A 245,422-nucleotide genomic window follows, 5' to 3' on the forward strand; every position below is an offset into this window, starting at 1 on the left:
GGTGGCTGCATTGTATTTCATATTATATTGTCATTGTATTTCGTGATGTAACGTAACGGTATCGTTTTTAGTCAGATTTACTTATTGCCTAATATTTAGTTTTGAATTTCCATTATACACAGTGCTTCAGTAAAATGTTTTCTTAGCTAAGTTTTGGTACATGTTTGGTTTCTTTAGGACATATTTCTGGGTGTGGAATTGTTAGATCAAAATATATAGTCATTTTTAAGGCTTTTTATATTTTTTTCTGAAGGGCACCGAGAGTATGTGAGCACTCGCTCCTGTCTGCTCTTACCAATGCCGACTATTAGAGATGTTTTTAAAAAATATTAATTAACAGTTTGATATACGAAAATGGTTTGATATACGAAATTTATTTTTTTACTATTTTAATTCACTTGTCTTAAAGTGAACACTTTGGTGTATAGCTATTCATATCTTATGAATATTTTTTCCAGCTTATGTTTATAAAGTCTTTTGCTTTATTTTTGGTGGGTTTTGCAATCTGGAAACTACTAGTGTATAAATATAGATAGATATTTTTTAAAAATTATTTTTATTATTTTTTAATTTTTTTAAGTTTGTTTATTTTGAGAGAGAGGGAGTGGTGAGGCACAGGCAGAGAGAGAGAGAGAGAGAGAGAGAGAGAGAGAGAGAGAGAGAGAATCCCAAGCAGGTTCTGCACTGTTAGTGCAGAGCCCGACGTGGGGCTTGAACACATGAACTGTGAGATGATGAGCTGAGCTGAAATCAAGACTCAGGCACTTAACCAGCTGAGCCACCCAGGCGCCCCTGTAGATAGCTATAATTAATCCTCTGTGTTATGATGGGTGGGTGAGTCTCGCATTTACCTCATTCTCCGATGGGTTCACAGGAGCCAGCGCCCAAGCTAAGCACCAATGCAGAGGCAAGAGGTTAGTGTTCAGGGCTTTACAGAAGCAGCAAGAGCCTGTAGACAAGGACTGGAGAAGTATCTGTGGCTTGAGGGGAGCAGGCATCTGAAGTGGGTGACTCGTAGACGAGTTTAGCCGTAGATTGGGTGTAGTGTAAGAAAGTGGTCACTGAGGTTGAAGACTGATCATTGAAATTATTCAGTCTGAAGAAGAGGTTGTAGGATAGTTTCCAACTGATGTGTAATTGGAGTCCCAGAAAGAGGAGAGAACCTGGTAGAAAAAAAATTATGTTGGGAAAAAAATGGTCATAAACTTACCAGATTTGGTAAGAAAACAATCTACAGATCCAAGAAGCTGAAAAAACCCCAGACTGGGTAAATTCAAAGACTACCTCACCTAAGCACAGTGTGGTTAAAACTGTCGACAACTGAGAATGGAGAAAGTCTTACAAGCAGCTAAGGAACAGCACGTTACATGCAGGCGGGCAGCATCACAGCGAGCCACCAACTTCTCATCTGAAACGATGGGGTAGAAAGCTCAAAAAATTGTCAGTCCAGAAGACTGCATCCAGTAAAAGTCCCCCTGCAAACGAATTGTGTAATAAAACATTCCCAGTTGAACAAAAGCTGATAGGATTTACTGGTACATTTGCCCAAATAGGGTTGGGAAAGCCCGGGAGTCAGCCCAGGAACCGCCCCTGGGAAAGACTGTTGTTTTCTCTAAATTTCCGAGAAGATAGGGGCGCCTGGGTGGCTCAGTCGGCTAAGCGTCCAGTTTCAGCTCGGGTTGTGATCTCGCGGTTCGTGGGTTCAAGCCCTACATTGGACTCTGTGCTGACAACTCGGAGCCTGGAGCCTGCTCCAGATTCTGTGTCTCCCTCTCTCTGCTCCTTCCCCGCTTGCATACACGCGTGCGCTCCCTCTCGCTCTCTCTTGTGCTCTCTCTCTCTCTCTAAACGTTAAATTTTTTTTTAATTTCTAGAAGATAAAAGACTATTTAAAGCAGAAATAATATCTGTACAAGGTGCAGTTCATACCAGTTTAGAAGTAAAATGTATGCCACCAACAGCACCAAGCAAGAGCCATGAATGGAGCCCTGCTGTTGTCAGGCTGTCGTTTCTGCTGTGGGAGGCAGTAGGTATCAATCCAAGGTGACCGATAAAGAGAATAATATCGTCATCCCCAGAGAAAGCACAAAGAAAATAATTTAAAAGAAATAACAGCTTTAAGGACAATTTACGAAAATCGAGTAGAGGCGTTAAGATGGGATCCTGAGCAGTATTTGTATAACTACAGGCAGGAGAAGAGGAGTAAACACCAATGGTACAAGGAGCCCTGTCCCTGTCCGTGGTGACACCACGTGTGAAGACTGAACACACCAGGACCAGCTGTGTGCTGCTGCAGGGTGCTTGCGTTATTGGAGACACAGCTGGAAATAAAAAGGATGGAGAATGTATATCATGCAGATGGTAAATGTGAGAATCAAAAGGAAAAATTTTTAAACTTCTATAAGAGGAAAGATTATCTTTGTGATTGCAGCATAGGGAAAGGTATCGTAAGACAAAAGTACAAGAATGGTAAAGTTAAGTGCGTTAGAATTAAGAATTTCCAATCAACAGGATGTCACAAAGTTCACAAAAGGCAGGCTACACACTCCCAGAAGATTTTGCAGCACACTTGCAAAGGATTCATATACAAAACTATAAGGAAGTTCTACAAATAAAAGAATCCAAAAGAAAAACAGGCAAGGAATGAGCGGCAGTCCTCAGAAGAGGGAGTCGGAGTAACCAGCAAACACGCGGAAGGCGCTCAGCCTTTTGAAAACAAGCCTGAGACCCTGTTGTGTAGCCCTTGGATGTGGTGGTCCTCAAAGGTTGGACCGCCCAGAGGAGCCACAGCGCCCCCTGCGTCCCTGTTGCTGGGCGTGTGCCCCCGCCCCCATGATGTGTGAACAGGGGACAGTTTTGCAATCTCAGTGCATCTTTAAATAGCACAAAGTCAAACAGAACACTTGAGAACAAGGCAAGCCTTTAAAGCCAACAACCATACGTTTTTGTGTGTATCATACAATTAAAATTTTAAACACCAGTAATAACGGGATTGGACTGTGTGGGTTTTCTTGAGAAAAGTGGGTTTACTGATTAACTTCAGTCTTGATAAGAAGTATGTATTATACGTATGTGAAAATCTAGGATTACTGCTCTTAGGGTTAGAAACGGAGAGAAAGAGGGAACAAGGAAACATGGTCAGTATAAAGATGGGAGCCGGCGGGGAGAGAAGCAGAGGGGCCCGTGAGGAGAAGACGGTGGGAGTGTGTCCGCGTGGGTCCTTGAGGTGCGTGCACAGGAGGGATCCATCTGTGAAAGATGCCGCCTCAGGTTGGCACTGAGCCCGGCTGTATAAACGGGGCATGAATGGTCCCCCAGCCCTCCCGGAACCCCCGAGTCTCTCCTGGAGCTTCCTGAGTCCGACCTCTCCTCTCCAGTGGTGGGTGGCTCTTGTTTTGCTTTGAGGTAGTTCAATTAATGGGATATATTTAGCATGCCTGAGGAAGCAGAGCTGAAAGCTAACAGGGAGATGTGCCCAAGCAGCCTCAGGAAACAGAACGCGCTCAGTCAGCCACCAGGACGTGTGTGGGGCTGCAGGGCAGGCTTTGCCCCTGTTCTGGGCCCCTGCTCTTCCCTGCCGTTTATTATTTGTAATCCTGTGGCGTACAGACAGTGATTACTGCCTCATTAGCGCTGCTTTAAACGTGCAGTGGCAACCATTTCTTGTAGAGGTCCTGATGGGTACTGTGGCCCTCCGGTCGTGTGAGGAGTGCAGTGGCTTGAAACAGTCCCAGGGGCCCTGTTGGAACAGAGGGACAGGTCGCCGCACCTGGCCACATGGAGAAGCCTGGGGTGTGCCACGCCTGTCAGACCGTGAAGGAAAGGGAGGGACAGCGGTTCACATGTGTGCCTGCAGGCTGTCTGCAAGTGGAAGGCCCTTGGCCACCTGAGGCCTCATCCCTTCGGCGTCAGAAGCTCGGGGTCTGGACCCCAGTGGTACAGCCTCTGAAAACAACCCCACCCTCCTCTGCCTGGGCTCCTTATCGTTCTAGACGGCACCTCCCCTCTGTGGGGAATGAAGGTTCACTGTGGCCACGCGCTCAGGGCCTGGCACGCTGTAAGTCATGTGATTTCTCTGGATCTAAATGGCATTTGTGTTGCAGGATGCAGAGGGCTCCACCTGTTTGCACCTCGCTGCCAAGAAAGGCCACTATGATGTGGTTCAGTATCTGCTTTCAAATGGACAAATGGACGTCAACTGTCAGGTAAAGCCACGTCCTCCACTTACCGACACTCTACCTGGCTGGTTGGCCAGAGACCCCAGTCTCCTCTGTAGCAGTCCTGGCTCCCTGCCTGTTTTCTGTGGCACCCCTTGCAAGGCCCCGGAAGGCCTGGCCTCACTCACCCTGGCTGCCGCCTCCCCAGGCCGCCCACTGGTTACTCTGAGAGCTCATCCCGCAGTGACCTCTTGGGCCACCGTAGTCTCCTGGCCTGGGTGAACATGTCACCATCTGAGTGGGGTCCCTGACCTCCTGTATGCCGGGTGCCCTCCCTCCCGTGGTGCCCATCTTCTCACCTAGTGGCTCTCAGCGTTCCAGGGCAGGGTCTTGGCGTGACGAGTAGTCCTTGGCCTGAGGAGGTCCCGTGTGTGTCAAGTGAGTGAGTGACTCGGGAGAGCAAATGAGGGAGCTTCCCTCCCACTTGTTGGGGCCCAGACCCCTCTCCTCCCACATGACTCTGGGCTCTGGGAAGGCTGTCTTGGCATCACAGGCTCTGCCCCATCTTTTAGGAGTGTCATTGCCTCCAGCCCAGCTCTCTGCAAGCCACCCTGACAGAGACCCTCCCCAGTGGCCTAGAGTTGTGGTTCCCTGCCATGTGCCTCACGGCCCACCTCTGCTCTCACAGGGTCCACGGGCTAGACCCCTACCCTGTTTCATTTTCTACCTCCCATTTGGTTGGGTTTTGAACATTTCCTCTCCTGGGCTGGGCTGGCTCCACGAGGCCAGCTTGTCCCTGCAGTGTCCCCGGTGCCCAGGCGGTGCCCACAGCCAGCCTGCAGGGAGGGCCTCGCTACAGTCATGGAAGCTGCATATCTGCCAGAGATGTGGCAGCTGGGGGTGTGCAGGGAGTCGTTTGAGAGGTGCTGGGGAGGGTTGAGCTTTCTGCCACCAGACCGTGAGTTGGCAGCGTGATACGCATTTCCTGAGGACTTGCTTTTCCTGGTTTAAACAAAACTACCCACGACCAACTGAGTAAGGAGAGACAGGCCTGGGTGGGTGGAGTGGTAGAAAGCCGACTGGTCAGAACCACGGTGGACCCTACACATGGGGTCAGTCTGCGAAGACTCTCTGCCGTCTGCCCTTCAGGAAGAAGCCAGAACTGCGCACAGCCTCCGTCAGTCTCTGGGCTTGGATAGCTTTCCGTCCGCAGTTCTTGGCAGCCTGCTCTTGCTTCCTCCTCGGGGTCTGTGTCACTAGGGCCAGCACTTCCCACCAACCAGACTTCTGGTCTCTGAGGGTCGGTCTGGTCAACAGTGTTTCTGGTCCAGGGATCCAGGCAGATGCACTCAGGTGTGCGGGGTATTGTCCTGGCAGTGTCTGTCCTCCAGGCTGGAGAGGGGCAGGGTCCCGCAGAACCATCTGTCCCCCTCAGAGCAGAGGTTTGTGAGGGTCACACTGGGTGGTTCTGGCTCCGTCTTGCACCCACTGAGATGTCTGGGGCTATACCCGGAGCCTTAGTTTCCTCACCAAGAAAATGGGAACTTGGTCTGGCTCCCGCCTCTTGGGGCTGCCTTATAGGTCCTCAGTGAGACTGCTCTTCATGTTACTTGTCTCTGGGAGCTGTGGTGAATTGTAGGGCTTTGTGTTTTGTTTTGTTTGTTTGTTGAAATTAGGATGACGGCGGCTGGACACCCATGATTTGGGCCACTGAGTATAAGCACGTGGAGCTCGTGAAGCTGCTGCTTTCCAAGGGGTCTGACATCAACATCCGGGACAACGTGAGTCTCTGGGTTTCGCTGGTCCTAAGCAGGTCCTGGAGGAGGATGGAGAGACCAGGGCGTGCAGAGCTGACAGCTGAAGGTTCTTTTTCTTGGAAACCTGACCAAGGCTCTGCCCTCTTTTTCCATGTTTTCAGTGGCCCCTGGACCCACTGTGGTTTCCTCAGGTTGTTTTGTGTGTTGGCCAGTTGCTGGGTATAGATTGAGGGGCAGAGGTTCCTGAGACCTGCCTGTGGGTGGTACCTGCCTATTTAGAGGCGCACCTGGATTGAGGAGCCCAGGATGCACACCATCCCTGTGCAGGTAGATGTGTGAGCGCCGGCTCCTTCTGTGGTTGCCACCATGCACTCAGACCACGAGAGCTAAGGTGCTGGTATTGAAGGCTGGTTTCGTGGGACAGGTTTGGTCTCAGAAAATGGGGGCTTGGGGCCAAGGTCCGAAGACTCACCAGTCCCTGTGGGAGTAACCTCCTGGCAGCCTGTGTGTCAGCAGGCAACTCCGGTTAATTAATTAACTAATTAATTAATTAATCTATGTATTTTTAAGTTTATTCAGTTATTATATTAGAGAGAGAGAGAGAGGGCACACACGCACAAGTGGGGGAGGAGCAGAGACAAAGAGGAGACACAGAATCTGAAGCAGCTCCAGCCTCCGAGCTATCAGCACAGAGCCTGACGTGGGGCTCAAACCCACGAACCACGAGATCATGACCTGAGCCGAAGTCGGACGCTTAGCCGACGGAGCCATCCAGGCGCCCCAACTCCAGTTAATTTAAGAGGGCATTTCTGGGAAGGTCACTGGGGACCTGCTCTGGAGCAAGGCAGAGGGACAGGGTTCCCAGGACAGACAGACGCAGTGTGCCCTGCAGAGCTATGTCCACTGTTACGGAGTGTCACCAAAAGCCATAAATATAAAGTCTAGCCACAGACTCATTAAACTGATAATGAAATAAGAAAGCAGGTTGGCAGTAAGAGTTGATTGTTCCAAGCACACCGTTCAGTAGCGTGCAAGTCAGCGTGGAGCCTGAGCGTCCAAGGTAGGGAGGCAGGTGGCCTTTTCCGGTTCTGAACCCTGAGCGGGACAGGGCTCTCTAGACCCCCGCTTGAAGAAGGGGTGGGAGCAGCGAGCACCACCTGGTCTCTCATTGTGGCTGCTCAGCATTGGGACCCTTTCCTGCATCTGTGAGTGGGTCTCACCCTGCCCAGAAACGTGGCACGCAGGCCGGGATCTGGACCTGCAGCGCGTGGCTCGGCTACGGGGTGTTTCTGTTCGTGTCCTCAGAGCTGGTGTGAGTACGATGACACCGCCTGAAAGGGACCGGGGACTGGAAGGTGAGGATAAAGGGAAGGGGTGTGGGGAGGTCCCTTGTGGTCGCAGCAGAGAGCAGTCGCGACCTGCCCTGCTGATGCTTTGTGACGTGGTTAGGCCAGTTGCAGCCGTGTGTCCTTGGGCATGGTGCCCCTCGTGCAGCTGTCTGGGGTCGGGGTGCGGGTGTGTGGGCAGCACACGGCCTCACAGAGTCCAGCGGGTGTCAGTGCTGGTGCTGATGGCGGTCCTCGGGAGTCAGAAGGATTGACAAATTGCGTGTCTGCGGGCCATATGACGACGGAACCACGTTTCACCTTGACAGTTTCATCGTTGCGCTAGCGGCAGACTGTACCGTGGCAGGTGTGCAGTGACACGTACACCTGAAATAGATGCTTGTGAGCCCAGAGTCCACCACAGCCACACCAGTGCATGACACTCCTTCCCAGTTTCCTCCTGCTGCTTTGTAGCCAGCCGCCCGCACCGCTTTCTGTCCCGTGGGGGTTCTTTGTGAGCTTGGTGTTCCGTGGGTAGATCCCTGCGGTGTGGACGCTGCTCAGGCAGCGTTGGTCTGGCGGTCAGTGTTCCGTCGTGTGGACAGATCAGCTCACTCGTCCCTTACCTGGTCATGGACATTTGGGTCTTCTGGGTCTGGCTCTCACACGTGGAGCCGCTGTGAACACGCACACAGGCAGGCCACACATTTGCGTGGCCACATGCTGTCATTTCCCTCAGGTGACACCTGGGTCCCGTGATGTGTGTGTGCTCACGTCTGTGAGGACACCGCCCAGCTTCTGGAGCGGCCACGCCCTTCCCAGTGTCCGAGAGCTGCTCCTTCCCCCTCCCCGGGCCTCAGCATGGTCAGTCTGTGTCCTCTTCTGGGAGGGGTCTGCTCACATCTGTTGCCCATGTTTTAGTGGGATGTTTATTGTTGTATCCTTCAGTTTTGAAGGGTTTAGTACATTTTGTGTACAGGTCCTCTGTATCAGATGGTTTATAAACCCTAACAAGTAAGCAGATGGTTTTTAATTTTGATAAAGTCCGGCTTATCAATTATTTTCTTTTTTTTTTTAATTTTTATTTATTTATTGAGAGTGAGGGAGAGAGAGACAGAGCATGAGCAGGGGAGGGGCAGAGAGAGAGGGAGACACAGAATCCGAAGCAGGCTCCAGGCTCTGAGCTGTCCGCACAGAGCCCGACGCGGGGCTCGAACTCACGAACTGTGAGATCTTGACCTGAGCCAAGGTCGGACGCTCAACCGACTGAGCCACCCAGGCGCCCCAATTATTTTCTATTTATAGGTCATGTTTTTGGTGTTCTCTTTAAGAGTTCATTGCCTAACCTCAGATCCCTTTCTCCCATGTTTTCTTATAATAGTTTTTAGTTTCAGGTGGTCATTTTCATAGATGGTAGGAGGTGTGAATCAAAGTTCTGTATTTGTGTGTGTGTGTGCGTGTGTGTGTGGATGTGTAGCTGAAAGTCCTCCTTTCTCCACAGAATTGACTTTTGTCCTTTTGTCCACATGTGCGGGGGTCCACACCTGCCTGTCCTCACACCATTGCCGTGCTTTCCCAATGCTGAGAAAGTGCCAGGTGGTTCACAGCTCCTCTCCATGCTTTCCTCACACTGCCGGCATCCTCGCCAAGGGGTCTACCACAGGGGACTCTCGGGGTGCCTTGTCCTTACTTCTCGGTGTTCGGCACATCTGTTTTCTTTTGGCTGCTTTTTGAATTTTCTCTTTGTCACTAGATTTTGGCAGTTGGATTAGGATGTGTCTTGTGTTACTTGTGTTTGTGCATGGAAGGTCAGTAAGGGTATAGTGAGCTTGGATTAGTAAGGTTAGAGTTTTGTCAGATTTAGAAATTTTTCAGCCCATATTTCTTCCAGTAATTTTTCTGCCCACCCCCACGTCATAAGGGTCCCCGTTCTGTGATTAATCAGCTGGTTTGACATTGTTCCACAGCTCACCGATGGTCTTTTCATTTTCCTAAATAATTTTTTCACTCAGGATTGCGGTTTGGCTGATTTTAAAGCCATTTCGCTGGTTTTATTGCAATTTTGCTGTGTTTTCAAGCTCAGTAATCTTTTTTTTTTTCTTTTTACACCCTATGATGCTGTTAATCTCCTCCAGTATGTTTCTGTCAGACACTGTAGTTGTCAGCTCTGAAAGTTTTGTTTGTAACCTTAGGTTGGATGCCAGACATGATGAAGTTTACCTTGCTACGAATTTCTTTATTCCTGGAAATGTCTTGAGTCTTGTTGTGTGTGCAGTGTAGTTACTTGGAAACAGTCTAATTGTTTTGGGTTTTACTTTCTAGGTTTATTAGGTGGCTTCAAGCAGATCTCAGCCCAGGGCTGCTCATCTCTCCTGTGTGGGTACTGGCACTGAGCCCTCTATGCCTGGGCTTTGTGGTGTGTCCTTCTGGAGGTCAAAGGTGGGGATGTCCAGATCTCCAGAGGCCTCTTTCCCAGCCGCACAGCCTGCTGTGCAAACCCCGGCCACCTTTTTTGTCCCCTTCTCAGGGATACAGTCCTTCATCATCTGAAAACCAGTATTTCACACATTTTGACTCCTTGGCTCTCTCAGGCGGGCGGGTGAGTCCAGCTGGTCCCTCTGGCTCTGTCTTTGCCAGAAACAGAGTGCCGTCTATCGCTTCAGATACGTGGGTCAGGCCTGTTGTGACACAGCAGGCGGACCTCTGTGAGTCTGGGGCTGCATAGTCCCATGCTAGGAGGAGCCTTGGTGGCAGGGACAGTCTCAGCATGGAATTCTGGTTATAAAATCATAGATCCTTCTGATGAAGGAATGAGAAAAGAGGTCCCTAAGGAAATCACATTTTGCTCTGGAGCTTGCAGATGTGTGGAAGATGGAGAGATCAGAGGGGAGGAAGGCGACTCAGAACAACGTCCAGGAAAGGAAGCCCCAGGCAAATCCCGGCTTTTCACAGAGTACCACGGAGGAGTCTGTAGAAAAGCCTGTGCCTGGGGCCAGCAGCGATTTGCCAACTGAGAGGACCGCACAGTTTCTGTTTTACTTTTATGTTTCCTACAGTTCATTGAGCTGAAAGCATTGGATGCACTCAGAGTGTGGGGATTGTCTGCGAGCCCAGGAGCGTTACAGGGGGTCCTCTGGGCAGGAGAGGGCCAGGAATGGGGCGTGCAGAGTCACGTAGCCAGCACATCGGCCCCGTGAGGGCGGACACGGGGCCGAGTGGGGCAGGCACTGTGCTGAGCTCTGCCTGGGTGCCACCGAGCCCCCCGTGGCGGTGTCAGAGTGAACAGCCAGGCTTGACTTTGGTGGTGGCTCCTGTGAGAATCTCGGGGTCCCCCAGGGGTGGGGACCCTTGAGCGGTGCACACTCTGCCGGGGGAGCAGAGAGCGCTTCCAGGGCAATAAATGTTTCTGCCACCTCTGAGGGTTAAGCCCTGAGTCCAAGTCAGAGAAAGAAAAAGACTCAGACTTTCACTTCCTTGTGTTCCCGAGGAAGAGGTTCGCTAGAGGAGAGGCTCCATGAGTTGTGACGCGTGAGCTCAGCGGGCTGCAGGGCGGTCAGGGCCGCGGGCGCGCCTCGCCACCCGCAGTGAGCACGGGGCGGCCGCCTTGCTTGTCCCCAGTGTGGCCGGCTAGCCGTCGTGGGCTGTCCTGTGGTAGGCCGCTCTCCTCCCGGCGGTGCCGCACCCTCCCTGTACCACGTTCCGCACGGGCTCTCCGGTTTTCTCCCTCTCATGTTTGTTTTCAGAACTATGGTGTGGTGCCCTAGTAAACTTGCTGCGATCATTGAAAATCGTTTATATCTTGTGTACAGCACAAATGGTTTTTTCTCATATTTGATTTAAAATTTTTATTTTGTAGAGGTTTTCGGGAAGTAAAATTTTAATGCGGTCAAATTTGAGTACTTTTGTCTTTTTCAAATCTTACACAGGTATCGTCCTCTCTTGTGATTGTACTTCTATTCCAAAGTGAATATAATTTTATTTTATTTTTTTTATTTTTATTTTTATTTTTTTCAATGTTTATTTATTTTTGGGACAGAGAGAGACAGAGCATGAACGGGCGAGGGGCAGAGAGAGAGGGAGACACAGAATCGGAAACAGGCTCCAGGCTCTGAGCCATCAGCCCAGAGCCCGACGCGGGGCTCGAACTCACGGACCGCGAGATCGTGACCTGGCTGAAGTCGGACGCTTAACCGACTGCGCCACCCAGGCGCCCCTATAATTTTAAAAATGAGATAAAGCACAGTACTCCCAAATGTGATGTTAATAATGTGTTGTGTTTAGGTTGGTCTTATTGCAGATGATTTTTTTATTCAATTTCCAAAATATTCAGTACTGTGCATTACTTTCATAACAAAAATGAAAGAAAAAAGGAAGTGCCCTCGGCACTCAGACGGGTGCTCTGCCCTCCTCTTGGCGCGCTGCGCTGTCTGTCCGTGTAGGAGGAGAACATCTGTCTACACTGGGCTGCGTTCTCTGGCTGCGTGGACATAGCAGAGATCCTGCTGGCCGCCAGGTGTGACCTGCATGCCGTGAACGTGCACGGAGACTCACCCCTGCACATCGCCGCCAGGGAGGACCGCTACGCCTGCGTCCTGTGAGTGGCTCTGCTGCCGTGGCCCCTGCAGGGCTCCCAGGGTGGGCGAGGCCGTCTGAATGGAACTCCTTCCAAGCGGGCAGAGGCGTGAGTCTCCCAGTCTGCGACTGAAGTCAGCATGGTTCCTTCTGGGTCAGGGAGGATCATTGTGAAAAATCCCCAAATGCTTAGGTCAAATTGTCCGGCACCTCCGGTCTGGGGCGACGGGCCGGCCCTGCTCAGGAGGGGTGGAGGTGCCGGTGCTGCTGCTCGCCACTCGCCAGAGCTGTTCCCCATGTCACTCACACGTGGCTGCAGTTGGGGTCCTAGGGAGCCGCTGTGCTCCCAGTGGGAGCTCAGAGATGAGGGGTTGCCCTGCGGTGGGGGCCGGAGCACCGCGCCGCCGCTCACCGTGCGGTTCTGACTCGCATCAGGCCCTCGGAGCGCCTCCCGGCCCCTGACCGTGTCCTCGGCCACCTGGGTGTGCTTTACCCGTTCATCCTTGAGCGTGCTTTTAAGTGGGAAAGCCAGGAAACCTCAGATACCGTCCTTAGTTCCTTACACGCTCTTCCTGACGAGAAAACTGAGGTGACTTTTGATTGTAAATGTGGGAGAAGGAGTAATGGAGTGCATTCCTGGTGAGTCAGGCTGATCTTTCTAGAAGCTCTGGTCAGCAAAGCTTAATTTCGAGATGAGTGGTGTACTCTCTATTTTTACTGACTAGAGTCACTTCATAAATCTCATCCTCATGCCTTTAAATTAAGATCTGAATGTTTTGTTGGCTTACATTTTTCCTTTTAGCCTCTTTCTTTCTCGGGATTCAGATGTCACCTTGAAAAACAAAGAGGGAGAGACGCCCCTGCAGTGTGCCAGCCTCAACTCCCAGGTGTGGGACGCTCTGCAGATGAGCCGGGCGTTGCGGGACGCAGCCCCCGACAGGCCTGTCCCGACGGAGAAGACGGTGAGCAGGTGAGGAGGCCGTTCTGGGGCAAATGGTGACACGTGGGGGTTTAAGAGTTTGAAACAAAAGCTTCTCTTCAAGCTGAGGCGTCCCCGGCCCGAGAGCAAAGTGCCTGGCCCAGCCCTCAGCGGCTGCCCTGTTGGGGCGTCACTTGTCACCGCGAAAGGTAACATCCCCCCTTTCCGGCGGCAGAGACATTGCTCGAGGCTATGAGCGAATCCCCATCCCGTGTGTCAACGCTGTGGACAATGAGCCGTGCCCCAGCAACTATAAATACGTTTCTCAGAACTGCGTGACGTCCCCCATGAACATTGACAGAAACATCACCCATTTGCAGGTCAGCGGTGCGGGGGGGAGAGGGGGGCGGTGGGCCTTTGGGGCCCGGGGTCCACGGATGTTTCCCCAAGAAGACCCGGCCCTCACAGCAGTTGTCTTCCACCAAAGAGCTGAAAGGCAGATAAAGATCCTTCCTGAAAACGGACCCTGTATCCTGTGTTGGGTCCCTAGCCCCCAGGGCAGTGCCGAGCATCCCCTGGTGATTGGTAGTTTGTGGGCCACGCTAGAGCGAGGAGCCCGTCCTGTGCCTTGAGGGGCCTGGCTCCTGCTGAAGTGAGATGTGTGCCCTCAGGGCTGGACCGTGGCTCGGCACTCTGCCTTTCCCTGTTGGGCAGCATCTGGCCTCAAGTGCAAGCCTGGCAGGATTTCCTTCACGTGTCCCTGTCTCATGGCCCCACGTGTCTGACCACCCTCTCCCCTTCTCCTTCCTGAAGGCTCTTCTTCCAGAGCCCCTTGTGCAGGCTGGCAGTGTCTTAGAGGCTGGGTGTTCTCTTCTGCCCACGTGCCCTCTTCCTCAGGGCTGCACACCCCCCGGTGTCCCTGAGAATGGAGACGTTAGGGCCAGTCACCTTTCTTCCGCACGGGCGTGGCTTTCAGAAAGCACGTGTCAGGTAGAGGGGTGGTTTTGAGACTCGTGAGGCTGTGAGCAGAGAACAGCTCTCCCGTGTGACGCACGGTCTCCCCACAGTACTGCGTGTGCATCGACGACTGCTCTTCCAGCAACTGTATGTGTGGCCAGCTCAGCATGCGCTGCTGGTACGACAAGGTGAGCCTGCGGCTGGGGCGCGCTGTGCGGTGAGTCCCCTCCGACCCAGGACGGTGCCCAGCCGGGCTGGGGCAGCTGGGGAGATGAGGAGAGGGCTCTGAAGGCCAGCATCCAACATAAGAAACTTAAATGCTCTTGGAGTTGAGAGTTCAGAGGTCATCGGTGGGGGTGGAAGCCAGGGTGTCCTGGGGTGGAGATGAGACACAGGCTTGGAGGGGAGACCATGGCAGATGGTTGTCTCCAAAGTCACCTTGTAAGGAAAGGGGCACAGGCCTGGGGCTGGGGTGCGTGTTCTTAGCGAGGCATGGCTGTGCCGAAGGTGAGCAAGAGCAAGCATTCTGAGGAAAGTTCTCAGTGTTCAGAATGGCCCTGGTGTGTCACCTGATGGCTTGGCCGTGGCCAGGTCCCCGTCATGGCTGTGGTCCTGTGGGCTGCAAGGCCGAGAGTGGGCAGTGGTCCAGGGGGCACCGACCCCTTGAAGGAGGCGGAGAGGCCTATGGGCTGGTGGCCTTGCTGAGGCTGAGTGAGTTCCAGGGAGAAGGAGGGAGGCCGACCACGGCAGGTGTGGACTCCTGCTTTGATGCTTCCCATCCAAAGCATGAACATGTAACTTTATGCTCTTACCCAGCTACGAAGTTTGACCAGAAACCATCCTTTTCATGATAAGGTTTTTAGTTTGTAAAACTGTGTTGGTGTCAGTTTATTTAGCATGAGTGGCGAGCCGTGCTCGGTCCTGACTGCACGTCTGTCCCCAGGACGGCCGGCTCCTGCCGGAGTTCAACATGGCGGAGCCGCCCTTGATCTTTGAGTGCAACCATGCCTGTTCCTGCTGGAGGAGCTGCCGGAACCGCGTCGTGCAGAACGGTCTCAGGTGAGCGTGAGCCCTGGGAGCCCCTCCCTGGGTGCAGGATTTTAAGCCCTTCAGTAGAGTGATGTCAGGTCTGTTTTCCAAGTTTGAAAGTGATTCTGGTTTCTCACGAAGTTCATTGTATTTATGTGTATTCCATACAGACAGGGGCACAGTGTGTTCAAGTGCATCTCCGTGTTCACAGTAGAGATGAAGAGATGCTGTCTCCTTTGAGTCCCGTGTCCTCTGGCCTTTTACAGGCTGGAGTAAATAACATGAGAGTCCTGCTTCCAAGCAGCTCAGTTGTGGGTGAGGCCCACTGAGCTGGGGCTGGGAGCCAGGCTTGGTGTGAGCACTGCCTCTGTCTCCCAGTTAACATGCACACAGCAACTGTTAGGGCCACTATTGTTTTATTTTAATACTCAAACCATTTCTGAAACATCCCGTACTGTCTGCGTGTCTCTAACAGCAACAGTGTGATGGTGTTCCGGTATAAAACATTTCAGACCACGTGGGTGCCTTGTTTTTAAGACACTCGGGGTACTCGGTCCAGGGAGGTCTGGCCAGCACCCTTTGCACTGGCCAGGCTCGGACCCATTACCTGAGTGTCCCCTGGCCGTGAGCCTTTCCTCTGTACACGAGCTTGAGAATTAGAAGACCTCTTTCCGCCCTCTCAGCTGTGAAGGGGATTTACGTATGACATCAGTCTAGTGTCACAGTATCAGCAGCCAGAGAGTGCTTCTGACCAGCCCACACGTCCCTGTCCCCTGTTGATAGGACATCCTCTGGGGGAGGACAGATATGCCCTTCGTCCCCAGGACCCCTGGACACACCAAGGGGCAGGTGGGTCCTCATGGCCCTGGGCCTGGGAGAGCTCCCCATCTACCCTGAGGGGCATGCCGGGCGTTAGCCCCTTTGCCCGTCATCACAGCCTAGAGGCTTGGCTAGACCTGTCCCTGTGTTCACATGAAGGAATGGGAGGGCCAGGGGCTGTGCTCCATGCGCTGGCACTCGGGCCCAGTTCTGAGGCCATCTTGCACTGACTGAGTGCGCACCGTGGACATCAGTGCGAGAGTCGCTGCTTCTTTGAACGTGAAGCTCTGAGGTGCTCTCCAGTTAAGAAGGCAGTATCTTCCACTCTGTGTGCTGCTGTGGCTGGCAGTGTAATCTGCATGTGAGCTGAGCTTTGGGGAACTTGGCAGTGACTGGCTGACCCTGTTTTCCAGGGCGAGGCTGCAGCTCTACCGGACACAGAACATGGGCTGGGGCGTGCGGTCCCTGCAGGACATCCCCCTGGGCACCTTCGTCTGCGAGTAAGTGAGTGCCTGGGTCGCCCCAGGGCTGCCGGCTGCCTCTGCCGTTTTGTGGACAGCAGAGCTGTGCCTGGGACTTGCGGGTATCCCTGAAAACCAAGTTCATGTTGTCTCCACCCCTCACCTACCTCCTTGGCTTTTTGCTTGCACTTAGCCTCTTACCAGGTCATGACTCATTCAAGATGGTACCATTCAGTGGTTTCCAGGGTAGGGTCACTGTGGATCCCTGGTCAGAGAAGGGGTTTCTGTGTCGCCCTTTTCTGGGTCCTGAAGTTAAATCCTAGCTCAGTCCCTGGCAAAATTTTCCAAAATGTTTGGCGACAGTTTAGAGGGCCCCACCATGGCTGCTGTGCAACCCGTCCTGCCAGCAGGGGCAAGGCAGTGCTGTCTGGTGTTCTCACGCACATCTTGCTTCCTGCAGGTATGTGGGAGAGCTCATCTCTGACTCGGAAGCTGACGTTCGGGAAGAAGACTCTTACCTCTTTGATCTTGACAATAAGGTAATGTGTTTGGAGGGGTTGGGGTGTAGAGCAGATTGCAAGCGTGCAGCATGGGAGTGGTAAGGAGGCTTGCTCACACCAGCCCCGCTCTGCGCTCGGGAGGCCTCTGGGCTCGTGCAGAGAGTAGCCTGCCTCTCCTGAAGGTGCTGAGCCTGGATGCACCAGCCCTCTGAAGCCCCGCTGCTCATGGGATTAGAGCCCATGGCCGTCAGAGGGCAGGGGGCTCACGGTGACAGGCAAAGTGGGAGCAAGACTTGTGTGAGGCATCAGGGGTTGCATGTGTGTCCCAGCTGCTCTCCTGGTTGTGGGGACAGTAGTTGGACCCTGGTCTTCACTCCAGGATCCAGGCTTCCGGGGACTTTTGGAGGCAACCTCAAGCTGTCCTTGCCCTACCCTGGTACCTGTGTTGTTTTCGGTTTGTGACTTTCCTGTTTAAGAACTTGCAGAAGCAGTCAGGGTAGAAGTGGGGACATGGGGCTCTCTAGCCAGAGTCCCGAGTAGCTGCCCTGTGGATGAGGACTGAGCCAGGCCCGGACCTTCCTGCCGTGCCCACCCCAGCCCTGCCCTGCAGGTGGCTCTCAGAGAGCCAGGCATGTGAGATCTGTGTTTCACGAAGAGAAACCTACATCCTGGGAGGTTGCAGTGCACGGGCACTGCCTCACACCCCTACCCCAAGACTTCTGGGGCGCCCCAGTGACCCCATCATGTGTGCACGGTGCAGTGAGCCATGCCCCGCCCCCAGATCCTCTTTGTGCTTCTTCCTCGGTCTTCTGCCTTTCCTCATCTGTTGAGCTGTTTGCCTTTTATGGTTTGTAGCAGTTCTTTATGTGTTCTGGGTCAGATGCTCTTTTGACATTTGTGTCTCGTGGATCTTTTCTGTCTGTGGCTTGTTTAGTTCCTAATGATGCCTTTTAACGAATGGAAGTTCTTTTTTTTTTTTTGTTTTAGAGAGAGAGAGAGAGAGAGAGAGAGAGAGAGAAAATCCCAAGCAGTCTCTGTGCTGTCAGCGAAGGGTCTGACACAGGGCTTGATCCCATGAACCATGAGATCATGACCTGAGCCAAAACCAAAGAGTCGGACACTTGACTGACTGAGCCACCCAAATGCTCTGGAAGTTATTTTTAGTGCAGTCCAGTTTATCAGCTTCTTCCTACGTATTGTGGGGTTTTGTAACGTCCCAGTAAAGCCGAGGTGTTTTAAAGGGTGATCAAAAGATACACATCTGTGCTATTCCCTAGAAGTTACACTTGGCCTCTACATGTAGGTATATAGTCACTTTACTGTAGGGTTAAGCTTTTTTTCTTCCCCCCCCCATATCTGTATCTGCCTGACTCAGGACCATTTGTTGAGAAGATCACCCTTTTCTCCACTGCTCAGTAGTGCAGCTTTTGTCATAACGCAGTGTCCTTGTGTGCCTGGGGCTTCCCTGTGTCCACGACTGTCTTGGCTGGGCTGTGCCACATTAATCATCCTAGTTTACGTCCTCTGACGCTGGGGTCTTTGGGAGTGTCTTGATCTTCTTGGTTTCCTTCAGTTTCTATATAAGTTTTAGAATCAGCTTGACAAGTTCTGCAGAACCCCTGTAGGGATTTCATTAGGGTGGTTTAACCCGGGACACAGTTAGGGGTCACTGAGGGTCTTGCCACCTTCTTTTCTAGGGTGTATCACTCCACTTGTTTGTCATCTTCAGTTACCCCCAGTAATGTTTGATGGTGTTCTGTGGTGGGATCCTGTAGATCGTTTGTTGTATTGTTTTATCTAATAGGTTTTTGATCATTTTACTTTGGGGTCAACTTTATTGTAATTAATTTACACGCAGTGAACTTTAAGCATGTGATTTTGTTTTTTACAAATGTGTGTACAGCCTAATCACCCCCACAGGCAAGATCTGGAACATTACCCCAAAGGCACCTGTGCCCCGATATGCCCCCAGCCTGGTTGGCCACGGAGCCACTGTCTGTCTCTGCTGGTGGGTTTTTCCTGCGTTAGAATTTCCTGGAAGTGGAGTCAGAGCGTGTGTTCCTCTCTGTCTGGCTTTTCGTGGGCCACCCAGGTGGTGGCAGATCCTGTGACCCACCAATACCCATGCTGGGTTGTGCTACCACTGTGGATGGACCTGGATATTTCCAGATTATGCTGTTAGGAGTAAACCTGCTGTGAATCTTCATAGACTTGTTTTTTTGTGGGTGTGAGTTGTATTTTCCTGGGTAATTCCTGGGAGTGGGATTATTGCCATCTGGTAAAAGTATACATTTAATAACTTACAAAGAAGGAGCAAGCACTTTCCCAAAGTGGTTGGACCACTGTACATTTCCACCAGGAGCAAAGGAGAGTTCCAAACACTGTCATTTTAATTTGGCATTTTCTTGATGATTATTGACAGGAGCATCTTTTCACATGCCAATTGGCCTCCTTATGTCTTCTTTTGTGCGCAAGTTTTTAAAATTTGTTGCCCATCGCTTAATTGGGCTACTTGTTTTCTTACTGGGTTGGAAGGGCTCTTTACAGTTCCTGATTTGTGACCTGTGTCAGACACCTGTATTATCTCCTAGCCTGTGCTTCTTCTTTTTCTTTTTCTTTAAAAAAAAAAATTATTTCTTTATTTTGAGAGAGTGAAAATACATGCGCAGGTGGTGGAAGGATAGAGAGAACCCAAGACACCGGGCTTGATCTCGTCTCCATCTCATGGACCCTGGGATCATGACCTGAGCTGAAATCAAGAGTCGGACCCTAACCGACTGATCTACCTAGGTGCCCCTGTGCATCTTCATTTTCTTAACGATGTCTTTCGTAGAACAGAATAGTTTTTTTTTTTTTATGGTTTAGTGCTTTTTGTGCCGTTAGTAATCTTTGTCTATCACAAGCTTGTGAAGATTTTCTCCTTTTTCTAAAATTTTTATATTTTTAACTTCTAGATCCATGATCCGTCTTGAGTATGTAGTTTCAGATAAGGCTGGAGATTTCTGCTTGTCCGTGTGAATATACAGTTATTCCCGACCAGCCAGCCAGTCAGCCGGAAAGGCTTCTGCTGGTAGGTCTGTGCCTGAACTGTGTTTTGTTCCTTTGATTTATCTGCTGACCCTCAAAGCTATACCACTGTCTCTTGACTGCTGTCAGTTCAGAGTAAATATTGACACCAGGTAGCTCCTTTTTAAAGGTCCTTTTAGTTCTCTGGGGTTCTCTGCATTTCCATGTAAGCTTGAGAATCCGGGTGTCTGTGCGGAGAGGCTGCTGGGATCTGACTGGGACGATGTCTGGTCTGTTGAACCACTTAGGGGCGTTGGCATCTGAGCAGCATCCAGTGTCCTCGTCCCTGGTGTCTGGGGGTGGAGCCAGACCCCAGCCCCTCCTGGGGGCACCACTCTGGCAGCCCCGTCTCTCCTGCCAGCGGCTGCCCTCGTGACTCCCGACCTTCCAGTCTTTCATCAGCCTCACCCCACCAGATTGGGCCCCTCAAGATGCTCCCTTCATCCTGCTTCTGTGGCTCATTCCTTTTGGTGTGTGAAGGGCTGCGAGTACACCATAGCCTCCAGGGGCCGCTCCAGCTCAGACCTCATGTCCCCATTAGTGTGGCTGCTCCTGTGCCCGAGGGACCTATGTGCCCACTGCTTGGGCCCTCCCCACCCACGGTCTAAGGCGTCAGCAGACTTTCTGGCTCTGCTTTCAGAATGTTTCCAGGGTCTGACCACCTGTTGCCATGTAGCCTGCCTTCTCCCTGGCATGGACTGTCCCTGGGCTCTGGGTCTGTGCCTAGACCCCAGGGTCTCCCTCTCCTTGCTGTTCTAGAACCTTCTGAACACTCACCTCTCCTGCCCCTGTTTCCAGGAAAGTGCAGGTAGCATATTGGAAGCTATGGGGTCCAGAGACCAGTGGGCAGAGGGCCCAACTTTGTGCTCTGTGACTGAGGCGGGGTGGGTGTGGAGCCTGCAGCTTGTCCCCAGCATGGGAAAGGGGCTGTTGCATGTCCTGAAGGCTTTGGTCAGGGTCTCCACATGTGACTGGCTCCCAGATTTTTTGTACTCAGTTTTGACCAGTCATCGTCATTCTTTCCGAAGCTCGAGCTGTCCCTGTCCGTGGCCGTGGAGCCTGTTCACACCAGCCTCGCGTCCTTGGGCTCCATTATGTCTGGCTTCCCTCATTTGGCCTCAGGCTTCCCTAAGCTGCCCCTGGTCCTTGCAGTGGAGATGATTTTTAGGTACCAAGTCAGGACACCAAGGCGCTCATTGCCACCAGGGTGCCGTTGGCTCTGGTCTAATTTTTTAGAGGACAGAGCTCTAGAATAAAAGTTATGAAAGACGTGGTCGCGTCACTATTCCCATTCAGATGTAACATCACTGGGTTTTCCCCACTCCTTTGGTCTTATACTTGCGTCCTCCACGGTAAAGATCCCGGCTCCTCACGTGTTCGTTTCAGAGGAGCATCCCTCATGTGGCAGCAGCGTGTGTGTGAGGTCTTAGAACATGTCCCACTGAGGACACGAGCACCGGCCCGCAGCACTTGGCGCGATAGTCTCTCCGTGTGGGTGGGCTCCCAGGTTGCTGTTGTAGGTATGTTTGTGTGTCTCGGTTCATCTTCAATTCCAGATTTTATCTTCTTTTTATTTTCATTTTTCATTTCATTTCATTTCATTTCATTTCATTTCATTTCATTTCATTTCATCTCATTTCATTTCATTTTTATGTTTATTTACTTTTGAGAGAGAGAGAGAGAGAGAAAAAGAGTGTGTCAGAGTGTAAGCAGGGGAGGAGCAGAGAGAGAGGGAGACACAGAATCCGAAGCAGGCTCCGGGCTCCGAGCTGTCAGCCCAGAGCCTGATGTGGGGCTTAAACCCATGAACCGTGAGATCATGACCTGAGCCGAAGTCCGACGCTCAACCAACTGAGCCACCCAGGTGCCACATTAAGTGCCAGAATTTTAAAATTTATTTTTTAGTTATGTAGAATATTTACGTGGTTTAAAAGTAAAGATTACACGAGGTCATGTTCGGAGGTCTTGCGTGTTCTGCGTGCTCCTTTCCTGCCCTCAAGAGTATCCATGTGTGTGTCTCACTTCCTCACGTTTCTGACAGAAAAGGTGGTCCCCCCACCATGTTTCTGAGGTGCTGCTGTGGCGTAGAGCTCGCCGTGTTCTGAGCACGTGTGGATGCTTCTCCTTCTTTTGGGGACGTTCAGGTTGATTTCAGCCTTGGCTGTTGCGTCTCCTGTCCTGCACACGTGGCACCGTGTGGGGCGTGTGTTGTCCTCACCCAGGTCCCCAAAGCTCTGCTCAGCAGCCAGGCAACTGCAACTGAGAATTTCCATTGCATTCTTTCTTATTATTTCTATTTCTCTGAGATTTTCACTCGGTGAGAAACATACTGTTTTACCTGTGGCGAGGATGGCTCTAAGGGAGCTTCTGACATCCTCACGTGTCCGTGCGGCATCTGCTTCACTTCAGGGCTGGACTCTGTTGATTGTCCTTTCTCTTCAGAAAGCGTCCACTTCCTCGGTTCCTTGTCTTTGTTCGTGCTGACTTGTTGGTGGCTCCGGCGTTCCTGCGACGTGTGTCGTGTGCTCTGTTAAAATTGGCCGGCTGGGCTCGAGTGCGGGCTCTTCCCCTGTTGAGGTGGCGACATCCCTGGCATCCGTCCTGTCCTGTGCACCCGCCGCTCTGCCGTCGTGGGCTCCGGCTCCTCGCTCCCGATCCTCACAGCTTCTGCTCCCAGCTTCCCCTGCTGTGCAGGGTGGGCTCGCCTGCAGACCTAGTCCGTCACACCCAGAGGCAGAGGCCAGAATCCGTGCCCTGGCCATCGTTCTGGACTTCGGCATGTCTTTGGGACCTGCCGGGAGGTGGGATTGCTGAGTCAGGGCATGTATGCCTTTGGTTTGGCAGAAAACTTGATAGAGACCACCCGTCTCTGCCCCTGTTTTGTCTTCCCTTGACCACTGAGGGTCCTCTGGCTTCTGGTTAATGCTCTGCCATATGCAGGATGCACACCTGGAAGGTCCCCTTCTCCTTGTTGCCTGTCTGCTTTTCCCTCCCACACTTTACACTTGGTTCCTGTGGTCGCTGCATCACAAGTGCCCAGGGACTCAGCCACATGAGAAGGTCCGTGCTCACTGGCTTCCCCTTGTGGACACTGTGTGACCGGGCTCTCTGCTTGGGGCCCCAGGGGCTGATGGGGGTGTCTGGGGAGAGGTGCCCGCAGTCTGTTTTGTGGCTGTGGCATTCAGCTCCTTGCATTCTGGGGTCGACGCCCACTTCCTCACTGGCTGTGCCCGGCCACCCGCATTCCTTGCCACATGGCCCCTCTGACTTCAGGCCCTAGCCACCTCTGGCACTCTGGGTTTTTGCAGAGAAAACTGCTTCTTAAAGGGCTCCTGTGGTGAGGTCAGGCCCCCAGCCAAGCACCCTTTCTCACTGTCGGCTCAGTATCCCTTCTGCTGCGTGTTGTCGTGGGAGGAGTGCTGGGTCAGGGTCGTGGGACTTCTGTCTGTACCGCTGGGCTAGCAGGACATGGCAGTGTTCCTGTTCCGTGGCTGTAGCCACCCCTCGGGAGCCACCTGACGGCCCTCGGCCCGAGTGCTGCTTCCTTCCGTCTGTCCGACCTGCCCTGCACGCTCCGAGTCTCCCGGCACCTGCTTGCGATGGGCTCTGCCGCCCCCTGTGGTTCCCATCGCCCGCCTCCTTCCTCCTGGTACTGGTGGCGTCAGAGCATCAGATGATCCACGTGTGCCCTGTGCAGCCCGACTGGCCAGGAGGCATATGGAGCAGGCCGCCTCCCCAAGGCATGGAGGCCTCCTGCGTCCCTGCTCTGGGGGCGCATCTCTGCCCACGGTCTGCAGACTCCTGCGCGAGCTCCCCGCTCTCCTTCCCGCCCACTAGGATGGTGAGGTGTACTGCATTGACGCGCGGTTCTACGGGAACGTCAGCCGCTTCATCAACCATCACTGCGAGCCCAACCTGGTGCCCGTGCGCGTGTTTATGTCACACCAGGACCTGCGCTTTCCCAGGATTGCCTTCTTCAGCACCCGCCTGATTGAGGCTGGGGAGCAGCTGGGGTAGGTGCCGTGGTCCCCAGGGGCTGGCCGGGTCTGGGGACCTTCCGGGGTGCATCCGTGTGCCACTCAGTGCAGACTTACCCCCGGTAGCCTCCTGTGTCTCCAGACCGCTTGCTCAGGCTGGCCTGCCCCCAGGCGGTGTGGGGCCTGGATGCACCCTTAGCTGTGCTGTCTCCCCAGGTTTGACTACGGGGAGCGCTTCTGGGACATCAAAGGCAAGCTGTTCAGCTGCCGATGTGGCTCCCCCAAGTGCCGGCACTCCAGCACGGCCGCGGCGCAGCGGCAGGCCAGCGCCGCCCAGGACGGCCAGGAGAACGGCCTGCCCGACACCAGCTCCTCCACCGCTGACCCCCTATGAGCAGCAGCCGGCCTGGGGCGCTGAGCGTCGGTGCCGTTCACACTGAGGTTGGAGAGGAAGGCGAAACGCACACAACACCCGAGGGCTCCGACCTGGGGCTGGAGGGACCTGGGCCGTGGCTGCGAGGCCCCAGCGTGGCTGCCTCCGGGCTGGGGGCGGGCGCTTTGGAACACTCTGGGAATCCGCGCTGGCGTGACCTTGTGAGTTTCTGATGATGGTTTTGTCGTTTCCACGTTTCCCGTTCCCCCTCAACTCCCCTGGTTCCTGTTCCACCGTGGGGCTTGTTGGCAAAGCCCGGTCAGCCCAGGCTCCCGGTCAGCCCAGGCTCCCTGCGTGGCACCTGCCGAAGACACCATCACCCTCGAGCTGCTCCGTTAGACCTGCCTGCACGAGGCCTGCGTGGCTGGTGCCAGTTCTGGGCACCGCGCAGATGCCGTCCCCACCTCGACCTAAGGAGAGGTCAGGGCCAAGCCGTCACTGACTTTGGAGAAAACGTTTGTTTGCTTTTTAAAGAAGTCCTATATCTAGTCCTATATATCAGACCTCTAATGCATTTCTTTCTGAGGAAGCGGTCTGGCGGGTGCAGGAGGGCCATGGCCCGAGGAGGACCCCGCACCGGCCCCGCCAGCGCAGCAGTGCTGGCGCCTTCTGTTGATTTTTAAACCACATGCTATGATGAATAAACTGATTTATTTTCTACCGTTATTGAACATTAGGACAAATAAAAACACAAAACACAGACAACGGTGCTGATTCTGGTGTGGTTTCTACTCACCATGTGAAAATAAACTATCAACTGTATAAAGAGAACAAAGTGATTTTAGAATAAAATGCAGGAAAAAACTTTTTTTAAAACGTTAGTCTTGTCGTGGAATAAATTTGCCATCACCTTTTGTGTGACGGCCTGCCAGGTCATATACTTTTTTTTGGCATATACTTTTTTAAATACTGTAATTAGTGCAGTAGCAGTGGGGTTTTTGTGCGGCTCTTCTAAAACATTCATGATGCAGTCATGTTTATTTTTTTCTGTTAAAATGTTTTTGACAGTTTTAAGAGCAGTCTTTTGGCTCAGACCATTTCTTGTTCTGTTTTCAATGAAATCAATAAAAAAAAAAGAAGTACTTTAAAGGAGGTTTTTATTATGATGCCATGTTTCAGCTGGTTTCTGCCAAACACCCGTGCTCCCTCTGGGGTGCTCGCGGGCTCACACACGGCCCGGGTCCGAGCAGGCGGCACACACCTTCCTTGTCAGCACAGCCTGTCTCTGAAGAGGACGCTACCTGCATCCGCCCCAGGCAGACAAGTGCAGAGTGTGTGTGCATGCCTGTGTGTGTGCGTGCCTTTGTACGACCAGCACCAGGCACTGAGGCCCAGGTATCTTTCTGGAGGCTGATGGGCGTAAGCACCAGGTAAGTGCCCAGAATCCCTAATCAGATCTGCATTTGAGCGCGATGAGACTGGAGCAGTTTCTTCCTGCCAGCCAGCCACGGCCTCTGCCCCTCAGCAGGAGCCCTGTGTCCTGTGCAGGGCTGGCCTTCACCCCGGCACCTGTAAACTCAACAAGAAATAGCTTGAGTGTTTGGGTTTTTTAATACACGGAAGTCATCCAGTTAGACACTTTCAGACATTTATCTGGAACAGTAACAGCTCTCCTGCACATTGTGAATAGCCCAGGTAGGATGCCTTCCCTTGGGGCCCTTGGTCCAGCCGTGTCACCACCAGGAAGGTGACTACAGGCCTGGGTGTGCGTGAGCACCCGTGACCCAAGTGGGACAGAGGTGGGGCTGGTCCTATAGAAAGACGACGCCCCTTCTTCCAGGAGGGCTTGGGTTGGCTCCCCAGGCTTGTCTTTCTCCTCTGGGTGGTGCCTTGAGCGGGGGCTGGGCTGGGGCAGTGGCCCGGGAGGGTTCGGGACAGTGGGCCCATAGGAGGCCTCATCTCAGAGGCGGTGGGGGGGAGGGGAGGGGCAGGGGGTCCACCTGGAGCTTGGACTTCAGGCCTCGTGGACCCCACCAACCTTTTGTGGCCCTTGCCCCAGCACAGTCCTCACCCCCTTGGGTTCTAAGCTCCTTACCTTGCAGTCAGCTAAGGTCGTTTGCACTTTGGTGATTGTCCTGTGCACCGGGTTAGATGCTGGCTGTGCAGAGTTATCTGTCGAGTCAGGATCCAGTCTTGTCGAAAACTGCTGCTGTGTTAGGGAAGCCTGTGGGGTGAGTAGACCCCACCACCCTCCCACCCACCAGACACCATGACAGCAAGTCCTGACCATCTAAAAGGAGCGTACAGGGAGCCTGGGTGGCTCCGTCGGTTAAGCATCTGACTTTGGCTCAGTTAGTGATCTCGCGGTTTGTGGATTTGAGCCCCATGTCGGGCTCTGTGCTGACAGCTCAGAGCCTGGAGCCTGCTTCAGATTCTGTGTCTCCCTCACTCTCGGCCCCTCTCCTGTTCATGCTCTGTCTCTCTCAAAAATAAACATGAAATAAAATGAGCCTGCACAGGGCTTGGCTTTGGGGAGCCTGAAGTTTGTGTCCTGGGCTGCTGTTTCCTGCCTGGTCCTAGAGACTCCCATCAGCATCCGCTGTGGCTGTCCCTAAACCAGTTGTGGGCAGGGCTCAGGGTTGGGCCCAGAGAAGCTTGTGGGGTCTCTGCGCCAGCAGGGCACAATCTGTAAGCGTGGGTGTGGGCATGTGGCTCGGGGGGGTGGGGTGGGGTGGGGTGGGTAGTTCTCTCTGGAGAAGTCATACTTGTCATTGCCAAAATCAAAACGGCACATGAGAACTAGAGAGAAACCGAGAAACCCGCCAGAAACGCCTTTTCTCAGCCTCCCTGCCTGCTTCAGGGAGCACACCATGCCCTCCCCTCGGCTGTGTCCTGTCTGTGACTCCTCTGGGGACCACACCGCGGTTGAGTCCTTGCTGACGTACGCATGGATGTTTCCAGTCTCCACCAGGGACTGTAGCACTTGGGTGCCACCCTTCACTCTGCTGGTGTTCTCTTAGAGAAGGGGTCAGAGGGCGTCCCTGGTGTCCACTTGGGAAGTGATCAGCAAAACCCCAGCCTTTACCTCCACCAAGGGGGCATGTTTTCACACACCTTGCATGCACCATTGTCCTACTTCCTACTTGTTCTAATTATCCAGAGCAACGTGATGCCTCAGAGCATTACATTTTGCACTTACTTGGTTGTTGCAGACCGGTTTTTCCTCTTGTGTGTACTACCTTGGTGAAAATTTCATTGTGGTGTTCATATTTCCCTTACTGATTTGTGGGAACTCTATACATCGTAGCTTTGTACCCATGCTGAACGTAAGTTTAAGTTTAGCTCTGGAATCTAGGTGGGATTTATTTGGTGTCTGGTATGAATTGAAGATTCTAAGAATTGAGGGATGGTTTTCACATGGTGAAGTGCCTGGGTCTTGTTTGTACAGCACAGCGGGTTTTGACAGACCGCTTTCCCCACGTAACCCCTTCCCTCCCCAGAGAATGGGCCTTTCCCGTCACCTGGCAAGTTTCTGTGTTCTTCCCAGCTGGTTCCCACTTCCGAGAGGCATTTCCTGTTCAGGTTTCTTTCACCATAGATTGGATTGGTTTTTTTCCATTGCAGAACTTCATGTAAATGGATCCATGCAGCATATGACTCTTTTTTCTAGCTTCTCTTGCTCAGCTTTTTTTTTTTTTTTTTTTTTTTTTTTTTTTTTGCTCGCACTTTGTAAAGCGTCAGTTTATTGCTGAAGAGAATTCCGTGGTAAGGATATGCCAGGTTTGTTTACCTCTTCCCCATCGTATGTACATTTGTATTTCCAGTTTGGAGCTATTATCAGGAAAGCACCTGTGAACATTCTCTTACAGTCTGTTGTGTGAATGTTTTTGTTGTGCAGGGAAAATCCCTGGACACGGACTTGCTGCGTGAGGCGGTCAGCGCATGTTCCATTGTGGCTGTGCTATTCCACTCACCGTCGCGTGTGAGAGCGCTCTGCTGGTGTCCCCCGCTAGTACCAAGTGCGCCTATTCCGGGGGAGGTGTGGTGGCATGTGGCATTCATTTGCATCCCCACTGATGATGAGCACCTTTTCAGATGCGTATTGTCCGTGCAAAGTGTTCAGTCTGTTGTGTGTTTTTTAATTGGACCATCTTTCCATTGTTAAGCGTAGGAGTCCTTTGTGTATTCTAGGTACAAAGTCCTTTCTTTGTCAGACAGAAGTATTTAAGTGTTTTCCCTCAGTCTGTTATTTTGTGTTCATTTTCTTCAGAGCAGAAGTTTACAGATTGGGGCAAGTCCAGTCTCTATTCTGGGGGCATTTTCTCTGTCCGCAGGCATCATATCATTGCCCATTCCAAGGTTGAGAAGATCATTTCCCATTTGCTTCTAAATCCTTACGATTTTAGACTTTATGCTTTGGTGTGTGATCCATCTCAAACTGATGCTTGAGCATAGAGGGAGGTAGAGATCAAGCCTCATCTTCCCCAGTGTGGGCATTTGCTGATTTTTAGAAAGATTTAAAGATTCTCCCATTGAGTTGCATTGGCTCCTTGGTAGAACATTAGTTGGCACATGCGTGTGGACTCTATTTATGAACTCTCATTCCTGTGGTTATGTGCCTGTCTTTCTGTCTTTATTCCTGTAGCTTCATTTTAAGTATCAAAATCACCTGTGGTCTACATACTCCAAATTGTTTTTATTCTGAAACATCATATAAATTCCTATAAAAAAAAAAAAAGCTGGGTGGATTTTTTTTAACTTTTAAAATCAACTTTACTGAGATATACTTCACATATCATAAAATGTACTCAAGGGTTCCATGAATTTTGACAAGTGTATGTACTCCTATAACTATCACCATCACAATCAAGATGTAAAGAACGTCTCATTATCCCCCAAAACATTGCTGGTGCCTCTTTGCAGTCAACCCCACCCTGCCCCGGGAGATGCTGATCTGCCTGGGTCAGTATAGATGAATAGTTTCTGTTCTAGAATTTTTTATAATTGGAACAATACAGCATGTACTTCGTTATCTCACCATTTAAAACTATGTGTTAAGCCAAGGAAGCCAGATAGAATCTCAGACTTGCAAGAAAGATGCAGGACAGGGCAAAGAGCTTTTTTTTTTTCTCTGAACCATGAAAATAGCTGGCTTGATGCTCCAGTGTCCCTACAAGGGCAATCTCCTGTGTGACAACACCAGGATGGCGCTGCTCTCTCCCCGTAGCCTGTATCTTACACATAACTGAGAGCCTCACAGAATAATTCATGATATTGTCATACATTTTACTGTCTATACACCAAGATATTGTTACTACTTTTGCTTTAATTAGCCATTTATTATTCTTTTGATTTGTAGCTTGTGTACTCATTTTTTCACTGGTTTCGTTTTTTGGGGTTTTTTTTTTTTCCTTGTAATGGCGTGCTGGTTTTGTTGTGCTTTGCTTTATTGTGCTTTGCAGATACTGTGTTTCTTACAGATTGAAGTTTTGAGGCATCCCTGCATCGAGCAAGTCTGCTGGCACCGTTTTTCCAACAGCATCTGCTCACTTCTTGTCTCTGTGTCACATTTGGTAATTCTTGCAGTATTTCACAATTTTTCATTATTATTATATTTGTTATGGTGATCTGTGATCAGTGACCTTTGGTGTTATGACTAATTGTTTTGGGGCACGTGAACCGTGCCACGTAAGATGGTGTGAACTTGATCGATACGTGTTGTGTGTGTTCCGGCCGCTCTATTGAACAGCTGCTCCCCTGTCTCTTCCCCCCCCCCCCCCCCCCCAGACCGCCCCATTCCCTGAGACACAACAGTACTGAAATCGGGCCAGTTAATAACCCCACCACGGCATCTTTGTGTCCAAGGGAAAGGAAGAGCTGCACATCTCTCACTTGAAATCAGAAGCAAGAATGATTCAGCTCAGTGAGGAAGGCACGTCGACAGGCCGAAAGAGGGGCCTCTTGCACCAAACATCAGCCAAGCTGGGAATGCAAAGGGAAAGTTCCTGAAGAACATTAAAAGCGCTCCTCCGGTGAGCACATGGATGATAAGAAAGGTAACCTCCTCACTGCTGATGTGGAAGAATGTGTTCGTCGTCTGAACACGAAGATCAACCAGCCACGACGTTCCTTTCAGCCGAAGCCTCACCCAGAGAGAGTCCCTGACTCTTCAGTTCTGTGAAGGCTGAGGTGAGGAAGCTGTGGAAAAGAAGTCGGAAGAGAGCAGAAGTTGGTTGATGAGATTTCAGGGAGACGCGGTCTCCAGAAGACGACCGCACAGTGGGGGCAGCGGGTGCTGATGGGGAAGCTGCAGCAGGTTCTCCACAAGACGGAGCCCAGACCATCAGTGAGGGCGGCTGCACGAAACGTTTGCGAGGTAGACAAAACAGCCTTCTGTTGGGAGGAGATGCCATCCAGGACTTTAACAGTGAGAGAGAAGTCAGCGCCTGGCTTCAAAGGCTGACTCTCGTTAGAGGCTCAAGTACCTGGTGACTTGAAATTGAGACCAGTGTTCATGAACATTCTGAAAATCCTGGGCCCTTGAGACTTGTGCTCCATCAACTGCACCTGTGCTCTGTAAACAGGACAAACAAAGCCTGGATGACAGCACATGCGTGGTTTGCTGTATATTTTAAGCTCACTGTTGAGACTTACTGCTCTGGATAAAGGATTCCTTTCAAAATATTACTGCCCAATGACAGCTTACTGGTCACCTAAGAGCTCTGATGGAGATGGACAATGAGATCAATGTTGTTTTCATGCCTGCTAACATAACATCCATTTCTACTTCCAAGTCTTATTGTTTTTTTAATGTTTATTTATTTTAAGGGGGAAAGGGGCAGAGAGAAGAGAGGGAGAGAGAGAATCCCAAGCAGACCCTGCACTGCCAGCACAGAGCCCGATGCGGGGCTCACAAACCATGAGATGATGACCTGAGCCGAAATCAAGAGTCGGGTGCTCAATCGGCTGAGCCGCCCAGGCGTCCCCCCAGTCTTATTATTTAAGAAATATATTGTGTAAGGCTGCGGCTGCCATATTGATTCTTCTGACAGATCTGAGCAAAGTAAATTGAAACCGTCTGGAAAGGATTCATCATTTTAGATGCCATTAAGAACACTCCTAGTTCATGGGAAGAGGCCAAAATGTCAGTATTAACAAGAATTTGGAAGAAACTGACTTTGAGGGGTTCAGCCTTCAGGAGAGGACGTAGGTACAGGTGTGGTGGGAACAGCAAGAAAACTAGGATTTGAAGAGCCTAAAGATGCTGGCATCTCAGGATAAAACTTTAATGGATGAGGAGTTGCTTCTTATTGAGGAGCAAAGAAAGTGGTTTCTTGAGGTAGAATCTACTCCTGGTGAACACGCTGTGAAAAGTGTTGGAATGACACAGCCTAGTTGTAAAGCAGCTTCAGGGTTGGGAGGACAGACTCCGGTTTTCAAAGTTCTCCTGTGGGTAAAATGCTGTCACAAAGAGCCCAGGGGCTCAGTCGGTTAAGAATCCAACTCTTGGGGGGCGCCTGGGTGGCTCAGTCGGTTGGGCGTCCGACTTTGGCTTAGATCGTGATCTCGCAGTTTGTGAATTCGAGCCCCGTGTCCGGCTCTGTGCTGATAGCTTGGAGCCTGGAGCCTGCTTCAGATTCTGTGTCTCCTCCTCTCTCTGCCCCTCCCATGCTCATGTTCTGTCTCTTTCTGTCTCTCAATAATAAATAAGCATTAAAAAAAAAAAAAAATCCAACTCTTGGTTTCGGCTCAGGTTGTGATCTCACGGTTTGTGAGTTCCAGCCCCACGTCAGGCTCTGTTCTGATGGTACAGAGACTACTTGGGATTTTCTGTCTCCTTCTCTGCTTTCCCCTCCCCTCCTCACACACTTCCTCTCTCTTCTCTCAAAATCAGTAAAATAAACTTTAAAAAAATGGCCATCACAGAATGCTACAGAGAAATCATCTGTGAAAGGAAGAATTGATGGGGAAAGCTTCATTATCTTATTTTAGGAAATTTCCACAGCCACCCCTGCTTTCAACAATCACCACCCTGATCAGTCAGCAGCCACCAACAAGGAGACAAGACCTCCACCAGCAAGAAGATTCTGGCTTGCTGAAAGCTGAGTTGGTGGTTAGTATTTTCTAGCTATTAAATACTTCTTAGTTAAGGTATGTGCGTGGATTTTTTTTTTAAGATATAATGCTGTTGTACTTAAGCCACAGTATAGTGTAAACATAACCTTCATATGTACTGTGAAACCAAAAAACTCGTTTGACTCTATTGTGATATTTACTGTGGTCTGGAACCCAACCCATATCATCTCTGAGGTGTGCCTTTTCCAGTTAGTCTGTCATGGCCAGAAGTGAAAGAATACTAGAATTTTATCTTCCTCCAAACTGAAAGCCAGTGACCTCAAAAGCATTTATTGACTAACCTTTCCTTTCCCACAAACCATAAATCTCATTTATTAGATTGTGTGCACGCACACACACACACACACACACACCCCTTTTCATTGTGCTGTGCTGTCCCATTGGTTTAATTCCTTTCAGACAAGCATCCTATTTCCTTATGTTTTCAAATAGAAAAAAATCCATTGTAAATACAATACAGGAAAAAAAGTTAAAAGTCCACTTACTCCCAACGTCTTCCTCACAATGAACACTTTCGTGAATATTCTTCCAAACATTTGTATAAAAACTTATTGAGGTGCCTGGGTGGCTCAGTCGATTGAGTGTCTGACTTTGGCTCAGGTCATGATCCCGCAGTTCGTGAGTTCAAGCCCTGCATCAGGCTCTCTGCTGTCAGCACGGAGCCCACTTTAGATCCTCGGTGGCCCTCTTTCTGCACCCCCTCCTCTGAAAAGTAAATAAACATCTAAAAATGTATATACTGATAAAAAGAACAATACGTAACATTTCTGGAGCTCTTACTGTTGGTTTGACACAGTGCTTCCTGTGTCCGGACACTTGTAAGTGCTTCACAAACACGATCGTCTAAATCTCAAGATAACTATATGCTGGGGACTGCCCTCTCCTTAACAGAAGAGGGAACAGAGATGTCAAAGACCATGCCCGTGGCCACACAGCTACACATGGCAGAGCCACGACTAACCCGCAGTCTGACTCCAGAGCCCACACCTCCCACATGGTCTCTTGTTCCCAAATGACCCCGCTCGGTGCCATTAAACTTCCAAGCCTCTGCCCACCTGGGACCACCTTGTCTAATTCCGGGTTCTTTCATGATGTTTGCCTTTCTCTGTGAAGCAACTTTTCATGTCCTTTGCCAATTTTCAGTGAAATTGTTAAATCTTTTTATTGATCTGTAAGAGCTCTTTGGATAGCAAGAAGATTCATCCCTTGTCTTCTACATCAATAGTATTTCCCAAATGTGCTGATTTACTTTGTGATGGGTTATTTAAATATATGTATTAGCTTTTGAGTGCTTTTTTTGCTTCTGCCTTACAAGACTTTCAAAGTCTTCTGTAATGCAGTCAGGCAGTTTTTTCCTGTAAGTTGGTAGTTTTCAGCCCCTGGCTGTGTGGTGTCGTCCACGGGTGAGCCCACTGAGCAGCTGTGCAGAGGCTTCTGGACTTGGTGTCACATTCAACCCCTCTGCAGTTCGAGGTTATGACACCCTTGCTGCTCTCCCAGGGAGGTTACTTCACATTTGCACCATTTCTAGAACTTCTTTTATTTATTAAAAAAAATTTTTTTAACCTTTATTTATTTTTAAGAGACAGAGCATAAGCAGGAGAGGGACAGAGAGAGAGGGAGACACAGAATCGGAAGCAGGCTCTAGGCTCTGAGCTGTCAGCACGGAGCCCGATGTGGGGCTCGAACTCACAAATGGTGAGATCGTGACCTGAGCCAAAGTCAGATGCTCAACCGACTGAGCCACCCAGGGGCCCCTAGAATTTCTTTTAAAGGGTATAGAAACTGCACAGTCTGCTTGGTGTTATTTTATAGTATATTTTTATATTGTTAGGACTGTTCATTTATTGTTCTTTTGTGTTCTCTTTCTCATGATTTTATTTGTTTGCTCTTCTAGATAAGCTTTGTTACTTTTTTTATTTAAAAAATGTTTTTAACGTTTACTTATTTTTGAGAGAGAGAGAGAGACAGAATGTGAGCAGGGAAGGGGCAGAGAGAGAGAGGGAGACACAGACTCTGAAGCAGGCTGCAGGCTCTGAGCCGTCAGCACAGAGCCGGACCCCGGGGCTTGAACCCACCAACCATGAGATCATGACCCTGAGCCGAAGTCCAACGCTGAATCGACTGAGCCACCAGGCGGCCCCGCTTATTACAAATTTGTCAACTTCCATCTGTCTTTTAAAAAAAACCATTTCTCTGGGGAAGATGTCCAGAAACAAATAGATTCCTAGGTATGAAAGTCAGGAGAGAAATCTATACAGATGTGGTAACTACCAGGATAGAGCAGTGGTTCTCAGCTGGGGTGACTTTGCTCTCCAAGGGGACATTTGCAAGATCTGGAGACGGACCTGGTTGTCACAGATGAGAAATACTGTGACATTTTCTGGCATCTAGCAGGGATGCTGTCAAACACCCTACAATGCATGGGAGAGAATCCCGTGCTTCCAAATGTCTGTGGAGTCCAGATGGATCAGCCCAGTGAGGGAGAAACTAATTGAAAGGGTCAGGGTGGGTGAGAGGAAAGGCAGTGGGAGCGTCCAGCGCAGGCCAGTAGGAACCCAGGAGTCACCAGTCGAGCAGTGAGGGCTGGAGAGAAGGAGGGCCAGCTGCAGATCTCCTAGGCTTGTCAGGGAGCTTGGGTTTTTGAAAGTCACAGGGAGAGTGACGCGGTTGGAACTGTGCCTTGGAAAAACTGCTCTGGCTGCTGGGGAGAAGGGACGGGGAGTAGCCATCCGTGCTGGGTCAGGGCAGAGAGAAGGGTTAAGGGACCAGGGACACTTCTGGAGTTGGAGCGGGCAGGGCAGGGTGGTGCACTGGGCACAGGGGAGTAGGTAGGGTCTTTCGCAAGCGGTTCTGGCTACCCGTCACCCAGCATTGTGTCACAGCTGAGGACAGCAGTGAGGAGCACAGACCTTGTTCTCTTCCTCATGGGCTTCCATTGTAGTGAGGGAAACATGTCAAGAGTCACAAACAAATGCACAACCAAGAAAGTCTGGACGCTGTGCTGGAGAAGCAGATGTTATGATGAGGACGTGGCTTCTGGCTGACAGCTGAAGTGTGTACTGAGTTGTCCGGGCACAGGGACAGCGTATGGCACCTGTGAGCACCTGTGGGCCGGTGGTGCTGGCCCTGAATGAGCAATGAGGCTGGAGAGGCTGGCGAGGGAGCGGCACCACAAGAGGGCTCGGCAGGGTAGTGAGGCCGTTAAGGTCACAGTTTGAACAGGCCACTGTGGCTGCAAAGAGGGGACAGGACAGGGCCACAGCACTCCTAGGTCACAGACAGCACTGGTCCAACAAGTAGGAAGGTGGCCACACTGATGGAAAGAGATGGAAGGGGCCCAAATATCTTTATCGTTTAAGTTATTTACATTTCTTAAAAGTTTTTATTGAGGTAAAATTCACTAACAGAAAGTTCACCATTTTAACCATTTTAAAGTATACAATTCAATGGCTTTTAATAAATTCACAATGTTATGCAATCATCACCAATATGTAATTTCAGAAGATGTTCATCATTCCAAAAAGAAACCCCACACCTATTATCACTCCCTCCCCCTCGGCCCCTCCCCCAGCTGGCAGCCACTAATTGTACTTTCTCTGCAAACTTCCTTATTCTGGAAACATTTCATAACATAGAGCCCTATAATAGGTGGCTCCTTATGTCTGGCTTCTTTCAGTTAGCATGATGTTTTCGAGGTTCATTCAAGATGTAGATGAGATTACGTGCACAGGATTTTATTAGATTGTATTAGGTGACAGCGAGTAGATGTTATTATTACTAGAAATAAATTGGGAGGCAGCGGGGAAAGGCTGGAGGAGCGTCAGACTTGCGCAGCTCTGACTTCCAGTGAAGAAGAGTGATAGAAGGCTGAGTGGGAGCGTCTTCCCTCACTGAGCGTCTGAAGCAGGCTCAGTCAAGCCACCCCAGAGTCCTCAACTCAAAGAAGTGTGGCCATGACACAAACAGTATGATCAATCTGGAGCTTTTTAACGGCTGAGCCCCTTGTGACTTGTGTTTCTTATAGTTTGAGGGCTCCCATTTTCATGGCAGCCATAATAATAATAATAATAATAATAATAATAATAATAATAATAATGTTTGGTGTGTGTTTCTTTTAAGAAAGGCTGAAAGTCAGTTAGCTAACCATCCATCTGAAGAACCGAATAGACCCAAAACAAAGGAGAGGAAAGGAAATATAAAGAGTAGATAGTAATGAAATTGAAAACAGATTTTGAGACAATCAGTAAAGCCAAAAATTGATTCTTTGACAAGATTAATTAAAATGGCAAACCTCTGGCAAGATTGAGAGAGGGAGAGAAGAAAATACATAAGTAGGGACTTGAAAGCAAGCGCTGCCATAGATACAATGTAGATGAAAAAGATAATATTAACAACTTTGGGCCAGTATACGACTAGAAAAATAGAACTGGGTCAAACTGACCCAAGAGGAGATGGAAAATCTGAACAGTCTTACGACCCTTAAGGATAGTGAACTAGTAATTAGACTTACAAAAGAAACATCAGGCCCAGCCAGTGAATTCCACTGAGCTTTCAAAGTACAAATTTTTTATAGTAATGCTCCCCAACTTAGTTAAAGGACAGCATGACCTTGACACCAAAGCCTGGTAGAAGTGGGTTCAAGAGGTGAATACTCCAGGATGATGTCATTTAGAGACCAGCTTCAAAAACTCTAAACAAATTACTAGTTAACCGAAGCTCAGTAGTGCATAAAGACAACACAGTCATGACCAAGTGTGAACTACGCTAGGAACAGGAGGGTGGTTTCACTTCAGGAAATCAATTACTGTAAGCTGCTGCCTTAACATCCAGGAGAAAAATCAGATGATCATGCTAATGCAGAAAAGGCATTTGATGGGACTCATCATGTATTCATGGTAAAAACTCCTAGAAATTAAGACTTGAGGAGGATTTCTTAATCTGACAAAGGGTACCTACTTTTTCTAAAGGACATAGCAAACATCATACTTCATGGTGAAAGGTTGAAAGTATTTTAAGATGAGGAACGAGACAGGGTGCCCACTGTCACGTTTCTGGACATCATTGTGCCAGCTGGCACAGAAGATAAGAAAAAGAAACACAAGATACAAGAATTGGAGAAGGAGAAATGAAACTTAGTATTTCAATATTATCTACATAGAAAATGTAAAGAAATCTAACAATGAATTGTTAGAATTAATCAGAAAATTTAGCAATGTTGCTTATGCAAAAGCAATATACACAGGGGACTGCATTTTTTAAAATGAGCAATAGGAAATTGGACTTTAAAAATAGAATCCTCTATTATAGCATGGAAAAGTTAAAGGATCTCAGAATAGAGCTCATATAATTGTGCTGGACCTAATTTATGGAGAAAGTGATAAAACTTTATTGAAATAAATTAAAGACCACTCAAATAGATGAAGAAACAGGTTTTGCTAATGCATTGATAGCCTCAGGCGTCTGGGTGGCTCAGTTAAGTGTCCGACTCCACCTCAGGTCATGATCTCATGGTTCTTGAGTTCGAGCCCCGAGTTGGGCTCTGTGTTGGCAGCTCGGAGCGTGGAGCCTGCTTCAGATTCCGAGTCTCCCTCTCTCTCTGCCCCTCCCCCACTCGCACGCTGTCTCTCTGTCAAAATAAATAAACATTAAAAAAATTATAAAAAGAAAAGTAAGTCTCAATATCACAAGGATGTATATTTGCCCCAAACTGATCTTTGGGATTTTATGCAATTCCTGTCAAAAGCCCATTGTGTGTGAGTGCAACCTGAAAGTTGATCCTAAAAATTATATAGACAAATGAAAGAATAGCAAAAATTCTCCTAAAGGAGAAAACCAGGTAGGAATATATACCTTATTGTAGACCTTGAGTAACTGATACAGTGTGGTGCTAGCACATAGACAAATTGGTCATCCGAGCAGAACTGGGAGCCCAGAAACAGACCCGGGTGTACACACCGCCGGGGTATACGAACGAGCTGGCTCTGCAGCGGGGAAAGGACGCCTTACGCCACACAGAAACCTTAGCTGCATATGGTTTAAAATGCAAACAGCAAGACATACAAATTTTAGAAGAGAATATAGGAGAATGTACTCTTTTTTTTTAAATTTTTTTAACGTTTATTTATTTTTGAGACAGAGAGAGACAGCATGAACAGGGAAGGATCAGAGAGAGAAGGAGACACAGAATCTGAAACAGGCTCCAGGCTCTGAACGGTCAGCACAGAGCCCGACGCGGGGCTCGAACTCACGGACCGTGAGATCATGACCTGAGCCGAAGTCGGACACTTGACCGACTGAGCCACCCAGGCCCCCCTAGGAGGATGCACTCTTAACATTCCAAAAGAATATCTTCACAAGAATAAAGTAAGGAAGAATTTCGTATGATTCAAAAATCACAAAACACAAAGGAAAAGTTGGGTAGATTTAGACATCTGTGTATCATGAGTGAGAGAAGGTTCTGCACCGCTTTCACCTGGCAGCCCATACAAAAATGCACAAGAACTTCCCCCAGTCAATAAGGAGAAAAAGGACCCTGCTGAGAGTGGGCGAAAACTTGAATGGGTGATTTGATTAAGGGGAGACATGCATGAGTAATAAATCTATGAGAAGCCATTCAACTGTATGAATAATCAAGGGAATGCAGATTAAAAGCCATTGGGAGATGTTTGAAATGCCCACCAGATGAAAAAATGTCCCGATAATAGCAGAGTGTTGGGGGGTTGCGCTCTGGGCACTAATTGTGTGGTACCCCATGAGGCGGAGATCTTGTCCAGTGGCCTACCAATCCCGCTCCTCGATTTAGGTCTCCTGGAACCTCTTGCCCACATACCGAGAGAACTATATTAGATGTTCGTTGGAGAATTTTTTTGGAAATAGCAGAAAACATAAACTAGAATGTCTACTTCGAAGTAGTGTGAACAAATATATTGTCATACTACAGACTAATACACATGATGACAAATGAGTCACAGCTGTGTGAAATGACGGGTGCATCGTGGCAACACAGTATGGAACGAGAATAAAGTTGCAGTCCTATTTATTACAGTTCAACAGCGTGTAGGACTGTACAAATATTGTACAGGGATACAAAGAAGAAGGAAAGAGAAGGGTGAGCATAAAAATCAGGACAGTGGTGGCTTCTGTGGGAAGTGGGAGTCCGCGTGGGGGTACACGGGGGCTTCAAAGATATCCTGGGTCTATTTCCTAAGCTGGTTGGTGGGTTATTCTTTAAACTGTATGCATGTTTTATAATTTGCATGTATTCTTTGATTTTAAAACGTAAGTAGCAATATGGGGATGATTAGGGAGGGTGCCAAGAGCAGGGGGTGGGCAAAGAGGGCATGTGGGCTGCTAATTCAGAAGGGGAGGCGGCACAGTATTTGAACACTGAGGGGATGCAGGTAAGTCTGAGGTGTGGGAGTCTTGGCTCCATGTAGCATTTACCTTTATTATTTAAAAAAATAAACATTGGGGCACCTGGTGGCTCAGTCAGCTGAGTGTCCAACTCTTGACTTTGGCTCAGGTCATGATCCCATGGTCGTGGGATCAAGCCTCGCATCAGGCTGTATGTTGAGTGTGGAGCCTGCTTAAGATTTTCTCTCTCCCTCTGCTCCTCTCCCTTGCTTGCATGCTGTCTCAAAAATAAAATAATAAAATATTTAAGAAATTAAGCATTAATTTATACAAAAACAAAAAAATATTTGCTTAGTTCTCTCTCCCCAGTCCCCACATGAGAACCCAACATGCAGTGCCAAAGGTGGGATCTAGAAGGGGAGGCACATCTCACTTACATCAGCACCAAAACCAATAAAATACTTAGGAATAAGTTTAACCAAGGAGATCAAAGATCTGTACATCAAAAACTGCAAGACATTGTAAATTGAAGACGACACAAATGAATGCAAAGACACTCCCCCCCCATACCCTGTGTCCATGGGTCGAAAGAGTTAACACTGCAAAATGTCCATACTATCCAAAGCCATCTAAGAGCCCAAATAGATAAAGCAACCTTGAGAAAGAAGAAATTTGGAGGCATCAAACTTCCTGATTTCAAACTATATTACAAGGCTATACGAATCCAAATAGTATGGTACTTGCATAAAAACAGACAATAGAGGGGCACCTGGGTGGCTCAGTTGGTTAAGTGTGCGACCCTTGACCTTGGCTCAGGTCACGATATCATGATCCATGGGTTCCAGCCCTGTGACGGGCTCTGTGCTGAGACCTCAGAGCATGGAGCTTGCTTGGGATTCTCGGTCTCCCACTCTCTCTGCCCCTCCCCCACTCGTGCGCTCTGTCTCTGTCTCTTTCAAAATAAATAAATAAACTTTAAAAAAACCCAGACAATAGACCAATGAAACAAGAGCACAGAAATAAACCCACACATATACGGTCAACTAATATTTGACAAGGGAGCCAAGAATACTCGACGGAAAAAGGATAGTCTTTTCAATAAGTTGTGTTGGAAAAACTGGACATTCACATGCACAAAGATGAAACTGGACTCCTATCTTACACCACTCACAGAAGTGAACTCGAAATGGATTAAAAATTTAAATGTAAGACCTGGTATCATAAAACTACTCCAAGAAAACATGGGTAAAGATCTCCTCGACATTGGTCTTGGCAAAAATTTTTTAGATACGACCCCAAAAGCAGAAGCAACAAAAGCACAAATCCACAAGTGGGACATCAAACTGAAAAGCTTCTGTGTGAGCGGCGCCCTGCTGGCTCAGTCGGTGGTGTGCAACTCTTGATCTTGGGGTTGTGGGTTCATGCCCACATGGGGTGTAGAGGTTACTTAAAAAATAAAATCTTTAATGAAATAAAAAGCTTTGCGCAGCAAAAGAAACCATCAATAAAACGAAAAGTCAGCTCACAAAGTGGGGCAAATATTTGGAGGCCACATACCTGATAAGGGGCCAATATCCAAAATATGTAGGAAACATGTACAATAGCAAACAAACAAAAAACCCCAAATAATCTAATTTTAAAATGGGCAAAGGACTTCCCAAAGATGACATACAAATAGCCAACCATTTCATGAGGAGCTGCTCGACATCACTCATCCTCAGAAAGATGCAGACTGAAAGCACAATGAGGTATCACGACTATTAGGATGGCCGTCATCCAAAAGACAAGAGCTGACAGGTGCCGGTGAGGACGTGGAGAAGGGGGAAGCCCTGTGCACCATTGGTGGGAATGTAAAATGGTGCAGCCACTGTGGAGCACAGTGTGGCGGTTCCTCAAAAAATTCAAAATAGAATTACAATATGATCCAGCAATCCCACTTCTGGGTATGAGCCTAAAGGAAATGGAACTGGGATCTTGGAAAGATGTCTGCACCCTATGTTCACCGCAGCTTTATTCACACAGCCAGGACATGGAAACACCCTAAGTCTCTATGTACAGATAAGTAATAAGATGTGAGACAGACATACAATGAAATGTCATTGTGAGCAGAGCATAAAAAAAGAAGGAAACCCTGCCATCCCTGACAGCATGGATGATCCTTGAGGGCACGGTGCTGAAGGAAGTAAGCCAGATGCAGAAAGGCAAACTTTGTATGGTCTCACTGACTGGTGGAATCTCAAAGAGCTCAACTCCGAGAAACAGGGAGTGGAATGACGGTCGCCAAGGGCTGGGAAGTGGGCAACAGGAAGATGTTGGTCAAAAGGTATAAACTTCCAGCTGTCGCAGGCCTTCTTATTACAACAAAAGAAAAGGTAACTGTGGGAAGTGACGGATGTGTTAGCCAACCTGACTAGTAATCCTTTTGCAAAATATACGTGTGTCAAATCATCACACTGAACACCTCAAACTTACACCATGTTCGCTGGCAGTGACATCTCAGTGAAGTTGGGGAAAAAGAAGGGGGTACCTGAGGAGGTGCTGGGCTTCCAGGTATGGTGGACGGAGGCGAGCAAGGCTCCTACCCTCCAAGGGTGGGCAGGGGGCCGAGTTTCGAGGACAGCGGAGCATGATGTCAACAGCGCTGCCAAGCATGGGGCAGGACGGACTTGGAGACCCCTGAGGACGTCCTGGGGGACTGCGGGTGATGCAGGTCTAACCAGTGTGTGGCCCTCTGCAGCTGCTAGACTCGTGAGGGTGCCCCTGGAGGTTCAAGGTGGGGCCTTTTGCCAGTGAGTAGGATGGAGGACGAAGGACCAGGGAGCCCCGCCAGGAAAGGAGGGCATTGGGGGGTAGGAAGCACTGAGACCGGGTGCAGGGAAGGCCCGAGGGGGAAGAATAGTGTCATCAACGGGTAACAGGCTCCAGCCTCCTAGCCTAACGACGCTCCCCTCTGCACCCCACTCAGCCTCAGAGCTGCCTGCCCCACTGCATTTCCCAGTGAATTCTCTCTTTCGTTCCCCTGGAAGAGCTTTTTAACCCGCTCCTCCTTTCAACCTGCAACGCCCCTTCTCACCGTCCGTGGATTATCTTATTTCTTAATTCAGTGAGAAAGGAGAGCAATCAGAAGACAGCCCTCATCCTCCACCCAGTTAACCTACCACCCCTCCTGTGCCTTCAGCCCCGTGGTCTGTCTTCCCTTCTGCTACAACCAAGGAACTCTCCCAGGTCCTGGGCCCTCTGGCCCGGAGGAGGCAACACGCCCTCCCTGCACCACCAATTGTTCTTTCTATTGAGTAATTATGCACATAAAGTCCGATAGCAACCCCTTCTTGAAAGAAACACACCGACTCCTTGAGTGCCACACCTCCTTTAGCTGTAGTGTTTCATGTCGTCTCCGTTCCCCTTCGTAGAACAGCTTGCTGCACAAGGTGTGTGCCCTGCTGTAGGCAGCTCCTCACGAGTCGTCCTGTTTAATCCAGTCCACTCAGGTGTTTCTAACTCTTCTATGGAAACTGCTTTTATCAAGGTAACAGGTGCCTCTGTCTTGCTGACGATTGGATGTTGTCCTTCACCTCTCTGGATTGCTCAGCAGAATTTGCCAGATGACTATAAGCCCTCTCTTGACACATGCTCGTCCCAAGGCCCTGGAAACTCTACTCTCCCGAACCTTCTCGCCCTGAATTCTCTGACTGCTTCTTCTCAGGCTCCTTTTCATCTACTTGATTCTGAGTTCCCTCCCCTCCCCCAGGGCTCTTTTCTCTCTGCGTACGAGTATTCCCTCAGAGATGACTTCTGATTCAGGCAGTGGTCTGGCAGGATGGCCCCCTCTAGAGGACTGGCTACTGTGACTTGTGCAGGGTCTGACAAAACCTCGAGAATAACCGGTGTCGGCATTGTTCCCAGGCCTGCAGCAACGAGGGGCAGTGGCCACCGGAAGGGGATGGCAGGATCTGGGACCTGCAGGTGAGGCGTATGGCCAACCCCGGGTCAGCCAGCAGGAGGGAGCTGGGGGAATACAAGCCTGGACCTCGCCCCCACCAGCCAAGTACCACCGTGAGTGGGAGGTTGAGGGAGTGAGCTGGTGTGGTCTACACAGCCAGCACATGGCACAGAGCCGACTGGGGCAGGACAGAGACAACAGGAGGGACAGACATGAAGTATTCACATGGCTTCCAGATTTGTGTCTCCAGCTGTGACCTGCCGTGTGAACATTCCTTGCAATATCCACTCACCATCTCCACTTTTATGTGAAATACAAAATTCTTTCTTAATCTCCACTCCCCCTCTCCCTGTTTTGGTAATGAGTACCAGTCAACATCACTTAGGTCAGCACTAAGAGCCCCCGTTCTTTTCCTCCAACACATCAGCCATTGAGTCAGCTGCACGACACAGCGGCTGTGCACGAGGCCTCTCATCCAGGCCACACCATCTCTCCTCTGGACTGCGGTCAAAAACCCCTAATGGCCTCCCAGTTTCGTTCAGTGACGGGACTATTGGCAACCTCCCTAGATAATCTTCCCTTCTACCTCACAGCTAAGTGAAGCTTGTTTATGTCTCAGGCCACTATGTGCCCACCTTAGTGGGAAATGTCAGTCCTGGTCCTCTTCGCCACACGTTCACTTCCCCACCCTCTTCATACATGGTTCACATCTGCCCAGTAGAGTTTATTTTTTTTTAAATGTTTATTTATTCTGAGAGACAGAGAGAACGCATAAGAAGGGGAGGGGCAGAGAGAGAAGAGAGAGAATTCCAAGCAGTCTCCATGCTCAGTGCAGAGCCTGATGTGGGGCTCGAGCCCACGAACCATGAGATCATGACCTGAGCCGAAACCAAGAGTTGGATGCTTAACCGACTGAGCCACCCAGGCACTCCTCTGATTTAAAAAAAAAAAAAAAAATTAATGTGTATTTATTTTTGAGACAGAGAGAGAGCATGAACAGGGGAGGGGCAGAGAGAGAGGGAGACACAGAATCTAAAGCAGACTCCAGGCTCCGAGCTGTCAGCACAGAGCCTGACACGGGGCTCGAACTCACAGACCGTGAGATCATGACCTGAGCCGAAGTCGGATGCTTAACTGACTGAGCTACCCAGGCACCCCAATTTTTTAAAAAAAGTTTATTTATTTATTTTGAGAGAGAGAGAGACAGAGAGAGAGAGACCCAAGCAGGCTCTGTTCTGTTAGCACGGAGCCACCACGGGGCTTGATCTCATGAACTGTGCTGAAATCAATAGTCAGACGGTTAACTGACTGAGCCACCCAGGCAACCCTGCCCAATAGAACTTAAAGAGAAATTTGTTGGGGAGCTGCTGAGAAACCTTTCCTTTGTTATAAAAGGGTATGTTTTTGTTTTTGAGAGAGAGATAGAAAGAAAGAGTGAGTGGGGGAAAGGGACAGAGGAAGAAGGATAGAGAATCTCAAGCTCCACACTCAGCACAGTACCTGGCATGGGGCTTGATCCCACGACCCTGGGATCATGACCTGAGGCGAAATCAAGAGTTGGACGCTCAACTGACTGAGTCACCCAGTCCCCCCTATATGTTTATTTTTAAAAAATGGATGTCTTTTTACACCTTTCTCTTTCTTCATTTGAGATGGTGATATAAAGATGGGATGCTTTGTGCTACGGCAGCCACCTTGGGCCATGAGGTTTGAGAAGTATGAAGACAAAAACCATACACTGTGACCATGGGAGGGAGGAAGGATGGAAAGAGTTTGTGTTCCTGAAATCGGATACTTTATGCCTTTTTATTTGGTGAGGCTAAAACTGTACTGTGTAAACCACAGCTGGGACTTGAGTTGCTAACTTCTGAATGCATCCTGGGCAAAACACACCCCAAACCCTGCAGCCTATTCTGTACTCAACAGACAGAGGGATTCTTTCAGAACAGGAGTCATGATGGTGTCTCTCCTCAGAACTCTTCTCTGACGTCCCATCACACTTGGAACACAAGCTGGAGCCCATATCTCCATCAGTACAGCTCCAAGATTGCCACCCTGGGCCTCTGTGCTCTGTCCTCACCTCACTTGGCACATCTCACTTCTCTACGACATTCAGGTCCATGCGAGGATGATTTCCTGACAGGTCAACCCTGACTCGATGGTAGAAAAGCCTCTTCCACTGTCACTTGCCATCTTGTTTCCTTGTTCAGTTCTCATGGCATCCACGGCCCCCGGGTGCTGCATGTGCATGAACTGGTGAAGGGGACAGTGTCCAACATTTGCCTTATCCCCTCTGTCACTCACCAGGAGTGAGGCTTCTTAGCCGAATGAACCAATTGTGTGTGAATGCAGTAGAGCAGTGTCTGGCACAAAGTAAGCGTTTGCCACTCCTTGGGTAAGAATGTCCGCTCCAGGAAAGCAGAGCTGGGATTCCAGCGCCTGGCGTCTAGCAGGTGTGTTTCGGAGCCGCTGATGGATGGATGCGTGGAGGGCACACAGCAGGCTCTCTTCAGTTTTTATTGAGTGGACGGTGGAACAAAGGATCTCTGAACTGAGATTTCGGAACTGATTCAATTCGTGTTGACAGGAAGGCCTAGGATATGCTTGAGGGCTGGGGGCGGGGGGGGGGGGGCCCAGGACGGAGTTGTGCATCCTGAAAACCCGAGACCAGGGAGTTGAAAGCATATCTATTAGGATGTCAGAGACTCTGAAAGGGGTGGCAGGGGAGGGCCCGGGAGCCAGCATCTTCTTGGAGGAGGCCGGTGGTCTGCCGCGAGGGGCGTGAGGTGCAGAAAGAAACGTGGGGAGCCAGGGGCCTGACCCCTCCGCATTTTGGGCCGGAGCTCCTCAAGGCTGCTGACGCCTCCTGCTCCTGGGGGAGAAGGCGGGGGCGGGGTGGGGGGCCGCTGGGGCCGCTCAGCTCGGCCGTCCGTCGAGGACGCCCAGCCCCGCCCGGGCCCCGGCCCCAGCTGCTCGCTTCAGCATCTGGCCAGCGCCCGGCCCCGCGCGAGGCGGCACGCGCATTCGGCGCACGATCCCCGCGCCCGCCCCCGCCCTGGGCTCGTCCCGGAGACCCGGGGGCCGAGGCGCAGCCCAGAAGGCTGGCTGCCCCGACCGGCCGCGGGGGACAGGGCGGGGGCGGCCAGCTGGGGGCGGGGCGGGCGGCATCCGGGCGGGCGGGGCGGGCGCGGATTGGCCGGGCGCCGCCACGTGACCGGCCCCTTATAGGGCGTGGTGCGGGCAGCGGAGTCGGGTGCGGCGGCGGCGGCGGCGGCGGCGGCGGCGGCTGGGCCGGGCGAGGTCCGGTGCGGGTCCGGCGGCTCCGCGGCTGCTCCGCTCTGAGCGCCTGGCTGGCGCGCCCCGCGCTCTCCCTGCCGGGGCCGCCGGGCCGGGGGATGCGCGCGGCGCCCGGGAGCCATGGTCCGCTTCGGGGACGAGCTGGGCAGCCGCTATGGGGGCGCCGGTGGGGAGCGGGCTCGGGGCGGCGGGGCCGGCGGGGCGGGCGGCCCGGGCCCCGGGGGGCTGCAGCCGGGCCAGCGGGTCCTCTACAAGCAGTCGATCGCGCAGCGCGCGCGGACTATGGCGCTCTACAACCCCATCCCGGTCAAGCAGAACTGCTTCACCGTCAACCGCTCGCTCTTCGTCTTCAGCGAGGACAACGTCGTCCGCAAATACGCCAAGCGCATCACCGAGTGGCCATATCCTGCCGGGGGGCCGGGCCGCTCAGGGGCCGGGGGACCGTCCGAGGTCGCGGGGACAGGGGCCGGGCACGGCGTCCGGTGTCCGCGCTCCGGCGCGTCGGGGAGGGGGCGGCCCGGCGGGGGGGCCGGGGCTGGGGCGGGTCGCGTGCGACGCCCAGTGGCCATCTTTCCCGGGGTCGGGAGGAGGGTGCGACCTGGGGAGAGGCGGATGGGGACGCGTCTCTCGGCGAGGAGGGGGCGGGGCGGGGCTCCGGGGGCCTTCGCGCGCCGCGTGTGCGTGTGTGTTTGAGGATGTACGCGCGCGCGCGCGCGCGCGTGTGGTCGTGGTGGTGGCGGCCGCGGGAGCGGGACGGACGCTGGGCGGAGCCCCCTGTCCCTGGACTCGTCCCTTCGCTCCCTTGGTCTGGGTGCAGAGCGCGCGGCCAGCCTGGAGGGCACACGAGGGCGAATCCGTGTCTGTGTAGGTGTGAGCACCCGTGTGGACGCGAGCCCGGGCGCGTGCCTGGCTGCAGGTGCTTGCGTGTGTGTGCGGGCATAGCATAGCATGAACCCGGCGTTGCGCGTGCGTGCGTTCGGGACTCGGTACATGTATGTTCGAGTGCCTGTGTAGGCACATGTGGCTACGTGTATCTGTAGGTGAGAGTGTGCGCCTGCGCAGGATCCTTCCTCAGCCTCACGCTAGGGGCGCGCAGTCCCCTCCCCTCGGGTCGAGGACGCCCGGCGGAGCTGGGCTGGGGCGCTGTCCGCGGTGCTGACGGCCGTCTGGACGTGCCGAGGGGCTGGCTGCCGAGACTGCAGAGGCTCCGCCTCCAGGCGGCCCCCCCGCCCCCCGCCCCCCACCCCCACCCCCAACCCCCCCATCCCGCCGAGGATGAGGGCAGAGAGGGAAGGGTGGGCTTCTGACCGGTTATTCTCAGGCCCTCTGGAGGTGGCCTCGCTGTGGTTGCTGCACTGCTGCGCGCTGTGGGCCTTGGCTTCCCCGCCTCCCCTCCCCCTTGGCACCTCCTGGCCAGTCCTTAACCCACGCACTCCATTTGAATACATGATCTTGGCCACCATCATCGCCAACTGTATTGTGCTGGCACTGGAGCAGCACCTGCCTGACGGGGACAAGACACCCATGTCTGAGCGGCTGGTGAGTGCGGCGGGGCCGAGGGCAGGGCTGCGGGTGGCGGTGGCTCATCCGATTCCAGGACCCTTTAGGATCTGTGGCTGAGCTTAGCTTCCTTGGACAGGGACATCTGGGCAGCTCTCCTCTCCTTTTGGTGGAGGAAAAGGTGAGAACCCAGGCAGCTAACACCTCCCTCAGGGTCTGGGGGACTGGGGTATCTGGCTCAGCTCACGGTGGGAAGGAAGGCCTGAGAGAGGCCACATTAGCTAACAGCTACTTTGCCCTGTGCCACTAGCCACCCCACACCCTAAAAGGGTTGTCCAGTTCTACAACCTTAAGCCTTGATCTAAGAAACTTAGTGTAACCTGGGGTAGGGGAGTGGCATTCATAGTGGTCCAGGGTCAGGAATGTCAGGCTCTATGAGCACCCTCACGATGGGTAGGCTGTGGTAGGCCCTGTGGTATGGTCCTGGGTCTAGGGGCTGTCCTCCTCTCCCTCAGAGTTGTCTTTCCTGGCTCTGCTTGGAATACCTTCTCCATGGGGCCACCCCTATCCAGGGGAAGCCCTCCTTCCCAGGCTTTCTTCCCAAACATCCTAAATCGTTTTCACCCACTCCTGCCAAGAGCCGCACAGGTCCCTGTGGTGTCCCCTGTTGGAGCACATGAGAGTCAGGATGCCAGGACAGGGTCTCTGGAGGGGCTGGGGCAGAGGAAGGGTGATATTTAGAGCGAGTCCCATTTCAAAGGTGTGGCTTGTCCCCTAGCCCCTAGTCTTTCCTGCTGCCCTGATCCCTTTGCCTGGGCTTGGTGTGGGCTCCCAGGCCTGAGAGACTGAGCCTCAGAACAGAGAGAAGAAAAGAGCAGGTACAGGGGTCTGGAGAGGGAACCTGGGGCCTGGCTGAAGAGCTGCCCCAGCAGTCTCCCCTGGGGTTACTGGGCATCAAGAGGAGAATCCCTCTTTCTTTGTAGCCTGGCAAGTGATTGATCGTCTCTGTGGCTTCTTTCTGTGACGTCAGTGGAGATAGACAGGTGGTGATACAGGGCCTGTTCAGTGCTTAGTGTGGGCCCTGAACCCCCACTGCCACCATCACAGGGCCAGGGGTGGGGAAGGGGAGACGGAGTAAGGCTGACCTGGGGGTGCTCACAGTGTTGCAAGGCACCAAAAGAAGGCAAGGAAGTGGAGAGCCAGTGGGTGGGAGGTTTTCTGGAGTAGTCATTTCTGCAGGCGCTCAGAAGGCCGGGGGGTTTTGGTTGTGAGAGAGGAGGGGTGTGAAGGACAGCACAGTCATGCCACCAGGCAAGAGTGGGTGTGGTCCCTGTGGGGGAGTCTTGTGCCACCAGGAACCAGACAGGGTCACTTGCCTCCTGTGGCCCCCTTGTGCACGCTGGTGTTGTGTGTGCTTGTGCTGAGTGTGTGTTCTGGGGGCTAGAGCAGAGGGTGAAAGTGAGAGCAGAGAGCCTCTGCCAGGCCACAGGGCGTGGCCATATCTCCAGGGAAGTCTGGCAGGGGTAGGGCCAGAGGGAGGCAGGCCAGGAGATGGTGGGGGGCAGGAGGCAGGGAGACCAGTGCACAGTAGTTGGGCTCACGCTTGTCCCTGCTGGGTGGCAGGCTTGAGTGGGCCAGCCGGGCATCCAGGCAAGTCTGAGCTCCTGCCTCCCAAATGAGGGAAGATTTGCTTTGTGGTGAGGGGGGTTGGGCTATCGGGAGAACAAACAGAATGTGCCTAGAGGCCTTGGGAGCCCTTGCTGACCCTAGTCTTGTGTGTAGACACAGGTCTTCGGGCCGTTAGGACAGACAGAAGGCTGGAACACGGACTGGGGCCTGGAGAGGAGGGGCTGTGGCGGCTTCAGGGTTCAGACCTGGAGGCTTGTGCTGATGCTGGTGGACCTGTAGGGGGCTGGGTGACAAAGGGTCAACCTCTTCACTGTCTGCCAGCCTGGAGTGGGGTGGGGCCTTCACAGCTCCCTGTCTCTGGGGTTCTGCTTCTCGGCCACCCGTCAACCTCCTGAGCGGCCTTTGGCCAGAACCGCTAGCTTGCAGTCCCACCTCACCCCTTCCGAGCTCGCCCTGAAGAGAAGGATCTGTCGTGGGCCCTGTCCCATCTCCCAGCTCGGGCCTGCTCTTTCGTCTGCCTGGAAGCTCTCTGTGAAGACGTGTTTGTTGGAGCCAGTGTCTTCCCTGGGGCTGATGGTCAACAGCCCCTTCGTTTGGGGGAGAGAGGACCCTCCAACTAAAGTAGACCTAAAGCTTTCAGAGGATGATTTCGGTCATGAGTCAGCATCTGGGTACCAAGATGGGAGAGCTGGGCGGTGATGGGCACAGGGCTGACGGGGCCCCTGGGGGAGGTAGCTCCTGCCAGGCACAGCCGGAGAGGCCCTGGCTGAGGGTATTCCCGGTCATATGGGGAGGACTCTTGAGGACCAGGCTTCCTGTGTGTGGCGGGGGGAGACACGGGCTGCTGGCCCTCAGTGGGAACTGACAGCAGCCACAGGGAGCCAGTCTGGCGCTCTCCTCCCCTGCAGCCCCAAAGTGGCCAGTCCCCAGGCCCTGCAACCCTGGCCGCTTTCTGGCAGGGCAGAGCCGCTTTCTGTAGGGCAGTTCCTCCTCTGGCTCCCTAAGGGGCCCCTTCGCACCACTCCTTCATCTGCTTTTTTATAACAGCAGCCCTGGCGTACAGGTGTCCTTGGTCTGCACTCAGGCCGTTTCCCATGCTGACCTTCCCAGCGCACCCCCGTGGTCCAGTTCCCTGGGGCTCACCTGCACCAAGGCTCTCTATGCCACCGTCCCCAAGTGAGCGATGCCCCTGGTCACTTACGACACCATCTGTGCATGTCTCCATGTGACGTCCTCCTCCCCGAGCCCTGTACAGCTTGCTTCCCACCTTGCTCGGCACCAGACAGACCTGGCCCCAGTTGATGCTCGTGGCTGAGTGATAAGATGCGGTGACAACATTCTTTTGCTCACACTGTTCCCTCCACCTGGAATTCCTGTCCTCGCTGCCCCGCTGTCTGCCTTACTCTCCAGAGGCTCCCTGGGGTCTGGGCTGTATTTGCCCCCACCAAGATTTGCATTTGTGTGTTATGATTATTATCCAGAAGATATGTGTTGAATGAATAAGTGGGTCCTGGGCTGCACCCCAGGAATTGGGGCATTATCCAGGCAACTTCTGAAGTGATTGGAGCCCAGGATCACACCGATCACCTCTGGGTTTGAATATGGCTTGGTTTCCAACAAGCTGTGAGTCTCCAACAAGCTGTCATGTCTGGGCCCGTTTCCTTTAGAGTCAGGATGATAATACCTTTAGTGCGTGGGGTGTGGGATGGATTGCAGAAAAGGCCCACAAGTGCTGTCAACATTGCTTCTCCTGCTGCAGGGGCTTCGAGGCGTGAGAGACCCCAGGACACCCCCCCCCACCGCCCTGTTGTGGCTGGGGTGCCACTGACTATGGGGGCAGGGCCACGTTTCCTGTGAAGTCTGTAGGTGGTGAGGCTGAGTGGAGGGGGGGTGGGGTCAGAGCTGGGACAGTGTCCCTGCCTGCTGCCTCGACCTGTCCAACTTGGGGGTGGTGGCAACCCTTTCTCTGCCTCTTCACAGGATGACACGGAGCCCTACTTCATTGGCATCTTCTGCTTTGAGGCGGGGATCAAGATCATAGCTCTGGGCTTCGTCTTCCACAAGGGCTCCTACTTGCGGAATGGCTGGAACGTCATGGACTTTGTGGTGGTTCTCACAGGGTAGGTGGCCAGGACCTGGGGTGTCCCCTTGCTTGGGGCTAGGGGTGAGCCAGCAGTGTCCACACCAAGCTGTTGTGAGTGCTGGTGGCCGTGTGAGGAAATGCCTGATGGTGTGGGACGGGGCTGTTACCCGTGAGCGGCCGTCTTTGCTGAAGGACCTGCGTACAGCGTTCTATCCTCAGGTGGAGCGCTCTTACAGACCACAGGCGTGGGGCCACTGGCTCTGTGGCTGGGTCCCCATGGGGGAGGGGCTTCCCAGGGCAGAGGGAGGGCTCTGGGCAGTTTCCTGACTGAAGAGCTGCCTGGAAGTGTGTTCTCAGAGCTCTGGCGCTGTGCTTGGACGAGCGCGTGAACGTTGTGTGTTTCCACGGTTTCTGGCTCCAGGAAGGTGCTTAATCAGTGTGTCCTGCCCACCACTGTCCTCCTCAAATGGACCCTGGTAATTGACAATTTGTGATTCGAAGTTGATTTGGGGGTGGGCTGGGGTGGGTTGCAGGCAGAGCACCCTGCTCGTCGTCACTGAGCCCCTCACCTTTGGAGGCTAGGTCTTTCGGTCTTTCCGACTGCCTGACAGTAGGGCCCTTGCCCTGCTTCTCTGGCCAGCGGGCTGAAGGCTGGAGCTAGGCTGCTCTGGGAGTGGGGTGGGTGAGAGCTTAGGGAATTTGCTCCACAGGACCTGTTTGCATAGCCCAGGCCCCAGAGGCCCCGCCCCAGGCCAGGGACTGCAGTCTCTTCTTCCCTGGGGCCTTGTGGTCCCAGAGAGGCTCAGAGCCCCAATCAGAGAGGAGGAAGGAGGCCCCACTGTTGCCCAGAACACTCCTTCCCAAGGAAGGGTGATTGTGGCCAAGGCCTCCACCCTGCCCAGCGACCCCTAACCTGCCTTGGTGCAGGTGACCACCTGTGCAGAGGTGGTTTAGGCTGAAGGCAGAGGAGGGAGGAGGTGACCACGGAAGCCCCAGATCTGGGGCTTAAGCCTCCACGGGCTCCCTGTGTGTGAGAAGACATGAACTTGGCTAAATAGCCTCTGGGCGACCAAGCAAGACTCTCGGTCCCACTGATGATGCTGGTGGGGGTGCTGGTGGTGAGCGTGGCCCTCAGAGGGCGGGGCGCTCCCCGTGGTCCACCAGGCACTGGGCAGGGTGTCTGGGAGCATCACTGGCTGTTTACATTGCTCCCTCCCTCTAGACGTGAGCCCCTGAAGACAAGAACGGTGTCTTATTTTTCGGGGTGTCCCTAGAGCCTAGCTTGGGGCGGGCCCCCAGGAGAGGTCAGAGAGTGTCTGCTGAATTAATGGGTTACTGAAGTGGCAGTGCTCTGTGCTCGGCCTGCCTGCTGGAGCCCGCTGGTGGCAGGACCCTGCCTCCCAGTCTGCTGTCCATGGTGCTGAGTGTCTGGGTTTCTAGGAACAAGGCAGGGAGGCAGAGGAACCCCCATCTACTCCTTGGCAGGACCCGTGGTCTTCTGATAAGCTCGTCCTGGTTCCAGGTCCAGGGAGCCATTCCCTCAGTGAGGGCTGGGAGAGACTTCTCAAGGGGAGGTCACAAGACAGAGGAGGATGGACTCACCTTCCTGAGAGCCCCAGTGAGAGGGTCCCAAGGGTCCTGAGACCTTAATTCTGGCCCCTGGCCTTGGAGACCCCTACTTTGTCCATCTCTTCTTTCTGTTTCTGTTTCTTCATCTCTCTCTCTCTCTCTCTTTCACTCTCTCATCTTTCCCGTGTACTTCTCTCCTCCGTCTCACACCCCACCCTCCAACCCTGGTTTCTCTGTGTCTCTGTCTCTCTTTTCTTCCTTCCCTTACTTTCGTGGTCCTCGTCTCTGCATTTCTGGCCTTCTCTGACTTCTTTGTCTTCTCTGTCACTATTTCTTTCACTCTTTTTTTATTTTTTTTTTATTTTTATTTTTTAAAAAAAATTTTTTTTTCAACGTTTATTTATTTTTGGGACAGAGAGAGACAGAGCATGAACGGGGGAGGGGCAGAGATAGAGGGAGACACAGAATCGGAAACAGACTCCAGGCTCTGAGCCATCAGCCCAGAGCCCGACGTGGGGCTCGAACTCACGGACCGCGAGATCGTGACCTGGCTGAAGTCGGCCGCTTAACCGACTGCGCCACCCAGGCGCCCCTATTTCTTTCACTCTTGATGCCTTTGTTTCTCTGTGTCTTTTCGCTTTTTCTCTCTCATTTTTCTTTCTTTTCTTTCTGTTTTTGGCCTTGTTCTGGGTCACAGAGTCTCTGCTCTCTGCGTCTGTAGGAGGAAGGCCAGGAGTTGGCACTAGTAGTTTCCAGGCTCCCTCTCTCTGCACATCATTGCCAGAGGTGTCTCAGGTGGGGACAGTGACCTGTGTCCCCTAGGGGCTCACGTGTGGGCCCAGAGTTATGCAGGGAACGCGCTCAGGTGCTCCTGCTTGTGGCTCATGGGGGCTTGTGAGCCTGGGTGTGTGTGCATGTGGGTATGTGGTAGAAGGAGGTCCCAGGTCATTTCGGTGTGAGTGCTAACCAGTGGGGAAGCCAGGGAGGTGCTCTAACCCAGCCCCTCCTGAGCTGAGGTCCCTGTGGATAGCCATGGGAGGGGCATTACTTCTCATTACTTTGTTGTTTTTAATTAGGGTTTACTTAATTGGGGCTCAGAGGGCTGGAGGCCCCTGGTGGGGAGGGGAAGGGCTCTGGCTGGGGAGGCCGCGTTGCTTGGTGAAGCCCGACTTGTCCCTAGAGGCCTGCTGGGGTCCCTTCTGCTTCTGAGGCTGGTGTGCAGGTCATGGGAGGAGACTTGAGTGGAATGGGGTCCCCACCCATGCCTCAGGGAAGCCCCTTATCCCCAAGCCTAGGTCTACCCCTGGCATTAGGGAGCATAGCACCTAGTCCTAGCTCCACGGGAATGTGCTGAGGGGCTGTCCTGCCCACAGGCCCTCCGTATGCCCCTCGTCCGTGCCTCTGCCACTTGAGCTGACATCTTCTGACGCTTTCTCTGCTAATCATCATTGGTTAATTGCTCATTTATTGAAAATTTGCTGAGCCTCTGCCAGGTGCTGAGGACACAGGAGTGAACAAGACTGCTGGTCCCCTGCCCTGTGGCCAACATGCTGGGGGGCACCGTACCCCCAGCCCTCCTCTGTTTCTTCTTGGTGTACATAGATTTCCTAGAACGTTCACACTTCATTACGTGTGATGTTTAGTGTGCCCCCCACCACTCCTGCCCCTCGATATATGCTTGGCAAGGGCAGGTCTTGACCTGTGTTCTTCATGGCTACACCACAGTGCCTGGGGGGAGGTCTGCCACGAAGGTCACTCCGTAAATGGAAAGGCTGTGCTTCAATTTCCCGCACCGGAAGGGAGTTAGGAGTGCGGAGTGTGGGCTGGGGGTCCCTCAATGAGGCGGTGAGTTTGGAAGGGCATGAGGGGTGAGCCATCTACGTATTTGGGGAGGCGGTGGCTGGGGGTGTCAGTGCAGGACACAGGTGTATCGATGGCCTTTAGAGTCCAAGAATAGTTAGGATCCCTGGGGAAGCTGCCCATGACTGAGCCCAGGGACCGGAGTTGGTAGATTGGGACTGGCCAGTGAGGTGGGTGGAGAACCCAAAGAGGAAAGTGGATGGTGTTTCAGGAAGGAAGAGCTCTTCCTAAATAGAAGCAAGAGGAGGGAATGGAGGAGGGGTTCATGGTGAGCACCTGTGGGCAGCTCTTCTTTCCAGAATTTTGCAGCAAAGCAAGGCAGAGAAGTGGGGCAGTGGCAGGAGGGAGGTGAAGGGGCAGGAGAGAGACTACAGCCTGTGTGGTAGTCCAGGAAGCAAGGATGAGCAGATGATGTAGGCAGCGTGTCCTGGAGAGATGTTCTGGATGGATGAGGGAAAGTGGGATCCAGAATGCTGGGAGTCCCTGTCTGTTGATCTCAGCGGGAAATGGGGGAGGGGCTGAGAGTGCACTTGGGCTGGCAGGTGAGGAAGCAGGGCGGTGGAGAAGCCCTCAGACTGTTGTGTTTCCAGTGAACTAGGAAGCGAGCACATGAGCTGAGATGTGGTGTGGGAAGGGTTAGAGGCTGATGCACAAGGGCAGGGGATGAGATGGGGAGGGCAAGGGAGGTGGGGGCAGAGAGATGGGGAGTCAGGAGAGAGAATGAATGGAAGGAAGAAAGGGAGGGAGGAAGGATGGCAGGGAGGGAGGAGGGGAGGGAGGGAGGGAGGGAGGAAGGGAGGGAAGGAGGGAGGAAGGAAGGAAGGAAGGGAAGGAAGAGGAGGGAAAGGGGGAGGGAAGGAAGGAAGGGGGGAAGGAAGGAAGGAAGGAGGGAAGGAAGGAAGGGAGGGAGGGAGGAAGGAAGGGAGAAAGGGAGGGAGGGAGGGAGGAAGGAGAGGAAGGGAGGGAGGGAGGGAGGAAGAGAAGGAAGGAAGAAAGGAAGGAAAGGGAAGGAGGGAGGAAGGAGAGGAAGGGAGGGAAGGGAGGAAGGAAGGAGGGAAGGAAGGAAGAAGGGAAGGAAGGAAGGAAGGAAGGAAGGAAGGAAGGAAGGGAGGGAGGGAGGAAGGAGGGAAGGAAGGGTTCCTCTGCCACATCCAGTCTCTCACCTCTTCCTTCGCCTCCCTCTCTGTTCACCTTCCCTCCTTTACTCAGTGACTGTCTGGCCATCCATGCCCTCATTCACTTGGAAGGTATTTGTCAAATGCTCTAGTTGCTGAGGCCACGGTGGTGAGCATGGAGGCTGCCTTCTGCTGGGGGCGATAGTGAACAAACAACACGTGCCATGCAGGGTAGTGAAGCGCAGCAAGGAGCAGAAGGCCAGGGTGGGTTGAGGGTGACGTTTGTCCTTTCGTGGGGGTCAGGAAGGGCCCTGGGAAGCACCTCAAGCAGGGGAGCAGGCAGGGGGGGAGGTGGGTCTCGGTGAGCCTGGGAGGGGAGCAGAGGGTGAAGATGTGGCAGGCTGTGGGGGCTGCTGGAGGGCTGTGAGTGCAAGAGCTGGGACCCGGTGCAGGGCTGACCAAGGGGACGGTAACCCAGGTGGATACGATGGGGCCTTGGACTGGGGTGCAGCTGGAAGAAACACTGGTCTGGTAGATTGCCCACAGGAAACCGTCTGGCACCTCCTTAGTGGGGCAGCCACGCCCCCAACTCACCTGTAGCTGACCCCACGTGTCTGACCTCCTGATGCTGTCCCCGTGTCCCTGCCTCCACCCTCACAATCCCTCTTGGAAGTCCCCGCCCCACCCTTTGGTCCCTGAGGGATTGATTCCAGCTGGCAGTCAGGGCAGGGGCCCGAGCAGGGTCCCCTCAGACCCCGGGCATGTCTTCCTGCTGGCAGAGCCCAGCGTCCCCCAACCCTGAGAGTCCCTGCTCCTGTCATGGCCTCAGCCCGGTGCTTTCCTTCCTGGTCCTGCGGGACACGAGCAGAGACACGTGTCCTAGCTCAGGCAGGTGGCTCCTCCAGGGGACGTTTCCAACCACAGCTTCTCATTTTACTTCAGATTAAACTGGGATTTCTTTCCAGGACATGTAATTAGAGCTCAGGGGCCTCTCTCCCCAGACTGGGCCTCCTGTGGGAAGCAGAGAGGGCAAGCGGGCTGCGTTGCTCTGGGAGGAAGTCTGGTCCCGGCTCAGCCCTTGACCACTAGGAGGCCTGCTGCTTCCTGTCCAGCTGGGGCATAGACAGGCCGGCCTCCTGGCGCCGTGGAGGCCCGGCTGAGAGAGGGGGTGATGGTGCAGGAGAGTGCTCTGGGGAGGCCAAGCCCAGAGGACGTCTGCCCTGGACGAGGCGGGTCCAGTAGGTATGGGCCGAGGTGAGCAGTGACCGTGTGTCCAAGTGTGGAGACCAGGGGGCTGGGCCTCACTGTGGCTGACAAGTGATTTCATACCCGAATGTGAGGTGACCCTGTGTCTAAGTTTGAGATGACAAAAGCCACCGTGTCCGAGTGCCTAGCAACACTGGATTTGGACGTGGGCTGCACCCGGTGTGCGTCTGAGCTGTGGGCACTGGAACAGTCGTGTTCGGCCACCGTATAGGTGCCATAGGCTCCATACAGGGTCTCCCTCCATCCTATCTATGACTGTGATGCCACTGATGGGGTCTCTATTGGTCAGATCAGGGGTCTGCTGCCGGGGGTCTGTTTGCCTGGTCAGATTAAGGGCTTGCCGGGTGGGGGTGGGGGTCTCTATGCCAGGTCAGATTGGGGGTTTGCTGGGCGGGACGGGTGTCTGTATGGCTGGTCAGGTCAGAGGTTTGCTGGGTTGGTGCTGGGTCTGGTCAGGTCAGGGGTTTGCTGGACTTTCTGTCCTGGTCCTGACTTGAGGCTGGACATGGCCTCCTCAGCATTTAGCTGGGACCAAGGGGTGGGGGCTGAGTTCTAACAAGTAGCCCCGGGAGCAGCAGAGGGAGGTTCTCAGGACCATTATTTGGGGTATGAAGTTTCAGTCCTTCCAGGTAGCATCCGTGGGCATGATTGATGACTCGGAACAGGTCTGGCCAGGGGTCTGCAGGCCCTCCTGGTGCTGTGGTGTCATTGAGAAGTCCACTCCCAGAGTGGGCTGGGGGCGGATGGGGTGGGGGTGCCCTGTGCCCAGCCCCCAGCTGTCTCCCTCCTGATAGTGGCCTCCTCCTGGGTCTGCTGGGCCCTGGGTACAGGCCTAGAGCCCCGTGGTGGATTATATAACTTGAGGGAGGTGGGTAGGGTGGAATCCCGGCCTCCCTCAGTAGCACACGCCCCCGGGCTGGGTATTTATAGAGGACCAGCTCACTTACTCTGCTTGCTGTCTCTTGGTGTCTCCTCTATCCTATTCCCCCTCCCCCTTCTTCCTCTGTTTCAGGGTTCTTTATACTCTCCTGGGCTGGAGCTCGGAGAGCATAAAGAGACAGGCCCCTCCTCGGCATGGCCCGCAGACCCCCCAACCCTCCCTCCTTGTGTCCGAGGGCTGAGGAAGAGCCCTCTCGTCTCCAGCCCCAGGGGCCTGGTGATCCTGGGTAGGGCAGGGCATCCGGACTTCCCAGCCTCCTGGAGCTGAGCTGTGCTGTGGGCAGCTGACCCTGGGATTCAGGCTCTGGCGCTAGGGTGTCCTGAAGGTTGCCTCAAGCTAGGCATTCTCGTGTGGGGTGGAACCTCAAGTCAATGTGCAGATGCTTGAGGGGCTCTGCACGACTTGGGGGTACCTTTCCCATGCCACCTAGCGCAGCAGCCCCGAGGGAACGCTGGCGCAGTCTCTGCAAACTTGCTGTCATGGAGCCCAGAGCAGAGAAGCAGCCCCAGGCCCAGATATGGCCAAGCACTTTCTGGGCAGCCGGCATCTGAGCAGGAGAGACTGGGGAGGTTGGCCAGTGACTCCTTCAGGTTTCATTCTGAGTGGGCCTTGAAGCCTTGGAAGCCTGACTCAGGGGACCTGCCAGCCAAGGCTCACGAAATTCTTCAGGGAGGGATGGTGGGGAGGTAGGTGGTACAGCCTGGAGACGTGAACTCAGTTTTGGCTAGTGGGAGGGGGATGGGATGCTGGAAGGCTTCTGGGAAGGGAGGGGACACAGCCAGGTGGGGGCTGGGATGTGTCCATTCCTGGGCCCTGTGGTCTGCCTGGGTGCACTGAGTGGCCAGGGATGGGTGGGGGACTGGGCTGTGAGAATCAAGGCTGCTCCCCGTCTTGGATGTGGGGCTGGTGGGCTGAAGAGGCATGACCAGAGTTCTGAAATGGGCGGGAAGTTAGTTGCCAACACTTAAGGAGCTTTTATGTAAAAACCCACGTTTCCGTCCAGCTTCTGCTCTTGGGACCGGCCTACCTAGGCTGGTCTGTGACCGCGTCTCCAGGCCCAGGCCTCAGTCAGTACTCTGCTCCCCCAGACCCACAGGGTCCCAGGCCTGCCGTGTCTCCATGGGGGCAGCTGGGGGCAGCTGAGGGCAACTGCTCCCCTCTCCTGTGGCTGGTGCGCTGTGAGGGCGCGAGACTGTGCGTGTGGATAGTGCACGCACCTGCCCTGCATGGGTGGAGCTGCCAGCCTGGAATCTCTGTCCCTGCCCAGCCCCACGCAGCTGCCCTGCCACCCTCTCTCTCACGCTGGTGGGCTCAGAGCTGCACATTCATACTGAGGTGGGAATGGCTGCTAATGTCTTCGTGTGTTACAAAGCTGGTCTCAGGACTGAAGCAGGGGGTGGCCGAGCAGGTACAGGATGGAGGCCCCCCACCACCTTGGCTCCTGGTCCCTTCTTGGGCTGTCCAAGTAGGGGAGCCGCTGGCATGTGCAAGGCGGGGCTCTTTGTGACCCTGTGCCTCCCTCCCCCTGCCTGCAGCTCACACCCTCTGGGCCATCCCCAAACCTGACGTGCAGTCAGACGGACCTAGAACTCTGAGGTTCTCAAGAGGTCAAGTGTGACAAGGCCCCTGGGCGTCCTGCCATTCACCCCTGCCAGTGCCATCCTGCGCCCCTCACTGTACCCTCTTTCCCCAGTTCTGTGTCTCAGTCTCCTTCCTGGGGAGGCCACTCTAGGAGCCCCCACCACACCAGCCAGTGGCACCCTCTCCCCACGAAACAAGAGCCTGTGCCTCTGGTCCCCTGTCCTGGCTGGGAGGTGTGGGGCCTTTGTACTTCTTGTTGGATGGGGCCGTTTGTGGCTTCTCTCCAACTCCCACACCGTCCTCCACCTTCTGGCCTCTTTGCCCTCCTCTTGCCCCAAAAGGCTCCCCCTCTGGCGCTCCGTGATGAGTCCATCTGTCCACTCGCACATGTGTTCCCTTGAAGGGCTGTGTGTGAGCTTGGGCTGCCGTAACGGAATGCCATACAAGGGGTGGCTGAAGCAACAGACATTTATTGGTGACTGGAGGTCTGAGATCAGTTGCCGACAGAGTGGGTTTTGGTGAAAGCTCTCTTCCCGGCTTGTGGACAGCTGACCTCTCGCCTGTTCTCACGTGGTCTCTTGTCTGTGCACACAGAGAGGTCTCCGGTGTCCCTTCCTCTTCTAAGACAGTCTTGTCTAGTTAGGGCCCACCTTTATGATCCTGTTTAAACTTATGATCTCCAAATACAGTCACATTAGGGGTTAGGGTTTCAACACAGGAATTTGGAGGAGGACACAGTTCAGTCCATAACAGGCTGTGCTCAGACCCCAGGCTTGTCTGGACAAGCCTCTGCCTGTTCCCATCACCGCTGTGCCCTGTTGCTAACGTGTTCACCAAATACCGTGGGGTTGGAACCCAGCTGGGAGAGCAGGAACCCCCTTGACACGGGTTCCGTGTCCACTACCATGGACACGGTAGTGTTGTGGCTGATCCCGGGCCCCCGTCCCTGTGGCTGGTGTATGTGGCTCAACTCCTCCCTCCCCCTGCCCTTCTTCTGACAGTGGGCCCTTTCTCACCCTTCGCGGACATCTGTCTGTGCCTCACAAAGCCCCAGCAGCTGCAGGGCCAGAGAGCGCGTGGGATGGCTGGCCCATCCTGGACTGGGCGGGCGGTGGGGGTGGACACCGCTGGGACTGCAGAAGGTGGAGGTGTTCCCTGGGTGCCGCAGCCTCCTGTAAGGGCAGGGGCCCCCGAAGAGCCCTCAGCGTCGCCTCCCTGCTCTGTCCACACCTGCTGGGTCAGGCGCTCGTGCTGAGAATGCAGTGGTGGGGGCGGGGACGGCCTCTGGGATGGGCAGGAAGTCAGACCGTCCTCCTTCCCATCACCTGATAGGTACCGGGCTCTGTGTCTCCACTGAGGCACAGCCAGAGGCAAACCCTGCAACGCCGGGCAGATGCAGAGACCCGAGGCCCAGCCTGCTCCAGCTGCCCTCCGGCCCCGGCCTCACCCTCTGGTCTGCTCCTTGAGGGTAAAGTCCCTCCTGGATGCTGCGTTTCCTCCCTGTGCTCTTCTGGGCCCACATGCCTGGGACACAGGCGGCGTGGGTGTGGGCCTGGGCACAAAGGCCTCCAAATCTGTCCTCGGAGCTGCTGGACAAAGGGAAGGAGGCCAGCTCCTGAAATGTGAAGAGGTAAATAAAAACTGAAAGCTGACTGTTTTATGAGGTTTCCTGTGTGCTGGCTGCTGTTCTGATATGATAATCCTGCAGCCGTCTTGAGCCAGGTGCCATTATTACCACCTCCACTTAAAAAATTAAATACTTTGGAGCACATGGAAGGCTCAGTTGCTTGAGCATCCGATTTTGGCTCAGGTCCTGATCCCAGGGTCGTGAGATCGAGCCCTGTGTGGGGCTCTGCGCTGGGTGTGAGGCCTGCTTGAGATTCTCTCTCTCTCTCTCTCTCTCTCTCTCTCTCTCCCCCCCCTCCCCCCTCCCCCTCTCTCTGTCCCTCCCCACTCTGTCTCAGAAATAAAAAGAATTAACTATTTGAGCTAAGTGTAGATTCTCAATATGCAGAGAGAATGGTGAATGGGTCACATCCCATGAAATGGGGCACAAAGTCACAGCCAGACATTTGTGCCCTCACAGCTGTGTCCCCCAGTGGCCTCCAGCCCGTGGCAATCACTAATCCGTCCTCCACTTTCATAAGTTTGAGTTTTTAAGAACATTATAAAAATGGAATCACACCTTTAGGGACTGGCTGTCCTCTCTGAGGCCAACTCGGAAGATCTGGTTTCTTCCTTTTCATTGCTGTGTGGTGTTGTCTTGTGGCTTCCCTGAGTCTGTCTAACCACTCACCTGCTCACAGACACTGGGTTGTTTCCAGATTTTGAAATAATATGAACAAGTTGCTATGCGCATTCTTATACAGGTTTTTGTGTGAACATAAGTTTTCTTTTCTCTGGGATGAACGCCCAAGAGCACAACTACCCAACTGTTACCCAGAGGCTGTGTTATTTTACAAATTTTACGTTCCCACCAGCAATGTGTGAATGATCGAGTTTCTCTGCATCCTCACCAGCATTGGGTGTTATCACTACGTTTTGTTTTACCCGTTCTGATAGATGTGTAGTTTTGATTTGCATTTCCCCCGTGGCCAGTGATGTTGGACAGCTTTCGCTGTGCTCGTTTGCCATCTGCGTATCCATTTTGGTGAAATGTCTCTTCATATATTCTGCGCATGTTCGAATTGAATTATTTGATGCTAGTTCGTCGTCAGATACGTGGCTTGCAAATATTTTCTTCCAGTCTGTAGCGTATTTTTTTGTTCTTATAGAAGGGACTTTTTCAGAGCAAAAAGTTTCAATGTTAATGAAGTCCAGTTTACAAGTTTTTCTGTGTATGGATGGGACCTTTGGTTTTATCTCTGAGAACTCTTCACCAGCCCTCAGTCCTTAAGGTTTTCTCTTACGTTTTTTTTTCCTATAAGTTTTATAGTTTGCATATTACTTGTAAGTCCATGACCCATTTTGAGTTAACCTTTATATCGGCTGTGAGGGTTAGATTGAGGTTCTTTTTTTCCCTTTCACCTGTGGATTTCCAATTGTCTTAATACCATTTGTTGAAAAGTCTATATTTCCTCTATTAATTTTTTTTGGACTTCTGTCAAAAGCCAGTTGGGCATATTTGAGTGGGGTTTTTCTGGGGTTCCCTCTTTTGTCCCACTGGCTTGCGTGTCCAACCCCCGACCAAGCCTGCACTGTCATGATGACTGTGGCCTCAAAAGCCTTGAAATCACATAGACTCATGCCCATTGCTTTCTTCTTTTTTTCCCAATTGTTTTAACTGTTCTAGCTTCTTTTCTGTCATATAGATTTTGGAATAATCTTGTCAATATATACACAGATCTTGATAGGAATTGTGCGTGTCAGTTTGCAGAGAACAGACTCCCGGTTGCTGAGCATGGTGGGTCTCTCCATCTGTGTGGCTCTCCTTCGACGTCTTTACTCCACATTTTGTAGCGGTCAGGGTTCAAGTCCTGCACATGTTTCATTACATTAGCGTCTGAGTTCTCTTGTATTTTTGCTTGAGTATAAATGCAATCGTATTGCATTTTAAATTCCAGTTTCTGCATGTCCATTGCTAGTATCTAGAAAGAGAATAGATTTTTATATGTTGGTCTTTAATCCTGCAACCTTGCTGAACTCACTAATTCTTGGAGATTTTTTTTCAATAATTTTTTTAATGTTTATTCATTTTTGAGAGAGAGAGAGAGACAGAGCGTGAGCAGGGGAGGGGCAGAGAGAGAGGGAGGCACAGAATCCGAAGCAGGCCCCAGGCTCTGAGCTGTCAGCACAGAGCCCGATGCGGGGCTTGAACTCACGAACTGTGAGATCATGACCTGAGCTGAAGTCAGATGCTCAACAGACTGAGTCACCCAGGCGCCCCGAGATTTTTTTTTTTTTTTTTGAGATTTTTTGGAATTTCCAATGCAAGTACGTCATTTGCAAATAGGGACGGTTTTATTTCTTTCTTTCCAAGCTGTGTGCTGCCTCTTTCCTTTTCTTGCTTTATTGCGTTGATGGGGCAACTGGGACCATACTGAGTGGGAGTGGTGAGAGTGGAAGGCTTGGTCTTTTTCCCACTGTAGGGGGGAAACACGTCCAGCGGGGTGTGGGTCCTGTAGGTCCTCGTTATTAGGGAGAGGCAGCTCCCCACTGTTCCCATTTTCTTGAGAATTTTTGTCACGAATCAGTGTCACATTTCATTGAATGCTCTGTCTGCGTTGGCATGATCACATGACTCTTTCTTTGTAAGCCTTTTAATATGGTGGATTACAGCGAGTATTGAACCAGCCTTACTTCCCCGGAAGAAACATGGTCATGGTGTGTTTCTTTTTCATATACTGCTGAATTCTATTTGCTAGTATTTTGTTAAGGATTTTTGCATGTGCATTCATGAGGGTTATTGGTCTGTAGTTTTGTTTTTTGGTACTGTCTTTGTCTGGTTTTAATATCAGGATAATCCAAGCTTCATAAAATGAATTTTGAACTGTTTCTCTTGCCATCCTGTTTTCTGGGAACCATTGTGTGAAAAATGGTGTGAATTCTTCTTTAAATATTTGGTAGAATTCTGCAGTGAATCCGTTTGGGCCTGGAGATTTATTTTTTGGGAGTTTTAAAATTATGGATTCAATTTCCTTGTAGTTACAGAGATATTTGAATCATCTATTTCATATTGGATGAGTTGGAGTTGTTTGTGTTTTTTTAAGGAAGTGGTTCATTTCGTCTGAATTGTCAGATTGCTGTGCGTGGAGCTGCTGCTGGTGCTGTCCATTTCCCTCCGGACGTCTCGGGATCTGTGGTGGCGCTGTGCTTCTTCCCTGACACTGGTGATTCGTGTCTCCTCTCTCTCTCTCTCCTTAGTTGGTCTCGCTAGAAATTGTCGATTCTATGATCTTTTCAGAGAAACGGCAGTTAGTTTCGTTGTTTTTATTCTTTTTCTCTCTCGTTTTCAATTTCATTTATTTCTGTACTTGTTTCCTGCATTCTGTTGCTTTTGGTTTCTTTTTCTTAGTTCTTGTGGTGAGCACCTAGCATAGTGATGTGAGACCATTTCTTCTTCTTCTTCTTTTTTTTTACATTTATTTATTTTTGAGAGACAGAGCACAAGTGGGGGAGGGGCAAAGAGAGAGGAAGACACAGAGTCCGAAGCAGGCTCCAGGCTCTGAGCTGTCAGTACAGAGCCTGACGTGTGGCTCAAACTCACAAACCACAAGATCATGACCTGAGCCTAAGTTGGACACCCAGCCGACTGAGCCACCCAGGCACATGCCCCCATTTTTTCTTTCCTAAGTGTGCATGTCGTGTTATGAATTTGCCTCTCAGTGCTGCTTTAGTTGTACCCACACATTTTAATATTATGTCTTTTCAATTTAATTCCGTTCCATGTGTTTTTAAATTATCCTTTAGACTCCTTTGACCTGTGGATTGTTTAACAATGTGCTGTTCAGTTTCCAAATGTTTGGAGATTTTCCAGTATCTTCCAGTTACTGAATTCTAGTTTGGTTCCACTATGGTCAGAGAACATACTCTACTATCTTGATTATTTTCAGTGTATCAGTGTTTGTCAAAGCCAAACACTAGGTTTGTTCCCTGGGCTCTTGAGAAGAATGGGTGTGTTGCTGTGGGTGTGCAGAGCCACACAGCTGCACTGCAAGTGCGGGTCCGATCCTGTTTGTGGAAGGTGCTACTGAGTTCTCGTGTGTCCTTGCTGCCTTTCTGCCTACTTGTTCTCTCCACTGTTGAGAGTGCGCCGAGGGCTCTGACAATAACTCTGCTGTGTCTGCTTCTCTTTCCGGCCTAACTGGTAGGTAGCGTGTTGCATCATGTATTTTGCAGCTCTGTTGTTGAGTGCACACGCATATAGGGTTGCTATGCCTTCTTGAGAGATTGTTTTCTTCTGTGGCCATCTGTGTCTCTGGTAGTTTATTTGCTCTGAAGTCTATTTTATCCGATTTACTATGGTCATTCTAGTTTTTCTTTGATTAATATCTGCACAATATATCTTTTTCTATCTTTTTACTTTTAACTCGTCTATATCATTATATGTGAAGTGACTTTCTTATAAACACCATATTGTTGGGTTATGTTTATTTATTCGTGGTACCAATTCTTTTATTTGGTTTAGACCAATTCCATGTGGTGTAATGATTGATGTGTTAGGACTTAAGTCTATTTTTATATTTTTTGTTTCTGTTTGATCTCTCTTATTTCCCTGATTTTTTTCCCTTGCCTTCTCATGGGTTACTTGGACGTATTTTAGAACTCGATTTTAACTTACCTGTGTGTTCTGAGTGTAGCTCTTGTAAAGGGAATGGTTGCTCCAAGTATTGCATTATATGTACATCACTTACCTGAGTCTGTTGGTGTCATTTTTACCTGTTCAAGTCAAGTATAGAAATCTTATACACCTTACATTCCATTACTCTCCCCCATTTATAATATAATTATTTTAAATGTTTCCTCTGCATGAACTGCATCAGGATGTGCTGTAACTTTTGATTCAATCATCAAACGTGGTTTAGAAAACTCTGAGAAAGAAATTGTACTTACCCATATTTTAATTCTCTCCATTGTTCTTCCTTCACGGTGGTTGGTGATTCCTTTTTTTTCCATCATGTCCTTTCTGTCTAGAGAACTTTTTATAATCATTCTTTTAGGCTAGATCTGTTGGTGACAAATTCTCTTAGTATTTCTTCATCTGACAGTGTCCTGCTTTCTTCATTCCTGAGAACTATTTTTGTTGGGTATTGGTGTCTAGGTTGACTCTTATTTTTCTTCAGTACCTAAAAATACTGTGTCATTTCCTTCTGTCATGATTCATGATGAGAAATCTTGTCCTTTAAATTGTTTTCACTGATAGGTAAGGTATTGTGTTTCTCTGGCTACTTTGAAGATTATATATACTTTTATTGTGAAAGTTCTCAGAGAGTAGTCATATAGTACCATGGACAATGTACACAGCCTACCAAGATTCAGCAAACGTTAATTTTGCAATCTTTATTCTTCCTGCATTATATATTTCACGAAGTCATTTAAAAGATGTAGGTAGTATGAAGCTTCATCTCTAATATTCCATGAATAAGGACACTGACTGACAAGACTACAACAATATTATCATACCTCACAAAACAATCCCATTATCACCTAATTCATTCCACTTTCAAACTTCCAATTGTCTTAATTTCTTTTTAGCTTTCAGAAGTTTGTGATGTGTCTTGCTGTTGATATCATTGCACTTATCTTGTTTGGAATTCATACAGTTTCTTGAATCTGTAGGTTTAAGCCTCCTACCAAATTTGGGCTGTTTTCAGCCATTATATTTTTTAATGCTTTTTCAGCCCTACCTTTCCCTGTCCTTCCAGGAATATGATATATTAATATTACAGTTGCATAGATCCTTGAGGCTCCCCCCCTCCTCCTTTTCCTCCTCTTTCTTCTTCCTTCCTCCGTTTCCTCTATTTTGGTGTTGAGCCCATCCTCTTTAGCTTTTCATATTGGTTATTTTATTTTTCAGTTATAACATTTTTATATCTTTTATTTTGTTGATACTTTCTTTTTTGTTCGTTTCAAACATGTTTGTAATTGTTTGTGGAAGCATGTTTATCATAACTGCTTCAATATCTTCGTCAGAGAACTCTGACGTTTCTTTTATCTCAGTGTTGGCATCTGCTGATTGTCTTTTTAAATTCAGTTTGGTATCTTCCTAGTTTTTTGTTGAATGAGTTTTGAATGAAACCTGGACTTTTCTTTTTTTTTTTTTAATGTTTTATTTATTTTTGAGACAGAGAGAGACAGAGCATGAGCAGGGGAGGGGCAGAGAGACAGGGAGACACAGAATCCGAAGCAGGCTATCCGGGCTCCGAGATATCAGCACAGAGCCCGACGTGGGGCTCGAACTCACGGACCGTGAGATCATGATCTGAGCCGAAGTCAGACGCCCAACCGACTGAGCCACCCAGGCGCCCCTAACCTGGACTTTTCCTTATCATTTTCTGAAACTGGATCTTATTTAAACCTGTTTTAGCTGGGTCTCTGTTCCAGATCTGTAAGGGTCACTGCTGGTGGTGACTTGGAGGCATCTCCTCCTGGGGTATCCATGGCTGCTGTGACTGTCCCAGGTCACGAGGACTTCACTGATCAGGGCTTTGCTGCACTTCACTAAAGTCATAGGCCTCTTGTGAGCTGGACAGCTCAAGGACTTGATGTCCACCTGAGGGGCCACCTTCTGCCAGTGCAGGTCGGGGGGGTGGTGAGGGTCAGGGAGGTCAGAATGAGGGGCTGTATAGGACATCCCTGCAAGGGGCACTCACTGTACCCTGGAGGGGCTTGGGGCCTGCAGTCCTTGCTGTCCACTCTGCAGGGTCCCCACTTGTCCTGTAGCCTTATTTATGAGAAGAGGTTGGGGGAGAATGACCACTTGTGGCTTCTGTGCTTTGGGCAGGGACTGTGACACTCCTTGCATGTAAGGCTGACCTCAGCATGTGTCAGTGTGTGTCACTATGTGGGGCATGAGGTCCTAGCCCCACCTCTTCCTGGGTTGTGAGCCTGGACACTTGGATGTGCTCTCTGAACCCCAGTTTCTTCCTCTACAAGGAGTGGGTAATGGTGTTGATCTCTGAGTCCCTGGCACAGACAGTCCTTCGTGTTTTTGTGTGAGTGACATGGGAGTGCCGTCTGGTGCCAGGAGCGTTCTCCAGGGTGAGGGCTCACACATGCCAGGCCGGCCCTTCTTCAACCCTGCCTGTGGCTGTCTGGGTTTGGGGCAGGCTCAGGGCCTCTAGTGCAGGGGAGATGGGCCTGCTCAGCCCCAGGTTGGGGGTGGGTTGGGAAGCCGAGAGGATGCTGAGGCATCTTTGGCCGAGACCCACAGGCTGTCTCCATGGCAACTGTCAGCAGCCTCCCGGGCAAGAACCAACACCTGGAAAGTCGGTGAAAGAGCCGTTCCTGGAGATGGCCCTACCACGTGTCTGCCAACTCAGCTCCTGTGTCTCCCTGGGCTGGGGTTGGGGGCTGTGGGCCTGACCCGCGTGGCCTAGCCAGTGGGTCCTAGCCCGGAGACCCCCAGCCTGCCAGTGTGAGCTGAGACACGGGCATGCAGGTGTGGATGCCTCTCCTGGGTGGGGCTGCTGGCCTCCCACGGAGCCACCTTGCCTCCCCACCCCCTCATGATGACAACAGTGATGGTTCTAAGGGTGCTGGTGCTGGCGCTTCTGCTGCTGGTGGGTCCTGATACTGCCAGGCACATCTAACGAGCGTTGTCTCCTGGCAACCTCACCTCGGCCTACGGGGCCCTCACAATGTCATCTCTGTGTCGCGGATGAGGGAGTGGATGCTCCCACACGCGGCGCCTCCCCTAAGTCCAGCAGCCAGGAAAATGCAGGCTCAGTCTCGAATCCTGGCCTCTTGGCCCAGGGTCCTGGCCCTGGTGGTCCAGGGCTCAGTTTGCTCCAGCCAAGCCCTCCCGGGCCCCGGGTGCTCATGTCAGGGTGGCGAGGGCCTCCTCAGCTCCCTGGCCCCAGCAGGGTCTGACCTCCCTAGAAGGGGCTGAGTGGTGCCTCGGAAATGCTTCCTGCCTCAGGTCCTGGCTGGAATGGGGGCTTTGCTCAGCTCAACCAGCCTGGAGCCAGAACCACCGTTGCTGGGGTCACGGCATCTCTGAGGGGATGGGTGGGCCCCTGGGCTCCAGACCCTTACTGACTTGTTGTCTAAACTGAGGCGTTTTTGAGAGTCAAAGCCTTGCCTGTAGCAATTGTGCTGGGTCCACGGCACAGACTGAGGCTGTCCTGGGCAGCTGAAGATATGTGGTCACCCTGTCTCTGCTATTTTTGCTGGACTTGATGGAATGGGTCTCAGGTCGAGCTGCTCTCTTGGCCTGGGGATGGGCAGAGGATGTCCTTTACCATCATAAAACAGCAAGACAACCATCACCCTCCCCAGGGACAATTGTGGAGATTCGGTGAGCTTTGCATGCTCCCAGTAGGGCAGGGCCCCTCCAGGCTATCATCACTGGCCTCCTTGTGGTTGTGATGGCTGTCCCCAAAGAGTTCCAGAACATGGGCTGATGAGCTTGGGGAGTGTTGGACCACACTAGGTCTGTGGTCTTCCCCAGGCTCAGCATGGACCCTCTGAGGGGCTGGGGCATGGCTTTGTCCCGTAGAGGGGCAGCGGGAAGCAAGGAGGGGGGAGCAGGGACAGGCCAGGGGTGACCACCAAGATGTGGGTTTGGGTTCAGATTGGGATTAGGGTTGGGGGCAATTGGTGGTTTCTCTCTCCAGCCACTTCTGTCAGACATATAGCAATTGTGGCTTCCTGGTCACTTCTGCCGCCTCTTGGCATTTTCAGAAATGGGTGGTCTTGTGGGGTGTGGCTGGGTGGGGTAAGGCCTCGGACACTGGCTCTGGCTGTGATGTGAGCCCGGAGACTACTGCAACAGACAGCTGTTGAAAGGCAGGGCGACCTCAGCTGGGACCCCCGTGTCTGGAGGGCAAGGGGTGAATTCCTGGATTAGGGTAAGGGGACACAGGCCAAGGCAGCAGCTGCGAGGTCCCACCCCTCTTGTAGCGCCGTGAAGCTAGGAGGGCCGCCTGCCTCTTGGGTGCCAGTGAAAGTGCGTCTCTACAGGGGACTGGCTGGTGTGTCTGTGCCAGGTGTCTGTGTGTCCGTATGGCCTGCGTCCCGTGTCCCTGTGTCTGCGCTGTGTTGATGTGTCCATATGTCCACACCCCCTGTGCAAGGGTGGCCTGGGCCTGGGAGTTGGGTGACAGTCAGAAGCGGAGTCTCTGTGTGCTCTGGGACCCAAATCCCTGCGTATGTTATGTAGCTGTAATCATAATTTACATAAAAACTTGTATTTTGCCTTTTTCTTTTTGTATAGCAGCGTATTGAGGTAAAATTCACATGCCACAACGTTAACTTTTTACAGCGCATAATTCAGTGGCATTTGAATGAGTGTGGTCATGGTATTGTACACCCATTGCCACAACTGGGTTTTAGTACATTTCTGCCGTCCTCCCAAAGAAACCTACCCGTCAGCACTCACTGTCCCCCCCACCCCTCCCAGCCCCTGGCAACCTCTCATCCTGTTTCTGTCCAAGGGTTTGTCTGGTCTGGACATTCACACAAACGCAGTCGCGCACCGTGAGGCCCTTTGTGTCTGGCGTCTCTCACTAACATGTTTTCAAGTTCTCGCACGTGCGTCAGTCCTCTGTTCCGTTGTATCACAAACACGCTACGTTGTTCTGTGCTGTCGCCAAATGAATGACCACCCAGTGCCCCGTTCACGGCCGTGTGTGTGTTGTATTGTATTTCTCTGTCGCTGAACACTGAGATGTTTTATCTGGGGTTATTAGTCATAATGCTGTGATGCCTGTCTGTAACTGCGGCTTCTTAATTTTGCATTATTTCCATGGGACAGATTCCCAGAGTGGACTGGTTAAAAGTGTTTAAACATTTTAAGGTATTTCATTTTGCCACGTTGTTTTCCATCCAAATGAGAAGCATCGGTTTACATTCCCACCAGTTGTATTGAAATCATTAGTTTCACTCTGCCACACTGGTGTTATGTTTCTAAAGCTCCTATTAATTTATTGGGTGTAAAATTAATACCCTATTTTTTAAATAAACCTATCGCTTTGCCAGGTTACCTTCCAGTTTCCATTACTGGTGAGTCGGGATGTTTCACACATTAGTAAATTGTGTTTAGTGTAATGAGTTATCTCTGTGGATTCTTTGCCATTTGGTTTTGGGAATTTCGGTGCTTCTTCACTAGCAGCTGTGGGTGTGCACTTCCCGCCAGGCACGGAGCAGGTGTGGAGCTGGAAGGAGGCACTGGCTGGTCCTGGAGGGGAGGGGAGCTGACACCCCGCCCCCACCTCCCTCTCGGGCTTGCTTTGCCACCTTGCTTTCCAGGATTTTCCTGAGACTTCGGAAATAGTGGCACCAGGAGATACTTGCTGAATACAAGGATGTGTGCCTTAACTACCTTTCTGTTACCGGTGTTCATATGACATCTGTAATTAAAGTACCTCAGAGTTAACGTATTTTGTCTTTTTTAATCTCAGTGAAGGGTGAACATTTTTCTTTTCTGTATAAATAAAAAATACTGATTTTCTCACTTTAAAATGCCGATCTAGGAAAGAATAGAAAGCATGACCCACAATCTCACTGTCCTGAGATAACTTCTGTTAATATTTTGAGCTGTTTCTTTCCAAGTTCTTTCTATGTGCAAGTTTTCAAACTACACAGCTGCTGTCATCCCGCGGGGATATTGAGGGCGTCCAGCCTCCAGCATGAGCAGGCCACCCCCACACAGAGTGTGCTCCGAAGGCACGATTCTTCTGTCATGCGATGGGCCTCGGTCACCCCCTCTTGTCAAGCATGTGGCTTATTTCCAATTTTGCTTTTCCTGATGAGACCCCAGAACATACATGCATCTTTTTTTTTTTTTTTTTTTCAACGTTTATTTATTTTTGGGACAGAGAGAGACAGAGCATGAACGGGGGAGGGGCAGAGAGAGAGGGAGACACAGAATCAGAAACAGGCTCCAGGCTCTGAGCCATCAGCCCAGAGCCCGACGCGGGGCTCGAACTCACGGACCGCGAGATCGCGACCTGGCTGAAGTCGGACGCTTAACCGACTGCGCCACCCAGGCGCCCCTACATGCATCTTTAACACACCTCTGATTACTTCCTTGGGACAAATGCCTAGAAGTTGGATGATGGTTTATTTCGTCTCAGTCATATTTAAAAATTCTTCCGTTTCCTATCATTTGGTTATGCTTCTGTTATCACAGATTCAAGTGTTTTTGTGTAACAAAACACTCTGTTTTGTTTTGGGCTCTGTTTCTGTTTCGATCTGAATCCGTTTGGTGCTGTCTCTCCACATTGGTGGGTGGCCTAGTTGCTGAGCTCAGGGTAGGCCTTTAGGAAGTATCTCGTTGAAGAAGTTCTCTAGTCTTGCCTCTTCTTTCCTGAAGCTTTCTTTAACTTTTTGCCCATTTAGTTTTCCAGACGAGTTTTGAGATTCCTTTGTCGTAGTTCAAAGAATTCCTTTTGGGATATTGTTTCAATTATTGAGAATCTCTACATTGATTTTTGGAGAATCAAATTCTAAAATTCTACAGATACAAACCTGTCCACCCAGGAGTACAGTGTATCTTGGCATCTATTCAGTGCTGCCCTCTTTTTGTAAATAAGATGCTGTGGTTTTCTCTCGGTGGGTCACTCGTATTGTTAAAGTTGTTCCTAAGGGGCCTGTATTTATTGATGCCAGTGTGATTGAGGTGTTCGGTGTCATTGTATCTCCAAGCAGCGATGTCTGGTATCCCTTAACTTTTGAGTATTTATACTCCGGTGTGGACGCGGGCTCAGGCCGTCTCTGGGTGGGGCTGTGCTTTTGTGTTTGCCGACGGCAGCTTGCAGCCGGGCCTGGCTGTTTTTCAGCCCAGATTTCTCAGTGTCGGTGGGGTGACAGCACCTGCAGCTTGCTTTTCTCTCTTTCCTTTTGGTCTCACTGTGCTGTACTTTTCCTTCGAGGTCCTCTCGCTGTTTTCTGTCCCCTGTAGGAGTTGAAGTTAGGGGCCTCGCACACCTGCAGGGCGGTGTTCCAGTCGCTGCCGTTGGCCTGTGGGCCTCAAAACCTGAGCGACACCGGAGCCGCCCACAGGGCTCCTTGCACCCTGTCGCTGGGCCCGCGTCACGTCCCCCACGAGGCTGATGCTGCCGGTCCTGGGACAGCACCGTGAGAAATCTGCTCCTGACCAGGCTCCTGGGAGTTTTATCGTTGTCTTCGGAAATCATCATCTTATCTATTCAGTTCCTGATTTCTTACTCACGTTCTCTTATGTTAGTTAGAACTCTTTAAGAAGATTGAGAATTCTGGTGGTAATTCTTATTTTATCATCTGATTTTAAAGGAAAACCTTTGTGATAAATGTGGGTTTGTTGGTACTCTTGAGAGTGGATTTTGAGCATGGAAAAGATTATTCAGAAACTGTTTTAGTTCCTAAACTCAACATCCAATTTCTTAAAGTTACAAATCCAAAAAAGTAGTTCTCTTTAAAAATTTTAGATGACTTTGTGACAACATGGATGGCCCTGGAAGGCGTTATGCTAAGTGAAGTGAGACAGAGACAAACACTGTATGGTCTCACTTACGCTTGGAATCAAAAAAGTACAAAACAAAGCGAAACACCATCGGATTTGTGGTTACCAGAAGTGGGAGTTACGGGGAGGGGGAGCTGGAGTAAGGTGGTCAAAAGATACAAACCTGCAGTTATACTATAAAGATAGTAAGTACGAGGGATGCCCCGGGCACCATGGTGTGTGGAGCTCGTGCCACCGCGTGACAAACAAGCAGGCTGTGAGGACTGGGTCCTAAGAGCTCATCACATCTCATTCACATTTCTCTGTGTGCGATGATGGGTGTTGACTAGACCTGTCGTGGTGGCGATTTCACAACAGATGTAAATCAAAACATCGTGCTGTGCGCCTGACGCTCATACAGTGATGTATGACAATTACATCTCCGTAAAACCAGGAAAAAAATTTTTACATTCAGCTGATGAAAATTTATACTCATACATGTAACTATTTTTAACAGTGACTTTCAAGATGACTCAAATAGTGTTTTATCCCATTTCATAGACTTAGTTAATGTCAAACATTTAAAATTTCATTTATAGGGGCGCCTGGGTGGCTCAGCTGGCTAAGCATCTGACTTTGGCTCAGGTCATGATCTCGTGGTTTGTGAGTTCGAGCTCCGCATTGAGCTCTGTGCTGACAGCTCAGAGTCTGGAGCCTGCTTCGGATTCTGTGTCTCCCTCTGTCTCTCTGCTCCTCCCCTGCTCATGCTCTGTCTGTCTCTCTCTCTCTCTTAAAAATAAACAGTAAAAAAAAAAGAGAATATGATTTTATTTATAAATTTAACTGGATCTTCCTAAGTGCTTAAGAATTGTGTTTCCAGTAAGTTTAAGTATAAGTGTGGTGAATCATACATTTGTGTAAATGTCCCAACACCTTTTACAGATTTATCAAGGTTTGAACTTAACATCACAAGTCTAAGTCAATTTTTTCATTCCATTTATAAAGTCGGACTCACACGGTGAATGTGATGCTGGACGTGACCGCATTCAGCATGTTGGCGTGTGCTGACACATTCTGTGTTTGATCCTCCCAGGGTTCGATGTGATCATCCACTGAGGAAACCGTCTCAGAGCAAATGAAGCTGAGGCTTCCTTCCCGTTCATTTTGGTTGCCTTGTCGGCCAGATTCTTTCCGGAGACACCGGTGGCCACGACAGGCACTTCTCAACTCAGTACTGGGGTCTTAGCACTTGTGGGTGCAGCTAGGCTATAATTCTGACATCGTGGCTAGATTTTGTGTTTTTTATGTTTCTTTAGATTATAGACACATTCTTACCTGCATCTAAACACCTTTGAATCCTTCGCTAAAAAACAAAGAGTTGTTTTCCTGTCCCATGGGACCATGACCGCTCTGACATATCTGGCTACTACTTCTGAGGTCCTTTACTGACATTTCAGGGTCTGTCTGAGGGTATCAGGATGCCTGGTGGACAGAAGGCTACGGGTGAAGGAAGGCATTACTGTTCCTTCTTCTTGGGAATGATGCTGGAGCTTTCCAAGTGACGTTCACTAGCCGAACACCTGCATCTTTCCTAGGCTAGACTCCGCTCACCGAATGCCTGTGTGCTAACACGTGTCCACTCCCTTGCGTTTCCCTGTAAATCGGCAGTTACATCTGGAGATTTCTCTTAGAGAAATGAAACATTGCAGTTGTGATGGAAGTCTTCTGGGTGGTTCAGTCGGTTGAGCGTCGTGATCTCACGGTTGGTGGGTTCGAGCCCTGTGTCGGGCTCTGTGCTGACAGCTTGTAGCCTGGATCTCTCTGTCCCTTCCTCCTTGCACTCTGTCTTCAAAAATGAATAAATGTTAAAAAAAAAAATGGAAGTCTTCCGCATACACTCCCTCAATCGAATTCTGTTCTCTTTCTTCCCTTCTCTTTCACGTTCTGGATGTAGCCACTGTCCTGATTTGTGGTTGTGATGCCATGCGTGTGTGAGTATTCCAGGTCCTCCCATATATGTCTGTATCCATAAATAACATACAGTGTTGCTTGCATGACTTTAATTGTGTGAGCGTGATATGTATTTACACACACATATAACTATTTCACAACTTGCCTTCTTACCCTTCGACATTGTTTTAGACATTTTCCATGTTAGTAGTGTGCAGGCTTATCTAATTTTTACGTGCTCATCCATTTTTTACTCAATAATATTTCACCGCGTACACGTACCACAGTTAATTTCTCCTCTCTGCTGCTGCGAGCACGCCTGCACGTATGTCTGCAAGCGTTTGTGTGATGTGTCCAGTATGCAGTTAGAAGTGGTTTTCTGAGTCATAGGGATGCTCATTTTAAAGTTTTCTAGAAGTAGCCAAATGTTCTCCAGGACGGTTCTACAGTTTTCTCTTCTGCCCTCAAAACTGTTGCTTGACATCACTCGGCTATGACTTGGCTAAACTGAGGAGGTGAAATGGTGTCTCTTCTTTAGTGTGATGTGAACTTCCCTGTCGCCAGTGGTTTTGAGCTGCTTGTCTCTTTTGCAATTTGCTGATTTTTCTGATAGGTTATTTGTATTTTTAATATGAATTTATAGGAATTCTTTATGTTTTCTGGGAACAAATTCCACATCAGTTATGTACATTGCAAATATCTTTTTGTTTTCTCTGTAGTATCTTTCATGGTTTAGTTTAATTTATCAACCTGTTACTTACGGTTTTGGATTTTTATGTCTTCTTTAGAAACCTTTCCCTACCTTGCAATCACAGAACTATTTTCTTGTTTGTTTCAAAGTTTTAGAGTTTGCTTTCTGACATTAGGCTTCTTTTTATTTTCTAATTTTTAAAATTGTGGCAAAACACATACACCATGAACTTTGCCATCCTAGTCACTGTTAAGTGATGTTTAATGTACTCTCCTTGTTGTGCAGTCATCGGCACTGTCCGTCTCCAGGACTCTATTCACCTTGCAATTCTGAAACTCTTCCCCAGTAAACCCTAACTCCCCAGCCCTCCCCTCAGGCTCTGGCAGCCTCCATTCTACTTCCTGTCTCTATGATTTTAACGACTCTAAGTACCTCACATGAATGGAATCAAACAGTATGTGTGTGTGGGTGTATATATATATTATATATATATAATATTATATATCATATATATTGTAATATATATGTATATATATACATATATGTACGTGTACATATATATGTGTGTGTGTGTGTGTGTAATATATATATATATATATATATATATATATATATATATATATATATAAAATTTTCTTTTGACTGGCTTATTTTCCTCGGCATTGTGTCCTCAAGGTTCAACCATGTTGTATCATGTATTAGGATTTCCTTTTTTTTTCAAGGCTGATTATTACGTCACTCTATGTAAATATCACAATTTGCTTTTCCCTTCATCCACTGATAGACACTTGGATTCCTCCCACCTTGTACCTATTGTAAGTAACACTGCTATGAACCTAGGTGTACAAATATCTCTTTGAGACCCTGCTTTCAGTTCTTTTGCGTACCTAGAATTAGAGTTGCTGGATCAGATGGTAGTTCTATGTTCAACTTTTTGAAGACCTGCCATACAGTTTTCCTCAGGGGGCACACCATTTTACTTTCCCACCAGCAGCGCATGGGCTCCAGTTCCTCCACATCCTCTCCAACACTTAATCTCCGTTTGTTTGTTTCTTTTTGTTTTTGTTTTCTTGAAAGCAGACATCCTAATGGTTGTGAGGTGGTATCTCAGTGTAGTTTGGATTTGCATTTCCCAATGATTAATGATGTTGGACATCCTTTCATGTGCTTATCGGTCAATTGTGTATCTTTTTGGGAGAAATATCCATTCAAGTCCTTTGCTATTTTTAAATTGGGCTTTTGTTGTTGAGTTGTAGGACTTCTTTATATACTCTGGATATTGATCTCTTAAAAATTTTTTTTAATGTTTATTTATTTTTGAGAGACAGAGACATAGTGTAAGCAGGGGAGGAGCAGAGAGAGAGAGGGAGACACAGAATCTGAAGCAGGCTCCAGGCTCTGAGCTGTCAGCACAGAGCCCGACGTGGGGCTCGAACTCATGAACTGTGAGATCATGACCTGAGCCGAAGTTGGACATTTAACCCACTGAGCCCCCCAGGCGCCCCTTGATCTCTCTCATTAGATGAACGATTTGTGACAATTTTCTCCCATTCTGTAGATTTTTTTCACTCTCTTGATAGTGTCCTTTGATGCACAGAAGTTTTAAATTTTGATGAAGACTAATTTATGTGTTTTTTTCTTCTATTGCCCGTGATTTTGGTGTAATACTCAAGAAATCATTGCCAAATCCAATGTCATGAAGATTTTCTATGTTTTCTCCTAAGGGTTTTATAGTTTAAGGTCTTACATTTAGATAAGCAAAAGGCCCATTTTGAGTTGCTTTTTTGTATCTGATATAAGATAAGGGCCCAACTTATTACTGTTTTTTTTCCTTGCGGATATTTAGTCTTCCCAGCACAATTTAGTGAAAAGATGATCTGGTCCCTTTTGAATGGTGTAAGCACTCTTATTGAAAATCAATTGACTGTATATGCGAGGATTTGTTTCTGGGTTATTATTTTATTCTGTTGGTCTGTATACCTATCCTTATCCAATACCACATTGTTTTGATTACTGTTGCTTTGTAGTAAGTTCTGAAATCAGAAAATGTGAGTCTTCCAATTTTGTTCTTTTTCAAGATTGTTTTGGCTATTCAAGGTTCCTTGAGATTCTATATGAATTTTAGGGTGAATTTTTCTGTTTCTGCAAAAATTATTGTTGGAGTTTTGACAGAGTTTGCATTGAATCTGTAGTTTACTTTGGGTAGTATGTACATCTTAAAAATATTAAGTTTTCCAATTTATGGATATAAGATATGTTTTTTTATATATACAGTTTTTTATTTGCCAACTATTCAAAAAATTAAATTAAAATAAAACAAACCATAGATTTATTTTGAGAAAACTGATCTCTTTACAATCATTTGGGTCCTCTGGCTTGTATACGGGGGGTACATCTTGGATATGGGATAGTTTTAAGTTTGTTTAGTGTTCTTCAGCAATGTTTTGTAGTTTTCAGTGTACAAATCTTTCACCTCCGTGGTTAATTTTATTCCTAAGTATTTTATTCTTTTTTTTGTAAAGTTTATTTATTTATTTTGAGAGAGAGAGAAAGAGCATGCAGAGGAGGGGCAGAGAGAGAGAGGGAGAGAGAGAATCCCAAGCAGGCTCCATGCTGTCAGCACAGAGTCCGATGTGGGGCTTGAACTCATGAACCATGAGAACATGACTTGAGCCGAGATTGAGTCAGATAGTTAACCGACTGAGCCACCCAGGTGCCGCCCCCCGCCCCCAGCCAAGTATTTTATTCTTTTTGATGTTATTGTAAATGGATTAAAAAAGCTCCCTTTTTTTGTTTGTTCATTGCATTGCAATGAAACACAACTTATTTTCTTGTTTTGACTTTATATCCTGAAGCTTTGCTGAATTCATTTGTTCTGGTGATTTTTGGTGGATTTTCTACAAATATAGGATTTTCTCCATTTGAGATCTGTTGGGATTTTTATTGGAATTGCATTGAATTTGTAGATTAATGTGGTGGATTACATTAATGGTAATTCTACTCTTGAACTATTATGTTGCTATGACAACTCAATTGGCCATTATATACTCTTAAAATACGTACTTTGGAATTTGGTTTATTTTAATTTTTAATTTAATATTTGTGTTCATAATTGAGATGTGTGTAAAATTTTCTTGTCCTTTTCCAGTTTTGATATGAGTTGGGAAGCTTTTCTTGTATTTTTATTCTCTGAAACAGTTTGTATAAAATTATCTGTTCTTTGAATGGTCATAGAACTCGCTTGCAAAATTGTCTGGGTCTGATGTTCTTCCAGAGGAAACCTGAATCCAAATTCATTTATTATTATTATTTTTTTAAGTTTATTTATTTTTGAGAGAGGGAAAGACAGAGTGTGAGTGGGGAAGGAGCAGAGAGAGAGAGAGAGAGAGAGAGAGAGAGAGAGAGAGACAGAATCTGAAGCAGGCTCCAGGGCTCCCAGCTGTCAGCTCAGAGCCTGATGTGGGGCTTGAACCCAGAAACCATGAGATCATGACTAAGCGGAAGTCGGATGCTTAACCAGCTGAGCCACCCAGGCTTCATTTTTGTGAATGGCTTTTGTGAGGCGGCCCCCAAGGTTTCCATCCCTGCCTGTGGCCATCTCCCCTTGAGTGTGGGAAGGACCACGGATATGATAAGGTATCACTGCCATGGTTAGTTTATAATCAGTTGACTGTGAGCTAACCAAAAAGGACCAACCTAATAAGGTGATCCTTTTAAAGGGACTGGGCCTCTCCCAAAACAGAAAATTTAGAAGTGTGAGAGGGACTGTTGAAGGCCAGGTTGCAAGGACCTGAGTGCTGTCTCCAGGAGCGCAGAGAAGTCCCCAGCTGAAAGCAAGACAGTGGGACTCCGTTCACTGTGAAGGGTCTGGGAAGCGTGACTTTCCCTAGGTTGGCCTCCAGATGAAGGCACAGCTGGCTGACACCTTGATTTCAGCCTCGTGAGACCCTCAGCGGAGCACACAGCCACAATGACCTACAGAGCTGTGAGCTAATGAGTGCTATTTCAAGTTACAAAAACTGTGGCCAGTTTTTGCACAGCAGTAGAAAACTAATACAATTGCTCGTGGCTTATTCGGGTTTTCTACTTTTTCAGTTACTTTGGATAATTTGCATTTTGGGGGATATATCCATTTTGTCAAAATTTTAACATTGGCATAAAATTGTTAATAATATTCTTTTGCAATTCTAAAAATCTCTCCTGTCTGCAGTTACATTCCCTGTGTGTAAATACACTTAGGCATGTGTGCATACATGTGTACGTACACGTGCACTTGCGTGAGCACTCGTGCAGATGCACGCGAGTGCTGTGCGTGTTTGTATGTGTGTGTCTGTGTACAGGTGTGTACAGATATGCATACACTCTTTTTCTTGATTATTCTTGCCAGAAGCTTGTTCGTTTTATTAAACTTTCAGATTCGGCTGTTATTTCTCTATTTTCTGTTTTAAGCATGTCTACTCTTTATTAGTTCCATTTTTGTCTTTTCTGTATATTTACTGTTTTTCAAGATTCTTGAGGTATATCTGTGCTTGGTTTATTTATTTTCAATCTTTAAAAAAATCATTGAAGTTTACAAATTTCCCCTAAAACATCACTTTAACTGAACCCCACATACTTTAATATGTGGTGTTTTTTGTTTTTTTTTTTAAATTTTTTTTCAACGTTTTTATTTATTTTTGGGACAGACAGAGACAGAGCACGAACGGGGGAGGGGCAGAGAGAGAGGGAGACACAGAATCGGAAACAGGCTCCAGGCTCCGAGCCATCAGCCCAGAGCCTGACGCGGGGCTCGAACTCACAGACCGTGAGATCGTGACCTGGCTGAAGTCGGACGCTTAACCGACTGCGCCACCCAGGCGCCCCTATGTGGTGTTTTTTAAATATTTATTTTATTTAAACATTAAAAAATTTTTTTTAATTATTATTATTTTTTTAATTAAAATTTTTTTTTAAATGTTTGCTTATTTTTGAGAGAGAGACAGAGCATAAGCGGGGGAGGGGCAAAGAGAGAGAGACACACAGAGTCCAAAGCAAGCTCAAGGCTCTGGGCAGTCAGCACAGAGCCCAATGTGGGGCTGGACCTCACAGACCACAAGATCATGACCTGAACTGAAGTCAGATGCTTAACTGACTGAGCCACCCAGGCGCCCCTAACTTATTTATTTTCATGTTTATTTATTTTTGAGAGAGAGACAGAACACGAACGGAGGAAGGACAGAGCAAGAGGGAGACACAGACTCTGAAGCAGGCTCCAGGCTCTGAGCTGTTGGCACAGAGCCCGACTCGGGGCTCGAACTCATGAACCTTGAGAGCGTGACCTGAGCCAAAGTCAGATGCCTAACTGACTGAACCTCCCAGGCACCCCTAAAAAAAGTTTTTAATGTTTATTTATTTTTGAGAGAGAGGGTGAGAGAGACAGAGCATGAGTGGGAGAGGGGCAGAGAGAGAGGGAGACACAGAATCCAAAGCAGATTCCAGGGTCTGAGCTGTGAGCACAGCTTGACATGGGGCTCGAACTCTCGAACTGTGAGATCATGCCCTGAGCTGCAGTTGGATGCTTACCTGACTGAGCCACCCAGGCACCCCTAAATGTTTATTTTTGAGAGAGAGACAGCATGAACGGGAGGGGCAGAGAGAGGGGGAGACAGAGGACCTGAAGCAGGCTCTGAGCTGTCAGCAATAGAGCCCGTCATGGAGCTCAAACCCACAAACCGTTAGACCATGACCTAAGTCAAAGTCGGACACTCAACCGACTGAGCCACCCAGGTACCCGCGAGTTTCTTCTTATTTTGACCCTAGCTTCATCTTAACTTTTATTACTCGTGCATGGTACTTCGACCGGGGGTGGGGACACAAGGCCTTCCTCACGAGGAGTCCAGGATGCATTCCAGCAGCAGAGCCAACAGGATTGTGGTGCTTTGCCTGAAGAGTGAGAGGGGCGAGGACTCAGGGCTGCAGCCCTGATCTTGCCTGAAATAAACAGTGGGCGAGTGGTGCTCACTGAGCCAGGTGGTGGGGAGGGGACCAAGGCCGGGGGCAAGAACCAAAGTTCCTTGGTCTGGACTATTTATTTATTTATTTATTTAAGAGCACAAGTGGGGGAGGGGCAGAGAGAGAGGGGGACAGAGGATCTGAAGTGGTCTCTGTGCCGACAGCAGAAATCCCGATATGGGGCTCGAACTCACCAACTGCGAGATCGTGACCTGAACTGAAGTCGGACGCTTAACCAACTGAGCCATCCAGGCGCCCCAGCTCTGGACTTTTTAAAAGAAGTACATGTTTCAACACTTTTAAACAGTAGCGTTAAAACAAACAAACAAACAAACAAACAAACAGTTCTTTATTGTATGATGCTTGATATGCTATTTTGACATCCAGGTAGCAATGTTAGAAAGGCAGTTGGGTTTATGAGTCTGCATTTAATGATGTGTGTGACTTAATGTGTGTGGTGCTCAGAGTTACGGGGTAGACCTGTCGGGCCTGAGCCCTGGGGCTTCCTCTTCTGGAGTCTGGTGGAGAAGGCCAGGGTGGCGGTCAAGACCCTGAGGGGCTGCCGGGGACTTGGAGGAAAATGAGGGAGTTGACCCAAGGGCAGAGAAGCAACCACTTAGAGAGGGAGACTTGACCATTGGAGTCAGCAAGACAAAGGCTTGAACGGCGTTGCAGGGGAATAGTGTGGGTGACATCCCACGGGGGGACAGGAGGGTGAGGTGGTGGGGACACCAAGGGCTGACCCTCTGCATGAGCTTTGGTGTGAAGGGAGCAGAGAAGTGGCTGTGCTGAGAGGTGGCTGTCTGATCTTCTGTGTTTTGAGATGGGACACCTTGGAATGTAGCTTTCGGCTAATGGGATTGATTATGATGGCTTCCCTGAGTCCCTGTACCCGCTCTTCCGCCTGCCCCACCCCACCCCGATCGGTATTCTCCTGAGAGAAGGTGAGGAAGGCTGTGTGTGGCGCCTGTTCGGGAGCCGCAGCCTCCGTTTTACTCGTTTCCGCTCATCACCCCGTCTCGTGAGGCTGCTTGGGGTGCAGTAGGGGTTGGTTTGGGGACCGGGTTTCGGCTTGGATTTAGTTGGAGGGCAAACGCAAGGCCAGGCCAGGTGCCACAGACCACGTGTCCTCTCAGGGTGATTCCGTTTAGCTGGAGGGATGGTCACGCCGGAAGCAGTCATTGCTGACGTTACCGCGAGGACGTCAGGACTCAGGGCCTGCCTTGTCCTGCCACAGCAGCGCCACAACCTGTGGCAGCCTCGTGCTCAGACAGTGGGGGTCGCTGTTGTTGGGAGAAAGGACATGGGTGGTGGGGCCTGTGTTCTCTCACGTGAATGTGGAAACCCTGACTTCCCTCCTTCTCTGTTCCTGCCAGGATCCTGGCCACAGCGGGCACTGACTTCGACCTGCGGACCCTGCGGGCTGTGCGTGTGCTCAGGCCCCTGAAGCTGGTGTCTGGGATTCCGAGTGAGTCTGGCGAAAGCAATCAGCCCCAAGCCTACCTGGACCACTAACACCCTCCCCCAACCCCACCATGGCCACAGCCACTGTTAAGCCTCAACCAGTGGGCCCTTTGGCTTGGGTGACTTGAAGCTCAGGGCTCCTGACCTGTGAGAACCAGGTGTGAAGAAGCCTGACATTCTCTGTGAAAGCCCAGAGAGTGGCTCTGTTGTTTTGCCCTGATTTGGCTTTCCCAGATGGAAACTTTGCTTCTCCTCACACGCTCTGCTACATTTCTAGCTCTTTGCTTCTTTTTCTGGGGTTAAAGCACAGACAAGAGACCGAGCGAGGTGGTAGGCAGGATGCCTGACAAAATAGTCAAAGGACCCCCTGACTTGGCTCAGGCTTGGCAGGGCCTTGGAGAACTGAGGCCCGGTTAAGACATGCTCTTGGATTCAGCTGCTCAAGGAGCCACGCCTGGTTAGGAGCATGGCCAGGGTTACCTTGAGAGGCAGGGGCGGCCCTGACTCCTGTTCCTCAGTCCAGTGGAAGTTTGGTTTCCGGTTTCCTCAGGGCCCAAGTGGGCAGGGACCTAGGGCTATGTCCCCCTGAGGCCGCTGCCGGGGGAGCCCCTGTTCTGCCCCAAGACCCTGCCAGGTAAAGTCTCAGGCTTGTATCTAAGAGCTGGGGCCATGCGGGGAGGGGGTCATGGGGTTGAGCTTCCTCTGTGTGCTGAGTCCCTCTGCCTTTGTGGTCAGTGGTCAAACACTCCTGCAAGCAGGTCCCCTGCTTTGCTTTCTGTAAAGTGTTGGGGCCTGTCAAGATCTGCTCTTCCCTCCCAGCACCCCCTCCCCTCCCCTCCTCTCCCCTCCCCTCCCCTCCCCTCCCCTCTTAGGACTGTGTTCTTGCTCCACCCAGAGCCCTCCATAGGTCCACACATCTCGCCTGCACCCACCCTCCACCAGACCCCAACTCTGACACGACACGCCCTGCCCCTCCCCTGCGCTGGGACTTCTCTCCGTCTACTTCCCTCTGAGACTTATGCTTGGTCCCCCCCCACCCCCGAGCACTCTTGCGTAAGCACGTGCGGTTTCCCCCGACTCCCCACGCTCCCTGCTCCGTCCCCTACTCTGAGGGCTCTCAGATCGGCACCTTGCCCCAGGACCCCCAGTCCTAAGCAGCCCAGGTGCTCGCCAGTCTGCCCCCCCCCCCCCCCGCCCTCTGCACCACCCACCCTGCTCTGACGTGCCCTGCTCTGGCTGCTCTGGCCCAGGTCTGCAGGTGGTGCTCAAGTCCATAATGAAGGCCATGGTCCCGCTTCTGCAGATTGGGTTGCTTCTCTTCTTTGCCATCCTCATGTTTGCCATCATTGGCCTCGAGTTCTACATGGGAAAATTCCACAAGGCCTGTTTCCCCAACAGCACAGGTGAGGCCTGGCAGCACCCCTTGGGCTCAGACGGGACAACAGACTCACTCGTCCAGGAGACAGGCACTGTTCTAGGTGCCAGACAGATGGGGGCGGGGGGCACACAGCACAACCTGAAAAACACAAAAACGTGAGTAAACACATAAATGCAATGATTACAGGTTGTGGTACTTGCGGTAGAATAACTTGGGAGCCTGCTTCACAGAGATGGGCCAGGGGAGGCCTCTCTCCTGAGGGGACAGGTGAGCAGCGATCGGACTGCCGTTAGGAGGGATTGCAATGTGGCCGCCAGGCCGGAGAACTCCACTTACGAGGCGCGGCCGGAATAGAGGGGAAGTCACGTGGGCTTCATGGCCGCGGTAGGGACTCCGAGTCTTCCTCCGAGAGAAATCAGGAAGACAGTGGAGGGCTCTGAGTGAGGACTGACGTCATCTGATTGTTCTGGCTGCTCCAGGGGGGCAAAGGCAGAAACAGGCTTCCTCAGGAGGGCAGCATCTCGACTGGAGAGACATGGCGGCTGCGGCCAGGCTGTTCTGGTGGAGACGGCACAACGGGTTGGGCTCTGGGTGTGTTTTGCAGTGAGGCGGATGAGCCACATGAACGTGTCAGTCGGCGCAGAGAAAGCTCTGACTAAAATTTAAATCGTTCACGATTTTAAAAACGTCTTATCAAAGCACTCTGTAGGGCCAGTGTAGTGAGGCCTGGGCCCTGCAGCCCCCAGCCATCCTGTGGCCACACGTTGTGTGGGCTCTGATCCTGTCTGCCCGGCAAGCAGGGCCTGCGGTGGCTGACTCCAGAGCGACAGGCAACATCCGTGTGTCAGGAGAGCCTCAGTGTTAGTTTGGCTGTGAGAGAAAGGAGCAGTCAGCGTTGTAGTGGCAGGAAGAGTTGGATGTTAGGGGTTTGTCGTTTTTGAGTTTAAGGCGAGCGAGTCCTGAGCGTGTTTAAACGGTGATGGGCAGGTTCCAGTAGGAAGGGAGAGGTTGACCAGTGGTTCCTGGGACGGTTGGTCTGAGCTCAGGGGGAGCCAGACTGTAGGCAGGGGGGGAGAGTTGGTGCAGGGAGGGAGGGTGGGGGGAGCAAGGGAGGATTTCCATTGGTGCTTGATGCCTGCCCACCTGTGATGAGGCCTTCGAAGCCCAGGGGCCGCAGGAGGGGTTGGAGAACTTGGTGTTTCTGGGTTCAGGGTCTGTGCTTCATTCTTCTCTCCACAGATCCAGAGCCAGTGGGTGACTTTCCCTGTGGCAAGGAGGCCCCAGCCCGGCTGTGTGAGGGTGACACCGAGTGCCGGGAGTACTGGCCGGGACCCAACTTTGGCATCACCAACTTTGACAATATCCTGTTTGCCATCTTGACAGTGTTCCAGTGCATCACCATGGAGGGATGGACTGACATCCTTTATAACGTGAGTTGCATCTTGGCCCTGGGACTGTGGATGGACCCCGGAGCTCCTAGGATCCCATTTGGGGTGACGTTCCTGACCTGAGAGCCTGTGCCCAGCCCCAAGTTCCTTCCTCTACCCTAGGATGAAATACAGGCCCCTTCCTTCAGATGACTCCACCCAGGGCCCACTGTCATCAATGTCAACTCGAACTCTTGACCTAGGTCTTAGAGTCCCCAGGACAGCTTCTCTCATGAAAGTAAAACCGAGGGCCAGGTAGAGAGCCAGCAAAGAAAATGCCAGAGAAGATGCTACTGCTGCTGCTGGTCACATGGTCACAGTGCCAGTCCCTAAGGCTCACTGCAAGCTTGCTCCAAGCTAGGCCCTGCGTGAAGTGTCCTATCCCTGTTAACTCATAGAGTCATCTCAAGAACCCCATGTACAGTGAGGAAACTGAGGCATGGAGGGGCTGTTGAAGTTGCTCAAGGCCCTGCGACCGGTAGGCGGCTTGCTGGGAACTACTAGTTGTGCCATCCCTGCTGGGTTTTCTGGATGCAGGGAGGGAGAGGGAAGCCTGCTGGGCCTCTGGTTGTCCCTAGGCTGCCCGGTAAAGACAGGAGCAGGGCAGCGTTCATGGCTGCACTCAGCAGACTCTCAGGAAGACTTCTCTGATGGCGCTGGGGCTCTGGGCTCAGAGTGTGTGTCTTGCACATTTCTGTCTTCTCCGCCGTGTCTATCTGGTGCTGTTTCCTCTTCATCCTCTTGCCCACGAGGATGCCTGCCTGTCACAGTGATGTACACAGGGCAGTCTGGGTTGGTACCCATGACAGAAGCTGGTCTAATGCCCTTGCCTGGTGGCCCATCTCACTGCCACCTCTCCTCCATGTGACGCTCTTCTGGGAGGACTCGACCACAAAAGCTTGAGCAGAATTCTGTCTCTTTTCTTATGTGATGACCTCCCTCGCTACCTCCTACATGCTGTAGCCCTATGAGCCACCGGGGCATAAGAACAATGAAATTAGTCCCTCAGGGACTTTGGGGGGTAGACAAGGAAGGCACACATGAGCTAGAAATCTTGGAAGGTTTGGCTGGGAAGGTATGGCTGGCGGATTGCTGTTTTCTGGATAGCTAGAGCGAGCTCTGCTTGTGGGCTGTGGGTGGAGGACTTGCAGGTACAAGACACCTCGTGCTGAACCTGCCACTTGGGTGCTGAGGTGGGGTTTGGGCTCTAAGCCCCTGGGGGCCTGGGTTCCCTGGCCTCTAGGAGCCCAGGGAAGAAATGACGGCGCGATAGTCTGGTGGCATGAGGGACAGGAGGAAAGGGGCAGACTGGGGCCCTCTACTCTGTGGGTGCATGGAAACCCAGGTGGATCTCAGGGCTAGGAATCCAGCAGATGCTTGGGAAATGCTCACTGAGCGTGCAGAGGGAAGGTGGAAGTTCAGGAAAAGCTGGCCCAAAGTCCCTTGAACCAGATCCCTCCTTGGACTGGGAGTCGTGTCTCCTGACAGGCTCTGTTTCATTGAGGAAAAGAAGAACAGGCACAAAGGCAGTTATGAGGAGCTTGACTGTCCTTTTCCTACAGCCGGTCAAGGAACGATTTCCCAAGGACAGACCCTAAAAATAGCTCTGAGCTGGCCACATCCCTGCCAGCCCCACCTGAGCAAGGGCTGCATGAACAGGTCTCTGCAGCTTTCAGTGCCCCCTGGGACTTGGCCAGGGGCCCTGGTGACTCAGATGGGTGGGTCTGTGCCCTGTGTGGGAGGGGCTGAGCAGGAACTAGGCCCTAGGGCAGGACTGGTCACGAGAGCCACAGAGGGTTCATTTGGCATATACTTCCATTGGACCCGCTGGGCTCTGGGCACCCCCGAGATGCTACATGTACAGTGGCGAGAAGAAGGCGTTCGATAAAGGCCTTATAATGCCAAGTGCTTTAAAGAAAACAAAGGTGGATGAGGGGCAGGGAGTGATGAGTTAGACACCTTGTGAAAGCCAGGCCTGGTGAGGTCTGGAAGCCAGACATGCAGGTGCTATGAGATTGTGCCTTGGCGGTTTGGCAAGGCACCAGGACACAGTGACAGTGGTGACCTGTGAGGTGGCCTAGACCTGGCTGGGTCCACTCTCCACACTGGGGGGTAAGAGGGTGAATTGCTGCAAATCAGACCGGGTGTTTTGAAGGGGATTCTTCAGAGAAAGAGCCTGCCGCTTGCCTCCAACCCAGTGCTCCGACCCAGACGTGCTCCTGGAGTGTGGAGCCCCAAGTGACAGTGCCGGGATTTCAAGGGCAGGAGCCACTGGCCTGCCACGGTGGGGCGGAGGGAGAGAGGTGGAGAATACACTCAATGTTGGGAACAGAGGAGGGTGTGTGAGTGTTTCTCATGGACCAGCTATGGCCAGGGGACAGGAGCCAGCCAAGAGCCCTTTTAAATTCTGACCAGGGCGAGTGACCTCTCAGTAGAGAACCTATGTTCACAACAGACTGCTGAAAAAATGGGGGTGGGGGTGGGGGAGTTCTCCAACTGAGGGAGAAATGGCTTGCCTGCATTTTGAAAAGTAAGTGGAGTCAAATGGGGTCCTGGAAGAACCCACAGAAATGCCTTGTGAGAGAGGAGTCAGCAGTAAATTTCCATCAGGCCCAGGAAGATGAGATTATCTCAGGGCACGGCCAAGCATGGAAAAACTTGCCTTCCCTCCCACCCCCCACCCTTTTTCCTCCCCTGCTTGGATTGTGTCGGGGTCAATAACCCAGCCAGCAGCAAGCCGGGAAGAAGGAACAGTGTTAGGCGTGGAGGGGCAAAGAGGGACCACGCCCCCCTTTCCCAGTGAAAGCAGCCAGCTGTGGCAGGCCAGCCGAAAGAGTAGATATTCTCAGCGTAAAGCATGTTAAGTAGTTTTATTGCCGGCTGGGATTGGACACTTAATTGCTGAATTGAGACTGTGTTTTCTACTTAAAGTGATTGTAGAACTTTCTACTACCCAGGAGTCATCAGAAAAGTTATAGGACTTATCCAGGTTTTTATCCAGGGGCATGAATATGTTCAAAGGGACAGTAGGAGGTAAGTGAAGTTGGCTTATGATTATATACATGTGGTTTTGCATATGCTCGTTGTACTGGTTACACGAAGCTCTGAGGAAGGGTTGTTCACATGTATAGGTGCAAAGGCCGTGTTTTACAGTGAGCACAGGTAGGGCTTGCTCGTCTGTGGGGTGTGCAGTGTGAGAGAGAAGAACCAAAGATGTGACATCAGCCACTGGGGAAGGTGGTGCCCTTTCTTGAGAAGGGAGACTTGGGAGTGAGATATTTGCTCGGTTTGTTTCAGTGGAGTAGTAGTGGAGCCCAGGGACTCTGATTTGCCTCCATAATGTTTCAAAGAACTGGTTTCATGCAAGGGAGACGCTGAGTATACAGTTGGGTATATGACAGGGAGCTCGGAGGAGACAGCAGGGCTGAGGGTGTCTGTCTGAGATCACGGATGGAGTTTAACATTATGGGAGAGGATGTGATGGGCTCAGCAAGGAATGTAGAAGGAGAAGCAAAGAAGGCCCAAGACCGAGCCCTCTCTGCGCTTGGCTGTTGGGGGGAATTCCAACATTCCGAAGACAAGTAGGAAAGAAGGAGCCAGCGAGAGACCAAGGTGGAGCCTTTGAGGCAGGGTAGAAGCAGCACCGTGAGCATGCTGTGTCTTGGAAGCAGAGCTAAGAAAAAAGTTTCTGGAAAATGATCAACCAGGTCAGAGGTCAAGAAAGATGCTGGTAACTTGACAAGAGCGGTTTCGGTGGTGGGGGTAGAAGCTCGGAAGGTGCAGGTTAAAGGTGAAGGCAGGATGAGAGTGAGGAGTCGGCTCTTTCCCGGAGCTCCCTGTGAGGTGTAGCAAGACGGTGGGAGGGAGCTGCAGGGAGAGATGGGGGTTGGCTGGTGTTTTTTTTCTAAAGTAAACTCTATTTGACATAATTGAGGGCTTATGTGCAGTTGTAAGAAATAATACAGAGAGATCCCGTGTCTCCTGTAATGGTTACACCCTGCAGAAGTAGTGTGCCTCACAACCCGAATACTGACAGTGATGTCGTCGAGATATACAACATTCCATGCCGGAAGGACACCCAGGTTGCCTTGTAGCCACACCAGCTTCTTTCTTACCCTCACCCCCCCTCAATCCCTGTTAACCACTAGTCTCTTTGTCACATCTGTAATGTCAAGGAGGTTATGTAAATGAAACCATAGTATATGTCACTTTTTGGTATTGGCTATTTTCACTCACATGATTCTTTGGGGATTCATCTAGATTAATGTGTGTCAGTAATTGGTTCCTTTTTACGGCTGGGCAGTCTTCTGTGATATGGGTGGGCTAGGTTTGTTTAACATTTAACTGCTATAGGACATATGGATTGTTTTCAGTTTGGGGCTGTTGTGAACATAATTGCTCTACACATTTGTGTACAGGTTTTTGTGTAAACATAAGTTTTCATTTCTCAGGGATAAATGCCTCGGAGTGCAATTTCTGGCTTGTATAGTAGTTGCAAGTTTAGTTTTTTAAGAAACTAAAAATTTCGGGGCGCCTGGGTGGCGCAGTCGGTTAAGCGTCCGACTTCAGCCAGGTCACGATCTCGCGGTCCGGGAGTTCGAGCCCCGCGTCGGGCTCTGGGCTGATGGCTCAGAGCCTGGAGCCTGTTTCCGATTCTGTGTCTCCCTCTCTCTCTGCCCCTCCCCCGTTCATGCTCTGTCTCTCTCTGTCCCAAAAATAAATAAACGTTGAAAAAAAAAATTAAAAAAAAAAAAAAAAAGAAACTAAAAATTTCCCAGAAGGCTGTATTCTGTTACATTCCCATCAGGAGTGGATGGATAATGTAGCCTCCTCACCAGTATTTGATGTTGTCATCGTTTTTGACTTTAGCCCTTCTGGTTAAGTGTGTACTGATGTGTCATTATGGTTTTAATCCGCGCTTCCTAATGGCTAATGGAGTTAAGTATCATTTCCTACTTTTTTGCCATTCATTTATCTTCTTCAGGGACATACCTCTTCATATCTTTTGTCCACAGTTTGTCTGGATTGTTACTTTACTGTGAAGTTTTCATATATTCTAGGAACTAGTTGGTTGTCAGATATGTGGCTTGCAAATACTTTTTTTCTAGTCATTAACTTGACTTTTCATACTCTTCACCTGGTTTTTCACAGAACACGCATTTTTAATTGTGAAAAAGTCCAGTTTATCAGTTTTTCCGTTTGTAGATTGGGCTTTTAGGGTCAAATTTAAGAACTCTTTGCCTAGCCTTAAATCCTGAAGATTTTATTCTATGGTTTTTTTCTTAAAGTTTTATTGTTTTACATTTTACATGCAAGTCTGTGATCCAGTTTGAGTTAATTTTTGCACAAAGTGTGAGGTCTAGGGGCGCCTGGGTGGCTCAGTTGGTTAAGCATCCAGCTTTGGCTCACGTCATGATCTCCTGGTTTATGAGTTCAAGCCTCGCATCTGGCTCTCTGCTGTCAGTGCAGAGCCCTCTTGGATCCTCTGTCCCTCTCTCTCTCTCTCTCTCTGCCCCTCCCCCCCTCAAAAATAAATATATAAAAAAAATAAAATATGAGGTTTGGGTTGAGATTCTTCTCTCACTCCCCCTGCTTCTCCACGCCTTCCTTCTTCCCTCTCTTCTTTCCTACCTTCCTTACTTTTTGGAGGCTTGTGAATATCCAGCTGCTCTAGCAACCCTTGTTGAAAAGGCTATATTTCCTCCATTGAATTACTTTTGCACCTCTGCTAAAAAATTTGGGTGTAGTTGTGTGGGTCTTTCTTTTCCTTCCTTTTTTAAACAAGGTCATACCCAATGTGGGGCTTGAACTCACAACCCTGAGGTCAAGAGTCACATGCTCCACTGACTGAGACGGCCAGACGTCCTATGTGGGTCCGTTTGTGTTCTCATGATCTGAGTGTCTCTCTCTACGAATACCACATTATCTTCATTATTGCAGCTGTACTGTAAAATAAATCTTTTAAACCAGGTAGACTGATCACTCCCATTTTGTTCCATTTGGGAGAATCGACATCTTTACTATGTTGGGTTTTCTAGTCCATGAACATGGTGTATCTCTCCATTTATGTAGATTATCTTTGATTCCTTTAATCAGCACTTTGGAGTTCAGTATACAAGTCCTGCATATGTTTTGTAAGAAATGCAAATGATTTTTATATGTTGATCTTCTATCCTGCAACCTTGCTGAATTTACTTATTTATTCTAGGAGATGTTTTGGAGAGTCTTTGGGATTTCCTGTACAAACGTGTTGTCTGCAAACAGGAACAGTCTATTTCTTCCTTTCTGATTTGTATGCCTTTTATTTTATTTCCTTGCCTTATTGCACTGGCTGAAACTTCCAACTTTATGGTAGATAAGAGAATAGACATATTTCTGCGCTCCCAATCTTAGCAAAAAAGCATTGAGTTTTTCACTGCTAAGTATAATGTTAACTGCAATTTTTTTGTTTTTTGTGGATGTCCTTTATCAAACTGAGGGAGTTCTCCTATACCTACCTTTCTGAGAGGGTTTATCATGCATGGGTGTTGGATGTTTCAAAATACTTTTCTTGCATTGATATGATAATGTGATTTTTCCTTTAGTCTGTTAATACAGTGGATTACACTGATTGGCTTTTGAATTTTGAAACGGCTTGGCATCCCTAGAACAAACTCCACATGGTCATGGTATATAATTATTTTTATACATTGCTTAAATCAATTTGTTAATGTTTCATTAAGGGTTTTGGCACCCATATTCATGAGGGCTTTTGGTCTGTAATTTCCTTCTAGTTTGAATTATGTTTGTCTGGTTTTGGTATGAAGGCAATACAAGCTTTATAAAACGAATTAGAAAGTAGTTCTTCCTTTCTCATTTTCTAGAAGAGATTTGTGTATGTGGTATTAATTCTTTTTTTTGAGAATTGGTGGAATTCTACAATCTGGGTCTAGAGATTTCTTTTTTAAATGTTTTCAATGTTTATTTATTATTTTTGAGAAGGAGAGAGAGCCAGAGCACGAGCTGAGGAGGGACAGAGAGAGAGGGAGACAGAATCTGAAGCAGGCTCCAGGCTCTGAGCTGTCAGCACAGAGCCCGACATGGAGCTTGAACTCACAAACTTGTGAGATCATGATCTGAGCCAAAATCAAGAGTCAGATGCTTAACTGACTGAGCCACTGAGGCGCCTCAAGATTTCATTCTTTTATTTGTGGCTGAATGTATATATGTATGTATGTATGTGTGTGTATATGTGTATACACATAAATACATTTACATATAAATGTATATTTATATATCTTCTTTATCCATTCATCAATCAGTGGGCATTTGGGCTGTTTTCATATCTTAGATGTTGTAAATAATGCTGCTGTAAACATAGGAGTGAATGTATCCCTTTGAATTAGTGTTCTTGTATTCTTTGGGTAAATACCCGGTAGTGTGATTCCTGGATTGTAGGGTAGTTCTAGTAAAAAAAAAAAAAAAAAAAAAATTTTTTTAACATGTATTTATTTTTGAGAGATAGAGACAGAGCATGAGTGGGGGAGGGGCAGAGAGAGAGGGAGACACAGAATCCGAAGCAGGCTCCAGGCTCTGAGCTGTCAGCGCAGAGGCAGTTGTGGGGCTCGAACTCACGAGCCATGAGTCGTGACCTGAGCCAAAGTTGGACGCTTAACCGACTAAGCCACCCAGGCGCCCCAGGGTAGTTCTGTTTTTAACTTTTTGAGAAAACATACTGTTTTCCAGAGTGGCTGCACCAGTTTGCATTCCCACTAACAGTGCATGAGTGTTCCTTTTTCTCCACATCCTCAACAACACCTATTGTTTTTTGTTAAAATTTAATTTTAAATTTAATCAAACAACCATGAAAGGAAGTGGTATTTCATTTTGGCTTTGATTTGCATTTCCCTAATGACTTATGATATTGAGCATCTTTTATGTGCTTATTACACCATTTATATGTCTTCTTTGGAGAAATGTGTATTCAGATCATTTTCCCATTTTAAAATTGGTTAATTTGTCATTTTATTATTGGCCAGTAATTTTTCTGTATCTATTATGGATGCTAGACCCTTATCAGATATATGATTTGTAAATATTTCTTACATTTTGCGCATTGTCTTTTCACTTTCTTGATGGTGTCATTTGAAGTACCAACAATTTTTATTTTGATGAAGTCCAATTTTTCTATTTTTATTTTCATCATTGTGCTTTTGGTGTTACAGCTGAGAATTCATTACCAAATTCAAAGTTGTGAAGATTTATTCCTATATTTTCTTTTAAGAGTTTTCTAATTTTTGTTCTCATATTTAGGTCTATGATACATTTTACTTTTTGTATGTGATGTGAGGCAGGGACTCAGCATCATTCTTTGCATGTGGATATCCAGTTGTTGAAAAGACTGTTCTTGCCCCCATTGAATTTCTTGGTACCATTGTTAAAAAATCAATTGATGATAAATGTAAGGGTTTATTTCTAGATCATCAATTTTATTCCATTGATCAATATATCTATCCTTTTTAGGGGGAAATTTTTAAAATTACAATTTCACTTTCCTTAATAATTATAGCTCTATTAAATTTAACTATTTTATATTGGATGAGTTGTGGTAGTTTGTGTTTTTTGAGAACTTGGTCCATTTCATCCTTGTTAGTGAATGTATGTAGAGTTGTTTGTGGTATTCCTTCATTAACCTTTTGATGTTTGCTGGGTCTGTAGTGATATCTCCTGTTTCATTCATAAAATTGATAACGTGTCTTCTGTCCTTTTTTCTTGGTCAGTGTTGTTAGAGGTATGTCAATGCAACTGATTTTTTTTCAAAGAACCAAGTTAAAAAATTGACTTTTTTCTATAGTTTTTATTTTCAATTTTGTTGATTTATGCTCTTATCATTATTATATACTTGCTTACGTTTCCTTTGGGTTTATGTTGCTCTTTTTTTTTTTCTAGCAGCTTGAGGTGGAAGTTTAGATTATTGATTTGATTGATTTGGTTATTGATTTGATTACTCTTTCATAATGTATGTATTTTATTTAGTGATACAAATTTCCCTCTTGGCACTGCATTAGCTGTGCCCTTCAAATTTGACACATTGTATTTTTATTTTCATTCAGTTCAGTGTATTTTTATATTTCCCTTGAGACTTCTTCTTTGACCCAAGGACTACTTAGAATTGTTTTCCACCTATAAGTAAGGTGTCATTTCTCTTTTGATTGTCTTTAGTTTTCTTAAATTTGACTATGATATGTCATGTTGTGGATTTCTTTGGGTTTATCTTATTTTATTTTTTATATTTATTTTTTATTTCAGAGACAGAGACAGAGTGAGAGAGAGAGAGAGAGAGAGAGTGTGTGTTCATGCACACACGCAGCAGGGGAGGGGCAGAGGGAGAGGGAGAGAGAATCTTAAGCAGGCTCCACACTCAGCATGGAGCCTGTCACAGGGCTCGGTCCCATGACCCTGGGACCACGACCTGAGCTGAAACCAACTGAACCATCCAGGTGGCCCGAATTTATCTTATTTGGTGTTTGTTTAGCTTCTTGAATCTGTAGGTTTATGTCTCTTGACAAATTTAAGAAGTTTTCAGGTGTTATTTTTTTGAACACTTTTCAGCCTCAGTGAATGCATGGTGGTCACTACCAGCGTACTGGACACTCCTATATTTTGCTCCTCTGATGACATGAACATTAGGTCTGTTGTTACAGTCCCACAGGTTCTTTAGGCTCTGTTCTGTTTTTTTTCTTTTAATTTTTTTTAATGTTTATTTATTTTTGAGAGAGAGAGAGAGAGACAGAGTGGGTGGAGGAGGGGCAGGGAGAGAGGGAGACACAGAATCCAAATCAGGCTCCGGGCTCTGAGATATTAGCACAGAGCCTGATGCGGGGCTTGAACTCAAGAACCGTGAGATTATGACCTGAGCCGAAGTCGGATGCCCAACCGACTGAGCCACCCAGGTGCCCCTTCTTGTTTGTTTTTGAAGTCTGGCTTCTTTCTGTTTATCAGACTGGGTAACTTCTGTTTCTCTTTTTTACTCTTCACTTATTCTTTCCCCTGTCTGCTCTATTCTGTTGTTATGCCTTCCATTTATATTTTAATTTTGATTATTGTTGTTTTCAGTTCTAAGTTTTCCATTTGGTTCTTCTTTATATCTTCTACTTGTTTGCTGACACTATTTTTTTGTTGAGACTTTCTGTTTTTGAGTGTGTTTCGAGTGTGCCCATGATTGTTCTCTGAAGTATTTTTATAATAGCTGCTTTAAAATATTTGTCAGGTACTTTTATTGTCTCTGTCATCTTAGTGTTGGCAATCTGTATCAGTCAGAGTTCTCCAGAAATAGAGAACCAGTAGGATGTGTATGTATGTGTGTATACAGATATATGTGAAGAGAGAAAGATTGATTAATTTTTAATTGGGAATTGGCTCTTGTGATTATGAAGGCTGGCAAGTCCAAATCTGCAGTTTGAGCTGGCAGGTTCAAGACCCAGGAGAGATGGTGGTACAATTCCAGTCTGAAACCCAGCAGGTGGAAACCCAGTAGAGCCAATGGTGCAGATGAAGTCTGAAGGCAGTCTGCTAGAGAATTCCCTTTTACTTGGAGGAGGGTTGGTCTTTTTGTTCTCTTCAGACCTTCAACTGATTGGATGAGGTCCCCCACATTATGGAAGGCACTCTGCTTTACTCTATCAATTAAAATGTTAATCTCCTCCCAAACACATTTACAGAAACACCCGGAATAATGTTTGACTGAATATCTAGGGACCCCATGGCCCAGTCAAGGTTGACACATAAAATTAACCATCACAGCATCTATTGAAAATCTATCGATCTTTTTTTCCATCCAGTTTGTGCTTTCCCTGGTTCTTGGCATGGCAAATGAGTTTCAGTTGAAAACTGGACACTTTTGGTACTGTGTTATGGGGCGAAGGCTATAAAAGTCAAAAGGTCTAGGAGAGATGTCCTTCTTTGCATTCAGTTTTTAGATTATGCCTGAGTGCTGGCTTGTGGCTTAAACCAGGCACATGGTAAGGACTGTTCCCTGGGGACTTGTGGACTTGCTCTCGATCAGGGGTAAATGTGGCATGCGGCTCACTGCCTCTGAGCTGCTGTGAAAGCTGCTACAGACAGAAGATCAGACTTGAGCCTAGGGCCCGTGGGCTCCATTCAGGAGAAATGTCTTTGGAGCTGACTGGTATGTCCAGCAGCCTGGGAAGAATAAGGGAGTTGTCCAAGCAGAGGCTGGCATGCAGCCTTCAAGGTATCCTGGGACCCTTTGGCTCCCTGGAACTACTCCTTGGCTTTTCGGCATTGCTGGGCAGTGATCAGTAGTGCTAAGTGTCCTTGGTCTTTTGAGAGCTGCAGTTCCCGTGAAAGCTCTGTGGGGCAAAGGCAGGCAAGTCTGATGTGGGTCCTTCCCGGACTCCCCCTGTCTGGACCTCCCACCGCCTGAACTCTCCCTGCCTAGGCCATGCCAGGTGTTCGAGGTAGGGTCAGGGGCACTTCTGTAGCCAGGGCTATGTGTCTTGTCCACCTGTTTCTCCTCATCTCCCCCTTGCTTCCAGACAAATGACGCAGCCGGCAACACCTGGAACTGGCTCTACTTCATCCCTCTCATCATCATCGGCTCCTTCTTCATGCTCAACCTGGTGTTGGGTGTGCTCTCAGGGTAAGAGGCCACATGGGCTTGGGTGCCACCTGCCCCTCAGTGTTCTCAGGCTAAGGGGACAGATGGTGGGGTCAGATATGGGCCTGTGTGACATGGGAAAGGCCTCATGGCCACCCTCTGTGGTGGTCACTCCCAGCATACTGAGCTCTGGCCAGCCTTTCCTTTGTGCTGCCATCCTGACCTCTGCCTTGACCGTCGTCTGGCCCTGGCCTCCTTACGTCTGTCCCACCCTTGGCCTTCACCTGGCTCTGATGATGGGGGAGGGGCTGCTGCTGCATCTCAGCTGGGTGTGTGGTGGGGTTTCTGGGAGTGGAGAGTGATGGAGCAGCCCTGTATCCTGGCTAGAGTGGTCACCAGGCTCTCCAGCATAGCCTTGACCCCTGGCTTGCTCCTCCTCTCCAGACACCTTTCTGTGCTGAACTCCTCCAGTAGAGAGCAAGGGAGGGTGGGGCTAGGAGTCCTTCCTGAAGAAAAGTGCTTCCTGACTCCACATTGCAGTGAGATGTGGCACACGGTACCCTCCTGTGGTATGGACCAATGGCTACAGAAATGCTTTGTGCTTAGGGGCACAGATGGGGCTGGTGTTTAAGGCTCCTGTCCTTCTACCAGGCTGAGGAACCTGTGTTGGGAAGGCCTGGCCTGCTCTCTGCCCCTACCTTGGTGTCATACCTCCTATAAGACTCGAGAACAACTCCTCCCTGCCCACCCTGAAGGTTCCTGCTCAGGTCCAGGGTTCCTGAGGGAGGCCGGGGGAGAGGCTGGTGGACCCAAGAGGCAGCTATCTTACTCGCCGGGAAAGGAACAGCCATTGAGAGGGCAGTGGTTAGGGGCCAAGGCCTGCGTGCTCTGGCTCTGGAATGTGTCCTTGGCCTCGGTCCTATCCTGAGGGATATGTCACTAGCATGTCTTTTCAAGCACTTGCATAGGACAGGCAAGCCCACAGCACGGGGAATGGATGTAGAACTTCTAGTCTAGTGAGGGGATTGCATGGTCGGAGCTCAACGGGGTTGGTGGGGAAGCCAGGGGAGGCCCGGAGCTCAGAGAAGCCACCTAGGGAAGGGGCATTTCCAATGAGACCCAAAGGGGGACCAGGAATGAACTCCATGAAGGAGGGAGGAAGGTCTCCCAGGCAGAAAAGAGCTGGGGTGGAGGCCCAGAGGTACAGAGGGGTGCAGGGATGCTCAAAGCTGGAACCAGAAGGTGTGGAGGGGAGAGGGTGCTGAGCTGGCAGACGGCAGGCTTGTGTGGAGCGTGGGCTCTGTGCTGAGGACAGTGCACAGTGGGGGCTGGTAGGAACATGAGTGGGTTCATGGTGAGTTGGGAGAGCAGCCTGCTCAGTCTGGCTTTTTGTGCAGCTTACCCTGGAGAACGTGCAGGAAGAATTCAGGGATTTGGGCTGTGTGGCCCCTCACTGAGCAGGGCCATGAACTTTGTGACTGTGTGGCCCTTCTCCCCACTGTGAGCATCCTGGCCTCTGGGAATGGGATGATATGAGATGGTTTTCCTTATTAGTCTCAGCTGAGCCCTCTCTCAGTCATCCGGGCTAAGCAGAGGGACCCCAGGGTTCTCTTTCAGGTTCTCCTTGGAGATGGCAGGGCCCCTAAAGCCAGCAGTCAGTGCACAGCATGTGGGGCCCATGGAAGCAGTGGTTAGATGCCACTGGTACAGCCTGGCCTGGGGAAAGCTCGCCCTGCAGGGCCCAGTCCACGTCTGGGCAAGTGCTGCTGGATTAGCCGGCTTGGAGCCAACCAGCCTCGCGTTCTTCTTCCCAGAGGAGCAGGATCAGTGAATCCGCTTGTGGCTTTTCTTAGCAGTTAGAACTGATGCCTGAGGAAGGCAGGCGCTACTGCTGGCTACCATCTGAGAAGTGGCTGCTGCGTGCAGGGCCTAGATTGCTGCAGCAAGTTTTCACTGGTGGCTCTGAGACTGACTCAAGCAGTGTTGTTACTGCCCCACCCCTGCACCCCAGGCCCTCCTACCCTCATCGTGGCCAAGGGAGAGGGGAGGAGGAGGAGAGGGGTCCTATATTCCTGCGAATTCAGGGTTTGGGAGGGATGGGAGGTCCAGGCAGGAGCTGGCTCCTCTCATTTCCAGGATGGCCACAGCTCAGGCCCTGGTGGACACTGGCCATGAGTTTGGGTCAGTGCTGGCCAGAGCTGAGCTCTCTCTCCTGCTGTGGCTATGTGCCAGGAGTCAGGCCTGCCAGGCTCACTGCACCAAGCTGCTTCTCTTGGAGGAGGAACAACTACTCACCTGAGACTAGACATTGCTATTTTGCTGTGGGGCTGTGCCCGCCTGCCCTTTGGGGACCTGGATCCTGCCCCAGGCCTGAGCTGAGAGGCTTGCAAGGCTGTACACTGGGTGCCTGTGTGCCTGTGTGTGAATGGCTTCCTTCTGGCAGTGTGAGGCTGCAAGCTTGGCTGGGAGCCTGGGGCTGGGCTGCTGAGGGGTAAGGAGAGCAGAAATCTCTCTCCTGGTCACCTCAGACCTCAGAGGTTTGTCCGAGGTGGCTTGCATGGGCTGTAGAATGTTTTCCTTTTGTCTCTGGCTTGCCCTATCCGGTCCCTTCTTGCCCTGTTCCTGTCTGTCCATCCCCTCCTAGTAAGGGCTCTGGGTCTGAACCAACAGAAAAAACAAAGTGTAAGTCCTCTTGGGCAATTCTTGCCCAGAAGCTCTTCATAGGATGGCAGGTGACAGGGCCTGGCACTCAGAGGGAGGGGTGTGCTTTGGCCTGCTCTGGGCAGGGGGTGTGGCATTGTCCCTGCCCTCTGGAGCCCCCTCTGGGGACTGCGGTGCTGTCCCTGTGTGCTGGAGGAGTCTGAGGAAGGAGGGTTCACCTGGGCCCTCCGAGGGCTCAGGTTGGAAGAGGCCGTGGTGGTGAGGCTCCCTGGGAGGGCGGCCTGTGACCTGCATGTCATGTCCCAGCCTCTTCCTGGTTCCCTTTGCCTCTGCGTCTGCACACCCATGGGGTGGGTGAATGCGCTCACACTCACCTGATCTGCTTACTTTTGTGGACCCTGCACAATGCAGAGAGTTTGCCAAGGAGCGTGAGAGGGTCGAGAACCGCCGGGCCTTCCTGAAGCTCCGCCGGCAGCAGCAGATTGAGCGGGAGCTCAATGGGTACCTGGAATGGATCTTCAAGGCTGGTGAGAACCAGGGGCTGCTGCCTTGCTCCTGGCCTGTCCTCTGTCAGTGCAGCTGGAGCCCCAGTCCTGGGCCGGACGCGACCAGCCCGGAGAGCTGAGGAGAGCTGAGGCGTTGGAAGTGGATCCTCCAGCTGGCCCGGGGTCCTGACACAGGGCAGCCCTACGGCCCTGGAGACACTGGCCTTTTTAATGGAGGCTTCTGGCATGGCCTAGCCTAGAGCTAGTTTCTGCCTGTCAGACTCAAGCACCCTTCCCTTGACCTGAGTGTGTTCTGCGCCCTGGCTCTGGGCTTTGTCAAGCCTGGGGTTTCTGACTGCCTCCCTCCCTCCCCGGCCCCCGCCCCAGGCCAGCATTCTTTCCTACATATGGGGCACCTGCTGTGCCTCCTGAAGCGCCTCTTCGGCCAGGAGCTCACCTAGTGGGGTGGCTGCCCTCAAGGGAGGGTGATGTGAACAGGCCAGGCCCCCCTCACGGGGCACCGTGTGCGGGACACATAAAGGGTGTCTGTCTCAGTAGGAAAAGCTCGGCCGGGAGCCCCACGGCCTTCTGGAGTCATAAGGGTGAGAAGGCGGGTCCAGCAGCAGAGGCGCATCTTTACTCTGCCGTGTTCCTGGGGACTGAGCCCTGGGCAGGGGGGGGCGGGGCAGGGAGGCTCCCAGCTGAGGCTGTGTCTCACTCGCAGAGGAAGTCATGCTGGCTGAGGAGGACAAGAATGCGGAGGAGAAGTCCCCTCTGGATGGTAGGTGACCACTGTTAGCACTCCGTGCCCGCGAGCCGCGTGCGCATGCTTGCACGTGTGGTGCCGTCTGCCGTTGTTCTGCCGGCAGCTGCACGGCCGCCACCTTCCGCGGGGTCCTGGGCAGACCCGTTCTGGAGGTCGCCGCATGCTCCCGGGCAGTGGCGTGCCGTGGACCCGAGTGGAGGTAGCTGGCGGTGGGCTTAGATAGCACACCTGCCGAGGTATCACCCGGGGGCTCAGAGGAGTCTGTGCTCACGGTATGGACCCGAGAGCTGTGTTGTCCAGCATGACGCTTTACGTGCGACTGTGTAAGCTCATGCGTAAGTCCACTGCAGTGAAGTAAGAGTGAAAGTCCTGTTCCTCAGGCTCACCCACCACATCTCAAGCGTTCAATAGACATGTGGGGCTAGAGGCTACTGTACTGGTCAGCACAGATGTAGATCATTTCCATCATTATAGAAAGTTCTGTTGGACTGTGCTGCTTCTAGAAGCTTTTAAAGTTCAGGTTTAAACCAAGTTGTATCTGTGTCTAGAGCTCGGGGTGATGTGGCTCCCAGATCGCCACGGAAAGCCTCTTAGCACAGCCTGGGGCCGCTAGGGCCGGGATGAGGGCCAGAGTGGCCATGGTTACTGGCCTGGCTACTAGCACAGTCCCAGTGGCAGGACAGTCGTCCTGTTTTCACACCCACTGCTGAGGAGAGGGCCAGAGAGCTTGGCTGTGTCCCCTGCGGCCTCAGCTGGACCCACATCTGGGGCTCTGCGCATGTCTGTGCTGGCCCCTCTGCAGACCTGACTGATCTCTCTGGCCCCAGAGCGGGCTGCTTGGCGGTGGGCCACAGTCCTGGCCTTGTCCTTACAGACGTCTCCTGGTCTCCCTGGTAGCCAGGCCTTCCCCACTGACATCATCGTGGAGAAAAGGCAAAGTGGCACTCCCCTCACGATTCCTTGTCCCCTGTGCTCTGAAGACTGAGAGGGGCCCACAGGGGCCAGGATAGGAGATCCCCAGGAAGGTGGTCGCAGGCTCGCCTGAGATGCACCCCCGCCCTGAGGCAGTCCCCTCCCCCTCCCCTTGTTTAAAGCAGTGTTGAAGAGAGCAGCCACCAAGAAGAGCCGGAATGACCTGATCCATGCCGAGGAGGGGGAGGACCGGTTTGCAGACCTCTGTGCTGTTGGTGAGTCTCTTTGGTTCCTCCTGGCCTGGCCTGTGAGTGGGTACAGGAATTCCCCTAGCTTCCGGCCTGTCCCCTGGGCCCCCCAGCCCTCTGGGGCCACCCTCCTTCCCTTCCTTCCCTACCGCTCCCACTCCTGTGTCCACCCTGAGGGCAGGAGGTACAGTGCCCTCTGCCCTCTGCTGTGTGCTCAGCATTTTTTCCCCTGGTGCAGGCAGTGGAGTGAGCGGTGTGTTTGCCCAGTGCTTCCTGCCCTTTCCCATCGGTGCAGCCCCGGCTGCTCTCGGCTCTACCACCCCCAACGTGGACACAGAGCCTCGGGCCGCACCCCGTAGCCGAAGGGCTACGTGTGTGTTACTGACCGTAGCGACCGAAAGGTTCTGGCTGTCTCGCTTCCCAGCCCCTGTCTGTCTTCCACGCTCCTGGGGCCTCTGGCTTCATCCCCTTCTTCTCAAATGGTAGAAGAGAGATTCTGGTTGCTTTATCACACAGCTGTTTTAGTTCCCTTCCTCAGTCTGGTACCAGAAGTGCCCAGGCCTTTTCCCACCAAATGCCCTGTTACTGTGCATTCTGCAGCAGAAGAGGGCTGAGCCAAGGGCCTCCACCTTGGTGGTTGGAGACAGGCCTGCATGGCAGTGAGCTTCTCACTGAGGCACCAAGTCAAGGGGTTGCAGGCGGACTTGGTCTCCAGCTGTCCGTGAGCAGGCCCGAGTCCGAGGTCTGCTTCTCATTATGTGGTTGCATTTATTTGCATTTATGACACAACTCTTTTTTTAAAAAAAATTTAAATGTGCATTTATCTTAGAGAGACATGCAGACAGAGTGCGAGCAAGGGAGGAACAGAAAAAGGGAGACACAGAATCAGAAGCAGGCTCCAGGCTATGAGACAACTCTTTGATGAAAGTTACTTGTGTATTTATCTGTCAGTCAGTCTGTCTCTGTGTGTCTCTATCTACCCATCCATCAATCAATGTGTCTGTCATCTAAGTATCTATCATCTGTCAGTAATCTGTGTATCTATCAATCTATCATCTGCCCAATCATCTATAATTCAATCAATCTAGGTATCTGTGTGTCTGTCTATCATCTATCTTTTCTGTCTTTTTTTCCCCACACAGCCCAGGAAACCCATGTCAGTAGCTTGGGATTTATCCCTGTTTCTCCACACATATCAGATATAATACACATTTGTATCACACACACATGCATGTAGACATGCACACGTACACACGTGTAGAGTTTTGGGATCTATTCATGTTACAGATAGGCTTTCATACAAATTTTTCTATACCCTCTGGAGACCACTCCCCTCTGCAGTGTAGTTCTAATTCTGTCTTGTCAGTGGCTGCATGGTGTTGCATCGTATGGATTCACTCTAATTGTTCAGGGGCTCTCCGTTGACGGCCATTCATTTATTTTTAGGTTGTTTTATCTTCATCATGAGCAGCGCCACCAAACAGAACCCTATAAGCAACCGTCCTTCCTTTCCAGTGCTTCTGTCCCTGCAGGCAGATTTCTGGGAGCTGGGCACCGTGTCGCCTGCTAGACGTGCCCCCCCCCCCCCCCCCCCCCCGTTACATGCCGTAGCTACTTTCGACTTTACCTTGACGCCAACTTGATGATGTTTCCTTGGAGCTGTCGTTCTCATTTCACTCATTACTAACGATTTTGAGCTCCTTTTTAAAAATGTTTGCTTCTGATTTGAATTTGGGTTTTGGTGAGTCTTCATATACCCGTCCATTTTTCCGTTGGGTGGTTTGTGTTTGCTAGTTAATAAGAGACTGATGTGTGTTGTGGATCTGAGTTTTGTTACAGTTTTTACAAATTTATCACATGAATGTTGTATTTAAAATTTTTTTTTTTTTTTCAACGTTTATTTATTTTTGGGACAGAGAGAGACAGAGCATGAACGGGGGAGGGGCAGAGAGAGAGGGAGACACAGAATCGGAAACAGGCTCCAGGCTCTGAGCCATCAGCCCAGAGCCCGACGCGGGGCTCGAACTCACGGACCGCGAGATCGTGACCTGGCTGAAGTCGGACGCTTAACCGACTGCGCCACCCAGGCGCCCCATGAATGTTGTATTTAAATAGTCCCCTTTATTCCTATTTTACTTAGAGTTTTTATTCTGATTTTTTAAAGTCTACAGTTTAAAATAATTTAAGCAACACCTAAAGTACCCATTCTTCAAGGGTAAAGATAAAACTGTCAACCCATCTAGTAAAGAAATAAAAAGAACTAGGACCAGTTTTATAAATTATGCCTTACGAGGAAATCTTACATTTTCTCAGCGTTTCAAACTCGTTTCTATAGAGTTGCCTGTAGTTTCTCTTACAGTTCTTTTAATCTCTTCTGTTTTCAGCCCTTTGTTCATTCACTCAGCAGATATTTATCAAGTGCCCCTGACGTGCAAGTAACTGCTCACGGCTCCGGGGCTATAGCACTGAACAAAATGATGAAGCCCCTTCATCTTCTGCTTTTTCTAGCCCGGCTGGAGCATCAGAGCACAGGCAGTAGAATAGGAAGAGCACACAGCATGTCAGTGCCACCTCTGGAAAAGGAAAAAATCGAGAAGGGCGGGGGCTTGGAGGGTTCGGGGGTTTTGGAGTTTTAAAGAGAAAGGCCACAGAAGGCCTCCCTGGAAAGGTCGCTTTTGAGTAAAAGCTGAAGGAAGTGAGGAAGTCAGGCCCACGGAAGGGAACATCCAGGCATCACGTGAGAGGATCCTGAGGCCAGAAGGAGCGTGGCACTTGTGGGGACTGTCTGGGAGGCCAGTGTGGCTGGAGTGGAGCGGTGTGGGTTTCGGGGGAGCAGTGCCACAGGGTTAGGGTTAGGGTCGCAGAGGGCGGGGCCCAGCAAGGACTGTGGCTGCTGGTGGGTTTGCAGAGCAGAGTCGCTGTCCTGCTCCGGTTGGGGCGCAAGAGATCCTCAAGTTCAGGAGGGCCAGATGCGGGCCCATTTAGAGGCCACTGTAGGGCTCCAGCCGGCAGTGGCTGCCATGGAGGCGTGCAGTGGCCAGATTCTGGATACATTCTGAAGACAGACACACAGGATTTGCTGGCCAGCTGGATGTGGGCGTCAGAGGACTCGGGGCGGCCATGTGGCTCAAGGAGGGGCACTGGGGGCGGACTCCCAGAGTCTGGGGAGCAGCTGGAGGGCCAGTGGGGGTGTCAGGTAGCACCTGTATGTGGGGGTCTGGCGGTCAGGCGGTCAGGCGGGAGACGTTGCACAGTCGCTATGAGGGTGTTTAGGCCCTTGAAGCCGGCTTACATCCTGCTGACTCTGCTTCTGCTTTTTCTGGTTGTTGGAACGTTTATCTTTGCCTTCTGTTTTATTAATTTGGATTGTGTGGGGTGAATATGTATTAATGATCATTTAAAATAACCCTGGTTTAGATTTCTCTTCTTCTATTTTCTTTTTGTTTTAAATGTCATTACTTTCTTTTGTATTTTTATTATCTTTGTATAGTATTTTGATTTACATATTATTGCTTTCCTAATTTCTGAAAATGTGTAACCGTTTCTTTTTCCTTTCTTTTTTACCCGCAAAGGCACTGAAGGCTGTGCCCCGCCCCTGCATACGGCTTTGCTGTGATGGCCTCCTTTTATGGGCTTTTCCATCGTGGTTTCTTTTCTTCACTCTCAAAAGGTGTCTGGGAATCTGCTTCGCTCCCCACAAATTTCTCACTTTTCTAACCCACAAACAGCCGTCTCCCCTCCCCTGCTCTCATAATTAGAACCATGCTTCTTTACTATTTTAGCCTGTTTTTTATTTTTACTTATTTATTTATTTTTACCATCCTTACCACTGAGATGCATCATTTCCGTGAGGAAATTGCTGTATTTGCCATCTCTCTGCCCCTATTGGCCCCGAAGGTCAAGAAGATGTGACCTTTGCAGTGTTTTCCTCTTCTCCCTGCCAACTCCTGGTTTAGAGAACTTTGGTGTTCGTAGCCCTAGGCTGTCATTAGTCCCGTGGTCACCCCAGCTGCTTAGCACATTCCCAGAGGTGGGTTTGCTTTCAGCCGTCCTCCAGCCACTACCCCATAGACCTGTCTCTGCTTCCTCTCTGTCCTGTGCTTGGCCTGCTTCCCCGAGGCATGTGTGTGTGGGGGACCCTTGTGAGGGAGGCCTGTTTAATGGCTCCTCCTGCTGCTCTGTGGTATCGCCCTGTCCCCTTCTTTCCCAGTGCAGGTGTAGCCTCGGGGGGCTGGAACTCTCGTCCTGGGTCAGAAGTTCCTTCTCTGCCCAGCATCAGGCCTGGTGGACTTTTCCGCCTGTGGGCTCAGGCCTTCCTTCACCGAGGCTTCTTCTTTCCATGTGTGCAATGACTTCGTCTCCTCGCCGTGCTCGTTTTGTGTCCCGACTCCCCGTCGTCCGTGCTCTGCCCCTCGAGGTTTCTCCCCTCGGTTAAAACCCACTTGTGCTGCACCCTCCAGGCTACTCATCTGGGCTTTAAGAGTGAACCTCCTTTCCTTTCATCTGCTGAAGGGGATTTTATTTTTTCTCCAAGAAGTTTCTCTCTTTTACTTTTATTGCGATTGGTTTGGTGCCACACATAAGTCCTTGGGATTCTCCCGATTTCTCCTCCTGGGTGTCTTGCAGGGCCGAAGGATCACGTGCCTCAGGCCTCAGGCCTCAGCAGGTTTGGGCGTGGGGCTTCACAGGGTGGAAGAAGCCATGGGTCTCCTGGTGCCCAGCACCCCCTTTGTCCCTCCCTGTGTGCTGAGGATGGCTGTGTCTTACGTGCTGGGCTTGTCACCCCTCCATCCGCTGTCACTGCTGCTGTTGACTGAGCCCAGGTGCCAGGCCCCGTGTTGTTGCCCTGACTCCTACATGGCCTGCGAGGTCCAGGTTCCCTGTTTCCTATTTTCTTTTTTTTTTTTAACGTTTATTTATTTTTTTGAGACAGAGAGAGACAGAGCATGAACAGGGGAGGGTCAGAGAGAGGGAGACACAGAATCTGAAACAGGCTCCAGGCTCTGAGCTGTCAGCACAGAGCCCGACGCGGGGCTCGAACTCACGGACCGCGAGATCATGACCTGAGCCGAAGTCGGCCGCTTAACCGACTGAGCCACCCAGGCGCCCCCCCCCCCCCCCCCCCCCCCGCCGTTTCCTATTTTCCAGTGAGGACTCTCCAGGCTGTGTGGTGTGTATAAGGCCCTGTGCCTAGGGCAGGGGTGATGGGGGTTTGTGTTTTCATGGCTTGTTGTTGAACCTCACCTTCATTACCCCGTGCTGGTGAATGCAACAGCAAAGCCATTTCTCCTGTGTCCCTTCACTGGCCTCTGGTGGGCTCACCAAGGGCGAGAACAGAGCTTAGTCGTTCTGTCTTCTCTCCGCCACTCAGGGCCTGGCGCGAAAACTCTGTACATGTTTGTGGAAGGAATGGCTGTTAGGCAGGGCTGGCGTAGACTTTTTATTAACAGTGAACTCCCTTTGGGGCATGATGGAAAGAAATGCAGACATTGTATGTGGTCACGCATTGTTCACACGAGTGCTTAACTGTGACGTCATTTACAGGTTAATTTAATTCTCGATTTCCCCTAGCTTGATGAGATCAGATTCTTGTTCCTTGAAATAAGCCTTTTGGTTATAAAGAATATGTGTTGATGAAGCTAAACGTGGAAATGCAGAGTGCTGAAGAGAAGCAGCCTCGTCTCTCATGCTTTTCCCCTCCCAGAGCTATGATTCTGGATTTGGCATGTGTCCGTGCTCACTGCAGACCCCTGCTTTTACCAAAGACCTGGGCTGGAGTCACTGTCCAGAGCTGACCTGAGCACACGGTGGTAGCTTCTTGCTGAGAATACTGTCTTCCGGGGCCTGTGCCCTTGTCTTCAGAGACCCAGGGCCCAGAATTCCCTGAGGCACAGCATGCCCTGTATAGTGGTGGCCTGGGTGTCCCTGTTCCCTGACCAAATGAGAGGCTGGCTGGTCTCTGTCCTGGGTGCTGCCAGGGTTCCCTAGGAACTGAAAGGCAGTCCCTCATGCCCAGAGTGCTAGGGCTTCTGCTCCCTGCCCTGTCCCTTGGACTGTGTGTTAGAGGAGGGATGGGTGGGGCTTCAAGAGCCAACTGGGGATCTGTGGTTTTGTGCACATGTGGCTGTGGAAACCGCTTTGTGGGTATTCCTTTGATGAGTGAAGATGTATGTGGTTGTCTGCATGTGGGCACAGGTGCAGGATGAGGGGGGCCAGGAGTTATGACAAGGAAGCATTCCTATGAAGCTTTTGCATGGTTAAGGGCTCATTGGTTCTTGCTGGGCATGGTCCAGTGAGCCAGGAGGTGGGGGCCATGGCCCCTCCCCTGGAGAACTTGCTGCTTGTCTCACTGGCCACATGTGTGTGCACAGAGCAGTTCACACAAGTCACGTGTCCCCATTACCCTCCTTCCCAGAGTTGCCCTGTGTGTGTTCATAGGAGTGTCTTCAAGAATGAGATGCTCAGGGTGTTGATGCGTGCTGTGCAGTGTCTGTGTGTGTGTGTGTGTGTGTGTGTGACTTTGCTTCTAAACGACTCAAGAAGTGGTGGGGGAATCTGCCTGTGTGGGTCTCTGGACAGTTCTGTGCGTGGCTCTGCCTGTGTGTAGGTCTCTCCATGTCTGTACTACTCTTGCCTTCCTCCCTCCGTGCCCTGTTGCTGCTTTTGAGGAAGGAGCGGGTGTGTCTGGTTGTGGCCTTGGCACTTTGCAGCCCTCAGTGAGGCTGGCCAAGAGGTTTTGTTGAATGAGCTATCTCTGACTAATTGGCAATGGCTGGTGTGTAGTGTCTGGAAATGGACCGGGAGGCTGTGTCCTGGCTTATCCAGGAGGCTGTGATAGAGCAGTGGCCTTCAATGGTCTGGGTGGGGTGTGGCATCCGGAGTGCCAAGAATTTGCCACAAGGGCCCTGTGAGGTTTCTTGAAAGGCTGGCTGATGGGTCCTGGCCTGTGGACCCTTCCATCTGAGTCTGGGGCTGCGTGTGACAGCATCTCCCATCCTGATGCCACCGTTCAGTTTGTAGACAAGTCTCTAGAGGCCTCAGGGCCTGTCTTCATTTGAGTGAATCCAAGAAAACAGTAGCCTAATAATGCTGTTAGTGTGCTGCTGAGGGTCTGGGTGTGCACACACACATGCGCAAATATATAGAACATCACATGACAAACACACACTCCATACCCTTCCCCGGGGACTCCATGCCCAAGCTGACTGGTTTTGAACAATCGGAGGCTCACACGTGCCCAGGCCCTTATTGCAAAAACTAAGAGAACCTGATGCACTGCAGAGACACAGCCAGACCCTGCACACATGCACACTCACGGCCTCTAAGCGCCCACGAAGACTGCTCACTTGCTCATCAAGGGTGCATGGGCTTTGAGGTGAAAGCCTGTGGGCCTGTCCTCGCAGCGATTGCAGCCTGGTCTGGGAGCTGGGTGCAGAACAGGTCAACAAGCCAATACTGGGGCAGCTGGTACGCGGTTGTGATTATTGTTGGGGAGCTGATTTCAGATGGGGTGCCCAGAGAAGGGTGTTCTGTGGAGGTGACATCAAAGTCCAGACGTGGAGCCGAGAAGCAGCCAACTGTGGAAAGAGACCAGCAGTGGGAAGCATTTCATGCTTAGGTCACGGCACAGCAGAGGTGGTGTGTGTGTGGAAATGGGGGAAAGCCATGACAGCTTTGTGTGCAAATGTTCCGGAGAGTTTGGTGGGCTTTGTGGGCCATACACACTCACTCTGCCTCTGTACCAGAACAGCAGCCATGGACCAGACGCAAACCAAGGAGCTTGACTGTGTTCCAGGGTACTTAAAAATAGGTAACCGGTGGTTGTTGGTCCCTGAGTTGAAGCAGGAGGGAGGGCCAGATGCTGCATGGCTCCGTGAGGCCCCCGGAGGGGTTGGGATGGCCTGGGGGCATTGGGGCTGTGCTGCTGGAAGGTGGCTGAGGGGTGCTGGGGGCCATCTGGAGCCTGGTAACCATGGAGACCACCAAGGCTCTCGGTTCCCCCATCTGTGAAATGGGGGTGGGGTCCGGACCTGGTGCAGGCGGGTGCGGCGCAGGGGTAATTAGCTCAATGTCGGTAGCACACCGGGTCTGACCCATGGTGTCTGTGATCAGAACCGGGGCCTCTGGCTAGGTCTGGGCTGGGGCAGGTGTCCTTGAAGATGTTTTCCTGTGGGAGATACAAGTTTGAGATGGGAGGGGAAGCGTGTCCTCGAGGCTGCGTCCGTGGGGCACACATCCATGGAAGGAGAGCGTGTCTGGGGGTCTGGTGGTCTCTGCGTGTCCTCAGTGAGCTCCTTGTTCCCCCAGGATCCCCCTTCGCCCGCGCCAGCCTCAAGAGTGGGAAGACAGAGAGTTCGTCATACTTCCGTAGGAAGGAGAAGATGTTCCGGTTCTTCATCCGCCGCATGGTGAAGGCACAGAGCTTCTACTGGGTGGTGCTGTGTGTGGTGGCCCTGAATACGCTGTGCGTGGCCATGGTTCACTACAACCAGCCGCAGCGGCTCACCACGGCGCTGTGTACGTAGCTGCAGCCTGGGCCTCCCCCTCACCTCTTCCCGAACCACCTCTGGTCTGCAGCCTGGAAATCCCGGTTCACAGCCTTTTGCCTTGGAATGCCCTGGGTAGGACCCCTGCACAGACCAAAGTGCCCCCAAGGGCATCTGCTGGGGCCTGAGCTCCCCATCCCAGGTTCCAGGAGGCCTAGCTCCTCTGTCAGTGTGGTGGGCAATGGTGAGGGTCCAGGGCACCCTGGGGGGAGGTCGGTGTGATGGGTGGATGGCCCTGTGTCCTCCCTTGGGAGGGCTTCAGACCCATGGAACAGGGCACTTGGCCCCTCATTCCAATCTGGCGTGAGGCTGCAGCTCGCTCCCTGGACTCCTGAGGAGAGAGTCCAGGCTTCTAGGGCCCTTTTGGCTGTTTTCATTTTGCTTTTTGCTTTTTGCATCTGAGTGTGTCTGTGACCAAGGCTGACTTACCTGTGGGCCTACGGACAGACCGTGAGTCTGAGTCATGACTGGCCCTGGCTACTGTTCCAAGGAGTAAAGGAGGAAGGTGGCTGGGGTGGTTGAGGCCCTTTGCCCCTCTCCAGGGACCAGGGCTGACCTTCCAGGACCAACCCTTCATACCCTAGGGCTCTGCAGGCCACGGGGAGCCTAGTCTCGGTCTGTCGTCTCACCTCACAAGGGCCCTAAAGATGAAGACTCTCCAGTGGTTTCTGTCTTCCGGTTAGAGCCCCCACCTTCTCGTTCCCTGGCCCCCACCCTGCCTGGTATCTGGGGCTGATCTGGACACAGGGCCTGTTTGGGGCTTCCACAAGGGCCTTGCTCTTGCCACGGGAGCCCTGTATGCCTGAAGCCACCCTGAGGTGGGGTGGCAAGACCATCTTTTTCCCAGAGAAGAACCTCCTGGATCCCTCCTGGCCCCTGGCGCACCAGCCACATTCCCCTCTTTCAGACCACCGAGGCCGGTCAGTTTTAAGCAGGAGCTTGGGCAGTTCTGGAAGGGTTCTTACAAGCTCTGGACTCTGATGGCTCCACAGGCCACTTGAAAATATGGGTGGGGGTGGCTGTTGGGGTGGGACACTAGGCTATAGTTTCCCAAACTTGTACTGAACTCTCCTGTTGTGTCATGGGGAAGAGCTCAGAGGCAGCAGAAGCACAAGGGGCCCCGTGAGCTTCTAGCAGACAGTCTGGGCCAGGTCCCCGGGAGTGAAGTTCAGATGCAGTTTGTGGAGGCGCCTGGGCGGCCCAGTCGGTTAAGCGTCAGACTCTTGATTTTGGCTCAGGTCATGATCTCACGGTCGTGAGACTGAGTCCCAAGTTGGGTTCTGTGCTACGTGTGGAGCCTGCTTAAGATTCTCTCTCTGTTCCTCTGCCCCTTTCCCTTCCTCTCTCTCTCTCGAAAATAAATTAAAAAAAAAAAAAGAAAAAAGAAAAAGAAGCAGTTTGTGTGCATGGAACTGCCCGCTGTGGCCCCTAATTCATGCATCCTGGGGCCTGTAGTTTGGTGTCTTGGGACTTTGCTTGGGACTGAGGTCAGTATTTCCCTTGGTATCACCTCAGGATGAAGTTTCCTCACCCTTGGGGGTTGGGTAGGGACCCAGGGAGATGGGGCTTCCTCTTAACTCGGCCAGCAGTGCAGCTGTTCCCTGGGTCTTCTTAGCCAGGCCTTTCTTTCCCATGGAAGAAGCTGGTGGTGCCTAGTCAGTGTTGTGGGATTTGCCACCCGCGTGGGCAGGAGGCAGCCATCACGGCCTGGTCGTGTATCTGCTGTGCAGGAGCACAGGGCTGAGAGTGTCCAGGTGCTGGTCCAGGCCACAGGCACCCCTGGCCGAGAATCTTCCCCCTTGCTGCTTTGCCTTCTCTGTGGCTCCCTGGGAGTTTCTGAGTCCCTTGGCATTACCTAGGGAAAATGGCTGGCGGGAGCAGTGGGGGTATGCTAGGGTCTGCACACCCCTGCTCAGTGCCCTGCACTCTGTTCCTGGTGGCTGGGCTGGCGCTGAGGAGGGCTGACCCAGCCAGGTAGGGCAGGTCTTGCAAGAGGCAAGGCAGAGGTAGAGGGGGTCCCCACCAGGACCAGCTCCATTGAAGCTCCCTAGGGGGCTCTGGCCTGAAACGAGCTACCCTGAAGAGCGTGGGTTCTGTGCACCTTGGCTGTCGGTCCACTCAGGAGCCACCCCCGGTGTACCACCAGGACCCCCGAGACTGAGGCTTGAATGGTGAGGAGGGAAGGAAGTCCTGCCATGCTCAACTCTGTAGCTGGCTGTTGGGCTTTGTCATCCTGTGAGCCCCCTGGTCTCACAAGACCCTCTTGACCTCCCTCTCCAATGTCCCTCTGTTGTCCCAGCACACTGTCCTCTTATTATGACATAGAACACTGTTCAAATTCTCTGCCTCTGCTCCCCTTTGTGGTGTGAACTCCTGGAGAGAGGGGTCAACTCTGTCTCCTCTGCAAGCTCAAAGCAGCACCAGTGCCTGTTAGTTGAATAAATGATTCTGGAGTGAACGGCTGAACACCCTTTCTTGGCCTCAGAGGGGAGGCTGAGCATATGAAGTCGGTGGGTCTGCTCCTCAGGCGAGCGAAAGGGCAAGCAGGACGTTGGGGGTTTCTGTGCCCAGTTGCTCCCTTTCTCTGAAAAAGCCTCGCCATTGTCAGGTTCCGTGCTAGTTCCTTGCAGTGCCCTCACTTGGGTCTGCTGGGAGCAAGATCAGTGCCTGGGCAGCTGTAGCTCCAAGGTCTGTCGTGTGGGCAGCTGGAAGTCCCATCTCTGTGGCCTCTTCTTCCAAGCCCTGACCTCTTTTTGTGGGGTGCCCCAAGAGGCAGGGGCAGGGGCAGGGGCAGGGGCAGGGGCAGGGGCAGGTGCCTTTGTGACCCTTGTGGAGGGGCTCTGGGGCTCGGTGGCCTTGGATCTTTGCAGGTTGCTGTGGTATTCCGAGCTGGACTTGGGGGCAGGGTAGCTCCCTACCGCCCCTCACACCTGCAGCTCTGCATGGCCAGGACCAGGCGTCAGTCATTCAGGCCTGGCTGAGGTGGGTTCTTCTGCTTAGGTCAGCGGGCATCCACACCTGTGACACTGGCTTCTTGGCTTCTCCAGGGGGTCAGCTTTGCCTTCTCATTACTCATCCCGTGCCTGGCTGGGGTGCCTTGGGGATTTTTTGGCTGGCTTCAGAGGCCACGCTTCTTGTGGTGAGTTGCTTACAGGAGCTGATTACCCATGTACTCAAGCCATGGAAGGTGGTTCCCTACCTGAAACCTCGGGCCATGCGGGCCATTGCGTATCTCTCTGCGGGCAGTGGGGCCGGTATCTCTGCTCCTCCAGAGTCTGGGCTGTTGCCCATCTGGCCCTGACTGAGGCATCTGGGGCTGTATAGTGTAGCACTTGGCAGAGAGCTGTGGAGGAGAGCAGATGCCAGTGCCCGTAGGCAGGAGGTGTGTGGTCCCGTCTTCTGTTGTGTTTTATCAAGAGCTGCTTGAGGTCCAGTCTCCCAACCAGTCTGGATGCCAGAGGCCCCAGGAATGCTGGGCTGGTCACTCTCCAGTGACTGTACTTGGGGAGGAAGATCAAAGACAGTGATCTTGTTCTGCCGTCTGGAATTACTGGTTTGGCCAGTGGCAGAGCCTGGCTGGGCTGCGTCTCTTGTCTGTGGCCTTGTGGAGCTTCCTGACTGCCTGTTGTTTATTGCTCTGACACTGCCTGTTGCTCGGGCTGGGTTAGGAGTTGTGTCTTGTCTGTGTGCCCGGGATTCTCAGCATGGCCCTCATTGCCAGTGTGGCCCTTAAAGGTCAGCAGAGCTGGTGGCGGGACTCCTGGGCCGGGGCGGGCCCTGCTTGCTGCTGCTGCAGTGGGGCCCAGCCTGAAGGAAGGTGCGCCACCCATGGGAGCCTCTGTGGGACTCAGAGACTGAGGGGGTGACATCCTCCAGGCCCCCAGCAAGCGTTGGCGCCTCCTGGGAGCCTCATGCTGGCCAGGCCTGGGGATGCTCAGGTGGTAGGTGAGCACATGAACAAAGTTAAAACCAAATAAGATGACGCAGGGACCCTGGGGGAGGTGTCGGGAAAGTCCTTCCGGAAAGACAGGGTGATTCTGATGAGGAGGCTGAGGGGCTCCACTGTGATTAGAACATGGGGTGGGGAGCAAGCCTGAAGGCATCCAGCTTCTCCATGGGGACCCTCTGGGGAGTACTGTGTGGCCCTAGAACTCACTCCTGAGCCCCATCCCAGGATCTCTCCTCTTGTGGAGGCTGTCTTTGTGTGCTATAGACACTGGGCACGCATCCTATTTCAAAGTGAAAGAAGCATCTCTTTGTGCCCCTTCCAATCCCAATCTATTTGTTATTCCTGTCCTGGGCTGAGATTTCTGAGCTCAGGGGCCACAGACCAGGCCTGCAGGGCTCAATCCTGGAAAGGCCCAGAGGTCTTGTCCTCCAGTCTGGGCTGGAGCCAGGTGGGAAGAGGCTGAGAGCTAATCCCCCTCTTCTCCGGCTTCTCCTAGACTTTGCAGAGTTTGTTTTCCTGGGTCTCTTCCTCACAGAGATGTCCCTGAAGATGTATGGCCTGGGGCCCAGAAGCTACTTCCGGTCCTCATTCAACTGCTTCGACTTTGGGGTGAGTAAGATCCTCACCAGAGATGCCGGCTAGGGGTCCAGGAGGGTCTAGCTGTATCCTTGCTTGAGAGTGCACACGGCCCCCTCCCACTAAGCTGTACCCAGTGTGAGCTGGGGTCTGTGCAGCAGGGCCCAGGTGGTTGAGGGTACTGTGACCCTGTGTGGGTCAAAAAGGCTTCTTATAGACGGTGAGGGGCCTTTGACAGAGGGGAGGCCTGTCCTTTTCGGGCCCTGACTTATGGGGGTTCCAGCCACAGTCTATTCCCCACCTGTACGACATCCTGCTTCCCATCCCCGACCCTGTCTGTAGGATCTTAAGATCACTGAAGGTGCTGTGACCCTCTGTGTGCCTGGTACAGCAGTCTTTTAAATGTGCTGCTGTCCCATGGAGGGCTCAGTGTCCCCAACAGAGCTCAAGGGGACTGTGATCCTGAGTCTTTACTGTCCTACAGATCTGGCTGTGGGCAGCTTGGCACATGATTCAGGGGAGGACTGACAAGCCATGATGGTCCAGCCCTCCTCGTGGGCCCGGCCTGGGTCCCTTCACCAATCTCTGTAGGTCAGGGAAGTTTCGAAGGCAGGTGTTCCCAAGACTCACTGGGACAGAGCCCAGGAAGTGGCACAGGCCTTCCCAGGCCAGCAGAGCATGTGGACACCTCTCTGGTGCTGAGCCCAGAGCCCAGGGAGGCGTTCTGACCCACTAGACGTTGTCAGTGAGATGTGGCAATGCCCTCCCCGAGCGAGGCAGGCTCACTCACACCTCTGCAGAGTTCTCAGGAGCTGGCAGGGGGTGGGGGGGGGGCCCTAAACGTAGGCAGAAGTAAAACTTCAACTTGAAAATTCAGTGTGACTTTGACTTTTTCTGTCAGTGGAGTTGATGGAACATTGTGTCCACGGCTTTGTTAAACCTTCGCAAGGACTCCCACTTTGTAGATGAGTAACTGGAGAGGTGGTGTGCTTGGCCCAAGGCTGCCCAGCTACTTTGTGGGGGAGGCAGCGTGGACCCAGGAGTGCTGGCCCTGGAGCAGCGGGTTTACACCACGCAAGGCTGCCTGATCTCTGTGGGGAAGGAGGGGTGGTGGCTGCCCAGGGCGTGCTTTGAGACATGGACACCTGCGTTTCTGAGACACGCCTTCTTGTCCTTTGCTTTCTTAGTTACAGGGAAAGGCTGTAGTGCATAATAGGCCAGAGGAGATCCAAAGAGCTGAAGAGCTTTCAGAGAACCCTTAAACTTGTCCTTAAACTTGTAAATGTGTTTGTGTCTTCTGGTTTGAACTAACTGGATCCCAGGACATGGAATGACCTACACATAAGCTAACAGATTATTCCAAAGTTTAGCAGCATATAGCGTGTCTACTGGGTCACAGTTTTCTAGATCAGGAGTCCAGGTCTGGCTTGACTGAATGCCTGTGGCCCAGGGTCTCTCAAGGAGGTCACAGTCCTGCTGACAGCTGGGATGCGGTCATTTCAAGCCTGGATGAGGACTGGAGAATTTGCATTTAGGCTCATCACATGGCTGTTGATAGGACAGGACTCAGACGACCGGCCTCCAAGCTCGCTCACATGGTTGGTGGCAGGCCTTAATCTCGGTCTCATGAATGTCTCCCGATGCTGCTTGAGTGTCCTGACGACACGGCAGCTTGTGACCTGACAGAGAGACTGAGAGTACCCAAGACGGAAAACACAGGAACCCAGTCTCAGAGAGATGACCCATCAGTTTTGCCATATTTTATTTGTTAGGAGTGGGTCACTTGGCCCAGCCCACGTTTAACAGGGGTGGGGGATATTACCCAGGGACGTGAAACCCAGGAGGCAAGTGTCACTGGGGGCCATCTTAGAGGCTGCCTGCCACAGTCCACCATCTGGCTCCCAGTGATTCTATCTTTCCTAGTGCAGATACAGCCACCTCCTCCTGCTTCCCCAGCCACATCCCATCATGGCGCCAGCTCAGAGTCTAGGGCCTCATCGCCCAAATCAGGCCAGGGTGGCTCCTCAAGGACAGCTGCTCGGTCCCTCTCCACCCGTGGATCTGGTGAACTAAAGAGACGAGGTATCACCCACATGGTGGTGGGATGGACTTGGGTACCTGCTGTAGACAGTCATGTTCAGAGGGGACAGCAGGGTGCACAGGGAGTCCCTGGCCCACAGCAGTTCTGGAATCCTGCTGGGAAAGTTTGGAGACACAAGGATAAGTTCTTAAGGGCTAGGAAGCCCCTTGGGCTTTTTGTTTTAGCCTCTGTGTCACCTTTCTTGTTCCCGAAAAGATAACATATGTTTTCAGCTAGACAGTTCTCTCAGCCTGCTTCCTACCAGTAGAATTTTGGGAATCCAAAGGCCTATTTTTTGTCTTGTTCTGTCTCCGTCTCTTTCAACCCAAGCTGGTGATGTTCCTACATAACTAAGTCTTCTCAGAGCATCGTGTGTATGTCATGAGTCTTCCTGGAATTCACCCCATTTGACAAAAGCTGTCCCTACGCTAGCGATCGGCCCTTCCCCACTGGGTGCCCGTGCTGAGCGGACTGAGACCGGGGCACGTTTGGGCCCTGGAAGGCTTGCTGCTCAGTGGGCTGACGTGCGAGGTTCACCTCTATCTCCGTGGGGCTTCACGTGGGACTGAACGGGGCTCTCAGGCTCCCGCAGTGTCACAGTCGTGCCCCTGCCCTGGCTGTTTCTTTGCACTGTGCCGTTTCCTAATGTGGCACTATTTGCTGTCTGGAGAAGGGGAGCATTTCCAAAGCGGGCACGTCCTGGAGGACGGCACTTCCCTCTGCGTCTCTCTCTTCCCACCCTGACTGTGCAGCAGGAAGACCCCGGCAGCACCTGCAGACGCCTCGGAGGCCTCCTGGTTCACATGGCTCGCTTTCGTCTTTTCACATAACCGCGGGCGACCGTGTGGCCGAACTTCCTGGCAGTGCACAGCAGGGCTCCCGGTAGTTTCTTGCCAATGTCCTCGCTGTCCCCCAGACACCTATGTGAAGCGTTCACACTCCCTCGCTGTCCAGGACCCGTGGGTAGTGTGTTGAGGGCGCTGTGGGCTCTCGCTGACGTGCTGCTCAGGGCCCATTCTCTGGCTCCAAAACCCCGCCCACATCGTAGGGCTTATTGTAGAGTGTGCTCCGCTTCTGTCTCCAAAACGCCTATTGGTTTTTCTCGGTGTGTAACAAGTCGCCCCAAAGCTTAGTGGCTTAAAACAACAAACACTTGTTATCTCTCATCTTGGTGGGTCGGGAGTCACCGACTCCCGGTGGGTCGGGAGTCAGGTGCCACTTGACTGGGGCCCCCCAGCTGTCACTCTGCCACGAGGCTGCAGTCACCACAGGCTCTTTGGAGGCTGGGAGCTCATGCCTAAGCTCTCGCTCATGGCCGCCAGGCCTCAGTTCCTGGTCACGGGGGCCTCTCCTCATGTCCCACAGCACGGCAGCTGGCTGCCCGCAGCAGAGCTGAGAGCATGGAGAAGGAAGCCAGTCTTTGGAACCGAATCTCAGAGGTGACAGCCCGTCACTTCTGTCACATTCTCTTTGCTCAAAGTGCGTCACTAGGTCCAACCCACCCTTGAGGGGACAAGGATAGTCAAGGTTGGGGGAGACACCAAGTAGTGGGGAATCACTGTGGGCCATCTCAGGGGCCACCTGCATCAAGAACGAATGGGAACAAATTCTGAGGGTTAAGGGAAGACAGAAGTGCTGGAAGACTGGCAATAAGAATGTAGCTTTGGGAAACGGTGCTCACCAGCCCCAGACAGCTCCAAACATCTGGAGGCTGCGTGTGTGCTGTGAAAAATTGGTAGAGGTGCTCAGGGTCGCCAGGGACAGGTGGTGGCAAGCTGGTCCCACTGTAGTGCTGCCAGCGCCACAGCAGGCCTGTAGGCGTCGGGCTCCCTGGATGTTCTCTGACCCATGCGTTTGTGTTCGACGTGAGAGAGATGCAGAGGACGGCTGTGCGTTTGGGATGGCCCACAGCTTGTGCACCTGCCAGCACAGACGTACGGGTTAGTGGACCGCGTTAAACTGTACAGGAGTCTCCAGCCATGCCTCAGGGCCCTGGTCCTGGCACAGTCACCAGGTTCTCGGTGCCTGGGAGAACGTGGACGTCAGGCTGATCTGATGCGGAGTCGGTCAGGAAACCAGTCGGCCTGCCCTCCCTCTACACCCTGTGTCCCCCTGGTATGCACGGGGTGGGCACGTTGGGGCGCAGGTGAGCACCAGGACTGGTGGGCGCAGGAGCTCAGTGTGAGGCGTGTACCTTGTGCTGCGGTTGCTGGGAGTGATCCCGCCGCACACACGCGGAGACGCTTGCCCGCACAGGCCCGTGCGTGACACTCGTGTGCGTGTGCCTGAGGCCGACCCCGTCTGCACCACAGGTCATTGTGGGGAGCATCTTTGAAGTGGTCTGGGCCGCCATCAAGCCGGGAACCTCCTTCGGGATCAGCGTGCTGCGGGCACTCCGGTTGCTGCGGATCTTCAAAGTCACAAAGTATGTCACCTGTGTGCTCCTGGGTGGGGGTGGGGACGGGGAATGCAGGTCACGTGTGAGACTGGTCGACACAGCATGCTTGTTCCTAGGAATTCATGGTGCTGGCTTTGAACTCAGCCGTCTGGAACCTCTTTTTGTGCTTATAATAATGGTTTAAATACAAAAGATGGGTATAAAACACCTGCCCAGCATGGCTGTGTCTTGGCCCTGGGGGCCTGTCTGTCCTCAGGGTTGTTCCTGACTTGCCGGCAGGATTCCTAGTTAGCCTGCTCCTCACAGTTTCATACCGTCCCCTCTTTTGAAACCAGAGTCCCATCTTTCAACCTTCAAAGGGTTACTTTGCTTCCTAGTTAAAGAGGAAATAGAAGCCATCAGATGGAAGGTTTTGTTTTTTTTTTGTTTTTTTTTTGTTTTTTTTTATCATCCTGGCCCCAAATCTGCCCACCTTCCCTGCAGCCCCCAGAGAGGGAGGGAGGGAGGCCTCAGCTGACTTTGACCTTGCAACTTGAACCCCTGGTTCCCACACGGCTCCCGTTCCCAGGCCTGCTTTCTCCACCGTGTGCCTGACTTTGCCCTGTTTAGGCTGTGGCAAGAGGACAGTGACAGGCCTGTGTGTTCAGTTCTATTCCACTTGGTTCTTTATGTAACCCTGGACGCGACTTGCTGCATTTTGTCTCTGAGGGGGTGGGGCCCATGCGGAGGTGTGATGTAGTTATTGAGTGCTGGGCCTCTGTGCCAGGGTTCTAGTGGTGGGAAGACGGGGAACACCTCACCCACAGCTGTCTTTCCAACAGCAAAGGCTGCCGTGCCCTCAGCTGGTCTTAACTGTGGCCACACAGCACAGCAGGGACCTCATCTACCCAGAGTTTCTGGACTCCTGTGCCATCAGTATGTAGCCCACACATGCTCCAGCATGGATTTCCATGCAGTGTCCCCCGCAGCCTGGGCTCTAGGTCACCCCTCCAGTGGCCTCTCAGGACCCCACTGATCTCCCCAGGGTAGATGGGAGTTCTTTTGGTCTTTTCCAGTCTGTTTCAAATCCAAACCTAAGACCATTTGAGGACACGATGGTGTCACTGCAGGAGAGTTTTGGGCAAGAGCTTGGCCTAGCTGGGTCCACAAATGCCACTGGATGCCTCGTGCGGTCTGGTGTCAGTCCTCTGTTGCTTCCATGTGCATCGCTCTGGGAGGTGACCACGAGGTCTGCCTTCACCTTGGCTGAGGGGCCTGGTGTCTTAGGGGCTCCACTTCCTTCTGGAAACCAGATGGCCCCTGTCCTGAGGTGGGCCGGCTTTTCCAGAGTCTTCCAGCCCATCTTCTGTGAACCCTTGAGTGCCCTAAAAGAGAATTCATGAAAGACAGGTGAGCCTCTGTGACATTGGCACCATTGAGGGCCCAGGGACGCCCAGGGGCAGGGTGTGCACAGGTGACTGATGTCTGTCCTGCCATCCCCACCTTTCCAGGGTGGTGGAACGGCATGTGCAGAGGCACAGAGGCATGTGGCATGTCTCCAGTGGCTGGAGGCCACGTGTCCTGGCCTCTCCTGGGGAGGAGCTCTCCAGATGCTGGCATGGGGTTGGACTCCCAGTCACTCAGTGAGTGAGCTGTCAACAGCCAGGCCACCAGCAGACTTCACTGGGGCCTGTGTGCTTGGGTCCAGCTGAATGAGAGGGACATGGTCTCTGACCTCCAGGAGCATATGAAGAGTGCGACGGAGGGGTGGGCATTGCGGGATGCCAGGAAATGGTCTCGCAGTGCTGCCCCCCTACCGCATGCTGTGTCCCAGACCCTTGGTGAGAGGGCATTGAGAGGGGCATTGGCACCGGGCTTACACCACCCATCACAGCGCTGAGGACCTGCTCGGTGCAGGCCAGGGGGCTGATTATGTTCTGGTGTGGCTCATTCTTGACTTGTGGTCTGAGCCCCTGCTCAGACACCCGGAGGCTGCCTGGGTGTTGAGGTGTGGAGAGAGGTCAGACACCGTTCTGCTGGGCAGAGTGACAAGGGCAGGTTTGAGAGATGAGAGGGAGTCCAGCACTGGACACGGGCTCTTCACCTTCCCCCTGGAGCCCCTGGTGGAGGAATCTGGAACTCTAGAGAAGAGCTCTCGCTGCCCATCCAGGTGTGGGGCCCTTGGGGTTTAGAAGGTCTTGGAAGCCACAGGTGTGACAGTGAGAGTCCAGAGCGTGGCATCAGCGTGAGGGTCGGGCCTCGGCGGACATGGCCAGGTGCAGACAGACCCCATGTGCCCCGACAGGTACTGGAGCTCCCTGCGGAACCTGGTGGTGTCTCTGCTCAACTCCATGAAGTCTATCATCAGCCTCCTTTTCCTGCTGTTCCTGTTCATCGTGGTCTTTGCCCTGCTGGGCATGCAGCTGTTCGGGGGACAGTAAGTGGGTCCTAGGAGGCGTATGAGGCTGGGGGCCCCCGCTGGGGAGGCAGAGCTGAGCGCTGACGTGTTGCCCAGGCCCCTCCACCTGTCTTCCACCTGGAGGTCCCCCAGGAAGACAGTGGCTCCGCGCACACGGCCCATTCACAGCCTGGGACAGCATGGCATGCCAGAGTGCCCCTGGATCCTGATGAGGCTGCCTCCTCCCAAGACTTCTTATTTTCCTCAGGTTCAACTTTCAAGATGAGACCCCGACGACCAACTTTGACACCTTCCCTGCGGCCATCCTTACCGTCTTCCAGGTAAGGCTTCTGGTTCCCTCAGCTCTCCAGGTGCTGGGAAGGCAGCCTTCCCTGTCAGCCCCTTGCTGGTGCCTCAGCACAACCTGAACAGCCAACATTTCAGATAGAACTTTCCAGAAAATAGAAGAGAACAAGCAGGAGATGAGCATAGGGAGGTCTCCAGCGTGTAGGCCTCCAGTCCCTGGGTCCCTGCCACCAGATGTAGGAACTAGTTCTGGAGGGAAGCTGGGTGCTGTGATGCTGTCCCAACAAGCATGTGTAGGTCCCTGGGGGACCCAACTGTCTAGTGGCCATTGGACTTCAAGCCACCAACTTATGTCTCAGCACCAGGACCTGGAGTCAAGGCTGTCTTTGACCCTTTGAGAATAAAACAGCAAAGCACTACCTAAGCTTCTCCGTCCTGTATGTCAGGTCCGGTGACCCTTCAGATCTTTTTTGTGTCTGGACAACTTGGTCACCGTGACTCCTTGAGAAGCACAGGCTCTTGGGCCATGTCCTCTGTGATGCAAACCTTGCATCAACTCAGGTGATCTCTGCCCTCTCAGAAGGTTCCCTTTTGAAGGGTTTAGCACTTTGTCCCCTTGCAGGGCTTTGGCAGCCCTGATGCCCCTGTGGCTGTCCTCACCTGTAGGAGGATGCCAAATGTCTCTGTCGTATGAACCTCCTTGGACACCATGCCTGTGATTGAGCAGGGTGGGATGGGTTATTGTTTTGCCCATGATGACTCTTAGGGAAGCCCAAAAGGCCATGTGTGCTCAGGCCAGGGGCTCAGCTTGGACCCTTGGTCTCTGGGGCTACCCTTGGTCTCCAGATTATGGCCTCTAGCAGCGGGTGGTCATGACCTTTCCTGCACAGTGTGATCTGCTCAGTGATAGGAAGGAGTGCCTTCCTCCTGTGCGTCACTAGGGCTGCCCAGTGGGATCTTGAAAGGCAGGCAAGGCGAATTGGCAGGAGTGTGTTCCAGACACAGTAGCAGGAAGTGGAGGCTGGGGGCAGCGAAGGCACAAGGTTTGTGGCAGAAGGACTGGGGCTGGCAGAGGCCAGGTTAGGTGGGCCTTCCTTGCCAGGCCCAGAGGCTTTGGCTAGCAGGAGGTGGCACAGGGGCTCCCAAGGCAGGGAGGTGATGTGATTGACAGGGCTCTGCTTTGTTCGGTTTATTGCAGAAAGGAGCCGAATGAGGCTCATGGTGCTGGTGTGGGATAGAGGGCAAGAGGAGGTCAAAGCTAGGGGAAAAGATGGCTCTGGTTTAGACCTTAGACCCCCTCTCGTCTGAACACAGCAATAAGCTAATAGATACATCTAGAAATTAAAAGGACCCAGCCACGCAGAAAACAAACTGTGGGCTGGAAGTGGAACAGTGATGAGAGATGAAGAGACCCGGGCGCCCGGAATGTGGTCTGTGCGAGGCAGGCGGGCTCGGTGTCAGAAGCATCCATGTGGCACTTGGTGTGTGGCCCTTTGAGGGGCAGAGGACCAGAGCTGAGAGAGAGCAAATATGGCCAGAGGAGGCTGAGAAGATCTCAAGGGCAGACAACGGGCCAGGCCAGGCCTGTGTCTTCCATGGATGGTGCTGGACGGGGGCCTGAGACCCTAAGATGGGAGCTCCTGCTTCTGAATGGGGCTGGAGGGCAGACGGAGAGCACATGGCCTCGTGGTGAACCTGTAGGCTGAACCCTGGTGAAGCTGACCCTACAGAAGAGGGCTGACAACATCTGTAGTCGGAAGGTGAGCTCACTGCTAACAAGACAGGAATAGCAGAAGAAATGCAGGCGACTTTGTGCCCAATGTGCTTGAGCGCTATAGAGTGTTAGAGGAAGAGCTCGTAACACATGACACAAAATTAAAACAAAAAGTACCTAAGAACCAAGAACAGGTTAATACAAAAAAGAACTAAGCTGAAATCCTAGGAATGCAACAGATAGCTATTTAAATTAAAAAAAAAAAAAAAAAACCCAAAGGTAAACTATACACTGGATATGACCCAAGAAAGGACGGGTGAGCCGGAAGATGTGGAGGAACTGAGCCAGCTGCACCATGTCGGGTGAGAGAGCCGACAGCAGTGTGGTTCCAGCCGAGTCCTAGAGCGTGTGTGTTCAGAGAGCTGAGCAGGGTGAGCGGAAGTCATGGCAAGCTTAGACATGTTGTGTTAAAGAGGAAATCTTAAAAACAACTCTAGAAAGAGATTCGCTACAGAAGAAGGACAGCCTGATGGCAGAAGGTTGGGGGAGTAACTTTGAAGTACTGAGGAACAGCACCTGTCAGCCTGGAATGCCAACCCAGAGAGCCGAGGTTCAAGTGTGAACTAGCACTGGAACGTTCAGATGCTAATACGGAGAGTCACTAACCCCCCGATTGCCGAAAGCACTGCAGACATGTATATATTTAGTAAAGCCAGTGACTTGGAAAAAAAAAAGAACATTATACTCACCAAGAAGAATTTAAAAATCTGAACTGTTTCAGAAGTTGAATAATTAAAAGCCTTCCCCCCTAAGCCACCATGTTCTAATTTTATGAGTGAATTCTACTAAATATTTAAGGAAGACATTATTCCAGTTTTATACACATGACTCCAGAGAAGATAAAAAGGAAGGCACCGAGCTCATCTTATGAGACTAGAATAACCTTGATATAAAAAACCATGACCGAATTAATGTGAATTTGCTTTATGATGAGTTACAGGCAGAGACTACAGGCAGGGGGAGTTGTCACACAAAGGAAACTTTTATTTGCGGTAAGTAAGGAGATCATGGGGAATAACTTCCAAAGCCATGACCCCCCATGTGGGGTGAGTGTGTTCCTTTGATATGAATATTCAGGAAGGGGAGCTTTTGTCAACATATATAGAGGTGGGTATATGGTCACTCATGCACGCTCAGGAAACATGCCTGTACATGCATCATCTGCTAGTGAGAGTTGTGCTCCCCCTCGGAAGGAGATTTTCACATTAGAAAGAGGTAAAGGGATAAAGGCAACCGCCTGCCGAGGTGGGAGTTCGTGACTGAGCTCAAGCTGGTCCAGGCTGGCTGAGCTCTTCCCGTTATTTGCCTCTGAAAAGTTAAGGCTAACGTTCATGTGAAGAAGAAGGGCGGCCAGTGGGAGTCTTGCTGTTGACACAACTAGATAAGGATAATACTAAAATAAAAATATAGGTTGTGATCACAAACCCAGAGAGAGAAGGGAAACAATGACTAATCAAATCTAGATTTGCTTACAAATTATCATTATGATCAACTTGAGTTAATCCAGAAATACAAGATGACTCAACATTAGAAAGTCTATTAATGGAATTCATCATCTTCACCGATTAAAGGAGTAAAAAACCCTGTGTGATCAGAAAAACACCTGAACCCAACAAGAGCATGGCATAGAGTGAGAGAACAGAGAAGCAAGATTGGGAGATTGGTTCACTGTTGAGACTGTGTGGATTCATCATACTCTATGTGTGTCTGAAATACACTTTTTCTAAAAAAATGGAATCACATGATAAAACCCAACATTCCTTTCAAGTAAAAACTCTTAGCAGATTATGCTGGTACCAGTGGTCGTAGTGCAGTAGAACAAGAAAATGTGAAACAATTTCTCTGGATTGGCAAGGAAGAAAGAATGTTCACTGCTGGAATATTTATATACACAGAAAACTTGAATGTTGTAATTGCTGACAGTATGGGACAATTTGGTTATCCATAGAGCAAAACACGCAATTGGATTCCTACTTTGCACCAGATTTGAAATCAGTTTGGATAGATTAAGACCTAAATGTGAAAAGCAAATTTGAAACTTCAGCAGTACATAGAGGAGTGTAATGGTACTAAACTCAAGGCAGGGGAAATCCTTCCTAAGATTGAAGAAGCACAGATCATAAAGGAAGAGTTTGACAAATTTGACTATTAAAATAGAAATTTCTGTGCATCAAAAGATACTGTACAAATGTTTTTTTAAAAGTCATAAACTTGGGGCATCTGTGTGGCTCAGTTAGTTAAGCATCCACCTTTGGCTCGGGTCATGATCTCGCGGTTCGTAGGTTCGAGTCCTGCATTGGGCTCTGTGCTGACAGCTCAGACCCTGGAGCCTGCTTCCGATTCTGTGTCTCCCTGTCTCTCTCTCTGCCCCTCCCCTGCTCTCTCTCTCTCTCTCACACACACACACACACACACACACACTCTCTTTCTCTCTCTCTCTGTCTTTCAAAAATAAATAAACATTGAAAAAAATGTTCTTAATGTCATAAACTTGGAGAAGACATTTTCACAGTATTAGCAAATAGCCCTCAAAGGGTTAGTGTCCAGAATATATCAAGAACTTCCACAAATCGAAAAGAAAAGACAAATAATGTAGTGGGAAAAGCAGAGCGTAACCAAGCATCTCACAGGAGAGGATGTTGGGCTGATGAGTGAGCCTGTAAGGACTATTACCAGCGTTCCTAGTAGTCAGGGAGATGCAAATTCAACCCATCTTGAGATAGCCTGCCTGTCTGTCAGTTTAGCAGAAATTAAACCCAATAATACCAGGTTTAGAGAAGATGTGGAGACATGCGGGTGACTTTATGCTGTTGCTGGGCTGATGGAACCACTTTGGAAAGTGATTTCATAAAATCTAATAACTAGAACTTACATATGAGTAGTTCCTGTTGTGGGTCTGTGCTCTGGAAAGTCTCCCACCCAATTGCACAAGGAGACACTTGTGAGACGTTGTAGCAACATTATTTATAATAGCAAACAACTGGGAGTCACCACAAAGTTCATCAACAGGAGAATCGATGAGAAAAGTGTGTTGTGTTATCTGTACAGCAGGAAAATGAATGACCTAGAATTAAATGTATTAACATGGATGAATCTCGCAAGTATAATATTAAGCAAAAAAGAATAAGATTCAGAATAATACACAACATATGATACTATTTAAATAAGGATGAAAACATGCAAAACAATATTGCTTATGGCATATATGCATGAAAGTATAAAAGCTTGTGTGGGAATGTTAAATACCAGATTCAGGGTGTGCCGTGTCGCTGGGGGCTGGGCTGGGGGAATGGGAGGGGGGAGGGGGTTCCACTCAAGGAGTGCCACCTCCCTTTGAATGCTTCAGTTCTCAAGCCGGGGAGTGGGTACACAGAGGGTTCTTAAAATTTATTCATCATACCTTTCTGAACGTTTGAAATAGTACAGAAATAAAAAATAAAAGGACGCAAAAAGATGAACTAAGTAGACATTAACCAAAAGAAAGCTGGTGTAATATTAACATCAGCCAGAATAGAAGTTAAGGGAAAAAAAGCCTTAGTAAAAATAAAGAAGTATATTACATAACGACGAAAAGAAGACAGCAATCCTGAATCTGCATGACCTACCAACACGGCCTAAAAATACACTGAGCAGAAACTGACAGAAGTACGTGGAAGTCCACATCTTATAAGAGGTTTATAATACATTTCTTTCAAAGCATAAGATGAGGCTGACAGAAGATTAGAAACGATGCAGAAGAGCTCGTGAAAAACACGTCGGTTGACGTCTGTAGAACCCTGCACCCAGCTGCTAGATAACAAACCAAACAGTCATTATAGAGCATTTACAGAAATTGACCACGTGTTAGGCCACCCAGGAAATTCCTACAGATACTGAAGAATTGTTATCCGATGGGGCACATTCTAGATATAATTTAAATAAATAGAAATCATTAGTAGAAAGTTATTTGACATCTTCCCCACATTTGAAAGCTGACAGACCAAGTTAAAGAAAACATCAACAATGGATGTTATGAAATACTTAGATGAACAATAATATCTAAGCTTACGGGATGAAGCTGAAGCAATACTTAGAGGAAAATGTATAATGTGAAATGCAATTATCAAAATAAAAGAGGGGCACCTGGGTGGCTCAGTTGGTTAAGCATCTGACTTCGGCTCAGGCCATGATCTCACGGTTTGTGGGTTCGAGCCCTGCATCGGGCTCTGTGCTGACAGGTCGGAGCCTGGACCCTGCTTCGGAATCTGTGCCTCCCCCTTTGTCTGTTCCTCCCCCGCTCACAGTCTATCGCTCTGTCTCTCTCTCTCTCAAAAATAAGCATTAAAAAAACCTTTTTTATAACAAATAAAAGAAAGAATGAAAATAAACTAAATACTCATCTTAAAAACCCAGAAAAGAGTCTCCAGTGATGGAGTCTAGAGGAGATGCACAGAACTGGCACCTTCCAAGGGGAAAGAAAAGAAGGAAGATCAGGTCATCAGCCTTGGACCTCAGGTAGCTGAAGGAGAAAATGTGTGTGGTGTGTGCCACATCTTTGCTTCCTTCGATGACACTTTTGTCCGCGTCACCGGTCTTTCTGGCAAGGAAGCCATCTGCCGCGTGACTGGCGGGATGAGGGTGAAGGCAGACCAAGATGAGTCCTCTCCCTCCGCTGCCGTGTTGGCTGCCCAGGATGTAGCCCAGAGGTGTAAGGAGCTGGGCGTCACTGCTGTCCACATCAAACTCTGCAGGAGGAAATCCTCCTCTGCAGGAGGAAATCAAACCAAGACCCTTGGACATGGGGCCCAGTCAGCCCTCAGAGCCCTTGCCCCTCAGGAATGAAGATTGGGCGGATTGAGGATGTCACCCCCATCCCCTCCTATAGCAGGTCACTGTGATTGCCGTTTGTGAACAGGATTCCTCAAATTATTGTTTTCTGTTAATAAATTGTCTTTATGCAAGCTAAAAAAAAAAAACCCTAGAAAAGAGAACAGAGTAAAACCAAAAAAAGATTGAAAGCAGGAAAAAATCGTTAATAAGCAGACGTTAGTGACACAAAACTAAAACATCAAGAAAACAAAATCATAAAAAGCTTGTTCTCAAGAAGACTAATAAAGTAGATGACACTGTAGCAAGACTGATCAGGGAAAAAAAAAACACAAATAAAAAGTATAGCCCATAAAGGAGGTGTAACTACAGGAAAGGGAGACATTTTTTTTAAATTCGAAAGAATATTAGGCAAGACATTTGAAAACTAAGATGAAACATGCAGTTTTATAGGAAAATATCAAAGATTTAGATTGGCTTAAGAAGAAATGAAAAACCTGGATAATTTTATAACCATTAAAGAAAAGGGGTCTGTAGAGCTCTTTTCCTGCCCTGAGCCTGGCAGGTTATAAGGTGAGTCCTGCCAAGTGCATAAAATTCATTTGTGTTGCTTAGCACAAGACCAATATACAAAAATAGAGCTTTCCTATATGATCTGATCATTCAACTAGAAAATTTAATTAAAATGAAAGATTTCATTCACAGAGGCAACAAAAGCTGTAAGGCACCCAGAAATCTGCAAACAGAATGCAAGACTTGTATGGGTGAAATTATAACTTGTTATTAAAGGACCTACAGATCTGGTATTCAGGGAGTATATTTATAATGAGGAGGCCTTAACATGGTAAAGGTATCTGTTCTCCGAGTTCAAGCTATGAACTCAATGTAGTCCTGATGCAAATTCCAACAGGACTGTTTTTGGAATTCAGCATATTGATGATGTGGAAGAGTCGATGTCCAAGAATGGCCAAGACAATTCAGGAAGGAGGGATTTGCCTCACCACATGTCAAGAGTTTTTACGAAGCGACAGTGGGGAGCATCATGAGGTACATAGACAAAATACCAGAAGACCAGACCAGAGAACCCGGAAACATGCCCAGGTAGGAAGCTGGTCTTAGGAGGAGGACGGCGTTATACCTCAAAGGGGACAGGATATTTTAAAAAGTGGGTCTGTGAAAAGTGGCCTTCCACTGGGGAAAAATGTAGATCTTCATCCCCATGCATCCACAGAGCAGTTACCACAAACTCCAGTTGGATTAGAACCCTAACTGAAAAATCAAACTTTAAAATGACTTGAAGAAAATGTAGGAGACTCTCTTTATGGCCTTCGGATGGAGAGGAATTTCTTAAATGAGGTTCAGAAAGCAGAAAGCACGAAGGAAACGGTGACACATTTGGCTGCATTGCCCTCTGTCATAAGACAGAAAGGAACTGAGAACATTTCCAGTAGCTCCTGCAGACAGAGGGCTAGTATGTGCAAGGACACGCACGCAAGTGTCACAGTCCGTGTGGGGAAGACGGGGTGTCCGAAACCTGAGACCGCGGAGGAGGCCCCAGAAGATGACGCCTGATCAGCTCGCCCTCTCCCCCCTCAGATGGGAACTGTGTCCACTACAGATGTAATTTAGAGTAAGCGATCCGGAAACCTCGTAAAGTCAGAGGCTGGCATGACCGGCTGCCTGGTGGTCCTAGATTGCAGCGTTTACAGTGAAACTCTGTAGCAAAACACTGGAAACAGCTAAGGTGTGGTCAGGAGGCATGTGGGTGGATGCCTGAAGGGTCACAGTAGGGGACATGAATAAGTGGACATGTGTGTATCACATGGATAAACTTCAAAGATATATTGGATGGGGACAGCAAGTTGAAGAATGATGTGTGTAGTATGATACCTTCCTGTGTGTGTTTAAAACACACATGTTTTATATAAAACACACATATTTTATTTATAGATACATGCATGTCACGTGGGTAGAACTCTATTGACACGGTTCCTCACCAGTTTGTGAGTGGGGTCGTCTGTCAGGAGTGATTGTGGGCAGCGATGCCAGTGGGACAGATTGAGCAGTGTCTATTTTTTTTTTTTGTTTTTTAAATTAATGTTTATTTTTGACAGAGAGAGGGACAGAGTGTGAGCAGGGGAGGGGCAGAGAGAGGGGGAGACACAGAATCCAAAGCAGGCTCTAGGCTCTGAGCTGTCAGCACAGAACCCGACGCGGGGCTCCAACTCACAACCTGTGAGATCATGACCTGAGCTGGAGTCAGACACTCAACCAACTGAGACCCCCAGGTGCCCCCAGCAGTGTCCATTTTTATTGGTGGACACATGAATGCCTGTTACTTGATGCTTTTGTCCTTTTCCAAAAATATAGTAGCTGAGAGACACATGTTTCTTGATGGGGCAACATTGCATTTAGCTACCCTCACCGCTGGACGCACTGTCACATCATCTATAAAATCGTGGCCTCCATGGCTCTGGGAGTGGGGAGTTCTGCCTCTTCGGCCCTGCCTCAGTTCTCCAGCTTATGCTATTGTTCTCTTCCTTGCCTTCGCTCGCCTTTTCCTTCTGCTTGCCACCCCCTTTCTGTTTTTGGAAATGCTAGAGCATATTCATCTTTTGAGGCCTGACCTAGCTCAGCAGCCATGTCTTTCTGGAAGTTTTTCTGGAGGACCGTGGGCCACCTTGACCTACAGAAACCCCATCATCCAGAAACCTGTGCGTGTGCGTGTGTACACAGCCGTGTCTTGACTCTGAGTGTGCGCACACACGTGTGGCCGTGTAGGCATGCCTTGTGGTACTATCCCTCCACAGATCCTAACAGGAGAGGACTGGAATGCAGTGATGTATCATGGGATCGAATCGCAAGGTGGAGTCAGCAAAGGCATGTTCTCCTCTTTTTATTTCATTGTCCTGACGCTGTTTGGAAATTGTATCCTTCTTGCAGTGCATTAGTGCTTGGTCTGGGCCCAGGGAACCTGGGGGGGTGCGGGGTGTGTTGGCCATGAAAAGGAGAGGCGCCTTCTCGTTGAGTGTGAATGATGGAGCTTCTCCTTCTGGGGAGCTGGCTTAAGTCTAGACAGTGAATACTCTCGAGGCAGTCCGAGCTTGGGGCATCTGGAGGCTGTGGGCCAAGGTTGATGGAAGCATGAACTGTGCGTATGGTGTCCAGAGGGCGTTGGTATGGTCAGTGGCAGGCTCGGGAGGGTTGCCGTGGGAAGACGTGGGCTTTGAACGCAGGGCAGTAGTTTTTTTTCTTCCCCCCGGTTTAATTCTGTAATTAAGTTTTGGTACTGGGCTTTTAAAAAACTTTCCCCTGCTGAAAATCTAGTACCTGCAGAGAAATGTAAGGCAAGTTTTCCTGTAGCGGGTGCCAGTCAAGCATGTGTTTTAGGACCTCGTGTGTGTGTGTGTGTGGGGGGGGGGGTGGGTCTGTGGGGTCAAGGAGAGCCCAGCGCAGGTGACAGCTCTGCCTCAGGCAGGTCACCTGGGAGAAGGAGGCTGCTGGGCTCATGATGCAGGCAGGGGGCAGGGCCAGGAGAGGCGAGGTGCGAATGTGGCCCCACTGCTGGGGCAATAAATTCAGGCTGAGCAGGGGCACTCAGGTTCTCCAAGTCTTCTGTGTATCAGAAACCCCAAGGACAGTTAAAGCTCAGGTTCCAGCCCACAAATGTGCATTTTAACACACTCCCCTGGGGGTGCTGGTGTTGGTACTGCGGCCTGGGGACCCCACTTGGAGATCTGCTGTATTAAATATCCTGCAGAGCCTGGAAAAAGATCTGAGCTGGCGACAAACACCTGTGTGTTGTCTCCTCCCAGACTGACCTGCTGGCTCTGCCTTGTCTCCTCACCCGCACACCTGGGCACTTGACCCCGTTTGTCCCTCCTTGCCCCTGGCGTGCTGGCCGTCATGCCAGCCTGTGACCTATGACATTCCAGACCTTATTTCTCTCTGCCTCCATCGGACTGTCTCTCCTGCTGCACACCCAGCAGGATCGTACCACCTGTCAGCCCTGTGTCGTTCACGGCTCAGGTCCTGGACCCCAGGGTGGGGAGCCCCGCCCCCCCGGGAGCCTGAGCACAAGGCCTGGGAAGGAGGATCCAGGGTGCTCAGGAGGGCCCGTGCTTGTTTCAGTGTTTAGCAGACAGGGGGGCCTGGGGGCTGGCTGAGAGGAGAGCTGTAAATGGCAGCCATGGTTAGCAGAGAGGGAAGGAGCCTGAAGTGTTGGCTTCAAATGGTGGGGGGTGAGGGTGGGGGTGGGGAATAACTTCTGTCCAGAAAGAGGTGCCCACAGCCCCCCAAGACTGAGCAGCGGCCTGAAGCCCTTCACAGCTAATTCTGACCCTGTGCGGTCAGGCCTCGTGCTAGCCACTGGGAGTCTTTCCTGCCGCCCCTGTGTGCCCCTCTTGCTGGGCCTCAGGTGCCAGGGCATGACCTTAGTCCCGCTCTTCAGGTGTGGGAAGTCCTCTGAGGGCGTCCATGGCTGTGGTTAGTGTGGGGAAGCGGCCCCTGGCCTCGGTGTCCTGTCCTCTGGTCTCTGCTGGAGCCCTGAGCAGCCTTGCCAACGAGGCAGTGCCCTGGCATATGGGGGGCCTCCCTGCCAGACGGGGGCCTGACCAGCGTCAGTCGTCGCTGTCGGCCTCATACAAAGCCGGCTGCTCCTCAGGCCTCGCACTGGCGGGAATAGCCGCAGCCTGGGCCGAGGGGTGAATCCCCAGGCCTGTGGTGAAGGAGCTCAGGTGTAGGGGACACAGGGCTCTGGCTGGGCTGACTTCGCCCCCAGAGGACACTGGCAGTGTCTGAGATGGTTTGGTCGTCATGACTGGGCTGAGGGGCTGCTGCATCTGGTGCGCACAGGCCAGGGATGCTGTCCAACATCCCACTGCTCTGAGGTGCACAGGGAGGAGCTTGTGGGAAGAGGCAGCTCCAGCCCCAGGAAAATTGAAGTGACTCACGTTAGTGGCCTGATCTGGACAGACTGGAGGAGGGCGGTGCAGAGAGGTAGCTGCCGACCACAGGCCCCCGTCTGGGCCATTTGGACCCCTCCTGACTGTGGGATCCTGGGTGGGGTACTTACCCTCCGTGGCCTTTGCTTGCTCGTTTCTAAAAGGGGATTGTAGTAGTGCCTTGTCATGGTGCTCCTGGAAGGGCTCAGTGAGGTGAGGGGTGGGGGGTGCTAGTGTTGTCTGCCATCAGCATGACTTGGGTGTTGTTTTTGCCACTCTAGCAGGAGGGCACCTTGAAACAGAGGGCCCCAGGACCTCACTTTGAAAAAGGAAGGGAGAAAACAACACTGAGCAGGTGTCCTAAGCCTAGCCTAGGAACTGAAAGCACTGGTCACGGCCGGATATGCATGTTTATGGTCTGTCTTAGGTGGTCTCTGCTCACAGGACCCAAAGGTGATGGGGCCCATGTGAAAGCAGGAGGTGTTGGTTGGGAGGCCTCTCACATTGGCCAGAAATTTGGGGGAGGTGGGGATAGAGGTAGGCAGTCCAAATTAATCCAACACAGCCTCTGAGCTTTGGGGCTGGAGAGTCAGGCCTGAAGAATGGGGTTGGGGAAGGAGTTTGTGTGGCCATTATGGGGAGTTGATACGAGATTGAGGGAAAGAAGGATGGGCAGACCAGGCGGCGTGGCTAGTCTGTGTCTGAGGGCAACAGGGGACAGAGGAACAAGGGGACTTGAGAGGTATATAGTCACAGAGGATCTGGGGAGATGAGGAACCCTGTTCTCCATGGGGCAAGCTGCAGCATGACTGTGGGAGACTTGGGTGGGTGGGTGGGGGGGCAGAAGGGTTCCTTTCCTTAGCTGGAGCCAACCAGACACTCTGCTGAATGTCTTCCTGGCCATCGCCGTGGACAACCTCGCCAACGCTCAGGAGCTGACCAAGGTGCGTGGGTAGGGGCACCACCTGCAGCCCAGGACGGGCAGGGAGGGGCAGGCGGGGCAGTGTGTGTGACTCTGGATGAGTCCAGAGAGCCACGACAAGGGCCAGTCCAGGGTTAAGGACCCATGTAACCACCCTCCACGGGCATCTCCTCAAGGTCCTAGACGGGCAGAGGTTAGGCTGCCACTCAGATGTGTGTGTGTGTGTGTGTGTGTGTGTGTGTGTGTGTGTGCGGGGGGGGGGGGGGTTGGTGCTGAGGAAGCGTGAGAGATGATGTGCCAGGAAGGCAGATGAGCACAAGGGCAGCTTCTGGAGAATCCGAGACCTGGAAAAAATGGCCAGAAAGGCAGGGGGAGTTATGAAGAATGGAAGATGCAGCCCAGAGAGTTCTAAGAAGTGAGGGGCAGGCTGCACCAGGCCCCTGCGCTCGTCCCTGGGAGGCGAGGGGCCCCTGTGGCCAGTCTGGAGTGTGCATGGTTGAGCTCAGGCAGTTAGCGGGCAGCTCTGTCCTCAGATGCCAGGCCTGGCTGGAGCCTGGAGGAGCAGCTGCTGCCCCCTTGTCAGCTTGTTTGTGCCGCAGCGGGACAGCCTCTTCTCCTGGCTGTGCCTAGCGGGTGGCATCTAATACTCTCCTCTTGTCCCTGAGCCTGGTGGGGGGTGTGATTATACATGGCTTCCCCTGTGGTTGCCTTCCCAACGACACAGCCCCCTGCCTGGTCACCTTCACCCTCACAGCCGTGGACAGTGTAGCCCTGGCTCCCAGGAGGAGGGTCCTGCTGCCTCGCTGGGCCACCTGAGGGGAGTGCTCCCCTGCTGCAGAAACCCCACGTGCTTGCCATCTTGGCTGAGCATGTGGCCTGCTTGTGCACCTGTCCATGTACATGTGTGTGTGCTGGAGCTCACACCTGTGCACATTCCTCTGTGTGTCTGACACAGTCCTGCCCTCACCATCTAGCACATCCCGACTGTCAACATCATCTCTGTTCCGGGGTGAGCTTGACTTGGGCTTTCCCTGAGGAGGGCAAGTTCAGGACGTTTCTGCAGTCAGTATGGGTGTGTGCAAATATGCCACAGTGCTTCCGACAGGTGTCAGGTGCCCTGCTACCCTCCTCTGTTCTCTGGGAGGAGTGCTCCAGGGGGAGGCAGGCCTATTCAGTGTGTCTGCCTTAGCTTCTGCTCAGACTTCCTCTTCTCCGGGCCCAGGCCTGGGCCGTGGTGGTGCCTGGGGGTACAGACGCCTACCCTGCTCTGGCTGCTGCCTCCTGAGGACCTGGAAGTCCCACTGGCCTGCTCATTCCTGTTGTCCGCCAGGGCCAACACTGGGCTTTGCCATCTAGGAGTGGCTGGAGAATGACTGTTCCTGGCCCCAGGCTGGGCTTCCGGCGGGCGGTGGGGTCAGGGGGATCCCCTGCATCCACAGAACATATCTTGGTGTCAGGATTTCTGGGACCACATGAAATGGGGGTGCCCAGCAGCGTTGGTGGTCTGGGCACCAGCTGTGTTGGTGCAGGGGTGAGCTTGAGCTTGAAGTTCTCGCCGCCTCTTCGGGTCGTGCTGTGGGTGAGAACACACCAAGGAAGCGATGTCCTCGGGGCCCTGTCTCCATGCAGAGACACCCTGTGAGATGTTGGACCAACTGCCCTTATTCAGGAATCGTCTTTCCCTGGGAGGTGGAGCAGGTGGAGGCCTGTGTTAGGCTGTGGGGGCATTTCCTGGACTGGCTCTCCTTCCTTTACATTCCCACAAATGTATTACAGTATTACATTCTTTTCAAAGTGGAAATAAACTCTATGAAGTCTGTTTGTAGAACACCTGTCCTCTCTGGCCAGAGGGCTGTAAACCAGAATGGAGCCCGCGGCTTGAAGAAGGACCTCGATAGGGGTGTTCTGTGGTAGATGGAGCTTCGCCTCCTCTCTGGGGCCTGAAGCTTGAAGACCTCTTCGCTGTGGTGGGAAATCTGCAGGCAGCTAACTGGGGTTTTAATTTTTGCCATTTTGGGGCCTCTAGGATAAGATTTAGGGATGTTTTGGGCCACAGTGGGAACACTAGCTTCCATGGAAGCCAGGTGGGCCTGGGGTTGGGTTTGGGGGAAATAACAGTGGTCTCAGCAGTGTAAGTGGAGGACGTGGAGGCCTCGGTTTCCCTCCACGGGCTCATGGGCTCAGCCCGGAGCTTTTCATCTAGATCCTAGAAGCCGAGCATGTTGGTTTTGCCCAGTGACGTGGGGTCGGGGCCAGAGGGTCTGCCCAGAAGTCCACTCCCCTTCCCACGGAGGGGGCAGAGGCAGGGCAGGATATCTACACCTGTGTCAGAGAGCCATGGGGGTCCTTCCCACAAACTTGGTCGGGGAGGGGATAGCATCAGGCATTGTAAGTGGCTGCCATGTGTTGGGGGACGCAAGGAGGGACTGCTCACAGCCACGGCTAGGGACGGGTAGACAGATGTGATCCGACGGGTCCTGGTAGGAAAGCTCAAAGGCTGTGAGGTAGCTATGCCTGACCCTCGCCCGGTGACAGTTCCTGTGGGTGATGCTGAGCCAGGACCTAGGCTCAGGGTGCAGAGTCCTGCCCCTTGACCTTGCCCACAGTTGTGGGGCAGAGGCTGGCTTTGTTCAGGCGAGACAGGTGCCCCTGAGGTGTGGGGGCAGCAGGTGGGAGGAAAGGAGGGCTGGGCTTGCGTTTTGGCAGAGCCAAGTCCAAGACACCGTGGGACACGTGTGCAGGCAGCAGCTGGGTCCTTGTGGCTTGAGCTCGTGTATGGCGTCGGGGTGCAGGCGCAGGGCTGGGATCACCAGCTGTGAGCACCCTGGGACTGGCCCACGGCAAGAGGGTGCTGAGGCAGGAATCCTGTGGAACACGGCCCGGAGCAGCAGGTACAGGCCGCCAGAGGGCTCGCGTGGGATTGGTGCTCGCTGCTGGAGCCTGGGTGGATTGTGCTCACGCAGGGGCTGCTGCCTGGCCCACCGGTTCAGAGGGCAGCAAGGACTCCTAGACCGTGGAAGGAAGAGCTCCAAGGCCAGCTGCACACCTCTGTCTGTTCAAACAGGATGAAGAGGAGATGGAAGAAGCAGCCAATCAGAAGCTTGCTCTGCAAAAGGCCAAAGAAGTGGCTGAAGTGAGCCCCATGTCTGCCGCAAACATCTCTATTGCTGCTGCGTAAGGCTCTTGGGGGTGGACTGCAGGGTGGTGGGGGCTGCTGCAGAGTCTCTTGGCTGGGCCCCCAGCAGGGCACTCCTTCCGGGGGCTTCCTTGGAGCACCTTGTGTTGGCTGGAGCTTTTTGGGACACAGCCTCCCCCAGGAGCTGTGATGAGAGGGAACGGCTCCCCTCCTGCAGGAATCTGTGAGCAGAGGGTTCATCAGGAAGAGCCTCCATGGCTTCTCCCAGTTTGAGTTGGAGCAAGGTGTGACGATGCATGGTCCTCCCATCATGGGTGGGATCGGCTCTGATTAGCCCCTTGAGAGTCTTGCTTGGGTGGCTCCAGAGCTCCTAGCTGGGGCAAAGACTGTGAGTCAGGGGTAAGGTATTGATATATCTATTTTATAATTTTCTTAAAGTTTGTTCATTTAGAGAGAGAGAGAGAGAGAGAGAGAGAGAGAGAGAGAGAGAGCAGGGAGGGAGAGAGAATCCCAACCAGGCTCCGTGAACTCATGAACCGTGAGATCACGACCTGAGCTGAAACTGAGTCAGATGTTTAACCAACTGAGCCACCCAGTCGCCCCTCCATACGTCTGTTTTCTGCACAGCTTTTTAGGAATGTATTTTGTGAACCGAAAGATTCTAGGTGGTATTTCAGCAGCCCAAGAGACTTAATGCAGTTTCCTAAATTGTCTTTGAGGTTTCTGTGTTGGGACAGAGGTCAAGGGGAAGCCTTGCTGATGAGAAAAGGTGAAGGCGGGGTTGAAGCTTCCTTGGGGAGGCTGGTCATCCCGAGGTTCAGCTGAGCTTGAAGGAACGTTGCAGAACCACATCTGGAGGTCTTAGGGCCTTCAGAGTTGGGACAGCCTAGGGCCAAAGGCTGCAGTGTGCTGAGGGAGGTCACCGCCGGGGGCAGAGAAGGATGGGAAGGGGGAAGGAAGGTCTGGCCTGCTGTCAGCGTGGCCATGAGAGAGCACAGAGAAGCTCTGTCTTTGTGGGGAGCTCGCTCTCTGAGCCAGGCTGAATCTGTCTGGAGCTGCTGGCTTGTCTTCAGTGCCACCCTACCCCACCCTACCAAACACCTCCCATTTCCCATGTGGACCCCCCTGGTGGGCACCAGGAACAGCCACAGGTACATCTGTGGTGACACATGCATCTGTGCTGCTGAGTGTATGTGCCGGCATGTGGATGTGTTTGCTGGGAGTGTGGGTGTGCAGGTGTGCGGGAACGCGTGTGTCTGCTTGTGCGTGAGTGTGTATCATAGCAGCCCCGTTCTTGTTCAGCAGTCCCAAGAGTGACGACCTGTTTTCTAGGAAGGCCTTTGCAGAGGACCTGCCCCTACGCCAAGCAGGAAGCACTGGCCTCTGGGGGAGAAGAAGCCAGAGGAGATCACAGGCCCCTGGGGGGCCCAGGCAGGGGTGCAGGGGGCCTGCGGGGAGCCAGGCAAGACACAGCAGTCATTTCTCAGACAGCTGCTGGGGTGCTCAGGGCTTAGTTGCCTCTGTTTTGTTGTTTGGCTGGTTCAGTGACTTGGTCGGCTTGGTCCTGGGCTTGCTTTGAGGAGGTTGTGGTGACCTGGCAGACGGCCCCTTCTCCTGAGCTTTGTAAACTACTGGTGGTCTGCCTTAGCAAGGGCGGCAGATGAGCCTTTGACTTCTTCGTGGGCCTTGTGGGTTTCAGTTCAGCGTTTGCCCTCTCTGCTCGCTCTGGAGGTGAGTGCGCTGTCCCGTGGGCCTGATGCCTGTCAGAGCCGCCTCTTCCCTGGGGGCGTGTGGCAGGGCACCGTTCCCATCAGGGCCGAGATCTCAGGGAGGCAAGTGCCGGGGCCCTCAGCACCACCACACAGAGCATGTCAGGCCACCAAGAAAGGTCTGGATGCTCTTCCTCTGCCCCTGTCCTCATCTGGGGATGCTGCTATGTAAGAACAAGGCTGCAGGCTGGTAACCCCGGGCCGGGGTACAACAGCGGCTGCTGGCCCCATCTCCACTGTGGTGCTGCTTTTCTCCTGGGCGGGGTTCCTGGGGCTGCACAGGTATTCTGCCTCACGGCAGGTCCTGAGCTCCGTGTCACCTGGTCAGCCAGGCACGTGTGTCCCCCTGCTTGGGCTGTAGGTCCCGCGGGTTCTCCTGGGATGTGGCTTTGGGTTGCTGTCCTCTGCAGCGTGTCCTGGTCTGCTGTTGCCGGACACGGCGGTCGGTCTGACGTGATCACTGAAGATCCCACACACTGGGCGGGGTCTGAACTCCCGGGTGTGTGAATGTCTGCCCTCCTCTTTGTGTGGAGACCACTGAGCCCTGGAAGCTGTGGCTCAGAGCCCCGGTGTCTGTCTGTCCTCTGTCCGCTGGCCCCCCTCCCAACTGTCTCTGTTCTCCTGGTGAGTTGTGTTGGGTAGACGGGCAATGCCTGCTTCTTCCCCACTGCTGGGGTGGGGTTAGAGTGAAGCGCCCGAGTGACGCTCGCCGTGACACTCCCTGCAGCCATGCCGTGTGGTCTGTGCAGGGGGAGGACTGGTCCAGATGTTCTCTGTGACGCCTCGATGCTGGGTGGCCCTTCATGTCCTTGGTGTTTGAGAGGCTCTCCTGGGCCTTGTGCAGCCTCACACAGAGCCTGAGGGGAGAGGGTTCCACGCCTCCTCAGAGGGGCGTCCCTGTCCCTTGGAGTTGGGCTGCAGCCCCAGGTGACAGCCACTTCAGGCCCCTGGGAGGGAAGGGACGGTAAGGGTGACATGGCCCTCCTGGTTCTCTGTACTTTGTCACCCTTCTCCTCACCTGGACTTCTGAATGCTGGTATACACACTCACTCACACAGTTCACTTACCTCATCGGAGTCACAGCCCCCCGACGCTCACTGTCATGCCTGTTCGTGCTCATACGTGTTCATACTCACCTGGTTGGTCACTCACACGTGTTCACACTCACATACGCACACATGCTCACTGATAACCCCACACTCATTCACACACTCTCGTATACTCACACACCATCCACGCACTCACGTTCAGTCATACACTAATTTGCACACTCACACACACACGTTTGCACCCAGGACCTGCAGGCGAGTGAGTTGCTCTGGGCTCCTCACAAATGTGTGTAGACTCGGCCTTGAGAAGGCGTTGCTGGGAAGCCACCTGGGGAACTGCCTTAAAGGGGAATGATTGTGGAGATCTTTGGTTTCTCTCTGTTGGTTTTGGAAAAGCTTCCAGAAAGTGCCTGGGAAATGGCTGCAGGTATACCCAAAGGAAGTGGGTTGGTCATGTAGCCTGTTAGCCCCTGGGAAGGGTCGCGGTGAGTTGGAGGCATGTGGTTTAGAGCCTGGGGAGCCGATGGGGTCAGGTGGGCTGGGCCAGAGCCAGGTGGTCAGGCAGCAGGGCCCAGGTGAAGCAGCAAAGGGCAGGTGTCCCGTGCTGGCTGGCTTTGCTCCCATCTTGAAGGCAAGGCGAATGCCTAGGTCATCCCACCACAGCCCCGTGGGCGTGGGACACCAAGAGGCAGGGGAGGGCCCTCTGGAACTTCGGACAAGGGGTGCCGGCTCTCTCCAAGCCGGCTGCCCTTCTAGGGGCCTAGTGTGCTGGGCCGTAGCGGATGGGCAGCAGGACCCCGGCTTCTCTTCTTCCAGCCGTGGTGGGTGTGCTGTGTTCTTTTTTAGCGCTGCTTTTCTGCCGGATGCTCTTTCTTTCTCAACTTCTCTTTTCCCCCGAGGTCTCGGCCGGTGCCCATTCTGATGGAAGCGTCCCTGGCCTCCTGCCCAGATTTACACTGCAGCCTGCGCCCTGACCTGACGTGGCTTAAACATGTTCTTGTCCTTTAGAGCCCTCTCTGGTTTTCTCACTTTTGTTTGTTTTGTCTTTTGCATGTGCAGTTTTGTAAAGCACACGCGAGGTGCTGCATCTCACAGCTCATCTGTCTCCAGCATAAACTCACCGTGAGTCGCTCTGCTACGATCCCCGTCTGTGGCTTCGTGACAGCTACGTGCGAACACCTCCCTCCACCCCTAACTGCTTTTCCACCTCAAATCACTTGCTTCAGGGGCAGCTCCGGGAAAGCCTTCTGCAGCTGGCAGGGGACAGTGGGCACGCTTCCCGACGTCCCTGAGTCCTGTTCACGGGCATCAGCCTCTCTGAGCTCGGCCCCTCTCCTCTCCCTCCTGGTCGTCTTGTCTGCTGTCTGTCCATGTGCTGTCTCTCTGGTGTCTTCAGCACCTTCGCTTCTCCTGAGGTGACCACCGCTGGGCACCAGTGGGTGCTGTCTCCTTACGGTTCCCGTGACGGAGAGCGTTCATTAGGACTCACAGAGGACATTCACGGGGTCCTCCTTCCCCACTCCTTTCTCACTTGGGAGGGGGTGTATCTATGACCCTTAGGAAGTTGTGCCAGCACGATCAGAGTTGCTGTCTCATGTTAGATCAGCCAGAGCCTGAGATAGAGCCATAGAAACCTCAGTGTGGCCCTCCTGGAGGTGACGCCAGTGTGGCGGGGGAAGTTGTCCTGGGAGGCTTGCCCCCAGGGGCTTCCTCCCAAGGGTCAGACCAACCCCTGCAGGTGAGAAGTCCCCGGAGTGCCTGGGTGTAGTCAGTAGGTAGCCGGGTGCCTGCTTTGTGTTCTGGTGCTGTGGGAGCCCTTGCCGTCACTGAGACACCGGCCCCCTACTCAGCCAGCACGGAGCCGGGTTCAGCTTGCCCGCAAGCACTTGGAGCTGCTGGCTGTTGGGGCCTGATGTCTCACAGGGTAAGAAAGCTGGATCCTGGATGAGTGCTTCACAGGGTGGAGTAAAATGTGCACATAGGTATTGATGGTGTCACGGTCGGGGCTGCTTCACGTTATCAGCGGCTGTGGGTAACTGGCTCTCTCAGCCCAGAGACTTCAAAGCAGGGCCATACCAGTGAGGCTTCTTTTTGGGTCCTACAGGCATCTGCAGTGCCTGGGTCAGGTGTGGCCGAATAGGGCTATACCAGCAAGCTGGGGTCGAGACATCACGGGAGCAGCTCCCCCATGTGACTCCTCAAAGAGCCTTTTTAGACAAGAGCTTTGCCTGGATCATTGTCACCTGTGTGTCAGACGGTTGGCCTGGCTCTCGCTCTCGTGTTCTTGCCACTTGTGAAGTCGGTGGAGAGGTGCAGAGAGACCAGTGGTGTCCAGACTGAGCAAGGACAGGGCAGCAGCCAGGTGGGTGCAGGCTGACTCAGACACCAACAGGGAGGAGAGGCCTGGCACGCGGACTCAGAGACACATCCAGAGAGGAAGTCAGCAGCATCACCGGTAGGTGGTTGCAGACAGTTTCAGGCGGCACTAGGGCCCAGAGAGGCAGAGAGACCCAGCAGGAGCAGGGCCCCAGAGGGGCCACGTGACACAAGTGTTCAGTGTCTTGCTCCCCTGGGAAGTTATGAGAGGAGAGGAGTCTGCCAGCCCCGTGGCACCCTCCAGTCTCGCGGGTTAGCTGGTTGCTGGCAGAGGAGGAGTTGCAGCCCAGGGTGGTCCTGAGGGCACAGCCATGTCATCACAAGCTCATCCTCACCGGAGCTCCCGGCCACTCCGAGTCGGAACGTTGTTCCCACTGTCTCTACTGCCTGTCTGTTCTGACAGAACTCACCTCCCCGCCCCTCACCGTCTTGGGCTGTGTCTAAGTGTGTCTAACACTAGCCCTGCTGCTGCTGTGCTGTCAGCCCTAGTGGGCTCTTATGTCTGAGGAGTGACCCTCAAGGCTGTCATCCCTTTCACGTGGTTCAGCATTGTTCAGAGTTGGGTCCTTTGTTTCGGTGCCAGCCTGGGGTGGGGTAGGTCCCCTGTGGCTTTAGTCTGAAGCCAGAGAAACAGAGGGTGGTCGTGTTGCAAGGCGTCCCCAGGAGCAGGGCTGCATGGCTTCGGTGTGTCAGAGGAGGCAGCTCGGGGCCCGGGGTGGCAGTTGAAGCTGTGGGGTAGCAGATGGCCAGAGAGGCTAACAGTTGCCCACCCTGTGTTGCCCTGGCCCGTCTGCCACATGGGCTCCCGGGTGAGGCACAGACAGTGTACTCTTTTGCCCTCACACTTTTGAGGCACTGCCCTGGAAACGGCTCCCCACACTGGAGCCCGGACCTCACTTCAAAGGGACAGGGTTAAGCATCGTATGCTTTGTGCAGGCCAGCTGCAGGGACTGGGCTTCCCCCACCCGGCCACCTCTGTCTTTGCAGGTCAGCATGGTGCTCAGTGGCCCAGGGCCCTGGAGCTGGTGGCAGGGTTGGCCTGGGGCCCCTCAGGCTGTCACTCTAGGCTGTGGTGTCAGTACAGTTGGGGTCTGGCCAAGGCCTCATATATTTAGATACCTTTTCTTCTGGGTTGCCTTTGCATGCATCTGATCCTGGCTCCGTCAACGGCTCACCGTGGGGCCCTCTGTGAGTCGCAGCCTCTAGGCTCAGTGTCTTCATCTGTGAAATGGGGACAAGAGCAGCACCTAATTCCTAAAGGTGGTTTTGGGGGTCGGATGAGGTGGGCATTGCAGCCGGTAGCACAGTGTGGCCCTTGAACAATACAGGTGCCACAGCCGGCATTGTTCTTACGCTGCCACCACCACCACCGTGGTGGGTCCAGAAACCTCCAGAGGCTGAAGGAGGAGAGTCTGGCCTCGGCAGAGGTTTCTGCTTGGCTGAGGTGGGACTGGAGTCGCCTGCATTGGAACCCTTATTCAGCAAAGACCCCAGAATGCAAAGGGCTTCCCATGTATCCTGGGCTGTGGAGCCCCACATGTAACCATGTGGGTGAGGCTGGAGGGTGGTCGAGGCCTTTGGTAGCCTGTGCAGTGGGGGCTGAGTCTGGAGCACAGGCCATTCCTGGTGCTGGAGGGCTCCTCTCTGTGCCGGTGGATGAAGGGGGCTCCCTGTGGAGCCAGGAGAAAGGAGGGCATTGAGGACCATGGGAGGAAGCATCTCCAGCCCTCGACCTGAGTGCTGGGCTCCTGGGAGCAAATGGCCGCTGAGCCCAGTGGCAGCTGCCCAGATGGGGCTGACCACCTTAGGGAGCAGTCACAGCTTTACTCTTCGCTCCTGTTAGGGCCAGCTGCCCCTGGGCAGCTCTGCTGTATGCTTCAGCGAGGCCCGTGCCCCAGGGCTGCTGCAGGTGGCTCCCTGCCTCCTGCCTCTTCCTCAGTCCTGCCCCATTTGGACGCTGCCCCCCACCTCTCCCCATTTTGGTCTTCCTGGCCAGCAGCCCACCTGCCCTGGAAGCCTGTCTGCCACCTCATGCTGGTTCTTATCATTCCCACTGCCCTGCATCCCGTGGCCAAGGGCCCCTGTGCACCTGCTCAAGGGTGGCTTTGAGCCCCCACCTGGGACACCCACCCCCCGCCGTCAGTCTTTGGGCTCACGATGGGGCGAGGCCAGCGCTGAATTCTTGTTACCCTGGGTATCCCCCACCTGCTCTGCACCGACTGCCAGGGGTCTTGAGGGCTCCTGCCACTCCTCCTCCCTGCGTCCACTCTGCCATCCCTCCATCGCTGCGACCATCTGTGGCTTCCCCTGCGAGGCAGAGAGGTGGGGGGGGGGGGGGGGGCGGACGCTCACTGCCGGTCTCCCCACAGCAGGCCGCAGAACTCGGCCAAAGCACGCTCGGTCTGGGAGCAGAGGGCCAGCCAGCTGCGGCTGCAGAACCTGCGGGCCAGCTGCGAGGCGCTGTACAGCGAGATGGACCCCGAGGAGCGGCTGCGCTACGCCACCACGCGCCACCTGCGGCCGGACATGAAGACGCACCTGGACCGGCCGCTCGTGGTGGAGCTGGGCCGCGACGGGCCGCGGGGCCCCCCGGGGGGCAAGGCCCGGCCCGAGGGCGCAGAGGCCGGCGAGGGCACGGACCCACCCCGCAGGCACCACCGGCACCGCGACAAGGCCCCGGCAGCGGCCCCGGCGGCGGCGGCGGCGGCGGCGGAGCAGGACAGGGCAGACGCCCCGAAGGCCGAGGGCGGGGAGTCCGGGGCCCGGGAGGAGCGGGCGCGGCCGCACCGCAGCCGCAGCAAGGAGGCCCGGAGCGAGCGCGGCCGCGGCCCGGGCCCCGAGGGCGGCCGGCGCCACCACCGGCGCGGCTCCCCGGAGGAGGCGGCCGAGCGGGAGCCCCGGCGCCACCGCGCCCACCGGCACGCACCCGACCAGGGCAAGGAGGGCGCAGCGCCCGGGACCAAGGGAGAGCGGCGAGCGCGCCACCGCGGCGGCCCCCGGGCCGGCCCCCGGGAGGCCGGCAGCGGCGAGGAGCCGGCGCGGCGGCACCGGGCCCGGCACAAGGCGCTGCCCGCGCACGAGGACGCGGAGAAGGAGGGCGAGGTCGAGGACAGGGACAAGGAGAAGGAGCTCCGGAACCATCAGCCCAAGTGAGGGAGTGCGCGTGGCGGAGGCGGGGCCCTGTCGAGGGGCGAGGGGCTGGGGGTGCCGGTGGCGCAGGGTTCGGGGGTGCGGGGCTGTCCCTGTTCAGGTTGGCCGTCCCGCCTTCCGTCTCAGCCTCTCTCTCTGCGGTGGGGACAACCCTGCCCTGTTGGGGCGACGTGTAAAATCCTTAAACGTGGGGATCAGGTTTGCTTGGTGAGTGTCCGTCGTTATTCTAAGGCTCGCAGGAGAGAGAGGGTGTAGGACGAAATCGTTGGGACTGGTTTGGGACACGTTGGCTTGGGAAGATTGGAGAGAGCCTGAGGGAGGCCCGAGGAGGCCACTGGGGGCTAAATGGTAGGAAGGAATAGGGCCAGGCTGGGTGGCCATGACAGAAAGGGCCTCCCAGCTCTCCACACCAGCTGGCTCGCCTGCTCCCTGGCAGGGACAGGCCATGACTCTGAGTCTGTGAGAAAGCTGGGGTGACAGGGGGCCCCAGGCTGAGGCCAGCACTCTTGGGCGCCTGCCCGGCAGCTGGAAGCCCCTGCTCAGGTCTAGGGTCTGTCTTTGTGTGCAGAGTTCTGTGTGGGGCCTTTGGTCTGGAGGGGCCGCAGGTGGAGTAGCTTAGAGAAACACCCTCTTCTGGGCTTCTTCATTCTGCACATAGTTCCCTTTTGTATACATAGTGTGCTGCCAGCCATGCCTGGTCGTGTGCCAGGGACAGACAGGTTGAGTCGGCCCCATTTTTACTTTTCAGACCTGAAAACACAGAAAGGTACAAAGTGATGAAAACCATATGAAATGTCAGAGTGGCAGAGGAAGTGGTCAGGGGTTTATCTGATTTGCATCGGGGCATAAGGAGCTGGATTTTGCAGACTGACTAGGAGTTTAGGGCTGCATCAGAGTCTGATGTGCATTCTTGGTTGCAGGGAGCCACGCTGTGACCTGGAGGCCAGTGAGATGATGGGTGTGGGCCCTGTACATGCACTGCCCAGCACCTGCCTACAGAAGGTGGAGGAACAGCCAGAAGATGCAGACAATCAGCGGAATGTCACACGGATGGGCAGTCAACCCTCGGACCTGAGTGCCACTGTGCATATCCCGGTGACGCTGACCGGCCCTCCTGGGGAGACCACGGTTGTTCCCAGTGAGTATCTCCCCGTATCAGCGGGGCAGGGCCCACCTTATGCAGGCGCAGTTTGCTCTCCCCTGTCCCCCTCTCTCCATGGCAGCCGCTTGGGGACAGAGCATGCCTGTGTGAGCCTGTCTACACCAGCTCGAGACAAAGTCCTTTGTGGTCAGCATCTGTGCCTTGATGTCTCTTTGTTTCCAGTGCCCCAGAGGAGCACTGTTGCTATCACATGCCACTTAAACTCTATTCTCCTCCCTTCCAAAAATATTTGCAAGTTACCAGCTCAGCGCCAGGCATGGTGTTAGAGTGCTGGGGATAGCGGGGGGGAGTGGAACTGTGGGGCTTACGGTCTCATCAGGAGAGCAGACCTCAGGATGGTCACAGCTCTTCATAGTTGTGTGAAAGCTGCTAAGGACCATGTCCCCAGACTTGATGGGGGCTGAGAACTAGTGGGTGAGAAGGAGGAAGTTGTCGGGGTGCTGGTATTCCTACCGACTTACTTTGCCCTATGATCCCTGCACTAAGATCCCCATAGGCCTTTGCCTCAGCCCCTTTTTTCTTTCCCCCACTCACTCACTCACTTACTCACACGTGAGTGTGAGCCTGATTGGGCAGCCACTCCATGCCTGACTGCCTGACCGTGAGAGCAGGAACTGAGGGTACAGGGTGGACAAGATACTGCTCCTGTTTTCAGGCCACTCCACCTTGTAGGGACAAGACGGACAAATACCGTCCCCTCATACTGTGTGGAAGGTGCATAGACCTCTCGTGAGCGCCGAGGACAGAGAAGGCGTTCCACGGGGAGGGGAAGATACCACAGAAGCAGAGCTGACGTGCAAGGCCAAATGAAGATTTAGGTCTCGAGTAGACCAGTTGCCACCACCTGGTGTGGCCTTGTGTTTGCAGATGTGTCCACAAACATAGACACGTGTCTGTGCCTGTTACCTCTTGTCAGGTGCTCTCACCTGGGGCCTGTGAACCAGTGCACAGTGCTAGGTGTGGCAATGGGAGATGGCCAGCTCCAGCTGCTTAAGCTCTCCTCCTTTTTGCTTCCTTGGGAGAATGCTTTCCCTGGCCTATCCCTGGTTTCCCTTCCCATGGGTAGTAGTGGGTCTGTCTTACCAGACTCCTGGAAAGCAACCCCCCTGGTCTGAGTCTCTCTGGATAAACTTGAGGATCGGCCCAGGCTTCCCACCTGACTTTTGTCAAGCCCCTCTTCCCCACCTCCTGGCAACCCCTGATCTTTTTTACTGTCTCTGTAGTTTTGCCTTTTCCAGAATGTCATCGCGTTGGAATCATACAGTGTATAGCCTTTTCAGATTGGCTTCTTTCACTTACCAATATGCATTTCAGGTTCCTGCCATGTCTTTTCATGGCTCAATAGCGCATTTCTTTTTAGCACTGAATAGTATTCCATTGTCTGGGTATACTGCAGTTTATTTATCCACGCACCTATTGAAGGACATCTTGGTTGCTTCCAAATTTTGGCCATTATGAATAAAGCTGCTATAAACGTGTGCAAGATTTTGTGTGAACTGGTTTTCAACTTCTTTGGGTAAATACCAAGGGGAGTAATGGCTGTATCATATGGTAAGACTATGCTTCATTTTGTAAGAAACCGCTGAACTGCTTATACCATTTTGCATTTCCACTAGTAACGTACGAGGGTCCTGTCGTTCCACACCCTTGTCAGCAGTTGGTATTGTCAGTGTTCCAGATTTTGGCCAGTCTAGTAAGTATGTCGTAGCATCAAATTGTTTAAGTTTGCGTTTTCCTAATGATGTGTGATGTGGAACATTGTTTTCATATACTTACTTGCTATCTGCCTTTTCCTCTTCAGTGAGGTGTCTCTTAAGATCCTTGGCCCATTTTTTAATCTGGTTGTTTTCTTATTTTCAAATTTTAGGTGTTCTTTGCATATCCCGGATAACACTCTTTTATCAGATGTGTTTTTTTACAAATATTTTTTCCCATCCGTGGCTCATCTTGTTCTCTTGACGTTATCTTTCACAGAGCAGAATTTATTAATTCTAGCTGATACGTTATTTTTCTCATGGATCATATATTTGGCGTTGCATCTAAAAAGGATCATCAGAAACAGAGTCGTCTAGGTTTTCTCCTGTGTTATCCCCTACGAGTTTTATGCATTTCACATTTAGGCCCGTGAGCCGTTTTGACTTAACTTGTGCGAAAGGTATTATGTCTATCTATATTCATTTTTGCATGTGGACATCCAGCACCATTTGTTCGAAGAGGTGATCTTTGCCCCACTGATTACCTTTGCTTCTTTGTCAAAGATCAGTTGATTCTATTTCTGGGGTCTATTTCTGAGCTCTGTATTCTGTTCTTTTGCCCTGTTTGTCTATTTTTTACCAATACAGCACTGTCTTGATCACTGTAATATTATGGTGAGTCTTGAAGTTGGGTAGTGTCAGACCTCTAACTTTGTTCTTCTCCTTCTGTATTGAAGTGTTGGCTATTGTGGGTCTCTTGCTTCTCCATGTAAACTTTGGAATCAGTTTGTTGATATCCATAAGATAACTTGATGAGATTTTGCTTGGGATTGCATTGAATCTATAGGTCAGGTTGTTAAGAACTGACACCTTGACAATATTGAATCTTCCTATCCATGAACATGGAACATTTCTATCCTTATGTAGTTCTTTGGTTTTATTCATCAGAGTTTCAGTTTTCTACATATAGATATTGTAGATACTTTGTTAGATTTATACTTAAGAATTTCATTTTGGGGGGAGCTAATATGAATTAATTATTCTCAAGTTAGTTAACAGGCAGTGTAGTCTTGGCTTCTGGAGTAGAACCCGGTGATTCATCACTTATAAATGACACCCAGTGATCATCCTGATGAGTGTCCTCCTTAAATGTCCACCAGCCATTTACTCCACCTGCCAACCTCCCAACCCCCATCAGCCCTCAGTTTGTTCTCTGCATTTAAGAGTGTCTTACGATTTGTCTCCTTCTCTGTTTCTTATTTTTGCTTCCCTTTCCCTATGTGCATCTAAGTTTCTCAAATTCCACATATGAGTGAAATGTGATATCTGTCTTTCTCTGACTGACTTATTTTGCTTAGCGTAAGACTCTCCAGTTCCATCCATGTTGTTGCAAATGGCAAGATTTCATTCTTTTTCATCACTGAGTAGTATTCCATTGTATATGTATACCACATCTTTTTAATCCATCAGTTGATGGACATTTGGGCACTTTTCATAATTTGGCTATTGTTGATAATGCTGCTAGAAATATTGGGGTGTACGTGCCCCTTCAAATCAGCATTTTGTATCCTTTGGAAATACCCCTACTAGTGCAATTGCTGGGTCGTAGGGTAGTTCTATTAATGATATTGTGCTTTAAATTTCAAATCCTGCTCATTCATTGTTGGTAAATAGGAAAGCAATTGACCTTTGTGTATTAACCTTGTATCCTGCAACTTTAAATCACTTGAAGTTCCAGAAGTTTGTTGTTGTTGTTGTTGTTGATTCTTTTGGTTTTCCATATATATTATCATGTCATCTGTGAACAAAGACAGTTTCATGTCTTCCTTCCCAATCTATATACGTTTTGTTTCCTTGCCTTGCCTTAGTGCATTAGTAGGACTTCCAGCACAATGTTGAAAAGGAGTGGTGAGAGGTGACATCATTGCCTTGTACCTCATCTCAGTGGGAAAACTTCAAGTCTCTCATCATTAAGTATGAGGTGAGCTGTAGGTTTTTTGTGGAGAGTATTTATCAAGTTGAGGAAATTCCCCTCTATTCCTAGTTCACTGGGAGATTTTATAATGAGTAGGTGTTGGATTTTGTCAGATGCTTTTTCTGCATCTATTGATATGATCAAGTGACTTTTCCTTTTTATTTTTTATTATTATTTTTTTTTATTTATTTTTGGGACAGAGAGAGACAGAGCATGAACGGGGGAGGGGCAGAGAGAGAGGGAGACACAGAATCAGAAGCAGGCTCCAGGCTCCGAGCCATCAGCCCAGAGCCTGACGCGGGGCTCGAACTCACGGACCGCGAGATCGTGACCTGGCTGAAGTCGGACGCTTAACCGACTGCGCCACCCAGGCGCCCCGACTTTTCCTTTTTAATCTGTTGATGGGATGAATTACATTCAATGATTTTCAAGTGTTGGACCAGCCTTGAATACCTGACAAAGCTCTCCCATTTGGTTATGGTATATGATTATTTTTATACTTTTGGGGGGATTTGACTTGCTAATATTTTGTTGAGGATTTTTGCATCTATGTTCATGAGAGATATTGGTCTAACCAGTTTTCTTGTAATGCCTTGTCTGGTTTTGTTACTAGGGGAATGCTGACCTCATAAAATGAGTTAGGAAGTACTCCCTTTGCTTCTAACCTTTGAGAGAGATTGTTGATGATTGGTATAATTTCTTCCTTAATTGTTTGGTAGAATTCATCAGTGAACCCATCTGGGCCTGGTGCTTTCTGTGTTTTGGAAGGTAGTTAATTTATGAATCAATCTCTTTAATAGAAGCCTATTTATTTTTATTTTCATTTATTTATTTAAAAAAAATTTTTTTTTGAGAGAGAGAGACAGAGAGACAGAGTGCAAGACGGGGAGGGCCAGAGAGAGAGGGAGACAAAGAAGCTGAAGCAGGCTCCAGGCTCTGAGCTGTCAGCACAGAGCCCAATGTGGGGCTCGAACTCAGGAGCCATGAACTGAGCCGAAGTCAGACACTTACCCGACTGAGCCACCCAGGAGCCCCAGAAGCCTGTTTAGATTGTGTATTTCTTCTTGTGTGAGTTTCAGGGAGATTTGTCCTTCCAAGGAATTGGTCCATTACATGCAGGTTATCAAATTTGTGGGCATAAGAGTTGTTCATAGTAGTCTTTTATAATCCTTTTCATGTCCATGAGCAGTCGTGATGTCCCTTCTTTCATTTCTTATATTAGTAATTTGTGTTTTCCCTCTTTTTTCCTAGTCTAAATAGAGGCTTATCAATTTTAATGATCTTTTCAAAGAAACAGTTGCATTGGTTTTGTTGATATTCTTTATTAATTTTCTCTTTTTAGTTTCATTGATTTCTGCTCTAATTCTTATTATTTCTTTTCTTCTGCTTACTTTTAGCATGCTTTTTCTTTTTGTTTCCTAAGGTGGAAGCTTAGATTATTGATTTTAAATCTTCCTTTTCTAATATATGCATTCAGTGTTATAAATTTCCTTGTAAGCATTGCTGCTGCATTCAACAAACTGGTAAGTTGTGTTTTCATTTTCATTTAGTTAAAAAAAAAAAAAAATATATATATATATATATATATATGTTTATATTTGATGTTTATTTATTTTTGAGGGGAAGGGGCAGAAGAGAGGGAAACAGAGGATCCAAAGCAGGCTCCGTGCTGACAGCAGACAGCCCCATGTGGGGCTCGAACTCACGAACTGCGAGATCATGACCTGAGCTGAAGTCCAATGCTTAACTGACTGAGCCAACCATGTGCCCCTAGTTAAAAATATTTGTAAATGTCTTTTGAGATTTCTTCTTTGACCCATGTATTAGTTAGAAGTGTCTTGTTTAATTTCTATGTCTTTGGGGGACTTCCAGTTATCCTTCTGTTATGGCTTCTAGTTTAATTCCATTGTGATGTGAGAACAGACATTGTTGCCCACTTTTTAATTGGGTTGCAAATATTTTCCCCCAGTTTGTGGCTTGTCTTTTTCTTAATGTCTAGTATTTATGATTGTTAATGGTGCAAGGGTTAGTTTGGGTTCTGTCTTGGCCTCTGCTGGGTGTGGAAATCTGGGCTATTGCTTTTTAAATGTCAGTTTTGTATCCTCCTACTTTTCTGAACCCTCAAATTGCATATTACTTTTAGCACTGACTCTGGTTTCTTTCTAAGTATATTGTCAAAACTTCTACAAATACAGCTTTAACTATTCCTTTCCAATCTTAGACCTCTCATTGTTTGTTTTGCATTGGCTAAATACACTATCAGGTAACAGTGGACTTAGTGGGTACCCTTACCTTGTTTCTGCCTGTATTTGGGTTTGAGGTGTGTGTGTGTGTGTGTGTGTGTGTGTGTGTGTGTGTGTGTGTGTGTAAAATCAAGGTACAGTACTCATAAATTCCTATTTCAGTAAGTATTTGTCTGGAATAGATGTTGAATTTTGTTGAATGCCTTTTTAGCATGCTAGACATCATACATTTTCCCTCTTAAATATGGAGATTTATAGTAATGAACTTTTTACCATTGAACTGTCTTTGTGATCTTACAATAAACCCCGCTTAGTTAACATTTTTAAAAAAGATTTTTATTTTTTAAGTAATCTCTACACCCAATGTGGGGCTTGAACTCACAACCCCAAGATCAAGAGTTACATGCTTTACTGACTGAGCCAACCAGGTACCCCAGTTAACATATTTTTAAATGTGATGTTACATTCTGTTAATATTTTATGTAGGATTTTTGGATTGATACTTTTTACTGACACCAGTTCTTTTAGGGTTCCCAGACCCAAGTCCAGCATGAAGAGGGTCCCCAGGTACCAAGCAATTCTCAGACATCAGGAGGGTGTCCAAGAGTTTGTCTCAATTCTGATACTACCTACCAGTAGATACCATCAGATTCCACAGGTTAAGGGCTCAGCCTGCAAGACTGAGATCTACAAGCCCTCATTTCAGACACCAGTCAGAAGCCTCAGGCCGTCGCCTGTGCTTCTGACCTGCCAACTGCGATTGGAGGTTTCAATGACCTTTTCCTTAAGTTCTTTAAATTTGCTCACAGAACTCAGAGAAACACTTAGGTTTACCAGCTTGTTAAAGGATATGAAACAGGATAAGAATCATCAGCTAGATGAAGAAATATGTATGGTGAGGTCTGGAGAAAAAGGTGTAGAGCTTCCATGCCCTTTATTGGCACGCCACTCTTCCCAATCCCTACCTGTTCACCAATCCAGAGGCTCTCTAAACCCAGTCTTTGGGTTTTATGCAGGCTTTGTTGCAGTCCTAAGTCATTGACCATTGGCTGGTCCAACCTCCATCCCCTACTTCCTCCCTGGAAGTCAGGGTTGGGGCTGAAAGTTCCAACCCTTTAATCATGTGGTTAGTCCTCCTGGCAACAAGTCCCAGCCCTTGGATGGAATCCCAAAGTCACCCTCATTAGTAACAGGACACCCATGTCACCTTTATGGCTCTGAAATGTTTCTCAGAAACTGGAGGAAGGCCAAATGTATCCGTGAAATAGATTTTAGACCAAATATATATTTCTTACAAATCATTATATTGCATATTTTAGAGTGAGATGTGTTCTACAGTTTTCCTATCTTATCTTTAAGTATTGTAAGGTTTAGATATGAATACTATATAGTTACAATATGCTTAATGTATCCATCACTGAAAGTCAAATGTTATAATGTTTCAAATTTCCTATTACTTTATTTTATTTATTAAAAAAACATTTTTTTAATGTTTGTTTATTTTTGAGAGAGACAGAGACAGAATGTGAGTGGGTTAGGGGTAGAGAGAGAGGGAGACACAGAAAGCAAAGCAGGCTCCAGGCTCCAAGCTGTCAGCACAGGGCCCGACGCGGGGCTTGAACTCACAAGCTGTGAGATCATGACCTGAGCCGAAGTTGGACACTCAACCAACTGAGCCATCCAGGCGCCCCTATATTTCCTATTATTTTAAATGGGAAAATTATAATGTAATATAAAAATTTTAATGTATTACAGTTGGTTGTACTCAAAATCCTCAGTCAATTTTTAAAAATATAACAAAAGCATAGTTAAACACTGAAAAGTATCAACTATCATATCAGGACATAAAATGCTTTCCTTCCCTGATCACCACAGTTAAAAGAGCTGTTAACAAGCAATTGCTTTGGACACGTCCTTTATTGAAGCTTATTGCATTTTTCAAAAACATCCACACATGATTCTAATAGTCAACCAACTGAATTTGGAATCTTGCCTGAGAGTTTTTCCCTACATTTGTTGTTGTTGTTGTTGTTGTTGTTGTTGTTAAAAATGTTGTATTGAGAGGCACCTGGGTGTTTCAGTCAAGTGTCCCACTCTTGATATTGGCTCCAATCGTGATCTCATGGTCATGAAATTAAGCCCTGTGTGGGGTCCTGTGCTGAGAGTGGAGCCTGCTTGAGATTTTCTCTCTCTCCCTCTCTTTCTTTCCCTCCCCCCACTCATGCTGTCTCTCTCGCAAAATAAATAAATAAACTTTTTAAAAATGTTCTGTTGAGTTTGGGGGAAGTATACATTTTTCCTACATAAACATCAGCCAAAAAAAAAAACCCCAACAACATTGTAATGAGAGATACATATGTTTTCCTGAAGTGAGGGTATTATAAAACTAAGGGGAACTCTATGGGGAAAATTTACCCAAGGCAGTCTGTAGGACATAACCCTTACTGATTCATAAAAAGAAAGTTTTCTTCTTTTCCTTTTCTGGTATAGTTTAAGTAGCATAGGATTGCTTGGTCTGTAAAGATTTCGTAGAATTCACTTGTGAAATCATCTGGCTCAGGTTTCTTTTGGAAGGGTAATTCTTTAATAATTTCTCTATTTCTGTATGGATATTGTCTGTTTAAACTTCTTATCTCCTGAGATCTCTTTGGTAAATTACAGTTTCCTTAGAACTGATCATTTGATCTAGACTTTCCAATTTATATATATACAGTTATGCAAAGAAGTGGCTTAAGTGTTTTATTTTTTTTTTATTTTTTTTTCAACGTTTTTTTTAATTTATTTTTGGGACAGAGAGAGACAGAGCATGAACGGGGGAGGGGCAGAGAGAGAGGGAGACACAGAATCGGAAACAGGCTCCAGGCTCCGAGCCATCAGCCCAGAGCCTGACGCGGGGCTCGACCTCACGGACCGCGAGATCGTGACCTGGCTGAAGTCGGACGCTTAACCGACTGCGCCACCCAGGCGCCCCATAAGTGTTTTAAAAGCACTTCCTCTGTTTCCCCCCTTGTCATTTTTTATCCTGTGTATTTTATTTATATATTTAATGGTTTATTTTTTAGAATAGTCTTAGATTTGTAGACAAATTAGCAGAAAATACAGAGTTCTTATATAATCTCCCCAAACACAGTTTTCCCCTATTATTAACATTTTATTACAATTGATTAACCAATATTGAAATATTATTATTAACTAAAGTCCATAGTTTACATTAGGGTACCCTCTTTGTGTTGTACATTCTATGGGTTTTGACAAATTCAAAGTCATGTGTCTGCCGTTATTAGTATCATTATCCTGTGTACTTTGTTTCCCTCTTTTTTTCTTGATTGTATTAGTGATTTATATGTTTTGTAGGTTTTCATAAAAAGAACCAGCATTTTATTAGTTCTGTGATTTTGTTTTTTAAGTGTTTTTTAAATGTTACTTTTCAATTTTATCTTCATTATTTCCTTCTTGCCTTTTTGTTTTACTATGTTGTTATTTTTCTAGCTTCCTGAGTTAGAGACTTAGTTTACTTATTTTATTCTTTAATTTTTGTTATATGATTATTTAAGGCTATGAGTTTTCCTCTGATTACTAATTTAATTGTATCTTATAGATTCTGACATTTGGTGTCTTCATTTTCATCAGATTTTAAAGAAATTGTGTAATTTTGGTTTGTATTTAGTGTGTAGATACCTTGGGAATGTCTGCGTAATCAAGTCATCTGATAATGAACAGTTTTATGACACGTGTGCCTTTTATTTCTTTTTCTTCCCTCATTTTACTGTCAACTTCCACAAGTGTGTTGAACAGCAGTGGTGGAACTGACGTCCTTCTCTTATTCCTATCTTGTGGGAGGAGGGAACAGTCAGTCTTTCAACATGGAGTGTGACATTAGCTGTAGGATTTTTTTGGGAGGGTGTGTTGATATATGTTCTTTATAAAGTTGAGAAAATTCCCCTCTATTCCTTTTCTTTTCTGAGAGTTTTTTTATATTCAGTTAGTGCTACATTTTGTCAAATGATTTTCTGCATCAATTGACGGGGTCATGTGATTTTTCTTCTGTAATATGGTAGTTTACATTGGTTGGTTTTCAAATATTAAGTCAGCCTTGCATCCCTAGGATAAACTCTACTGGTGATGGTGTATAATTATTTTTATATATTGCTGAATTCTGTTTCTTACTGTTTTGTTAAGGAGTTTTGACTCTGTATTCATGAGGGATATTGGTGCTTTGTTGTTCTTGTGTGTGTGTGTGTGTGTGTGTGTGTGTGTGTGTGTGTGGTATGCATGCATGTGTGCATACTGTCTTTGTCTGATTTTGGTATCACAATAGTACTGAATTCATAATATGAATTGGAAAGCGTTCCTTCTTCTGGTTTTTTTTGGAGGTGATTGTATAGAATTGGTGTTAATTGTTCTTTAACGTTTGGTAGAACTTGCAAATAAAGCATGTCTTTTTTGGAATTAAAAAAAATATTCTCAATAGTGATAAGGGTATGTTATCTATGTCATATTGGGTGAGTTGTAGTATGTGCTTTTGAAGGAATTGGTTATTTCATTTAATTTGTCAAATTTATGTATGTATAGTTGTTTGTAGTATTTCTTTATTATCCTCTTGATGTCTTTGTGATCTGTGGTGACAACCCCTGTCTTATTCCTGATATTGGTGATTTGTGTCTTCTCTTTTTTTTTTCCTGTGAGTCTTACTAAAATTTGTTAATCTCCCTGATCTTTTCAAGGAATTAGATTCTTATTTCCTAGATTTTCTCTGTTTTTCTGTTTACAATTGCATTTTATTTCTGCTTTATTATTTTCTTCTTTCTGTTTCTTTGGGTTTATTTTGTCCTTTTTTAGTTCTTGAGATGGGAGCTTAAGTTATTGATTTGAGGCCTTTCCTCTTTTTTAATGTAAACATTTAGTGAGCTATAAATTTTTTTTTATTTTTAAAAAATGTTTATTTACTTTGAGAGGGAGAGAGAGAGCATGAGTAAGGGGAAGGACAGGGAGAGAGGGAGAGAAAGAATCCCAAACAGGCTCCACGCTGTCAGTGCAGAACTTGATGTGGGGCTTGATCTCATGCACCTTGAGATCATGACCTGAGCAGGTATCAAGAGTTGGACACTTAACTGACTGAGCCACCCAGGCACCCCTAAATTTTCTTTTTAGTACTTGCTTTATCTGTATCCCACAGGTTTTGATATATTTTCATTTTCATTCAATTCTATTAAAAAATTTCCCTTGGGACTTCATCTTTGATTCATGGTTTGTTTAGAAATGTGTGGTTTAGTTTCCAAGGGTTTCGAGATTTTCCTATTGTCTCTCTCTTATTGACTTCTAGCTTGATGATTTTGTGGTCAGTGAACATACTGTGTATGATTTTAATTATTTTGAATTTATTAAGGCTTGTTTTATGGCTGAGGATATGGCATATCTTGGTATATGTTTTGTGGGTGCTTGAAAAGAGTATACGGTGTGGAGTTCTGTGTGCATGCTGATTTTCTGTCTAGATCTGTCAGTTGCTGGGAAAGGGGCATTCAAGTCTCCAACTATAAACGTGGATTTGTCTGTGTCTTCTGTCATTTCTATCAGTTTTTGCTTCACATATTTTGCAGCACTGTTATTGAGTGCATACACATTTAGAATGGATGTCTTCTTGAAAGATTGACTCTTTTTATCATTGTGTAATGTGTCTTTCTGTACCTGATAATTTTCTTTGCTCTGATGTCTACTTTATCTGATATGAATATACTGTCTCCTACTTTATTTTGATTAATATTTGCATGATGTATCTTTTTCACCTTTTTACTTTCAAACTAGCTATATGGTTATATTTTAAGTTAGTTTCTTATAGATAGTATATTGATGGGTCATGTTTTTAATTTGGCATATTTGTCAGTTCTGTTTTTTATTTGACATATTCAGACCATTTACATTTAATGTAATTGTATATGTTATAATAAGTCTGCTGTTTTATTTATTGTTTGTTCTTTTTGTTTTATATTTCTCTGGTTTCTTTCTTTGTTTTTTTTCCTTCCTGTGGGTTACTTGTATGTATTTTAGAATTCCATTTTGATTTCTCTGTAGTATTGTTGAGTGTAAGTCTTTGCATTGTTTTCTTTTAATGGTTGCTGTAGGTGTTACATTATATAAATAAATTATTCTAGTCTACTGGGGTTGTCATTTTACCAGTTTAAGTGAAATATACTTCTCTTTTTCCTTCCTGTGTATAAATGTCCTAATTATTTCCTCTGCATATATTTAGAACCACATCAGTGTATGTTGTAATTTTTGCTTCAACTGTCAAACATAATGTAGAAAACACAGGAGGAGAAGGAGGAAAGTGTGTTGTGTTTAACCATATTTTTACTTCTTCTACTGTTCTTTCTTCTTTCCTTATAATTCCAATATTTCTTCTTTCATAATTTACTTTCTGTTTAGAGGGGCTTTCCTTAGTGTTTCTTTTAGGGTAGGTCTGCAGGTGACAAGTTCTCTAAGTTTTCCTTCATCTGAGAGTATCTGGATATTCCCTTCATTCCTGAAGGATGTTTTCACTGGGTGTAAATTTTGGGTTGACAGTTCTTTTTTTTTCAGCACTTGAAAAAACGTGTGCCTCTTCCTTCTGACCTCCATGGTTTCTGATGAGAAATCCACTGTCATTCGAATTGTTTTCTTCCTATAGGTAAGCTGTTGTTTCTCTCTCGCTGCTTTCAAGATTTTTTTCTTTGTCTTTATATTTCAGAAGTTTGATTTTGATGTATTTTGGCGTGGGTTTATTTAGGTTTATTGTGTTTGGGATTTGCTCAGCCTCTTGAATTTGTAGGTTTGTGTCTTTTTGCCAAATTTGGAAATTTTTTCATCCATTCTGTCTTTGAATACTTCAGCCCTGCCCTCTTTCTCTTTTCTTTCCAGGACTCTGTTGACATGAATGGTAGATCTTTTGTCCTAGTCCCAGAGGTCCCTGAAGCTCTGTTCACTTTTTTCAGTCTATTTTCTCTCTGTTGTTCAGAATGGGTAATTTCTATTGTTCTGTCTTCCCATTCACTGATTCTTTCCTCTGTGCCTTCCATTCTGCTGTTGAGCCCATCTATTGAGTTTTTAATTTCAGTTCTTGTATTTTTCAGTTCTAAATTTATATTTAATTCTTTATATATCTTCTATTTCTTTGCTACAACTTTCTATTTCTTTGCTGAGATTTTCTATTTTTTCATTTGTTTTAAGTGTGTTTTTAGTTGTCTGCTGAAGCATTTTTATGATGGGTGCTTTAAAATCATTTTCAGATAATTCTATCATCTGTATCATCTTGGTGTCTATTTGTCTTTTTTCGTTCAAATTGACATTTTCCTGATTCTTAGTGTGACAAGTGATTTTTTAAATTGAAACCTAGACATTTTAATATTATGTTATAAACCTCAAGTTTTATTTAAATCTTTTGTTTTAGCTGGTCTACTGTGTTTTAGCTGGTCTACACCCCTCCAGCAGGGGGAGGGTGAGTGAGCTGCCTCATTACTTACAGATGGAGGTGAAAGCACAGGTTTCTCATTCGACCTCAGTTGACCCCCAGTGGGAGCCAACTTCTTGTTCCTTCTGGGCCTCCACTGATGCCACCCTATCTGAGAGAGGTGGGAGTGCCTTGTTACTGCTTCTCATGTGACCTCCATTGACACAGCAGGGGTGGATTTCATTACCTCTGGGTGGTGGTAAAGTCCTGGCTTTCTACTAGGACTTATTCTGGCAAGCAAAAGGAAGGGGTGCGCTGTTACTTCTGGGTAGGAATTGTAGTCTGGGCTACCCATGTAATCTTTGCTGATATAACATGGGTTGGGGTATTGTTCCCACAGGGTGAGGATGACAGCCCCTACTCCCTACTCAGCTCTCTCTGATACCACCCTGGCAGGGGCTTTGGGGTACCTCATTATAGGCCAGTGAGGGTAGAAGTCTGTGCTCCCCTTGGTCTCTGCTCATATGAACCGAGATAGGACTGTAGTTTTTTTCTGGGGTGTTTGGCTGTAGTAGAGTGGTTATCGTCTAGAAGTTTCCTGTCTGGCTAGTCTGCACCTTTCCTGGTCCTGTCATTAGGGAGAGCTGACTTTTTGGGGGCTTTTAAAATCTGTGCCTGTTGGCATTTCTGGGTTGCTGCCTCTCCTGCACCAAGGTTATATGAGGCATAGAAGAATACCTAGAAAAGAAAAACGTATTGCTGTGTTGCTCTTAAGGCCCAAGGTCCCTAACCAATCTGGCTTCTCTCTGCCCTTTCAGAATCCTGCTATATTTGCCTTATATGTGACATCCAGGGTTTTCAGTTGTGTTAGTGGGATGGATGGGGGAAAGCACTTCTGTGCCGTCTTTCCAAGAGTTGAAGTCTTGGGTTCATGTTTATATATGGCATGAGTTGAGGGTAGAAGTTCTTTTTATCCCCCCAAACCCGCAAGGATATGCATTTGTTCTGTTGCCATTTGTTGAAAAGGTTGTCCTTTTTCCATTGAATTATTTGGCACTTTTGTCAAAAATCAATCGATGGGTGTTATTTCATTTCCGGAAAACATTCTGGGATCACTGGTTAAATGTTAGTTCTTTTCCATTGTTTTACTTTTTTTTTTTTTTTCAGACATTCTAGTTATACAAATGTTGATCTACTTCGTCTTCTGTATCACTTTATCCCTGATCCTTTTGAAAACTCATTCCCTGTTTCACACTCTTTCTCTTGGCTTATTTGACCTCTATCTTTTTTTGTTTTGTTTTGTTTTACTATAATTTCAGTCATGTCTCTTTTCGACTTTTTGTGATTTCTGAGACTGTCTTGTCTTTCCCTTTCACTTCATTTCTCAGATGATTTCTTTTTCAGTTTCTCTCCTGAGTTTGGTCAGCTCTCATCTCTCATGTCAGGTTTTCCGTACATTTTTATTTTGAGCTTTTAATCTTATTTGTGATGATTTTTCTTGTTAGCAGTGGCTGGTTTAATTGTGTGTAATTCATGTTGTAAAGTTGTGTTGCAGTTTTCCCTGCTTTGCAGTTGATTTTTGTGGAGTATTTTATATTATCTGAAATGTTTCATCCTTACTTTCTGTTTTCCTGTGGTGGAAGCTTTGTATGGATGTTGGGTTCCATTTTCTGATAATGAGGAAGTGTGTGTGTGTTGACTTTTCCTGGACCAGTAATTACCAGTGATTTTGTGGAGAGGAGGGAGGGGCTTGAGTGGCTTACTTGCTTTCTGATTGAAAAGCACCCTCTTCTGTTAGGACGGTGAAATCCAGTCTCTGTACTCGGTGATACCTTGTGGGGAATGCTGTGTAGTTCTGATTTGGTGGTAATACCCCACCTCTGGAGGACCCTGGGCCATAGCCACTTGTTTTTCTTTTCCTCCATCAGAAAGCCACTAAAGTGTGGCTCCCTTCTAAGTGATGTGGTTTGAAGTGTTGGGGTTTGGAGCCAACGTCCAAGAAAGAATTCTTGAGATGTCTTTGGTGCAAAAAGGTGATTTTATTAAAGCACAGGTACAGGACCCATGGGCAGAAAGAGCTGCTGTGGGGTTGTGAAGAGTGACTGATGTATATACTCTGGAGTTGGGGAGGTGAAGATAAGGGGACTTTCCAAAAGGATTTTCATATGCTGAAGAGGACTCCCTGGGATCCCGGAGGCCTGGCTATTAGCAAGCTAGGTTGTTTTCCCCTCTAGCAAATCATTAACATTAAGACAGTAAGGTGTTCCTGGAGGAAAGCTGTACTCTGTCTGCCTCAAGTATTTGTCACTGGGCTGCAGGTTATAAGGAAAATTAATTTTGTCTACATTTCCTTCTGCCTTTGTTTCCCACATCACAAGTGGGCCTTTTTCCACCGGAAGTAGTGTCTTCCTGAGTTCACTGCTGCCAGTCCTGTGTAGGTCCTGGGAGTCCCCAGGAGTAGGTCTCTGACCTCAGTATTCCTTTGGTTAGGGTGGGGCCCTGTCTTCCTTGGATGAACACTTGATGTGTCCATGTGTCCCACCATCACCTTGATCCTGCTGTTCTTTGCCTCTTCCACGCAATCCATGCTTGTAGGTTTCAGGGGTCATTTCCCCACTTACATGTAATTTTAAGCTTGTACTTTTCTTATTTCCCATATGCTTTAAGTATGGACTGTGGATTATTTTATTACCTTTCCTTGTTGGCCCTGTAGTTAGTTTATAGAAGCTGTGGGGAAAACTTGAGTGTGGGTGACTGCCATTATCTATGGGAGCCAGCCTCTTATCTTCTTAGTTTCTGCTGGATTTGTAGTGTGGCCACTGTTACATTTCTAATTTCCTTCCTTCCTTCCTTCCTTCCTTCCTTCCTTCCTTCCTTCCTTCCTCCCTTCCTTCCTTTTCTCCTTCCTTGAAAAACTTTTTTTTTCCCCTGAAAGTTTGTCAAGTTAAATAGACTATCAAAGTCTCAATTTCTGGCTTTCTTGATCTTTTCCATTGTGTCTTTGTTTTGTGGATTTCTGTTCTTATTTTTTTTCTTCTGCTTTTTTCATCTTTACCACAATATTCTTCTTTTCAGTTATTAGTTGGATACTCAGTTCCTGACATTTAAGCTCCTCTGTTTTGCTAATGTGTTTATTAAGGCTTTAACCTTTGCTCTAAGCAGTGTTTTAGTTGTATCTCACAAGTTTTGAAACACCATAGTTTTCTTCTAAATCTTTTCCCAAGTTTCATTATAATTTCTTATTTGACCTATGAGTTACTTATAAGTGTAGCTTTGAATTTACAAATGGCAGAAGTTTCTTTATGTGTTTTCTGTTTGTTTTTTTACGTTTTTTGCTGTTGATTTCATTATACCTTCTCCTATTTCATCAATTTTTGTATTTTGGATCGTTCATTTGCCTTTTCCCCCCTTGTGCTTGAAGAACATCTATTCTCATTTCTTTTAGTGAGGTTGGATGGTGGTAAACTCTCTCAATGTGCTTGCAAAATCTTTATTTTAACATTTTGGAAAGTAGTTTTGCTTTGTTTGGAATGTCAGTTCTCTCTGCATCGTGCCCCCTCCGTCTCCTGCAGAGACGCCCGCAGTTCCTCCAAATTGCTCTTTTGTGTGGCTCTGTCTTCTCTCCAGGCTGCTTACAGAAATTGTTTTTTGTAAGAAAATTGAAACTTTGAAAGTAGAGACAGGAGTATAATGAACCCTCGTATTCTGTCACCCACCCGTAAGCAATTATCCACATTTTGATATTTTTGTTTCACTTTGTACTTCTCCTTTTTTTCCCCTGTGCTTTTTGTTTATTATTTTAGGTATAACAGTATAAGCACCTCTAACAATTAAGGATTTAACCAACCCCAAAGCGTTAGTATGCCTAGCAATATTGGTAATAATTTCATAATATTGATAATAAGTTCATAATATTATTTAATACCTATCCCAAGTTTAAATTTCCAGTTGTCTCAAAAATAACTTTTTACAATTGATTTTTTAGGATCAGGATCCAACTGAGGTTTACTCATCTGATTTTGCTTGCTCTGTGTATGTCTCTTTTATCCGATAACTATTTCTCCCCTCTTATTTTATACATACCATTTATTTGTTGAGGAAACTATGTCATTTGCCCTGTAGAATTTCCCACATTCTGGATTTGATTGATTGCATCATGGTGTCATTTAGTACATTCCTCTGTCCTCAGTATCTCCTGTTAACTGGAAATCAGATCTAAAACAATCTTCTGAACTGTGTTTTGGTGTTGGCGGCAGTCCTGTGTTTTTAGGATGTTCAGCAGCATCCCTGGTCTTTATCCTCCAGATGCCAGTAGCACTGTGTGATTTTGACAACCAAAACATGTCTCCAGACACGTTGCCAAATATCCCTAGGAGGTTAAGTTGCCCTTGTTTGTAAACTATAGATCTAGAGACTTGACTAAACTCTTTGGGGAAGCTTCATAGGTGGCCGTGAACACTTCCTATTGCATTACATCAGGAGAATACATAGTGTCTAGTGTCATCGTGTTGTCCTTCTGCTGATATTAAGACTCATCAGTGGGTTTGGCCTGATCCATCCACCGTAAGCTCTCCACCAGCCTTTTGCCCAAAGAGTTTAGTAGACACTGATGCCTGTCACCCAGGTCTGTGATTTCGTCAGGTGTCACAAAATGATGAATTTATGATTCTGTCATTCTTTATGAATTTATTATTTTGACCTTTTCCATGAGGAAAAACATCAATTATTTGGAATACAGTTTGTATTTGTATTAAGTAACATACATGCTTAATTCTGTCCCTTTATGTGCAGGTCTTTATTTATTTTATTTTACTTTTTTTTTTTAAGTTTACTTATTTTTGAGACAGAGTGAGCATGAGTGGGGGAGGAGCAGAGGTGGGTGGTAGAGGGAGAGTCCCAAGTAGGCTCCGCGTGGTCAGGGCACAGAGCCCAACATGGGGCCCATCCTCACAAAACTGTGATATCACGACCTGAGTTGAAATCAAGAGTGGTCGCTTAACTGATTGAGCTACCTGGGTGCCCCATGGGTCTTTATTTATTTTTTTCATTTATTTTTTTAGAGAGAGCATGTGAGTGTGAGCGGGGGAGGGGGCAGAGAGAGAGAGAGAGAGAGAGAGAGAGAATCTTAAGCTGAGCGTGGAGCCTGATACAGGACTTGACTTCACAACCTTGAGATCCTGACCTGAGCCAACATCAAGAGTCGCATGCTTAACCAACTGAGGTACCCAGGTGCCCATGTATGGGTCTTTGAAATAGTGAGTTGGTGCCCAGAAACTCTGAATATGAGCAACAAGGAATTTATGAGAATCATCATCATGAGTTTTTTTAATTTTAATGTGTTTGATATGCTTTCGTCCTTGAACTCACTGTTACTTTTGATGCTCAGATTATATCAACTTTGGCTGTGGGGAGCCCCTTAAGGTTGAGTTTTTTGGACCTCACATGCCTGTAGTTGTCTTTGATGGCTTTCTGGTTTCCATCTATGACAACATGTTCCAGGATTATTATGTACCTTTTCTGCCACAGACATGGATTCAGCCATCTGTACAAGACCACCTGTGCGGTGGACACTGGCTGTTCCTACACATTTCCTTCCTCTTTACCTTCAGCTCCTCTTGGAGGACTACCTGTGACCACTGGGGGGAGAGGACAGGAAGTGGACAAACAGGAGAGTTTACATCTCCCACGTGGCCAGAGCCATGAAGGAAGAGTGTAGAGAGTGTGAAAGCCCAGTCCTGTAGCTGCAGGTAGGGACAGCTCAGAGGTCTAACTTAGACTCCAGAGTCTCTGTGGGAGCCTCCTGACCCTGCTGTTCCAGGGTTTTACCTGAAACTGCACTCTTGCTTGGCTGTCTTCTCGTTCTTGTTCTGTTTTTCTCACTTTCTTCCAGTTTATTCTGGGAGTAATCTGTCACTTCACATGGACCCTCATCTCATGGTCGGCTTCTTTAGAACCTCTGATGAGAAATGGTATTTATTTAGCAATGTGGTTGTTGCTACTAGGTTTTCATTGCTTCCAGCTTTTACGGGATTTTTTTTCCCTTCTAAAAATTTTAATTAATTAGTTATTTAAATTCCAGTATAAGTAACGTACAGTGTTATATTAGCTTCAGGTGTACAGTATAGTGATCCAACAATTCTGTACATTGCAGTCTTAATCACCTTTACCTGTTTCACCTACCACCCCTCTGGTGAAAAATCCCCTCTGGGGAAAAATCCCCAGTTTTCTCTCTATAGTGGAGTGTCTGTTTTTTGGTTTGTTTCTTTTCTTTGCTCATTTGTTTTATTTCTTCAGTTCCACATATGAGTGAAATCATGTGGTATTTGTTTTCCTCTGACTTACTTCACTTAGCATTGTATCTGCTAGATCCATTTCTGTTGTCACAAATGGCAAGATTTCATTGTTTTTATGGCTGAGTAATGTTCCATTGTATATTTTATTATTTATTTATTTTATTAATAATTTTATTTTTTATTATTTTAAATTGACATCCAAATTAGTTAGCATATGGTGCAACAATGATTTCATGAGTAGATTCCTTAGTGCCCCTTACCCATCTATCCCATCCCCCCTCCCACAACCCCTCCTGTAACCCTCAGTTTGTTCTCCATATTTATGAGTCTCTTCTATTTTGTCCCCCTCCCTGTTTTTATATGATTTTTGTTTCCCTTCCCTTACGTTCGTCTGTTTTGTCTCTTAAAGTCCTAATATGAGTGAAGTCATATGATTTTTGTCTTTCTCTGACTGACTAATTTCACTTAGCATAATACCCTCCAGTTCCATCCACGTAGTTGCAAATGGCAAGATTTCATTCTTTTTGATTGCTGAGTAATACTCCATTGTATATATATGCCACATCTTCTTTATCCATTCATCCATTGATGGACATTTGGGCTCTTTCCATACTTTGGCTATTGTCGATAGTGCTGCCATAAACATGGGGGTGCATGTGTCCCTTTGAAACAGCATACCTGTGTCCCTTGGATAAATACCTAGTAGGGCAATTGCTGGGCCATAGGGTAGTTCTGTTTTTAGTTTTTTGAGGAACCTCCATACTGTTTTCCAGAGTGGCTGCACCAGCCTGCATTCCCACCAACAATGCAAAAGAGATCCTCTTTTTCCGCATTCTCGCCAACATCTGTTGTTGCCTGAGTTGTTAGTGTTAGCCATTCTGACAGGTGTAAGGTGGTATCTCCTTGTGGTTTTGATTTGTATTTCCCTGATGAGGAGTGATGTTGAGCATTTTGTCATGTGTCGGTCGGCCATCTGGATGTCTTCTTTGGAGAAGTGTCTATTCATGTCTTTTGCCCATTTCTTCACCGAATTGTTTGTTTTTTTGGGTGTTGAGTTTGATAAGTTCTCTATAGATTTTGAATACTAACCCTTTATCTGATATGTCATTTGCACATATCTTCTCCCATTCTGTCAGTTGCCTTTTAGTTTTGCTGATTGCTTCCTTTGCTGTGCAGAAGCTTTTTATTTTAATGAGGTCCCAGTAGTTCATTTTTGCTTTTGTTTTCCTTGTCTCTGGAGACGTGTTGAGTAAGAACATCTTTTTTTTTTAATGTTTATTTATTTTTGAGAGAGATTGAGAGAGAGCACATGCAAGTGGGAGAGGATCAGAGAGAGATGGAAACAGAGGATCTGAAGCAGGCTCTGCGCTGATAACAGTGAGCCCAGTGCAGGGCTTGAACTCATGAACCATGAGATCATGACTTGAGCCAAAGTCGGACACTTAACTGACTGAGCCCCCCAGGTGCCCCAATAACACATCTTCTGTATCTGTTCATCTCTTGATGGACACTTGGGCTGCTTCCATATTTTGGCCCTTGTAAATAATGCTGCAATAAGCATAGGGGTGCATATATCTTTTTGAATTAGTGTTTTCACATTCTTTGGGTAAATACCCAGTAGTGGAATTACTGGGTCATGTGGTAATTCTATTTTTAACTTTTTGAGTAAACTCCATACTGTTTCCACAATGATTGCACCAGTTTGCATTTCCACCAACAGTGCATAAGGGTTCCTTTCTCTCTACATCCTCTCCAACACTTATTTCTTGTGTTTTTGATTTTTAGCCATTCTGGCAAGTGTGAGATGATACCTCATCATGGTTTTGAATTCCATTTCCCTGATGATTAGTGATGTTGAGCATCTTTTCATTTGTCTGTTAGCCATCTATGTGTCTTTGTTTTGGGAAAATCTTCATGTCTTTTCCCTGTTTTGTTTTTTTTTTTAATTGGGTCATTTGGTGTTGAGCTATATAATAAGTTCTTTATATATTTTGGATACTAACCTGTATCGGATATGTGATTTGCAAATATCTCCTCCCATTCAGTAGGTTATCCTTTTGTTTTGCTAATTGTTTCCTTCACTGTTTAGAAGCTTTTTATTGTGATGTAGTCCCAATAGTTTAATTTTGCTATTGTTTCCCTTGCCTGAGGAGACATATCTAGGAAAATGTTGCTATAGTTTGTCACAGATATTATTGTCTGTGCTCTCTTCTAGGATTTTTATCGTTTCAGGCCTCACATTTAGGTCTTTAATCCATTTTGAGTTTATTTTTGTGTGTGGTATAGAAAAGTGGTCCAGTGTCATTCTTTTGCTTGTAGCTGTCCAGTTTTCCCAGCTCCAGTTATTGAAGAGACTTTTTCCCTTTGCATTTCCTTGCTTGCATGTCACAGATCAATTGATCATATAAACATGGGTTTATTTGGGATATTCTGTTTTGTTCTATTGATCTGTGTGTCCGTTTTTGTGACAGGACCATACTATTTTGATTACTATAGCTTTGTAGTGTATCTTGAAATCTGGGATTGTGATACCTCCAGTTTTGTTCTTTTATAAAGATTGCTTTGGCTATTCAGGGTCTTATTTTGTCCCATACAAATTTTAGGATTACTTGTTCTAGTTCTGTGAAAAATGCCATTGGTATTTTCATAGAAATTGCATTGAATCTGTAGATTGCTTTGGGTAATATAGACCTTTTACCTGTATTTGTGTTTCCAATCCATGAGCATGGAATATCTCTCCATTTGTTTGTGTCATCTTCAATTTCTGTCATCAGTGTTTTATAATTTTCAGAGTATAGGTCTTTCACATTCTCGGTTAAAGTTTATTCCCAGGTATCTTATTGTTATTGTTGCTATTGTTACTTTTTTATGGTTTTACTTATTTGTTTATTTAACAAAATTTTTAAAATGTTTTTATTTATTTTTGAGACAGAGAGAGAGCATGAGCAGGGGAGGGGCAGAGAGAGAGGGAGACACAGAATCTGAAGCAGGCTCCAGGCTCTGAGCTGTCAGCACAGAGCCTGACGTGGGGCTCAAACTCACAAACTGTGAGATCATGACCTGAGTCAAAGTCAGACAGTAACCGACTGAGCCACCCAGATGCCCCCCATTCATGGCCTTTATTATAGTGAGGTATGTTCCCTCTAAGCCTACTTTGTTGAGGGTTTTTATCATGAATGGGTGTTGTACTTGTTTTTCTTTTTTAAAGAGAAGAATATATCATGTATTGTTTTGACACTTATAACTCAAATTTTTTTCTTCTTTCCTTTCTTTTGGAAATATTAAATAACTGGTTCTTTTTTACTTACATATCACATTTTTCCCTCTACTAGTTTAAAGCTATGAACTCTATTTCCATTTTGTTCAGTTGTGTTTTATTTTGTTTTTTAGTGACTAATCTAGTAATGCTATTGTGCACACATGACAAAGTCTACAGGTGTTTTTACTCCAGGTTCCCGTTTGAGCAATGCTAAGACCCATTCCTTACCTACCTCCCCTTTGGCAACCACCAGTTTTTTCTCTGTATGTAAGAGTCTTTTTATAGTTGTTTGTCTCTTTTTATCTTGTTTGTTCGGATGTCTTCTTTTTCTTAATGTTTATTTTTGAGAGACAGAGTGTGAGCTGGGGAGGGGCAGAGAGAGAGGGAGACCCAGAGTCTGAAGCAGGCTCCAGGTTCTGAGCTGTCGGCACAGAGCTCCGACCCGGGGCTCGAACCCATGAACCGTGAGATCGTGACCTGAGCCGAAGTCGGACGCTTAAGCTACTGAGCCACCCAGGCGCCTCTCGAATCTTTTGTTTCTTAAATTCCACATATGAGTGAAATCATTTGGTATTTGTCTTTCTCTGGCTGAATTATTTTGTTTAGCATGATACTGTGTAGATCCATTCATGCGGTTTCATTCTTTTTATTTTTTTTTTAAGTTTATTTATTTATTTTGAGAGGAAAAGAGCACGAGTGTGGGAGGGGCAGAGGGAGAGAATCCCAAGCAGGCTCTGTTCTGTCAGCACAGAGCCTGAAGCAGGCCTCTATTTCACAAACCTGTGAGATCATGACTTGAACTGAAACCAAGAGTCGGACACTGAACCTACTGAGCCACCCAGGCACCCTGAATGCTGAGTAATGTACCATTGTATATATTTGCCACATCTTGTATATCCATTCATCTATCGATGGACACTTGGATTACTTCCATTTTTTGTCTATTATAAATAATGCTGCAATAACCATAGTGGTGCATATGTCTTTTTGATTGATATTTTCGTATTCTTTGGGTAAATGCCCAGTAGTAGAATCACAAGATTATGTGGTAATTCTGTTTTTATTTTTTGAGAAACCTCCATACTGTTTTCCACAGTGGCGATACCAGTTTGCATTCTCACCAACAGTGCACAAGGGTTTCTTTCTCTGTACATCCTTCCCAACATTTATTATTTCTTGTGTTTTTAATTAACATCATTTTCTGTCTTCCTTAACTCTAGACATTCTTGCTACAACATGATATATTCATTTCTGACAATGCCATGTACTGAAAATAATAGGCCTTAGAGAAAAGAGAAGGTAAAGGGCAATGATTCAAGATCTGTGCAACTCTGAAACTAGAACACTAACAGAAACAAGAACAATCCCAATAAAAAGTAACAGCAAAGTAAAATCTCTGTTGTCATTGACCCCCAATATCAAACCTTCAATCCTCTTCTCTCCTTTGAGCTTCCTTGAAAGCATTTGCTTCTAGTGGAGACCAGCCTCATTTTGCACATGTGCAACAGGGAAGGAAGGGTAATTAATTGGGGCTGGTGGAGTGACTCCCTTCTGCCCTGCACTTCACCCTGGGATTTTGCCCTTCATTCCCACTTTGTTAATCTGTAACTTCAGTCTTTTTCTCTTTCTCCATTGTAAATGTTGCTTTATGCTTGGGTTTTATTTCCTTGCACTGCAAATAGGAACATGGCCTAAGGGGAAAAGCTTGGGGGAAAATGGGGTCACCTCTGTGCTTTCCTTCTCCCAAGGAGTGTAGCTTCTTGGCTTCTGTCCACATTGATTGGTTCCCAGTGCCTTTAAACAGTTACATTATGTATTTTGTTCTGCTTTTATAGTTGTTTTCAGTGGAAGGATGAGTCCGTTTACATTTCTCTGTCACAGATCATGAAAATGCTGGATCAGTTTTATAGACTTTAATGGTTTGTTCATTTAAGATTCATTTTATATTTCTTTACATATTTATATTTAGCTATTTTATATTTCTCATCTAAAATTTGTTTTCTCATTCTTGTATCTGGGACCACCTGGGTGGCTCAGTCAGTTAAGCATCTGGCTTTGGCTGAGGTCATGATCTTGTGTTCATGAGTTTGAGCCCTGCATGGGGTGAGCACAAGCCCCGCGTCGGGTGAGCTCGAGCCCTGCTTCGGGTGAGCCCCGCTTCTCTCTCTCTCCCTCTCTCTGTCCCTCATGGGATTCTCTCTCTCTCTCTCTCTCTCTCTCTCTCTCTCTCTCTCTCTCCCTCTGTGTCCCTCGCTCACTTGTGCCCTCTCTTTCTCTCTCAAAAGTAAATAAATAAAAGTAAATAAATAAAATCTCTGAAAGTACTCTTGTATCTGTAGTTTATGGAGGGTTTGAATCTGTTGTTTCTGCTGTCTTTCATTTCATGGTGATCGTGCTTCCTTGTATGTTTGGTGGTTTTTTTTTTTTTTTAGGTTTATTTATTTATTTTGAGAGAGAGTGAGAGAGCACAAGTGGGGGAAGAACAGAGACAGAGAGAGGGAGAGAGTGAGCATGAACGGGGGAGAGGCAGGAGAGGGAGACAGATAGTCCCAAACAGGCTCCACGCTGTCTGTCAACAAAGAGCCTGACAGGGGGCTTGAACTCACAAGCCGTGAGATCATAACCTGAGCTGAAATCAAGAGTTGGAAGCTTAACTAACTGAGCCACCCAGGCACCCCTCATTTGGTGGTATTTTTTATTTTGAGTTCATATGTGACTGACCTTCATGCACCATTTCTTGGCTGGGGTTTTGTGAGACAATGAAGCCCTCTAGAAAATGAATTGATTGACTACTTTTTCAGTTCTCCGAAGGGTGGTATGTAGCTGGTGCCATTCTGAATGTATAGGAGAGAAATTCTTTCCATAGCATGGGTGTCTGTAGGGTTTAAATTCTCTTCAAGTTGAGAAGGTTGTCCAATCCACCGGGCCAGATGTGGGGTGCTTTTGTCATTACATTTGATTTCCCAGAAGCTCAGGGCACCACCAGTCTGGGCTCACTTTAGCCCTCTTCGAGGGGAGCAGTTCAGTATGAACCCTCATGTCCTTACCTTGTAGGGACCCAGGGCTCAGAGTTCTTACCCCAGCCTTGATAGGCCATGTGCCCACTAGGTAATGTCTCAGTTCATAATCTAGAAAATGGAGATGATAGGGGCGCCTGGATGGCTCAGTCAGTGAGGTGTGCAGCTCTTGGTTTTGGCTCAGGTCACGATCTCATTGTTGTGGGTTTGGGCCCTGCGTCGGGCTCTGTGCTGGCAGTGTGGAGTTTCCTTGGGATTTTCTTTCTCTTTCTGCCCCTCCCCTGCTCTCTCTCTCTCAAGGTAAAGAAATAAACATTAAAAAAAAAACAAAGAAAGAAAATGGAGATGATGGTATATGCAGTGAGTGCAGTTAGGAGGCATAGAGCACTTGGACGATGTCTGGCACATGGTTGTTTTTCGCAGATTTCTCTCCCTTTCTTTATCCTTTGCTCTGTGTCTGGCCATTTTGTTTGATGAAGTGTCCTGTTTCATGATTAAATTTTTGTTACTGTCAAGTTTGTTGTTGTTGTTGTTGTTTTTCATAACCTGCTTCTAACAATGAATTTACTTAGTCTTCAGCAGTTTCGTTTTGATCCTCTCCTTTTTTTCCTGGTCTGCTTTGACTTAAGTGATGCCTTTTGTTGTTGCTGTAAATCTGTTTCAGCAGGAATATTTCCATCCAGGGCCTGGCATCTTTGTTCTTCTTTTGAGCAGCAGAATTCTTCATTGAGTCCATATTGGTCCCGCCTTACTGTTAACCATGGAAGAGTCTGAAATGCTGTGGTTTTAAAATTGTATATGTTTTCTTAATTTAAAAGTAATCTATGCACATCATGGAAAAAATTTTTAATTGTTAAAAGTATAGTGAAGAGAATTAAAATTCCTATTACCATTCAGAGATCACCATTATTATTATTATTATTATTATTATTATTATTATTATTTTGGTGTTATTTCTCTTTCCATATACATGATTTTTTTGGAGTTGAGTACATCTGGGATATACAAATATGTAGCCTTTTTTTTTAAAATACGGAATTTATGGTCAAATTGGTTTCCATACAGCACCCAGTGCTCATCCCAACAGGTGCCCTCCTCGATACCCCTCACCCACCCTCCCCTCCCTCCCACCCCCCATCAACCCTCAGTTTGTTCTCAGTTTTTAAGAATCTCTTATGTTTTGGCTGTCTCCTTAACTTTTTTTTTTCTTTCTTTTCCCTCCCCCCATGGTCTTCTGTTAAGTTTCTCAGGATCCACATAGGAGTGAAAACATATGGTATCTGTCTTTCTCTGCCTGACTTACCTCACTTAGCATAACACTCTCCAGTTCCATCCATGTTGAGTAGTCTTTTTTTTTTTTAGCTTATGATATCCTAAGCTTCTTTTTTCATGGAAACTATTTGTAGACATTTTTAATATCTCTAGTGTAATGATTCAGATACTTAGTCTTTCTCGTATGGCTGTACGTTTTATAATTTCTTTTGTTGTTGTAGAAGAACTTAACAACAGACACCTTTGTGAATACAGAACATGCTTGATTTCCTTGGAAGATAATGTCTTACAGATTATATCAGTAAACAGAATTTGTTAGGACTGTATTGCCAAATTGCTTTCTGAGAAGATCGTATAATTATGCCGTCAGCAGGGAGTTTGGTGGATGGATCGCTGCTGCCTGGGCTCTTCCACATCTGGCCCAGCTGTCTTCTGCAGGACTAGTCAGGCTCTGGGGATAACCACCCTTATTTTTGCTACCCTTCAACAACCTCTGCTTTTATGTGTCATGTAAGAAGTAAAACTGAGGTACGCCAGTAGGCACTGGCTCCAGGTCACTGCACTGCCCTCCCCCTGGGGTCTCGGGAACTCTGTTACCCACGAGAACAGAAACATACTTCAGGATAGCTAAAAGTTACTGTGAGAAATGTCACTGTGAGGAAAACACTGTGCACAGACAACAAAATCAACTTAACGAGAACAAGGTTGTGGCCATTTTAACCCCGGGTAGTTTGATTAGTGGGGCTGAGAGACAGGGGTGTGAGAAGCGAGGAGCAGAGCCCATGCGAGATGTGGGCTGTGCTGAAGTCCTCCCTGGGTCACTGTCCTGGCTCTGTGGACGTTTGCTGGGGTTCTGAAGGGGTGAATCCCTGGCAGGGTCTGGCTGGACCACCATGTTCAGGAGGGCATCCATGTCCAGGGCTCCTCCCCATCCTGCTGGCCCAAGACCCCTGCAGAAGCAGTGGGGCATTCTCACCTTTCCTCAAGGAGGCACTGAGCTCAGGACCAGGGAGGGGAGCCTACTGGCCCTGGTCTCTGGGGCCGAGATGGACTTTGGTGTTCGTAGAACATCTAGACCAATGGCCCCCAGTGGAGGCAGAGGTGTCCACAGCCAAGGGCACAGTGCTTGGTGCTGCTCCCAGTACCCATACAACTCCCTGCTACAGCTGAGAAGTGAGGTCTCCAGTGCTGTCTCAGTCCTCAGTCGTGATCTGTGATTGGAGGGAGTCTCAGGTGAAGCTATGTTCTTAGCCACATGCCCTTCCCTGGCTGGGTTCCTGAAGACCTGTATGGTTGGTGATGGGACAGCATCTGTTGCCTGGGTGAGACCTCTGTGATGTGGGCTTCACACGCACCACACGTCTAACTTGGTGGCTCTGTGTCCTTGTAGGTGGTAATGTGGACCTGGAAAGCCAAGCTGAAGGGAAGAAGGAGGTAGAAGCTGATGACGTGATGAGGAGTGGCCCCCGACCTATCGTCCCGTACAGCTCCATGTTCTGCTTAAGCCCCACCAACCTGTGAGTCTCCTTCACCTGCCCATGCTGTGTGCCTGTCCCATGCCTGTGGCCATGATCCAAGTGCACAGTAGCAGGGTGTGCTGACATGACCTGGCAGGCACTGATTCTGTGCACTTTACATGTTCTAATGTTCTGAGCATCACGGCAATCCACAAGGACATACTTCTGTTACCTCACCCTACAGGGGAAAACAGGTAGCCACAGAAAAGGTCCATGGCTTGTCCACAGACACATGGCCAGTCAGCCCAAATGGTAGAGCTGGGGTTTGAACCCAGTCAGTCAGTCCCAGAGCCTTGCTGTTAAACCCCTGCTGCAGCGAGCGTTTGTTGCTGCGCACGTGCACCCAGTTCATGTCCATCGTGTACGCGCACTTCCACTTGTCCACCTTTCCATCACGCCCACCGTCCACACATACATGTGTGTGCACACCACATTCACTCACAGGTCTGCCCGTTTCTCGCCTCTCTGTTTATCACGAAGTCAGCAGCATTTCTCATCCACTCATCAGCCCAACTTGCTGCATTAGGTCAACCAGTACTTATGTACTAACAGCATTCTAGGTGCTGGGAATACATGGTAATGAGCAGAACAAACAAGGATCCCTGTCCTGAATAAGCTAAGTGAAGGTGGGAATGTCATGTTGGGTCTCGCTGGGAGGTGAGAATGATGAGGAGGGGGAGGGAGACCATCCCTGGCAGAGGTGACAGACAGAGTGAAAGTGGAAGCACTTAAAGGCCAGTGTGTTGGAGCAGGGAGGCCAGAAGGCAGCCAGATCTGGTTGAATCGGGCTTTATCCTCTGTCCCCATCCCTCCAGCCTGCAGTCTCTCCATCCGGCCTCCATTGTCCATCCTTCCTTCCTCTCTCCATGCCTTCACTCAACACACATTTTCTGGGAGCTTCCTCTGCTCTGTTAGGGAGTGTGGACCTGCCTGTGAGCACTGCCGTACGGTGCGGGAGGGAGCAGGAAACATCTGGGAGCAGCTGGGGAAGGTTGGGGAGCCTTCCTGGAGGAGGCAAGGGATCTCAGTTGAATCCTGAGGGTGGATGAGAGCTAAGGTGAAGAGAGATGAACAAACATTCCTTGTGGAGAGAAGAGAGATCACAGTGGTCCAGAAGTGAGGGTGTCAGGGGCAGAACAGCTAAAGACAGAACTGAGTGGAGCACAGAGACCAGAGTCCTATGGAGAGGCCATGATCTGCACTCAGAGCACCAAGGAGCACGGAAAGGTTGTAGGCAGCTGGCGGTCAACAGCAACACAGGCTGCATGTCAGCAGAGTCCTTGGATGGCCCTTAGTAGGGTGGCCAGGATTTTCAGGAAGACACGGAGGAGATCTGATGTCATAAGGGGAGGTTTGGGAGTGAAATGCTTGGGGAGAAACTTTGGATACAGAATCTATGGAACTTGATGATAAACTAGATGTGGAAAGGGAAGGAGATGGGAGGAGATGGGAGGGATGACACCCAGAGTTTCTGCCTCATGGCTGGGGCCCCACCAAGCTGGGCAGGCGAGTGCAGACCCTGCAGAGCCAGGGCGGCCGGCGGACGTCTCAGGGCCAGGTGGGCTCAGGAGCAGACGCTAGGGATGGAGGTCAAGGTGGATACTCAGTCCTGAGATGCAGAAGGAAAGAGGCAGAGACGGAGTATCCTGGAGCTGGGAGGACAGGTGTGTCCGTACAGAAGGAGGCATGGACATGGGTAGGGCGGCTCTGGTGGGTGTGGGGGTGGAGCGTGGCAGTGGTCGTGGTGAGGAGGAGAAGAGCATAGTAGGGCCCTTCAAGGCAGAGAGAAGTGGGTGGATGTGGCTGGGAGGTGGGAGGTCCTCTCAGACCTCAGGCCCTGGGAATAGGGAAGTGGTGGCAGGAGGGAGGGGTAGGACCCAGAGGTGGGACACACGTCTGCCCCGTACAGTGGTTCTGTGGCTTCTCCTCCTTGTCCCCTTCACTGCCCTCTTAGAGGTCTTCCCAGACCTCCCGGGTCACCATCTGCTGCTGTGTTCTAGCACCTGTCAGCATCTGAGAGTCTCCCTTTAGGTTATGTCTATACTGTTCTGTGGTGCCCTTGTTCACCACCGCACTCTGCTGTCTGGCATGTACCTCCACACAGCAGAATAGTGGTCAGTGATGCTGACTAGTGCTGAAGGTGGACAGGGGACTGAAGTACAGGTGTGCACACGCAGCTCTGGGGGCTCAGACAAGCACGGACCAATATGGACCTAGAGAAGCTTCCTGGGCTCTCCAGAGAGGCCTACTCTCCACAGGAGTGCTGGTCCTCAGCCACCTCTCTGAGCAGCCCCTCCACGCCATGTACACTAGGCCTGTAAATCTGTACAGAGCACGGCTGTCCACACATAGAGGTAAACGCGTAGGCGTGGCTGTGCTCTCATAGAACTTTATGGACACAAACAGGGCTTATGAGCTATAGTTGGCTGGCCCCTGCCTTCCTACCGCTCTTCCTGGGACACCCTCTCAAGAGTCTGAGTCACCATCAGTCACCTGGCTGCTGTCTCCCAACACAGAGATACTTAGTAGAGCTCGGTTCTGGTGTAACACCTTCTTTCAGGGAGAGACCAAGCACGTGCTCTGGTGCGGGGGGTGGGGGGGTGGTGGCCAGCCGGGCCCGTCTGTGGGCCTCTGGCGACTTGTGCTTTGCCCCACAGGCTCCGCCGCTTCTGCCATTACATCGTGACCATGCGGTACTTTGAGATGGTCATTCTTGTGGTCATCGCCCTGAGCAGCATTGCCCTGGCAGCCGAGGATCCTGTGCGGACAGACTCACCCAGGAACAATGTGAGCACCTCATTCAGGCTGTGGAGGGGCTGGGAGGTGTCAGGGTCCTGTCTGCTCCCTCTAGGGGTGTGGGGTGAGGGTCTGGGGGCACCTCCTGGCCCAGCCCCAAGTTATAGACAGGAATAGTGAGGATATGCCCAGGGCCAGTGCCGCTGCCAAAGGGGGCTCCACCCACGACAGTGGCCCGCAGGACCCCTGGCCAAGGAGTTGTCTGCTCAGAGGCCTGGAGGGAAAACGTGTTCCCACTGAAATAGTCTTGGCTCAAGCTTTCAGCCTAGCCTTTGACAATAACCTTCCTGTTGGTTCCAGGCTCTGAAATACATGGACTACATTTTCACAGGCGTCTTTACCTTTGAGATGGTGATAAAGGTGAGATATGTAGTTGCCCTGGTGGCCCCAGGGCTTTGCTCATCCTCCCTCATGACTGAGATGCCACAGGGCCCCTGTAGCCGCTGTTGAGGGCTTGTGGTGGGTGTGCCCTGGGTGCGTGCTCAGTGAGAGAGTGCATGCACAGGTGTGTGGTGATGGGTGTTGTGAAAGGCAGAGGCCAGTTCATGAAAGATTCACCACAGCATTATCCCAGTTTGGGGAGAGCTCACCAGCATCATTCCTGTGTCTACCTCACTGCTAAGCAAGGGCTACAGGCTTCTGTGAATGTGCAGGTATGGGCTCAGCCCCACCCTCGGGGTTGTCTCATGATAGAGGAGGAGGGCCCATGACATCAGCCTGGGGAGAAGGGGAGCTTGGGGAGAGGGTGGAGGCCTCAACACCCAAACATCGTGGTGAGTGGATGCTGAAGACTTGTGTAAAAGAATTCCAGGGGCGTCTGGGTGGCTCAGTCCGTTAAGCGTCCGACACACGATTCAGTTCAGGTCATGATCTCCTGGTCATGAGATGGAGCCCCACGTCTCCATCCATAAGATTCTCTCTCCCTCTTCCTGTGCTCCTGCCCTGCTTGCCTGAGCATGCGCATGTTGTCTCTCAAAAAATAAACAAATGAATGAATGAAATAAAAGAGCTCAAGTGTTTGATGTTCGGTTAAGGACTGACCATTTCATTGTGATTGCTTCTGTCTCTCAGTATTGGCAGGCACTGCTCCCTTTTCAGTGTCTGACAGGTGGTGGTGCATGTGTTTGCACACACTGTGTTCAGCTGTGTTGCATGCACACACACACGCATGCAGTCTTTGACTACAGTGCAGCTTCGGGTGTGCCTGTGACTTGGGTACTTCGTGTGTGTGCATCTGCATATCACGCCTGCTTCTTCATTTCCTCTTATAAACTCCTGGTGGGGGGGGGGGAAGCATTTTTTTTTGTCATCCCATTTTATAGACACGGAAGCTGAGGTTTAGAGATATTAAGGTGCTTGCTGGAAATCACAGCTTTAGGAGTGGCAGCACCAGGTCCGTGTGAACCCCCAAAGCCCTTTCTCCTGCTGCAGAGAGCTGACCCTCTGAGGGTCTGGGTTGGGGCATGAGCTCCCTGGGGCTGTGCATTCCTACAGCCCAGTGATGGGGGAAGGCGTCTCATTTTTAGGCTCCAAGGGGATTGGGGGCCCAGGCAAGATCTCAGCCAGTCATTACCAATGAGGGATATTTGGGTCAATGGCACTGAGGTTGAAAGGCCCCCTGAGGGCCTCAGAGGGTGTGACCTGAGTAGCATCTTGTCCCCAAATCCATGACTCTGCGGCCTGGCCCTGGTTTTCTTTCTGAAAGATTGTATGCCTAATACGTGTTTCTCCTCTGAAGATGATTGATTTGGGACTGCTGCTGCACCCTGGGGCCTACTTCCGGGACCTGTGGAATATTCTGGACTTCATCGTGGTCAGTGGGGCCTTGGTGGCATTTGCCTTCTCGTAAGTACTGTGTCTCCTCTGGGTCTGTCTGGGCTGCAGTCCCCAGAGCTGTAATGAGTATGGGAATAAGGGAAGGAAGGGCCCCATTGGCCTGCGCGGGCTGTCTGTAGCTCCTGTCTACTTGGGGCTGGGCTTGTGTGGGGTTAAGAAGATCTCAAGGCCCACTTGGACCTACCACAGCTTGTGGTTCTGAGATTGTGTAGGCAGTCCTCTGGGTTATTCGGTGCCTGCCTGTCGGGTCCTTCAGAGCAACTACCTGCCCTGACCTTAGCTGCACCACTTGTTCAGCCAGAGCTGGGCGGTGGTGCTGGTGGGTGTCTTCCCCTGTTGGAGCGTTAGACCATTTTCTCTGACTCCATAGCGGGCAACACTCAGCCCTATTGTGGCTGGGCCTGGATTGGCTCAGATCCTGCATGGTGATGGGCATGGGATAGGTATGGGGGGCTTGGGTGGAGCTGTGGAGGAGATCCAGAGATTAGGAAGACCCCCAGTGATGCAGACACCGAGGGATGGTGTCTTCATCTTCTCTGAGCCCTTGGGGAGGGCGAGGCCTCCTCACTGACTCTCTTCTCTTTGTCTCTTCTTGCTGGACTCTCGGTAGGAGCTTCATGGGGTAATGCCTTCCCTCTGCCCCGTACTGCCCCACATCATAGCACAGCATGGCCCCTTGTGGGCCGGTTCACCACCATGCCTCACCTCTGCTCATCCTCCTCCACCGTCCAGGATGCATGCTGCCAGGAGCCATGTCCCCATGCCACATGTTCCTGCCTCACCTCCAGGGGCTGGGCTGGAAGCTGGGGCTGGGGCTGGGACTGGGGCTTGGCATGGCCAGTCCTTGGTGGGGAGGTGCCCCAAGTGAGTGCTGGAGGCTGGGGACATGGGCCCTGAGGGCAGTGAGGGCTCAGGGGGGAGCCGCTGCAAACATGGCTGCCAGGATGTCGGGCATCCTGAAATCCCTTCCCACGTCTCTTCTCCAGAAACGGGGCTTTCTTTCCTCTCTGTTCTCCACAACTGCCTCTGTGGGGGTCTTAACCGGCTTTCTTTGTATATAAAGTGTCAGTGAGGGGCTTGGGAGTGACACAGGGGAAGGGGTACAATCCAGCTTGGTGGCCTCAGCAAGACAAAGGCTCTGAGCGGGCAGGAGAGAAACAGAACACAGAACACCCGAGGGCTGCCCCTGCAGAGAGCCCTCCCCCCAGAAAACCAAAGCAGGTGTCCCTCCCTTCTGCCTCCCTCAGGTGTCCACCCACCCACCCTGCCTCTTGTTCTCTCTGTGCTGGTCTTAGCAGGGCTGCTGGAGGAACCTCGTTTGGGATTGGGTGTCAGGAATGCTGGGGTATAGAAACACCCGACGTGGTGGTCTGGAGGCTGGGTTTTTCCCATCTGGAAGCTTGGTGTTTCAGAGAGAGTTTGATCTGGTTCTGGACTGTAGGCCCTAGCTGGGTCTTGAGAGATATAGGGGGCTGGGGCTCTCCAGCTCTCCTCAACCCACAGATCCTGCCTGGGCCTCGTAGCTCACTTTCCCTAGAGCTTGGCTGGAGTCCAGAGAAGACCACTGGTGGCCCTGCTCCCTCTCTTCATGTGCAGGCTCCTTGGGAGCTTGGAGAGAAGTGGCCTCTGAACAGGATGGAATAGGGCCCCCAGCCCTGAGTCTTCAACCACTGCTGAGCATGGAGTGTGGCCTTGCTTCTAAGAATTGCTTCCTTAGGAAGTCTGTGAAGGCCACTTGGGACGCTCCCCCCACCCTGCCCACCAGCCCTGGCTTTTGATTGGTAGGAGGGCCAGCCCCCAGAGTCTGACATTTCCTGGGGCCCTGGCAGCCTGAGAGAGCCACCTGGGTCTGCTCTGGCTTCCTGTGAGGGCTGCCTGATCAGGACTCACAGGTCCTGGATTTCCAGGCTTGTATCTGGTGCCTGGAATTTTTTCCTGACTTCTTGTCTTACCCCCCCCCCCCCCCACTGTCCCACTCCCTCAATCTTGGTTTTCTGGTCTGCTGCTCTCTTTGTCTCTGTGGCTTTTTCTCCCTCCCTCCCTCTCTGTTTCTTTCTCTTCCCTTTAGTATTTCTTTCTTTCTTTGTCCACCCCTTGCATTGCATTGTCCCTTGCGTCACCTTTGTATTCATCTAACGTTTTCTTTTTCTTACTTTGCTCCCCTCCTCCCCTCCCAGCACGCCTGTCCTCCCTCTCCTCTCCCCTTTCTGTCAGTTTTACCTCATCCGGAGGAGTGTGGGGGCAGCTGAGCGAGTACAGTCAGGGAGATCCAGACATGTTCCTCCCTACCTCCCTATACCAGGGCTGGAGAGCAAGAGAAACCAGCCCTTCCAGAAGGCTCTCGCACTAATGGCTTGTATGTTTCCATGGGCTGGCCCAGGCTAGGTCTGCAGTCCTGGGGCCAGCCCCCTTCTGTCCTCTTTATTTCCATTGCCGGTCTTAGCATGGTGGCCAGAGGAAGCTGGTTTAGGGGAGTGCTGGGGTAGAAGTGGCCGACGTGGTGTGGGAGAATGGCTTCTTTCCTGCTGGAAACCCAGCATTCCCTTACACCAGTTACTGCTGACCCAGCCCTGGCCCTCATCTGCTCAGATGAGGGCTTTGCCATGCAACCTGTAGGAGGAGATGCAGAGGCCTCGCTGTTCCTGAGTGTTTGCCCTGGGGCCTAAGGCAAAATGCTCAGGAGAGCCTAACCCAGACCCCAGTAGGCTTTGTGGAATCTGAGCATGAGTGTGCATCCTGCCTGTCTGCATGTGTGGCTTCTCCCTTCTAGAGGATCCAAAGGGAAAGACATCAACACCATCAAGTCCCTGAGAGTCCTGCGCGTCCTGCGGCCCCTCAAGACCATAAAACGGCTGCCTAAGCTTAAGGTGAGAGTGTGGATTTGGGGCTTGAGGAGTGTGCAGGGCTGTGTATACACGTGTGTGTGGATGTGCACGTACATGTGAGTGTAGGTCTAGACGTACGTGTATGGGTATTGTGCACATAGGTACATGTAGTTATGCTTGTGAGTGTGTGCACGTGGGTGCCTGGATGTGAGTGCATGTGTGTGTTGTGTGTACAAGGTTGCACTGCATGCGGGTATGCACACGCATGTGTGTGGTATGCACATGAATGTGTGAGTGCACGTGTGCACGTAGAAGTAACCCTGTCTGGCTGCAGCTTCCACGTGGGGTGGGATGAGAGCGCCGAGGGAGGGCCCCTACTTGTGTTCTCAGATGGTGCGTTGTGTGAGCGGGTCAGGCTCTCTCAGTTCCGCGACTCCCCCGCAAGGAACGCTTAGTGTCAGTAGTGTTCTGTAAGGCTCTTCTTCCTCAAGCCGGCAGCAGACACGGTACAGGGAAGAAGGGGCTGCCGAGAGAAGCGGAGGGTCCCGGGGGACATGCAGGGAGGTAGGGGCTCTTGAGAAATGGTTACTGGGCTTGGCCCTGAGGATGGGTGTGGCTGAGGTTCCGGATAAAGGAAAGAGTATGGACCCGAACACCTGGGGAGTTGTGTTAAAGTATGATAGTCACTGAGCTTCTTCCTCACTGTGAAGAATGCTTTGGATGCTTAAACTCATTTAATCCCACAAAACTGTGTAGTACAGTGTTGTGAGCAGCGTGCGGATGTAACCCTTGCAGGCCTGAAGCAGTGTGGGGGTTGCAGAAGGCAGTTTGCTTGTGAAGGGGTGGACTGGGGCGGGGGGTGGCTTGAAGGCGGCCAAAGGCCCTCTGTGTCAAGCAGGGACCTGGACCCGGCCTGGGGGGTCAGGGGTGTCATGGACACCATGGAAGTGGGCAGTGGCTGCATTTGCTGAGGCAGCTGCTGGTGTCTGGACTGTGCCAGGCAGTGTCTTGAGGGATGGTTGTGGGTCTGCCTTTTTGCACAGCTGGAGCAGGATGGGGGGAGTCTCCTCAGCTCTGAGAAATAGGGAGCAGGGCCAGGGTCAGCAGTACTGGGCATTCAGGGAAAGCCGAGCTTCTGGGTGGGGAAGAATCTGAGAAAAAGCTCTGGCGGTGGCAGGAACAGATGCCAGAGTCACCTCTGGGCCATACCAAAACACGCCAGAAGTCTCTGTCTTGGAGCTGGCCACAGCGTTGTTGCCTCTCTGCCCCATTTTGGCTCCCACCCGTGGGCAAAGTATGACCCACTGGCAGGCCGGGGTGCAGGAGCAGGGTCTGGCCGTATCCCCGTCCACACTCCTTTCCCTCCCTGTCAGCCACCCCTGGCACACGCTGGCCTGGGCTCCAGGTTGTCCTCATTTATGTAGCCTGACCCAGGCTTCTACCACCAGCTTCCCGTCAGGGTCCAGCCCGTCTGCCCAGGCCACCTCCTCTAGCACCTCCTGCCCGCTCATCCCGTCCTGGGAGAGGCGGTGGCAGGCAGCTTCCTGTGTTAAGTCAGTGGGCAGCAGTTCCCTCCATGATTATGGCCTCGACGGTCCTCGGATACGGGGAGGCCCGGAGGTTCTGAGTTGAGCTCTCTTCCCCTCCAGGCCGTGTTTGACTGTGTGGTGAACTCCCTGAAGAACGTCCTTAACATCCTGGTTGTCTATATGCTCTTCATGTTCATATTTGCTGTCATTGCGGTGCAGCTCTTCAAAGGGAAGTTTTTCTACTGCACGGATGAGTCCAAGGGGCTGGAGAGGGACTGCCGGTAAGTCAGGCAGGGCTGGGAGTGGGGAGCCCAGTGAGGGCTCTGGGAGGAGCCTGCTTGGGGTCCACCAGAGAGCTGGGGGTGTGCCTCTGTCCCCAGGGTCACACTGGGACTTCTGGCTCATTTTCCTCAGCAGAGCTGGGGACCAGGCGCTTCTGAGGGACATGCTCTTCCTGCCCATAGACATCAGGGAGCACATGGTGGTGGGGGGGTCACTGGGGTGTTGCTTGAGGGCTCTGCAAATCTTGGAGCTCTAGGCTAGACTCTAGGATCAGAAGGGCTGCCCTATGCCTGGAGCTGCTTTCACCATCACTGCGAGGCCTCAGGCCTCTCTGGACCCAGCCCCACTCCAGAGCAAACAGGAGAGATGCCCTCAGGGAGGAACTAGGGGAAATGGAGGCGGGTGCTGGTGCGGGTGCTGAGCAAGGTGGTGTGGGCGGCTGCTTCTCCAGCCACAGGCAATGGCCCCAGCTGCCTCTGTTCATGTAATATTCTCTCGTGTAAATACACCACCACGAATTTACCCACTCTGTGACTGATGGGCATGGGGGGTATTTCCAGTCTGAGGCTCTTGTGAGCAGTGCTGTTGTGATTGTCCCAGTATGTGTCTGCTGGGAGGCACACACATGCAGTTCTAGGAGGTGTTGCACACCTGGGAGTGAGACTGCAGGGTCGTGCACTGTGCTTGTGTTCAGCTTCTGCCGGTGCTGCCAGATAGGTGTGTAAAATCGCACTCCTGCCACATGGCTGAGAACTCCAGTACTGTGCACCAGGGGGTTCTTGGTGTGTTGCATCTTTGGATCTGTAGCCTTTCTCATGTTGGGCTGGTGGCATTTCTCTGTGGTTTAATTTGGGCTGGGTGCCTCACCAGGTGATTGACCACTCCAGTATCCCTGGAAAGGGTCTATGCAAGCCCTTGCCTGTTTTCCCGTATGGATGTCTTTCACTTTCTGATTGATTTGTAAGAATTTTGTGAAGTCCTGGATAGGCATCCATTGCCAGATCTATGGATTATGTCTTCAAGGTCTTAGGGACGCCTGGGTGGCTCAGTTAGTTAAGTGTCCGATTTGATTTCGGCTCAGGTCATGATCTCACGGTTCGTGGGGTCGCGCCCTGCTGTATGCTGTACAGCCCTCAGGCTGTATGCTGACAGTGCAGAGCCTGCCTGGGATTCTCTCTCCCTCTCTCTCTGCCCCTGCCCCAGTCACACATGTGTGTGCATGCACGCGTGCTCTCTCTCTCAAAAGAAATAAACATTTGAAAATTAAAAAGTAAAATAAAAATAAAAAAGTAAAATAAAAATCTTGATTGTAATATAGTCCAATTTATCTCTCTTATGTTTAGTACTCTTTGTATCCTTTTCAGAAAATCTATACAAAGGTCAGGGAAATGCCCTGTTATGTTTTCCTCTAAAAGTTTTAGTTTCGCGTTTGACATTGAGATCTGTGATCTATCTGGAGTTGACTTTGTGTGTTAGGTGAGGTGTGGATAAAAATAAATTTTTCTGTAGATGGATATCCAGTTGACCCAGCACCATTTACCTGAAAAGACCATCCTTTCCCCATTCAGTGATATCCTTTGTTTTTACTGAGATAACAATTCTTACGAAGCATCCATTGAAAGTGAACAAGTCAGTGACTTTTAGTATATTCACAGATGTTTGCAACCACCACCATAGTCAATTTTAGAACACTTTCGTAAGTTAAAAAAAAAAAACCCACAAAAAACCCCGTACCCTTTACTACCCACTAGCTCCCCATCTCCAACCCTAAGCAACCATGGATCTATTTTTTTCCTCTTTAGTTTTCCGTGTTCTGGATGTTTCATGTAAATGGAATCATAAATATGTGGTCTTTGGTGTCTCATCTCTTTCCTTTACCATCATGTTTTTGAGGTCACCCGTGCTGTAGTGTGTGTCAGAACTTCACTCCCTCTTGTGGTTGGATCTGATTCCGCTCTGCAGATAGATATGCCGCATTTTATTTATTCATTCATCTGTTGATGGACATTTGGGTGTTTCCATCTTTTGGCTATTGTCATTAATGCTTCTGTGAACATGTGTACAAAGTTTTTGTGTGGACAGATGTTTTATTTATTTGTCTTTTAACGTTTATTTATTTTTGAGAGAGAGAGACACACAGCGTGAGCAGGGGAGGAGCAGAGAGAGAGGGAGACACAGAATCCAAAGCAGGCTCCAGGCTCTGAGCTGTCAGCATAGAGCCTGATGCAGGGCTCGAACCCACAAAACATGAGATCATGACCTGAGACGACGTCTGCCACTCAACTGACTGAGCCACCCAGGCGCCTCTCATTTCTTTTGAGTGTATACTTAGCAGTGGAATTGATAGGTCATGTGGTAAATCTGTTTACCAGTTTCAGGGACTGACAGACTTCCAGTATGACTGACCCATTTTATATTCCTACCAGCAGTGTGGGAGAGTTCTGATTTCTCCATATCCTTGCCAACACTTGTTATTTTCCTTTTTAAAAATTTAATTATAGCCATCCAGTTGGTATAAAGTGATATCTTAATTCAGTTTTCATTTGCATTTCCCTGATGACTCATCATGTTGAACATCTTTTCATGTGCTTATTGGCCATTTGTATATCTCCTTCGGAGAAATGTCTGTTCAGATCTTTACCCATTTTTTAATTGGGTTATTTGTCTTTTTTGTAATTGATTATAATAGTTCTTTATATATTCTAGATTCAGGTCCTGTCAGAGAGAGGATGTTCAAATATTTGGTCCCATTCTGTGTGTTGATGATGTCTTTCAAGCACAAAAGCTTTACATTTTGATGAGGTCCAATTTATCTACTTTTTTCTTTTATTGCTCCTGATTTTGGTATCATATCTAGCAATCCCTTCCCAAATCTTACGCCCCCTTGTGTTTTCTTCTAACAGTTATCTAGCGTTAGCTCTTACCTTTAGGTCTTTGATCCTTTTTGAGTAGGATTTTGGACATGGAGTGAGGTAGGGGTCCAACTTCCTTCTTTTGCAAGTGGATACCCAGTTGTCCCAGCACCATCTGTTGATGGTGTTTCCCTCCATTGGGTGGGCAGCCCTTTCAAAAATCAGTTGGCCATAGACAAATGGGTTTATTTGGATCCTTGGTCTTTATCCTCTAACCTCCTCTACATTCTCATCTCCAGGGGTCAGTATTTGGATTATGAGAAGGAGGAAGTGGAAGCTCAACCACGGCAGTGGAAGAAATACGATTTTCACTATGACAATGTGCTCTGGGCTCTGCTGACACTGTTCACAGTGTCCACGGGAGAAGGGTGGCCCATGTGAGTGTTCATATGGTTCATTGTGTTTGATCAGGCTAGAGAAGAGGGGCAACTCGGACAGGGAGTCCCATACTCTGCATCTGTTTGTGTTTTAGTCACTCAGCAAATACCCCATAGGCTCTTGTATCTACCAGGTAAGACATAGCTCTGCCTTCCAGGAGTGGGGTGGCCTGGGAAGAGGAGGAGATTACACCAAAGCACACCGCATAGTGATTTCCTGAAAGTCCTTTTTGAGTAGCTGAAGGTCAGAAGTGAATGGGGCTATTCAGCATCTCCCTGTGCTACTCCTCTGGCCTCAGTTAAGGGTAGACAGAAGGATGTATGTGTTCAGTTGCCACACTGGATAACAGGGAGGACCACCACTCAGAAGGTGGGATCAATGCTCTGACAGGTGGCCCAGGGCTTTCCAAAGGCAGGTGAGGCTGGGTATGAGCTGGTGAGCTGGGCATGAGCAGGTGTGAGCCGGGAGTGAGCAGGGCAGGGCACAACTCGTGGGCCTCCACCTCTCCTGGGGTTAGGACATTAGGCACTGGAGACCTCCCCTTGGTGGCTCTCCAACAGTCCTGAGTACAAACCCCATCAGTAAGGTAGCCCACCTCCAGGAGGTTGCAGTCCTGGGGGGTGGGGTGGGACAGGCTTTGGCCTGCCATGTTGAGCCTCCTTTTCTCTTGCCATCTCTGGGCTCAGGTATGGAAGCCTCACCTGTGATACAGGTCTTGATTTCCCCATGGGTCTGTACTCAGGGGTCCCCCTGACTCTTGGTGTTTGCTCTTGACACAGGGTCCTGAAACACTCTGTGGATGCCACCTATGAGGAGCAGGGCCCAAGCCCCGGGTACCGCATGGAGCTATCCATCTTCTATGTGGTCTACTTTGTGGTCTTCCCCTTCTTCTTCGTCAATATCTTTGTGGCCTTGATTATCATCACCTTCCAGGAGCAGGGGGACAAGGTGATGTCTGAGTGCAGCCTGGAGAAGAACGAGGTGGGTGGCTCCCTCTTCTGTCCCCTGTGCATATGTACAGTGGACACTCTGCTGGGCTCGCTTGATGGGCAGCATGGGCAGGACCATTGGAAGCCAGTACAGCACAGAGAGAGACTGAGTGTGGGTGGTCAGGGCTGCCTGCGAGGATGAAGGAGACAGGCGTGGGTGCAGTGGGTGCTACAGTGTGGGGTTCTCCCCAGACAAGTTCTCAGTGCTCCTTTCTTTCCACACAGAGGGCTTGCATTGACTTTGCCATCAGCGCCAAGCCCCTGACACGGTACATGCCCCAGGACAAGCAGTCGTTCCAGTACAAGACGTGGACGTTTGTTGTGTCTCCGCCCTTTGAGTACTTCATCATGGCCATGATTGCCCTCAACACGGTGGTGCTGATGATGAAGGTGTGCGGGCCCAGTACGGGGGCAGTGGGTGGCCGCTGGGTGTGAGAGAACTGTAGTTACATTTGACCATGTCCTGGTCAGCATGGGATGCCTATGGAAGCCAGTGCCATAGGTTGCGCATGGGCTGAGTTGGTGAGAATGTCCTAGGAGGAGATGGGGAGAGCAGGACGGGGTGTCCGTGTGCTGGGCAGGCATGCAGTTCTCTCTGCATGCAGTGCTCTGGCAGAAGGTCACGGTGATCCCTGGTGGGGTGTCTTGGGGCAGTTGAACCTATGGCCAATGACACTCATTCCCCGTGCAGTTCTACAATGCACCCTATGAATACGAGCTGATGTTGAAATGCCTGAACATTGTGTTCACATCCATGTTCTCCATGGAATGCGTGCTGAAGATCATCGCCTTTGGGGTGCTGGTAGGTGCCTTGACTCCCTCTTGGCCTCTTGGTGGTCTGCATTGTGGCTCCCCATCTGTAGAGAGACCTGCAGAGACTTACAGCATGGAGCTGGGAATCCCCCAAGCCCCCAGAGGAAATGTGACCTTGTAGGGGCGCTAAGGAAGGGGCTGCTCTAATGCTCTCAGCTGCCTGAGCTCTGCCCCCAGCTCAGTTCCTGGAGACAGATGGAGCCAGATTCCTCCTCTCTGGACTCACAGCTCTCAGTCTGCACCTGCCCAGACCCACAGGTGTTTACTTACCCAGCTGTGGTGTCCCACCTGGGGTGGCCCATCTGTCCCTTTGCCCCTTTCTTGATTAGGAGCCATGTCTTGCAACTCCTTGCCTGGCAGAAACCCTCACCAGCCACTAGCAGTAACTGCTCTTTTTTCTCTCTAGAACTATTTCAGAGATGCCTGGAATGTCTTTGACTTTGTCACTGTGTTGGGAAGTATTACTGATATTTTAGTAACAGAGATTGCGGTAAGTAGCATTTCCTGTCCCTCCTCGAGGGCCCCAGCGTGATTTCCTTCTAGGTGGTGCTCCCTCAGTGTGCCTCCAGGTCCTAAGTGTTAGCTCCTCTTCTCTTGCTAGAGTTCCCCAGGAGCCCCTGGAAAGAAGGAGTCTCCTCTCCAGAGGTGGAGTTGGGGACTGAGGACTGATTGAAAAAAATGCTTTTTCTTGGATAAGAAAGTGGTTCCCAAAAGGTCTTCCAGTTTGGTGGCCTGAGAGCCACCTGGGAGCTCCATGGTAACAACTGACCAGGAAGACAAGAGTCTTTTAAATCTGTGTGTGTCTAACAAATCTAACAATTTGGCACCAAAATTACATAAACTAAAATCAACAAGAATATAGGATATTTTAAAATACCAGGTTTGTTTTACATGTTTGTACGTGTGTGTATAAATAAAACTAGACAATCTCATTCATGTTAAACATGCATGGATTATATGTAAAAACTGACCAAGTGCTAGAATATAAACTTGTCTCAACAAATTTCAAAGAATCTGAATCATAAAGCAATATTCTTTGAGTACAGTGCTTTCTCTTAGAATTAAATGGCAAAAAATCTCATCTCTGTCTTATGTTGAATTCTCTAGGAGCATCACCTGAGATGGGGTGCTTGTACAAATCATTTCTTAGGAAGTAGTCCCAGGCAAAACCATTAGAGAGTGGATTGGGGAACTGATGGGTAAGAGAAGGAGGACCAGAAATGTATCTGGAGCCAAGTTGGGGGTGAATTTGGCTCATCCCTCACTGGGGGTGGTCGCACTTCAGAGCTGCAAACCTCTTCCTCTGTACCTGTTAGTGCTCAGCTAAGGGCTACAGCTGGAGGTGTTAATGGTCAGACACCTCCGGCTCTTCTGAGTATACCCCGTGTGCAGGCAAAGCAGGCTCTGGCACCTGCTGGGGGTGCAGGAATGTCAGATTCCATGGTAACAGGGCCACATGGTGCCCGTTCAGTGGTAACAAGTGTCTGCTGTGCCACCCTGGCTCTGCTCAACCCTTGTACACACCTCACACTGGGTTTACTTCACTCATTCTTCAGGATGGTGCTGGTCACCATCTCTGGAAGAAGAGGGTTGGTAACCAGCTGGAGTTGATCTGAGTTAAGTTGATGTTCATTAACTCATTCTTCCTCTGACCCTTTTGAGGTCCCCTGAATGGTGGCCATCTGCTGCTCTGGTTGCTGGCCTGGTAGGTGGCCCACACTGTCATCCACTGTAACCTAAGTCCCTGATTGCCATACTTGTGCTCCAGCTGCCGTGGTAGTCCAGTCATAGTTAAGACTGGTCATAGAAACACCTAGAAAGGCCCCAGTGAACCTCCTGATGTCCAGATAGACTTCTTCCTGCCCCTATGTACTGGTAGCTCTGCCCTTCTCAATAACCAGCATATGGGGCACCTGGGCAGCTCAGTCAGGTAAGTGTCTAACTCTTGATTTCTGCTCAGGTGATGATCTCACAGTTGTGAGATCAGTCCCTGAGTTGGGCTCAGTGCGGTGTGTGGAGCCTGCTTGGGATTCTCTCTCTCTCTCTCTCTCTCTCTCTCTCTGCCCCTTCCCTGTTCTCTCTGTCTCAAAAAGTAAACAAACAAACAAGCAAACATAAAACAAAGAATAACCAGCATCAAATACCCTGGCCAGTATGGAAACTATGCTCTGCCTGTTTTTCTTAAGGCATGTTCCACAGTGGAAGCTTTCCCTACTCCTTGAGCCAGGACCTCTAGATTTGCCATACCTAAACTTGGGGAGAGGGAGCACAAAGTCTGCCCTCAGTAGCTGGAGTGATACTGAGAGGGGCTACCCCTAATTCTACCCCTTGCTTCCTGGGTCTGGACGTTTTACCAGTTGGGCACCCAGTACCGCCTCTTGGCCATCAGTTCATCTTAAAGGACAACATCCCAACCCCATGAGGTATATAGCACCAAGCCAGCATTTAATCTGTGCCTTTAAGAGTCTGTTTCAACATTTTATTAGGTTAGCATCTCCTGAATGATGTTGAATATGATATGGATCCTGAGTCATGTGTCCTTTGTAGCTCCTGTGCTTATGCTGAGCTGATGTTATGTGGAATCCCATGTTGATGAATCTCTGATACTAGCGTAGGCCAAGGTATTCCGTCAGCAAAGACGAACCCACACCCAGGATATGAGTGATCCCACTTGAGATAAATCACTGCTGTTTCCAGGTGAAAGGATTCCCATGTAAGCAACTTAGTACCAAGGGGCTGATTGACAGCCTGAAGTGTGGTACACTGTAAAGGCCTAGCTGACTTCTGCTCATAGCAGGCTGGATGTTCAGCAGCGGCCATGGCTGGATCAGCTTTGTTGAGAGGGAGCCCAGCTGGGTGGCTCAGGCACAGCCTTCATCTCAGCCACCACAGTCACTTCATTCATGGATCTACTGTATAAACACTGGGGCTGTTGAGGATGGAGGCTGGCTGTTACCTGTTGGGCAAACGATCTCAGGAGCTGGTTCTTAGTGCCCCTACAGCTGTGGATGCTCTGGTGGACCTGGTTGTGTATTACAAGGACCTGCACGTCACGTACATTCCCCAGACCCATCCAGCCTTTCCCCAAACTTTGTTCTTTCTGGAGTCCTGACAAGGCTTTAGCTCTTGCCAGAGGTCCTGTAGTCCATACCACAGGCAACTTCTTTCTCCATAGACACCATGGCTGATGAGGTACCCAGAGCACCACCCAGAGCTCTGCTTCACCACTGCCTTTAAGGTTGTCTCTGTGTGGGACTCTACTGAGGCTGTACCAATTTATTGAGCCAACTGCTCCATAAATCAGGTTGGCTATAGTGATCATCCCATGATTCACTGGGGTCAGGGTGAGCTCAGGAAGACAGAGTTGCAGCAAAGGTGAGACATCTGAGGCACTGGGCCACCTGTCATATGACTGTGTCTTCTAGACATGCTTGGGTTTGGCCCTGGATGCAGCACTTCTGTCATATGCAGGATTGATGACGGGCCTGCCACATATACTCATAAGGAGAAACTTTGGTACCATAGGCACTGTTGTTTCATGGTCAGATGCAGTCTCCACCCAGGGCCCAGTATCCAGGAGTAGCCCTCTCATTGGTGATGTCTGTAGCAGATGACATGGCCTTGTTCCAGAATCCTAGGTCTTTGCATTGGCTTTTCTATGTAGGCTTTCCAGCGACTCCACACAGTGTCTTTATCTACCACAGATACCCCAGCACTGTGGAATCTGTTGCATTTTATGGCCCAAGGTATAGTGCTCCTGGTACTGCAGCATGGATCTGCTAGAGACCCCTCTCTTGCTCTGAAATCTCTCAAAGCCGGCAGCTTTGTGTCACCTGATAAATAGGTCACAGCAGTATTTCCTTTGTGGTAAATGCCATCTCTGAAACCCAAGGAAGCCTATGAGAAGTAGGAAGTGTGAGGTGTGATAACTGATTTGTCTTTTACCTTGGGATCCATGTCCTGACGTGGCTCATACCACTGATTATAGTAGTCTTATGTGTTAAGTTTCCACCTAAAATACAAGGAAAGATTATTCCAATCCTAAACAAATTCTTCCAGTGAATAGAAAAAGAGTGAACATTTCCTATTTGTATGAGACTAGTATAATCTTGATACTAAAACTTTTTAATTGAGTATAATATGGGAAGATCATAATCCACACTCATTAATGTAGATACAGACACATCAGAAAGTCTAATTTACATTAACAGATCAAAGGACACTGTTAATGTGATTCTGTCTTGGCTCCAGAGAAGATGTATGGTAAAACTCAAATTGTATTCATAATAGAAATTATTGGTAATCTAGGAATTACTGACTTGATGAAGAGAATTTACCAAAAAATCCTATGCAAACATCATATAATGGTTAAATTTGGCAACAATTCCCTTTACAATCAGAGAAGGGCAATGATATTTGTAAGCACTACTTCTTTTCAACATTGAACTTCAGGTCCTGGTCAGTTAAATAAATTGAATGTTAGCCCCACGAAGACAGAGGTTTTTGCCTGTTTGGTTCACTGCCATATTCCAGGACTTAGAATAGTGTCTGACACTTTAGGTATTCAGTAGACACTTGTTGAATGAATAAGACAAGAAAAATAAATAAAATGTCTAAGTATTAGAACAGGAATAGGCAAAGCTGTCATTATTCCTAGATAACATTATTAGCTATTGATGAAATCTGGAAAAATGTAACACTGATAAAGAGTGTTTAGGATGGTTGCTGAGTAGATTACCTGAGTGAGTAGTTGACTGCATGCCATTACAGCATTAGCAGTCCTGACAGTAAACCTAACAGCATACATACGCAAGGTCTATGTATGGAAAAGTGCTAAACCTCAGTGAAAGATAGTAAAGAAGACTTAAGTAGATGGTGTTCTATTGCACAGTAAATAATTAGTGTCAATCTCAGAGATAATTTTGTCCAGATTGATATGTAGGTTCAATGTAATTTCAATACAAATACCACTGATTTTTTTTTGTTTGTGTGTTTTGGAAATTGACAATTTGCTTATAAAACTCATCAGAGAGAGCAAAGGCACCCAAATACTCAAGATATGTAAGAAGCAGAAGGTGCTGCTGCAGCTGTGGGGTGGGGGGACAGTTCCCATCAATGATAAGACTTATTATAAAGCGAGAACATTAAGAATATGGAGCTGACACAGGGATAGTAAATAAGCCAATGGACAGAATCAAGAGTTTAGAGTCAAAATCACTCGTGTATGAAAACTTGATGTATGACCCTGTTACTTAATGGGGAGACAGTTCAATAATTGATGTGGGTATAATGACTATCCATATCAGGAAAACCAGAAATTGAATCTTCACACCATTTACAAAAAAAAAAAAATCTATTTCAAATGGATGAAAATACTTAAATATAACAGGGAAAACTTTAAAACTCTTAGAAGAAAATACAGGAGATTATCTTTAAGACCTTGGGATAGGGACTGTTTGCATAAGCAAAATATACGAAGCACCAGCCATAACTGGAACAATTTTTCTATAAAATAAAAAGTTTCTGTTTATCAAAAGAAGAAAGGACAGTCCATTAACAGGGAGGGGTTGTTTGCATCACATTCCTTCATTTATCCGTTATAAATATTTATGCACTGCCTGTCATGTGCTAAGAAGTATTCTAAGTGCAGGGACAAAAGATGAAAATCTCTGCTCTTCTGGAGTTTCGTTCCACTGAGAAAGACATGGGTTTTAGACCACGATAGGCCCTGGGAGAAGGCACAGCAGAGAAGGGGTATGAGACATGGCAGGGGTGGGGGTGGTTCCAGGCTTTGATGGCTATGTGTCCAGACAAGATGTCACTGAGATGATGACTTCCAAGCAAAGATGTCTGGGTTTGTGAGGAAGCTGAGCAGGGGACGTCGGGGAACAACACCAAGCCCTGCACCCACCCTATGCCTGCACTCACAAGGGAGGACAATGGGCACACTGCCACAGCAGCAGTGTGGACAGAGGAGATGGGGGGCAGGGAAGACCTTGCAGCTGGAGTAAATTTTGGTTTATGTTGTGAGTGAGTAGGAGGATTTGGAGGGTTTTGTGAAGAGGAGTGACATGATTTGGCTTTTTAGACCAGACCTCTGGCTGCTCTGTTGAGGACACAGTGCAGGGCACAAGCAGAAGCAGCCAGACAACTTAGGGCTGTCTTCGTTTGGGCTATCCCAGGTGGACCCCAAGACAGGTGATCCCCAGGAATTCCAGGGGAGTGATGGAGTGGGCCAGGGAAGGGAGGCATCCAATGCAAGGTGCTATGAAGTCAGTTAGCATTGTGGGTCCTAATGGGGAGCTCTAAGCCTTAGTTACCCCAGCAAGTGCAAGTGACTGGGGTATTTTTCACCAAGTGCTGTCTGCCACTGGTTGAAGGCTGGTGGCAGGAGGGGGAGAATTCTCAGGAAAAATAGATGTAGATGCTGACAACTGAGTATCGGCCCTGTGGGGATGAGTGCCATGAGCATCACTGCAGAGAGCCCAGCAGAGGGACTGGGTGTTTGGGCTAAGGCGAGAGACTGTCATTCTGGACGTATTTTCCGGGAGAGATGTAGATGGACCAAATGTGGGTGTGACAGTTGAGGCAAGAATGACATCAAAGTCTAAGCACTTGGAAAATGGGTTGTCATTAATGAGAATGGAAAAGAATGTGGGTGGAACAGGTTTGTTGTGGACAGTCAGGATGCAATTTGTGCATGTTAGATTTGAGTTGCCTGGTGGCCTTCTCAAAGGAATTGTCCAAAAGGTAGTTGGACAGATGGGCCTGGAGTTTGGAGGAGAGATTCATGCCAGTGGCGTAAGATTGGGAATCATGAGCGTATAAGATGGTATCAGATCCATGAGACTGAATGAGGTCAGTAAAGGAGAGAAAAGAATGAGCTATTGAGGTCTGCGATGTGCCAACACGTAGTGACAAAGGCATAGCTGGAGGACAGAGAAGTTTTCCAAACCACTAGCAAACGTTAGTGTCCAGACTCTGCAAGGCTTTTCTGTGATCAGTAAGAAAAACAAAAGTGACCAAATTAAAAAATGAGGTATTTTAATAAGAAACAGAAATGGCCAGGGGTACCTGGGTGGCTCAGTCAGTTAAGCGTCCAACTTTAGCTCATGTCACGATCTCGTGGTCTGAGAGTTCAAGCCCTGCGTTGGGCTCTGTGCCGGCAGCTCAGAGCCTGGAGCCTGCTTCAGGTTCTGTGTCTCCCTCTCTCTCTCTGCCCCTCTCCTGCTCAAGCTCTGTCTCTCCTCTCTCTCTCTCTCTCTCAAAAATAAATAAACATAAAAAATCTTTAAGAAAAAAGAAACAGAAATGGCCAATAAACACAGGAAAAGGTGCTCAAGCTTACTTGTGATCAAAGAAATGTAAAGTGAAATGATATTGAGGTATCATTTCACACCCTCTGGTTTGTCAAACAGGAATTCTGACCATGCCAACGGTTAGCAAGGAAGTGGGACATCCAGAACCTGCACAGTACTGCGGGGGTGTCTGTTGGGCAACCTCTTTGGAAAGGTGTGGCAGTCCCTAGAAAGTTGAACATATGCATGCAGCTCAGCACCTTCTCTCTTAGGGACATATGCCAGAGCGCATCTGGGCTGGTGACCTGGGGCCACTGTCACACACGTTTGTGGCAGTGTTGTTTTCAGTAGCAGCAGAATGCGCCAATTGTCACGATACAATAACATAGGGAAGCCCACGCACACTGTGAGTATGAGGGTGACCTCCATGTCCAGAGAGGTGCTTCTCACAAACTGGGTTGGCTCACCATGGCTTAAAAGTTTGTCCAAGTCCAAAAAGGCTGCGCACAGTATCGTCCCGTTTTACAAAGGTTAAGAACAGTCAAGTAAAATGCATTTTAAGAGTTTGTGGTAAGACAGTAAAGAGAAGCACTTATTAACAAGAATTAAGGGCAGCTACTATGTCCAGGCAGGAGAAAGGGAGACAGGATGGACTTCAAAGGTAATGGTGACATTCTTGTTTTTTTAAGCTGGGTGAAGGATATATGGTTTTTTTTATTTTTTATTATTTTTCTTTAAAATGCGTCTACACACATTTATACATATTCTTTTGTTTATGTGGCATGCTTCACGGTTTTCAAAAATTAATAATCCAAATAATCTGGGCAAAAGTCCAAGGGTTCTCATTTAACACAAAAACGGAGGTTCTTATGTGCCACCAACTGTTGGTGTTGAGACATTGCCCAAGTGCTTCTCATCCAGAAATAGTTTGTACTATTGTGGTGTCTTCTGATCCCTGCAGGCCTCCTCCTTGGACACACGTATCTTTGTTTCCCGGATAAAGGGATCCAAACATTGAGCTCCCAGGACACAGCTCTGGGGGTTTCTTCATGCGTATGCGTCCTTGCCAGAGAGGGCAGACTGATGAGAGGGCATCAAGGGTGGGGCGTGCCAGTCGTGCAGAGAGCACGATGCCTTCTAGGGGAGCCTCCCCCTCAGAAGAGGCCCACACACAAGGCAGAGGCCTTCTGCAGTGCAGGTGGCCGGAGTAGCCCAGTCTCTTACTTCAAGTAAGCCCACCATGGCCGCTCCCAGCAGCCTCTGACGCCCAGCAGGGCTGGGGGTAGGGCCGAGAAGCCACTTGGCTTGGAAGCTCCACTGTGCCCTGACCACTAGCACTCTCAGAGCTCAGTCCATCACCCTGTCCTGCCTAGAGGAGAAGAGATGAAAGGAAGCCGTCGTGTGGATTAGTGGTGTCTTTATTTATTTTTTCATCTGTAGTCACTTCATATGTTACTTTGTGAATGTACTTTTTTTTCCTTAGGCAAAAATATGAGTGTCAGTTCCCACCACCAAGTTAACAATCAAAACAGAGCAATAGTCTTAACCAGGGTTATGTAGAGAGCGTTCCCAAGCAAGCATAAAACTGACATTGATTTCTTTGCCTGGAAATAAAAAAAATAAGTGTCTGTGAGTCATCTTTGGATTTGCATTACAAACAGGAATGCAAATGAATGCCACCCTGTCTGCATAACTTACAGATTTCAAAAATATGTTTTGATTTGATGCATTTTAAGCAGAATATGCAAAGTTTACTAAAATCCTAAAATTTTCCAGTTAAGTATTCAAAGTTTAAGTTTTTGCTTGTGTTGATGACTCATTTTCTCTTTTGTTTTCTGTTTTTGTTCTTGATTTACCTTAACCTACCTGCTGACTCACGCCATCCAACCAACATACAATGCGAAAACCATGTCTCCGTCTGTATGTTGCGCACCTGCTGCTCAAACATCCCAATTTGTAAATAATACGCAAATATCCATCCATGAAAACATCACATATAGGAAACGGTTGGTTTCGTGACTTTAAACGGTTCTTAAAATCCTTGCTTTGCTTGCTGTGCTCCTGCTCTTTCTTCCATTTCCTGTGACCCCTAGCCACTGCCTTCCTGAGGTGTGTGGTCAGAGTCTGGCGGTACCCATTCCCTCTGGCCTCTTCTCCTCAGTTCTGGGGGTCCAACAGGGCCTTCTGAAGACCCTCCCGGGAGCCATTTGATTTCAGGAACTGGCTTTGGGTCTAGAGAGGAGGTAGGGTCTTCTTGAGTGAGGCGGGTAAGTGGCCAGTCAGTTTTTCCTGTTGGGATTCGCTCAAAATTGGAGGGGTTTAGTAGGACATGAGTTTGGACCTGATCCTGTAGAGTCCATGGTTTCTCTTGCAACATCTCCCTTCTATCTGTCCTCATCATGCGAACAGACAAGGTCGGTTCTCCCCAGTGGCCTCTGATGATGTCTCCTAGAGCGTTCTTCCCAGACCTGCCCTTTTATAGGGAATCCTCCCCGGGGCTCAGGGCTGGCGGGGATTTGAGATTCTGTCTACATGATTCAGCAGGGGTTGTATAAGGCCTGACCGAGTAGGAAGAGGGGGGTCTGCCCCAGGAGACAGTGGAACACAGGGCTTGTGCTGCAGGCATCACTGATCCTTGTCAGTGTGTGCCCTTGGTCAGAGAGCTTGTGTGGAGTGCAGGCGGCGTGAACTGGGGCTTTCTCCCAGGCCTTTGGGGATGTTTGAGAGGAGAGCGGTTACCAGGAACAGAGGCTGTGACTGGAAATTCACATAAAATAGCAAATATTTGAAATTCCTATTACAGAAAGTCAGTGTTGGTGATAAAGTATTTCACAATTGGAGCGGAAAAGCTTGAGTTTTGAGAAAACGCCATTAGCTGCCACAGAAATCCCAAGCAGTGTGTTCTGCATGGGCTTCGACCCACTCAGGCCCGTTCACAGCCCTGCCCTGTCTGTGCGGGAAGAGCACCCCCTTTGTGCTCCCCCTCTTCGTTCGGAGTGCACGCCTCATCTGACATGCTGGATACGCAGGGCTTTCCTTTCTTTTCTCCATCATCGTCACGTGAGAAGCAAGGAGGGGAGCGGTTTGTTCCACACTAGCTGGGCCTCAGCGCCAGCGTGGAGTGTGGCCCCCAGCTCACCTGCACAGGTCACCCTGCTGTGACCCTGACTCGAGGCTTGACGGTGGGTGCAGGGGATGCCAGTCTGGGCCTGGGGCCAGTTAATAACCCTTTGTGGGGGGCATGTTTCACAATGCCTGGCGCGCTTTTAAATCCCTTTCCTCAGTGATTCCTCACTGTCTGGGCACGATGTCCTAATGTCTCTGTCTTGTGAGTGAGGAAGCAGGGACTCCAAGGAGCTAGGAACAGTATACCCTCAAGATGATCAGCTACCACGTGAAGGGATGTGGTGATGCATCTTTGGGGTGCTCTAGACCCTTTGTGATGTAGAGGCAGAGTAAGGAAACAGTAGGTAAAGTAGTAGGTTGTCCCTGGTGTGACAGAAACCATGGACTCTGGTAGGATAAGGCAGGCTGTGTCCACCTCCAAAGGGTTGGCTGGGGCCAGAGGTGACTATGCACAGCCACGGGGAGGCTGCCGTGTGCTTGCTGCCCCGCCCTCCTGCATGCAGTCCGCATGGTGGTTCCTGGCAGCTCCCACCCCGGGTGCAGCCACAGTGTGCTCAGCCTGCCACGCTGCGCTTGGAGTGTCTGTGGCTGCTGTCACCATCCGTCCTCATGGCTCTCAGGGCTGTCTGTCTGTTGCCATCCCCACCCCTCTCCTGGGTGCCCACTGAAGCCCTGAGAAAAGGAGTCTGGGAGGGGGTGGGGTGGGAACTTGAGTCTCAACAAAATATAGTCAGTGACTTGTTGAATGTTGCATTTGTGCATTAAGTAATTTGGGTGAATAATGCCTTTCCCTGCCTTGTTTGTCTTCCAACCCTTCTTTCTCACCCAGAAGCCTATATTTTTCCCAGTATCTTCAGGAAATCTTCTAGTCTATGCCCGTGGCCTGAGTAGAGTGCTTTGGGCCGGGAAGATGCTGACTGTGTTATAAGTCTTGGCCTCTCCAGACCCAACTGAGCAGACGGTTTCAAAGTAGAGACCTTAGGAGAGGCCAGGCACTTGGAAGCCCCCTCCCCTTCCTCCGATTTATTGTCTTGTACAAAGGATTTCCTGGCACTGTAGACAGAGTCCCCCTCCCATCCTTGTGCCCGTCCTCCTGAGGTGCTGCCTCATTTGAGAGTCCTGGGGCCCATGGAGTGAGTGTGGGTGCTTCTCAGCCATCCTGTACCACTGAAATTCTCTCTCCCCAGCACAGCAGGTGAGGGAGCTGTAGGCAAAAAACTTGTGTACACTCCAGGGTCACACCCTGCCGTCCCCTTCTGCCTTCTTGCTGATCTGGACCACAGTTGGCACCTCCTGCGACTGCCAGACCTCCCACCCCATGACTCCCATATCCAGCCCTCCAGCAGAGGCAGTCCAGAGTCTCCAGCCGCCCTGGTGGAAACCAAAGGAGCAGACAAGGGCTGGGTTGGGGCCGCCGTTCACCAAAGTAAGAGAGAGACTGGTCCCTCCACTGAATGCCTCATCCCAGCCAAGACCAGATGGGCAGTCCTGGAGGGAGGGCACCCAGCTCTCCCCAGGCTCCCAGTGCCTCCTGCACGTGCTCCTCTGCTGCTGCTCTCATTCAACATGCTGTGTTCTCTTTTCTCTTCATTTGACCACTGAATCTGGTGATACGATGTGTCTAAGCCTGAGCTGCTTGCATATGTTAGAACACTCAAGTGGCAGGAAGCTGCTCTCAGGCTGTGGGTGGGCACCTGTTTTCTAAGCAGACAGAGGGTGGGAAGCGGCCTGGGTCTACAAGCACCCCCATCTCGTGGATACCACCCAGAGCCGTGCTCCCTGAAAGGGAGGTGCCAGTAATTCGAGGTGCCCCTGGGCCAGGGCGGAAGCCTCACTCCCAGGTAATCTGTGGAGTCCAGAGATAAAACTGTTTCTTTTTGCGCTTGATTTTGAACCCCTTGGATGAGGGAGCAGTGCTAGTTACCCTGGGATCTCTGGAGCTGAGACCATTTGTGGATTTTGTAAGTGGCTTCCGTGGTGTGAGCAGAGTCACCGACACGCCTCCTGTGGTGACTTGTCTGTAGGCGCCCAGAGCAGCCCCAGGGGGAGTGCTTGCCCCTCTGCCAGGTCCCGGGGCTTCACTGACTGTGTGGAGAAGGGAAGGGCCCTGCCACCAAGCCTGGGGTGGGGCCCTTCAGAGGCTCTCAGCGGAGAAGCAGTTCCGCCCAGCGCTCAGACGGCTCGGCTGTGTCCTGCAAGAGGTGGTCGGTGTTAGAGGCCCAGCCACAGTTGGTCTCCTGGTTTCATCTGGCAGCAAGGAGCTACTTCTGAGAACTTTTCTCTCTGTCCCTCCTTGTCGGGTCCAGGGGAGCCTAGAGTGGTGGGGTTTCTTTGATTTGCTGCATGAGAAGTGATGTGCAACGACAAGCTTTACTTCTGGAAGGTTTTCCGGTGGCCAATTGCTGCTTATACTGTAGAGCAGTGACTTTTTGTTCAGCCTCTCTCTGTATCCACTTTTCTTCAGACCACAGCAAGTCAGGGAGAGGTGGGTGGGGACCAACGTGCCTGCGCTTGCAGGAAGCTGGTTTCCGCAGGTTAGAGAACAGCCTCTCTTCCCTGCAGAACAACTTCATCAACCTCAGCTTCCTACGCCTCTTCCGTGCTGCCCGGCTCATCAAGCTGCTCCGCCAAGGCTACACCATCCGCATCCTGCTGTGGACCTTCGTCCAGTCCTTCAAGGTGAAGCCCAGGCACGGCCAAGTGCCCTGACCCTTCCCTTTGTCATGCACAGTGGTGTGGCCACCCCCTCTCTTGCCACCAGAGCAGCCCCCCTCTTGGAGGCTCCTTGTCGGCACCTATTTTCCTATGGTAGTTTATAAATACATTTTAAGTTATCCAGAGAGTATCTTGATAATGCTCACTGACTCTGAGATAAGCTTTATGACCGATTATAGATGAAGAAACTGAGGTGGTCGCCTGGTAGAGGGGCTTCATGGTCAGTGGGGGTGGATCTGTGGTAGCTGAGGTCTGAGTGGCTCCAGAGACCCGGCCACCATCCACTCCGCAGACGAGGCCCAAGCAAGGTGGCCGTTGGGCCCTCCCTGGAGCTGCTCCGTTTCCTGCGTGTCTCCACAGGCCCTGCCTTACGTGTGTCTGCTCATCGCCATGCTTTTCTTCATCTATGCCATCATTGGCATGCAGGTGGGTGTGCCTGCCAGGATGGGGTGCATGAGGGGTTCCTGTGCCCTGGAGCAGAAGGGCACTCATCACAGTCATCAAATGATAACAATGACACATTGACACTTAGTGATGATTTCTGCGAGCCAGGTATTAGTCTAAGCACTTCATGAACTTAATTCTCAGAAGGGCTGTTCTATCAATAAAGGACACAGAGGTTGGGCACCAAGAGGTTGGATCTGTTGCCCAGAGTGGGGGTAGTAGCTGTGGGAAGATGCACGGCTGTGCTCCTGAGCGGAACCCCACTGAGCCATTGATGGGCAGGTTTGATTGGGTGCTGGACCCCCGTGGTAGTGGAGCATTGGCACATCTTCCTGGTGCTGAGTGGCCTGCAGAGCAGCAGCTGGCCATTTGGATAGTCCAGAGAGTTGCCCTGATCCTTTAGAGGAAATTGCATATTACAGAAGAAAAAAGTCAGCAGGATCACATCAGATCGCTATACTGTCCAATTCAGCGTGGATCATTTAGATTGCTTTTATTTTGCCAAAGAACCCTTTGTCAGCTATTTGGGAAAACATTTAAAAGACGCAAAGCAGTGTTCCAGTTTTAAGCCTTTTGACATCTGGCCTCTTTCCAACAGTAGGGTGGGAGACGGGCCCAAATGTTCATGTGTAGTGGGAGAAGCCACTGTCTTAAAGGCTAGCTGAAAACTGATTTTTAAACTCTGTTTCAAGGATTAAAAAGTTCTCCCATTTTAAAATGTGCTGAGATCTGATGCTATTTAAAACAAATCTATATCTTTTCCTGCTTTGGTCTGTGGATGTACAAACCATAAATGTCATTGAGCTTTGTTTTTGGTGAATATGTGATAGTTCATAAATTTTTCAGCCAGATTCCAGATTTTAAGCCAAGTACAATTACTGACCTGTTTGCATCAATTAAAATGCATAAAAAGCCCATTGTGATATTTGCATAGAAATTTAAAAAGAAACTTTCAAGTAATCTCATAGCTATTACCAATATAATCACTGCTTCAGAATCATTGACGAGAGAGTCAACTTTCAAATGCTTACAGCCCATGTCAACTCAGCTCCAGGTCCCACTTTTACTAGGCATGCACACTTGCATCTGTGGACTTGCTGAGCTGTGGGACATTGACATATTTGGCCTTGGAGAGGTTTCCTCTGCCCTGGAAATGCACAGACACCATCAGAGCTGGAAGCCCTGTTTCCTGCAGCCCCTGCAGTAGTGGTGGTAGCTAAGGGCAGTGTCCTGTGCCGTATGGGTCTTCTTCTGCCTGGCCACAGCTCCTGATGACCCAACAGTATCAGCCTGTGGCCTTCTTTTTTGTTTCAGGTATTTGGAAATATTGCCCTGGATGATGACACCAGCATCAACCGGCACAACAACTTTCGAACATTTTTACAAGCCTTGATGCTGTTGTTCAGGTGTGTTGTTTGGGAAGTCAGCCCACGCTCAGAGGCCTCTCCACCCAGGATGCACAGGGTGTGTGCTGACCCACGGGGCTACCCAGCTTGTGCTGGCCTCCCCTCAATGGACCTTTCCAGCTTCTCCCCTCTTTTCGTTGTCCTTTCCTAAGGGTTCCTGGGCTTCAGTCAGCCTGAGCCCCGTGTTAGTCTGACCTCCACCACCTCGTCTCTGATCCCTGACAGCGACCAAAACGCCTCTAGCAAGGCTGCAGCTGAGAGTCTGGGAGGACAGAAGGTGCCCAGCAAGGCCTTTTTTTGGTGTGCTGGCCATAAGCTTTCCGTCTGTTGGCCTTGTTGATTATGGTGATCTGTGGGATCAGGGGGAAGCAGAGCAGTGGGAACCCCTCTTGATATAGTATGTGCTACTCAGTGACCCAAGGAACTCAGCTGGCCAGAACTGCTGGTCTGAGTGCACCTCCACCTGCCCCCATGGATCACAGGACTGCAATTCTCTAGGCCCCAAGTCAAGTGCCAGGGTGGACTCTTGAGGGCACAGAGCTTGTTTTTGGCCAGAGCTCCCCACCCCCCCACCCCGCAAAGGTGTGCTTGGGAGCGCTTGGTGCCAGCTGCTGTTCTTAGGCACAGCACACCCTCTGTGGATTGGAGGCTGTTGACCATGCTGGTTTGAGGGCTGAGGGGAGAGGACTGCATGTGTCTCCTTGCCTCCAGAGTCTCTTCCATTTAACCAAGCCCACCACCGTGACCCTGGGAGCGAAGGAAGGAGCTCTTTGTGGTGGCTAGAGGAGGAGGGGAGCTGACACCGTTCCCTGCCTGGTGCCCCTTCATAAGGTGTCCACACTGGTGTTTATGTATGTAAATGCATCAGGCTGCTGTGAGGCCTGTGCTGGGGATGCCCAACACCACTAACCCCGTGCAGTGCACTCTGGGGCATGGGGAAGTTCTTGTCTGGAGGGAGATCAGAGCCAGGTCTGCTTTGCTGAGCTGCCTGGAGGAAGTGGTCTGGCTCTTGTTTTTTGTATCAGACGGACAAGTGTCCTTAGGCCTACGCTTTCCCCAAATAGAATCATTTCTCTGGATTTTAGCTATTATGTTAATTTTATCTCTTCATTTATTAATGTCCTGCCTTTGCTGCAAGAGTTGCGACAGGCCTGTGAAAGCAGCCTTAGTTTTAAGTTTTTGTTCTCTGAGATCTCTTTTCCTCCCTGATCTCTATGTCACACGTGTACACCAGTGGCAGCCAGGCCTGGCACAGGGCAACTGCTCTGCAGGAAAAGGCCCCTGCCCCTAGCCATTGTCAATGAGGAGTGGGCTCTACTTGTGCCCACAACTGGCCATAGAAGCACACCAAATTAGGGAGACTCAGGCCTCTGGTCTGCCTGTAAGTCTCGTGCACATCCTGCCCTTGTGCTGGCTGCATATCCAGGGACAAAAGTCCAGGAAGAAGGGTTCTCCAGGGTGGCCACTGAGGTTGGGGGTTGTTCTTGGTGTGTTCAGGAAACAGCAGAGGCTGATGTGGCTGGAGTGGACTGAACAGGGACCACTGGGAAAGAACAGGCAGCAGGTGACACCGAGCTGTGGGAAGTTGAGTGTGAATTTTGGCTTTTGCAGCGAGACAGAGGTTGGTTGAGAGAAGTGACCTGATCTCACCTGTGTTTAGTGGGCCCACTGGGCTGTTGTGTGGGGAGGATCAGTTAGGAAACTGTTGCAGCAGATCAGGGGAGGTGATTGTTGCTTAGCCCAGGGTGGTGAGAAGTGGTAAGATTCTGGCTGTTTTTTCATGGTAGATGAGGTGATGAATAGAGTGTGGTGAGCAAGAGAGGAGGCAAGGATGGCTGCGGCATTTTTGTCTTAAGAAACTGGAGGGATGGAGTCACCATTTTTTGAATCAAGGAAGGCTGGGTGGAGGGGTGGGGGAGAGACCAGGAAGGCTGGTGGGCTCTGTTGGCTTTGAGGTGGCAGAGGTCCATGAAGGGGCGCTCACCATGGTGCTGAATTTTGGTGCAGTGCCTTATTTTCAGTAAATAGTTCTTTCTGAGTTCATGATCAGTCCTAATGCCAGAGGATTCTTTTTAAGAAGCATGCATCTCTTGGGGCGCCTGGGTGGCTCAGTCATTTAAGAGTCCCACTTTGGCTCAGGTCATGATCTCGCGGCTCGTGGGTTCAAGCTCTGTGTTGACAGCTCAGAGCCTGGAGCCTGTTTGGATTCTATGTCTCCCTCTCTCTCTGCCCCTCCCCTGCTCATGCTCTGTCTCTGCCTCAAAAATAAATAAACATTAAAAAAAAAGCAGGTGTTTTTTACCCATACCTTACACGTGAGCAGGTTCTCTGCGGGAAGGAACCCAGAGAGGGTGTGCACTTGAACCAGCTCTTCTGAGATCCCTTCCCAGGCTGGTCCAGGCCTTCCTTTATGGGCCTCATAGCTCTGCCATTCTTCTCAGGAGTGCCACTGGGGAGGCCTGGCACGAGATCATGCTGTCTTGTCTCAGCAACCAGGCCTGTGATGAGCACGCCAATGCCAATGAGTGTGGGAGCGACTTTGCCTACTTTTACTTCGTCTCCTTCATCTTCCTTTGCTCCTTTCTGGTAAGTCCTGGTCACTGTGCCCATGTGTCCACCTGTCTCAGTCCATCCTGGGTCCCCCTACATCTGTGACTGATCCCCGATACTGATTCATGTCGCATTACAGGCTGATTCCATGTTGATGGTCCTGTATCCCCCGAACTGATGACCTCATTAACCCTAAAAGGACCCACCCTGTGATGAGCTCCTGTGGGCCTTGCCTTTTCTTCTTAAAAAGGGTTTAAATTTTCCATGGGACAGTTGTCCCTTAGTCTTTAGCCTCTGCCATGGTGCTGGGATACAAAGAAGCATCACTCCAGCCGTTGTGCCTGGGGCTGATGAGCCTCAGGAAACTGGTGGTTGGAGAGGTCAGTGGACTAGGTCCTAGGATTGTGGATTTTATTCCCAGTCATCAGACACCGCTGGGAAACTTTGAGCTGGGGCATGACACGATCTGCGTGATGTTTTAAAATCTTGCTCTGGCTCTGGCTTCTGGTCAGGAGAGGCTGAAGAGTGGTCAGGGAGATTATTGGAGGTAATAGTGCCTAGAGAAGTGTGGGGATGACGGGAGTTGAGGTGCATTTTAAAGGTAGAGCCCACATGACTGATGATTAAACACAGGCGTGAGAGAAGAAAAGAGAGAAAGTGTTGCCTGTGGTTTGCTGGGGTGGTGGAGAAACAAGCCCTGAGTGCTGCCAGCGGGGATGTGAGGTGGTGCAGCTGCTGTGGAGAACAGTAGGGTGGTTCTTCAGTAAAGTGAAAATAGAAACACAGTATGATCCAGCAGTTCTGCTTCCTGGTGTATGCCAGAATTGAAGGCAGGAACTTGAATAAATATTTGTACGCATACGTTCATAGCAGCATTATTCACAACAGCAAGAAGGTAAAAGCAATCAAAGTGTCCAGCAGCAAATGATTGGTAAACAACATGTGACGTGAACGTACAGGGAATATCATTTAACCTTCTAAAGAGAGGCAGTTCTGACATAAACTACAATATGAATGAACTGTGAAGTCATTATGCTAAGTGAAATAAACCAGTGAGAAAAGAAAAACACTGTATGGTTTCACCTTTGAGGTCCCCCGAACAGTGAAGTTTTAGAGACGAGGACAGGATGGTGGGTGCCAGGGGCTAGAGGAGGGGATGGGAGTTAGGGTTTAATCAGGATAGAGTTTCGGTTGGGGAAGATATAAGAGTTCTGGGGCTGGACGGTGGGAATGGTTGCACAACAGTGTGAATGTGCTTGATGCCATTGAACTGCACACTTGTGGGTGTTTAAATTGATAAGCTTTTTGTTATGCATATTTTATCACAATTTTTTTAAATGATATTAAGAAAGACTTAACCTAAATCCTATTCAAACTCTTGGAAAAAATAGAAGAGGAAACACTTCCTAACACATCCTGTGATGTTGGCATTACCCTGATACCAACACTGGGAAAGATGCCCCAACAAAAGAAAACTGCAGACCAATATCCCTGATAAATAGACAGTAAGAATCTTGAATAAACTAATTCCAACAACACGTTAAAAGGATTCTATACCATGATCAAATGGATTTATTCCAGGAATGCAAGGATGCATTTTCAACAAATGAAAATCAACCTATGTGATGAGGAAAAAACCCACCTGATTATCTCAATAGATGCAAAAAAAAAAAAAAGCATGCGACAAAATTCAATATCCTTTCATGATAGAAACGCTTATAACATGATGAAGAACATTTATGAAAAATGTATAGCTAAGATGTATTCAGTGGTGAAAGACTGAAAACTTTTCCCCAAATACCAGGAACAAGACAAGGATGCCCAATTTTATCGCTTCTATTCAATTCAACATTGTGCTGGAAGGCCTAGCTAGAGCAGTTGGGCCAGAAAAAGAAAAAAAAGGCATTCAGATTGGAAAGGAAAAGGTAGAGCTATCTCTAGTTAAAGATGATGTTATTGTATATATAGGACATCCCAAAGAATACACACACGTGCACGTGCGCGTGCGCGCGCACCACACACACACACACACACACACACACACACAGTACTAAAACTAATAATTGAGTTAAAGTGTCAGGGTACAAAATCAACACACAAAAATCAGTTATGTTTCTATGCAACAGCAATAAACAACCTGAAAATGGGGCACCCAGTTGGTGAGCATCCGACTTCGGCTCAGGTCATGATCTCACAGTTTGTGGGTTTGAGCCCCGTGCTGGGCTCCCTGCTGTCAGCACGGAGCCCGCTTCAGATCTTCTCTCTCTCTCTGCCCCTCCCGTGTTTGTGTGCGCATGCTCTCTCTCTGTCAAAAATAAGTAAACATTAAAAAAAAAAACCACAACAACCTGAAAAGGAAACTAAAGAAATAATTCCATTTCCAGTAGCATCCAAAGGGACAAAATATCTGGGAATCAATAAATACCCATGGAAATGAAACACTTGTACATTGTGAACTGCAAAATATTACTAAAATAAGTTAAAGATGACCTAATTCAATGAAAGGACATGCATGCCCATGGATCAGAAGACTTAATATTAGTAAGGTGGCAGTATCCCCACAAAGTGAGCTCCACATTCAGTGTGATCCTTGTCAGAGCTCTAATGGCCTTTCTGCAGAAATGGAAAAGCTTATCCTCAAACTCCTTTGGAATGGCAGGCAACTCCAATTAACAAAAAAGATCTTGAAAATTAAAGACCAAGTGAGAAGACTCATATTTCCCTATTTCATAACTTACTACTATAAAGCTATCATAAATCAAAACAATGTGGCTGAATACACACTTTGCCAAAGAAGACATACACATGGCCTACAGGTACATGAAAAGGTGCTCGACATCACTCATCATCAGGAAAATGCAAATCAAAACCACAGTGACCTATCACGTCACACCTTTAGAATGGCCTATCATGAAAAAGACAAGAGATAGCAAGCGTTGGGAAAGATGTGGAGAAAAAAGAACCCCTGTCTAGTATTGGTAGGAATGTAAACTGGTGTAGCCACTATGGAAAACAGTATAGAGGTTCCTCAAAAAATTGAAAATAGAATTAAAATATGGCCCAGCAATCCCATTTCTGGGTATATATCCAAAGGAAATGAAGACGGGATATTGAAGAGAAATATGCACGTCCGTGTTCATTGAAGCATTACTAACAGTAGGCAAGATACGGAAACAACCTAAGTGTTCATCAACAGATGAATGGATAAAGAAGATATGATACACCACACACACACACGCACACACACACACACATACACTGGAGTATTATTCAGCCATTGAAAAGAAGGAAATCTTATCATTTGTGACAACATGGATGGATCTTGAGGGCATTATGCTAGTTGAAATAAGCCAGACAGAAAAAGACAAATACTGCATGGTGTCACTTGTATGTGGAATTTTTTTTTTTGTTAAGTCAAATCCATAGAAACAGTAGAAAAGCTGTTGCCAGGGACTAGGGGGTTGGGGAACTAGGGAGAGGTTGGTAAAAGAGTACAAACTTTCATCTATAACATGAATAAAACCTGGGGCGCCTGGGTGGCGCAGTCGGTTAAGCGTCCGACTTCAGCCAGGTCACGATCTCGCAGTCCGTGAGTTCGAGCCCCGCGTCAGGCTCCGCGCTGATGGCTCGGAGCCTGGAGCCTGTTTCCGATTCTGTGTCTCCCTCTCTCTCTGCCCCTCCCCCGTTCATGCTCTGTCTCTCTCTGTCCCAAAAATAAATAAAAAACGTTGAAAAAAAATTAAAAAAAAAAAAACCTGATGACATAATATCAAACATAGTGACTAGAGTGGATAACACTGTGTTGTATAATTGAAATCTTCTAAGAGGGTAGAACTTAAATGTTCTACCAAAAAAAAAAAATGTGATCTATATGTTAATTAACTAGACGGTAAGAATGCTATATATATCAGATTGACACAAAGTACACTTTAAATATCTTATAATTATGTCAGTTATATATATCTCAGTAAAGTTGGTGGTGGGAGGGGGACACTGTGGTATTGGTATAGCCCAGTGAGGTGGGATTGAGATTTCTGAAGTAAGTCCAAATATGTATGGACAATTGATTTTTGACAAGGATGCCAAGACTGTTCAGTATGGAAAGAATAGTTTTTTTAAGAAATGGTGAAGGAGGTGTCTGAATGGCTAAGTCAGTTAAGCCTCCGCTCTTAATTTCATCTCAGGTTATGTTCTCAGGGTTGTGAGATCAAGCCCTGTGTTGGGCTCCACACTGGGTGTGGAGTCTGCTTAAGATCTCTTTGTCTACTTCTACTTCTTTCACTCTCTCTGTCTTAAAAAAAATGATGAGGAGACAACTGGGTATCCACATGCAAAAAAGTAAAGATGAACCTCTATCTCACCACATACATATGACTGAACTCAGGATTGAGGAAAGACTTAAATATAAGAACTAAAACTATAAAACTCTTAAAAGAAAGCATAGAGGGCAGATCCTCATGATCTCTGATTTGGCAAAGGATTCCTAGATTTGACCCCAAAATCACAAGTAACAAAAGGAAAAATAAATTGGACTGTGCAAAATTAAAAACTTTTGTGCATCAAGAGGGATTATAAAAAATGTGAAAATACACTCTAAAGAATGGGAGAAAATATTTACAAATCACATATTTTATAAGGGGATAATATTGAAAACACATAAAGAACTCTTAGTACTCAACTAAAAAAGGCAACCATACAAAAAATGGACAAAGAATCAGAATAGACATTTTTGCAAAGAAGATATATAAAATGGCCAAGAAGCACATGAAGGTATTCAACATCTTTGGTCATTACGGAAACTCATATCAAAACCACACACTCCCTTCACACTCATCAGAATGGCTATAATAATAATTTTTTAATGGAAAATAACAAACATTGGCAAGGACTTGGAGAAATAGTAACGTTGTACATTGTGATAGGAATGTAAAATGCAGCATCTTCTGTGGAAAACAGTTTGGCCAAAAGGTGGAAAGAATCCAGATGTCCGTCAGTAGATGAATGGGTAAACAAATTGTGGTATATACCTACTATGGAATATTATTCAGCCTTAAAAAGCAGTGAAGTTCTGACACATGTTGAAATATGAATGAACTTCACAAAGTCATGCTAAGTGAAAGAAGCCAGGCACAAAAGATCCTATGTTGTATGATTCCTTTTATATGAAATATCCCAAATAGACAAGCCTCTAGATAGAGAACAGAGATTGGTGATTGCTGGGGAAGGGGAGGAGGAAGGAATAAGGGAGTGATTACTTAAGGTACAAGGTATTTTTCTGGGGTGATAGAGAAATTTTAAAACTAGAGAGGTGGTTGTTACATAATATTGTAAATACATTAAATGACACTGAATTGTATACTTCAAAATGATTAATTGTATGTTATGTGAATTTCAACTCAATTTAAAAAAAAAAAAAAAGCTGAGCTTTCAGCCTCTAGAGTCCAAAGTACTGACTCCGAAGTCACTGCTGTCCTTGAAGGCTAGCTAAGAGGAGAAGAAGATGGGGATGGGAGTTTGTGGATGTGAATTAGGGTTGGGAAGCAGAAGCAGAGAGCAGGAGAGGTTAGGGGGAGCCTGTGGGATCTAGGACCTTGGGGGAGCGGGCCACCGCCTGTGGGTGGTGGTGGCAGTGGTGGTGTGGCAGAGGCCTAGGGGCTGGCTGGGTTAGAGTGGCTTCTGCTGCTGTGATGACTTCACATACAGAATTTGGCCAGAGGGTAAGGGCTAGGATAGAGGGCAGGCTGAAGTCTCTTTATGTCACCCCTTTTCTCCTTCCTGTCCTACAGATGTTGAACCTCTTTGTGGCCGTGATCATGGACAATTTTGAGTACCTTACACGGGACTCTTCCATCTTAGGGCCTCACCATCTGGACGAGTTCATCCGGGTCTGGGCTGAGTACGACCCGGCCGCGTGGTGAGTGGCCCCCATGCTCTGTGGTCCTCAGGGCGGTCCATGCCACGGATCTTGGGACAGGGCTGGGTGGCTTCAGATCTGTGTCATGTGAGCGTCCCCCTCAGGTTTTGGTTGGGCCCACATGGTGGGGGGGGGGGGTGCCGGGTCTCCTGTAGGTGGCACTCTCCTTCTCACTGCAACAGTGCTTTTACACCACTCCCTGGGCTGAGAAATGCTGTCTGAGACCCTCAGCCTAGCCCTTAGGAGGTTCCAGGGGGTCTGTGAGTCTCAGGGCTCTTGCTGAATGGGAGTGTACTGTTTCCACACAGGTCTGTTACATGAGGGTCATAGAGGGCTCAAGGGAGAGGGTGTGGACACAGCAGGAGGGCTGTCTGTTGGGGCCTCACCATCCTCATGAAGCTTGGGGGACTTCATGGCAGAAATAACATTCTCCCCGATTGGCTCAGGCTTCTCCCTCTCTGCCATCTCCTTTGGGAGCAGGAGCCAACATGCATCTCTGTGTCCCCAGCCCAGGCTAAAAATAGTGGGTGCTTGGTGAACTTTTACTGAAATTAAAGGAGCTCTACCAGGAGGGGTCTAGTATGTGTAAGACCCTTTGGTCATGTTGGGAAAGGTTTACTGTATTGCATAAGTGAGGGGTGATTCGTTTCTAGACAGAGCAAGTGTGTCATGAGGGGACTGGCTTGGGTTAGAAGATTGTTCCATGATTCATGGGAGGGTCCTGCACACCCAGGACATACTTTTCATCCTTGGGGCTAGCAAAGCAGCATGGACTCACCATCTGCCCGTTTGTCTGTTCCTTCATCACTTGCTCATTCACTTGCTTATTCATTCTTTTCACTCTCCCAAGTGGATACTTGAGTAGTTATTCAGGGCATGCTCTCTGCAAGGCCAAACACAGGACATGGAGGGGCCAAGAGACCTGGCTGCTGGGTAAGGCGCAGGCCTGCTCAGTGCCTTCCTTGCTCGTGGTGAGCACTCAGCAGACATGAATGTGAATGAATAATGCATCAGTAACTGGGCGGGTGTCCGTCCCTTCCCTGCTCTAAGGGAGCAAGAAGACTTTGAAGGTGGGGTGTAGCCTCTTCCTGCCTCCTCTCTCTAAGGCCCCCCAGCCTGCCCATGTCCCTCTCACACAGCTGTGTTTGGTCACCCCTTGTGTGGAAGAGGCCTGGAGAAGATGGTCAGTGTCCTCATGGCGAGGACTTCCTGCTCGCAGAGTGCCTGAGGTTCTACCTGTTTTCCTCTCAACTGAAGCTCAGCATGAGGAGTGCTCCAGAGCTCTCTGACCCCTTAAGCTCCTGAAGGCCTGGGAGCTTGGCTGGGGTCCCCAACCCCCCTCTCATCCAACCTTCCTGGAGCCCCTACCCTTTCATGTGAGGATCCAGAAAGGTGCTGCGTGAGACCCTTCCCAAGCTGGGCAAACCCTGGAGCCACTGGCTACACCAGCAACCTTAGGGCACTTCCAGGCCTATAGTGTCTCTGGGTGTTTTTCACCATGGTGAAAAACTTACAATTTTCACACAGTGCAGAACAAGTGTGGCTCTTATTTATGTTTCATGGTGTAGGTGACCATTTTTGTGGTTGGAGAGTCCTGTCATTTTGCTGATGCACAAGCACAATGGCCCTGCAGTACTCAGTATCATTCTGGCATCCATAGGCTCAGAGGGTAGGCATGGGTTCTCTAGTCAGGAGAGCCCAGTCAAGTCAGAGGGCTGAAGAGACTCCAAGTAAGGCAGGCTTGAGGCTCATTCTAGGAAGTTCATCTGGACTGTGGTCTAAAGGCATGCTACTGTTTCTGGGCACGCTGTTTGTAGAGATGGTGTGGCAGAGAAACAGAGATGCTGTATGGGATGTGACTTGGACGAAGGGACAAAGGCAGGTCAGTGTGGGCCTGTGAGACGGGAGGACTTCCCCCAAATATTTATGAACTATAGACCCAGGACTTCCCCTCTCCAGCCACAGGTGGAGCAGAATTAGGACATACAGGAAATGGACTTGGGCCAGACCGTGGCTTTGCAGTGGTGCACTGGGGGGCTCGGACTGTTTTCCAAATCCAGAGTTCTTGAAAGTAGGGCCTCTGGAAGGGAGATTGGGAACATAGTAAAGAAAGTGCTTATGGAAGAGTAGACAGCAGATACAAGCTCACCCCAGGGGTGGCATCTGGGAAGTAGCACACAAGACCGCGGTCCACAAGTAGCACAGATGTGAGTCACAACTAACACTCAGACTTGTTGCTCCCACCTGTGGCCTGGGCTGAAAACAACTTGCCTCCAGATGGCAGGGGACAGGGGAAGGCCCAGCAGAGGCAGCTGAGTGGATGGAGTCTGAACCCACATCCTTGGTAGGACAGAGGGTGGTTTGAACCTTTCACTAGCCTCCCTGGCAGATGCAAGGATGTGGTCATCTTTGTATCCCAGGTGGCCACTCTGGAGAGACTTAGAAATAACACAACTTTGTGAAATTTCCCAAGCTTTTATATGGTGTGTATGTGTGTGTTTGCACCTGTGTGGCTATGTGAGTGTGTGCACAAGTGTATACATGTGTGCATGGGTGTGTTTGTGTGTATGTGTACAGGTCTGTGCACACATGTAGCACGTGTGTATGCATGTATGCAGCAGACATACATGTGTGCTCGCGTGCACATGGTTTGTGTGTATGTGTGCAAGCATGCACATGTGTGATTGTGTGCAAGTGTGTGAACGCAGCGCATGTTTGTGCGTACGTGTGTGTGGACACACGTGTGCATGGGTGCACATGGGCATATATGTTTGTGTGTGTGCATGTGTATGAATGCACATGTGCGTGGGCATATACGTGCACATGTGCGTGCGCACACACGCTGTGGAGAGATAAAGAAGGCATGGGGTTGTTGCTTTCTGATGCCGCCTTCTCGAACCATTCTCTATGTTGCTTCTGCCTTGCTTGGTGGTGAAGTGTAGAGACTCAAAAGGGGAATCACAGTCACACGTTCTGTGAGCAGTCTGTCACTTCATCTCGATGTTCGTCCATCTGCCCAGTCAACATTCCTGAGCATCCGCCGTGTGCTGGGGACTGGGGGCCTGTAGGTGAAGCAAGTGTGTGCTCTCAGGACATTGAGCCCAGTGGGACTGTGGGAAAACAGAGGAGTCATAGTGTGAGGCCGGGGGGGTATTTGAGGAGGGAGAGACTCCGTGTGGCTGGTGACTCAGAGGAGGTAGCATCTGAGCCAAACTTAAGAGGGCAGAAAGGATTGAGCTCTAGAGATGGGGGTAGGGGCAGGGGTGAAGGGAAGGGGGTCTGTGTCTGATGGAGAAGAGAGCGCATTGCAAAGGGGCTGGAAGTGGGGCTTGGACAAGTTGAGAAGGCCTTGAAATTTGGGATACACAAGTAGCTTTGACTTTGTTTTGTAGGCAGTGAGGACAGTTTTTGAGTTGGAGTGACAGTATCATGCCCCTGCTTTACATCTGGTGTCATCTGAGGGGTTCGATGGCGGAAGAGAGAAGATGAGCCGAAGAACAGGCTGTGAATTGGGTTGGGTGATTATTGGGGCTGGGGGCTTTGCTGTGCTTCCAGCCCCTTTGTGGCTGGTCCTTTGGGTCCAGTGGAATTAGAAGCACCTTGGGTGAGGCCAGAGTGGGGCTTCTTCCTTCTTTCCGCTTTTCCAGAAGCCATTTGGAGCTGATTGGACTGAGGAGGTTCACAGTACAGGAAAGAGAAACATTGGTGTTGGCCGGGGTGCCCACCCTGGGACAAGGGAGTCTTTAGCTGGACCACCAGATTCCAGGAGATTCAGGAGGCAGGGACAGTCAGGAGAGCCAGGCATGGGGTTGCAGGCACTCAGGGAGCAAGAGGAGGGGCCGCCAGAGCGGGTGGGTGAACAAGGCCCCGCGAGAGATGGACCAGCGGTTTTGGTGTGTGCACGGTGGGGGCTTGGGACAGGGGCCGGCACTCGTTCTGTATGGTGTGTCTCCTGCCTGCATCAGGCTCTGGAAATTGTGTTGGGATTGCCAAGCCTCCCAGGCTCTCCAAGCCCCAGGATTCCCTTCAGGGAGCTGTCTGTCCAGCCGCCTGGCTCCTCCTCCACGACTGTGCAAGGACACATCTTCCTGTCGCAGGCTGGGCGGGCGGGCGGGACGGGCTCATCGTGCCTCGGTTGCCATAACCTGTGACATTTCCTTTCCAGTTGCCGGATTCATTATAAGGATATGTACAGTTTGTTGCGTTGTATTGCGCCACCCGTTGGCTTAGGGAAGAACTGCCCTCGTAGGTTGGCCTACAAGGTTTGCAACTTCAGAGCCTCCATCCGACATACTCTTCCCTGCCCGAAATGCAAACACAGCACACACTCCCTGCCTGGTTTGGGAATGACGACACCTCACCTCTCTTTCCTCCTGTCCTGCCCTGCCCCGCACTCCAACCTCCTGGACGCTTTGGTCCCTCATCTAATCTCCCGACCCCTCCAGCTGGCTGGGGAGAGGCAGCCTTCTGAGGCAGCGCACACAAAGCTTTCTGGCTGGGCCTTGAGGGCAGGGGTCGGCTACTGGGTGGGAGCCGGGGGCCAGGCCCTGCCTGTGCCAAGGAAGCAGCTGTCTTACCCGGCTTTGCCTCCAGGCTCTCAAGTGGGTGCTAATGGTCAGACAGGCCCGAGGCCAAGGGCCCCAGAGGAGGGGAGCAGGGGTACCAGCAGACCAGGAGCAGCTGCCCCTCCCAGTCTGAAGAGCCCAACAGCCCAGGGATTTCTGGTCCCTGGGGGAGGAGAGGACAGAGGCAGTGGAGGCCCAAAGGCAGGCCCTCCTGCTTCACCTCTGGATTGATTCACTCAGCCAAGGCTGGGAACCCTGGGAGGAGGGCCAGGCCCTGGGGCAGACACGCCTGCCAGGAAGAGTGGCCCCTTTTCTCTCTTGGGTGACCTGAACCCGACTGCGTCTCTGGGACCCCAAGCAGGTCCCACAGGCGGGTATCCCCAGGGTTGATGGGGACAGGCCTGGTGGCCTGTCTACCTTGGGAAGGCATAGTCAGCCCCCAGACACCTCCCTGGATCTGGAGACTTATCCCATTAGTTGGCCCCAGCCCTGTTCCTGGCGTGCTGTCAGGAGGGTGCAAGAGTGGCCCCAAGCCACATCCCACCCCAGCTGCCCACCACGCCCCTGCCCCCTACCCCCACCCTCACCCCCCCGCAATCTCCCATTTCCTGCCCAGCCCTGACTCCCAGCAGCAGCCCTGCCCTGGGCGGCCTCGGGCGTCTCTGGGCTTGGAGCAGGACTCACCCTTCAAGTTTGTCTCTAGAGCCTCGGGACTCCTTGCAGAACAGCGTGGCTCTCGCTCTAGTTTTCTGGCTTGTTTTAGATTTTTCTCCACGTTTTTAGCCTCTAGGCTAACTTTGAAGCAAATTGAGCATTAAGGAAAGCTGATATTTCTGCCGTGGTTCTTAGGCCGGCCTCATCGGTCATGTAATTCTGTCTACCAGCTCTCCCGGCATGGTGAAACAGCTCTTTTCTGATTTGGCATTATCTGTGGTTTCTAAAAGTGTAAAATCAGAAGTTGACAACCCAAAGCCGCCCCGATGCAGCCCTTCCTCATCCCTCCATGTTCATTAGCTCAGACGTCACCCCTGCCCGCTGCCCTGCGTGGGGCTGGAGTGTGGAGGTGAGGCTGGGGGGGGCAAGGAGGGGATCGAGTCAAGCAGAAAAGTCCCTCATTTTACGTATTTTGACTTTGGCATTTAATCTGACGCTGGTTAACTGGATCTGTTTTCTTGTCTGCTTCCTCCCCCCGCCCCCTCTTGCCGCACCCCTCCTGTGGACCCCACTCTGCCTCTGCCTCTCTGGGCCGGGTCTCCAGTGGGCGCATCAGTTACAATGACATGTTTGAGATGCTGAAACACATGTCCCCGCCCCTGGGGCTGGGGAAGAAATGCCCTGCTCGAGTTGCATACAAGGTAGACCCTGACCCTGCACCCTGGAGGCTGGCTGTGCTGGGGCTGGTCTCCCGTCTCCTCTCGGGCTTGTCCGTCTGTCTGCTGCTCTGCTGTCTCACTGTTTCTTCCTTTTCTCTGCTCCAACCATCTCCTCTACCTTCCTGGACAGAGGGACACAGATACCATGATGGTACACCCGGCCCTTGTCCCTACAGGTCTGCCCCCTCTGAGAGCCCCCCAAAAGGCTCAGGAACCAGAGCCCTCCACCTGCCTTTTTCCCTTTCCTTCTCTTTCCTGGGAATTAGGAGACAGACCAGCTTTTTGACAGAAGCTGTTTTTGCTCTGGGCTCAGGACCGCACTCAGCTCCAGTGGAATTAACCAGCCCTCAGGGTCTGACCCTGGTGGAATAGGGGCGTGAAGGGCCTCTGGGACACCTGAGGAACCCACTCCCAGCTCAGCACATGCAGAATTTCCCCAGGCCTGGGCTGTTGTCAGCCTGGCGAGGAAGCATCTCCAGGGGTTTGTAGGTTTCACAGTGGGAAGGAGGCACTGTGGTATTAGGAAGGAAAGGGTGCCAGGGAGAGATGTCCTTCTGTCATTCCTGGGGCTTCAGAGGGCTGCAGCAGAGTAAGGACAGTTTCAGGGGCCCAGGTAGTCCCATGCCTCTCTCCCAGGAGGCTGAGTTGCAAAGAAGGGGTAAACTGAGGGACACCTCCAGGCTTCCCTCCTGGGGGGCAAGCAAGTCACATGGCCCAGCCCCAAGCCTGCTCCCACTTGCCCATGTGCCCTCAGTCACCCCCCACCCTTGGTGTAAGCACCTTCCATCCCTCCAGCACCCCCACCCCCACCCCTCCTGCTGTCCCCAGTGCTCCCAGAAAACAGAGCCGGCCCCAGGTTCTACTGCTCCACCAGCATGTGTCCAGAGCCTCCCTGTCACCACCCTCTCTCTGAGCAAGCTTCCCACCAGAACTTTCATCTCTCTGGTTCTGTCCATGTTGTCTGTCTCTGTGCTCTGAATCTGGGCATGCATCTGTCACCTGGCTCAGCACAGCCTTTGGAAGCTAAGTGGCTCCCTCACGCCACAGACAGATGCCTCTGATGTCTTCCTTGCCCTCCCCTGCCTGGCATGCATGTCGTACCTGCCTGCAAGGCTCTAGCTTTGTCCCCAAGAAGGAGAGTTCTGTCCACACTGATACCTGGGGCCAGGTTGGGCATGCAGGGCCCTGATGGGCTGGCCTTTAGGGCCCTTCCCCAGCTGTGCTGGCCAGCTCTGAGGTTCTGGTCATGAATAGACCAGGGGAGTCCTGGGGTGGGTAGGAATGGATGGGCTTGGGGAGCTGGCGAGAGTCTAGGAGATGCACAGAGTGCTGTGACCACGAGGGTCTAGTCCCAGTGTGGAGATGCCTGTCTGTTTGCCTTGGCCTTGCCCTTCTAGGGCCTAGGCAGGCAGAGGAGAGCCTCTGGTGAAGGTGCCCTGGACAGAGCTCTCTTCTCTTGGAAATCACCTACTTGCTTCTCCTTCATGCTGGAACCTAACTCCTTGACTCCCCTGGAGAGGAGTCCCTCTGCCTCTTCTAATGCCATCAGTGCTGGTCTGCAGGGACACTGTGCTCTGGAAAGTCGATTTTCCTGGTGTGCATCACACGGGTGATGTGTGAGGTCCTGGGACCACGATTGGATGTGCCAGGTGGGGCTTTGCCAGCATTCGGGGTGTGTGTGTTTTGGGGGGGGGGAAGAGTCTGGGCTATTGTCTCTAGCCACCCACTCTCTCTGTTAGACTGAAGATTGGATTTGGGGCCAAGACACTGGGGGCAGGGCGGGGGGCCCAACCCAGAGGGAAAGAGAGGCTGTGTGTCACAGGATACAGGCTTGGCAGAGGGCAGGCAGGCCCCAGAGACGGGCCCTGTGCCTCTGTCTCTAGTTCTGTCATGTGGTAGAGGACAAGAGGCTGCTGGGAGAAGACAGGAGGGTCACAGTGTCCCTAGGGCTCCGCCTGGCCAGCTAGGTGACCTCCCATGCTGAGGACATTCCAGACACACGAGGGATACTTTTGCTCCTGGAGATCACATAAGTTCTCAGAGCCTCAGGTTCTGGGCAGCTGCTGGCTATATCCAGAGGTCTGTGGTATAGACACATGTCTGTCTCCAGCTGTTCTGTCCTTGAAAAATGAGGAGAGGGAAGAGGAGACAGGTAACAAAGAAGCAGTCTGGTCCAGAGTACCAGTGCGATGGCCCTGAGCTGCTTCCTGCCAGCCTTCACACTGGCCTTGTGCAGTCCCATCTGTTCTGGGTCCTTCTGACTGCAAGGTGCTAGCTGCTTTGGGCGAGTGGCAGCAGACGTCTCTTCCAGGCCCCCTGGCTGGGTGGTGAGGGACAGAAGTCTTCCTGGGGTGGAGGGATGCCTCACTGGGAGGTGGAGCTCAGAGCCGTGCTCTTGGCCATCCCACCCCTTGTCCAGTGCTCTAGGCTGTGGGTGGAGGAGATGACATTGGGCAGAGCCGTGAGGGCAGGGATCCTCCCTCCTGTTTGCGGGCTCTCCCAGGGCCCAGCCTCAGTTCTGCAGCCCAGACTCCTCCCTCTTCATCCCAGGCCATATGCCTTGGGCAGGGGTCCTTCTGGCTAAGCATGTACCTGTTCTTTCAGAGGGATCCAGGCTTCTGGCTTGGCCCCATGCTACAATCCTTATCCGTACTTCTACTTTTCTGCAGCTAGGAGAATCTTCAGCTCAGATGAGGGTGGGGATCCAAGGGTGAGTGAGAATGCTGGCAAAACTCCCAGCCACCCAACCTTGCTTGGCCCTAGGCACCTGCAGAAGCTACTTCCAGGAGGCCAAGCCCAGCCTCTAGGGGCTTTGAGCACCTTGTAGTCCTGTGGCGGAGGGACCCCCGTAGGCCTGGCCCTGACCTGCTCCCCTTGTCCCTAGCGCCTGGTTCGCATGAACATGCCCATCTCCAATGAGGACATGACTGTCCACTTCACGTCCACGCTGATGGCCCTCATTCGGACCGCACTGGAGATCAAGCTGGCTCCAGGTGAGCAAGGCAGCATCTGGGGAGGGCACCAAGCCAGGGCTGGGCAATGCACTTCAGAGCCACCCGCAGGTGGGCATGCAGGGAGGGGGGTGAGGGGGCTTGTCTGGAGGGGACTGAAGACAGCTGCCCATGGCACCTCGGTCGGACACTGACTTTATCCCCTGATAACCATTCTGCATGTGAGCATTTTAATGATCCCATTTTCCTTTGAGGGATCTGAGGTGCCGTGAGATTAAATGACTTGTCCGGGTTACCCAGAGCTAGAGTGTGTTAGAACCAGAACATAACCTGGCCCAGGTTTACATGAGCCGGTACCCTTCCAGGGTGAAGAGTCTGTGTGCCTTCTGCCCACTCACCGTAGTGAGCCCAGTCCCTGTCAGGTCCTCTCCTGAGCTAACCGACAGGACCACATAGTCTGTGCCAAATCTAGGGGAGAACAAACTCTAGTGTGTCCTCTCCACCTTGACCTTCGTATGATGACTGCTTTATCTTCACAGAGAAAATTAGAGCCACCAGAGGGGATCTGCACCATCCCTACCCCACACTGCCCTCCTGGCTGCACCTGTGCCCTTGAGCTCAGCCTCTTTGTTTGTAATGGATGAGTCAGGGCCTGTCCCTACCTTCTCCTCATCTCCCCAAAGATGTCAAGCCAGAAATGCTGTACCCTGCTTCTTGTCTCGTCCATTTTTTCTCTATATTAGATTATTTGTATCGACATGTCTCCCATCTTTAAAAGGTTTTCTTCCCCCTCCATTAGCTTCCCTATTTGTATTTTTTCCTTTATCACAACCAGCTCCTTGAGAGACTGGTCTGTATTGCCTCTCTGATGTCTCTTTTTCAGGCTGCAGTCGGGCTTTCACTGCAATAGTGAACTGCTCATGTTAAGCTCTCCAGTGACTTCCATGTGCTCAGCCCTTATCTTACTTACTTATCAGCAGCCTTTCCTCTGCTGTCACTTACTTCTTTTTGAACCCCTTTGATGTTTCTTGTTCTGTTTTCTCTTGTCTCCCACTGTCTGAATGTCACTGTGCACATCAGACTGTTCTCTTTGCCACCGTTGTCATTCTGTCTACTCTCACGGCTCTAAATATTGTGAATTCCAACATTTGGGTTTTTAGTCCCAACTCCAGACATGTGTTGTCATGCGAGGAGTTACGTGAGGGAAGTTATTTACTGTCTCCACTTGGAGGCCCAGTAAACACTACAAAGTCCCTGTGGCCAATCTTGAGTGCCACATATTCCCCCTGGTCTTTCCCACCTCCGTCGGTGGCAACTCTGTTCTTCCTGTTAGTCACTCAAGCCAAAACCTTTATAGTGATTCTTACCTCCTCTTCCCCGCCCCCCCCCCTTACTCCAGTTCTGATCCATATCTGATCTCTTGTCATATCTTCTGACTCTACCTTCAAAATACACCAGAACATGATCACTTTTTTGCCCTCTCCCACTGCCAGCTCCTGGTCCAAGCCATGTTCTCTTGGGTCTTGACTAGATTGTGGCAGTAGCTGCCCACTGGTCTACTTCTGCCCTTGTCTGCCTTCAACATAACACTCGATAACTTCAGCAACTTAAATGAAATGGAAAAATTTGTTGACACAAACTATCAAGCTCATTCAAGAATAGATAACCTGAGTGGGTTAAAAAAAGGAAGAGAGAATCTGAGTAGCACTATATTTATTAAAGAAATTAAATTCTAGTTAAAAGCCTTCCAACCAAAAAAATCCCAGGCCCAGTTAGGTCCATAGGTGAAGCCTACCAAACATTTAAGGAAGAAATAATACCAATTCTCTATAAACTCTTCCAGAAAATAGAAAAAGAGAAGATATTTCTCAACTTACTGTATGCTGCTGACATGATTCTGATACCAAGACTAGACAAAGATATTATAAGAAAAGAAAATTTCAGATCAACATCCCTCATGACTATAGGCACAAAAATATTCAACACGATTTTAGCAAATTGAATGTAGCTATGTTTGTGTGTGTGTGTGTGTGTGTGTGTGTGTGTGTGTGTATTTGTGTGATGACAAAGTAGAGTTTATCCCAGGAATGCAAGTTGAGTTCAAGTTTAAAAATTAATCCATGTAATTTAACATGTCAAAGAAGTAAAACTATATAACCATCTCAATAGATACAGAAAAAGCATTTCATAAAATTAAATATCTATTCATGATTGTGAAAATTCTGCATAGACTAGAAATGAAAGGAAACACCCTCAATCTGATCAAGGATATTTATGAAAAACTTTCAGTGATTGACACACTTAACAAAGACTGACTCTGTTCCCCCTAAGATCAAGAACAAAGGAAGGATGTCTACTGTTACCATTCTTGTTCAACATCATACTTTAGGTTCTTGCCATTGTAATTAGTTAAGAAAAAGACATAGGAGGCATACCAATTGGAAGGGAAGAAATAAAACTGCCTCTATTCACAATTGATGCGATCATCAATGGAGAAAATGTGAAAGACTCTAATGAAAAGTTAATAAAACAGAAGCATCTGCAAGCCAAGGAATGTCAAGGATGGCTGGGAACCACCAACATCTAGAAACAGGCAAGGAAGGATTCTTCATCAGAACATTTGCGGGGGGTGGGCACAGTGATGTGGATACCTTGCTTTTGAGCTTCTGGCCTCCAGAACTGAAATAATAAATCCCTATTGTTTCAAGCCAGTAAACAAAAGTTTCTAAAACTAATAACACAAGTATAGCAAAGTCACAGGATACAAGATCAATACATAAAAAGTAAATGTGTTTCTATATATTAGCAATTAGGAATTGAAATGGAAAAAATTTCCGTTAAATTTGCACCAAAAACATGAGATACTTCTGTGTTGCTGTATAACTCTAAAAAGTATATATGTGAGATTTGTATGTGGCAGATTTCAGAACATTGACTGAAAGAATCAAAGAAGACCTAAATAAATCAAACACTGCCTCATCTTCATGCATTGGAAGACTCCATATTTTCATGATGTCAGTTCTTCCCATATTGAACAATAGAATAAATGTTAACCCAGTCAAAATCCTTGCAGCCTTTTTAGGTTGAAATGTACGAATCGACTCTGAAATGTGTGTAGAAAAGCAAAAGACCTTGAGTAGCAAACAATTTTGAAAGAAGAACAAAGTTGGAAAATTCACTGTACCTGAATCAAATACTTTGTATGAAGCATGTTAATCAAAGTGTGTAGTGTTAGTGACAGGACAGAGACATAAGTCATTGCAACACATAGAGACTCACCCTCACATTTCAATGGGTTTCTGGTAAGTTGTAGAGGCGATTAATGGAGAAAAGGTAATTATTTCAACAAATGGTACTGGAAAAATATAGACAACTATATGCTAAAAAAAGGAGAGACATCTTGACATTTAGTATCTTAGTCTGCTTGCATTGCCCTAACAAAATACTATAACTCAGTGGCTTAAACACAGAAATTTATGTCTCACCGTCTGGAGGCTGAACGTCCAAATCAAGGTGCTGGAAGATAGGTTTCATTGTGGGGCCTGGTCACTGTCTCACCGTGTGCTCATGTGGTCTTTCCTTGAGTGCGTGCAGAGAGTGAGCGAATTTTCTGGTGTCTCTTCTTATAAGGACACTAAATATGGGTCAGGGCCCCACCCTTATGACTTCATTTCACCTTAATTATCTCTTCTAGGCCTTATCTCCAAATACAGTCACAATGAGGGCATACATATAAAAAAAACCCTACACCTACATAAAAACATATAAGCAAATGTTTACAGCTTTATTTCATAATCACCTCAAAATGTAAGCAACTCAAATGTCCACAATTGGTGAATGGATAAACAAACTGTGGACTATCTGTACAATGAGGTAGTACTCAGCATTCAAAAGAAACAGACTTCTGATACATTCAGCAACATGGATGGATCTATATGCATCATGCTGAGTAGAAAAAGTCCTACTCAAAAGCCAATACACCACCGATGATGTCGTTTGTGTGACATTCTGGAGAAGGCAAAACAACCAAGACCGAAAACACATCAACGATGGGATGGATGGGAAGAGGATAAGGGGTCAGCTACAAAGGGATCAAACAGAGGAACTTTGGCAGTGGTGCGTGTACCATGTCTCTATTGTGGATACATGGTTTTAGGCATCTACCAAAATTCACAGAATGGGATGACTAAAAAGGGTGAATTTCATTGTATGTATGTTATACCATAATAAACCTGATTGTTTAAAAAAAAAAAAAAAGATAAACCCGAGTATTCTATCCCTCTGTTCAGCCCCCTCTGCTGCATCCCATCTCAACATCCGCTCCCTTGCATTCCCTGCCCCCCCCCACCCCCACCCCACCATGAGCCTTGCTGTCCTGGCTCATTGTGTAACACACTAAGGCCTTTGCACTGTCTCATGCCGTCCTGCCTACAGGGTCTTACATACATGCCACCTTCTCATGAGACCTTTCCTGACTACCATGTCCAAAATCCCTCCCTCCTTGGCTTTTTCTGCACCCAACATAACTGGATTTTAACTTACTGCCACTTTATTGTTAATAAAAGCCACATCATGCCACAAGGGGACCTCCTTTGTTTTTGTTCCATCACCTAGAACAGTACCTGGCATGTGGTGGGTGTTCCCTCAGTAGTTCTGAATGGGTGGACGCATGGGTGGATGAATGGCTGGACTGCCACCGAATTCTGAATTCCGTCTCGGCTCCCAGGGCCTACACACACACGTGCCTCTGTCTGTAGGCAGGTTTCCGGCAGGAGGAGCTCTGACAGCCGCCATGATGGTGTTTCTTCCCGCTTGGCCTTTCTCCTAGCATTGTGTTTGCCCCACATCCCTCCCCACACCACACCTCTCCCCGCCTGCCCCAGCTTGGCCTGCTTCCCCAAGGGGGCTATGGGATAGCTCCTTATATATTTCTTCTCCTCCACACCCTTGTTCCATCCTAGCTGGCACAAAGCAGCATCAGTGTGATGCAGAGTTGAGGAAGGAGATTTCCTCCGTGTGGGCCAATCTGCCCCAGAAGACCCTGGATTTACTGGTGCCACCTCATAAACGTAAGTGAAGGCAGGAAATTCCCCATCCTCATGCCCCTTTCGTGTCCCACCCAGAGGCAGAGCTGGGAGGCCTGGGCCAGGGCAGCCTTGTAGATAGTCTAGACTTTGTTTCCACCTGCAGGGAAAACAGTCTTACAAGTGAGTGCACAGGGGCTGTGGGAGGGGGTGACCTGGGATTTATTCTGTGGCCACAGCCACCCACACTCCTGGTGGGGTGTATATGTCAAAAAGCCCAGGGAAAAGCAGGGAGACTCCTACAGTCAGAGATGCCAAAAAGGACGATGTGCTTAAAGATTAAACTCCACATCCACTCTTTTGGGAGGAGATTGAGGGCCCTGTGGAGATAGTCAGTGCAGCTCCAGGGGTTATGTGCTGTGTCAGGAAGCTCCATGTGGGGACTGTGCAGCTTTGGCCAAGCCCTGTGCTTCTGTCTGAGTGTGTCCAGGAGTCCTCGTGGCGGGAGCTGTTTCCTCAGCGCATTCCACCCTGCCTTCCTCCTTTAGATTCCATCCTCTATTTTCTCTCCTTCCAGCTGACGAGATGACAGTGGGGAAAGTCTATGCAGCTCTGATGATATTTGACTTCTACAAACAGAACAAGACCACCAGAGACCAGATTCACCAGGCCACTGGAGGCCTATCCCAGGTATCAGGTTCCAAGATTTCCAAGAAGTAAATCTGAGGCCCTGGCACCCTTCAGTTGTTTGACAGTGAGGGAACCCACACCCTTCTTGGAGATTGCACAGCGGGAAAAGGAAGATGAGAGGTTTCTGCAGCCGCCTCCACTCTCTGGCCCCAAAGTCAGAAGCTCCATACAGCCTGTATTTTTCCCAATGGCTGGTCTCTTGCTGGTACTGGGGATCCCCTGACTTGAGAGCTAGTGTTCAGGAACAGAAAAGGGGCTGAGAACAGAATCCCCTGGAGATACCACTTTTTTAAGTGGTATAGGAAAGAAGTTTGAAGAATGCTTGAGGAGGAGGTTTGAGGAAGTCCCTACACACAGGCAGGGACCAGAGAGATTTAAACTGATGGGTCCTGGGTCATGATTTCTTCCACTCATGACTCTGACTGAGCTGGTTTGGGGGCCCATCTTCCCAATGTCATCCATCAAAGATAACAACTTTCCCACACAGCCAAAATATCAGTGACCACATGCAGACTCTCTGTCTAGAAAGTGTCCATCTGGTGTCCAGAGCTTATAGGGACATTCACCCACCTTGGGAATGGGAATCTGGGGCTCATGCAGCCTCTGTCAATCCACTTTGATGATGAGATGAGGTCTTTTTACCATTCGTAATTGGATGTAGTCTCCAGATTTTGTAGGTAGGGAAGCAGAGGCTCCAAGAAGTGAAATTACTTTTCTGAAGTCACTCACAGTCCGGGTTTGGAGTAAGCCTGCCTCATATGGCAGCCCTCATAGGGCTGGGGGTAGGGCAGAAGGAGCCACAAGCCATGTTGTGGGCTCAGGGCAGCTTTCTGAGGCACCTGCCTCTGCCCTGGAGCTCTTCTTCTTCTTTGTGTCCCTTGTGCAGATGGGCCCTGTGTCCCTCTTCCACCCTCTGAAGGCCACCCTGGAGCAGACACAGCCGGCCGTGCTCCGAGGAGCCCGGGTGTTCCTTCGGCAGAAGAGCTCTGCGTCCCTCAGCAACGGTGGGGCAGTGTGAGTACCAGGCCCCAGGGTGTGCGGTGCAGGGAGGAAGGTCCTCCACCTCTCAGAGGGGCTCCTTGTAGGCAGTGCTTCAGGACAGGGAGCCCTTGTCCCATCGCCCCTTTGGGGGGATCAGCTCTACCATCCACCCTGCACCCACCTCCCACCAGATGGTGCTGCCTGAGAGCTTGTCCTGCTCTGCTGCTGGAGTGGTCTCTGTGGTGGACTCCAAAGCTCATTCCTGAAGTGTTAAGCGGGTACCTCTGACAGCACTGAGGTCCAAGGATTCAGACAGCTGATGATTCCCAGTCACCTCCCGCTGTTCGTGCCCATTTGTCTTTCCAGTGAGGAGCCTTTGCTTCCTCCCTGGCCTTTGGTGCCTGCCGACCACTGCGAAATTTTTTGTTTCCTCCTCAGTCCTCACCCCTGTCTGTTGATGGCCTATTTGTGTTCTCAACTTCCGAACTCCTCTGAGACATTTTCCCTCTCATATCTCCATTCTGGTAGTGATTTCTGAAACAACTATATTTAGTAGGCAAATTGTTAATATCCTTTTCACCTATCCCCTAACTCTTGCTGTAGTAATTCTTGGTATTGAACCACCCAAAACCAAGTGTTATAACAGTCACCTTTCTTGCACCGTGGATCGCTGAAAGGTGGTACCTGGCAGGCAGGTTGGGCCTGGCCATCTCATTGGCCAAAGCAAATCAGTGGCCGAGCGCACAGTGGGACATGAGCTCTGTGTCACTGAGCAAGGGCTGAGGCGCGGGGCCTATACCAGCCCGGGCACAGCATGCATGGTGAGAGCTCCCAATATCTTCCTCTCCTGGACATGTTTTGGACCTTCTTTTCTGAAGCCTGGTTGTGGGTCATGGAGTGTTAATCAGGTAGGTTTTGCTGAGGAATAAGCTGCTATAACTTAGTGGTGTGTTACTTCTCACATTAAGGGGCCAGCTTGGCAGCTCTTGGGTCCTGGGCCCGGGCTAGCTCGCCTGGGCCTGGTGGACCCATGAGATGTCTTTCTGGATCGTTCTAAGCCAGATTTCAGTTCAGGAAAAATGAATGTTACTTATTTTCATGGTTCTAATTTTTATAGAATCAGCTACCACTCCCTTTTATTGCAAGTGAGCCAGTACCCAGTCAGCCTGAACCAGGCAGTTGGGGCATTTACTGTGCCGTCTGATGCTGGTACGCGTGCAGCTGGCTTCCGCACGGAGTGACCTCAGGGGTCACAAGGCCTGGAGGTCCAGCTTCCATTCTCGTGACTGGGCCTCCTGACAGGGGCAGCCATCCCCAAGGCAGCAGCAGCTCCAAATAGCACACCACAGGGTAGATGCCCGTTATCAGTGTGGCCAGCTGAGGCCAGCAGACTTCATCTCAGAGCTCAGAGTGTGATTGATGCCATGCGACCTGTGTGAGTGAGAGTGTTTCCATTGCTTCACTGGACATGGGAACAAGCAGTAATCCAGGCCAATGCTGGTCAATTTCGATGCCACCTGGGAGATGTACACCGATAGAGTGAGGTGGAGTACATGGACTGGGGAAGGCCTCCTCCAAAATGTGACACTAGATCTGAAGGGCAGAAAGGCCTCCATGGCTGGAGGTTGGGGAAGCAGGGAGGTGGCAGTGAATTTGGAGGTGAGGAACGGGAGGAACCCTCAGGAGGGAGCCGAGGGCCAGCAGAGGCAGGATGTCCTTACTACGATACATCACATACACATGTGGCCTTGTCCTGGCCAAATGCCATTCATGCTCCCACTACACATGTGAGGCCCCGTCTAGGGCTGAGGAACCTGCTGCTTGTCCACAGGCCAGGAAGTTGTGGGCCCAGACTTCCCTCTGTTCCTGCCTGCTCTAAGCCCTGGACCTGGGTCCACATCCCTTGTTTTGCAGCCACTGGAGAGTGCCTGCACTTGAGGGGCTTTATGGCTCTGGGATTCCTCTAGCCCAGAGCAGAAAGGGCCAGTGTAGGCTCCTGGCGGGTCAGAGCCAGGTCCTTGGTGGGCATGTGGTGCCCCATAGACTTCTTAGCCAACAGGACAGTCCTCTCTTCACAGACAAACCCAAGAGAGTGGCATCAAGGAGTCTGTCTCCTGGGGCACTCAGAGGACCCAGGAGGTACCCTATGAGGCAAGGACACCCCTGGAGCGTGGCCACTCTACAGAGATCCCGGCGGTGCATCCAGGAAAACCGGTGAGGGCTCTCAGGGCTAGGTATTGAGGCTGGGGATGGGGGGGTGAGACAGGGATGGTGGTAGATGGCAGGAATGGTGTGGGGGAGAAGGTGAGAGTGGAGGGGAGGTGGGTGTGACTGTGGGCTGCTGTATGCCCAGGCTGTTGATGTCCAGATGCAGAGCATGGCCCTGAGAGGTCCTGACGGGGAGCCCCAACCCGGGCTGGAGAGTCAGGGACGAGCGGCCTCCATGCCCCGCCTGGCTGCAGAGACCCAGGTGGGTAGTCTTGGAGGGTCAGGGTCGTGGGAGGGTTGGGGACTGGGGCATGAGGAGACCTGGCATAGGGAGGGCTTGTGTCCCATGCGAAGCCTCCCCACCTGTGCTACAGCGTGGGCACTGTCAGCCCTGTTGGGTCCTCCCAGAACGCCGTGATGGTCTCAAGACGTTCAGCCAGATTCCATTGAGGCCAAGAGTCCCCACCGCTCACTTGTGTTCAGCCTCCCGTCAGGGCACTGGGGCCTCCACCCTCCAGCCTTGTGTCCCTGACCCAGCCTTTACCTCTCTCTAGGACATACCTCTCCCACCCCAGCCCGCACCTTCCCCCCAAAATGCACACAGTACCTCACACCTTGGTCCTCCCTATTTCCCCTTGAGGCTCCACGGGTGACCTGCCCTGCTTTGTCTCTAGACACTGGAGGTGGCACCGCCTCCCTCCCCTGCTCCTTCTGGGATGCTTTGACTATGGAGCGGGAAGCTCCAGGGCAGGGAGGCTGTGGGCCCTTTCACAAGGTCTCAGAGAGGGGTCTGCAGGCTGTGTCAAGGGGCTCTTCTTTCACTTGCTGGGAGGGTGAGGGCCTCTGAAGGGACACGACCTTTGGTGTTTCCCCGGGGCTGGCTCTATTCCTGCCTCCTTTTGTGGTTCCCGGTTCTACACATCTAAATTGACTTTCGTTCTCGAAACTTGTCTTTGCCTCCCACTGGTGGTGGCTCCTGTCCTTTTCCCCTTCCTGATCCTGGCCAGCTGGGCGTCCATCCAACTTGAGGACAACCCAGCAGGGGCTGTGGATCAGCTCTACTTGGAGGGCGCATTTCCGCAGGTCCTGATTTCAGCCCGGGGCAAGCAGCCTCATGGCCCTGGGCCAGCTGAGCCCTCACACTCAGCCGGTCCTCAGGGTTCTTCCAGCCAGGCCCACAGCCTCCCTCTTCCTGGCATCCTCCCTGTCCGCCAGGGATGCTGAGGCCAACAGGCTGCCTGGGCCCTGCCCGGCCTGGCAGACACAGAGAGCACCTTGTGCAGTGTGCTCTGAGAGAAAGGGTGGGATTCGGTGGGGAAGAACTTTCCCGAGAGAGGGAGTGCCATGGCTGCTGCCAGCCACCCTGGAGCCTGCCCCAGGTCCCCCTCGCAGGCTGTGTGCCAACCCATGTCCTGCCTGCCCGCAGCCGGCCCCTGACGCCAGCCCCATGAAGCGCTCCATCTCCACGCTGGCGCCCCAGCGCCCCCATGTGGCTCATCTCTGCAACGCTGCCCTGGACCGCGCCCCAGCCAGCCAGCCCGTGCCCCATCACCACCACCGCTGCCACCGCCGCAGGGACAGGAAGCAGAAGTCCCTGGAGAAGGGGCCCAGCCTGTCCGCAGACGCAGATGGCGGTGCGTGAGAGGGGTCCCCTGAGTGGCCATGGCCTGAGGCAGGGGTCTGAGACCGTGTTCCTTTTTTTGCCTCACGTACAAGCAACCCGGAGTAGGGGGCGGCGAGTCCTAGGTCTGGGGACCAGGCAGGACCACCCACCCACCTCAGCTCTTCCCTGGGTCCCCCTGCTGGCCCTGGGGACCAGGTCTGGGGTGGGGGGGAGTCTGTCTCCCAACCTGGCTCTCTGTGCTGATTTCTCCTCTTCCTGGCCAGCACCCAGCAGTGCTGCAGGGCCGGGGCCACCCCCGGGAGAGGGGCCCACAGGCTGCCGGCGGGAGCGTAGGCAGGAGCGTGGCCGGTCCCAAGAGCGGAGGCAGCCCTCTTCCTCCTCCTCGGAGAAGCAGCGCTTCTACTCCTGTGACCGCTTTGGGGGCCGTGAGCCCCTGCAGCCCAAGCCCTCCCTCAGCAGCCACCCCACATCACCGACAGCCGGGCAGGAGCCAGGACCCCCGAGACAGGTAAGACATGACCCCCTCTCCCCCCTCCACTCACTGCCCCTCCTCACAACCCTCCTGGGCCTATGCTCTGAATCCCCCTTCGTGTCCTGGTGCCCAGGCCCAAGTCTGCACCCCCCCCCCCTTTCTCACCCCATTCCTCCCCCACCAGCCCAATCCTCCCCTCCCAACTGCCTTGGACTGGCCTCTGGTCTCTCTCTTCTCTCCCTGGACTTGCCTGTCCCCCTTTGTCACCTACCATTCCCTGACTGCCACCCCAGGCCTAGCCAGCACTATGTGTCTTCCCCCCACCGCATGCCCTACCCGTCCTCCTCCCAGGGCGCCTGCCCCTCTCCAGGCCTCTCACCACCACCTTCGTGGTTCCTACTTGCACTGGCCTCTGTCCATTTGGTCTGGTCCTTTGATTTTTATTTGCTCTATTCTGTTTTCTTGTAGGGTGGTGGTTCAGTGAATGGGAGTCCCTTGTTGTCAACATCCGGTGCTAGCACCCCTGGCCGCGGTGGGCGGAGGCAGCTCCCCCAGACTCCGCTGACCCCCCGTCCCAGTGTCACCTACAAGACGGCCAACTCTTCCCCTGTCCACTTCGCTGGGGCGCAGACCAGCCTCCCCACCTTCTCCCCTGGCCGGCTTAGCCGTGGCCTTTCTGAACACAACGCCCTGCTCCAGAGAGACCCCCTCAGCCAGCCTCTGGCTGCTGGCTCTCGGATCGGCTCCGACCCTTACCTGGGGCAGCGTCTGGACAGTGAGGACACTGTCCGCGCCCAGCCTGAGGACACGCTCACCTTCGAGGAGGCTGTGGCCACCAACTCGGGGCGCTCCTCCCGGACTTCCTATGTGTCCTCTCTGACCTCCCAGTCCCACCCCCTCCGTCGCGTGCCCAATGGCTACCACTGCACTCTGGGACTCAGCTCGGGCGGCCGGGTTCGGCACAGCTACCACCACCCCGACCAAGACCACTGGTGCTAGCTCGCTGCACCACCTCCACCACACACCTGCTCAGCGGGCGCGTTCCAGTCGATGAGTTTTATCATCCACGCTGGGCTCCCAGGGACGCTCAGGGGCACCAATGCGGGGGCAGCAGCCCCTGGGAGGAGGGGCCTCGCCTTTGGGGCCAGCTGGGGGGAGGCCCCGCTTCTCCCCCCCTCCTCTTTGATGCTGGACCAATTCCTAAAGCCCTTTTGGAGAGGGACGTGGCTCTCTCTATCCCCTTGTATGCTGCCTGCCTGGGTCTCATACCACAGACCCTACATGGGAAGTGGCTGCATGTGCTGAGTAGGACCCTGCCAGTCTGAATCCTGTGTGATGGATCCCAGCATCTGGGGTGTGTGCCTAGAGCCATTTTTAGGAGGTCTGAATCTTGTGGAGACCATCCTTTATTCAAGTGTGTGGTACAGAGGAGCCCAGCGTGTTTAAGAGCCTGGCAAGACAACACAGTTGACAGTCAACAGCAGCAGCCTTGGGAGCCTGCTTTTGGCTCCATGCAAGTCTTGTCCGCGCCCACAAACACACACATGTGTGGCATTGCCCTTTGTACCTGGGACAGCAAATGGACACTAGAAGTACACTCACACACTCTCTGTCCTCTCCCAGATGCTGTCATCCCTGACAGGGACCAAATCTGGAAACCATTCTTGCTGTGGGTTTTGGTTTTTAATCACGACACCCTTCCCTCTTTTGTCAGTTCCATATACTTGACCTAGAAAAAAAAGAAAACCAGAAAAATGGGGAAGGAAATAGTAATATAACTTAAAGAAAAAAATCCAACCTGTAGGAAGCTCTCAGCTCTTCAGTGTGTGTGTGTGTGTGTGTGTGTGTGTGTGTGTGTGTGTGTGTCTTGTGCGAGGCAATGCTCTTGTGTCCAGCCCGGGTGGTCCCCCAGTGACCCCTGGCTCCTGCTGCTCTTGACCAAGTGCCTGACTTCCGAGCCCTCTCGTGCCAGGCTCCTGGGGGCGGTGACGTGAGGCCTGTGTGGTGGGTTTTGTGGAAACAGTTCCAAATATCAACCAAGTAGAAAGCTGCTGTCAATGGAGAACACTCATATAACATCCAGGAGGAGGTTATAGGTGGAAATGAAGTGACCATTCCCCCGTTTTCCTCCCACCAGCATGAGAGTTTCCTGGGAAGCCACAGAGCAGGGTAGAGCGTGTCCTTGTATGGGGGGTTTTCAGTCTGTTCTACATCTGAATCTCAGGGATGGGATGCCTGCCAAAGGGGGCATGATGTCTGTTGTCGTGAAAGTTTCTTTTCAGATAAGGCCAGAGGGAGGGAGAGGTGGTGGGAAGAGGGAGAGGTGGGAGCAGTGGAGTTGGAGCTGTCGGGGCAGGAGTGAGGGCCTGTGTTTGAGCAGATGCGGGCACTTGGGATGTCCTGACTGAAATGAGGCCCAAACTCGGAGGAAGCGATTGGTGAAGGAGGACCTTGGCTACTGCGGCTCAGATGGGAGTTTCTGAAGCCCAGCACTGTGTGTGGCACGAGACATGGGAAAGCGGGAAACAAAAGAGAAATCCAACCTCATGGCCATTCTCAAAAGGGAAAGACCATAGTTAGGAGGCTGTGCATAAAACACTGGGACACCTTTTGTTTTGTGAACAAAGGGAACGTTTAGATGATGTGATTCTAGTGCATCCTCCCTGTTTGGAAATGTCAGATGATCTCTTTGCTGGATCATTTGAGTGTTCCCATTGGCTTTTACCCCATGACTCACCTTGAAGAAACTTGGCCTGTGATGTGTGTGTGCGTGTCTGTGTGTGGAGGTGTGTCCTAGTGAGTGGATGTCGTTAACCCATAGGGCTATGCAACAAAAGACACACATTTAATAGAAATAAATCACGTAAGACCGCCACCTGTTCTAGGGTTTCAGCATGATTGTGACCAAACCATTTTATAGAATTTCCTTACTGGAAGGCACAACACTCTGAAACTTTAAGATTACAGAGTATTTTACTGCAATAGGAAATAATAAACTGGAATGGAATCTCAGACTGTGCATGAGATCGCTGTGCTCCTGTTGCAAAGCAGAAGGACCTGTATTTTGATACTGATGTTTCATCTCTGGCCCATGTTATTTTGAATGTATCCATTCTGTGCAGAACCACAGCTACTTTCCTGGCCATGTTGGGTGGAGAATCACTGTTCTAGCCCCACAGAGCCTCACCACTTTGTCTGGATTCCTCTAGACACTGGAATTGGTGAAAACTACAGGGAGTGGGGGAGGAGATACTGTGTCCTGTTTTCCTGAATTTGGGTTTTGTTTCTGTATCGTCTCTTTTCAGCTATCCTATGTTTCCACTGAGATCTCATAGTGAGTTGCCAAATTTGAAATGCATTAACCAGTTGTCTGCATCTGGACCAGTCAAGCAGTGGCTGTAGTTTGAATAAGTTATGTGTGCATGTAAAATATATACATATATACATATATACAAGTATGTGCATGAAAATGTATATCTTCGTACTTTTTGATACAATGTATTCATTTGTTAATTTTTAATTATATTTGATATAAATCAAAGGTTTGTTGCAAAACTTTATATTTAAGAACAGTGTTAAAAAAATACCCAAAAAGAAGTCCCAACCATGCAACACAACTGGGGCCTGCTTTAAAACAATCCTGTGATTGATGAGTTTGCTGCCTGAGTAATATTGATCACCCAGACTTTGGATTCTGCTATTGTTTCTACAATGACATTTTGTATGAATCAAAGTCCTTGGATTAAAATAAAACTTAGCAAAAAATCAAAAATAAACCCCATTCTGCTGGGTGATGTATGTGAGGGCTGTGGGAATCAACAATCAGTGAGTCCACGAGAGGCAAGGCCACCTCCATGGGCATGTGGGCAGGATTCCACAGTTGAGGAGGTCTCAGGAGAAAATGAGAATCCCCTAAAACTTGTTTGGTTCTGTTCACAATGCAAGTGTGGATCAGCCTGAGAATCTGGGTGGGGTTAGGGTTAGGGTCATGGGTTGGGGTCAAGGCCAGGCTTGAGATGGGGGTCAGGGTCTGGATCAGGGCCAGGGTTTAGGTTAGGGTTAAGCATAACTGGCTTTCTTTCCCCTCCTCCATCTCTGTGGGCCTCTGCAGGATAGACAGGCCTCATCCAGGGTCACACATGCATCAGAGGTTGAGCTGGAGCATTGGTTTTCTGCCCCTCAGTCCTAGGCTCTAACAGAAGAAAAGCAAAATGCCCACCTGGTTGCTGACTGTTTCAGATCCAACTCCACCCCAGCCAAGGGTTATGGAGGGCCTCAGAGGTCATACAGGGTTCTTCCACCCTCTCACCTGGGAAGGGTGCTGCTGGCCCCACTCTGCCTGGGGTGCCCCAGGTTCTAGCACAGCTGCGGCCCACAGGGCACTCAGTAGACATGTGTGGCTTGATACAGAACTGGCTGCAGTGGCCTACCACCCGCCACGTGCGCCTTCTTGAAGGCCTGTGAGGCCCTACCCACGCCGGCTGGACCCTTCATCCTATCCGAGTGATCAGCAGTGAATAGCAGGCAGGACAAACCTTGGCCTCTGACCATCCAGGCAGGCATCTGTGGTCCTCCAACTCAGGCCAGGCAGGGTCTTGACACCCCCCATGGCCAATTAGCTGTGCTGCTATGCAGTATAATAGGTCCGTGGGCAGTATAGGCAGCCCTGAGGGATGTTTCTGTTCCCAATGTCTGTGTGGTTGAGACAAGTGCCTCCTCTCTCTCAGTCTCTTAGCTTGCCAAGGGAAGCAATGACCCTCCAAATGTGAATGTGGCCCTGGCCACAGCAGGCATACAGCAGACTGGCCCTGCAGTCCTTTGGCCTCCCGATTTGACACGCGTACTTGTTAAGAATCAAGGGCATGGGAGCAACTGTGTCTCCAGTGGGCAGTTTCTCACTGAGGCTGTGTGGTCTCAGAGAACCATGTGCATGACCCACGGACCGTAGCCTCCAGAAAGCCTGCCAAGTGTGGATTTATGGTGTAGAATAATCCTTGAACCTCCCACTGCTTCACTGAGAAATAATTTCCTTACCATCCTCACATTTGATCCCTGCTCTTTGTTTTCTTTTGTTTTTATTATTAAAATTAAAAAAAGTTTTTTTGGAGAGTGAGAGAACACGTATGACAGGGGGCAGAGGGAGAGAGAGAGATAAAGAGAGAGAATCTTAAGCAGGCTCCACGCTCAGCACAGAGCCCAACGTGGGGCTTGATCCCATGGCCCTGGGATCATGATCTGAGCCAAAATCAAGAGTTGGACGCTCAACCACCTGAGCCACCCAGGCGCTCCTGATCTCTGCTCTTTATAAAGGAAAGAGATAAGACTGGAAAACAGGCCAGTTTGTTCTTTGGGAGTGGGTGATTAATGTGGTCGGGGTGGGGGCAGGTTTGAATCCTGGGCTTCCTCCTCCCAGGGACATGAGTGAAGTCTGTGTGCCTTCCAGTTTCTGAGATTTGAGCACCTGATGCCCAAGGCAGGAACCTTGAGTTTAGTACCAACAGTGCTAAACACTTTTGCAGAAAGTGGAAGAGCGTTTTGCCTTCGTGGGAGTCCAACAAGAGCACTAGATGGGCGACTGCAGTCCCTGACCCCAAGAGAACCCCTTCCTTCCCTGGACTTCGGATTCCACAGCTGCACTGTCAGCCATTGGTGATGCGGAATCTGGTACCTTCCCAACCCGGCATCCGTTGTCACGCCCAAGTCCAGCACTTATCTTTCCTTTCGGAACTATGTCTCACCTGCCTCCCATCCAAACAGTTCCAGAGGGCAGCCCCCACATTCCACCCACCTTGAAGATGGGCATATGGTCCAAGTCTAGCCAACCCCATGCTCCATCCTCTGGGTGCTCTGATGGATTCAAGGATGAGAATGTGACCCAAGACAGGCCAAAGACACTTAAAGCCATGACTTTTTGTGGAACCCAAGAGAAAGAGAAACCCTTCCTAAGAGAATGGACAGTGAGTGGGTGTCAGCTTGGAGTTGCTGGAGGCCCCAGATGCAGTGAGGCAGACCATGCATAAGGCACGTAGCAGGATGGAGGGTTGGAGAGGGTCCAGGTAACATTGTGAGTGTGTGAGCCCCTGGGCCTGCCAGATTCAAACACTCTTAATTTGCCACTTGCAAGTATTGATTTATTTCTATGATTAAAAAATATTAATTCATTTTACTTCAGTAAGTGTGTCCAGTTCCTTGCCATCCAAAAATGTGCTAGCTGACACATCACAACCAACGATCCCTGAGATCCCCTGTGCACACTTCTTCACTGGGTGGGCCATGGCTGGGGGAGATGAAGAGAGTGGGCGGAGTCAGGTCTCAGGAGAGCTCCAGAACAGCTCTGTCCCTGTTCCTTCTCCGTCCTGGGAGAGGAAAACCCTAGAACAGTGAGAGGAGAACTAACAGGAGAAAGAGGCCCCTGGATGACTAATTGCTCTGTTTGTATTTTCCATATTTTAGGGTCCGTCTTGTTAATGTGTATTTTTAGCAGGAAACCACTCATCTCCTCTAGGTTTCTGCTCTGATGCAATAGGTTTCTCTTATTTGACCTTTAATTTCTACTCTTCTGTTTTTCTACAGAATGGCAGGAATATACTATGCAGAGCCCATACTGTAGGAGAAGGGAGTTAGCTCCACCTCCTTGGTGGATGGCTGTCTAAATCTATTATGTGGAATTTGCTAGGAAAGGTCTATTCAACACATTTGTAAAAAAAAAAAAAAAAACACCTATGCAATCTGTTAATAAAAATGCAGCCAAGTAATTTAAAGGATACCATTGGCTTCACTGAACAATTAATGAAGCAAGCAGCATCCCATCTAGCAAATAGAAAGGAGCTCCTTTGAGTTACAGGGAAGGAAATGTTTTTAAAGGCAGAGAAAGAATTGAAAAAAAGAGAATCATCAGCAAAGGATGCATTGTTTTAGGCAAGGTCACCATTCCAAGGGGGACTGAAGGGGCCATTCAGTACATTTTCCAGGTTGACTGGTTGAAGGTTACCTGGGGCGTGTGTGTATGAAACTGCAGTTAGATTAGGTAGTAAGTCTTGGTTTGCTGAGTCTCTGAACATAGTGACTACACTTTTGGGCCCGTGGTTTTCTAACTTTTTCTTCCTTTTCTTTTCTTTCTTTCTTTCTTTCTTTCTCTCTCTCTCTTCTTTCTTTCTTTCTTTCTTTCTTTCTTTCTTCTTCTTTCTTTCTTTCTTTCTTTCTTTCTTTCTTTCTTTTCTTTATCTTTCTTTCTTTCTTTCTTTCTTTCTTTCTTTCTTTCTTTCTTTCTCTTTCTTTCTTTCTTTCTTTCCAGTGTGGACACCCGGTAGTCATATTCCAGCACTACGGTGTTTGGCTGCTGATTCATTCCTGCTTGGCCACTGAGCGCACTTTCTACTGTCTCCTCCTGTTTTCCTTTGACATATTTCCATCTTTGTGTGGGATTTCTTGGTAATTCCTTACTTTCTGATATTCAATATTATCCTGGATCCTATATTTACTGTCTCAGTCTCGGTGTCAGCAATGTCTTCAAGGAGCCCTGGTTCCTTTCATTAGAGAATGGTATTAAAAAGCTTAAATGTGGGAGCTAAATGCGTTCATTGGACAATTCAGGGAAATATATGTACGTATTCCAACCTATGTATACACACCTAATTGTAAAGTTTTCTATGTGGAAATGTCTGTATCTATATTAAGCTAAAGATGAGTTTACACTGATGTCTCCAACCTGGTCCACCATCACACAGACATTGTGATCTTCTCCCTTTGCTGGTCTGTAACTTCCCACTCCAGTAGTGAGAAACCTGACTCCCACCACCTGCCATTTAAGTAATTCATTGCTCTGTTCCAGATCACAGCTGTAGAGTTTTCAGAACTGTTGGCTACCACCCTGATGGGAAAGAACTTTATGAAATAGAGTCCACTATTTATGTACAGTACATTTTTCCCTTTGTCCATAGATTCCATTCACTTCCAAAGTTACTTAGGTCAGCACCTTTTGCCACACAATTTACAGTGAGATCCTCCCCCCACCAATACATCCTAATATGGTTAGATTATTTGTCACAGTCTGTATCTCCCCGAAGGGGAGGAAGAAAATATCCTTGGTCCTTCCAAGGTTCTTCCAACTGGACAAAAAAATGAAATTGACCTGAGACAGAGCCTGGATGCAGGGCTTGAACTCACAGACCGCGACATCATGATCTGAGGCGAGGTCGTGAGTTTCTGAGCAAGGTTTTTCACAAAGTAGAAGTTTTAATTTTAGGAAGTTCATGTTACCAATTTTTTTCTTTTGTGTAATGGCTTTTGGTGTTGTGTGTTAACACTCCTCACTGAATCCAAGGTCATGGAGATTTTCATGTCTTCTTTTTGTTATTTGGATAGTTTTTAATTTCATTTTATTAAAAAATTTTAAAATGTTTACTTGAGAGAGAGAGGGCGCACAAGCAGGGGAGGGGGCAGAGAGAGAGAGAGAGAGACAAAATCCGAGGCAGACTCCAGGCTCTGAGCTGTCCGCATAGAGCCCAGTGTGGGGCTCCAACCCACCAACCGGGAGATCATGACCTGAGCCGAAGTTGGACGCTTAACCGACTGAGCCACCCAGGCGCCCAGATAGTTTTGCATTTTAAATTTATCTACAATTTTGAATGTATTTTGGTGTAAGTTGTAAAGTATATGTCTGCATTTCATTTAATTCCATATGGTTTCCAATTAATTGTTTCTATTTCTGGGGACGTCGGGGGATACTGGGCTCCATTTCAGTTAGAACTTCCAAAACGGAACGGATTCAGCGGGCCCAGGGGAGGGGTCGGTGCCTCCACAGAACTGAGGGCATCTGCACTATTGCCACCGCCTGCAGGGGGCGCCCGAGCCCCACTTCCTGACGCCGGCGCGCGCAAGCGCGTTCAGCCCGCCTACTGCCTGACGGGAGCTCCTCTTCCTCAGGACTCGCTGTGGGGGATTCTGGCGGACGTGGGTCCGCGTCCTGGTCGACAAGAACCCGGTTTCCTCAGGACCCGCCGCGGGAGGGGCAGGTGAGGAGAAAGCCAGGCCGGGGGAGGAGGAGCTTTCGGAGCGGGGACGCTGAAGTGGGCGGTGTTCAGGGGACCCGGCGGGGAAGGGCCTGGCGCGGCATCATGCACGGTGACACTCTATCCCCCGCAGGGCTGTGCGCGCGGCCCTCGGGTCTTCCTGCTCCGGGCTCTGGGGCCGCGGGGCCGCGCGTCCGTCTTCCTGCTCCGCGCCGACTCGGTTCCCGCCGCGTCCTCACGCGGTTCGCGGTCCGGGAGCAGGTGCGGGCGGTGCTCGGGCTCCCGCCTCTCTGGCTGCGCGGGGTCCGTTCCCCCTCCGCGCGCGTGTTGCGGTGTCTGTCCCGTGTCTGTGACGGCGCCACTGGGAGTTCGGTGCGACGGCCACGGATCTGCAGACCGCTCCGGGCAGGACGGACGTGGTCACAGGGTCGGTTCCTCCATGTCCAGGAGCACAGAGTGGCTTTGCGTTCTTGTGCGTCTTCGTCCGTTTCTGTCCCCAGTGTCCTGTCCTCGGAGAGCACGCCTGTCACCTCCTTGCTTAGATTTCCCCTCCGCCACTCCGTTCCTTCTGCTGCGGTTGTAAATGGGACCGTTTCCTACTTTCTCTTTCCGACGGGTCGTCAGGAGTGTGCAGATGTGCACGTGGCATTTGTGTGCTGATCTCCTATCCTGCGAGTGTCCTCATTTATTCTGTTTACCTTGGAAATAACACCAACAGTTAAGTTACCAGCAAAAGTGGGTTTATTCCGTAGCAGCGGAGAATTGCCATCGGGGCCCAGCAAGCTGTGGCAAACCCCCGCAAAGTGGGGAGCACACGGAGAAGAACGCTGTTTCGTGAAGAGGAAGTTGGGAGGGTGGT

At 50.0% G+C, this 245,422-nt stretch overlaps 2 protein-coding genes across 9 annotated transcripts in view; both read left to right on the top strand.

Moving 5' to 3' along the window:
* The window catches only part of EHMT1 (euchromatic histone lysine methyltransferase 1), a 150,900-nt gene extending 125,846 nt beyond the window's left edge, over window positions 1-25,054 (top strand). For 6 of the 8 annotated variants that reach the window (XM_030292603.1, XM_030292604.1, XM_030292602.1 and 3 more), the window contains exons 17-27: window positions 4,104-4,205; window positions 5,834-5,938; window positions 11,679-11,833; window positions 12,614-12,781; window positions 12,966-13,110; window positions 13,798-13,875; window positions 14,631-14,746; window positions 15,949-16,035; window positions 16,457-16,535; window positions 23,400-23,575; window positions 23,756-25,054. In XM_030292603.1, coding sequence (XP_030148463.1) covers window positions 4,104-4,205; window positions 5,834-5,938; window positions 11,679-11,833; window positions 12,614-12,781; window positions 12,966-13,110; window positions 13,798-13,875; window positions 14,631-14,746; window positions 15,949-16,035; window positions 16,457-16,535; window positions 23,400-23,575; window positions 23,756-23,933 — 1,389 coding nt within the window. In that variant the 3' untranslated portion in view covers window positions 23,934-25,054. Of the gene's footprint in view, window positions 1-4,103; window positions 4,206-5,833; window positions 5,939-7,143; window positions 7,270-11,678; window positions 11,834-12,613; window positions 12,782-12,965; window positions 13,111-13,797; window positions 13,876-14,574; window positions 14,747-15,948; window positions 16,036-16,456; window positions 16,536-23,399; window positions 23,576-23,755 lie in introns of those variants that run through there. The other 2 variants (XM_030292605.1, XM_030292606.1) reach the window with 2 other exon arrangements.
* Window positions 25,055-46,761: 21,707 nt separating this feature from the next.
* Window positions 46,762-237,311, top strand: CACNA1B (calcium voltage-gated channel subunit alpha1 B). The gene is made up of 47 exons (XM_030293870.1): window positions 46,762-47,042; window positions 48,075-48,180; window positions 51,751-51,890; window positions 84,276-84,367; window positions 85,614-85,766; window positions 86,981-87,171; window positions 98,706-98,809; window positions 101,840-101,955; window positions 102,638-102,694; window positions 103,777-103,866; window positions 112,147-112,356; window positions 116,831-116,943; window positions 121,303-121,415; window positions 123,673-123,804; window positions 124,034-124,106; window positions 133,462-133,579; window positions 136,471-136,538; window positions 139,581-139,690; window positions 147,219-147,995; window positions 148,917-149,134; window positions 177,725-177,851; window positions 180,509-180,638; window positions 180,948-181,007; window positions 182,386-182,492; window positions 185,254-185,350; window positions 186,958-187,118; window positions 190,271-190,408; window positions 191,189-191,390; window positions 191,624-191,788; window positions 192,090-192,200; window positions 192,618-192,701; window positions 201,510-201,515; window positions 205,198-205,314; window positions 205,711-205,776; window positions 207,109-207,200; window positions 209,642-209,786; window positions 215,537-215,664; window positions 221,488-221,584; window positions 224,487-224,595; window positions 229,515-229,622; window positions 230,155-230,267; window positions 231,154-231,281; window positions 233,327-233,462; window positions 233,602-233,718; window positions 234,883-235,090; window positions 235,344-235,588; window positions 236,021-237,311. Exons 1-47 carry the CDS (start codon window positions 46,762-46,764, stop codon window positions 236,549-236,551), a joined length of 6,990 nt encoding a protein of 2,329 aa, XP_030149730.1. The 3' UTR covers window positions 236,552-237,311.
* The last annotated feature ends 8,111 nt before the right edge of the window (window positions 237,312-245,422 follow it).

This window comes from Lynx canadensis, chromosome D4, assembly GCF_007474595.2.
Source record: "Lynx canadensis isolate LIC74 chromosome D4, mLynCan4.pri.v2, whole genome shotgun sequence".
Taxonomy (NCBI): Eukaryota; Metazoa; Chordata; class Mammalia; order Carnivora; family Felidae; genus Lynx; species Lynx canadensis.

Coding starts and splice junctions, on each gene's coding strand:
- CACNA1B (XM_030293870.1), top strand. CDS start 46,762: ATGGTCCGCTTCGGGGACGAGCTGGGCAGCCGCTATGGGGGCGCCGGT. Junction 180,639..180,947: donor CAGACTCACCCAGGAACAAT/GTGAGCACCTCA, acceptor TGTTGGTTCCAG/GCTCTGAAATACATGGACTA. Junction 221,585..224,486: donor CTGCTCGAGTTGCATACAAG/GTAGACCCTGAC, acceptor CCTTGTCCCTAG/CGCCTGGTTCGCATGAACAT.